The following is a 288,358-nucleotide window of genomic DNA, read 5'->3' on the forward strand; positions in this document are numbered from 1 at the left end:
TGCAGAACTTCCAGATACTTGTTTCCAGCCAAACGTAGGTTTAATAGAGATATCCAAGTTACATGCGCTCACTACCCCAATGAGTGAAGACTGTCTGAAGTTAAGTGTGTGGCTACCTCGACCCAGACCTCAAAACGCTGCAGTAATGGTGTGGATACATGGAGGTGGTTTCACTATTGAATCTTCAACGGTGCATATGTACGATCCCCGTATTCTAGTATCAGAAGAAGAGGTAATTGTGGTGTCAATGAATTACAGATTGGGTTCTTTGGGGTTTTTATATTTTGGAATACCAGAAGCTCCAGGCAATATGGGATTGCTTGATCAGCATTTGGCACTACAGTGGGTCAAAGAGAATATCAAATCTTTTGGTGGAGATCCTCAAAGAATAACTTTATTTGGAGAGAGTGCTGGAGGAGCCAGTGTCAGTTACCATCTTTTATCGCAGCAAAGCTGGAACCTTTTCAATCGGGCCATCATTCAAAGCGGCACTGCAACATCTCCATGGGCTTATGCAGATCAACAAATCACCATTGAAGAGGGATTAAAACTTGCACGTTCGCTAAAGTGTCCTCATAGCTCTCAAAATACCAAGGCTGTTCTGGAATGTCTTCGTCAAGTAGATGCCACACAGTTGGTTGAAATGCAACCCGAAGTCGGAAAAGTTTTTGAATTCCTTTTTACTCCAGTGGTGGATGGCAAATTCATCACTCACACACCAAAAGAATTACTGGCATCCAAAATGTTCAAAAATATGAGTATTCTCATCGGAACCACTCTGAATGAAGGAACTATGTTTCTTCCAATGACTTTTCCAAACTCTTTCACCTTCAGTGATCCTGTCGAGTTTTTTTACGACGACTTCTTGAAGGCCGTCCGTCAAATAACTCCACAGAACAATGAAATCATAGAACAATGTGTTATATTCGAATACACCCCGTGGGAGAATATTAGCGATACAAAGCTGAATGTTGATGCCATTGAAAAGATCGTTGGAGACATCCACTTCACGTGTCCTTCCAACAGTCTCGCACTCGACTATGCCAAAGTTGAGAATCCAGTGTATCAATACTTGTTCGCCCATCGCTCCAGTTCTAGTGAGTGGCCCCATTGGCTTGGAGTCGAACATGGGACAGAGTTGGAATACGTCTTTGGATTGCCTCTCAATCCTGAGTTCAATCTTCTTCCTGAAGAGAAAGAATTGAGTAGCCGAATAATGCAATATTGGGCTAATTTTGCAAGAACAGGGTAAGTGTTAAATAATCTAATGTAATGTTGTATTTCTAATTATTAACCCTCGCTATAATTCATAGCACAATAAAATGTAATCGTAGGTATTATTTATTTATTTATTTATTTATTATTTATTTATTATTATTATTACATAAACGACTGCAATCCGAAACTCTCCAAGGTACATGTCAATAAACTTCTTTCTCAATCCTCGCATCAGTTCCTCTCCCCCCCCCCCCTGCATATAGCACTGATGCGCCTATGAGTTCTTTAGCCCCTCCTGTATAAACTAAACAAAAATAAAAAATAAATAAAAGAGTGATCATAAATTCAAAGTGGACGTCAACGTTTTCATTTTGATTTACGACAGAAGCGTCAGTTGCTTCGGTCGTAATTCAAATCAATCATAATTTTAACCTCACAGGGGAAAATTATTATCACAGCAGTTTTTAGAAGGAGTCAGTCACGGTGAATAACTCCTTTAAAACGCTTTAAAGTGATTTCTAAACAATGTTAATAAAAGGATATTAATGACTTTTATTTCACTGGTTTCAAGGACATCGTCAGAGTAGAAGAAAGAGAGACATTGCGAGGGAGGGAAGAAAAGGAAAGGCGCAATACTGCTATACGTAAACTGTTGTACATGTCATACATCTGTTTAAAAAAAAAAGGAATTTTATAACGTTCATAAATTATGACTTCATTAATGAACATACGGGCCACTGAAATAGAAATCTCTTTGCAGATGTACGTAAACGTCATTTACGCAGCATATGTGTAAAATACTAGGTCACGTGCGTCACCACGTGTTCTACGCAATTTAAGAATTTTACTGGTCAGTAGTCCTTAACTGATCACATTAATGGGAAAAACAAATGATCTTTCAGAGTTAGTTAAACGGCTTATTGTGGGTGAAGCCATGATTTTGAAAACAGCAGAGCTGACTGGCTACTCAAAATGTGAGATATCCCGACTGTTTAATCAGTGGAAAAATAACACACTTTACTTGTATAAGAGGCGAACTGCGATCCTAAGACAGTCTGTCAGGAACGAGATCGCTGTCGTCTGAGAAGGCTTGTACGGACAAACAGAACTTCTTGTGTGTGTGCAGCAAATGACCGAAGCATTTAATAAAGGCTGTTTCCGACCCACATTTCACCGAACTATGCGCAGGGAATTGAAGAGGATCGGTGTTGGCAGTCGCATGCCTATACGGAAACCACTAATTTCTGCGAAGAACCGGAAAGTTCGTCCACAGTGGTGTCGAGAACACCGTGACTGGACACTGGAAGACTGGAAAAAGTCATATGGTTCGACGAGTAGTACGTCTTGTACTGTACCGACAGTAGGCAGAGAGTTCGGCAGGTGACCCATCAAGCAATGAACCCAGCTTGTCCCGTAAACACAACTCAATGTACTGGAGGTGGTGTCCTGGCATGAGGCATGTTCTTTGGGTACTAACGGGTCATCTGATATTGCTAAATGATATTGCCACTGTCGTTAGCGCAAGAATTGTTCAGCGAGCATGAAAGCGACTCCCACCATTTTCCCTGGCCACAAACAAAGTCCAGATCGGAACTGAGTATGTATTGGACATGTTATTATAAGAGATCTTGGAACAGAGTCCTCTTCCATCAAATCTGAGCAGTTAAAGAACTGTCTGGTAAATGCCTGGTATGTTGTAGATGTAGATGCAATTCAACCCATTGTGGAATCTCTGCTAAACTTCATATGTTCTGTAATTGAGGCTAAAGGAGGTCCAACAGGGTATTAAAGAAAAGTTTCTAATTAAGTAAGCAGCATGCGTTCTGCTTGATTGGAAACATCTAAGATCTAATTCTTTCTAGAATGTTACATTCAAGGAGCTCTTACTGAAGATCAACGCAATCAACAAACTATGGAAATTTTTGTAATTTTATGTACTGTCTGTGTTCTCCAGTTTCTTAGATTGTCATCACAGTAACGTAACTGGTTGTTCTATCTTTTTATCTGTTCTATTCTTAATTTTGAACATATTCACTTTAGTCGTGTATTCGTTTTAACCTTTTATTATGGTTTAAAATATTATAAATGTAGACATTTGTACTTAAAGAATACTTGATTATAGTAAAGCATGAAACCATGCTTGATATTAACAATAAATTGATCATTAGTTTGCATGTATTTTGCGGGTTTTTGCTTGTAATCGCAAACTAAACCTTTTACATGATTTCCCAGTTCAATAGTATAGTTTAGATTGTTGTCCTGTTTAGATGTTCTAACAACAAATCTAATCTCAGTTTGACTTCCTTCTCAGGAATCCGAACATTTCTCCAGATGGAACTACCTCGAATGAGTGGCCTCCGCACACAACATCGGAACAAAAATATCTCATTCTCAACACAGAAAATAAAGATGTGGGAGAAAAACTGCGAGTAAAGCAGTGTGCTTTCTGGTCACAACTTATACCACGCTTAGCATTATTATCAGGTAAGTACCTCATTTGAATTAGCCCATTTAAACTAGTGATGATCATTTTTTTTTTTTTTTTTTTTTTTTTGTAGTTAACAGCCAATTGACATTCCGAATATTTTGGTAGAAATTCGTACAGCTTTGGTGCGTCTGAGCATGGCTGGATTTAGGCAAAAGCTGCAGAAGATTAGGGCCTCACATGATTACAAAGTTCCATGAAAAGTTTTGGAAAACTCCAATGATTGCTAAACGGACCTTTTTAGACAATGAATTCCATTCCTCAATCTCACACAAGGCGATGGAATTCATCTATTAACCTAAATTTCAGAAATTTCTGCTTATTGTCAGGGAAACCACGATAAATCTTCACGTAGAAATCTTCTACTTATCTGAACCTCTGTAGAATTTGAATTCTCAGATCAACATTTCCAGATCGTACTGCTGATTTTTTCGTAAACGCGTCGCATCGGGTAGGGTTAGTTCTTTCCGAACATCCTTTGGTGCCTTGGGAGAATCCATTTCTGGATGGTCACGTGAGATTGTTAGCTGAAGTACCATCCTCACGTTTCTATCGGGTTTTAATATTGCCAGTACTTGAATTTGGCTGATGAGTAATTTATTATTTTTTAAATGTTACAATAAGATCAAATATGGCATCCAATGATCACACCACGTTTAAAATCCGTAAATCAATTCCTCTCCGCTATTAAAAGTATGCTTATGTACAGTCGACAGTGCGAGTCTATCTGTTACAATAGATCGGGAAAGACGGGAATAGATTTTGTGATGCTTCGTTTTAAAATAGGGGATGTCCAAAGAATTTAATTGGGCAGCTTGATAATCCCACATTCGAACATGAACATTTTATTAGCACTGTTATTAGGAATTCTGAAATTGAAAAAAAAATTATCAGTTAAGGACATCGGACAAAAAACAAATACTAATGAAAATAATATTTATTTAAAATAACAAAATTGAAAATAAAATTTATTTCATAGTAATAAATTATAAAATGTATATACAGCCTATAATGTATAATATGTAATAAATTATGAAATGTATGTAAAATACTGAAACTTAAAAAACAAGCGGCATGTTTGTCAAGGGGTGTGATTCTCGTTTTGGATGCGAGAGGTTCAAATCCCGTATAGGCCCGTATGATTTCTTTTAATCCTTAAATGCCTGTTTTGTTTTGTTTTCAAAAAAAAAAAAGTAAAATATTCAGTTTACATATGTGATGTTCGTCGATTCAAATCTTGCGATTAATTTTAGAACAGTTCAAAGTTTACGGTTACCTTTTATAACTCAATTTTAAGTTTTTTAAGTTCAGAATTGTAATGTTGCCTTATAGTCGTATATTACTTTGTTAATTATCAGGTGTATTCTATTTCGTTTTTTTTTTTTTTTTTTTTTTCAGAGCAATCAGAAAACTGCGGAAAACATGATCAAAAAGCCAAATGGAAGATATCGTGAGTTAGAAAATGTGCCGTGAACTATCAACTAATGAGCTAAAGATGGAACTTTGTTATTGTATTCATTTCCTTAACATAAAATGATAAATAATTTGAGTCATTTGAGTCGCTTCAGTCAGTTGGATGTTCAGAAAGCGTGAACTTTCTGTGTAACAGCAATAAATATTATTGGGTGCTTCCTTTCAGTTTATTTTAGGAGATTACGAACGTACTTTCCACTTACAAATCAAACAGATTAGGAGTGTAATAGTGGTAATTGGGAGTGTAATAATTGCAGTGGAAGAATTACACACACTCATGATGAACTGAAAATCTGTGGATCTTTGAATCCATTAATAATTTATAAATCCATTACTACTACCAATGTCAAGTTCTTTCCTAATATCCTCGTTTTTAATAAGATATGTTGCGTTGATGCCATCTATTCATGCCCCTAATCTTTCTTAGGAGTATCATATCTGTGATCTCTAGACTTTTTATCAAGTGTTTTACTTCTAAATGGAGTCAATGCCAAGATGGATGCAAGCGGTTTTCTCGGCCAATGGAAGCCAACACACCACTAGGCAAGCAGTTATAATGTTTTGGCTCACCAGTATTTAACCAGAACGCAACCTTTGCTGTTGTTTAGAATTATGGACGAAGCAATGAAGGCTATGCAATGAATACTTAATGACACCGTTATGGGATATAAAAAATATTTTAAATTATAATAACGATTAATTTTCAAAATAACAGCGCAGCGGTCACTCGCAGAATTTCCAATGCATGTGATGTTGCCATGTGATGAAAGCATAAACGCACCCGGTCTACCAGTTTCGAAATACGTACCTGATTTTTACCGAATTTTTTTTTTTTTTGTTTATTTTATGTTGAAGAAAGCAATTCGCATTATTTAAAATACATAAAGAGAGACTTTAGTAATATTTTTTGATAACGCACTATTTCAAATTCGTGTAAAATGACACCGGAAAGTATTATTTCTGTTAAGTATTATTTCTTATTATTTTTATTAAGCAAATCTAAATAAAAAAAATATAAATAAATAAAATAAAAAATGTGAAGCCGCTCTCATAAGAGAGTGGACCTTTTTTTTTCCCCTTTTGGAAATTAAATTTTTTCGAAAGAAGATAAACCAGCTAGGAGAAAATACGTAGTTTGAATATTTAAGAAAATATGCAATAGGATATGTTAGAATATATATATATTCTAACATATATTCTAACTGTTGCATTCATCCCATTAAACTTAATTATGTGTTTTGTTTAAATCAAACACATCAAGGGCCTTCAGAAACATTCATTGGTAATTTATATAGGAACGTATGCACTTCTTACGTGGAATTTAAATAATGAACCGTAAACAATCTCATTGAAAAGGGTTTCATTTGCATCAATCACTTTAGAGATGGAAACAAAGCAGTTTTGTTATACTAAAATATTCTCAAAAGCCATTTATTGCTGCATTACGTTGCAAATAAAACACGATTCCCATCTTAACCTTGAAGTCAAGTATGCATCGCATAAAATCACAAGCAAATAAAATGCAAATTTATTTTCGTATTTATTGTGTAAGTAATATCAATTATAATCCCAAATGCGACACGTTGTGCACAGTCAGTTATCAGCATGATATTCTGGCTCTAAACATTAATTGCTGTCGTCAATTCAAAACAATACAATTTCTATTTATGTAAACGGTTTGTTATTTTTATATTAACAATTACATCCTTATTCCTCTTTTGATATTAATGGAGTCTGTAATAATGTGATCCGCTTGAACACATGCCTTTTGGTTTTCTAGATCTGCACAACTTAATCACCGAGCCTGTTACCCTCCCATAATTTTTCGACGATTTGTCTTCAAGTAAAAATCTGATATAGGCATCCTTTATTTGGGCTAGCTTTGGGATTCTTCTTGAAGTTTCTCAAGCATAATATTATTTTTTTTTTGTTTGGAGAACCCAGAACAGTTAATCTAAGATGGCATATTATACACTGAAACACTACAATACAGGTTTTCTCGAAGAATGAAGAAGATTTCTTTGATTATCACTCTTGTAGTCGTAACGAACTTGTATCAGATGCACTTGCTGATCATATAGTTATTCAAACAATCAAAGGACCTATTAGAGATACAATGTTTTGAACACACACACACACACACACACTGGGAAATCAAACGTTTTTTTTGGGGTATTCCTTATGCGAATCCTCCTGTTGATAAATATCGCTTTGAGGGCATAAGAGCTAGTAGAGTCAGAGATTCATGTAATCGATGTCACAAACACCCAAATAGCTGTACACAAATCAAGTAGAGTTTTTTAAAAGAAGCAAACTATCCGTACTCACCACTCCTATGAGTGAAGACTGTGCAAAGTCAGAACCTTTTCAACAGAACGATCATTGTAAGTGAATCAGCAAATTCATGGTGGGATTTTAGAAATCAACAAGAGATCCATAAAAAGACTTACTCGCGCTCCTTACTCTCCTAATAGCCAAACTGTTGATAATGTTTTCAAGTGTGTCCGTGAAAAGGATGCCATACAACTAGCCAATGCTCAACCTAATAGAAATCAAATGTTTGAATTCGACTTTGCACCAATTGGTGATGATAAGCTCATTAATATAACACCATATCAGGTACTTGAGTCAAAAGGTTTTAAAAATACCACCATTATAATTGGCACAGTAGTGCCAATTATAATGGTGGTATTTTTAAAATATACAACTATCCTCGTTTCTTTGTTTTCCCCCAGCATTTTTCCTTTAACAGACTATTTTAAATTCTCTCCCGATGACTTTCTGAAAATTGTCCCCTGAATCATCCCCTTGAAAAACGAAATCATATAACACTGCACAATATTCGAGTATAGGCCGTGGATAAGCATTCACGATGCAAAGTTATTCTTTGAAGCTCCGAGAAGACATTTACAGTAAGGGCCTTCCACTCTCCTTGCTGTCGTCTAGCCTTGTAATACGCCAAAGTTGATAATCCTGTGTACCAATTCCAAATCTTTTGACCCACAACCTGAATTCTAGTGAGTATCCTCGATGCCCCCCCCCCCCCCCACCCCCCCCCCCCCCCACCCCCCCCCCCCCCCACCCCCCCCCCCCCCCACCCCCCCCCCCCCCCACCCCCCCCCCCCCCCACCCCCCCCCCCCCCCACCCCCCCCCCCCCCCACCCCCCCCCCCCCCCACCCCCCCCCCCCCCCACCCCCCCCCCCCCCCACCCCCCCCCCCCCCCACCCCCCCCCCCCCCCACCCCCCCCCCCCCCCACCCCCCCCCCCCCCCACCCCCCCCCCCCCCCACCCCCCCCCCCCCCCACCCCCCCCCCCCCCCACCCCCCCCCCCCCCCACCCCCCCCCCCCCCCACCCCCCCCCCCCCCCACCCCCCCCCCCCCCCACCCCCCCCCCCCCCCACCCCCCCCCCCCCCCACCCCCCCCCCCCCCCACCCCCCCCCCCCCCCACCCCCCCCCCCCCCCACCCCCCCCCCCCCCCACCCCCCCCCCCCCCCACCCCCCCCCCCCCCCACCCCCCCCCCCCCCCACCCCATATATAATTAATTATTCAGAAAAGCTCGAAAGACTGCCGCCATCACGACTTACTCTAAGAATTCCCACCCTTTAACAGGAAACAATTACCGCAAATGTATTGGAAAATTAGTACAACCATCTATATAAAATAAAATAAGAATAAAAAAAAAAAAAAAACCGTATGTTTGAGTGACACTAGTATATAATTAATTATTCAGAAAAATCTAATCACACCCACCATCACGACATACGCTAAGAATTCCCATAGACGACAATGACGAATGTGTACCACCCTGGGAAAATTCAAAGATATCTTATCTCAAAACATAGCCCACAATTCCATAGCCAAACCAAAATACCGCACAAAGACATAACGTCACGATTCTTATCTCTAAATATCACCCATCACACCACGTGATATTTCTGACAGAAGGGGCCCAGAGAAATTCCAAACTCAATAACAACAAACATTTGCGTCACGATTCCTTATCTTATCTTGATCTTGATCTTGTCAGAAGTGTCCACCAATGACAACACGATTACTTATACACACATATATTTCCCTTTCCATTCAAAACAATAACGTCACTTATTTACAACTAACAAATGACGTCACTTATCTACATCTGAAAACAACACACACCCACGACACGATTCCTTATCTTATCTTGATCTTGATCTTGTCAGAAGTGTCCCACCAATCACGACACGAGTTCTTATCCACTAATATCATCCTTTCCATTCAAAACAACAACGTCACTTATTTACAAATAACAAATGACGACATTTATTTACAAATAAAAAATGACGTCACTTATCTACATCTGAAAACAACACACACCCACCTCACCATTCCTTATCTTATCTTGATCTTCATCTTGTCAGAACTGCACCACCAATCACAACACGAATCCTTATCTCTACCATCACCCATAATCCCATACGCGAACCAAAACACAACAACAGAAGCCAGTGACACACTTGCCCACACGGAAATTCCAAACATTACACACCCATGAAGCCATGCACACAATGACGTCATCAACCAATCACATCACGATTCCTTATCTTATCTTGATCTTGATCTTGTCAGAAGTGACCCCCCTACTACTATCAGTGATAGAATAAAGCCAGATTGCTCCCTCGAAGCTATGATCATCAAGCAAAAATTGTCAAACTTCGGACGTATTTTGCGAGCAAATGACAGTCTGGAGAAGATGATGATGCTTGCTAAAGTTGATAGAAGCAGGAGAAGAGGAAGACCAAGAATTAGATGGGTGGGTGGAGTTAAAGAAGCAACGGAAGTGCGCTTGGAGGTTCTGAAAGACATGGTCAGTGACATATCTGAATGGAGAGTGTATGTTCATGGAGTCACCAGGAGTCAAAAACGACTCGATGGAATATAACACACACAACACACCTCTCTTATATTTGTTTGCACTTATTCACACACATACAGAGAGAGAGAGATCGTATTTATTTTCCCCTGAAATCATAAAATCGAACAATGACAGCAAAATGACACATCCAATAAAGATATTGGATGTGTCATTTTGCTGGCTGGATCCGGCTTACCGTCTTTGAGTAAGTAAGACACCACTAAAAATCATTCACTAATTGATTCATTAAACAATTTATTTTTATGCTAATTCCATCCACGAAAGTTGGTAAGGCTTTTTTTGTTCATCTGATACTGCAGGAAGACTAACATCTAGATACCTATGAAACCTGCTCTAAAAAAAAAATAATAATAATTGGACGTTCGAGACGCCTTGTCCCTCCAGTAAGCAGAATGGTAATCTCACACTGGGGAATTAAAATGATCTACCACTTAAAGATATTCACAAACATGTATGCCATAGCAGAAATTCAAAGCTGTTAGACTCAATCAACTAGACTAGCAGAATATCGTATTAATGTCGAATTAATCGAGTGCAGCTATAGTTATTCTTATAAATTTCTGATTTAAAATAAACTGGTATCTGTGCAGGGGCGGCTCGTGCATAGGCATGCAGAACTGCAGCACCCCCAATTTTTCTCGATATATAAATATATTTATACTTGCTTGTAATATTTAATTTTATCATCAACAATCCTATATAATTCTCTTATTTTGTATAAAAAATAATAAAAATCCATCTTGTAGCACTTAGGAGGGCGAAGGACGCTAGCAGCACTGTGTTTACCTCAGTGTCATATTGCTACACGCGCAAGCATATGCACGTCATAGTGAGATGCTATTAGCGTAATGCGGCACTGTCTGTCGTGCAGTTCCACTGTTGTTTATATGCAGTTTGTGCCAGTAGTAGAGTGTTCGTGAATTGAATGGAGTGAAACAGAATTCTGTGATCATGGCGGCTCGCGTGTTAGTTTCATGTATTATTGACGGTGAATCGCGAATCTGATTGATAATGTTTTTAGTGATTTATGCTTTAGTGATGTGAATAATGTTAGCATGTGTTGATGAAGCATTTTGACAATGCAAATTTTTTGTAAGTTTTAGGTGAGCAAATACTTTACTTTCAAAATCTTTAGCTCCATCGGAAACCATCTTCTATGCCTATTTACAGGGCATACCAAATTGTATATCGTTCTGCTGGTAGACACCACTTTGTGTCTACGGGATTTGCTAGTGGATCCTCTAAGTCCACAGGATCATTGTAATTTGCTCGAGCGTATCCTTACATTGGCAAAACCTTTGAACGAGACCATTTTCGAGGAGGTTTATAATGAATTCCTCAGACTGGGAAAACTACTGAGCGATAACTGGCCGGGAAAAGTTAAGCTTTTTGACACATTTCCACCCTCTGCAGTCCCAGAAGATAACACGGACGATATAAGTGAGGAGTTCATTGCAGTCCTCCCCCCCCCCCGATTTTCAAGAGGTCCGTGTGCGCAAGAAGCGTAAAACCGCAGATGCAGAACTTCCCATAGACTTCGGTATGGAAGAAGATACTCCCAGTTCCAATTCCTTGGCCTCCCCGAAAGAGAGGGTGCCACCGATCGTCATCCGGGACAAGAAAAGATGGACACACTTAAGGTCCTCTGACAAACTCACAGATACAGTATCTCTCGGCTAAGAACTTGGATGATGGTATCAAAATCCATCCAGCTACTGTAACAGACTACAGGAAACTGACAAAAGAATTATACTCGAGCAATATTCAATACCACAGCTTCACTCTTGGCTCGGAGAAGAATCTGAATGTGGTTTTCTCCGCGGCGTCACGGATGATATAACTACAGATGAAATAGAGGCCGACCTCCACCACCAGGATCTGCCACCTGTTAATATCAGCAGAATGACTAGAGCGGACAAAACCTCTATGCCTCTGGTTTTAGTGGAGATCCACAAAGCCTATAAAAACATTTATGACTTAACATCAGTCTGTGGACTTCGGATCACCCCAGAGCCACTCCGGAAAAGGGAATCTTTTGGTCAATGCCATAGGTGCCAAAAATTGGCCATGCTCAAAGACTCTGCAAGGCAGAGTACAAATGCCTGAAATGTGCTACGAACCACCCCACTAACATATACACAAAGCCAAAAACCACCTCAGCTAAATGTGCCAACTGCGGTGGCCATCATCCTGCCAACTACAAGGAATGTATTCAGCACCCAAAGAACAGACGGATGGAGACAGCTAAACCGTCCTCTTCCTCTAGTAAAAGAGGAAGCCCCCTCTCCACAGCCGGAGACTCAGCAGGAACAGTCGGTGACCTTCAAAGACAGTGGAAGCCAAAGGCAAACAACAGGTTATTCTGATGTGGCTGGCACCAACAAACCAACATCAGAACAAAATCAGCAAACAGCACCTACAAACCTGACAGCTGTTATTACGGCCTCTCTAGCAAACATGCTACAAGACTTCAGCCTGTCTAACCCTTCAGCAACTTCCACTAAAAGATTCTTACGCGAAACACAGGCCATCCTCACAACAATCATAAATGAATAAAAACAAACTTATTCCAGCCTCTCTTCAGATCATTGCATGGAATGCGAATGGCCTAAGAAACAAAATTCTGGAGCTCCAATATTTCGCTTACAGATATCAACCAGATATTATACTAATCAGTGAGGCATATCTTAGACCCTCAGACAACCCTAAAATACGGGGTTATCTCTTATACAGAAGTGACAGATTGAACTACACAGGCGGCGGCACTGTAATCTTCATTAAAAATTGTATCAGGCACCATTCTGTGAACACCCACCAACCACTAACCTTGAGATCACAGGCTTGGAAGTATTCACTAGCTCCGCTGGTAGATTAAAAATCTACTCAGCTTAAACCCACCCTTAAAAACCCTACTGCAGTCAGATCGAAATGCCATTTTAGGAGTGAGGGAATCGATCATTATTGGCGGGGATTTAAACTCCAAATACGCTGCCTGGAATTGTAGAACAACCAAGAAGAATTGCTGCATCCTTTCCAACTACATAGGATCAAACTATGCTGTTGTGGCAGGACCTACCGAACCAACTCATCTCAGTACGTCTGGCACTGCTGACATCCTGGATATAGCTATCCTGCAAGATATTATTCAGTACAGCCTAAAATCATTAATCGAGCTGTCATCGGATCACAACCCAATTCTACTACAACTGGGAGAACAAGAATACTTGTCTCCTCCCTCTCACTCATGCATATCGTGGGATAGATTGTCAAAAGTACTTATGAACCACATCGGACCTGTTCCTCACATATCTACAGAAGAAAATGTGGAATCTGCAGTTACAAGCCTCACCAAACAAATTAAGTCCGCTATAACGGTAGCCATCTCCTACAAATCTGTTCTCAAGCCTGATCGTTTACCTGAAGATATTATGGACCTAATCAGAGAAAAAAAAAAACAGAGCTAGGAAGAGCTTTCGTAACACTCGCGCAACTCAGGACAAAACAGCTCTTAATAGATTGAATGGGGCAGTGAGAGATACACTCAACATTCATAGAGACCAAATTTGGAATGAAAAGTTAGCCTCTATCCCACCTATTGATCACTCTATCTGGAATACTGAGAAACATCAGAAATAAAAACAGATCCCCCCATAATCTCTAACCAGGGCCTAGTTCAAACAGATGTAGACAAGGCAGAAGCCATAGTAAAAAAATCTAGAGGAGCAGTGCAAACCTTCATATGACAACTTAGATTTCAATCACTTATATAAAACCCACAGACAGGTTAGACACGTATTAAAACTTCCAGATACCAGTGCTGACCATATTGCACCCACATCACCTGCTGAAATATATGATATTATTAAAAAAATTAAAGAACCAAAAAGCTCCTGGGCCAGACAGTATTTCAAATAGGGTGATCAAACCCCATAGAGCTCTAGTACACCTGACTATAATCATTAATGCCATCTTAAGGTTTCACTATTTTCCTTCCATCTGGAAACAGGCTGACGTAATCCCAATTCATAAACCAGGCAAGGACCCTCACCTGCCTCAAAATTATCGTCCAATCAGTCTAATCTCCAACCTGGGTAAGGTTGTAGAGAAGGTCATCCTCTCGCGACTTCAAGCTTCAGTAAATGAACTGAACATTCTTCCCAAAGAGCAGTTTGGCTTTCGGCAGCACTATAGCACTACCCTACAAAATCCACAGAATTGTGGAATACATTACCACCAGCTATAACTGGTGCCAGTGCACAGGAGCTGTCTTTCTAGATCTATTAAAAGCATTTGACAAAATACGGCACTTCGGACTTCTACTCAAACTTATCTCTGCCAGTATCTCACTAAAAATGGTACATCTTCTCAGATCATATCTACAGAACAGATCCACCCAAGTCAAGATCAATGGTTCTACCTCATCCCTACGCCATATCTTGGCTGGAGTACCGCAGGGATCCCTACTGGCTCCACTGCTATTCTCTATATACATGTCAGATATCCTGCGCAATCCAATGTCATCCATCATGACCCTTATATGCAGATGATACAGCAATATTAACCAGATCTCTCCGTCCACACTTCATTACCAGAAAGCTTCAAGAAAGCCTTCGGAAGTTGGAGGGATGGTTCTCCAAATAGAGATTGGAAATCCCCAATATCTCCTGCAGGAGACGTATTACTATTCAGTAATAAAATTCCCTGGCAGACAGAAACAAAATACCTGGGTGCGATGCTCGATAAAAAACTAACTTTTAACCAACACATCAAGTCTGTGCTCAAAGACTTGATGTGTCATCAAGTCTTTGAGTACAGATCTGAGCGATGGCTTTAGATACAGCAAGCTTAGCAACAGAATCAAATTGCAGTTATACCAGATGATGGTTCGTCCTATAATCACCTACGCCTCTCCAGCCTGGAGCCACACCTCTAATACCAACATTCTCAAACTACAACGAGTACAAAACAAGTGCTTGAGGATGATTCTGAACGCCCCATGCTATGTTAGAAACAGTCAACTTCATAGAGATACAAATATTCCTTGCATCTTCTTTTTCCTACAATCTTTAGCAACTAAGTTCTTCCTAAAGACGTCCATACACTCCAATGATCTAGTTCAGCAAGCTGCAGCATACGAGGCAACGGATATATTTAAATATAGAAGACCAAAAGCTATTTTAACTTCCAGTAGCGATGCATAATCTCCATGCCCATTCAGGGCGAGCAAACTGCTCATAAATTCTACCCTCACTGTAGCCGCAACAGATAGCGGAGAATATGAAAAGCATCTTGCTTCACCCCATTAAAGTCATTTGTCAATTGTAGTGTTCGTAGTGCTTATCGTGTTTAATCCGTCTCTTTAAATATTTGGACATTACGATTAAAGGATTTAATTGTAATGTCCGAAAATTGTAAATCCATTCCTTAAATTACAGTTAAAGGAATGGATTTTATTTTTAAGTAATTTTGAATTATACTAAACTGTATAATTTTATCGATAATAAACAATATTTTTTCATGAAACAAAACAAGAAGAATATTTTTTTAAAAGTAATGTTGAATTATACCAAACTCTGTAATTTGATCGATAATTTTATCGATAAAAAAATAAACATGAAAAAATATTTTTTTCATATTTAAATTTTTTTTTTTACCATAATTTTGATATTTTATTCAAACACGTATACACTGTACTTACAGTGTGTATGTATATTTCGAAAGTTGCAGCACCCCCCACGATTTCAAGCCACGAGCCGCCACTGATCTGTGCATTAATCCATTGTTCTACGTTCATTGATGTACCACAGAATCCTTTAATAATTAGGAAAGTATCGTGAGAAAAAAATAATCAGCAACAGTTTTGATATAGTCTTTACCTTATGTAGATTAGGGGAAAATAATCGCTGTCTCCTATTTTCCCTTGATTATACAGACGCTTTCACTTTATGAGGAACTTAAATGAAGAATATGCCTGCTGAAATAACATTTAAGCGATCTGGCCAAACTGTCGTGCTGCTAGCTAAGGACACTTAAACAAGAATAGAACTACGAAGTACATATAAAGATGAGCATTTCGAAGAGTTCTTATTAAGGTTCGAAAAAAAAAAAAAATTAAATTAAAATTGTGAAGATCAAAACTTTTGTATTGGTATTCACAATATGTGTGTGTGTGTGTGTGTGTGTGTGTGTGTGTGTGTGTGTGTGTGTGTGTGTGTGTGTGTGTGTGTGTGTGTGTGTGTGTGTGTGTGTGTGTGTGTGTGTGTGTGTGTGTGTGTGTGTGTGTGTGTGTGTGTGTGTGAAAAGTTCACATATATAAAAAACAAGTTTATAAAATTACTTGATATCCTTTATATATATATATATATATATATATGTAGAAAGTATATATATATGTAGAAAGTATATATATATATGTAGAAAATTACTTGGTATCTTTAACATATATATATATATATATATATATATATATATATATTTTAAAGAGCCTGTGTAGCTCAGTGGATGTGGTGCACACCACCGCGCTTGGCCGCACGAAGGAAGTCTTGGTTTCGAGTCTAGTCGGCTACTAGAGGAAATTTTTCTAAGCCTTTTTTCGACCGGTTCCCGAGTTAGTCGATCTCTGGCATGGGCAAGCAGGTTTTTCCTCCCGGAAACTCGGGTTTTTCGTCCTGTAAACTCAAGAAAATCGACCATAGAACCCACATTATTTTCAGACATTAAATATATTGTGTTAGGGTTAGGCACCACGAGATGGCGGCACATTTGAGCCGTCTCTCTTCACTGCGTACCGCTTAATTAGTGATAGCCTTGGGCCATCTGTCTCTGATTGGGTACCAGTGGAGATTGAACTGCCCACTCAGTCTCCAAAAGTTAGATAGGGCTAAATGGCCTCGCCTACTCCCGTATATACGGGAATAAAAAGGCGTTAGCTGATTTTTTTTTTTTTTGATATATATTTTAAACCTAGTTTTACTCCATTTCCCAAGTAAACAAACAGACAAACAAGTCAAGTTTGCGCCTGCAAGTGTTGCAAGTCAAGCTGACCCTGCACGTAGTGCAAGACCAAGGCAACTCATGGTAAAAGTAGAATAAGCTCTGATCACTAATCTTAATATTTACCCTTAATGCAAAACACATCTCCTGGAGGAGATGTATCTCCTGGAGGAGATGTATGATGCTTTGTATTAAAAGCAAGGGGACACTCCCCAGACCGATTTCGACCTTTATTGAGGTCTCATCGGTGGGAGCCAGGCTAGACATACCAAGATTTTAGTACGAAACCGGTCTGGGTAGTGGGCCCTTGCCTTTAATACAAAGCATCATACATCTCCTCCAGGAGATGTGCTTTGCATTAAGGGTAAATATTAAGATTAGTGATAGGAGCTTATTCTACTTTTACCATGAGTTGCCTTGGTCTTGCACTACGTGCAGGGTCAGCTAGACTTGCAACACTTGAAGGCGCAAACTTGACTTGTTTGTCTGTTTGCTTACTTGGGAAATGGAGTAAAACCAGGTTTAAAATAGCTTGGTATTTTTAACATATATATATATATATATATATATATATTATATTATTTCATATATACCGTATTTTTCCGTGTGCCGAAAATTTTCGAACCCAAAATTAAGAAATCAATATATTTTAAACATAACACAGAACACATTTGATATTTTAAAATATTCAAAGTATATTTTTAGTAATTAGGTAATATTTTTAAGATGTATACTAAAATGATTTTTAGGGGTGCATTTAAGATGCTTTTTTGTGAGCTAACTTGATTCGTGTTCTCATGGCCAACCTTTTTCTCCTCATGAGTTGAAGCCATATTTTGCCTTTCCTGTGAAATCAACAATGTTCATTTCTCTTACAAACCTTTTTGCCTCATATTGAATAAGCTAGGTTGACACACATATCCCACTCTGGCATTGCTCCATAATCCAAGTCTTAAGCGTCTGCTGAAAGTTTGGCCGTTTTGTTGGTTTCCTCTTCAGACCCTCTTCTTTTATTGGCATCTTGAGTAGTTGTTCTTCCTGTTTTCTCCACTGTCTAATCATACATTCAGTGGGAGGAGGTCCAAACTGTCTCTCTGAAGCTTTATATTTATGTTCTTTTGCGTAATTGATGACTTTTAACTTGAATTTTGAAGAATATGACAATCGTTTTTTATTTTGGAAATTTTTATGGGCTAGTGCTCAAAATATTGTTAATGCATTAACTTACCTCGCCAATGAGTTGCAGACGTGTGAATGCTTTCAGAGTTCTAATTGCTTTATTCATAATCAGCGGTATCAGAAATAATGACGTCAATCGACAGAGTTAACAAAGGCTAGTGACTGGCGGAAGCCTGTTCGCGGAGACAAGGTATCAGCAGTTTCGCCACGGCAACCGCGGGGCTCTGAACCGGTTACGACCCCCAATTTTTGGTCTAAAAATTTTAGAAAAAAGTATCGTCTTATACACGGAAAGCCTCCGTAGCTCAGTTAGTATAGACGTAGCCGTTTGGTCGGAAAGACCTGGGTTCGATTTCAGTCAGTGACGTGAGGAATCTCTTTCTGGTCTCTTTCACTAAAGTTGGGTTAACCGGTCTCATACGGAGGTGGAGGGATTTCTGCCTGTAACGGGTTTTTCATCCCTCAAAACAGGCAAACCGATCCCGTGCACACACGGCTACAGTCACAAAATATACTAAGGCAAGGGAGGCAACAGGAAACTATCTTGCTCATCATCATTTCCCTATATGGTAGCATATAGCTACTCCCATCAGCCGTATGGCTGAGGGAATAGAATAGAATAGAAATATACACGGAAAAATACGGTGTGTGTGTGTGTGTGTGTGTGTGTGTGTAATTGTTATATAACGAGAGTGCAGAAATATACCAATTCTTCCTCCCCCCCTACACACACACACACACCCCTTTCTGGAATGCCTACTGTCGCAACCTGTTCTAAAACTCTGTTCTAGCATACTGGTTCACAGATATGTACAACACTTTCATGATTCAAGAGTCCGCGCGGTTAGCCTAGTGGCTATGCGCTTCGCAACCATGTGCCTGGGGAAGGAGTGTCCTAGGCTCGATTTCCATCGCCGACGTGAGGAGCTTAAGGATCTTCCTCAGCCATAGCCAAGTTAGCCGGTCTTGGGCGCGGACAGCATGGTTTTTCCCCACAATTTATCTGGAGTTTTTCATCCCGTAAGCAGGCAAACCGGCCCCGTGAACACACACGGATCTACAGCCATAAATACTTAACCCTTCATATGGGGGCTCAACTCGCCCCAATAGGGACAGGAGAGAAAAGGAAGGAAACTCCATATGAATAAATAAATAAATGATTCAAGAAAATAATCAGCATCTCTGGTCATTATCGATGTATGTTCCTCCATTATTGAACTTCTGAACTACTCAAAAATCGTTCAACTCATTACATTATCACCAAAATACTCGAATTTAAGAATTTCAGTTTCTACCTTACCGATTTCTACAGGCTAATATGGCATAAAGATAGCAGGTTAATGTATGCGCACCCATTGTTCCTCAGAAATTACGATTTCAGAATCTCAGCTATCATGAACTGTACGTGTAACTCGGCCAAGTTACTGCTTGTAGAGTTGGCCAAATTATTTTTTTTTATATTTTATTTATTGATCAGATCATGTCTATCAGAAAGTCAGTAACTCTCTCTCTTAGTACAAATCCAAACGTTTTTGTTTTATGTCCAGTTCAAGTATCGAAAGTTCTAGACAATTGTCGCTTATTAAAACTTTCAGTACTTCAGACATTGGCTTGGAAACACATTAATGCTCGGTGCGTTATGCTGGTGAAAGTGATAGAGATGCACCATCTCGAATATACTCCCCGTCACTCAAGATTCTTTAGTTCTTGCAAACTTTTTCCTCATCAGCTACCTGATCTCACACGGAAGTGAAAGTTTCCCTTCGGAAAACTGAGGTTTTTCATACCAAACTTTCCGGATTAAAAAAGTCAGAATCAACAGATGCAATCCACAGGCCTCATAGCCTTAGTTGATATGGAATTAAACATAAGCGTAATTCCAAAATCAACAACAATTTCATCAGCCACCGTAATTTATATTTATACTAGAAGGTTCTTTTCTCATGCTTTTCTTTTTCCATCAGAGCTCTTTCTCGTCTACAAAACATCTCCGTTTCTTCTTCAGTCATATTTTTGGCCTACTGATATTTGCATAAAATTTTAGGTTGTTGACTAGGCATTTAGCAGCTTCTTGTGGCTAACTTTGGGTCATTATTGGCCATTGCCAGATCATTGACTAAACAAATTTTTACTGCTGCGGTGTGAAAGATAACATGGACCAACCCAGGAACAATGTAAGGTCTTTTTCAGCCAAAGGTGAGTTAGCCGGTCTCATACGGTGGTGAGAGGTTTTTCTTCCTCCCAAAAAATTTAAGTTTTTTATCATGCAAAAGCAAACAAACCGGACAAAAGAACACATGCAATTAACAGAAAATATACTGGTCTCATTACACTTTTGCTTCGACTATAATTCGAAATAATCCATTATCCCATTGAACTCGGCTTAGTAAATGCGATCATGCATGTGTCACGGTTAATGGAGTAGTAAGCCAAGCTCACAGCCAGCTTCTTCGAACTCAGCAAATATAACGAAAGACCATGTCTCAAAGTAATGTAGTTGCTCTCCAAGTAAATTTAAAAAATAAATAACTTAATAAAATAATAAAAATAAAATAACTTAATAGAAAGGGTGGGTCATCTGAAGACAAGAACCGGGTTACACAGGAGATTCTTCGACCTCCACGCCACCCAAAATCACTTTGGATTAATGAAATCGTCATATGAAGGAGCGACGTGAGGAATTAAAGCCAGTGATAGACAGTCTTGGAAGGATTCATCCAACAGTGGATCGATAATGACTAATGATTTTAAATATATATGTATCTCATCCCATCCCATCTTCCATTTTCGTATTAGACTGAATGGTCTGAAACATCCAAGTAACTTGGCTTCTTTGAAACCTGATTACTGCTTATGATAGGATGGTTAATCCTATTTGCTATGTCTGTAAATTGCGTGTATTCATTTGGCCCGGATGCAAGAGGGGTAAAACCCCTTCACCACCGTACGCGATCGGCTAACTTCACCTATAGTTAAAAACCCCTTATAAAGGGTCTTCACGTCCTAGATGGAATATTCTCGGTATTTCAAATCAAATAGAATCGTCGATACCGCCTAAACTACCAAATAATTTGAATATTTATCTACATTAGTGTTTGATAATGAAAGAGAGGATAGGATAGGATAGAAATAATAAAGATTTAAAAACAATATTTAAATATTTATACTTAATTAACATCCCATTCCTTCTCTGGTGGTGTAACAACATGTTGTAATCATTGCGTTAAATGATATATAACCACTTTAATTTTCCTCCTTTGTGATGTGACGTTCCAAAAATTATATTGTTGTGCTCCACCTTGCGGTATTATTCTTAATTATATTGCCTTTCATTCATCAATAGCACAATATTGGCACTTTTCGGAACATTCTACGACAAAAAAAGAACGGTTTCATCTTCAAAACAATGAAATCACTATTTTTGAACAAAGTCACCCGCTTCACTTGAAGAAAGAAAAAAAAAAGCTTCATGTGTACGGAACAAACAGCCAAGGCTACCTTAATAAGATGTAGGACCCACTTTCGCTAAGATGTATGACTGTAGCAATCCTACGGATATACTTTCCACAAGCGCACGATAGCGATCAATGAGAATTTTGGACCATTCTTCCTATAGGAATTTAATGAGGTCCTGTACTGTTCTGGGGCGGACTTCCCTTGACCTCACCCGAAGCTCCAGTTCATCACACAGGTGTTCAGTAGGATGGATATCAGGATTCTGTGTAGACCAGTCAAGTGTGGTGACGTTCATGCCTAATGACACGGTGCATTGGCTTCCTGAAAGAGACAAACATTTGGCGACCTCGGAGTTCAGTGTTCGTGGCACCATGAACAGGTCAGAGGCCAAACCTGAAAAAATAGGAACACACCATGGCATCACCACCTCCAAATTTCATATTGAAAGATTATTTTTCACTTGGTTAGACTATAATAAATTTAGTTTAATCCTTTATCCCTCTCCTATAGGTAAAGATGACCTCCATTGCTTCTGCCTTGGTATCTCCACTTCTGGTCCTGGCTCCCACTGATGAGACCTCAATAAAGGTCGAAACCAGTATAGGTAGTGACCCTTATCTTAATGTATAGCAGTATACATGTCCGCAAGGAGATGTGCTTTGCATTATGGGAGATATTGAGACAAGGAGTGACGCGAGCTTGATCCACCTTTGCTGCGAGTTGCCCGGTGTTGTACTACTTTACCCCAGTCCTAAAGATATTTTCAGGCGCAAACTTTGTTTGCTCACACTTGGATAAAGGATTAATCCAAATTTCATAGTTTACGCACTGTGGTAAGACATTCACCGGTCATCCGCCACACCCACATCCATCTATCTACCAGGCAGAGGATGTAGCGTGATTCGTCACTCCATAACATAGCTTTCCGATCTTCCACGACCAACTGTACACGCTCTTTGCACCACTGAAAACGACACTGCATGTTGGTTCGTGTAATGTGGAGATTGCATATTGCGTTCCTACCATGGAAAACCATCTTGTGAGCCTCGGTTTTTATTTTTTATTTTTATTTATTTTTTTTTTTTCGTGTTTCGGTCGATGCCCGGAACTCCGCATTCAACGCGTGGGCCGACAAATTGCGGTGTTTACCTATTATCCTTGGTAGCATCCTAATTTATGAACAGTTTGCCTAACAGATAGACCTGCAACATGGTACTCTACCTCAACGCCTCTTTCAAAATCCGGCAGTTCTCTTCTTGCAGCAGTTTCACTCGGACAGTTGCACTGACTTGAGCATCATATTCCTCCAATTGATACTGGCTACAAACACGTGACTCGTTACATGACACGATACACCTGCCCATAGGAGTGTCTGTTTTACAACAGCGTCTAATAATGCTGATATATATAGATATTAAATGCTTATTCACGATACATGAAACTAATTGAAATATGTTATCTGATGGATTACATGGTCTCCAAATCACTATTAGCATATAGTAAATATAATAATTTTGTTTTGTTATTCCCTTCTTGCTAGCATTCTTGGTTATCGCTTATTATTATTATTATTCGTTCCTTTGTTTGGTTGTTTTTTATTAATACCCAACCCTCAAAAAAGGTGAAAGAGGAATAATTGATGTAAACAAAAGATCGAACCCCTCCCCCTCCCACACGTCTCCAAAAGTTAGGAGTGAAAAGGCTTCGCCTACTCTCTATAGCAGGGGTGGCCAAGACGTCGACCGATCGACCGCAAGGCACCTGAATGTAGCAAATTATTCGTTTCTTAACGAATGTAGCAAGCAAATTAAACGAATAAATAGATTGAAAATGAATAGATAAATGATAATCAAAATTATTACTTGATAAGAAAATTGTGAAACATGTCAAACTAATTTATTTCTAATCTGATGTTAAGTTTATAATTTAGCGGTTACAACAACGCAACAACGTTACTGATTTGCTGGGTGAAGCATAAAATGCTTTTTGTTTTCCCCTTTGTCTGTGTCGAGAAGCTTGATGGGGGAGTGGGGGTTTGTGAGCCTTATGCTCGCACTTTAAGAACTATTGGGTTAGCTCTGTTCTGCTGAGAGCAGGATTGCCTTGGGTCTTTTATGTTTGTGAATGTCATGTTCACTGTAACTGGAAGCCTGTCTGACCAGTGGGTTAGGATGAGAGTGTGCTTTGCTGAAGAATTTTTTGGCTTGGTCCTGAAGGAGGGAATGGATGTCTGGGGTTCTGGTTTCTCTATGGATCTGCGTGTTTCTGACGAACCATGGGGCATTCAGGATCATCCGCAGGCACTTGTTTTGTATCCTCTGTAGTTTCAGGATGTTGGATTTGGATGTGTGACTCCATGTAGGGGATGCATATGTGATAACTGGTCGTATTACCATCTGGTACAGTAGCAGCTTGTTGCGTGTATTCAGTTTGCTGTTGCGGTTGATCAGGGGGTAGAGCTGGGCTATAGCTCTGGACGTCTTTGTGCCTATGAGTTTGATGTGGCTGTTGAAATTTAGTTTATGGTCCAGCTGTACTCCTAGGTATCTGGCTTCAGTCTGCCAAGGTATCTTTTTTCCGAGGAGATGAATGTCGTCTTGGATGAGGGCTTTGCGTCTGGTGAAGTATAGCTGTGCTTTTGTGGGGGTTTACTTGTATCCTCCAGTCCGAGAACCATTTCTCTAGTGTTGTGATAGTTTCCTGTAAACGACTGATCGCCAGGTGTGGGCGGAGAGATCTTGTCATTATGGCTGTGTCGTCCGCGTATAGGGCTGTGATGGTGGTCCTTGGGTTCTGCGGGATGTCGGCCACATATATTGTGAAGAGTAGAGGGGCCAGCAGGGAACCCTGTGGAACACCTGCCAGGATTTTGCGCCTAGTTGAGATGGTGCCACTTATTTTTACCTGCATGGATCTGTCAGTGAGGTAGGATTTTATTAGTTTGATGAGGTTTGTTGGTATGTTGGCCTGTATGAGTTTGTAGAGTAGTCCTTGATGCCATACCTTGTCGAAGGCCTTTGCAACATCCAGGAACACCGCAGCTGTGTGCAGGTTCCAGTTGTAACCTTGTGTGATGTGCTCCACCAGTCGGTGTATTTGTTGCACTGTGCTGTGTTCACGGCGGAAGCCAAATTGTTCGTTTGGTATTATTCCTAGTTTGTCTGATTCTTCTTGTAGTCTTGAGAGGATGATTTTTTCAGCAATCTTTCCTAAGTTGGATAGAAGGCTGATGGGACGGTAGCTTTGAGGGAGTTGTGGATTGTTTCCTGGCTTTTTAATTGGTATGATGTCTGCAGCTTTCCATGCAGTAGGGAAGTGTTGTATCCTCAGTATTGCATTGGTTATGTTAACCAGGTGCACAATAGCCTTTCGAGGAAGCAGTTTAATGATTCTGTTTGTGATTCCATCAGGACCTGGAGCTTTTTTGTTATTTAGATGTTTTATGATGTTGGTTATTTCCATTGGGGTAGTGGGGGTGATGCTGCCTGGGTTGTCTGTGGTCAGGCTTAATGTACGCTTGACCTGCTGGTGGATTTTATAAATGTGGGGGATGTTTATGTTGTCATATGATGGCCTGCATTGCTTTTCTAGGTTGTCTGCTATTGCTCCTGCTTTTTCTGTATCAGTCAGTGCAGTTCCATGTGCGGTCTGCATGGGGGGTAATGGGTTGCGTTTGGTGCGCAGGGTCTTCAAAAATTTCCATATTGTGTGGTCTTCTGGGTTAAGTGATGAGAGTTTATTTTCCCACTCTTGATTCCTGTGGTTTTGAAGTGCTTTTCTGACTTGGTTGGTCAAGTTGTTTAGTATTTTCTTGTCCTGTGGGGCTCTTGTGTTGTGGTATCTTTTCCTGGCTTTATTTTTTGTTCTGATGAGTTCCATGATGTTTTCTGGGAGCCATCTGGTTGGGTGGTTGGATGTGGTTTTGGTGACTGCTTCTAATGCTTTTTTGATTTGGTGTGTTAGATTGTTTACTGCTTCATCTATTTCTTCTTTTTTGCGGATGGTGGGTGCAGGGCCGATGTATTCTGGTAGGATTTTTGCAAGCTTGTCCCATGAAATGAAGGTGTGCTGGGGAGCCAGTTGTTCTTGTGTGCCAAGTTTGATCAGGACTGGGTTGTGATCAGATGATAATTCATTGATTGTCTCCAGTTGGTATTGGTAACTGATGTTTTTAAGGATAGCTATGTCGAGTACATCTGATCTTCCATTTGGGCTGTAGTGAGTGTGCTCAGTGGGTCCTGCTACCACAGCTGAGTTAAGTGTTGAGTAGTTGTGTAGGATGCGTCCACTTCTGTTATTTGTGGTGCTGAACCATGCTGTGTGTTTGGCGTTCAAGTCTCCTGCTATGATGGTCGGGTCAGTGGTGCCAAGGATGGCATCCAGGTCTGCTGTCAGTAGAGAGTTGCTTGGAGAGTTGTACGCAGCATATATCTTGATGTTTCCAGCGTTGTTTGTGTGGACTTGAATACCTGTAATCTCCAGGTGGGTAGTCTGTGGGTTGAATATGGCATTGTGATGGAGGTATGGTTTGATGTAGATGGCAGTGCCTCCCCCTCTGGTGCTGAGTCTATCCGTTCGGTACATCGTATATCCTCTCACTTTTGGGTTGCTGGAAGGTCTTAGGTGGGTCTCGTTGATCAGCATTATGTCTGGGTTGTGTCTTTGTGCAAAGTCCTGTAGTTCTAGTGTCTTGTTGGTGAGGCCGTTGGCATTCCAGGCGGCAATCAAGAGTGAGTTGGGTTTTACTTTGTTTTTATTCATTGTTGAGTGCTGTCAGTATGGAGTGGGTTCCTTGCAGGAATCTCTTTGTGGAGGATGTAGATGGGTTTGTTCTGCTGAATTCTTGCAGCATAGTTGCTAGCGAGGCAGTCAGTAGTGCTGTGATGTTGGAGCTTGTAAGGTTGTCCTGTGTTGTGGCCTTTGGGCGGGCTGCTTCTGCATATGTCTTGGGGGGAGGTTGAGCTCTTTCCTGTCTTTTTTGGTTAGGGTTTGGTTGGTTTGATGACTGGTCAGCCAGGATACTTTGAGTGGTCTTCAGTGGGGGAGGTTGGGTGGGTCTTGTAGTCCCTCTATTTCTGGGGTGGTGGCTGCATCCTTTGTAGTTGGCTGGATGGGGTCCTCCACAGTTGGCACATTTGGCTGGTGTTTTTCTCGGTTTTGTGCATGTAATGGTTTGATGTTTTTCTCCACATTTCAGGCATTTGAATTCAGCTTTGCACAGCTTTTGGGCGTGGCCAAACTTTTGGCAACGGTGGCATTGCCCTGCTGATGCCCTTTTCCTGAGTGGTTCGGTTGTTATTTTAAGTCCGCAGACCGCGGTTATGTCGTAGATTTGTTTTTGGGTGTTGTGGACCTCGACTAACACGAGTGGCATTGGCCGTTTGTCAGATCTGAGCATCCGGCTAACTTTGATTGGAGTTAGGCCTTATTGTGTGAGGTCTGTTGTGATCTCCTCGGAGGTTATGCCTTCAGCTACCCCTCGTAGTACCACCTTGAGGTTTCTTTCGCTGCTGAGAGCGAAGGTGTGGTACTGAATGTTGGTGTTGTCCATTATTTTGGTTATTTGCCTGTAATCTGTGACCGTTTGTGGTTGAATCTTAACTCCTTCGTCCGTGTTTTTGGCCCAGGAGTAATCTATTTTGTGTTGTCTGAGGTTACGTGCCACCGTGGTCCATTTGTCTTTATCGCGTAGGATTACTGGGGGGACCTTTTCCCTTTTATCTTGGACTTCTTGTGCAGGTGTGTCTTCTTCCATCTGAGTGTCAGCTGTTCTACGCCTTTTACTGGCGTGTTCTTCCGTGGAGTTCGCCTGAATGGGAACTTTTGGTGGGGGGAGGGAGGGGATGTTCCCCTCGGTTATATCTCCCTCATTTTCGTCGTCAGTGTTATCTGGTTCTTCTATTTTAGAGTCATTGTTAAACGGTGTAGGGGGAAATGATTCGTATAGTTTGACCTTCCCTGGCCAGTTGTCATTAAGGAGTTTTCCTAGCCGTAGGAATTCCCTGTATACGTCATCGAAGTTAAGGGGTTTGTCCATTGTCGTGGATCTAGATTAGACTAATAAGAAATTGGCTGGAACTTACCTTCGATGTTTTCATCCCACTTCCAGGACTCACTATTTAACTACACAGTAGGTAATCCAAATATAATCCAAATCGTCTTCACTACTCACTCACTGAATCGTCTTCACTACCTCAGTCACAGTAGTACTCGACCAATTTAGCGGTTAACAACGAAGCCATCACTTTACAGCAGTCACGTGATTCGCTTCGTCCAGAAACGTTCGCTTGACAGTTCTGAACGCGCCCAATGGTAACACGTTTGATGACGTGTACACCGGCAGTTGACAGTCCATCTGCGTATTGTTCTTGATCAAGACTCTTGCAGCCAAAGTGTCCCGATTATCCAGTATTTTAGTACCGAGTATTCCCATGAAATCGTTTTCCGTTTATCAATCTTTAGTGTGTATTATTTTAAATTAAGCAAGTGAATGCAGTTAGTATTGTTAAAAAAATTAAAAATTAAGGATAACAATGAGTGAGCCAAGAACAAGTGTGAAAAAAGTAAAAACTTATCACTATCATAAAGAATGGGAAGAAGATTTTTTCTTTATTATGATGAAAGACAAATGCTTATGTATAATTTACAACGCGAATGTGGCTTTACCGAAAAAAGCAAACGTTGAAAGACACTATCGAATTGTTCCTAAAGAAAACCAAAAGTACATCAAATGAAGACGCTGCTGACAGCACAACGAAATGTTTTCGTCAAACACAATATAGGCGCAAAGGCTGCTACAATTGTGTCATTCAAAGTTGCTGAAACTTTAATTAAACGTAATAAGCCGTTTCATGATGGAGAATTATGGAAGGAAGCCTTCATCAAAGTTGGTGAAATATTATTTCAAAATTTTAAGAATAAATCAGAAATAATAATTGCTATTAGCAATGTGTCATTATCACGAAACACAATCATGCGTAGGGCAAAAGAAACTAGCGGGAACCTTGAAGAGATTCTGCATGAAAACATAAACAAGTGCAATTTTTTGTCACTACAGTTGGACGAATCTACTGATTACGCTGGTACTGCACAATTATGTATTTTTATTCGAATGGTTTTTGAGGATATGTCGGCCACAGAAGAATTATTAACCATTATTCCAATTCAAGGACGAACAAGAGGTCAAGATATTTATGATTTATTTAAGAATTACATTGTACGTACAAGTTTTCCAATTCATAAGTTAGTGTCAATAACTACGGACGGAGCGCCTGCAATGGTAGGTAGTAAAATCGGTTTCGTCACTCTTTGTAAAAACGATGAAGATATACCAAGTTTTGTGGACTATCATTGCATCATCCATCAGCAAGCCTTGTGTTCAAAAGTACTGAAATTCAATTATGTTATGAATGTTGCTTTCAAAATTGTTAATTCAATAAGATCAAATAGCTTGCTGCGTCGTCAATTTCGGGCTTGGCTAAAAGAATGCGAGAGTGAGCATAGTGAATTATTGTTACATACTGACGTAAGATGGTTAAGCCCCGCCACATTTTAGCAAGATTCAGAGAACTTCTTCCAGAAATAAATTCGTTTTTGAAAAATAGAAATGATTCACATCTAGAATTAAATGATAAAGAATGGCTACTTGACCTCGCCTTTTTCTGTGACATTACAGAAAAACTAAATAACCTAAACTTAGAATTACAAGGAAAAAAATAAAACAATCATTGATATGATAAGCTCCTTAAATTCATTCAAGGAGAAATTAAACAGGCTTGAAATACAATTAAAGCGGTGCGAATTGAAACATTTCAAAAATTTGGCCGACCAGTCAAGGGATATACAAAACGTCACGTTTATATATACACAATAAACACGCTGAAAGCATAAGACTTTTAATGAACGAATTTGAAGTAAGATCTGTAGGAATCAGTAAGCTCGATGATATCGCTACTTTTTTATCTTATCCCTTCAATGAAAATATTAATATTGAGAATATAGCTTCAAAATGGAATGAATTGAATTTCTCGACACAAATAGAGTAGATTTGGAAGAAGAAATTATAAATATGAAATGCGATATCCACCTCAAATCAATTGCTTCAAATAATAGTTTTTGGAAGTTGATCCACAAAAGTAAATATCGAAATATTTGGAGAATCGCCGCTTATTTTAACTCATTTTTTGGATCAACTTATTTGTGCGAATCGGCATTTGCATGTATGAATGCTATTAAGACAAAGCATAGATCGCAGCTAAGTGATCACATCTGGAATCGTGTTTACGAATTTCTTTAAGTTCGTACAATCCAGATTATGATTATACATAGATCCAGATTGCATCTATGCAATGTCAGGTATCGTTCAATTAAATTATCAATTTTGTTTGTTGTATAATTTTATTTATTTATTTGTATTTTTATTGTTATTATTTTTTTAATAAAGCTATGAACAATAAATTTTCTTTTTTTTTTGTTATATTTATTGCCTTATAAACTTTTAAAAATCTCGAAAATATTCCGCAATTTTCGATGGCATCTATAGTCGCCCGCAGAGATATTTTCACTAGGTAAGTGGCCCCCAACGTCTAAAGGTTTGGCCACCCGTGCTCTATAGGGAATAAAAGTGAGTTATCTGATTTATTTATTTATATTTATCCAGAATATTAGGACGCTTATGAATAAAATACGCAAGAAAGAATTTTCCTTAATTGGCTGGAGTCTTCGTAACAAACTCAGTAACGATGATACCCATTGAAAGACTTGGATTTGAATCCCTGTCTAGGAAGCCCTAAACCTTTATAAGGACTTTTCGACTGAAGGTAAATTAACTGGTCTCATAATACCAAGGCGACTAGATTTTTTTTTAACTCATAAAACTCTTTTTTTCTTATAAATTCAAGGAGCTATACAAGCTTGCCCAGAATTGGCTTGAAGAAACACCCATATCAACCGTGGGATTCGAACCCACAACTTGACTAATCAGCCGAGCATTTTCCCATTTAGAAATTTTTTGTTGTTCCTTTCATCCCGCAAAAGAAGCAAGCAACATGTCAGATGAACACGCAATTAGGAGACATATTACACTGGCCTGATATCATTAGTCACTTTCGCCATAATTTAATTTCCATTCATTCAACTCAATCGAACTTAATGGGTTCACACATTAAAAAGGCTCGGGTTTATTTTTTTTTTATTTCATGTGTTGCCAGAATTTTTACTACTAGTTCTGTGCGATGATATTTTTCAGTATGACTGCTGAAAGTTTAGATGGAGTTGCAATTTCCCAAACAACGTATTGTGCAAATCAGACAACGCTGAGGATCCTAAAGTTTATTACGCCAGTGAGATTACTCAATGATAATGAGATTCGATGAAAACGTGTAAAGGTCCCCACAAGAGCTCTCAAAAGAACTTCACGGTGAGCGTAATATAGAGGAAGAGGACAGAAATCCCAACCTTGCTTTAATCAGATACTCTGTGGTAAAACTGTAGAATTTGTATATAATTTGTGAATTCTCTAATAATTTCCACTTTGATTCAAACATTTAATACCATTAATGTTTTTGATTTCCAGTGTTGTGGAATCTTTCTGATTGCCACAGGTTCTTGGGGCGTCAGGGAACACAGTGTTTTGCAATTCATAGTGGTGGAAAATCACGTTCACTTCTCAGCAATTATCCTTCTTCTAACTAGTGGAATTCTAGTTTGTATAATTAGTTGTTTCGGATGTGTGGGAACATTTTTAATACACCATACGATGTATCATGCGGTGAGTAATATTGTAGTTATTCAGTATGTGTACATTAACGCACAGCTTTAAAATCCTCTTGAGAATTTTGTATTTTTTTGCAGATTGCTATTTCTATGACAGTCGTGATAGTGATGCAAATTGTGGCAGGTGCTATTGCAATTTCGTATAAAGCTAAGGTTGGTATATTTTCATATCGAGATAAAAATTATTGATATACATTAGAACTTGTAGCATTACGTCATAGCCAACCCATGGCGATCTGAAGCAAGTCGAGTTATGTGACTTATTCTATCATGGTTTTAATATATGTACACTATGCTACAAAAATTAGTACAACACTTTTGACAGCGATTCCGAATACCTCCTTCTGGGCGACTTTCGCTAAACGTTGATAAACAAACAGGGGTATTTTTGCCTGTTTCTACACCAGAATCGTAGGCATCTTTTTTTAAGTTTTTTTTTTATCCTATCGAAAGAAGTATATCATCTTGAATGTTTGTAATTTATTATTATTATTCACGATTCACGATGTCCGTGTAGTTATGAGACTTGTTGCGAGAGGTCCACTTAAATTATCATCGCAAACTATCGCACGATAACCCCTTAACCTCATTTACTGTAACCACATTATCTATCAGTGCATCATTTCACCCCTTAACCTCATTTACTGTAACCACATTATCTATCAGTGCATCATTTCAGTCATTAACCTAGCACTCTGTGCAAAAATCCTGACATTCTCTTACTCACACCGTTACATAACTTTCACAAATTATCTTTTTTCTTATTTTACAATTTCGCAACGGCTGAAAGAAAAAAATAATAATAAATCTCTCTCTCTCTCTCTCTCTCGTATCCACCAGCAAATACCTCTTAATAGCTTAAATTTCAATTTTACCCCCTCCTATCAGACTTTGCATACAAATATCCTCAGTTTTATTCAGTCAGCTTTCTGCTTTTCTGAAATTATTTTTCAGATCATTTAATAAGATGCTAGCAAAAGCAGCTGGTTAACATAAAAAAAAAATCCATTACGAGTAACACGTATGTTACAAGAATTTTCAAATGTAAGCAGTCCAAATTGGAAATGGGTAAAACAAGAAGGTAACGTATACTCCATAAGTGGAATATATACTGCTTTCAAAGGTTTGTGTATTCCGTTTATAAAGTACACTTTTCTTTACCTTCCTATAAAATAAAGAGATGTTTACTGGATTAGTCATGATCTCAACAATAGTTGTTTTCACTCGCATCGTATTTTTGTTAAATTGAATTCCAAATTCGACACACAAATTATGCAGTTTTAAAGTACACGAAATGTTCGATCCACAGTTTTCGATTAAAGGCTTATTGGATAAGCTAAGCCATGCCATGGCTAGATTACTATTTCTTCCAATAATTCTCTCAATTTTCATCTTCTGCAGATGTTTGAATAAATCCAAATCAGTTGTTAATATAAACAACCACAATTAGTTTAAACCGATTGCTGCTGCTTTCTTATTTTGCTAGAAAATGTATTACTTCACGTATTTGATTTGTGAACAATAATTGAATTTATTATTGTTTGCAATGTAGATGGAAGGTCTCTTGCGGAACAGCAATTACATATCACATTTTGGTGAAAGAAATAATACCAAAGGAAACAAAATCGTGAAGGAAGTGCAAGTACAGGTAGGTGCAAGAAATCTTTAGTATTATTCTAATAATAAAAAAGATAATATTATGTTGTTTCAGAATATATTAGCTAAAGAATATATATATATATATATATATATATATATATATATATATATATATATATATATATATATATATATATATATCAGTAAATGCTTTGAGCTCTGGTTTTATGATTCATATAAGTTCGCCCACCGATTAGAGGTCCCTCGACACTTCTGCGCATGTCAGAAAAAGGAGAATCCATTCCGATAATAGGGTAATCAATCTGTCTTCTGGGATGTGTTTGTTTATTATTACAGGTCGGAAATTTTAGCTTTTCTTTTACAAACATTGTCGTTTTTGAAGTGTAACTATTTTGCTTGTATGACAGTTGGAAAAATGTACGTAGAGTATTAACAAAATTAAAAAAGGTATATCATAAAAAACAAAAATTTAACTAAGTTTATTTTTAAAAAAGTTTTCTATAAAATAAAAATAATTATACAGAAAAACAGAAATTATTTCAAATGAACTTAGATATTCTAAAATTACAGTTGAGAGAACTGAGACACTTTAATGTCCTAAACTGATTAATTATTTATGACTTGTTGTGACTCTTTTAACAAACCCATGCAAAATGGTTGGAAAAAAATACCATTATAAAATCCTTTTAATCTTCATAGTCATCTGAATCGGTGTTCGAATCTCCATCACTTTCACTTAAACTGATCACCAAAGGTTCGCATAATTCTTCGATAATTCCGTCTCTGTCCCAATACATATTTTCCAATGAGGTGACATGAAAGCAATATTTTCCCCAGTTTTGAACTGTAATACTTTCAGTCGCCTGTTCTGAAAGCTTAAAAAGTTTCGACATATCAATATCTCCAGTTACGTTGCGATGGTGAATGAAACTTTTCACTTCTGCCCAAACATACTCGATAGTATTAATATCGCAATGATATGGTGGTAGCCTCAAAGCTAGAAATCGATGCTCTTTGAGCATCGTGTCTAATTTAAATAGTTTAGTTGTGGGCGAGTTTCTTTTGACCAAATTAAGCAATTCAATTTTTCGCATATTTGGGGAATGAGAAATGTTTTTGCAGAGAGCCAATCCATAAGAACTTGCTTCTTATTAGACCAATTTGGAACTTTGTTTGATCGAATAGAGTGATATGAAGCGTTATCAATTATAACAACAGCATTTTTAGGATGGTTTGGAATCAGTTTTTCTTCTGCCCACTTTTCGAAGATCTTAGAATTTATTTGCCTATGGTAATTGGCTTTGTATAGTAAGTTTGAATTCGGTTAAAAAAAACATTTCTCCACCGGCACACAAAATTATTATGCGCCCCGAGGCATTTCCGGTTTGTAGCACTCCACATTCTTCTTTAGACTGCCAACATTTTCCATAAGTTAAATTACTATCAATCCAAGTTTCATCTAGATACACAATCAGTTTTTTCTCCTCCCTGAGGAGAAAAAACTGATTGTGTATCTAGATGAAACTTGGATTTAAATCTCCTAAAAAAAAAAACGCCCTGAGGCGTTTTTTTTTTTTAGGAGATTTAAATTTTGGCTTACCTTCACCTTGTGATTCCTTACGAATTCTTTTAACAGTCGACCCTGATACGCCCGCAATTGCACTTGCACGTTTTATGACTTGAGAAAGGGGAACAAGGAGACGATTCTTTTTCGCAGAATGTCAGCACATTATTCAATATTCTTTTGCAACAGCTACTGAAATGTTTAACAACAGAACTTGTTGACTGTACTGGATCCATCATACAAATTAATAATAACAAAATAATGCAAAAAAGCGACAACAAAAATCAAGCTAGTACAGCGACAGACAAGAAAGCACGTAATTTCGCATGTTGGCGACCAATTCGTACATCCTTCATTTCTTTCTTCCTTTCAGCATGAATCGACTATTCTTGGCAAAATGCCAAGGAGAGATCTACAAACGGTGGGCGAACTACCCATACGCATGAGTTCTTAGTTGCACGTTGGCTGGAAAGATAAATTCGAATCCTTCTAGAAAGGAGGAATATTTTTATGCATTTTCAAATCCAAGTGGAGTCGGTCTCAATGGGAGCGTAGTGTTTTTATTCTTAAAAGTGCCTTTTAACCACCACTCCCAGACCATCTCGTAAAGGAAAACTTAATGAATTGACGCATGCAGTTGACAGAAAATATATAGCCGAAGGTTTATTTTTATTATTTTCTTTATCAAACCCATCCCATGTACGTTGGAAACCTACGACATATTAACTGTGCTCAGAGTTCAATAATCCTGAAACCTTATCAAGAGACCAAATATGATACTCCCCCCCCCCAAAAAAAAAAAAAAAAAACTGCTTCGAGATCCATTGAGCAAGGTGGTAGAAGAAGACGTCTGCCAGCTAAACTCATCCATAAACTTTCATGTCACGGTAGTATTTGAACCACAGTCTGTTGGTTTCAGCCTGTTGGAAACTTCCCCCAGCAAACCAACACAGAAATTTGAAGCAAAGTTAGTTCATGTTATCCAAAAATAGCTACTTGTATTTCTCTGGATGTTTATGGGATAGGTTTTGCCTTCCCTGGTAACGAATGCATTCAGCATCCCTTTAAAATAAATCTCAGTTATCTCTGTTCTTGCATAAAGCTTTTATCGTTAGATATAAAGTTTGAATTTAAACAGCAATGAATGCTTAAATAAAGTTCTAGTATTTCTTTAGGCTTCAAAGCACAAAAGTTTAAATAAAACATTCTTTTCTCAGCAGCTTCTATCTCCATTTCAATACAGCTTCAATAAAGCTCCACAACTTTAATTTTTCTGGTTGAAGTTTGAAAACGTAGTCTGACCATGATCTTCCTATGGCCTGCATTATTGCAACTTGTATGTTTCTGAAGTCACTGGAACTTTTTTCTTCCGCTCAGTCAAGGTGGCAGTATGATGTTATGGTCCTGTTTTGGCCTCTCAAAACTCAGAACTCAAACAGAGTTCTGAGGCCTCTGGTTTGGCCTCAGAACTCTGTTTTTTCTTCCGCTTCGCAAATTGGCTTCTTTATTTCGTTCTTGAGTATATAATAGTACGAAGTACTTCATTGGTATTCGCTTTATCAGATATATTCATCTTCTTTATCTTTTTAAATAATTTTGTAAACTGAGTATATATAACCGTACCTGAATAATATCAGGTACTTTACAATTATACGGTGAATTACGATTTACCGCCGTGATATTATACTTTGGTCATTAAATATCACATAATCATGATATTACACTTTTGGTCATCATATAATCATGAGTGGCGATCGAGAACATACAGGCTATCTTGCCTATAATTACATTATTTTTATATAGATATTTTGTTATTCCTCAGTGCGATATAATTTTCGTGGAGAGGTAGTTTGGGGCTGGGATGAAAATACGTTCTTCTTTGCATTCCTATGTTTTTTTTCCTATGTACTGCTTTTATTTTATTTTATTTATTTTTAATACAAGTAGGTTATTTCGAAATAAATTTGGAATCTACCTTAATTCTAATTTCGGTTGGTTAAATCTGTTGATGAATGCTGTATAAATAGATACGGTGTGTGCTAGACGCATTAAACAGGACTTGGCAATGTCTGTATGAAACACTCAACAATAATGACAATTCGTTTTTCAAAAGTCCATTCACGTTACTTCCAAAAGTTAAGACTTACCTTTCCTTTTTAAGAACGTTAGAACAATTCCTTTGAATGAAAACTGCGTTTTGTTATTTCTGCTTATATTAACTGGAATTTTTGTATACCTTATATGGAATTAATGTCTTCCTCTTGCACTAGTTACATTGCTGTGGGATCGATGCTTACACAGACTGGGTAAGAACTTCCTGGTGGGAAGAGCAACGTCTTTTGAAGAACGATGTGGTTGTGCCTTTTGAATGCTGTAAAACGAGTCGTCTTACACAAAAGACTTGCAACAAAGGAAATCCGCCTTACACTAAAGTCTTTAATGTGACCCAAATATACCAAGAGGTAAGCATTTCTTGCTGTTTATAAGCTTCATTTGTTTATTGTGTAATTTATTAATTTTAAATGCAAGTGGTGAAAATGATTTCAGGAACTAAAGAAAAGGTGAGAGCAGGTTTGGGAAATACTTGTCAATATGACAATATTTTTAAAAATACTATATTAGTAATCATGTAAGACTTTTTTTATTCTCCAAATGGAGCGGAGACATTCTTTACAACTTTTATATTTCTTTTTGAAAACAAACTTTAAAATCTTTTTTCCACCGAACACCGTCCTGCTGTTCAAACATCACATAAAAAGAAATACTTTCTTCCAGTTCCAAGAAAAATATTATGAACTAAAATAGGTCTTGCTTTGGGCTTACATCTGGCTTCGCTTCTAGCGAATTTATTTATAGAATCATTAGAAAAGCCATCTTCAAAAACCAAATTTTGATTACATGATCTCAATAACTCACTTTAGTGAGTACAGGAGTGGCAAACTCGAGGTACCTGATACTGCACCATGCCTTACTTCAAGTAATATACATCTATATTATCTGTAGACTGTTCCCTCCCCTTTTTTTTATTCTTGTTCCTTCCCCTCAATGCTATTAGAGTGTTCGAGGGCTAGGTGTGAATCTTTCCTATTTTGCTATTTCATTTCGTCTTATGCAATGGGAGGCTGCCTCACCTAGTAGGCGGAAGTCCCAACCCACCTGGCCAACGTGGGATGAATTGGGGAACAAAACTTCCCAGATATGTGAAAAGGGCCTCTCCAACCCTACCACTCTTTTCTTGCAGTGACTTCACTCCGATATGGTTTTGTCTTATAATACATCCTATGCTGCATCGCTTGTTGCACAGAATAATCAGAGTCGCATTCAGGGCTTAGGCAGAGTCCTTTTCGAGAAGTATATAACAGTCTCCAATAAAAGTTAGTGATATTGTGAATGAGGAATACAGAAGGTATAGGATTGATCTTAGAGGGAGAATTTTACTTAGGCACATGGAATGTTCGAGATCTACAGATGGATACTACTCTTGATATTTTCTGTAAAAGAGATGGAGAGGTATAAAATTAACATCCTGGGAATTACACAGAGGCAGATGGAATGGAGAAGGTCACTTCAAATGACATGATGGTAAGCTAGTTGTTGATTCAGTAGGTGACTCAAAGCATCATGATTAGCTGTGATACTGTAGACAGTTCAGGCAGGAACCCTTCTTGATTATAATCCCATAATGACAGGATTTGTATTTGACTTAGGTTCATCCTACCAATGTGTGCCAATCGTGGTAGTTTACGCACCCCACACAGATTATGCCTGATGACGAGAATGAGGAATTCTACGAAAACTTAGATTGTTTTGTACTATCTACCAAGGAGTGGTGTATTTTATGTCTTAGGGGACTTCAATGCAAAAGTGGGAAAGAGTATGAGAGTTATGCCTGAGTGTAGAATGTTTTGGTCTGGGTGAATGTAACACCCGTGGTGAAAGACTGTTGAATTTGCCCATGTTAACAGATTAGTTATTACCAATACCTGCTTCCAGAAACACCCACGACGGACCTATACTTGGACATCTAACATTGATAGCTCAGGGCTCTCCAAATGTGGAAAACAGGCATCTTTGATGTGCATACTTGTCCTGGAGTAGACTGTCATCAGCTAGTAAGAGACAAAGTAAGACTAAGACTCGGAAACCTTCCAAGTCAGGCACATCCCACTAGACTGGATGTTAGAGTAATTCCTAGTGGGTTCACAGAAGAAACGTCAACTCGGTTGGATGTTTTTTTTTTTTTTTTAAGTCTCGCGAGGAGAGCTCACCAGAAATACTTTGGTTTGGGAAGGAGTCAAAGTTATAATACAAGATAGCAAGAAGTATCTCGGCCCAATAAGAAGACCAAGAGACCCATGGATATCAGATTCAACGTGGGATCGAAAGAAGGTGGTTGGAAAAACAAAGAGACACGGGGACTGAAGAATATAAGATATTGCACAGAGAAGTCAGAAGAGCCATCAGGCAGGACAGGGAAAATTTTATACTAATAAATGTGAAGAGATGGAGTGCCAGGCGAGGAGGCGCACTTATAAAAGGATGTTTCGTTTTGTTCCTGACTTAAAGCACAAGTTTAAGCCCAAATTGAATGTCATCAATGACAGGAATGAAGCAGTACTAACAGAATTAGAAATCAAAAACAGATGGAAAGAATGCTGGCAGGAACTGAACAACAAAGAGGATAAAGAAAAGTTGGGTGGAGCCCTTTCATCAGGAAAATTTCAATTCGGAACCTCCTCTATTTAGGCATGAGGCTGAAAGAGCAGTAAGGGTACTGATGGAATCCCAGTAGAGTTAAGGTCACAGCGAATAGAGGAATAAGTGTTTCATATATGGATTACAAGGATATGGGAGACAGATCTTGGCCTAGAATCCCCAAAGGGTTCCGCAAAGGCTTTTCTGGTGGTGGTGGGGGGGAGTTCCGCGGTTATTTTTAGCTGCAATTATTTTTATAAGAAATTTCACCATGAAGGTTTTCAACACTTATTCAATATGGTCACACTGCGATGTTCTACTAGTGATTGCAATACTGATTTTTGATAAATGAAGGGAAGTGACTTAAGGTCCATACATATTAAACATTTCATATTATTTTAATTATTTGCTATGGCTCTTCACTCCCTAAAAAAATATACAAATGCAATATTATCATTATAATAAAATTCTGTGTTACAAATAGTAAACTGAAAAAAATATTCACTACGATGCAAACTTCAGTATCAAAATTCAAAAAATAAAAAAAACAGTAGAAAATTTTCCAAAAATCTCTTCCTGATTAAAATTAATTTTTTTAATTTATGTTGTGTCGTGTCTTCTGTTTCTATACTACTTATGAATTAGCGGTCACATAAGGTGAGAATACCCTATAGCTCTCAGGAATCGCGGCTGCTGTGAACGCAAGGCGAACGAAGTAGCTCGGGCAGATCGAGTGCTACTTCGTTTGTCCGAGCCGGGCCAGAGGAGATCACGGGTATATTGGCGATCATTGTAGATGCTCAGTCATAGGTCGTATGCAATGCGTAGTGTGTATTCTCAAATCGTCTACTCAACTCCCCCCCCCCCCAAGATTAAATCTTGAGTGCTTGACCCCAAAGATTAAATCCTGAGGGCACCACTGGCAAGAACCATAGCAATATTAGTTTAATATATCATGCAAGCATGATTTTATTAAAGATCATTATAAATAGGATTTCTAGGCCACAGTTGACAATGATGCCTGCGGAAACAAGCAGGTTTTAGGAAAGGTAAGGGTACCAGAGATCAAATCCTTTGCCTTAGAAGAAAAGTATAAAGAATTTACACTCCCTGTGGTAATGTATTTTTTAGACTGTTCTAAAGCTTTGGACTGTGTTCCGCATGTGAAACTGTCGGAAGTAATGAAAATAATGGGTTTTCCTCAACACAATATCAGGCTGATAGCTAACTTGTACAGGGAGCAAGAAGACCATGCCTTACTATGTAAGAACATGTGTTGGATTAACTGTTTGGCTTCAGGTTGGAAAGGAATTTAAGCAGGGATGTCTATTGTCTCCTCATTTGTTTAGTATCTATGCTGAGAACATCACGCGTTTGCATTGGATGAGTTCAAGACAGGAATGAGGAATAGGTGGTAGATTGATCAGTAATCTAGAGTATGCTGATGATATAATATTCCTCTGTAATGACAAAGAAGAACTAGGACAAATCCTTGACAAAATTAACGAGAGCATTAAGAACAGAGGACCTCAGGTCAATTCTAGCAAGACAGAGATTATTATTCTCAAAGGAAATATAAACAGGGGAGCTATTGAGAAACCGAGTGTACCTTAATGGAGAAAGAATTGAGGAAGTCAGCAAGTTTGAGCATCTGGGACCCATTATTAATGTGAAGAATTGCTGTTCAGAAGACGATTAGGAATGGCTAAAACAACAGTCAGAGACTTGCTTAAAATCTTGAAAGTTGGATCTATCTCCATGGGAACAAAATTGAGGATTTTGGATGCAGCTGTTTTTCCAACAGTGACTTATGAATGTGGGACTTGGAACCTAAAGAAGTCTGATAAGAACCTTTGCAAGAAAAAGTGCAAGATGGTTGATGAGAACAGTGCCGTAACTAGCTTTTCATGGGCCTTGTGCAAGATTTTATTTCCCCTTCTCCTTTTTTTGGGGGGGGGAAGAAAAAACACAAATACGATAGAAATAGATCGGTTAATTTTTAACTTTAAAAAATGTTGTGGAATCGGCCTCGTGTCGGCAAAATTTAAAATTGAAAATATAATACTGGTTATTTTTGATATCCCATTTCAGACCCCCTTTGTCCTGGATCTTGTTCCTGTGCACCCATTGCACCTGCCTAGTTACGGCACTGGTTGAGGATATCATACACTGAAAAGCGGACAAAATGGATGGGTGCTAAAAAGAATCAGTAGATTTTTAACGCTCCATAAGGATATTGACAGAAGAAAGTTGAAAAATACTTTGGACACATTGAAAAGATGGAAGGAGGACTTCTGAGAACACTAATAGAAGCTTAAGTTCCTGAGGTGTGGTATAAAGAAGTCGGTTAAAAAGAGGTGGACCGCCAATGAAACGAATGGATGATGTGTCTGGAGTGACTGGTCTTCAGAGAGTTGAAGCCTCCAGAAAAGCATACAACAGGATCACATAGCGAGGACTGGTGTGTGTGGCACATCACCGAGCATCTGAGTGACTACACGGTATCTATTGAAGCCCATTGAATAAATCGATAGATATGGATGATACTCGTATATTAGTCATCTTCCCAGATTCAACAGTACAAATAAAAGAATTCATAGACTACTTGAATGATCTACATTATTCACGTATGCATTTCCATCCTGAACTGGAAACAACAGGATTTTACGACTTCTGAACGACATATTCTGAAGAGAACAAAACTAAGTTATTTGGTGCACAGAAAGCCCGTCCCCCCCCCCCACACACACACACACGGAAAAATACCGCTGTCCGTCATCACCTTGCCACCCTGCAAAAATTAAGAATACTTAAAACTTAAGAGACAGCATTTAGTCTTCAACAACATAAAAAAGAAATTTTTAAAAAAAATTAAATATCTCAGTCACACCACATTTCAAAATTAATATAGACACAAGATTTTGCATCCATCACCAGGCCTCCCACACAATGGTACGGTAATTTTTCCTTATACCCAACGTATAACTGACAAAATTTCTAAAAGACTTCGACAACATAATATAAAAGTGCAAGATCTCGAGGTTTCGGTATCCTCCTAAACTACCTGATCCACCCACTTAAAATATCAGGGGTTTATAAAATCTACTGTAAAGCAGATCTTCTATACGAGAGACCAGAGAGATCCGCATGTCAGAACAAGTTAAAAACGGGAAAAGAAGAGACAATAGAAATCCTGACTAGCCTATCATATAGACCACGAAAGTCATCCTTTACGTAAAAAAAAAAGTTCACGGACAAAAAATTCAAGGAAGCCCCAAGAATGCTACGCACATCTATTCAGTGTAAAAGAACCCAAGGCATCACTTATTGATAGTCGTGTCATCTTTCATAAAGAATCTTATACACAGACTTGCATATGATGCACATTATGTTTTGAAACGCGATAATACTACCTAAGTACATATGTCATCGTGATATATGTACTTAGTCGACCGTGTTAAACTGGTTTAACACGGTCGACGTTTCTGAGATTAGAAGAAATAAATCACTTCTGAGAAGGAAACCCTACTCCTATACTAGAGAATATTAGCTGGAAGAAAGCCTAGAAAAATTTCTTCTAATCATTGACTAGAAGCGAAACTATAATGGTCATTCTTCTGGCAATTTAACATTATGGTGCTGGTAAGGTTACCAGAGAGATACAAAGGCACGTTTGTTAATAATAATAATTAAAATTCGTCTAACGTATTTTATTTCCCAAAGGAAGCATACGAAGCTAAGGTTAGCCCCAACTAACTGTTTTGAGACGGGTGAGCCAGTCTTCATCCTTCAATCTGTCATTGATGTTCAGTTCAAGATATCAGTGAAGAAAGGAAATAGCCATCCATACTATTCCGGAAAGTTAGATATTTCACATGAAACTTGCGGCCTCGCATTGTCATGCAGATTGGGATCTGATCAGATTCTTCCTCGAAGTCTTATTTCGTGGATAGAAACATCAAAAGCAGATCAGGAGTATGACCTACCAGTGCATTATCCCACAGGACCATGGTATGGTAACCTATTCCTGATTATTATATTCTGGCTGAAAAAATCAGCTTCTCTACTGCTGAAGTCCCAAGTAGTTCTCGCCATTATTCCACAGAGTAATTGCTCCTTAGTTTAGGAGAAAGATGAAGATATTCCTGAGAATATCTTCATAGTAATTCTAGTTTTCTGAGCCCAGGTTTTCTCCAGTTGACCGTGTAGAACTGTGAGATACGTTTCATACTAGTTTTATGTGTTTGTGACATAATTCGTTATAAACCAGAAGAAGATACGAGTTTTAACTTAAAGTGGTTTTATTGCTGGCTTATATTATTTCTCTACCTAATTTCAGCTAGCGTCATGCATCATCCAATTATGACCAATGTAAACATGTAAAAACTATTAAAAAGCACTCAAAATTGGTTCAGCCACATTCGTGCAACATTTGGCCAGAGCTGGAAAATATCATGTTTGACAGATGAAGCTATCTCAGAAAGATTTCATCCCGTTTATGCATCTTGACTCACTGTCCTCTTCGAAATGGATACGTACAATCTATGGCAATAGCCTTAGATTGTAAGTATCCATATCTTCCCTTAGCTGACCCGTTTGTATAGGCAGATTTTTCCATTGTAGGAATATTATGTGGCTCTCACTTACGAAAGGTTTATTTGTGAACCTATAGTACATTCGTACCGTAGATGGACTAAGGATTTTTTTTTTTTTTTTTTTACATAGTCCGAAACCCTGCTCTACAGACCAAAGATGAAAATTTGTCAAGCCACTTCAGGTCTACAATAAACGGGACGGTGGTCTCACACCAAGCGATGAAATCGGTCTCCCACCTAAAGATAATCAAAAACATCCCTGTCCACAGCGGGATTCGAAACCACAGCCTATAGGTTTGAAAGTTCATATGCTAACCACTCGGCCGACTAGGCTTGTTTCCTTAAGACGTGTTTCTCAAACTTCAAATATCCGTGTACCCTTTCTTAAATTTTCATTATTACCAAGTACCTCCTAATTATTAAATTCAAAAATTAATTAATTAAAAGCATTAATTAATTAAAAATAAATAAATTAATTAATTAAAAATTAATAAATGCATTAAATAAAAATTAATTAATTGAAAATAAATCAATGTATTAATTAAAAATAAATTAATTAATTTAAAATATTAATTAAAATTAAATATCTATTTTATTTGAATTTATATGTTGATGTAAACAAAAAATATGATTTATTTTTAAATTTTGCTTCTGTAGAGATGTCAGGCGACACGTTCTTATCCATTTCATTTGATCCAGATGCAATATCAACGTTTTCTTGTTGCTTACAGCTACTTGTATTCGCTATATTGCTCTTTTTGGGAGGTTTTATATTTTCGGAAACTAAAGTTTTCAAAAAAAAAAACTGAAATGGTGCCACTTTCCAAGAAGCTCCTACTTGCTATCACTATTGGCATCGAGAAGAGTTTCTTTCTGTGCATCGTCAAAGTCCTCTACCCAAATAGCGTCATCTTCTTTCCCATTATTTCAAGCAAAAATTACCAGTAATTTACAAGACTTGAGATACGTAGAGCAGCGAAGAACTGCATATGATTGGTGCGGTATTAACAAAAGATCGCGCGAACCAAAGACAAATTAGCATTTCAACAGTTGAGTTAAAATGCGTACGTCCCCTTCCCCTCCTCCTAACGACCTTTCGCGTACCCCCGGGGGTACGGGTACCACACTTTGACAACACTGCCTTAAGACGTCTACTGTTCCTGTTATTCGGGTTTGTCTTTCCGGGTTGTTTATCCCACAAAACCGACAAACTAGCCATAAGACATACGCAATTAATAAATATAATATCTTGACCTGAGTTGCTTCTGTCGTGAATCCAAAACAACGAGAACAACAGATTACCTCTGTGCAGAAACTTTTATACTCAATAATAAGTGATATGCAGATTAGTAGTAATTTCGGCGATTTGCATGTCATACATCATTGTAGACTGTATGGAATAATTGAATAAATTAAAAGAATTATTAAAAACACTGAAAATGTTCAATGTTTTTAAATCAAATCCACAAAGATCGCAAATTTTCCAGTTTTTTTTTTTTTTTGTCTACACAGTATACACCATATTTAGGTGTGTGGGTGTGGCAAAAATGATTACATTGATTGACTCTAAGCAGTGAATTTTTTTTGTTTAAAAAAACATTAATTGAATAAGAATAAAATTATTTATTGTTTAAGTAAATATAATTATTTCTGTGATAGGTACAGCAATTTATGCAAATATGGTATTTGCTAGAGATAGGATACCCCAAATTGTGTAAACGAAAATAATTACCATTATTTTTACTCTGATAACTGTCCTTTTTTTTATCTGTGCTATTTCGTTACCTTAAAAATATAACACAATAACGAAATCTTTTCTTTCAACGCACGAACATAATGGGTGACATTATTATTAATTTCATTTTTCTCTTATTGCTGTTTCAGGGATGCCTGCTTCGTATGAGCGACTTGGAAAATTCCATACTGTCTGCCATTGGTAATACGGCTTTTATAATCTCGGCACTCCAGATCTTAGGAATTCTTTTGTTTACATTTTTTAGGGGAAAAAAATAACGTATTGTTTTATTAGTATTTTATTATGTATGCTACATTAAATATAGAAATACTAATAAAAAAAAAGTAGAGCTAGGTATTGCAGTAATAAAGCTTTTTTTTTTTCTTTTTGGTACCATGCCCAAGAATCGCTGGCCTGACCTTATCCTTTCATTTGATGAGGAAAGAAGCTATTTTAGAGTTATGTTAAGCTCGTTTTCATAGTAACAATTTTGAAGACCTTCATACATTAATGACATAAAAAAGAATCTGTTAACGCCTTTTATTTCTCAAAGGGAGTAGGAGGCTGTTTCAGCACTATCTAACTTTAGGAGACTGAGGAGCAGTCAATCGTTATCCTTAGCCAATCACAGATAGCTGGCCCAAACTATCAATGATATTAAATAGCATCTGGTGAAGACAGTTTGGCAGACATCTGCCACTACCACTATTTCAGATTAATATATTAGTATGAAATAGTGCTGATTCTACTGTCGATTTTCTTGAGTTTATGGAAAGAAAAATTCGGTTTCCAGAAGGAAAAAATCCACTTGCCACGCCAGAGATTGACTAGCTCGGAACCGCTTGAAGAAAGGCTTAGAAAATATTACCCTATCTGCAACTAAAATCGAACTTAGAACGATCTTTTTTCGGGTAGCCTAGCGGGTCGGTGCAAATGCCATTTCCACAGAGCTATACGGCCTTTCAAAAAAAAAAAAAAAAAAAAAAAGTAATGCATTATATCAAGTCTACATCGGTAATGATTATTACAAATAATTTGATACAAATTTCAAAGAAAAACAGCTTTTTAGGTTCAAAATCTAAAATTATAGAGCCATGAGTAAAGTACTGGTCTTTGTCGTCCAATGAATTTAAAAATGAGATGACAAATCATTCTTGGAACCTTGAAACGCTGAATTTATATTGCTTAAAATGCAAGGATGTACATGGGGAAAAGCTGAAATATGTGTTCTGGCTAACTAGCTATTGTCGATAAATTGATATTTCTATTTTTTTTTTTTTTTTAACGATCTGTGCGTGTCACTTCCTTAATTTCTAATTTGTTTCTGAGAATGGAATATAGCGGCTGTGAATATTTTTTCTTTTTATAAATAAATTTTGTAAGTGGGTTATCTAGTTTTTTATTCAATAAAAAGTAATAAAAATAAAAATAATAACACTACAAGTTGAGCGATATAACTATACCATGTATTTTTACTGTTGTGATGTTATAATTCTGAATATTGGTCTGGAAAAAACAAGAAATAGAAATATTTCTAATATTGGCAAAAAATAAATAAATAAATAATCTCTTTGCCGGATTTTAACTGGAGTCAAATTTGATTATGTGCTTGACGTTGAGTGAATATCAAGCACGTAATCAAATTTCCCTCCAGTATTCAGTTATTTTCTCCGTAAGTTTCAATTCTGGTGAAGCCTGTTCTCTTGCAATTAATAAAGTTTATGATCTACCGAAAAAAAAAATCTAGTGAATTTAAAAATGCTGATAATTTAGCATTACCTTATTAACTGCGTGACAGTATGCCGTTCAGGACCTTAGGTATCAAAAAGTAGAAAGTGTGTATAGTAGGAAAGAAAAAGTAATAATAAATAAAATAAAAATCTTCATTTTCTCCATTTATTTCATTGGAGAAAAATGGAGAAAATAAAAATGCTTAGATGGTTCAGAAATCCAGCTCAAGAGACCAAATATGAAACAATTTTTTATATTTTTTATATGAAACAATTATAAGAATGGCGGGTGAATAAACACATTTATGAACTGTATGTTACAGTTGGATCAAACCACGCAAGGGAAGATGGTCTTCCATCACTTTTTCCTTGCGTGTCAGGCTTGTGGCCTGCCAATTCAAAGTAATTTTTCTTTGAAATCTAATTAATGCTCGCTGTTAATCCTATCTGCATAATACATTCTGGATGTCAGTTGTGTGTTCTAGACGGTTTGTCTATTTTTCGTAATGAAAAATCCCAGGTTTCTTGGATGGAAAACTCTTCGCCACCCCGCGTGAGACCAGCTAACTCACCTTTAATTCAAAAAGCCCTGATAAAGGTCCTTCGCGTCCTATGCGAGATTCAAACCCAAGTCTTTCCAACCAAACGGCATCATCAAACCTGAATGAGATACGAAGGATCCTAAACCACATACTATACAGATTGTAAAGCGAAGATTCAAAACATTTACTCAGATAATCAGGCCGTTTGAAATAATGAGCTTTGTATATCTGTTATTCTGTAAGAGAGAGAGTGTTAGGAACAAATTCGTTAAAAATAAGAGAAAGAATACTGCAATAATAATAATAATATAAAAAAAATGGCTTCGGATATGAAAGGGTTATATAGTATTAGAATAATTACAGGCACAAGAAATTGCCTACTTAGTTGGCTGAGTGGATAGTGACTCCGTTTTCCAACCAACAGGTTGTGGATTCAAACGCCCATTGCAGCATTGATGTTTGTGAAACTCTTTAGGTGGTAGATGATCTATGCTTGGACATAACCCTGTATATTGGTATTGGTAGCCTGAAATGTCTCGAAAAAGGCTTGTTATTTTTACTTTTTTTTTAACTTATTGCCAAATGAAATGATGAAGTGTATATATATATATATATATATATATATATATATATACATACACACATTAGGATAACCAAGTTATTTTATAAACTTGATTATTTTAACTTGGTTATCCTAATATACAATATCCCCAAGGTAAAAAATTGATTACATCTATATCTCCTCCAGAGATTTTTATTAAAAATAAAAACACCTTGTTGCAACTCCTATAGGTAAAGTTGATAAGGCTCCGTATTACTATAACTTTGGTATTTAGGGTCTAGCTACTCACTGAAGAGACCTCAAAAAAGGTTGAAACCGGTCTGGGTAGTGACCCCACCCATAATGCATTGCAGTATACATCTTGTAGTGAGATGTGCTTTACATTTTCGGAAAATACTAAGAGTAGTGATCAGAGCTTTACCCACCTTTACAATGAGTTGCCCTGGTGTTATAACATCTTTAGACTTGAACTTTGTTTCAGATGCAAACTTAATTGTTTGCATACTTGGGATTAGGAGTTAAAATAACCAAGTTTATAAAATAACTTGGTTATCCTAATATACAATATCCCCAAGGTAAAAAATTGATTACATATATATATATATAGAGAGAGAGAGAGAGAGAAAGTTTTTTTTTTCTTTTTTTTTTCTTTTTTTTTTTTTTTTTGAGTAGTATGGTAGTATGGTGTATGCCACTCCAGGCAGTTACCTAGGCAACTAGGTAACTGCCTGGAGTGGCACTACGTGCAGGCGCAAACTTGACTTACTTGTCTGTTTGCTCACTTGGGAAATAGGATTAAAAACCAAGTTTATATAAAATTACTTAGTATCTTGAATACATAATAAACCCAAGTTAAAAAAAAAAAAAACTTTCTACACCTATCTCTCATCCTGAGATTTTATTTAATAAGGTCAAAGCACCTTGTGGCAACTTGTTTAGGTAAAATTCATAAGCTCTGCATTACTTCAACCTTAGCATCGTCAGGTCTGGCTCCCACTGACGAGACCTCAATAAAGGTCGAAACCGGTATGGGTAGTGGCCCTTACCTTTAATGCATAGCATCATACATTTCCGCAAAGGGGATGTGCTTTGCATTAGGGGAAAATACTAAAGAAAGTGATCGCAGCTTAATCCACCTTTATCACAAGTTGCCTAGTATGGCACTACCATGAGCTGCCTATAGTGGCACTACGTGCAGGCGCAAACGTAAATTACTTGTCTCTTTGCTCACTTGGGAAATAGGATTAAAACCAAGTTTATATAAAGTTACTTGGTATCTTGAATATAACTACCCACTCCGCAAGGGGATGCGCTTTCCATTAGGGGAAAATACCAAGGAAAGGGATCGAAGTTTACCCCACCTTTACCACGAGTTGCCTCAGATTTCCCAACGTGCAGGCGCAAACTTCACTTACTTGTCTGTTTGCTTACTCGGGAAATAGGATTAAAAATCAAGTTTATATAAAATTACGTGGTATCTTGAATACATAATATATCCAAGTTAAAAAACTTTCTATATATATATATATATGAAAGACTGAATCATTAACTCGGTTAACATATATATTTTTATAAAGAATTGAATGACTAGAACCGAGATTTGAGTAAAAAGGTTTTAATATAAAAACACGACTAGTTTCGGCTTAACAGCCTTCATCAGGTGAGATTATAAAAGAAAGAAAAAAGAAAAAACACTAAAACACTGAAGCTTAAATAAACTATGAACATCATAGAGAGTCTCTATACATAATTGACACTAAATCGTTGCGGTTGTATTTAAAGCTGTTTTTTCAGTAGATTTTTCCCAGCAGACTTTGTGACTTTGGTTTTCATCATTAAGATTAGCCGAGAAAAGGATATGACTAGATAATGCACTGGCTCGCTGTCTCTTGTAAGTAATCTCCCTCATGTGTTCTTCCATACGGAATTCGGCAGATTTGTTTGTCTGCCCAAAATAAGGAATATCACATCACATAATATTTTATATACACCAGGGTATTTGAGTTGATGATGACAAAGCTTTGGGTGGCTTATTAAGAAACGGATCTTTGGAAGTGGAGTGAACAAGGTTCTGGTATTGTATTTTCTTAGAACGTTTGCTAATTTATGTGAAACTGTACTTATGTAAGGAATAGATATATTGCCTTTGAATCTATTTGTTTCTTCTGAGTGATGTCTAGGAGGATTAAGAAGGAATTTTTCAATGATTCTCTTGGAATATCCATTAACTTCGAAAGAAGTTTTCAGATGGTTTATTTCTGTAAGAAGTTAATTTGGGTCATCCAGAGCAGAACGGGCTCTATGTCCCAAGGTGGAAATTATTCCAAGCTTATGAGGAGGGAAGTGATGGGACTGACTATGCAGATATCTGTTGGTATGTGTGGGCTTTCTATATATCGATATTTTGAGTTTACCAGAAGAGCGAGTCATTTTGACATCAAGGAAAGCAAGGAATTATCCGTTTCAAGCTCGGCTGTAAACTTAATACTTTGATGTCGGCTATTGAGATGTTCGAGGAAAACCATAAGGGAATCATGTCCATAGCGCAAAATAATGAAGACATCATCTACATAGCGTTCCCAAACTTTAGGTGTTAAAATAAAGGAAGAGATAGCTTTGGTTTCAAAATCCTCTAAGTAAATATTTGCGAGTACAGGGGATAATGGATTACCCATAGCCAGTCCATGAATTTGTTTGTATATATTATCCTGAAATTTGAAGTAACCGGACCTGATGCAATGTGTATGCAAGGCTAACATTTTTTTGGATAACTTGTTCTTGAGTAATGATGTCATCTTCATTAACTGTAATATCCTTGATGTATGTAACAAATTCTGTAGTGTTCTTGATAAAGGATGGTGACTTGCCTGAAAAACGTTTTAGATATTTAGCAAGATATTTTGAAAGATTGTACGTAGGAGAATTGATACCTTCTACAATTGGGCGTAATGGTATGTTCTCTTTATGGATTTTAGGAACACCATATATGCGAGGAATTAACGGATGGAGAGAGCGTAGAGATAAACGACCTTTTCGGGATAATTCAGTTGTTGTTTTTAATAAGTTGTTTGTACGATTTTGAAGTTCACGAGTTGGATCTCTCTCTCGAGTATTGAGTAGGTATCATTATGTAGTAGTTCAAGCATTTTATTTTGGTAATCTTCAGAGTTAAGGATGACTGTTGCATTGCCTTTATCCGCAGGAAGGATTATTATATCTCTGTTGTTTTTTAAACTTTTAATAGCTTTGCGTTCTGTTGAAGTAATGCTATCTGCAGGTGGTTTTGCATTAGTAGTAGGGGTGACGGTTTGAACAAGATCAAGATCAAGATAAGATAAGGAATCGTGACGTGATTGGTTGATGACGTCATTGTGTGCATGGCTTCATGGGTGTGGAATGTTTGGAATTTCCCTGTGGGCAAGTGTGTCACTGGCTTCAGTTGTTGTGTTTTGGTTCGCGTATGGGATTATGGGTGATTGTAGAGATAAGGATTCGTGTTGTGATTGGTGGTGCAATTCTGACAAGATGAAGATCAAGATAAGATAAGGAATGGTGACGTGGGTGTGTGTTGTTTTCAGATGTAGATAAGTGACGTCATTTGTTATTTGTAAATAAATGTCGTCATTTATTATTTGTAAATAAGTGACGTTGTTGTTTTGAAGGTAAAGGATGATATTAGTGGATAAGAAATCGTGTCGTGATTGGTGCTCACTTCTGACAAGATCAAGATCAAGATAAGATAAGGAATCGTGTCGTGGGTGTGTGTTGTTTTCAGATGTAGATAAGTGACGTCATTTGTTATTTGTAAATAAATAAATGTCGTCATTTGTTATTTGTAAATAAGTGACGTTATTGTTTTGAATGGAAAGGGAAATATTAGTGTATAAGTAATCGTGTTGTCATTGGTAGACACTTCTGACCAGATCAAGATAAGATAAGGAATCGTGACCCGAATGTTTGTTGTTATTGAGTTTGGAATGATAATTTAATTTAACTATATTCTATGTCACACAAACATACAGTTTTTTTTTTTCTTCTATAGATGGTTGTACTAATTTTCCAATACATTTTGGGTATTTCTTTCCTGTTAAAGTGTGGGAATTCTTAGAGAAAGTCGTGATGGCTCTCGTGTTTCGATCTTTTCTGAATAATTAATTATATACTTAAAGTACCTGTCCTTATACACACACACACACACACACACATACACATTAGACATAAAAAATCGCTAATGTGTCCATGTTGATACTCTAATATATAACCTATGATTATTCTTATGGAAAAAAAAAAAACTATTCAGTATTAGAATTACGCTTACCAAACAACATGCGATCAGTTTTGTTTAAGTTAAAAAAGTACTTACAGCTTTCCAGATGACTCTTCGAAATTCGAATATTCCAAAATAGTTCAATTTTATATCCACAACACAACACAATCACAAAAACCACAAAGAATGAAATTTCTGTAAATACTGTAACCTGAACTAGTTACTTCGTCCTTTAGATAACGGAGCGTAGATGGTGAGGTTTCGTCATTGCAAGATCCCCCAGCGAGCGCTTTTCTTCAAAGGGGATGACATGATGACATGATACTGATAACTTTTTTGGGAAAAAAAAAGTTATCAGTATCAATTGGAGGTGACATCACTAAAAGATATCTGCAAATGATGAGCTCGCTCATCTCCACTAGGCTGAGCAGACATCTTCTGGAGGAGAGGGGATGGTGAGAGACTAGGGTGATGTGGTTAGGTGGGGGAGCATTGCAGGGAAGACATCTGTCACCCTCTGTGATATCACAGTATGAGAGACATATGTTCCCCAGAAATATCCAAACACATTACGACATTGTTGTCATGTTTTGTTTGGCTATGGAATTGTGGGTGATGTTTTTGAGATAAGATATCTTGGAATTTTCCCAGGGTGACACACATCCGTCATTGTCATCATGGTTTATCCAACAATATGTAGAAACATGTCCGTGAATCATCTGTGCAAAAGTTTCATTTTGGAAGGAACGGTCATGGTTAAGGTCAGGTAAACAGTACTATAAGGAAAAATAAACGAGTCAAGTGTCTTTGCAGTTACGACAATTCGTTCATCCTGTGAAGTTATCGTATTGTGTTGTGGTGATTGGTATCCAGGAAAGTAAAGTAAAGTAAAATAATGGGTGAGCCACAAAAGTCATTGAAATTTTCTTTCTTCAGGAAAATAGCACGAGACAAAACTCTTCACCTAGCTCTAAAAGGATGGAAACCGATTATTATTTTAGAAGACACATACATTGTGATGTATTTATCCCGGACCACATGGGAAAAATTACGCAGGAAGTGGTCTGATATCCTCGGCTACTTGCAAAGAAGAGTTGACTATGAAATGGACCTCGGTGATTGTTATATTCTGAAATGCCAAGATGGGGAACTAATACTTAATGATACAGGAGCTGATGGAAGTAAGGTTTTTTCTATTAGTTGTGAAGAAGCTGAGAGATTTTCAACAAAAATGTACGACATTGATAATCATTTACTATTTTTGGAAACTGAATTACCATCTGTCCGTTTAATGGGAAAAATTATCGCTCAACATTTAAATTCATCAATGGTAAAATTAGACTTTCAAGATTTTATCCAATTCGATAAAGATTCTTTATTTTGGGACATTTACGAACATTTTACAAAAACTGTTTGTGTACAGGGTGTTCGGGATAAATTTGACATATTTATAATTAATTATATTTTTCCGTAAGTTACATGTATTAACACACACTTCTCTTCATTTAAAAGTTTGGACCCTTCTTCATTCATATACAAGATGTCAGAAAGGATGGATAGCTGGAACCCACCTGAATCATGGAAGAGAATAACTTGTATCATGATGATTCGTGCCCGCCATCAAAATAAGGATATTACGACTGCTGCCCAATGCTCCCTGAATACAGTAAAAACAATCAGGCATGAACTAGAGACTTGCAATGGTGACTACGAGGATGTAGCAAGAAGAAAGATCCCTAGCAGACGATCTGATTGCGTTCGTACAGCAGAATTCCTCGCAAATCTGCAGGAACAGGTGTTGAAGAACCCTGGCATTGGAATTCGGGCTTTGTTCGTGGAGTTGCTAACTGTAGTCAAGCCCTGGATAACAAGGGTAGCCAATGGTAGGCCGTATGTATGGCAGCAGGATTCGGCCCCTTGCCACACCTCTGGGAAAAGTCAAAAATGGTTGTCTGAAAATTTCTATGACTTCACCAGTCCAAATGTTTGGCCTCCAAACTCCCCAGACCTTAACCCCATGGATTATTTTGTATGGGGCGCAGTTGAAAAAGACACCAATCGCACTTCCAGTAATACAAAAGCCCAGTTAATGGATAAAATTAAAGCAGTTTTTGCGGCCCTTCCCAGGGAGACTGTAGCATCAGCTTGTTGGAGGTTCCGAAGCAGAATTGAAGCTGTGATCGATGCTAATGGTGGTTATTTTGAGTAAATCTTGTTGATAGTATTGTAATTAACTCTGCCTGTAATGTTTTTTTGTCAATTCATTAAATTTAATAGATACAAAGAAGATTTTCTTTTTCCTTACGAAACTGTCAAATTTATCCCGAACACCCTGTATATTTGCTGACAAAAGAATACACAGAATGTTTAGCGAGGCATGGTGTCATTTCCAGACTGACACAATATCAAACATATGGAAGTGTGGTTACCATGGTATCTGATTTAAAAATTCTTTTGCGTGACCAGCTATTTTGATGTAATGTAACCAAGAAACAGTGAGTAACAAAAATTTTATTCATTGAACTCTTTGGAAAATGTTAAGAGTCTAAACTAAATATTGTGAAATATTTTTAGGTCATTACATGTTTCGAATTTTTCTCAGTGAATATACTTGTAAATAGTATTTCAGCAAAATAAAATGTGCATTTGTAAACTTAAATGAACAAAGATGTGTGTTTTTGTTGTTGTGTTTTTCCACAGTGAATTTTTACTGTTATTCTGATTAGATCTTGATATTTAAATCCACAACTTTATATCTTAATGCAATTCTGTTTAAAGATTTTAAAAAAATCACAACTGTGAAATTAATGCCAGGACAGGAAAAAAAAAAAAAAGGTGTTGAAAACGAAAATCCATGTATTGATTATTTTAGAAATTGTCTAATGCTACCTATTGACATTATTTGAGTTATCTGAAAACAAATCGTTCACATAATCGAAAATCCGAACTGTTAGAATTTGGTTATTTTTACAGAGAGTGAGAGAGAGAGAGAGAAGCACCTAATTAAACCAACAAAACGTGAGTTTAACACTTCTTTAAAGTTTGGCATAGAGAAAATGTTTGTACTCTACAGATAACACATATACAAATTTTACCTTTCCCTACACAAAGTAAGATAAAAACACACCAACAGTATATCCAACAGCATGTGAAAACATGTCGTTGAGTCATCTGCGCAAAAGGTTCATTTTTGAAGGAACGGTCAGGGTAGGGGATGGTAAGTGTAAACAGTACTATAAGAAAATACCAGAGAGTCGAGTGACTTTGGACTACTGCAGCTGCTGTTTTTGATTTGTGTTTGGTAATGCAAAAATAATGGGTGAGCCACAAATTCTTTGAAAGTTTCTTTGTGAAAAGTTCTAATTGTTTAGAATTTTGTAAACGAATGTTACCATAAAGTATACGATCAGAGCTAATAATCAGTGAAATAATAATAAATAACTATTTATTTGTGGTACCATATGAAGTAATCGAAGAAGAAGAATGAAGGAAAACGATTATGAAAAATCGACAGTGGGTGAAAAATACGAATTTTCAGTTATCATTGGGATAATTGATGTACAATTTTTGTTGAACAGGAGTTCAAATTTATTTCCTAAAGAAATTTGTATTTCTGATGGAATTAGTGTAAGATATGCAGTGACAAAATTGCCTTGAAGTTGGAAAGAATTACCTGAAAGAGTTAAAAAACAGAATTCTTGGTTAATAAAATATAACCATCAGCTGAAGTGGGAAATTGGTTCACTAGCTTTGGACAAACTAAGAGCTTGGATGAGAGAATCAACATGCAAATATGATATATTACTTGCCAAAGGAAGAGAAAAATCAAAAACATTAACGAAGCTAATAGGGAGGCCTGTTCTTGATTTAAATGAAATTGGATGCCCGAAACGTGAAAACATAACGTGTAGTTTTAAATGCTTTTGGAAACATAACGAAAGATTCTGTGCTTTTAATAATTCTCTGAAGTATACGTATTGGATTCGAAAATATAAATATGCAACCCTTAATTTTACTACTACAGTAATAAATTCCCAACAAACAAACACCAAATGAAAATTAACTTTCAGATGAGAATCACATTGTCAAAACCATACGATGGCAATTCCACAACCATGGAAGAACCTTTGATGTATTTTTCAATTTATTTATTTTCTGTATTATTAGATTCAGTAAATACAATTTGTAAATAATATTTCGTTCAATAAAATGTGTAAATTAAATGAACAAATTGGGTGTCGTAGATGTGTTATACAAATTTAAGAAGGAAGATAACATTTTTTTTTTTTTTCTTTTCCCTTGTGAAATTTCATGCCACAAAGTAACCAGAGAATTTTTTTTTTGATTCATTGAATGAAAAGTCTTATTTGTTCGTTATCTACAAACAAGATTAATGAATGAAAACTAACAGTGTGGGAAAATAATTCATAAATAAATTCTACTTACAGAAATAGGTTAAGAGCACAAGGAATCGAAGGTAAAATTAATAGTTATATTGGTAATTTCCCAGCGGAAACCAAAAGTTCGAAACAAAACACACTCTTTCTCACCTACGTACAACAAAAGGCGACCAGATAAGGCTTAATGAGAAATATACAGTGTTGGAAAATAAATTCTCATATACTTTATATATTTATTAATTCTGCTCAGTTATTCTGTTAGAATATGACCTGTAAAAGTAAAATACAGAAAATAACCAATCAATTTGAAAAAAAAAAAAATAAATAAAAATTTCACTTGTCTGAATTCCATACTCTAACAGCAATCGGAATTCGAAAGCAGAAATAACACTTACCCTAAACAAAACGGCGCATAGACTTTCCCACTAAGCTTGGGGAACTTTAAGAAAAAACTTAATGAGAAATATTCAGTGTTGGAAAATAAATTCACATATACTTTATATATTTATTAATTCTACTCAGTAATTCTGTTAGAATATGACTTTTAAAAGTAAAATACAGAAAATAACCAATCAATTTGAAAAAAAAAAAAATAATAATTTCACTTGTCTGAATTCCATACTCTAACAGCAATCGGAATTCGAAACCGGAAATAACACTTACCCTAAACAAAACAGCGCTTAGAGTTTCCTACCGAGGATGGACACCTGTGGGAAAGAATTAATACAGAGAACCAAATGGATACTAAAGTAAATTAAGTAGTCCACTAGATTTTCTGGTTATTTACAGAAATATCTATCAACTCCTATGTTTTGTGTGTTTTGTGGTGTGAATATATGTTAGCCACAGTAAGCTATAATGAAAAAGTGAAATGTTCTTTTCAGATTTGTGTTTGTGTTCTGTGAATACATGTTAATCAACAATTGGAATATTCAGAAAACCTTCTGTAAAAGACTTAATGAGAAATATTCAGTGTTGGAAAATAAATTCACATATACTTTATATATTTATTAATTCTACTCAGTTATTCTGTTAGAATATGACTTTTAAAAGTAAAATACAGAAAATAACCAATCAATTTGAAAAAAAAATAAATAATAATTTCACTTGTCTGAATTCCATACTCTAACAGCAATCTAAATTAACATTAAATGTAAGCATTAATTTACTACACCAATGAATGCCGACGGTAACGAAGAATGAATAATTTTCATTCAAACATGTGGATACTAATCCCTTACTCATATGTAAGTATTTGAGAAATATCCAAACTTGAGGAAATGCTGCATTTTGAACAATACTCCACTTTCTGGATGTGATTCGTGTCATCCCCTTTTAAGAAAAGCGCTCGCTGGGGGATCTTGCAATGACGAAACCTCACCATCTACGCTCCGTAATCTAAAGGACGAAGTAACTAGTTCAGGTTACAGTATTTACAGAAATTTCCTTCTTTGTGGTTTTTGTGTTTGTGTTGTGTTGTGGATATAAAATTGAACTATTTTGGAATATTCGAATTTCGAAGAGTCATCTGGAAAGCTGTAAGTACTTTTTTAACTTAAACAAAACTGATCGCATGTTGTTTGGTAAGCGTAATTCTAATACTGAATAGTTTTTTTTTTCCATAAGAATAATCATAGGTTATATATTAGAGTATCAACATGGACACATTAGCGATTTTTATGTCTAATGTGTATGTGTGTGTGTGTGTGTTTAAGGACAGGTACTTTAAGTATATAATTAATTATTCAGAAAAGATCGAAACACGAGAGCCATCACGACTTTCTCTAAGAATTCCCACACTTTAACAGGAAAGAAATACCCAAAATGTATTGGAAAATTAGTACAACCATCTATAGAAGAAAAAAAAAACTGTGTTTGTGTGACATAGAATATAGTTAAATTAAATTATCATTCCAAACTCAATAACAACAAACATTTGCGTCACGATTCCTTATCTTATCTTGATCTTGATCTGGTCAGAAGTGTCTACCAATGACAACACGATTACTTATACACTAATATTTCCCTTTCCATTCAAAACAATAACGTCACTTATTTACAAATAACAAATGACGACATTTATTTATTTACAAATAACAAATGACGTCACTTATCTACATCTGAAAACAACACACACCCACGACACGATTCCTTATCTTATCTTGATCTTGATCTTGTCAGAAGTGAGCACCAATCACGACACGATTTCTTATCCACTAATATCACCCTTTCCATTCAAAACAACAACGTCACTTATTTACAAATAACAAATGATGACATTTATTTACAAATAACAAATGACGTCACTTATCTACATCTGAAAACAACACACACCCACGTCACCATTCCTTATCTTATCTTGATCTTCATCTTGTCAGAATTGCACCACCAATCACAACACGAATCCTTATCTCTACCATCACCCATAATCCCATACGCGAACCAAAACACAACATCTGAAGCCAGTGACACACTTGCCCACAGGGAAATTCCAAACATTCCACACCCATGAAGCCATGCACACAATGACGTCATCAACCAATCACGTAACGATTCCTTATCTTATCTTGATCTTGATCTTGTTCAAACCGTCACCCCTACTACTTGCATTATTGATAATAAATATTGATTCAATACGTAGAAGTTTTGCATCTTGTGGAGGGAGAAAAGAAGTAGCTTTTCTATTTTTGTAACTAGTGTCTCCTTTGGTATTAATTTTGGGGAAGGAATAAAGTTTAGACCTTTACTAGGGATGCTTTTTTCTACATCTGAAAGTTTATAAGAAGATTTGTTGATAACGACTTTGTCAATATTGATGTGTGGTTTTGAGAAGTTCCTATTATTTTGTATTCTTTTTAATGTTTCAATTTTACTTATAAGATTTACTTTATTATTATATTGTATTGTGGCTGCTTGAGATTCACAGTATGTATTAAAGGTATGCCAACTTTCATTATCTAGAGATTCTTCCAGTTTCTTCACTATAGTTCTTTTTTTATTGAAAAGAAAAGCAAAGTTTGTTTAGTATCTGAGATTCTTTCAGACAGTAGGTATAATTTAGCTTTATAATAGATTCTCCTCGCACGTTCAGTTATGTTTTCTTTAAAGCAGATAAATTTAGGAAAGACAGCGTGGAATTAGCAATGTTTCAAGAAGACCAACCTGTTGATGCTTCGAAAGGATAATTCCTTGCCTTTTCTTGATGTCAAACTGACTCGCTCTTCTGGTAAACTCAAAATATCTATATATCTATATATAGAAAGCCCACACATACCAACAGATATCTGCATAGTCAGTCCCATCACTTCCTTCCTCATAAGCTTGGAATAATTTCCACCTTGGGACATAGAGCCCGTTCTCTTTGGGATGACCTAAATTAACTTCCTACAGAAATAAACCATCTGAAAAGTTCTTTCGAACTTAATGGATATTCCAAGAAAAATCCCTTATTAATCCTCCTAGACATCACTCAGAAGAAACAAATAGATTCAAAGGCAATATATCTATTCCTTGTATAAGTACAGTTTCACATAAATTAGCAAACGTTCTAAGAAAATACAATACCAGAATCTTGTTCACTCCACTTCCAAAGATCCGTTTCTTAATAAGCCACCCAAAGCCTTGTCATCATCAACTCAAATACCTTGGTGTATATAAAATATTGTGTGATTGAGATATTCCTTATTTCGTGCAGACAGACAAATCTGTCGAATTGCGTATGGAAGAACACATGAGGGACATTACTTACAACAGACAGCGAGCGAGTGCATTATCAAGTCATATCCTTTTCTCGGCTAATCCTAATGATCAAAACCAAAGTCACGAAGTCTGCTGGGAAAAATCTACTAACATCTTCCGTTGCAATGATGAACTAGAGAGAAAAATCGTGGAATCTAGAGAAATCATCTTCAATCCTGTTCATCTAAATAATAACTTGAGCTACAACCTCCCAGGTTGTCATACAGCTGTAATCATGTACTGGCGTTTACGAGATGCTACTAGCACGCACTTTCCCAACAATACAACTAACCAAAGGACAGCTTTAAATACAACCGCAACGATTTAGTGTCAATTATGTATAGAGACTCTCTATGATGTTCATAGTTTATTAAAGCTTCAGTGTTTTAGTGTTTTTTTTTTCTTTCTTTTATAATCTCACCTGATGAAGGCTGTTAAGCCAAAACTAGTCGTGTTTTTATATTAAAACCTTTTTACTTAAATCTTGGTTCTAGTCATTCAATTATTTATATATATATATATATATATATATATATATATATATATATATATATATATATATTATATATACAGGGTGTTCGGGATAAATTTGACATATTTATAATTAATTATATTTTTCCGTAAGTTACATGTATTAACACACACTTCTCTTCATTTAAAAGTTTGGACCCTTCTTCATTCATATACAAGATGTCAGAAAGGATGGATAGCTGGAACCCACCTGAATCATGGAAGAGAATAACTTGTATCATGATGATTCGTGCCCGCCATCAAAATAAGGATATTACGACTGCTGCCCAATGCTCCCTGAATACAGTAAAAACAATCAGGCATGAACTAGAGACTTGCAATGGTGACTACGAGGATGTAGCAAGAAGAAAGATCCCTAGCAGACGATCTGATTGCGTTCGTACAGCAGAATTCCTCGCAAATCTGCAGGAACAGGTGTTGAAGAACCCTGGCATTGGAATTCGGGCTTTGTTCGTGGAGTTGCTAACTGTAGTCAAGCCCTGGATAACAAGGGTAGCCAATGGTAGGCCGTATGTATGGCAGCAGGATTCGGCCCCTTGCCACACCTCTGGGAAAAGTCAAAAATGGTTGTCTGAAAATTTCTACGACTTCTCCAGTCCAAATGTTTGGCCTCCAAACTCCCCAGACCTTAACCCCATGGATTATTTTGTATGGGGCGCAGTTGAAAAAGACACCAATCGCACTTCCAGTAATACAAAAGCCCAGTTAATGGATAAAATTAAAGCAGTTTTTGCGGCCCTTCCCAGGGAGACTGTAGCATCAGCTTGTTCGAGGTTCCGAAGCAGAATTGAAGCTGTGATCGATGCTAATGGTGGTTATTTTGAGTAAATCTTGTTGATAGTATTGTAATTAACTCTGCCTGTAATGTTTTTTTGTCGATTCATTAAATTTAATAGATACAAAGAAGATTTTCTTTTTCCTTACGAAACTGTCAAATTTATCCCGAACACCCTGTATATTAGGATAACCAAGCAATTTTATATGCTTGGTTATTTTAGCTCCTAATCCCAAGTATGCAAACAATTAAGTTTGCGCCTGAAACAAAGTTCAAGTCTAAAGATGGTACAACACCTGTGCAACTCATTGTAAAGGTGGGTAAAGCTCTGATCACTATTCTTAGTATTTTCCCATAATGTAAAGCACATCTCACTAGAAGATGTATACTGCAATGCATTATGGGTGGGGTCACTACCCAGACCGGTTTCAACCTTTTTTGAGGTCTCCTCAGTGAGTAGCTAGACCCTAAATACCAAGGTTATAGTAATACGGAGCCTTATCAACTTTACCTATATAAGTTGCAATAAGGTGTATTAAGCTTTAATAAAAATCTCTGGAGGAGATATTGATGGGAATAAATTTTTAACTTGGGTATATTGTATATTAGCTACTCACTGAGGAGACCTCAAAAAAGGTTGAAACCGGTCTGGGTAGTGACCCCACCCATAATGCATTGCAATATACATCTTCTAGTGAGATGTGCTTTACATTATGGGAAAATACTAAGAATAGTGATCAGAGCTTTACCCACCTTTACAATGAGTTGCCCTGGTGTTGTACCATCTTTAGACTTGAACTTTGTTTCAGGCGCAAACTTAATTGTTTGCATACTTGGGATTAGGAGCTAAAATAACCAAGCATATAAAATTGCTTGGTTATCCTAATATACAATATACCCAAGTTAAAAATTTATTCCCATATATATATATTTGGTTATTTATAATGAACTTGGTTATTTTACTCCTACTCCCAAGGAAGTAAACAGTTAAGTTTGCGACTGATGTAAAGTTTTCAACTCATTGTAAAGGTTGGTAAAGCTCTGATCACTATTCTTAGTATTTTCCATAATGTAAAGCACATCTCACTAAGAGATGTATTCTACAATACATTATGGGTGGGGTCACTGTCCAGACCGGTTTCAACCTATTTTGAGGTCTCCTCAATAAGTAGCTAGACCCTAAATACCAAGGTTTTAGTAATTTTACTATGCCTCCCAGTGTGTCTGTAGATGCGTGTGTTCACGGGCTAGTTCGCCTGTTCTGGGGGACGAAAAAAACCGAGTTTCCTGGTGAAAAAACCCCTACCTCCGTATGATGAGACCGGCTAACTCGCCTTTAGTTGAAAGAGAACAGATAAGTCCTCACGTCACTGACGAGAATGGAACCCAGCTCTATCCGACCGAAGGGCTTCATCTCTAACGACTGAACGACGGAGGCTCATGTAGAAATTAGGTAACTTGGGGGATGTCGAGGAATGTATTCCAACAAGCTCTCTGTTCAACTTCCGAAACTTTCATACTTTTGGCAAGTTGACCAGAGAGCTTGTGGGAATTTGGCTTTGAAATAATGCTAGATCTAATATCCATTTTGCTTATGTAATTTTGCATCGCCGAACTGAAGCCTTTTGGCTCTTTATTTTAGTAATTACTTACCAAGGTTTGAACGGAGGTCAAAGAATACAAGGGTTTTCAGACAACTCCGCGCGCGCGTGCGTGCGTGCGTGTGTCTGAGAGAGAGAGAGAGAGAGAGAGATTACATCATAATAATAAAACACTGCAGGGTGAGGATGTTAGTTGTGCATGGGAGATAGTTAAGGGTCATCTAGAGGAAGCAATATTAAATTGGTATACCTAAGATAAGGAGGGTTAATCGGGTAGGAGTTGGATGGATGAGTAATATCATTAAGCACGAGCTGCAGAAGAAGAAAATGCTGTGTAGGATATATAAGAGAAAGATGCAAACTCATCAACAGCTCAAGCAAGAAAGGTGTTCGATAATGGCAGGAAAGTAAAATCAGATGAAAAGAATCTAGCCAAGCAGGCCAAAGGAAATCTCAACAAATAGTTCTTTCATTACATGGCAAGTAAGAGAAAGATTAACTATGGAAGATTAACTTTAATGAGTAATGAAGGTCGCGAGGTCACAGAAGTGGATAAAATAGTTCAGATACTGAGTGACCATTTCACAAGGGTGTATCATCGTAGTGATGTTACTACTTTAACATCCGTGACAGACACTAATGTGGTAACAGAGGGGGATGAATTGTAGGTTCTAAGGGTATTGCAGAATCTCAATGTAAATACAGCTGTGGGATTAAATGGGATATCAGCTCAAGTTTTGCGAGAATATACAAGGGATCTGGAATGCCTCTGACTAGGCTCTTTAATTTTTAAAATCTCAGCTCTAGTAAAGTTCCAAAGGGAGGTTCTAAGACTACAGTGGCAAATTATAGACCAATCAGTATCTCCGACGTGGTGGTACAAAAAAATTGGTAAAAAACAGAATTCAATAATGGATAGATAAAAATATGATACTGTATGAGGGTCAACATGGCTTTTCTAAGGGTCGGTCATGCCTTAGTAATTTACTATCTTTTTATAATAAAGTAACGGCAGAGTTGGATAAAGAAATTGGTTACACGATTGTTCTGCTGGATTTTGCAAAACGCATTTGATAGAATATCACATGCAGGGCCATACTTATGCCCAGCCTCATCAAGATCTAGCCGTGGGCCCGAAAAATTAGATCCAATTTAAGAACCTCAAACAATGACGGGTGGGGGGAGCGGAGCACCATTGCGCCTCGGGAGAAGTGTAAGTACGGCCCTGGTTACATGGAACTCTGATATGTAAATTAGAACAAATGGGATGGATATAACACTGGTTAAGTGGATAAGAAGGCGGCTGCTGGGTAGATATCAAAGAGTGATATATGGAGGAGCAGAATCGAGGCGAAATAAGTGAGTAGTGGTTTGCCACAAGGTTCGGTGCTAGGACCATTGCGGTTTAATTTGTACATAAATGATTTAGGAAATATTCAGTTGTTTGCTGATGATGCGAAACTAGGTAGAGTAATAGTTAATCAAGGCAATGTGCAGAGCATGCTGAACGATTTAAACAGGCTGTCAGTGTGGACAAAAGATAATGGGTATCAGTTTAATGTGGAGAAATGTAAAGTTAGCATTTTGGGATAAATAGATTACAAGTGTTATTAATGTGTATCGCATTGATTGCACTGTAGTCCAGGAAATAGACGAAGCTAGAGATTTAGGGGTAATGGTAGACAGAGAGTTATAGTTTAGAGGTAATATTGCTAAGTTAGCACATAAGATTCTTGGCTGTAGAACATATTAACACATAGAGATAAGGAAATTGTTATTTCTCTTTATAAGGCTTTGATACCCCCCACATCTGAATTACTGTGCTCGGTTCTGGTCTCCTGGGTTTCTTGGGGAAGAGGAAGTGGTGGGTAAGATTCAGAGGCGAGTGACCAAGATGGTGAATGATTTGTGGAATGTTCGCTATGAAGATAGACTGAGGGGGGTATGGGTTGCAGAAGTTGGTTGACAGGTGAAAAAGAGGGCATATGATAGATATGATAAAAAGGGTTTTATCATATGATATGCATATGATAAACCCTTTAAGCAACTTTTAAGTTGCTTAAAGGGTTTTATAGAATTAATGCAGGGGAAATATTTCAACACTTTGCTGGGGTGAGCCAGAATAAGGGGTCATCCCTGGAAGTTGAATAAAGGTGTGGTTAGTAGGGGTGTGAGGACTAGATTTTTTGGCTTGGAAAGTTGTGAATGCGTGGAATGGGTTGCCATAGTCATTTGTCGGGGTTTATCTGTTAATGGGTTTAAAGAGAGGTATGATAGATTGTGTGGATAGTTTAGGTCTCTCGTGATGAGTCTTCGGACTTCTTGGAGGTGCACGCAGAATATTTTTTTTTAAATTCAATGATTATTTCTTATTAAAATTATGATTGCATATTATGCATTTACAAAATGTGTTGTTCTAGGATTTTTTATTTGTTTGTTTTTTAACAGTGAATTTCATACAAATTTTCCTTTTTTGTATAATGTGTTAATAATAGTTACTATAGATGGTAATTTATAGTTTGCAATTGAATAAGATTACATTTTTAACAGCATTTATTGTATAACAATATGTTATATTTTACATTTTATGTAAATAAAAAATATAATAAAATATAACGTATTGTTATATTTTATTATATTTTTGCTTTTAATATATTTTAGCGCTTCTACTACAGCAGTTCGATGTAATACATTTTTTTTTTTCTGTTGCGATGTAATGTCTCAGCTTGCATCTTCGAAGTTTTTTAATAAGTTTATCTGAGGATGACACCGGTTAGATATGTTGTATTGATTTGATGGCTTTGTTGGAAATAGGCTGATGTGTGAGAGGTCAAATGAATGATCTGAAAAAGTCTGATCAAAGTGAAATTGCCGGTATATTCTGGTGTTATTACATCTGTCTTGATGGTTCACATTCTTTTTTTTTTATTGTGGTCTTCTTTTTGAACTAATTAAGAGACTTTTTTTTCATTGTGGCAGTCTTTCTCTCTATGTCTTCTGAGTTTTTGATTTGTATCGTCTTTGAAGTTTGTGACTTTGTCAAGAATATCTTGGCATTGCCTCTTGTATGGAAACATGTGTAAATCTTTTCTTAATATTCTTTGCAATGACCTCCGAGGTATTCCCAGCTCAGCAACACGCCTTCGAGTTGATGTTCTGGGGTCCTCCTCAATACTCTCCTGAACGCGTTGAATATTCACGTCACTTCGGGCAGAATATTCCAGATCTTGGCAGATCTCGCACTGTACCTTGCTGTCGAAAACGTTTTCACCAATCGTCGGATCAATGATTCAGATGTGCATTTCGCGCATTAAAATGATGGCGATAGGTTCGTTGGGTCTGGATTATTGAACGATTATGTTCAAAATAAAGCTCTATCATCTTGGTTCATTGCATAATGGTGTAACCTTCCATACTGAATCTCCCAGATGTACTGTACAAGCTCTGAAAAGAAAAATCAGAACAACACTGAATTTCAAAAAGTTATGATTTTTTCAACCCCTTTGCTACTTTTACGCCACCTCGTATAAAACAGTAGAAGTTTCTTGCACTTGACTGAAACAGGATCTGATTTGTCTTTTTACTGTTATGAAAGAAAATGTGTAGAATGACTTTATTGTAGAAGTAGCCAATTAAGTTTGAGAAAGGACTGCATAGTTGTAGTACCTGGGAGGATACAATAATTGGGGGAAAAAAGTTGTGTAGTTGATTATCTAATTTAGCTGATTTAGCAAATACTGAACATGTTAGTATCATTAGGTATTTTTGTATAAATTATGTAAAATAATAAAATCAGCTAAAGCCTTTTATTCCCTCACAAGGAGTAGGCGAGGCTGTTTCAACACTACCTAATCTTCACAGTTCAACTTCCACAAGTAGCAATCAGAGATAGCTGATCTATCACTATCACTAATTTAAGAGGCCCGCAGTGAAGAGACGGTTTACCAAGTGTCACCATCACGTGGTCCCTAACCTTAACCCTTTTTAATGTCTGAAATAGTGTGGGTTTCACGGTCGAATTTCTTGAGTTTCCGGGAGAAAAATTAATAAAAAAAAACCTTGCCCCTGCCAAAGATCGACTAACTTGGGTCGAAAAACGGCTTAGAAAAAGTTCCTCTAGTCGACGACTAGAATCGAATCGAATGACTTTCTTCGGGCGGTTTAGTGCTGAGGAGTGAAACAATAATAATAATAATAATAATAATAATAATATGGTCGATCTTTGACACAGGCAGTTAGGGGAGATACTAGGATTTTACCCCTGTAACTTATGAATCGACTGTTGAACACACACACTATTTCATATATAATACATATGCTTGTTAGGATTTAGGACCACAAATGATGGTACTTGCGTGTGAGCTCACTATTAGTGACTGAAAGACGGAAACAGGCTGCCTATGATCTTCAAACATTTGTTAGGGCAGGATTTATTTTTTTATTACACTAGCTCTGTGTTAAACACTCATGTTCATTATGAAATACTGTTCAACTTATAATAGCAATTACGCATTTTTATACATGTATATAATAGAGAACATGAGGAGAGTGCATAGAGTACATGAGGCATGTTTATTTTATTTTTATTTTATTTTTTTTACACCTCCAGGGAGTCCAAAGACTCATCGACGGAGGGCACTTACTCTACAACTCTCCGTCTCCACCACTCAATCCACCAATCACAACGAACCGCAATTACTTTCATTATCTACACCAACACCATCTACCGCTGACCAATATACAAAATACAAAATTTTATAGAAAATAAACATGAAGCGTTGAAGCAAAATATCATTCTATTAAATGCACCAACAGATGTTTAAGATGTTTACAAAACTTCTTTTAAAAATTTCTTGCGTTTAGAATTGCGTTTATTATGTCAAAGCCAGTTGGAATTTTAAAGTAATTTCCACTGATGAAATAAATTCTTGCGATTTGTTATGAAAATTTATTGAAAAGAATTATATACAAGCAAAGTTATATGGAGAGATGTTCTTTGATGTGAAATATGTTCAAGAACATGTGTTCTTCATTAAGCATTAGAATGAAACTGCTTCAAAATAACACTTGTTTACTTGATATAAGTACTGGGAACTTTTTATCCCAGTTATTGCTCGGAGTTGTAAATCAGTCGGAAGAATACTATCAAGACATATGACAAATTTTCTAGTCTCTTTTTTATGAAGCTGATATTGTCATTCTTAGATAGTTGCTGCACTTTGTACTTTTTTTTTTATGGGATATAAATATCCTGCGACACCCATATGAGAGCTATTCATTCACCTTTAGTTTCAAAGTCGTCGTAAAGGTTGCTCCAATTCATTCTCCGAGAATAATTGAACTCAGGCACTGAGGTGCATTCGTCGCTACCAACTGAACTACAAAAGGTTCGGCATGCAAAAATCTCCACACCATATTAGTTCTGTATAGTAGTGTAGCTTTGTATTCATCGAGTTCCTGATAATTATGGAAATCCAGTGGCAATAAGTTTTCTCTTAAGGAGGGAGCATACCGCAGAATGTAAATAAAAAGACCTCGAAGGTCCAATTATTCTAAGGAGAATAAACACTTTGGGAGCGAATTCTTAGAAGATTTTTTTTTGTTATTGTTACTTCCACCAACGAAAGGTTGTAAACTTATAGTACATTTGTATCGTTGGTGAACTAAGGATTTATTATTATTTTTTATAATACAAAAAAAAAAAAAGCATTTTATTCGTATTTAACTGGTCCGGTAATCCTACCATGGAGACTAAACATGAAATTTTTTCATGCTACTTCAAAGCTTCCAATAAAGGGAGCAGTGATCTCGTACTGGGGATGAAATTCATCTTCCACCATGTCAATAGCGGGTTTCGAAGTGAAGATACGCGACAATCACTCGACAACCAAGCTGACAAATGATAAGTCAATATGTAATTTTTCAAACCGAAGGTTAGCCTCTGACTTGTTCTTGCAAAATAAGCATTTCTAAGCATGAATCACGGTCCACAAAACAATTGCGTGATTTATCCTTCACTTCAACACTAGTCTGTGTTAGCATCTTTATGAACTTATTACCAACTTATTTCATCCATCTTCCTAGATGGTGAATCTTCAAAATCTCCCTCATTTTTGTTGAAAGTAATGCTCCATAAATCTAAGCATTCTCCATCATCATCATCATCATCAAATTCCTGCCATGTACCCTCAAGGGGTGTACAGGATATGATAGTACTACATGAAAAAAATTACATCATTATTAATTTCCTATCCACAATTTTCCTCCAAATCAGTCTGTTACTTGTCAAGACTCCAACATTATCAGATCTTATATTTCTATCGTCTAAAGTATTTTGTACCGTATCAATCCACCTATATCTTGGTCTTCCTCTGGGTCGTTTTGCTGCCAACCTGGCAGAGAACACTTGTTTTGCTAATCTTTCCTCGCCCATTCTGTTTAAGTGACCATACCACCTAAGTTTTAAGTTTTAAGATTAGCTCTGCTAACGCATTCCTGGATGCTGACAATGTCAAGTTCTTTCCTAATATCCTCGTTTTTAATATGATATTGCCATTGATGCCATCTGTTCATGCCTATAATCTTTCACAGGACTCTCATATCTGCGGTCTCTAGTCTTTGGTCAAATGTTTTACTTCTGACCCAGCTCTCAGATCCATAAGTTAAAACTGGTTTGAACACTGTCTTGTACACAGCTAATTTAGTGTTCCGACTGATTTCTCTCTTATTCCATATGAATTTATTCAATTGACTTCCCACCATACCAGCTTTGTTGATTCTGTTGTCTAAAATCTAAGCATTCTTCTTCTGTAAAAGTGTTAATAATGTATACACGTTGCAATAGTATCCCATTTAAACTTTGCTTTTCATTTAGTCTATTGTGCGACATAAATAGCTGTTACAATAGCTGATATGCAGAACTTCGACGTAAGCAACTGACACAGAGGTAGGATATTTTGAGAAAAACCTCTCCTTTGTACCATATTCAATAAAATTCATCTTTTAGTAGGCTGACCATACGTACCGTTTTGAACGGGACAGTACCGTTTTTTTTTTTTTTCATATTTCCCGACCGTCTCGTCGTTTTAATAAAAATGTCGATTTTGTCCCTTTTTTAATAAAACCTCTAAATATACTTTAATATTGGTCGATCATAAATTATTATTCATAACCTATAATCGTATATCAATATCATGGATACCAGTAATTTGTATAACCATGGAGTCGCATTGTTCGATACTAAATATCGATATCTGCAGTGATTTATTCTGAGAAAATAATAAATACATTTTGGCAACACTTGCGTCTCAGACGCGGCGTATGTTCTGCTGTAGCGTTAGTTTTTGTTTTGTCTGTATGCTAATCGGTGGCTTTGTTATTCAATGCAGGTGGTTTAAATTTCATAATTTTTAAAGTTTTAAGTTTAATTTTTAAAGCTTTAAGTCTCTCCTTGCAATGTCAGAGAGGCAAAATTGCAGTTTTAATGACGATCTTCAGAAAGAATTCAAATTTATTAAACTGCACCAAAATGGCATACCACTTTTGTTCCAAAGTGATGGAACAAAAGTGGTATGCCAACCTTGTAATGTCCATTTTTCCGTTGCTCATGGAGGTAGAAGCGACATCTAGATAGCCAGAAATATAAGAATGTTGAAAATACTCTGGCTTCAGTTAAAAACATCAGCTCGTTTATGGTGAGGCGTGATGGTGATAGCGAAAGTGATAAAATTGCAGCAAGTGAAGTTCTTGTTGCTTATCATACTATGGGTCACGGCCAAAGTTTTCGCGCAAATGACTGAATTATGACATTGATCAATAAAAGTCATGAACCAACATTTTCTTCAGCATACCAAATCAGAAGCAATAATTACCAACGTTTTTTAACCATACATATTGGGCAAAGTAAAACGTTTTTTAATCGACTTACTTTTTCATTAATTCAGAATATTACATAACCCCCGTCCCGTTTTTGCCATCCCAATGTCCCGTTTTTGTCTCAAGGAAATATGGTCAGCCTATCTTTCAGCAAATATTCTTATTAACCGTAAAGGTATATCAACATTTTCGTGAGACATTCAGTGGAAAACAGAAAAAAAAAAGCTGTTTTCTTCACGAATAGGAACCTAAGCGGATAGATTTGGAAATAAATGAATTAAAACTTACGCGAAAAAAATTTTAGATCCACGAAATTTTCATCAATGCTTCATTGGTAACTTCCTGTCATTTCATAAGGAAATGATAACACTGAGAATGTATATTATTCAGTAGGAAACATTAGTAAATTAAGTATTATAATTTCAAAATAATAATAATAATAATAATAATAATAATAACAATAATTAATAATTATTTCGAGAATAGCTAAGAACAATGTTTCCCATATAGGAAATGAACGTAATGCATCAGACCTGTAAAGATTGAGGCAATGTAATAATGCCTCACATTATTAGCACCATGAGCATGAGTGGTATGGTTTTGCAGAACATACTGTTTGGTCTAATCACAACGATCACTGAAAGCACAACAACTGATTTCTTATGATACTTGCTGTAATATTTATGTTCTTTATAGTGACATCTTCCATTCTGGACAAGGTGTGGCCAATCAGAGGAACACAGAATCTGATAAACACGTGAGAAGATAAAAGGGAGAAGCTAATCTCTTGCTTATGAAAGAAATGAGGTGTGTAGGTAGGTTTCCACTTGTCCACCAACTACTTGAATAGCAAGAGACTTAAGTATCTTAGGTTCAGATAAACTTTTGATACAAAAGTTGAAAATACGATCACTTCTTCATGAGAGGAAGGATAAGAAGTAGGATAACTCTCTAACTACCGATGGCTTTGTTAAGATTGTGTTCATTGTTCCCTACCTATCTCAGAGGAGATGTGCAGTGAACACAATGAAACGAGGTTCTAATAGCACTAGATTTTTGATACGGACGATTGTGTGTGTGTGTGTGTGTGTGTGTGTGTGTGTGTGTGTGTGTGTGTGTGTGTGTGTGTGTGTGTGTGTGTGTGTGTGTGTGTGTGTGTGTGTGTGTGTGTGTGTGTGTGTGTGTGTGTGTGTGTGTGTGTGTGTGTGTGTGTGTGTGTGTGTGTGTGTGTGTGTGTGTGGGTGTGACCAGTTGTAGAAGAAATCACAAGAGATATCTAAAATTGCATTCTAAAGTGGACTGTATTGATACCATTAATCTTAGTAATGAACATATATGTAATTCCAGTGTGGAACCTCTCCAAACGGCCAGTATATCATCGAATACCTGTGCCAAACTGTAGGCTTAGGAAAACGCCATGGCGAAGATGCTGCTCAAAATGCCTCCATAAAGTAATTAACAAGATACGTCGAAAAAGAGACCTCATAAGTGTTCTCTATATTTGCTAATAAATGTCCAGAATGCATTCTGACTTTAGTATTAATTGACCGTGGTTGTCCTATTACACTGAATCATTTATATCGCACCGCTGAAGTGCTCTTATGCCGTGTAATATTCCAATCAATTTCCTTCAAAATGTGCCAAAAAAAAAAAAAAAACACGGGCAAAACTTTTTTTTAGTGCATAATTTTTGTCTGATTCCGTCTGCTGATCAGTATATTTTTTATTATTACAGAAATAATTTGAGTTGTCTTTTAGACATCTACAGTATGTTACTTGAATTTCAGATTTCTATCCGCCTTCACCCCCATGATCCTTTTCTTTACGTGTTGCACAGATATAATATGCAGCCTGCCATTTGTGGATTCCAAAGTTCAAAGTCTTACGCAACGTGCTTTAATCCAACATCTCCATTCATATGTCCATATTTTCAGTTTCCTTATATTCCTAAAGAGCCATTACTCTTAATAAATTTGTTCAAATGCTTTTGTAATATCCAAAAAAATTATAGCATATCCCCTCATCAATTGCTGTTGTCACTTTAGTTTTACTGAAACAAGAGCGTTGAAGAAATCTATGCTTACTAGCAGCGATATTATTTACTCTCGCCTGTAAACCTGTAAATCCATGCTGGCCGCCAAACAGTGTTGGGTTCACAACAGAAAAATACTCTTTGGCGGCCAGCATGGATTTACTAAAAGAAGATCGTGCTTTAGCAATCTGCTTACTTTTTATAATAAAGTGACAAATGCGTCGGATAAGGGTGTTGCATACACAGTGGTATATTTAGATTTTGCGTTTGATAAATTGCCACATGACAAGTTGGTAATTAAATTTGAACGGAAGGGAGTGAAGATTGACTGTCTGATAGGTATCGGCGACTTGTCTATGGAGGAGCGATATCCCAGAATAGGAAAGTTACTAGTGGTGTGCCCCAAGGGTCTGTTTTGGGTCCATTGCTGTTTAATTTGTATGTAAATGATATTTGGAGAGGTCTGAATGGTGATATGCAGTTGTTTGCAGATGATACAAAGTTGGGGGAGAGCTATCAGGAGTAGTGCGGATGCAGCAGCTTTGCAAGAGGACTTGAATACTCTGGATGAATGGGTAAATGAATGGGGGATGTCAACTGAATGTTGAAAAGTGTAAGATTTTGAAATTTGGGAAGCAGAGATGGGATGTAGAGTACACAATCGGTGGAAATATCTTGGAAGTGATAGAGGATATGAGAGATTTGAGAGTGATTGTAGACAAGGTCCTAAACTTCCGGGGACATGTTACTAAAATTGTGAAGACAACACAGCAGATAATGGGAATGATGCAGAGGGCACTGACTTGTAGAAGTAAGGATGTTATGGTTCCTTTGTACAAGGCTTTGATCAGGCCACATATGGATTACTGTGCACAGATTTGGTCACCTGGTTTTCAAAAAGATGAAAATGCTTTGTAAAAAGTTCAGAGGAGATTGACTAAGGTGGTTTCTGGTCTCTGGAATGTTGAGTATAGACAGATTGGTGGATAGAAGAAGAGGGGATGTGATCGAGACATATAAGCTGTTAAGGTGGTTATCAGATTAATGTCAGGGTGGTTTTGCACAGAATGGGTGAAGACAGGAAGAGAACAAGATGTCATCCCTGGAAGCTGTAGTAGGAGGGTGTGAGCAAGGGACATGTTATGATATGTCCCGATATGAGATGTTACGGTATGATAAACTGTATGAATAACAGTGGACCTCCCATGATGAGTCTTTGACTCCATGGAGTTTTTTATAATAATAATAATAACAAACGTTTAAACAAATTCTGCATATTAGTGGCGTGTTTTGAATGTAGGTGTTGCGTCATAAAATTGATTCGTCGTTATGATAACGTTGTCTATTTAATTAAAGAAATGTTTGTTTGTTTTGGCGTAAAAGTTGCTGCTTATTATAGATTAATACTGTATTGTACTCCTGATATTTTAATGTTTTGTTTATGATATTAATATCAGAAGAATATGTTTAACGTAAGTGAATTACTTTAGTTTATTAAATTAGGCTTCAGGGTATCCTAATGTATTTATTTGAGAACGTAACGTTTTACTTATTCAGGCGGCTGTAAAGAAATAAAACATTTCTTTATAATAATATTACGAATTATGTGAAATTGTTGATTTTCTTAAAATTTATTCTAGGAAGTTGGCAGCAGTTTTCATTCGCTTTAGGAATTAGTCATAATAGTTATCTGAAGCGAATAGTCTAATTTTGAATGGAGTTCCAATCCAATCTTTATAACTTAAATTGTTCATTATTCTCAAATAGATGTTTCGGATAATATTCTGGAAATACTCCATATTGTATCGAGTCCAGGATATTATGAAATTTGTTCATCATGAACACAGGTTACAATGCAACCTAAAATACGTTAAGGAAAGTCGATTTTATAATTTTACATCCGTTGTTTCTGTCGAATGGCATTTTTATGCACCTCTTCCTTTCAAGATTCTTCTTCAAGATCACTTTTCAAATAATAAGCAATTCGCATCGTACTTTAGGTTGACGAAAAGATTATCGAATTTGTTATAGGACTGCTTTGTGTTTAATAATTACGTTATATTTTATAATAAAGCAAAGCCACTTTATTTGCTAGGGAAAAGGTTATAGTGTGGTATTTCTGGATTTTGCAAAAGCCATCAATTGAATTATACACAAATTAGTGTTTAAATTAAGAGAATGGGAATGGATAATAAATTGGTTGTTTGGATAAGGAATTGTTCAGTGCTTATCGATATCAAAACCTTATGCGAGTGTGTGGGGGGGGCTAAGCTATAGCGGGACTCAGAGACAAGTAGAGTGTCACAAGATTTGAATCTGTGGCGTTCTGAGTAATTACAGTTAAATTTATATATTTATATTATTAAGTTCCTCTGTACAGCAGCTAAAAAACGACGGAACATTGCGCCCTTCGAGTGGAAAGGACGCGAGTTCAATCCTTGTAATGACTAGAGGAATTTTTATATGAACGTTTCGCCAATCGCATGCGGAGGTGGAAGCATCCCCTTCAAGAAAATTTGGGTTTTTCATCTAGCATACAGGAAAATCGATCAGCAGACAAAAATAATATTTGTGACTCACAAATTGTGAGTGTACAGAAGGCGGATGGTGTGGCATTGATTGTGATGGTGATTAATAATAAGACTGATGATAAGAGTGCATGGTCTATATGTCGTAGATATTCATTTTTTTTTTTCTTCAGACATTGCAAATTTGGGAAGAATTATGGAGAAGTAACGGTGTTCTTTCAAGAGGATTTGAATAGCATAAAGTATAATGATGAGCAGTCTAATGACACAGTGCATTGTCTTGTGGAAAGAGACAGTGGTCAGCACTGTGGAAACTCCACTAAGTAGGAAACATTGCATTGTCCAAAATGATCGGATACCTCTCGGAGCTCAATGTTTGTGACACCACAAACAGAGATCTAAGAACCAAAATAAGGCCGTACCATCATACCGTCACCTCTGAATTTCATCTGGGCATCTGCCACATCCACGGTCCATTTGCTTTGCAGAGGGTTTAGCGTGATTTGCCACTCCATAACACAGCTTACCAAGCTTCCACATCCCACTGTATACACTCTTTGCACCACTGAAGACAACACTGCACGTTGGGTAATGTGCAGCTTGCATACTGTGGCCCAAAGACCACAGAAGGAGATATGAAAATATGTAAGTTCTTCATCTTGTGTACCTTCTTGCTTTTACAATACTTCAATGCAGGTACGAATCTATTATATAGGTGCATATTTGTACCTGCATTGATGTGCAGATTTGTTTTCCAGTCGATGCCTGGAACTCCACATTCAATGTGTCAGCCATCGAATGGTAGTTTTTACATATTATCCTTCGTAGCACCCTAATGTTCAGTGAGTGTGGTAGGTCATCCACTGCAGGTAGCGCTTGCAGTTGACTCTCTGCTCTTCCACCTCAGTATGGTATCACTGATTGTTTACCTTGGGTTGCCCAGTTTGGCAAACAGATAGGCCTGCAAAATAGCATCCTATCACGATGCCTCTTTCAAACTCCGTCACCTTCCTTATTGCAGTTATTTCACCTTGCCACAGTTGTGCTGACTTGGAAACATATGTACCAGCTACAATTTATAAACATACAATTGATACTGGCTACAAACATGTAACTCATTATATGGCACGATGCACCTTGTCCATGGGGGATATCCATTGAAAACTTTCCAAGTAATAGTGTATATCGAATATGTGTTGGTATACAATCTGTAAGTGGTTTTGTTTGGCCAGCAGTTTTGTATAAAAAATGACATTATTATATCGTTTGCAATGCATTTAAAAATAATAATAAATTACAAGAAGTAATTCTTGGTTTTATTTTTATTTTTTTTCTGGATAAAATAGGTTTTTTTTTTTTTTTTTTTTTTTCATCTGGCATACTGGAATATCGGCAAGAGAACACATGTAATTAATAAACAAGAATACTATTACATGGTGTAGTGGTAGTTGATAAATTATGAAATTGTGAAATGAAAATATTAAGGAAAAATACTTAATAAAACCATATTTAATAGAATAAAAAAAATGAAAAAAATGATCAAGAATGTCAGTATTATGACCAATAAATGAATGGATAGAAAATGAGAATAGAATTGACATATTAAATTACAAGAAATGGAAAACTAAATACATAAAGGCCAATTGGCGGATCAAAAAAACAATATACAGATTTCTGCATTGAAGTATTGTAAAAGCAAGAAGGTACACAAGATGAAAAACATACATATTTTCATATCTTCTCCGTTTCCTATAGCAGCCAGTTTTTTGCAACCCATGTTCCTACAAATTATCCTCATAGGAAGCATTCCACAGACATCCCACCATCTTGGCCTCTTGTTTCTAAATTCTCTCAGCCATTTCCTCATCCCCAAAAAACCCAGGCCACCAAATCTGTGCAGTAGGCTAGATGTTGCCATAATCAAAGACTTATAAAGGACAGTGACTTCCTTGAATTTTTTCCTCTTATATTTCTTTTCTTGATCAAATTAATCTGGATTTTTTTTTCTGTAATTGGACTTCATTTGTCTAAACAATTCAAGTTTATAATATTGACTTGCTAGCTTGATGGAATTGAATGATCTTTAGTATTTAGAATCACTATTAGAATTTGTCATTTCGTGTGGACTATTAATAATGGCAAATGAATGCAAAACAAAATTATGTCAACAATTCATGCACTGAGTGGCCATATTATTAAGAACAGCATTTAATAACAATTGGTACACCCTTTTGTCTTCAGAATGGAGTGTATTCTCTGTGGAATTGATTCAACAAAGTGTCTAACACGTTCCTCTAGGAAGTTTGTCCACTCAGTCACAATAGCATTTCTCAATTGTTGCAGATTGGATGGTGCTTAATTGCTGTTGTGAACTGCTCATCTCATCCCAGAGATGCTGTACTGGATTGAAGTCTTGGAACTGAGCTAGCCACTGAAATAAAGAAAACTCGTTCTCGTCTTCCTTGAACCACTTCAACACACTATGTGCTTTGTGGCATGGTGCATTGTCTTGCTGGAATTACTCATTTGACAATGGGTAAACTGCAGCATGAATGGGTGAATATCATTAGCAACAATGTTAAAATAGGCTGCGGCATTAAGGCTGTATTCAATGGTATTGGGGGACCTAACATGTGCCAAGAAAACATTTCCCGCACCATTACATTCCACCCCCACCAGCCTGAGCTGTTGCTACTTGGTAGGAAGGATCCATGGCCTCATGTTGTTGCTCCCATATTCTGGTTCTGCAACTCTACAAACTGCAACTCATCAGTGAAATTTTTCCAGTCTTCAGCTGTCCAGTGTTAGTATTCAGGTGCACACTGAAGTCAAATCTCCATGCTCTTACTTAATAGTAGAACCCAGGATGGTCATCTGCTCCTATACCCCATCCTTCACAGTGTGCAATGAACTGTGTTCTCCAAAATGATGTTCATTTTGTCATGCCTTTTACCCATTCTGATGCATCAAATATAAAAAAAAAACATAACTGCTTTATCCTTGTCTGCCTGATTTGTACAGCAAACTATAGCCATGGGACTCAGTGTCTTTAGGAACTATCTATTTTAAGACCCCATCTTGATTATTGTGCCCAGATCTGGGCACCAGGGTTTCTTCTTGTTGGGGAAGAGAGGATCCAGAGGCAAGTGACCAAGATGATAGCTGGTCTATGGAATGAACCTTATGAGAACAGATTGAAGATCTGTGGGTTATAAAAATTGGTTGATAGGCAGAAAAGGGGTGATATGATTCAGACATTCAAATTACTGAGGGATTTTTACAAGATTAACTCAGAGGAAATTTTTCAGAACAGGTCTGGTGGTCGGAGAACTAGGGGCCATCCATGGAAACTGAGCAAGAGTGTAGTTAGCAAAGGTGTTAGAACTAGGTTTTTTTTACTTGGAGAGTGGTGGATGAGTGGAATAAGCTGCCAGAGTCTGTTGTGGGTGCCATGACTGTGAATGAGTTCAAAGCAAAGCATGATAGATACTGCACAAATGCTGAATAGTTCTTGACATGATGTTTAGGGTCTCCCTCGATGAGTCTAAGGACTCCTTGAAGTTGCTCATAATAATAATAATAATTTTCTGAAATGGGGGAGGTGTTCCTAATAAAGTGCCAACTCAGTGTATATGCATATATGCTAAGAAGTAAGAAATAATCATGTACTGTTGTAAATCTGTGTTTTGAAATTGCTTTCTCTGTATACAATAATTGACTCAGTGTTGTTATTTAGCATACCTTTTGCAGGCATAACTTTAGCTAATTTTTGCCATTAAAATAGTTTAATCATAGCAGATAAAAAATTAGAATTAATTAAATAAAAAATAATTATAATTTCAAATAATTTTGCTAGGAAAAAAATGAAAAAAAAAACACATGGAGTTTTGAACCATGGAGGAATTTAGTGTATCCACTCTCCAGTCAGGGGTGCTTAAGGGTCAAAGCTGTATAACTGAGAGGAGACCTCCACATAGCCTTTAAAGGAATGCGGAGAACCGACCAGGGCTTCTGACCTAATGTCCAATCCTCACCTTCTCGTGGTGCACCCTGTTGGGTATCTACTTTGATACTGAACGAACGAGGATGGGCTGGCAATTTGGGATTTAGCCGACCAAATTGTATTCTTATTGGTTAAACCAAAATAAAAAATGATGGTACAACATGACAAAATTTCATGCCGGCTGGGGCGTCGCCCGGTTAAACAAGGCCCCCGTTGTTTTCGCCAGGGAACCAGGGCGAACAGCGAAAAGTCAGCTACTGGAACAAATCTGAAAACAAACCCCAACTCAACATCACCAGAGTTAAAGATCGGTACTATCAACGTAAGAAGCCTGAATGGCAAAGAAATGGAGCTAGCTGAGGAATTAGATAAGTACCAGATCGACATAATAGGGGTGACTGAAACAAAAAAGACCAAAACTGGTGAGATCTTTCTGAGCAATAAATACAAAATGTTATATTCAGGCAATAACAATCAAGGAAAAGAAGGAGTAGCCATAGTATTCAACACAAAATACGAGGCTAATCTTCTTGAATGGCAGTCAGTCTCAAGTAGAGTAATGTGGGCAAATATGAGAATGGGGAACTGGACAATGAGACTTATTTGTGCCTATGGTCCCACAGAAGGTTCTACTAAGGTAGAAGTGGAGGAGTTTTTTGAGGCTTTAGAAAAAGCAACTGACACAATGAAAAAGGAAAAGTTGGTCCTTGTTGGGGATCTAAATAGTAGAGTAGGAAATGATTGTGAGACATACAAAAATATTTTGGGAAAATTTGGAGAAAAGAGCAAAGCTAATAATAATGGCAAATATCTGTTGGATTTCTGCTCAGGACATGGACTGGTTATTACTAACACCATGTTCCAACATAAAAATGTGCACAAATTCACATGGAGAGAAGAGGCTAGGAATAAGAAAAGTCTCATTGACTATGTTATTGTTGATAGTGATGTTTTCTCCCTGGTGCAGGACACCAGAGTGTACAGAGGATTTGAAATTGGAAGTGATCACTATTTAGTCTTGAGCAGGATAAAATTGAATTTCACATTGAAAAGAATAACATGTAAGAAAGTTTTAAAGCGAATAAAAGTTGAGCAGCTCTCAGATGTAAACTGTAGACTAAAATACAGAAATATTATTGAAAAGAAAATGAAAGAGTTTGAGAACAGGAATCAAACCTTGGAGATTCAGTGGCAAACTCTGAAGGAAACATTGATTGATTCTGCCAGAGAGGCATGTGGTGAGGTTGTGTGCAAAGATAAAAAAATCAGAACTCCCTGGTGGACACAGGAAGTTAAAGAGGCAGTGAAGGAAAAGAAGAAAGCATATCAAAAGTTCCTGGCAAATAAGTCAGCTTTTACTCTTACAGAATACAGAGACAAATGTAAGAAAGCTAAACAGTGTGTAAAACTAGCTAAACAAAAGTCATGGGAGGACTTTGGCAAGAATATAGAAAATAAATATCAAGAAGGTGGCAAAATATTCTGGAGGTTGTTGAAGAAGCTTAGGAATGGAGGAAAGAGTGCTGTAAAAGGAATTAGAGATGATAAAGGTGAAATGAAAACAGGAGAAAAAGATATCCTTGAAGTATGGAGTAATTACTTTGAAAAACTGCTAAATGAAACAAGCAGTGATGACAGCACAGTGATAAAAAACACTGACCAGGCATGCAGTCAGGAATACATATCCATACTTGAAGTAGAAAAAGCCATCAAAGGCTTGAAATGTGGAAAGGCAGCAGGAGTAGATGATATTCGACCAGAAATGCTGAAGTATGGTGGTATAAGAGTCTTACAGTGGCTGCACTGCATAGTTCAGAAAGCCTGGACAGAGGGACGAATTCCCGATGATTGGAGTAGAGCTCTCATAGTACCCATATATAAAAAGGGAAATAAAACTGAATGTGAGAATTACAGAGGTATTTCCCTACTGAGTGTTCCTGGCAAGATCTATGCAAGTATACTTGAGAAACGGTTGAGAAGAATTGTGGAAGAAAAGCTTGGTGAAGAACAAGCTGGATTCAGGCCAAATAGAGGCTGTCAGGATCAGATCTTCACTTTACGACAAATAGTCGAGAAAGCATGGGAATATAACAAAGATCTGTATTTAAGTTTTGTCGATTTGGAAAAGGCATATGACAAGGTGCCAAGAGAGAAGCTATTCAATACGCTGCAGTTATATGGTGTCAATGGGGCATTATATCAAGCAATACTTAGTCTTTATTTGAGTTGTGAGTCAGCAGTTAGAATTGAAGGAAGTACAGGAAGATGGTTTAATGTTAAATCTGGTGTGAGACAAGGATGTACATTATCCCCTCTGTTATTCATTATCTATATGGATCACATTATGAAGGAATGTGGTATTAAACCTGATATCAAAATTGGAGATGTTAATGTCAGCTCTTTGCTTTATGCGGATGATGTTATACTTCTAAATAAATCCGCTACAAGTCTGCAAGATTCTCTGACTAAATTGAATAACTGTTGTAATAGATATGGTATGAAGGTCAGCAATAAAAAGACAAAGACAATGAAAATAGGCAGAATCATTGAAAATGTCAACTGTGTTGTGAATGGAGAACCTGTGGAACAAGAAAAACATTTCAGCTACTTAGGCACAATTTTTACTGAAGATGGTAAACTAAATATAGAAATAGGCAACAGAATCAGCAAAGCTGGTATCGTGGGAAGTCAATTGAATAAATTCATATGGAATAAGAAAGAAATTAGTCGGAACACTAAATTAGCTGTATACAAGACTGTGTTCAAACCAATTTTAACTTATGGATTTGAGAGCTGGGTCAGAAGTAAAACACTTGACCAAAGACTAGAGACCGCAGATATGAGAGTCCTGAGAAAGATTAGAGGCGTGAACAGATGGCATCAATGGCAATATCATATTAAAAATGAGGATATTAGGAAAGAACTTGACATTTTCAGCATCCAGGAATGCGTTAGCAGAGCTAATCTCAGATGGTATGGTCACTTAAATAGAATGGGAGAGGAAAGATTAGCAAAACAAGTGTTCTCTGCCAGGTTGGCAGGAAAACGACCCAGAGGAAGACCAAGATATAGGTGGATTGATACGGTACAAAGTGCCTTAGACGATAGAAATATAAGATCTGATAATGTTGGAGTCTTGACAAGTAACAGACTGATTTGGAGGAAAATTGTAGATAGGAAGTTAGTAATGATGTAATTTTTTCATATAGTACTGTCATATCCTGTACACCCCTTGAGGGTACATGGCAGGAATTTGATGATGATGATGATGATGACTCTCCAGTCAACAGGCTGTGGGTTCGGAACCCACCAAGGGTATGGATGTTTGTAATTCATTCATTCATACACCTATATAAACATTCTCCAAGATGAAGTGGCACACCACGGGAGAAGTAGATGCAACCCTCCCACAATGTGAGAGGCTTTTACCCAGTATTGGGGAAGATATAGGCTGAAAAAAAATAAATAAATAAACAAATAGAGCATAACACTGTTGTAAAAATCTGATGCCATATGCCGTGTTTATAACATGTCAACATTCTTTTGCTATATTCCTCTAGACATGTAATTTTGCTTTGCCATAACAAATAGTCCAATTGAACTAAAAGTTAAGCAGCTAAACAATTTTAATAGGAATTCTAAATATCAAATTTCATTCAAGTCCATCCATCAAGGCAGAATTATTGATATCAGTTTGAATCATACAACTCATAGAATTACCTGGTTATTGAAGAACATCCTGATAAGCAAAGATAAGCAGGTTATTGTACTTCTGTATAAGGTTTTGATATCTGAACAATATCTGAACCAGTGCATACAGATTTAGTCACATGGTTTCCTGAAGATGTGGAAGAGGTGGAAAGTGATCTCGAGGTGAGTGACCAAGATGGTGGCAAGTTGGAATGCTTTATGTGAAGAGAGACTGAAGATGTGTGGGTTTACAGAGGTTAGTTGATAGACAGATAAAGGAGATGTGATAGAGACATATAAGTTGCTCGAGGGGGGGGGGTTAGAGGATTGAAATAGAGGAAATTTTTCAGTACATGACAGGTGTGAAGAAAACTAGGGCTCATTCTTAGAAATTAAGTAAGAGTGTAGTTAGAAGGGCATCAGGACTTAATTTCTTGTTTGGAGACTGGTGAATGAGTGGAATGGTTTGCAAGAATCTGTTGTGGTTACTATGTGAATGAATTCAAAGCAAAGTATGGCAGATATTGTTCAGGTATTGATAGCTAGCAATGTCAGTGGACCACTCACAATTAGTCTGAAGTCCATGGAGATGACTAAATAATAATAATTTATAATAATCAGAGACTGCCAGGGAGTCAAGGACTCATTGCAAGAGGCTATAATTCACCCAAAACAGCTGTCATACCTTCCCTTAAACTCATTCACACTAGGTGCATCCACTACCCCTAAAAGCAAACTGTTCCACTCACTGCACTCTGAGAGGAAAACCTAGCTCTTATCCCTTTCTTGACTGCAAAGAAACTTAACTTCCATGGAAGCCCCTGTGTTCTCTCCCCAAATTCCATATAACGAAAAATTCATCAGACATTATCCTTTAACACCTAATCAGAAGTTTATAGATCTCTATCATATCGCCCCTCTTTCTTCTGTTAACCAGTCTGTAATCCACAGATACTCTCAATCTGTCCTCGTAATCTAAATCCATAAACCAGATGTTATCTTTGTAACTTTTCTTTGCAATATTTCCACAGCTTCTTTACCCCCCATGGAACCTGGGAGACCAAATCTGCACACAACAATAAAAGTGCAGTTTTATCATAACTTTATAAAAAGGTAGAATGTCAAGGTTTGTTTCAACATCACAATTATTCTCCGAGTTGTATTTACAACTTTTGCTATGTGATCTTTGAACTTCAAATTCCTATCCACCATTATGATAAGATTCCTAGTCTCATCAGTTTCTTCTAGCATAACTCCACTAATAATAATATTATTATTATTATTAAGAGAGAAATTCACGGAGTCAGGGTCTCATTGTGAGAGGCTACAGACTACACACACCAGCTATCATACTTGTTCTTGAATTTGTTCACACTGCTTGTACACACCACATCCAGAGGCAAACCATTCAAACTACGCACCACTCTATGAGAGAAAAATCTAGCCCTCATCCCCTTCTTTTTATTATTATTATTACCCCAAGACCTCATGGAGTCAAAGACTCATCTGGGAGGTCCTTTTATCACACACACACATACACACACACACACAGCTTATCATACCGTGCCTTGAACACATTCAAACTCCTTGCAGACACCGCTCTCAGACAAGGCATTACAATCATTTACAACTCTGCACGAGAAAAACCTGCCTCTCACTCCCCTACTCACACCCTCTTTATACAGTTTCCAGGGATGACCTCTGGTTCTCCCCCGATCTCCCATTTTCTGTAGAACTTCTCCACCATTGATCCTATAACAACCCCTTACCAACTTGTAGGTCTCTATCATATCTCCCCTCTTCCTCCTGTCCACCAGACGCTGCATATTGCATCTTCTCAATCTTTCCTCATACTCAACATTCCAGAGGTCAGAAACTACCTTAGTCAGTTGCCTTTGAACCCTTTCCAACATCTCTTCATCCTTCTGAAAACCAGGTGACCAAATCTGGGCACAATAATCCATCTGTGGCCTAATCAAAGCCACTGGCTTTGATTAGGCCACATTCTTAATGGCATTCATTCTCATCTTTCAAGGATGCCCTCTTGTCTTTTCCCCACTCTCCATAAAATGAAAAATTCCATCTACTGAAATCCTGTATGATCCTTTCAGAAGTTTGTTTCAATCATATCACCCCTCTTTTTCCTGTTTGCTAGCGTCTGCAGTCTGCAAATTCTCAATCTGTTTTCACAATCAGCATTTTAATACTCTCCTTTGCACTGTCTCCACCATATCAGAATCACAAAGGAAACCAGAAGACCAGATCAGACCTGCACACAATAGTCCAACTGAGGTCTTATCAAGGCTTTGTAAAGAGGCAAAATGGCATCCTTATCTTTACGTGACAAAGTTCATTGTCCCCTATGTATGGTAGGGGAAACAGGACGAACTATCCCAATCAGACAAGACGAACACAAACGACACATTAAATACCTCCAGTTGGGTAAAACCGGCCTTTCTGACCATGCACTCCAAACATACCACAGAATTGACTGGAAAAATACCAAGTCCCTACACCGCACCAAAACCTGGTTTGAGAGAACCAGGTTTTGGTGCGGTGTAGGGACTTGGTATTTTTAAATTTAAAGAGTCATGTGAAATGCTCAAACATAACCCAAATCTCAACAAAAATGATGGCCTAACCATTTCAAGAATGTGGAGGACCCATCTGCAACCTGTATAACAATCTAAACTAGCCTTAGAAAAATCCCACTACAAGAAGACAACCTGGTGAAGTGTTTGTAACATTCAACATTAACTGAAAGAAATCATTTTATAACAATCAGAACTATCCAAAAGAATATTAATACATGAGGACTTTAGCAGTTTATTGTAGTTGTATTTATTTATTTATATGTATATATTTTTTTTTTAATTAATTTATTTTTTTTTTAATTAATTAATTTTATTTTATTATTTTTTTAAATTTTTATTTATTTATTATTATTTTTTTTTATCACTAGAGGTCAGGCTGGGAAAAAGGATTTATTAACTACGTAGATTTAGTTTACCGGTATACAGGGCATGAGCATGTAGCTTGGTTCCTTATACAGTTGTATTCTTCCGATGATGACCTCGATATAGGGGTCGAAATGTCAAGTTTTATTTTATTAATAAAATAATTAATAAAATAATCTGTTCAACACGTGTGTTTTTGTGTCCCTAAATTTACAAATATGAGTTCAGATTTTTTTCTCCAATAAAAATAATCTGATTGAAACCAGAATTGAACCACAATGGAGAAAATCATTAGAGATAGGGGTGATAGGAAGTTGACACTGGCATCACCCCACCACCCTGCACAGAGTGAAATGTACCCAAACTTAATATAAATGGTAAATAGGCAGACATTGCGGCTTCCCAGTGGTGTATTGCAATTGAAAAACATGGGTAAATGTGTTGATTTTAATGACTTTTATCATAGACAGGATCATAGACTATTAGCACAAGACAGATAGGGCATTCTATTGCTCAAGTGGTAAGAACCCTAGGGTTCTCGAGAGCAACTGTAACAAGGGTCTGTTGCGAGTATACCATCAATGGATACCAGCACGTTGTGGCTAGTCACACACACCATTGATAACCAAGGTTGACATAGACTGTCCAGGCTTGTACAGACCAACTGCAGGGCAATAGCAATACAAATCACATCCAGTTTCACAAAGCAGTATCAGAAAGCAAATGGTACATCATACCCTGCATACCATGGGCTACAATAGCTAACATTCTAATTGCTTGCTGCTGTTGACAGCATGCTATTGGATATTGTACCTCACCTGGTGTTAGGACCATCTAAACTGGACTTCTGCATAGCGGGCCACAGTCGTGTGATCTGATGAATTCAGTTAGCAGTTGTATGAAGCTGACGGGAGGATGCAGGTGTGGCATTGGCAGCACATGAGGCTATGGCCCATCATTTCAAGTCAGCTCTGTTCAAGAAGGTGGGGGGAGGCTGTGTGATGGTTTCGGGTACCTTCTCATGTGACATGTTAGGAGACCCTTAGTTTTGTCTGGAGAGGTTCTTAGAGAGTATCAAGTGAGTCAGCAGGGATTTTAGAAGGAAGACGAGCAATATTTGCCTCAAACAGTTCTTTAGTAGTATTTGATTTGAATTAAGTAAGGTTAAACTTTTGTCTTCTTATTTTTTCTTGCTGTTCCAGATTTCAACATAACTGCTGCTATGACAAATTATGGTCATTTCCATTGTCAGCACCTAGAAAGGATTTAGTACTTACCAAGTTTATATAAGTTTTATATTTAGTTTTTATAAGTACATAATTAATTTGGATTTGCGTTCTTCCATCTCAGGAGATCCAGGTCCATTTTTTTGACTTTTTATGTGAAAAAACTGGCTTAAATTAATCTTGCCAAGAAAGTAATTCTTATTTAATCCTTTATCCTAGTTTAATCAAACTGCAAACTTTGCTTACAGAAAATGTAAAGTTGACCTAACTCTTGAGGTTTACCTAACTTCATGACTAAACTACTTGCATAGAGGCTAATAATGACTTCATGTCAATTACCTTAGTATCCTATAATGCAAGGCACATATCCTTACGGACATGTATAATGCTATGCATTATGGGAAGGACCACTAATAAAGGTTGAAACTTTCAACTCAATAAAGGTTGAAACCAGACTGGTTTCAACCTTTATTGAGGTCTCATCAGTAGGAGCCAGACCCAGAAGAGATACCAAGGTTGGAGTAATGCAGTAGTCATATATTTCCCATATACAAATAGTCAAAAGGTGTCACACCTTATTACTAAAATCCTCTGGATTAGAGATAGATGTCATAACTTCTGATGATGTTTGAGACATCAGAAAGGATTATCCAAAGGTAAGTGTTCATTATAACCACAATCCCACATTCTGAACAAAGACTACACAAAATCTATCACCATTCCATTCAAAAAGCCCAGGACACATCTAAAAAATTAATAAAAGCTAATTTTTTGGATGTGTCCTGTCTAGGCTAAAGTTTAGGGAACACATTGCAAAAGTTATAAACGTTTTTCAGATAACTGCTGCCATTATAAAAAGGATAAGGATACTAACGAGTAAGTAATAAAGAGGTAACTAACAGTTCTACTGTATAAGGCACTAATCCTGCCACCTCTGTATTTCTGTCAGTGGTGGCTGGTGAAAATTTTAAGTAGGGGTGCTGCATATAAAAAAAAAAAATAATAAATAAATAAAAAACTTTTTTTCCTAATCAGTAACGAATTTATTAATAAATAAATTTACATATTAAAAAATTCCTTTATTAAAAATATTTCATCCTCACCACGAACAAACACCAATAATAAAAGTTTCGTATCAATAGCAATGACAAATCCAAACATATCGGCGTTAGATCACAGTGCATTTGTTTCGTAATCTAAAGCGTTATTCGAACAGTTATTATTATTATTATTATTATTATTCCTGATACCTCCAATTATTAACTATTCAATCGATGTCAAAACATAAGCTGTAACCTTTAACATGTTGTATTGCATTTATATAATGTTGTAAGCATTGTTATTATTTATAAACAGAAACAAAATTTATTTATTTTTCATTTTTTCCATGGGGATGCTGCAGCGTCGCAGTACTTATGTACGGCCTGCCACTGATTTCTGTGCACAGATCTGTGTATTTGAATATCTGTGTGATGAAAAAACCGAGAAAGTGTTCAGGTGAGTGATTATTAAGATTCTCTCTCTCTCTCTGGACTCTGGAATGTTAAATATGAAGACAAATTAAGATGTACTCTGCAGAGCTTGGCAGATAGAAATCATATTATTGAAACATACAAATTGGTGACAGAAGCCTGTTAAGTATATATAGGGGAAATATTGCATTGGATAATAGGTAGTAGAAGAATGATATCCCTGAAACGAAAATTTTTGCGTGACAAGTCATGAATTACTGGAATGTGTTGCTAGAGTGGGTGGTGAATGCTGAAACACTGAATGTTTTCAAGACAAGACAAGATATTTCATTCATTGCTTACAGATGAAACTAGTTGTGGAGAGTTATAAAGATATGCATATATTATGAATGCTTTCAGAAATATTTGAATAGATCTGCATTGCCTGAATTTCAGTAAGAGGGGATTAGAGAGGAGGAACCAAGGTGTCTTTGTAATATTCGATATTTAACTCCACTCACTTTTCCACCAATCCATCTGGTCTATTCCTTTGTAAGTGAATAGGAAGTAGTAATTACAGTTTTTTAAACAGAAGGAAATGAAATAATATGTTCCGCCTATCACCAGTTAATATAAGATTAATTGGTGATAGGCACTTACTAGATAGACCAGTATGTTGCAAGCAAAGGACTAAGAGAATGCCATTTTCATGGAAAGAATAAGTAGAATTCAATATTACCAGTGAGGGTAGTGAATGCATCAAGATTAAATCAATTCAAGATGAGAAATCACATGTATACCAATAGTTTGATGAATGACTTCTTTTAAGTCCGCTATGACCTAAAAGTGCTGAAAATAATACTAATACAACTAGGGTAATTTCAAAAGCTCTGTCCCATAGTTCCATTGTTAAAATAAACAATTTTACAGGCCTTCACTGTAATCTCCAGTTTGCCTATTATTGCTTCTGCCCAATGTGTGTGAGTATTATATTCTTTTCAACAGATCTTCTTTTGATTGATGTGTTTGATAAGTCTGGTTATTTCAGCATAGATCTCATCAGTGGTGGTAATAATGGTGAAGTGTTTCCCACAGAGTAGTTCTTTCAACTGAGAGTAGTGAATGCATCAAGATTAAATCAATTCAAGATGAGAAATCACAGGCATACCAATAGTTTGATGAATGACTTCTCTGAAGTCATTTTAAGGGAAGGAATTGAAGTCTGAAAGACTTGTGTCAGAACTGTATGCCTGGTGGGGGAGATGGGTGAGGAACCATTTGCTATTCACACTTTTCCATAATATCAAATTCTTCACATGAAAGATATGTCATCACACTGTTATGCAAAATTAGGATTCCAGCTGGAAACATGTTAGTTTTTTTTCTGCCAGTTTGTGGGCACAAAATGTATTGCATAAACTTCCTATAGTATGCTGCTGCTGCTGGTTGTCACAGTCAAACCTGAAGGTACACTCTGTCTCTCGTTTCGTTCTTGTTGTAAGCTGTTAACTTCACCTTTGATTGTTGATTCTGATATATCATCATCAGCCATTGTCGGTCCACTACTGGATGAAGGCCTTTCCAAGATTACTCCAAAACTGTCTGTCCATGGCTCCTTTCCCATATCACTCCTGCAAATCTGATGATATCATTAATCCACCATGATTTAGGGCAGCGTTGTGGTCGTTTTTTCCTCTCATGGAATCCAATCTAGTACTTCTTTTGTCCATCGTTGAATTTGTCTTTGAGCAATATGGCCAGTCCACTCCCACTTCAGATGTTTCGCTCTTCCTTTGATGTCACACTTTGGTTTGATTTCTTATCGACATATTCCTTTTGTGATCCACTCTTGTGATACCAAGCATACTTCTTTCCATATTAAATTGTGTTGTTCTTAATTATTGAATTTCCTTTACATTTTAGTGTCCATTTCACAGCCATATATCAATACAGGAAGAATACATTGGTTAAAAACTTTTCTTTTCGGGCATAATGGTAGTTGGCTTTTGAATATCGAATGTAATTTTCCAAATGCTTTCCACCCAAGCATCGTGCATCTTTTAATTTTGCCCATGATATTTTGTTCCATTGATATCTGTTGTCCTAAGTATATGTAATGATCTACTTGTTTAATTTCATCATTATTGATTTTTATTATTTCTGGTTGGACATAGCTATTGAACATAACTTGGGTCTTCTTTAGGTTTATCTTTAGTTCATCTGTTTTGCTAACAATTTGGAGTTCTTGGATACGAGTCTGTAATTAATGAGCAGTTGAAGTAAAGATGACTATGTCATCTGCAAAGCATAAATGACTTAAATATCTTCCATTTATCTTCAGACCTTTCCTTTCCCAATCAAGAAGTTTGATTATTTCTTCTAGGCACCCTGTGCATAATTTTGGCGATATTGTGTCACCCTGTCTTACACCTCTCTGTATTTCCACAGTAGAGATTTTTCCATTGAAATGAATTGCTGCTGTGGCATTGGTATATGCTCATTTGATGGTCCTGACATATGGCTCATCCACTTGTTGATTTTGCAATGCTTTTAGGTATTGTACAAGTTTTTACTGAATCAAAGGCTTTCTCATAATCAATAAAACCAAAACATAGTGGTAACTGATATTCATTACACAATTCAATAATCTGTTGTACAACTTGAATATGGTACATTGTACTAAAGCCACTTTGAAAAGCCTGCCTGTTCTTCTGGTTAGGTCCGGACTTGTACAAAGTCTATGAGCTAAGATTTTTGTAAACAACTTTGTAAACCACTGATAGTAGACTGATGGGTTGGTAGTTCATTAAGTCTTCTGCCTCACCTTTTTATGTAGTAAAATTAGCGTTACCTTCTTCCATTTTCTTGGTATATCAGTTTTCTTCAGGCATAAAGTAAATAGTTTTGCTAAGAGTTGCTTTGAGAAGTAACTCCATCCTTACCTGCAGCATTTCCATTTTGCAAGCTTTGGATGCTCCACATAACTTCTTCTGGTAGAATCTGTGGTTATTTGTAGTTGTCTTCTTCATTGAATTCATCATCCTGATATTGTATGGAGAAAATTCTTCATTTCATTTGCAATAGCATATCTATCTCTGGTTATGGTCCCATCTTGTAGTTTGACTGCAACCATCTGTTTATTGCTATTTTTTTGAGACTACGGTTGTTTTCAATTGTTTGTTGTATAAATTTACAATTGAATTTTCTTAATTCTTCTGTAATATGTTTTTGGATCATTTTGCACAATTCAGTGTATTCGATTTTATTCTGTAGGTTATTTGATTGTTTCATTTCTCATTGTTTTTTCATCAGCTGTTTTGTGTTCCTTCAGAAGTTTTGTTTCTGTTCTGTGGTACTATTTCAAGTGAGCATTGTAAAAGGTTTTGAGTAATAATGTCATTACTTTCTGATGGATCAGCATTGTCATCTATAATAAGATTTTTAAATCTATTGTTTAGTTCATTTTGGAATATATCTTTTTTAATGTTGAGTTTGTGTACATCTATGTTTTGCTTTGATCTTCGAAACATTTTCTTCTTTCTTTTTGAAAGTTTATTTGAAACTTACTGCATACCATACGATGGTCATTTCCAATGTTGAAGATGTTTATAACAGAGCAGTCTTGAAAGATGTTTTTCTTATTGCTGAGGATAAAGTCAATTTCACTAGTTTTGCCATTTGGACTTTTCCATGTCCACTTCCTATGTGTTTTTTCTTGAAAAAAGAACTCACAATGTACAGGTTTTCTTTTTTTGCAAATTCTGTTAACCTTGCTCCTCTATCGATTGTTGTATATGCTCCACTTCCTATGTGTTTTTTCTTGAAAAAAGAACTCACGATGTACAGGTTTTCTTTTTCTGCAAATTCTGTTAACCTTGCTCCTCTATCGTCTCTTATGCCATATCCAAAATTTCCCATTGAGCTTTCATCTGATTGTTGTATACCAATTCTATCATTAAAGTCTCCCATTACAATTCTGAAATGATATTTTCCTTTATTGTAAAGTTGAGATACATCATGATAGACGGCTTCAATTTCTTCCTCAGCATGATTTATTATTGGTGCATAGACTTGGATGATCTCTTAAGAGTGTATCTTTTTGAGATTTGAACAACAATACTTGCTATTCGATCAGATATACTGTAAAATTCTATTATGCTGTTCTTCAAAAAAAAAAAAACATTATGTCTCACTTCACACAGTCCAAGAATGTCCCGTTTTAGTCACTTTAGCACTTCAGTTAGCTGTGCTTCACTGCTCAGAGTCCTACAGTTCCAAGGTCTAGTTTCCAATGGTAGCATGATTTGGTTACCTTGGGATTCTTAGCACTGTCTGCTGCTGCTGCAGGCAGTAACAATGTAGACTCCAGGGAATGAGAGCCATTTTATTTCTGTTTGATTCATCTTGAAAGATTAGACCATAAATTCACCACACTGACCCAGTGCAGGTTGGTGAATGGCAATATTTTCACATGGGATCCCCAGTCCCAAAACCACTGGTCCACAGCTCTTTATACAATATATTCAGAGCTGCCCTGATATCCATTGGATGCTAGTCAGGGTTTCGCCCCATCCGTTATCTAGGAGATGCGCTCGGTAGCCAGTTGGAGCCCTGATATATATATATGACGATCCATAATATTAATTAACTCGGAATTGGGATATGTTCAAATTTATATGTACTGACTTAGATCCGAGAACTAGAAAAAACAATTAAATTTATTCAAAACGCAACATGTTTCATTGGATTGTCCGACTTCTTCAGGCATGGGAACATAGAAAGCAAATAAAAACCAGTATAAGAAACATTGTATCACTATAAAAACGACTATTATAAAATTCAGTTAGCTTTGAACTGTAGCTACAGTCCATGTCGAAGTTCTGTTGTTGGGCATCTGCGTGCGTCTGACTTCACGAGTGTGCCAATATCGGATAACAGAGTTGAAAGAGTCCGGTAGATTATAACTAAGGTTATTATTTATTAATAGTTTTCGACGAGTAGCCATTACTTGTGAAGGTTCTTTGTAGATGTTGTAGTTCATTTTTCATAGTCGAATCTAAGGAAATTGTTATGGACCCTCATCATATAAATAATAACCTTAGTTATAATCTACCGGGCTCTTTCAACTCTGCTATCCGATATTGGCACACTCGTGAAGTCAGACGCACACAGATGCCCAACAATAGAACTTCAACGCGGTCTGTAGCTACAGTTCAAAGCTAACTGAATTTTATAATAGTCGTTTTTATAGTGATACAATGTTTCTTATACTGGTTTTTATTTGCTTTCTATGTTCCCACGCCTGAAGAAGTCGGATAATCCGATGAAACATGTTGCGTTTTGAATAAATTTAATTGTTTTTTCTAGTTCTCGGATCTAAGTCAATATATATAATGTGTGTGTGTGTGTGTGTGTGTGTGTGTGTGTGTGTGTGTGTGTGTGTGTGTGTGTGTGTGTGTGTGTGTGTGTGTGTATATATATACACACACACACACACACACACAGGATGTCTCATAAATTTGTAAGTATTTCAATAATCAGAAAATCATAAAAATTGGTATATTAGAATGCAGTTTGCATGCAAGTGAATTGCAAGGAGAGTGATTTTTTTTGATGGGAGAAAAAAATTTAGTTCAAATTTTCGCAAATAGAGGGCAACAGCAGTGATGACAGAATGGCATTGAAAACTTATTTATTCATATGCAGGACTGCTCAGGAACACTCCGAACTTTAAATAGCCACACAACCAAAAATCTACTGGTATTAAGTCCGGGGGGACCATGCAGAGTTGCAATTACAGCTGATGAGTCATTCTTGACCAAATGTGCTAATGAGAAACTGCTTCACGAGAGACGTCATATGAGGTGGCACCCTGTCCTGCATGAACATGACTGTGTTAAGAACAATTTTTCCCGCAATCATGATACCATGTTTTTGTGTAGCAGCTACAAGTAGTGCTGTGCATTTACTGAATACGTCTTCCAGCCCCTTGTTGTACATGGATCTTCAAAGAAAAAGAGACCAACATTATAATGGATGCATTAAAGCCACACCAAACAGTTGCAGTGAATGCAATGCGGATTGTCCAGCATCCTAATTTGACAGTTACATATTAACTGTCCCATGCAACAAAAAATATGCTTTATCTGTCCAGAAGATGTTGTACAGCTATTGTGGATCTCCTGCTACTTTTGTCAAAAGCTCACTTTGCAAATTCCTCCTGCTTAGTGGTATCACTTGGTAACAGCTGTTGAAAAGATTGCAGGTTGTATGGATACAAATTTAACACACCATGAAGGATGCAGAAATGCCAATGATCCTTGCAGCTTCCCATGCACTATTTACACTGCTTGTTGACTGTGCTGATAGGGCATTCATTTGTGATACCACAGCACTGGTAAAAGCTTCAGGTAACACTGGTTTCCCAGTGCAAGGGGATCTGGCAAACTTCCATTTTACTCAAAACATCGTATTAGAGACTGTAGACTGCATAAGAGTGATGGACTGCATTTGAATCATTTTGGTCTGAGTCATTGAAGAGACTGCTGCTTGAAGGAAGAGAAATGAGTGCATAGAATGAATCTGATCAAGTAAGAAGCTCTTTCAATGTGAAAGAGCAGGAGATTAAGGAAGGAGAGATTAAAGTAGTATTATGAATGAAGAAGTGAGTAGCATGAGTTTAGAGAATGGATGAACAAGTGTGCAAGACAAACAGGGAAATAGTGAGGCTCATGGTGGACAGGGGAAAAGTGTCAGAAAAGGTTGATGGTCCAAGAGGATGTAAATATTTGTGTCTGTGTATACAAAAAGGGAAGCAGATGTCCTAGGACCAAGGGAAAACAGTTGGATTTGAAGAAGGTTCTAAGATGAATAAGGAGAAAAAGAAATCGCTAGAATTAAGTATGGAGAAGTCACATCTAATAAATGGTATCAGTGCAACTTGCAATAGATAAAGGAACGAGTTTTTATGCTTGTATAACAACTTGTATACAAGTAGTTATGCTTTTATACTAATGCTAGAAGTATAAGAAACAGGACAAATGAAATGGGTGCATTAATTGAGTCTGTTCACTCAAAAATTGTTGGAATAAGTGAGACATGGTTGGATGAGGATGACATCCTGACAAGAATAGAGATGGAAGGGTATGATGTGTTTTGTGAAGATAGAAAGAGTAAATAAAGGGGGGATGCTATTGATGATAGATGCAAGAGTGAAATAGTGCCAATGGTTTTGAGGCAGTATGGTGTGAGATAGAGTTGAATAGAATGAAATACTAAGTTAGATATTGTTATAGACCTGGTAATATGGATGTTAGTGACAGTCAAATGTATAATCAAATTAGCCAAACAAATAAGAAAAGGGTGATCATTATGGGTGATTTTAATTACGGCAATATAGACTGGGATGATGAGATAGCAACTGGAAGTAAAGAAAATGAGTTTCTTGAGTTTTTCAGGGACAACTATCCAGTGGTGAACCCAGGGAGGAGCCAAGGGGGCCCTTCCCCCCCAAAAGAAAAAGAAAAAAAACACTAGAAAAATTTCCAAAAATCTTTTCCTAATTAAAATTAATTTTTTTTATTTATGTTGTGTAGTGTCTTCTATTTCTATACTACTTATGAATTAGCGGTCACATAAGGTGGGAATACCCAATAGCTCTCGGAATCACGGCCGCTGTGGACGCAAGGCGAACAAAAAATTGCTTGGTCGGACCGAGTGCTACTTCGTTTGCTCGAGCTGAACCAAAGGAAATCACAGGTATCCTGTATTGGCGATCACTGCAGATGCTTAGTCATCCCAGTTTGTATGCAATGCATAATGTGTATTCTTAACTGAACTCCCCCTCCCCAAGATTAAATCTTGAGTGCTCGCCTGTCCCCCCCCCCCCGCCCCAAGATTAAATCCTGAGTGCGCCACTGCAACTATCTCAGACAGTATGTAACAGAAGGCACACAAGGATTGAGGGAGAGTCTTGGATTTAATCATCTCATCAGAGGATGATATTATAAATAAGGTGTCAAATCACCCTCCATTTGGTGAGAATGACTTTGAAGTGATTACCTAGATGGTTGCTAGCAGTATGAGGACCTCTGTGAGGAAAGGGTATATGTGGAATCACAAGGCAGATGATTATCAGAAGCTCATGAGATGACTTGCACGTGTAGCATGGAATGAGGAGTTAGCTAGGCAGCCGATCAGTGCAACTCTTGGGTGATATTCAAAAACTGTCTAGTAGATGCAGTGAGTAAAGGTATTCCAAGGATCAGAATGTTAAATTAAGTAAGTGTGAAATGAATGAATGAAGAGATTAAGCATGTGATACAGTGAAAAAATGGCATTATGGAGGCAACATAAGAGGAGTGGTAATAATCGATTCCATGAGGATTGGTATGGGTAGCAAAAGTTCAGTACAAGCAGCAGTTAGCTAATGATGCCAAAAAAGAATGCCAGGAAGTTCTTTCCATATGTAGCCGGCAAAAAAAAAAAAAAAAAAGAGAGAGAATGATTATGGAAAGATGACATTGATTGGAGAAAATAGCATAAGAACAACGGCTGCAGAGGATATATTTAATGAGTAGTTCATGAAGATCTTTCATTCTTGTGAATGTGATATCATGGTGAGTTTAAGAGCAGTTGATGATGCAAGAGGTGTATGAGAATTGAGCAAACTTGATGTCAATAAGGCTGTGGGTTCTTGATAATATTTTATCACATATTTTGAAGGATTGTGCCAGGAAGTTGGCATCTACCTTGACATATATGTTTAGTCTGAGTCTTGCACTATGTCAAGTTCAGTGGCGGCCAGTGAAATTTTAAATGGGAGTGCTGCCTATACAAAATAAAAAAAAAATTTTTTTTTTCTAATTAGTAACCATTAATTAATAAATTAATAGTAAATTAATTAGTATTAATAAATAAATAAATTGGTTACTAATTAGGAAAAAAATTATTTTTATTTTGTATAGACAGCACTCCCATTTAAAATTTCACCTGCCGCCACTCGTCAAGTTCCAAAGGAGTTAAAGGAAGACAAGATTGTGCCACTTCATAAGGGAACTGGTCACCCTTATGAAGTGGCAAGATTGTGCCTCTTCATAAGAGTGACCAGTGGTGGCCTGTGAAGTTTTAAATGGGTATGCTGCCTATACAAAATAATTTTTAAAAAATTATTTTTTTCCTAATCAGTAACCAATTTATTTTAAAAAAATTCTTTTTTTCCTAATCATTAACCAATTTATTAATAAATAAATCTACAGATTTATTTATTAATAAATTGGTTACTAATTAGGAAAAAAAAATTTTTTTAATTGTTTTGTATAGGCAGCACCCCCCACTTAAAACTTCACGGGCTGCCACTGGAGGTGACATAACTCAAGCATCAAATTATAGACCTATCTGGGTGTCAGTTGTTGTGGTTAAAGTGTTGGAGAGGCTGGTGAGACCTAGGATCTATGTTGGAGGTTTAATGAAATATTATCAGCACTGAGAAAGGATTAAAACTAATTTTAATACTTCCAATATTTCGTCTCTGTCACAAAGACATCTTCAGGGATTACAAAAATTTTTTTGTAACAGCACACACACACACACACACACACACACACACAAAAACAATACAGTAGTGAGTGAAACTAAAGTCCTATCTAGGTGGTGCGCCCTCTATGGGCATTTGCAGGTGGCCTAGGATATAAAGAGGGTTCTCTAATAATTAGTTTCCCAAATTTTGGAAATTTTAATGCAACCGTATTTGTTTAAATTAAGTCGATTCCTGGGTGCAGATGCAGATTCAAAAAACAGTCTTTCTTTTTTGAATTTTTACTATAGTGGAGCATGGTGGTTTTTTTCAGGAGATCCTATGGGTTGTGTTCAAAACATGGTCTGCAAGGCCAGATTGACCACATAATCCTGATTACAGATGTATGACTTGTGTTCTTCTAACCGGATTATCTTAGATGGACAGCAGATTTGCTAAAGGGAGGTCATGTTTTATTAATTTACTGACTTATTAAGATTGGCTATTTGATAGGTATCAGCAGTACTTTCGACAGGGTGTAGCATTGAGGCAGCCTGCCTCACAGCTCAGCTTAATAAGGATGCTCATTCAGCCATATTTCAGTAGGCACCACTGCTATGCTAACAATTCCTGTTAGTGTAGCAAGTGCAGAAAGACGTTTTTCCAAGCTTAAACTGATTAAAAGTTATTTGCGAACAGCTGTGACGCAAGAAAGATTGGTTGGTCTAGCAGCTAGATCGATAGAGGCGGACATAGCTTATAATTTAAATTTAGAAAAGCTTATAAACAGTTTTATTGTGCAATATCCCCATAGATAGAGCAAACATTTAATTAATATTATGTAATCATTTTGCATTAATGTTTCTCTTGTAATAAAAACAAAATCACAATTAGCGATTTTCTTATATTTTAGTCGTATAGTCCATCAGGAGCGATATTTAATTGTTTGCCTCAGGGTGCAATATAATATGGCGACGGCCCTGGGTATCAGCAAGTTGTGTATGGGGGAGCAATATCCCAGAAGAGGAAAGTCACTAGTGGTGTGCCTAATTTGATACACCCTGATACTGTATCAATGTTTTAGGGCCATTGCTGTTTCACCTGTATGTTAATCATATTGGGGAAGATTGAGATGAGGATATTCAGTTGTTTGCAGATGATGAAAAGTTGGAATGAACTATGAGAAGTAGAGCAGGTGTTGTGGCATTACAAGAAGACTTGAATAAATTCAGTGAATGGGCATGCGAGTGGAACTACCACTTCAATATTGCAAAATGTAAGGTTTTAAAATTTGGGAAACAAAAATGGGATATAGAATTTATGTTGGTGGGGATATATTGTTGGAGGTGGAAGAAATAAGAGATCTTGGAGTAATGGTGGATAAGGATCTGAAATTTAGAGAACACGTTGCCAAAATTGTGAAGGCAACAGAATGAATTCTAGGAATGTTGCAGAGGACACTGACTTGTATAAATAAGGAGATTCTGGTTCCATTGTAATAAGGCTCTGATTTGGTCATACATGGACTAATGTGTACAAATTTGGTCACCTGGTTTCCAAAAAGGACAAAGAAATGTTGGAAATGGTCCAGTGGTACTTGACTAAAGTAGTCTCTGCTGTCTGGAATGTTGAATAAGGAAAGGTTGAGAAGATGCAATTTACAGTCTAGTGGACAGGAGGAAAAGAGGTGATAGAATAAAAATTGTAGGATTACTACCTACTTGTGATTGGTTGTAATCACAAGTAGGTAGTAATTTTATTTTAGTAATTGGGCAAACAAAATTGCTGTCAGTTTAATGTTATCCACTTTGGTGTGATTAGAGTTACAGCAGCATATTATATTAGCGGGGTTATGCTACAAGAAACTGAAGAGGAAAGGGATCTTGGTGGATAAGAATTTAAAGTTCACATAGCAAAGGTTGCAAATACAACTCAGAGGATAATTGCTATATTGATGCGAACCTTGACATGTAAGGATAAGGAGGTAATTTTGCCTCTTTATAAGACTTTGATAAGACCACACTTGGATTACTGTGCGCAGATTTGATATCCCGGGTTCCAAGGGGATAAAGAAGCTGTGGAAAGGGTGCAAAGAAGAGTTATTATTATTATTATTATTATTCCTGATACCTCCAAGGAGTCCGAAGACGCATCGCGGGAGGACACCTACAATTGTCTCAACCACTACACCGAATCATCTCCATCAACGCCATCTACTGCCCACCTCCACCACCACCACAAATAGTATTTTTGTCTGTAAATTGCATGTGTTTTGAAGGGTCAGTTTGTCTGTATGCGGGATGAAAAACCCGAGTTTCCGGGAGAAAAAACCCTGCTACCTCCGTATGACATCGGCTAACTCACCTTCGATTGAAAAAGTCCATATAAAGATTCCTTCCGTAAAAGTTACAAAGATTATATCTGGATTATGGGATTTAGATTATGAGGACAGATTGCGAGTATGTGGATTACAGACTCTGGTTAACAGGAGAAAGAGGGGTGATATGATAGAGGCCTATAAACTTTTGAATGCATGTTATAGCATTTCAAATGATGAAATTTTTTGTTATATGGAAAGCAGGGAGAGAACATGGGAGCATCCATGGAAATTAAGGTTGTTCTCAGTTAAGAAAGGGTTAAGAGCTAGGTTTTTCTCCCAGAGAGCAGTGAGTGAGCGGAATAATTTGTCCTTATGGGTAGTGAGTGCATTTAGTGTAAATGAATTTAAGGGAAGATATGATAGCTGGGTTAAGTAATTTACAGCCTCCCTCGATGAGTCCTTGACTCCCTGGAGATCTCAGATAATAATAATAATAATAATAATATGATAGAGACAAACATTGGTAATGGGTTGTTATAGGATCATAGTTGAAGAGGTTTTTCATAAAATGGTGGGAGATCAGGAGAGAACAAGAGGTCATCCCTGGAAGCTGTATAAGGAAGGTATGAACAAGGAAGTGAGAAGCCTAATCTTTAAAGTTATCTGTAGCATTTGACTATAAGCAATAACTGAACTCATTGATGATGTACTGTTATTTTCAGTACAAAATATCTGTACTTTCATTTCATTAAAATTAATTACTGTGGTTATTGTGTAATTTATTGCTTGAGTGAGAAGCAGGTTTTTTGCATGGAGATGTGAATGATTGGAATGCATTGCCTGAGGTTGTGGTGTCTGCAGAAATTTTGAATATGTTTAAGGAGCAGTGTGATGAGCTATGTATATGCCAAAGGGACTTCTAGTTGATTCTTTGACTAAATTTGGTATTAGGATAATAATATCATTATTCTTCATTAATCTGTTCACTTCAAACTTTCTATTAGGACAGTTCAAAGTCATTCATCTGTTCAAACACTCTTGCCTTCTTCCCTATTAGGAAGAAGACATGAATGTTTGAACAGAATGCCATATTCTGAGGAGAGGAGCATGGGGAGGAGGACACTGACGTGTAGAAGTAGGGAGATTCTTGTTCCATTTTATAAGGCTTTGATTAGGCCACACATGGACTATTGTGCCCAGATTTGGTCACCTGGTTTTCAGAAGGATGAAGAGATGTTGGAAAGGGTCCAAAGATGCCAAAACTGAGGTATCAAATCATCCACCAATTGGTGAAAGTGACCATGAGGTGATTACTTGGGTGGTTGCCAGCAGTGCAAGGACCCCAGTGTAAAAAGGGTATATGTGGAACTACAAGGGGGGGGATTATGAAGAGCTCAAGAGACAACTTGCAGGTGTAGCATGGAATGAGGAGTTAGCTGGAAAAGAGATCAATGCAGCTTGGGGGATTTTCAAAAAATATTTAGTGGATGCAATGTCTAAATTTATACCACGGGTGAGAAAGTTAAATAAGTTAGGTGTGAGATGGATGAATAAAGAGATTAAGCATGCAATACAGAGAAAAAGGGCATTGTGGAGGCAGCATAAGAGAAGTGGAAGTAACCAATTTCATGAGTTCTACAAAGACCAGGCAAGGAGAGTGACTTGGTTGGTGAGAGTAGCTAAAGAGAGGTATGAACAGCAGTTAGCTAATGAAGCTAAAAAGAATCCTAGGGAGTTCTTTCGATATGTAGCCAGCAAAAGAAAGAATGATTATGGAAGGATGACATTGATTGGAGGAAATGGCATAAAGACAGCTGTTGCAGAATGTGTGGTGGAGATACTTAATGAGCAGTTCATAAAGATCTTTCAATCTTGTGAATGTGACTTCATGGAGAGATTAAGAGCAGTTGATGATGGGGAGGAGAGACTGACTGTAAGTGAGGAAGAGGTGTTTGGGGAGTTGAGTAAACTAGATGTAAATAAGGCTGTGGGACTTGATAATATATCACCGCGTATTCTGAAGGAATGTGCCAGAGAGTTGACACCTACCTTGACATATTTTTTTAATACGAGTCTTGCACTTGGTCAAGTCCCTAAAGAGTGGAAGGAGGGCAAGATTGTGCCACTTCATAAAGGAGGTGATCGAACTCAAGCATCAAACTATAGGCCTATCTGTGTATCAGGTGTTGTGGTTAAGTTGTTGGAGAAGCTTGTGAGAACTAGGATCCAGAGTTGGGTTGACAACAATGGTATAATCTTTGATGGACAGCATGGATTTGCTAAAGGGAGGTCGTGTTTTAGTAATCTACTTACTTATTACAATAAAGTGACTGCTTCCTTGGACAGAGGAGAAGGATACACAGTAATATATTTGGATTTTGCAAAAGCTTTTGATAGATTACCTCATGATAAGTTGACAGTCAAACTAGAGCAGATGGGGTTGGATATTAGATTATTGCATTGGATTGGAGACTGGCTATCTGATAGGTATCAACAAGTTGTGTATGGGGGTGCAATATCCAGGAAAAGGAAAGTCACTAGTGGAGTGCCTCAGGGATCTGTTTTAGGGCCATTACTATTTAACTTGTATATTAATGATATTGGTAAAGATTTGGATGGAGATATTCAGTTGTTTGCAGATGATGCAAAGTTGGGACGAACCATAAAGAGTAGTGAAGATGTTGTGGCCTTGCAAGAAGACTTGAATAAATTGAGTGATTGGGCAAGCAAATGGGGATGCTTATTGCATTGGATTGGAGACTGGCTATCTGATAGGTATCAACAAGTTGTGTATGGGGGTGCAATATCCAGGAAAAGGAAAGTCACTAGTGGAGTGCCTCAGGGATCTGTTTAGGGCCATTACTATTTAACTTGTATATTAATGATATTGGTAAAGATTTGGATGGAGATATTCAGTTGTTTGCAGATGATGCAAAGTTGGGACGAACCATAAAGAGTAGTGAAGATGTTGTGGCCTTGCAAGAAGACTTGAATAAATTGAGTGATTGGGCAAGCAAATGGGGATGTGAGTTCAATGTTGCAAAATGTAAGGTTTTAAAATTTGGAAAACAAAGATGGGATGCAGAATTTATGCTTGGTGAGAATATATTGTTGGAAGTAGAGGAAATAAGAGATCTGGGAGTGATAGTGGATAAGGATCTAAAATTTAGGGGACACATCGCCAAAATTGTGAAGACAACACAAAGACTTCTGGGAATGATGAGGAGGACACTGACATGTAGAAGTAGGGAGATTCTTGTTCCATTGTATAAGGCTTTGATTAGGCCACACATGGACTATTGTGCCCAGATTTGGTCACCTGGTTTTCAGAAGGATGAAGAGATGTTGGAAAGGGTCCAAAGACGACTGACTAAGGTAGTTTCTGACCTCTGGAATGTCGAGTATGAGGAAAGATTGAAAAGATGTAATTTGCAGAGTCTAGTGGAGAGAAGGAAGAGGGGAGATATGATAGAGACCTACAAGTTGGTAAGGGGTTGTTATAGGATCAATGGTGGAGAAGTTCTACAGAGAATAGTGGGAGATCAGGGGAGAACCAGAGGTCATGCCTGGAAACTGTATAAAGAGGGTGTGAGTAGGAGAGTGAGAGGTAGGTTTTTTTCGTGCAGAGTTGTGAATGATTGGAATGCCTTGCCTGAGAGTGTGGTGTCTGCAAGGAGTTTGAATGTGTTTAAGACCCGGTATGATGAGATGTGTGTGAGATAAAAGGACCTCCTAGATGAGTCTTTGACTCCATGAGGTCTTGTTTAATAATAATAATAATAATAATAATAATAATAATATATGGATGGAAGATATTGACTCAGAAGTCAAAAATCAATCCTAACATTGAAAATAGTCTCTCTTCACATCCCCAAAAATAATACATATATTAAGATATATGATAGATATATATCAAGCAAGTGGTGTTACAAAAGAAGTTCTTATGGGGTAAACAAGACAGTTTGAAGTGAACAAATGCATAAAAGTGTTTCTACAATCCTCATCTGAGTTTCCAACTGGATCCCAAGCTATGGGATCTACTTGGAAGCAACATATCTCTTTTCTCGAATTTCAGTTTAGCCAGAATTTTGAAAATAGAGGTGATAATTACAGTGTGTCATCTGTACCTGTTAATGACCTACCACTTCTTGGAGCATCTTTAATTTTTTTTTCAGTTTTCACATAAATGTGATGCCCACAATGACACTATACTGTGATTCACTGCATCATCTCAGCAAAATTCCTGGAAGGCATTGGGAAGAATCTCAGTTGGGTTTTTTCCCTTGTAAGGTTTCAATTTTGATGAACGAATTCAGGTCATCGCATGATATCTAACCTAGGGTAGATTCTTCATCAATTTGGAAGTCTTATTTTGTGGGACAGGAACATCAAAAACAGAAAATAGGCATGCATGCACATGCAGACAATATTTTCACTCAGAGTCTGACTTACAATTGGCATGAAGGTGCTAACAGTTACATCATCCCACTGGCCACGGAGTGCAAAGACCTTTTGAAATGACCCTCATGTTATTTTAAACAAGACAAATTTTACATATATGAATGTCATGTGAGCATGTAAGTATGAATACAAGGGTGGTCTGAAAAGTTCTTGGCCTCGACCATAGATGGCAACACCATCGGCAAGATTTTTTTTTTCAAAGTTGGTACATCTGTCATAAGCATCCATGTGAAATTGCAAGTCATTCTATCAAGTAGTTTGTTTTATACAACTGTCTGAAGCAAAAGTGTTATCCCTTGAAATGGATAAAATTGAGTATCATGCGGTTATAAAATTCTTTGAAAAAGAAGGTATAATGCCAAAAGAAATTCATTCGAAGTTCATAAAATTTTATGGGCACTTCTCTTTCATTTCCGACAATTAAGAAATGGGCTGCCAAGTGCAAAGGTGGCCGTACCAGCCTTAAAGATGATCTGCATGAAAGACGTCCAAAAAGTGTAACAACACCAGAAATCATTGATCAAGTGCACAATATGGTATTGGATGATCTGCAAGTCAAAGAGCATGAAATTACTGAGACTATAGACGTTTCAAAAGAATGTGTAGGATATATTTTGCATGAAGAATTGCAAATGAAAAAGCTTTGCGCAAGTTGGGTGCCGCGCTTGCTCTCAGCAGATCAAAAACGCACTCGCATGAAAATCTCTGAACAGTGCTTGGAGCATTTTAACAAGAATAAAACTGATTTTGTGCATCAATTTATTACTATGGATGAGACTTGGATTCACCATTACACACATAAATTCCAAACAGTAGTCAAAACAGTGGACAGAAGCCAGTTATTCAGCACATAGAAGACAAAGTTGGTTCCATCAGCAGTAAAAAAAAAGGTCATGGCATCGGTGTTTTGGGATGCTACAGGCATTTTGTTTATTACTTATCTTGAAAAGGGTCAAACAATAACTGGTGAATATTATTCCAATCTTTTAACTAGACTAGATGAAAAAATTTGTGAGAAAAGACCTGGTTTGCAACAAAATCATCTTTCATTAGGACAGTGCACCTGCCTACAAAGGTGTTTTGGCAATGGGAAAATTAAGGGATCTGCACTGCGAATTGTTGGAACTTCCACCCTCTTTCCCAGATTTGGCTCCTTCTGACTTCTATCTCTTCCCAAAACTAAAACTCTTCCTCGCTGGTCAGCGTTTTTCTTTGAATCAAGAGGTGGTTGCAGCTGTAGACAGATATTTTGCAGATCTGACTGAGAACCACTACAGGGATGGGATAATGGCACTGCACCATCACTGGAATAAATATATTAGTCTTAAGGGAGATTATGTGGAAAAATAAATATAATTTTGAAATTATAAATTCATTTTTTCATTGTTCGGCTGAGAACTTTTCAGACCACCTTTTGTATTTATATTTTCATATTTGATCAGTTGTGATGTCTATATTTAAAAACTCTCCTTCTTACACACCAAATAATTCCAAAAAAAATTCATTTAAATAATCCATATCTCTTGTCCATTTTACTTACAGTTTGGTGAAGCTAGTGAGAAAATTGCAGCAGAGCGCAATCTCGATTGCTCTGAATTCAAGTTTTATGTTAAATGGCTCTTTTTTATTAATGTTTCATTGATGGTGAGTAGTATATATTAAAAATATTGTTACTTTTCCCTTTCTGTTACTTTCTTGTTTTTGATGTGTTTTTTTCAGATTAAATGATCTCTATCATTCTCTATTTCTTTTTGCTTGCTTTCTTCTTCTTATTATTATTATTATTATTACCCCAAGACCTCATGGAGTCAAAGACTCATCTGGGAGGTCCTTTTATCACGCACACATATCAACTATCTTAAACACACTCAAACTCCTTGCAGACACTACACTCTCAGGCAAGGCATTCCAATCATTCACAACTCTGCATGAAAAAAACCTGCCTCTCACTCCCCTACTCACACCCTCTTTATACAGTTTCCAGGGATGACTTCTGGTTCTCCCCTGATCTCCCACTATTCTCTGTAGAACTTCTCCACCATTGATCCTATAACAACCCCTTACCAACTTGTAGGTCTCTATCATATCTCCCCTCTTCCTCCTGTCCACCAGACTCTGCAAATTACATCTTTTCAATCTTTCCTCAAACTCGACATTCCAGAGGTCAGAAACTACCTTAGTCAGTCGCCTTTGGATCTCTTAACAACATCTCTTCATCCTTCTGAAAACCAGGTGACCAAATCTGGGCACAATAGTCCATGTGTGGCCTAATCAAAGCCTTATACAATGGAACAAAAATCTCCCTACTTCTACACGTCAGTGTCCTCCACATCATTCCCAGAAGCCTCTGTGTTGTCTTCACAATTTTGGCAATGTGTCCCCTAAATTTTAGATCCTTATCCACTATTACCCCAGATCTCTTATTTCCTCTAGCTCTAACAATATATTCTCACCAAGCATAAATTCTGCATCCCATCTTTGTTTTCCAAATTTTAAAACCAAACCTTACATTTTGCAACATTGAACTCACATCCCCATTTCTGTGCCCAATCACTCAATTTATTCAAGTCTTTTTGTAAAGCCACAACATCTTCACTACTCTTTATGGTTCCTCCCAACTTTGCATCATCTGCAAACAACTGAATATCTCCATCCAAATCTTTGCCAATATCATTAATATACAAGTTAAACAGTAATGGCCCTAAAACAGATCCCTGAGGCACTCCACTAGTGACGTTCCTTTTCCTTGATATCGCCATACACATCTTGTCGATACCTATCAGATAGTCAGTCTCCAATCCAATGCACTAATCTAATACCCAACCCCATCTGCTCTAGTTTGACTGTCAACATGAGGTACTCTATCAAAAGCCTTTGTGAAATCCAAGTATATATTACTGTGTATCCTTCTCCTCTGTCCAAGGAAGCAGTCACTTTATTGTAATAACTAAGTAGATTACTAGAACATGACCTCCCTTTAGCAAATCCATGCTGTTTATCAAAGATAATACCGTTGTTGTCAACCCAACTCTGGATCCTAGTTCTTACAAGCTTCTCCAACAACTTAACCACAACACCTGATTGACACACAGATAAGCCTATAGTTTGATGCTTGAGTTCGATCACCTCCTTCCACTCCTTAGGAACTTGACCAAGTACAAGACTCATATTAAAAAATATGTCAAGGCAGGTGTCAACTCCCAGGCACATTCCTTCAGAATACCCGGCGATATATTATCAAGTCCCACAGCCTTATTTACATCTAGTTTACTCAACTCCCCAAACACCTCTTGCTGACTTACAGTCAATCTCTCCTCCCCATCATCAACTGCTCTCAATTTCTCCATGAAGTCACATTCACAAGATTGAAAGATCTTTATGAACTGCTCATTAAGTATCTCCACCACACATTCTGCAACAGCTGTCTTTATACCATTTTTTCTAATCGATGTCATCCTTCCATAATCATTCTTTCTTTTGCTGGCTACATATCGAAAGAACTCCCTAGGATTCTTTTTGGCTTCATTAGCTAACTGCTGTTCATACCTCTCTTTAGCTACTCTCACCAACCAAGTCACCCTCCTTGCCTGGTCTTCGTAGACCTCATGAAATTGGTTATTTTGACTTCTCTTATGCTGCCTCCACAATGCCCTTTTTCTCTGTATCGCGTGCTTAATCTTTTTATTCATCTATTGCACACTTATCTTATTTAACCTTCTCACCCTTGGAATACATTTAGACATTGCATCTACTAGATAGTTTTTGAAAATCCCCCAAGCTGCATTGATCTCTTTTCCAGCTAACTCTTTATTCCACGCTACACCTGCAAGCTGTCTCCTGAGCTCTTCATAATCCCCCCCCTTGTAGTTCCACATATACCCTTTTCTCACAGGGGTCCTCGCACTGCTGGCAACCACCCAGGTAATCACCTCATGGTCACTCTCACCAACTGGTGGATGATTTGATACCTCATTTATGATTACATCCTCTGATGAGATAACCAAATCCAAGACCCTTAATCCTCGTGTGCCCTCTGTTACATACTGTCTGAGGTAGTTATCCCTCAAAAACTCAAGAAACTCATTTTCTTTACTTCCAGTTGCTATCTCATCATTCCAGTCTATATTGCCATAATTAAAATCACTCATAATGATCACCCTTTTCTTATTTGCTTGGCTAATTTGACTGTTACATTTCGCTATCACCTCCATCCACATTACCTGGTCTATAACAACATCCCACCAAGTATTTGATTCCATTCACCTCTATCTCACACTATACTGCCTCAAAACCACTGGCACTGTTTCCATCTTGCATCTCTACTTTGTATGGACATAACTCTTTCTCTATCATCAATAGCACTCCCCCCTCCCTTTTTACCCCTTTTATCCTCACGAAACACATCATACCCGTCCATCTCTATTCCTGTCAGGATGTCATCATCTTCCAACCATGTTTCACTTATTCTGACAATCTTTGGGTGAACAGACGCAATTAGTGTAACCATTTCATCTGCCTTGTTTCTTATACTTCTAGCATTGGTATACAAACACAACAGCTCATTTCTGGATCTACAACTAGTTCCACTGATACCACTCACGCGATGTGATCTCTCCATGCTCGACTGGGGCCATTTCCCTTTCTGCTTCTTCATTCCAGAACCCTCTTCAATTCGAACTGTTTCCTCTTGATCCCTGGTCATCCCATTCCTTTCCTGCCTACACATGCTCTCACCTCCTCTTGGAGCATCCACCTTTCTCACGCTGTGTACCCCTGTCCACCCTGAGCCTCCCCGTTTCCCTGCTCCTCTTGCACACCCATTTTCTCATTTTCTATACTCATACCACTCACTTCCCCATTCATATCCACTTCTTCAATCTCTCCTGTCTTACTCTCCTGCTCTTCCACATCACTCCCCCTCTCAATCTGATGCATTCTCTCTCTATTCACTTCTCTGTCTTCCAGCACCAGCAGTCTTTCCAAGCGACTCACACCATAACCACTCAAATGCAGTCCATCACTCCCACTTTGTCCCTGTCCACACATTAACAAACTGTACTCCCATCTCCTGACACAGTTCAGCCAGCATATCATTCGTAATCCTTGTTCTCCGCCTCATTTCATCACAGTCATACCTAGGCAACACACTGACTACCCTTCCTGTCACACTATTCTCTTTTATCCTTCCAAGCAGCCTCCTGATATCCATTGTTAGTTATTTTTTGCTTAAAGGAATTATTACTGTTTATCTGTTCCTAGCTTTAAAATATATTTATGTGATTCTAGCTATGATACTACAGTTCTAACTATTGTATACCTTATAGCTGCTTACTGTTGCACACGAGTTTCATCTATTATCAAAATTTCCTACGTTGATTTAGTAGTGTGTTGTTGCATTAACATGAACTTGCTGCCTACATTATTTTGTTTATTTTTGTTGAAAGTTCTTCACACACAAATATTATTTGTGTGTGAAAAACTTCACAATTGTGTTACTTGTATATAGAGGCTAATGACTTCACATCAATAGTATCTCATAACACAAAACACACACACCTTTTCAGATGTATATAATGCAGTGCATTATGGGAAACTGTCCAGACTTGAAAGCAATGCTTGCTTATCCTTGGATCAAGAATTAAACCAAGAATATAATTTTTTGTCATCTTTCATTTATAGTATAAGCAACTGAAAAAACTTTCAGCATCTATCTCTAATCCATAATATTTTAATAATAAAGTTTGACACCTTTTGAATATTTGTATATGGGTAATATATATGACTTCTGCATTACTTTAACCACCTTACCGGCCATTATGGATCAAATATGCATCCACATATGCTTCGTATCCATCATATATTTCAATGTAATATCAATGGTTCTTAACCGTTAATATCGGTACGAGTCCCATCGGGGTTCACGATATTTAACTGGAAATTTACAGATCTTCCCAAACCCTGAACCGGGGAAATATTAAACACTTGGTAGTGGTGGGAATAGCTTAGGCCCCCCCCCCCATAACCAGCTATGGCCTTGCCGTGTACGTGGATGCCGACCTGCATCGCCAATGTTTAGCCAAAGCCCTCATCGAAACAGTCGGTGCCAACCAGATTTTCGGATTTACTCCTTTCGGTGGTGGCCGCTTCCAAGTAGTCGTCAAAAGTATACAAACTCGAGATAAACTACTCGGAGGTTTTGAGTGTAATGGGGAAAAAATAGTCCCATTTTTTGTGGGAAGTATCACCAAGTTACTTAGAATCCCCAGATTCCCTTTGGAATATGTTGAAACTGATCTTAAGATTATCCACGACATATTCGGGAAATGGGGCGTATTACACAATGTGGAAGTGTTAAATGATGCAGAAAATCCCACATGGAAGTCAGGCGAAGTAACCATCTCCCTAGACATGTAAACACCAGTTCCCAACTTTAGTGTCATTGGATCTGCCAGAGTAATGATTAATTACCGTGTAAAGAAACAATGCTTCCGATATGGAGCCTTCACCCACCTTGGGGCCGACTGCCTGAAAACGAAGTGTAAAAACTGCCTCAAGGCAGGCCACAACCTGGATAAGTGTGAGGCAGCCTGCCTAAAATGTGGTGCCACAGACCACAAAGTGGACACTGCCCATCAAGAACCCTGCAGAAAGCATGGGAGGTGCCATCACAACAATACTGCCAGGCAATACTAGCAATATAGAAAAGAAAGATTCTCCAAACTTGAAGGCTGCATCAGAAGATAGACATACCATCACACCACCTAAGGAGAGAAATAAGGAAAAAAATGCTGCCATAGAATCCAAACCCGAGAAAGATAAGAAGCGAGAAATCCATGAAGAACCAGCCAAAAAGCAAGCTTTCACATATGCTGAAATCACAGGAGAAGAAGAAAATATGGAGGCAAACAGCACCCCCTTCAAATGACCACTTAGCCCAGAGGAAAAGGAGATGAAAAAAATAAAACCAGCAGAAACAGAAGAATTAGAGACTCCTCATGCAAAAGCAGGGGAGACTCTAAAGCATCTAGTTAAAGGTATCCTTTGGGTGGCAGAAAAATTTAAAAATGCAATAGTGAGAATAGGGGAACCTGAGCTCCTCCTCACTGGGAAATATGGTCCCAATGTAGTTAGTGCAAAATGGGGTGAACTATTTGTTGAAGACATCAGCAAAATCACCCCTGAGCAAGTACAGGTAGCCCTGGACATAGACGAGGAGGCGGCATTGGCGTTCTTCATTGCTCTCTCCAAATTAGACATGGCCAAGGGAAGCGAGATGGCTAAAAGAATAATGACTGCCCATAACAAATGACAGTCACAATAACCATCCCTTGGTTTTCCTGTCCAGAGCTATATAATGTTCTCTAGTTCCCACAGGTGGGGGAGGGCCTGAGAACCTGAGCAACAAAGACTTACAATGAGGCGGTGCAGCTCCTTGAGAGCTGCATCACTCAGGCCAGATCCTTCCCCCCACCTTTCTTTTTCAGTTTCTAGTCCTATCTATAGTTTTTGTTTTCTCTGTACTTCGTGTTTTTGTTACATGTTTCCTTTTTAGGATTTTTCCTTTTCTTCTAAAGTGAAAAATCAACGACCGTTTTAGAATCGCCCCTGGGGGGCAAACAGCTAAAACAGGTCAACTGAGGCCTCTTTTACCTACTCTACCGCTATGCACTCTATCTTTATTTCCTCTCCTACTATCTGCTGACTCTCAGCCTATCTTACTCTACAGGCCAATGATGAATTGTTGAACTCACAAAATATAACGGTATTACAATTTTAATATGTGCTTCGCATCCATGGTAACTTAGACATATATATATATATATGTCCTGGCCGGTAGCATGGTTAACCTTGGTATTGCTTCTGGGTTTGGCTCCTACTGATGCTTGTTTGTTTGGTTTGCTTACTTCCTGGTGAATAGAGAGGCTGTACTTGATGGCAGGCTTTTGCTTGTCACTGGGTTAGCCAAGCAAATAAGAATGACAGTTGAGTTTCCTATCCAGGAATGATTTAGGTCAGGAGTGATGAGTTTGGTAGCAATCCTTTAAGGTCATTCAGTGAGATTTAGAGTGATCTTGTAGATCACTCAAAGTTTTTGGAGAGGTATCCCCCACAATTAAACATACCTCAATAAAAGTCGAAACTGGTCTGAGCAGTGGTCCATCCCATAATGCATTGTATTAATACATTATATACATCTGTGCTTTGCATTATGGGATGCCAAGCCATTTGATGTGAAGTCATTAGCCTCTGTATACAAGTTCCAAAAGGCTGTTCCCAAGAACAGAAAGAGATGGGATGAAAGAGGAGGCAGTGAAGTTGGTTTGGTTGATGAGTTTCAATATGGACTGTAAAATGGTGTTGGTTAGTAGCGGCTCTTGTTGTAATAATTTTGATGGAAGATGGAAGAATAATAGTAGCCAGTTCAGCAGTAGGTCAGTCCAAGAAGGGAAATTTGATCTTGTTTGGATATCTGGGTATTATTGAAGGTAAGGGGGAGGGATATGAGCTCTTTCTTACAAGAGATCAGACAGGACTGAGTTTTGGTGCCATTGAAGTTTACAAAGTTGTCCTCACCCCATTGTGATATAGCCAGCTAGGAGATTGGAGTTGTGGTGGATCATGAGGATTCTAATACTTGAGCACTACAAGGTTTGTCAAATGAAAAGGAGGGATGGAGTGCACTGTTATCAGCAATGTTATGGTTAGGATGGAAGTCATTTGACAAACCTTGTAGTGCTCAAGTATTAGAATCCTCATGATCCACCACAACCAATGGCCTGAACTCCAATCTCCTAGCTGGCTATATCACAATGGGGTGAGGACAACCTTGTAAACTTCAATGGCACCAAAACTCAGTCCTGTCCTCCATCTATGCATGTCCATCTATGCATGTATAGATGGAGGACATATGCATGTCCTCCATCTATACATTATTCTGGCATTAACCATCCACCATTTATACTACCCACCAACAGTAATTAGCATGTAAATTCCTTGTGCTCTTTTCTCTTGGCTAATTTGCTGGTATGCTGGATGAGAACCTCAAGTTTCCAGGAAGAAAATTCCTGCTATCACAAGTAATAGTATCTTCCATAGTACAAATAGAAGACCAACAGGACATTGTACCCTTTGATTGGAAAAGATCCAAATTCAATTTTCCTTGTGATAGCAGGAATTTTCTTCCTGGAAACTTGAGGTTCTCATCCAGCATACCAGCAAATTAGCCAAGAGAAAAGAGCACAAGGAATTTACATGCTAATTACTGTTGGTGGGTAGTATAAATGGTGGATGGTTAATGCCAGAATAATGTATAGATGGAGGACATGCATAGAATACCCTCTTACAATGAGTCCTTGGACTCCTTTGGAGGTGTCACTTTTTTTTTTTTTTTTTTTTGAAATAATAATTTTTTATTGATTTCAAAAATATTTGCACATATACAATAATCATCTTGAGTGACATTCCAACATAATTTTTACAAAATTCAACAGTAAGTGTTGCATATATGGTTGATTTTCTACATTGGATTTCAATTAAAATTTTTAATAATACTTTCCCTCTATATTTACGACACATGTTCTAATATTAACCATGAAGGTTATACAGAATTTTTAGCATAATGAATAAATAACATCATATTTTTAATAATAATAATTTTTAACACTTTAGTATGTCTTGCATACATATGATAACTACATTATAAAATTATAGAATTACAAAATTTAAAAATTATAAAAATTACATACATATAATAATAATAATAGTATTGTTTTAATTCAATAATTTTTATTATTAAAATCATGATTATATGTTATGCATTTACGAAATGTGTCGTTCTGGTTTTTTTTTTTTTAATTTAATTTATTTAAACAATGAATTTCATACAAATTTTCCTTTTTTTGTATAATGTATTAATAATAGTTACTGTGGATGGAAATTTATAGTTGCAGTTGTATAAGATTACATTTTTAACAGTATTTATAGTATAACAATAAGTTATATATACAGGAAGCCCTTGGTTTACAACAGTTCAATTTATGCCGATTCACAATAACACCGGATGCCTGCGCGTGCTCTCTTACTGTAGTGTGGTCTGAATGGGAAAAAACTGCTAGCAGGCACTCTAGTGTTTGAGTGTTTACCGAGCTACTATGATGTATATGTATCAAACCTAGTTTTACTGTTGATTATACCTAATTGTTCTATTTAATTTTTTTTTTTTACATACATATATATTTAAATTAATAAAGTACGTAATTACATAATATGTCTGATAAAAGAAGTGCAGAAAAGTTAGCAGAACTTGGTGTTAAGAAGGTGTGAAAATCAATCACACTTGAAAAGAAGATGGAGGTGATTCAAAGAATGGAAGATGGGCAGACACCTGCTAATGTCTGTAGAAGTATGAACTTCTACAGACATTATTATCGACTGTTACTACAATTATGAAAAATACAGATAGAATAAAGCAATCTGCGCAACAATCTATGACAGTACTAAATGCAAAACATGTAAATTATAGCAGGGTAAACTTCATTAAAAAATGGAAAAATTATTATCGTTATGGGTGGATGACTTGAATCAGAAAAACATTTCTCTGATGCAGGCTGTTATAACTGAGAAAGCAAAAAAACAATTTTTGAGGATCTTAAAAAGAGAGATGGAGGTGAAGAAACATTTTTGGGAAGCAAAGGTTGGTTCATGAGATTTAAGTCTCTAAGTAGGTGCCATAGTGTCAAATTATGTGGTGAGGTAGCAAGTGCAGACGTTGCTTTTCCTAAAGAATTTCAAGACTGTGTAGAACAAGGAAGTTATCCTCCTGATCTCATTTTTAATGTTGATGAAACTGGGCTCTACTGGAAAAAATTGCCATCACTCACCTTCGTTTCCTGTGAAGAACGTTCCGCCCCAGGTTTTAAAGCTGCAAAAGATAGACTTACACTTTTGTTGGGTGCAAATGTCTCCGGAACTTTGAAGCTCAAACCAATGTTGGTGTACCGTTCACAGACACCTCGTGCCTTCAAGGGTCTAAAAGCCATGCTGCCAGTCTATTGGAAATGAAACAAGAAAGCTTGGGTTACACAAGACGTTTTAATAGCTCAGTACACAAATTATTTTTGTCCTACTGTGCTTTCCTTCTGTAAAGAAAATGATTTGCTAGTCAAGGCATTACTTCTCTTGGACATCCTCAAAGCCTTGCTGAAGTAAGAACACCATTGGATGTCAAGATTGTTTACATGCCCCCAAATACATCATCACTTTTGCAACCGATGAATGAGAGAATTATATCATTCTTCAAAGCTTATTACTTCTGTATAACATTTATGGAAATTGTAGTCTTGGACACTTCAGGAAAAACTATTGAAGACTATTGGCAGTCATTCGATATTTTGAAGGGCATTAACAACATCAAGGCAGCTTGGAACGAAGTGTCAGCAAAGTGTTTAAAAAGGAGCATGGCAAAAACTTCTTCCAGCATTTATGCATGACTTCGAGGAATTAGAGCAAGAGGAGAATGTTATTGAAGATTTTACCAAGCTTGCACGAGAGGTGGGATTGGATGATATTACAACTGAAGATGTGACAGAGGTCTTAGAGAGCCATGATAAACCGCTTTCCAATGAAGACTTAAAAGGATTAGCAGAACAGTTAAGATATATGCGTTTGTCTTTTACTGATTTACAGCATATCCTTGCAAGCATAGAGACATTGACTGATGAACTCTGCGAAATGGACTATGATTGGGAACAGAGTGCGAACCTAAAAAGGAGTGTAATCGCATCTATTTGACCTTACACTGAACTCCTTAAAAAAAGAAAAAGAACATCTAGGCAGTTAACACTGGATACTTTTTTCAAAAAAAATGCAAGTGATCTGAAACCAGGAACTTCAACAGAGAAATATGTAATATCTTTTCGAAGTTTCATATTTTTTGTATATAATTTTGTTTTGTTTTCTCTATTAATAATTTTATAGAGAAAACAAAATATATTTATACAAATATATATGTATGTATTATCAAAGCTTTAAATATAATAATGTTACACATACTTCATCTGCATATTTTCCGACTGTGTGGAACATAACTTTGTACCTCCCATTAAAATTGGGTACATTTTACGCTGATTTGGTTTACACCCGTTTTTCAGGAATGGAAGTGAGTCGTAAACCGAGGGCTGCCTGTATTTTACAATTTTTTGAATTTAATATATTTAAGCGCTCTAACTACAGCACTTCAATGTAATAAATAGATTTTTTTTTCTGTTGATCTCAGTTGAGATGTAATGTCTCAGCTTTCATCCTCAAAAGCTTTTTAGTAAGCTTATCTGAGTATGACACTGGTTGGTTCTCTTTTTTTTTTTATTTGATTACTGTGTTGGAAGTAGGATGATGTTTGAGAAGTCAAATGAATGATCTGAAGGTCTGATCACAGTGAAATTGTCGATATATTCTGGTGTTATTACATCTGTTTGGTTCACATTCATTTTTGTTGTGGTCTTCTATTTGAACTAATTAGGAGTCTTTTTTTTCACTGTGGCAGCCTTTCTATGCCCTCTGCTTTTGATTTGTATTGGCTTTGAAGTTTGCGACTTCCTCAAGAATATCTTGGCATCTCTGATCCACAAAAATTGGTGATTTTTTTTTCTGTTGTTGCTTTTCCTGCTTGGTACAACAGATTCTGGTTGAATAGTGTTAAATATTCAGATAGGAAGATTGGTGTATTGTCTTGCGATGCGTTCAAGTCCTTGGCAACTGGTTTTTTCTGTCTGCTGGCTTTTATGAGAGTCTCTCTTGTGATCTTGCTTGTAAGACGAACTATGACTGGTGCAGGTCATGGCAAAACTTGTTTTTTTGCTCTTCCTGAGATTCCAATTTACAGTCTGAATGTCTTTATTCTGCAGGAGAACATCAACTGCATAGCCTAATTTTAAAACTACATCTCTGAGGTTTTCTGTAGGTGCAGTTTCAGGAAGACTGTTTATGACCAGATCTTCTTTCTATTGTTGCTGGTTTAAACATTTGTATTGTAGTTTTAGGGAATGAAGTTCTTTATAGAGTTTGGATGTGTCTTTCATCAAATTATGTTGCCTGTCAGCTAGACATCAAAATCAACACTAATTTTGATGTCTTTTACCATGTGCAACACTTCTTCTGCTGCTAAATTATTATGTTTGACCAAATCCTAATATTCGCTAGTTTTTTTGTTATTTGTTCATTTCTGTTTATCAGAGTTCTTGCACAAGATATACTAAGCTGGTTTTCATAGTCTCTAGACCGTTTTCTATTAGTATATTTAAGGAGTTCAAATTATAGGATTCACCTGCATTTTTTTGTCTGTTCAGTTCATTGTCTGATTTTTCCTCCAGTATAATCGGCTGTGCGATAGGTGGCTGCGTTTCTTTGTTCTCCCTGAGCACTTTCATTCCTCGCATGTTGCATTGGATTTACGTTGCCAGGCTGTTTCTGAAAGGCCGGCACATGTAAAGTGTAGATTCCTACAGGTTATATGATTTCTGTCAGACAATAAATTCTTCAAGCATTTGATGCACTTCATGACTCACCTTACTTCCTTTGAACAACTGTAGTATGATTGTAAAGATGGTGATGTCCTTTATTCTTTGCTTGTTGTTGACCACGGTCTTCTCTGTTCAATTTTCAGCACTCAAAATTTGGATTCTTCTTAGCTGATTTCAGTGAATTTTATATCACTGTCTTTGGCATAACAAGTAGAATTACTTGGGAAACTTTCAAATTAAAACAGGAGTTAGACCCGCTTTAAAACTATAGAAAACAGGAGGCGATATCACTGTGTGTCCGTTCGTATGCCTACAAAGCCCCCTCTGTTATTAACACGTTCGCTGCCACGCTCCTCGGGCATAGTTTGTTACTGCATGCCAAGCACTTTGAATTCTTCAAGGTCAGTACAAGTAATCTCGTAGCCGGTGTTAATCGGACATAAGAGTATATTCGTAGTTGGCTTCTGAGGCTTATATACCAACTATGAGTATACTCAGGTTCGCTGCTACATTCCACACGCCAAGCACTTTCACTTCTTCAAGGTCAGTACAAGTAATCTCATAGCCAGCAGTAATCGACATACGAGCAGATTCATAGTTGGCTTGTGAGGCTCATATACCAACTACGAGTATACTCATAGTTGGCAGCAAACGTGTTAATAATAATAATTGCAAGGAATTATTATTATGTGACATAATAATGCCAGGAAATCTCTGAAGGAGAGAAGAATGTGCAACACCCAGTACTGGCAGATACACACAGAATTCCTCTATTGCCTTTACACATCGAACTCTGTCTGGTAAAAAACTTCGTAAAAGCCATGGACCAGACTGGATCAGCTTTCAAGTACTTGGCTGACAAATTCCCTTGACTCAATGAAGTGAAAATTAAAGAGAGAGTTTTTGTGAGTCCTCATATTCAAGAGCTCTTCATTGACAAGATGTTTGACAATCTGCCTCAGGGTGATGAGAAAAAAGCTTGGGACATGTTTTGTCTGGTATCAGCTAACTTCTTGGGAAATATTAGGACAGAAAACTACAAGGAACTGGTTGAGGACTTGTTGTCTCTATATCACAGACTTGGCTGCAATATGTCCTTAAAAATAAACTTGCTTCATCCCCACTTGAATTTCTTCCCCTACAACTGCGGCATGGTTAGTGATGAGCACGGGAAATGTTTCCATTAGGAAATTGCAACAGTGGAGAAGCAATAATAGGGAAAGTGGTTCCACTTCCATGTTGGATGACTACTGTTAGTCACTCACTAGAGATCATCGTAAGCAACTATACATGAGACAGGCAAAGTGACACCAGACATAGAAGGAAACATTTACTGTGTGTGTGTGTGTGTGTGTGTGTGTGTGTGTGTGTGTGTGTGTGTGTGTGTGTGTGTGTGTGTGTGTGTGTGTGATAAGTATGTATCATTGCTTTTCAAGGATTTAGGCCTAGAATAGCCTGTTCCAGCCTTAGAAGTCATCGTTCAATCTCTTTAGAGGTCATCCTGGTTTTCTTTTTCCTAATGGTTTATAGTTTAATACTCGTTTTGGTAATCTTTCATGTTCCATCCATTTATGTTTATATTTTTTAATTTTTTCTATTACTGATTCCTGGTTTAATTCTTTCATAATTTCTTCATTTTTTTTTTGTGAATAGAATATACTTTGCAATTTTTCTCATAAACTTCATTTCAGCTGCTATTAATGTTTGTTTGTCTTTTTGTTTTATTATCCAGACTTCACTTCCATACAATAGGACTGGTAGGGCTAATGTATTGTTTACTTTTAATCTAGTTTGTTTTTGAACTACGTTAGGATTAAATATAGAGTTGATTACACCTGTTAATTTTAAATATTTCACGATTATTAGGTTTATATCTTTTTCATTTTCATATGTAATCATACATCCTAGATAGTTAAATGAATTCTCCTGTTCTAAAATCTTGCGATCTATTACCATTTTAGTTCTGATTAGATCTTATACTTTTAATACCATCATTTTTGATTTTTCAGTTGATATTATTGTTCCATAATCTTTGGCTATTTCATTTAAATTTAAAATATCTTTCTGTAAGTATCTTTGGAATTTTAATTATTATTTGATCATCAGCAAAAAAGGAGTCTTTAAGTTCACAGAAAAAGAAAGTTTAATACCCTGATGGAAATTTTTATTCCATGTTATTATTATTTCATTTATATAAATATTAAAAAAAGAGTAACTGACAGGAGACATCCCAGTCAGACTCCTTGATTTATCTCTCTCATCATGCTTTTCATATGATATGATAGTTCACAATTTAATCTTATTTGTATTTGATTATTTTCATATATACTTATGATAGCTTTTAGAATATTGAATATTTTCTGGTCTTTGTCATCCCTTTAATATGTTAATAATACGTTAAAAAAAATACTTCTTTTAAATTTATCAATTGCTTAAGTACATATTGTAGAAGAATGACATTGTGGGATAAAAATGGGAATAGTGTAACTGATCCAGAGGACATGGTGGAATTGTTCAATGAACACTTTATTGGAGTATTTCATCCTAGAGGAGTCAATTTTAATACTAGAGGGATAGGGCAGGTTCAAGGTTTAGTGGTGCAGAAGGAGAGTGTGTGTTCCAAATACTAAGTACTCTGGATGTCAGTAAAGCTGTGGGACTGGATGGTATTTCACCACAAGTTTTGAGAGAATGTGCTAAAGAACTGACAGCTCCTTTGATCTGTCTTTTCAATGATATTCTGGCGCTACAGAAAGGTGCCCAGGGAATGGAAGGAAGGAAGATAGTGCCATTGCATAAGGGCAGTAGCGGACTGGAAGTGTCTAATTATAGGACACTTTGTGTGTCATCAGTAGTGGTTAAGATCTTGGAGAAATTAGTGAGGGACCGTATACAGCATTGGGCAGATGAGGGTAATGTTATCTGTGAGAGTCAACATGGATTTGTGAAAGGGTGCTCTTGTTTTAGTAATATGCTAGCTTTTATAATAAAGTTACAAGAGCATTAGATGAGGGAAAAGCATATACTGCCATTTTCTTGGACTTAGCATAGGCATGACAGGGTGCCACATGATGAACTGATACTTAAGTTGCAGCACATGGGTTTGGATATCAGGTTGGTTAACTAGATTCAGGATTGGCTGTCTGATAGGTATCAGAGAGTTGTGTATAGTGTGGCAGTTTCAAGGAGGCAAAGGGTTATAAGTGGGGTCCACAGGGCTTAGTACTGGGACCTATATTGTTAGCCTTTATATCAATGACATTGTCAGTGGATTGCAGGGGGATATTCATTTGTTTGCGGATGATGTGAAGCTGGGAATGGTTATTAGTAATAGTGCAGATGTGGTAGTCCTGCAAGAGGATTTGAATAAGCTACACAGATGGGCAAATGACGGGGGGGTGTCGGTTTAATGCAGCAAAATGTAAGGTCTTGAGATTTGGGACACATCGATTCGATGGGGTGCTGCATACTCTATTGGAGGAGCTATACTGGAGGAAGTAGGGGGAGATAAGAGATCTGTTGTTGATGATTGATAGAAATCTGAAATTCAGGGGGGACATATTGCAAAGGTGGTAAAGGTAACATAGAGGATTGCTGCAATAATGAGAATGACGCTGACCTGCAGAGATAAAATGAGTTATCATTCCTTTGTATAAGACCCTGATCAGATCACACTTAGACTATTGTTCTCAGATTTGGTCCCCAGGAGTTGAAGGAGATAACTTAACTGTGGAAAGGGTACAAAGGCGAATAACAAAGATGGTTTCAGGACTGTACAATGTTAATTATGAGGATCAGCTGATAGAATGTGACTGCAGAGTTTGGTGGATAGTAGAAGAAGAAGGAGAGGTGATATGATTGAGACTTTTAAAACTGTTGAGAGGTGGTTACAGAGTTGACACTTGGAAGTTCTTTCGCTTGGTTGAACAATGGGAAGGAGTGATGACAAGGGCCATCCCTGGAAGTTATGGAAGGAAACTGTGAGCAAGAGGGTGAAGAGTGGTTTCTTTGCATGGAGGGTGGTTGAACTATGGAATGCATTGCCTGATAGAGTCGTGAGAGCAAGAATGGTCAATGAGTTTAAGGAGTGGTATGATAGACTTTGTTTCCTGGAAGGAACCTCCCGCAATGAGTCTTTTGACTCCATGGAGGCCTGAATAATAATAATAATAATATTACTCTGTTATTTAAGAAACTATTGCAGATCGCTCACAAACTGTAGCCGATTTTGCATTTTCATATTCGTGCTCAGCACCTCAAAATCTATAAGAAATTACTAAATTAATCTGGGGGACATGACTTTTGTAAAATTTTGTTGTCCAGTATTATTGAACATTGTTTCCATTTTCAGTCAGGACATCAAAATGGAATTTGGTTTGGATAAATGTACAGTCTGTCAACATCCATTTTATGAGGGTTACTAATTTTATCCATTCAATGAGGAAAAATTAGTAACCCTAGCAATTTTAATTTTATCAGGAGAAATATATAAAAGCAATTTCAGTTAATGAGCACTATAAATATCTAGGAATATTAGAAGCCAGTGAAATCCTCCACTCGAAGATTAAACAACAGGCAGCAGCAGATTACACCAATAGTCAGAAATATTTTGAAAACAAAACTTAATGGATTAAACACAATTAGAGCAATGAATTCTTGGGCTATACCAGTGACCCAATACACAGCTGGCATAATAGATTATACAAAAGATGACCTGGGCAAATTGGAATGCAAAACTAAAAAATTAATGACTATGCATCGTGCATTACATTCACAAAGTGATGTTGACAGACTGTACCTACCAAGAAGAATAGGTGGATGGGGTCTGCTGCAAGTGAGACAGACTGTGGATGAAGAAGAAATTAGTTTAAAAAATTACATCAGCAATAGAACTGAGCAATTGCTTTAAGCTATTTCACTAGAAGGTCTTCTTTAGAAGACCTTCTAGTGAAATAGGAAACAAATCTGATCACAAAAAGGAACAGCAAAATAACTGATATGCACACTGAAAAAAATAAAGCCTTGCATGGCCAATTTTTTGAGATACTGAGGAAAAAATTGACATGCACAAAATGTGGCAATGGCTACAACATGGATACGCTACTGTGCCCAGTTATGGGCACCAGGGTTTCTTCTTGATGGGGAGGAAGTGGAGAGGATCTAGAGACGAGTGACCAAGATGATAGCAGGTCTGTGGAATGAACCTTATGAGAATAGGTTGAAGATTTGTGGGTTGCAGACATTGGTCGATAGGCAAAGGAGGGATGATATGATTGAGACATTCAAATTACTGAAGGGTTTCTATAAGATTGATCCAGAAGATATTTTTGAAAATATGACTGGTGGTGGGAGGACTAGGGGCCATGAATGGAAGCTGGGCAAGAGCGTGGTTGACAAGGGTGTTAGAGCTAGGTTTTTTACTTGGAGAGTAGTGAATGAGTGGAATAAGCTTCCAGAGTCTGTTGTGAATTCAAGGCAAGGTATGATAGATACTGTGTGAATGCCAAATAGTTGTTCTTGACATGATGTTAGGGCCTCCCTCGATGAGAGTGTCGACTCCTTGGAGTTTCCCGGAACAATAATAATAATAATAATAAAATTAAAAAAGAAACAGAAGGATGTATTCTAGCTGCTCAAGAACAGGCATTACAAACTAATGTAATCAGAGCAAAAATTTTGAACATCAATAATAACAGCAAATACAGATTATGCGATCAGAAAGATGAGACTGTAGAACATCTAATCAGCAAGATAGCCCAAACTAATTTTAAATACAGCCATGACCAAGTAGCAAATAATTCATTGGCATGTATGCAAAAAATATGGTTTTCCTACTTCTGATAACTGGTGGCAACATAAAATAGAGACAGTATTGGAAAACGAAACAGCAAAAATTCTCTGGGACTTTAGAATACAAACTGATTGGCATTTGGAACATAATAGACCCGACATTACAGTTATTGAACATGGTTATGTTTCAATTATTGACATCACAATACCCACCGATAACAACCTCAACGACAAAGAATTGGAAAAAATCATTATTTATTGAGATCAGGCAATTGAAGTTGCCAGCTGTGGCTTAAACACACCAAAGTTATCGGTGCACTTGATGCAATTTCAAAAAAAAAAAAAAAGCTATCCAACACTTTCCAAGAATTGAACATCAGCGAAGTGACCACATAAGATATACAAAAAAATAGCATTTCTTAGAACAGTCCATATTTTATGACACTACTTGAGAGACTATTCTTAGATTCTTGGGTAGAAACTGAATTCTTCTGTATCACCAGTCAAATTATTGTTTGAATGATATCTTGTTTTGACTGTGTATCAATTGTGTGAATAAAATAATAATGATAATAATAATAATAATTATAGTACTTTCCTCTGAATAATTATAAAAAACTAGTGTTACAATATTTTTTATAATTATAAAAATGATAAAAATTATTGTAACGTTAGTTTTTTCACAATACTATTAGAATTGAATTGAACATCATAACTGAATAACTTTTTATTACAAGCATTCTCAATGTTTTTCTTGTTGTTACAGGTGATTGCTGCTGTAGTTTTTTCGGTTGGAATTTGGGGTCTTACTTCTACTGCAGGGGAAGATTTGAAACTTGGCACAGTGGTGCAATTTGCTAACTCATCTATTATGATTGCAACTGGAGCATCTATTCTCCTCTTAGGAATTCTTGGTTGTTGGGGTTGGCAGCATGTGCAGCGTGGACTATTATGTTTGGTCAGTCATATAATAATATTATGCTAAATTTTGCTGTAATTCAATGTTGAAAAAGATTTACTAATGTTATAACATATTAAATCTCTTTCAGATGCTTGTTATTAAAGTTACTTACTATTTGCCAAAATGAGTGCTATTGAAGTCTATTCTCTTTTAACTTATTATTACAAGTGTAAATAATAATCTCCACCATCTCTCAAAAATGACAGATAAAAATTGAATCAAAATTATTTATATTTCTGGCATGTAATATCATACACTTCTCACATTTGCTAAAATATTTAGCAGACATGCCTGTTTTTGTTTCTCTTCAGTTTGTCTATACTATTTCTTGCCATTGATTCATTCCTGCTGGTCTGGCCAACTAAGTGGCTAATGTGCTTACTTTCTAACCACTAAGCTTCAGGTTTGAATCTCATCATGGATGCAGATTCTTGTGAATATCCATAGATGGGAGAAGAATTTCATTGCTTGGTCTGAGATTACTAACTGCTTATTGGAAGACTGAAGTGACTTGAAAAGGTTCTATGTTTAGTCTCCGGAGCAGAACTAGCTATGTAAAGATATTTTAAAAAAGCTTAGCCCACCAATGATATTAATTATGTACTAATAGGTTTTAAACCTACCATAGATGAAAGTCACATAAAAAATTTTAAAAAAATTAGCTTTCAAAGCACTTAGTTTTCTGCATTCATATAGTTAACATCTGATTTCAGCTTCATATCATTTTGAAATGTTTGCAACTCATTCTGTAAACCAAAATCTTGAATTTATTCTTTATTATTCAACACATGCAGCATTCTTTTATTAAATTAAACCCTTGAATATTGTTAAACACTTCTTGTTGATACATTTCATATTCAAATTTATTATCCAAATCTTCGCCAATTAATGATATTGGCAAAGATTTGAATGGAGATATTCAGTTGTTTGCAGATGATGCAAAGTTGGGAGGAACCATAAAGAGTAGTGAAGATGTTGTGGCTTTACAAGAAGACTTGAATAAATTGAGTGATTGGGCACAGAAATGGGGATGTGAGTTCAATGTTGCAAAATGTAAGGTTTTAAAATTTGGAAAACAAAGATGGGATGCAGAATTTATGCTTGGTGAGAATATATTGTTAGAGCTAGAGGAAATAAGAGATCTGGGGTAATAGTGGATAAGGATCTAAAATTTAGGGGACACATTGCCAAAATTGTGAAGACAACACAATTTTGGCAATGTGTCCAAATTTGGCAACACAAATTTGAAGAGGGCGCTAGTGGGTCAAGCGCTACGAACGTGCTTTGAAGAGCTCCTGATTCAGATAAGTTTTACTAGGAATAATTAAGTATATATGCGTAATTGTTTAAGTAAGAGCGGCTGTAAACGTTGTACGCTACCGATATTATTAGTGTGGGGTTTTTTTCTTGCTTAAACTAAATACGAAAACGTTAATATTAGACCTAGTAACCTGCAGAGAAAAAAAATGGCGGCTGCATTGTCATTCCATGATTTTAATTTGGATTTCAGTAGGTTCGTTAAGTGTGAGGTCTGTTATATGTATTCCTTCGATTACATAAATGATTTGTGGATGTTTAGTGCAGATGGAAGAAGGGTGTGTGCGAAATGTGACCTGAACGAGGAATTGATGAATGCGAATATGAAGTTGATGACAGAAAGTGCTAGTACCGATTGTGTCGTGAGTGCACGTTTGAAAGAGAATGGCGAGAAAGACAGGCGAAAAAATGTTAAAAAATCAGGAAAAAAGAAAAAGAGCGATTTGACAACCGTAACGGATGTTAAAAGGGACGAAAGTGAGGCAGAAAGAAACGAAATTGAGAGAACGAATGAAAGTAGAAATGGCGTGGTGCAGAAACCGCAAGTAAAAAAAATCGAAAGAATGAATAATAGCGAAAAAAGAATGACTGATGGCGAAAGTTGGACGCATGTTGGAACGAAAGTACTGAACCAAAGAAAGATGAATGACAGTAAAAGTGAGAAGAATGATAGCGAAAGTTGGACGCATGTTAGTCCGAAAGTATGGAAACAAAGAAAGATATGTGAGAGTGAAAGTGAGAAGAATGACAGTGAAAGTTGGACGTATGTTGGACCGAAAGTACGGAAACAAAGAAGGATGAATGAGAGGGAAAGTGAGAAGAGAGGGTCGAGAGTTAGAAAGTTAGAAAGATTTAATGATAGAGTGAATGTGTCGCGAGGTTCAGAAGGTGAATTGGATTGGATGAAGCAAGAAATGAAATGGATGCGGAATGAAATTAAGAGAATGCAGGTCAAAACTATTAAAATAAATCATGATGGCATGAAAGAGTTAACAAAAGATGAGCGAGTGGCGTTGTATGGCGACTCCATTATTAAAGGTGTGCTAGAGGATAAAATGCACAAGGTATGTTTTCCAGGCGGTAAAATGAGTAGAGTGATTGAGGCATTGAACATGAGGTGGGAACGAGCAAAAGAGTTAATTGTATTAATTGGAACAAATGATTTGAGAGAGAACAAAGAGCATGTCAAAATGAATGTCAGGAGACTGCTTGGAAAGATAAAGGAGAATAGTGTGACAGGAAGGGTGGTCGGTGTGTTGCCTAGGTATGATTGTGGTGAAATGAGGTGGAGAGCAAGGATTATGAATGATATTCTGGCTGAAATGTGTGAGGAGATGGGAGTACAGTTTGTTAATGTGTGGAATGAGTTTGAGGGACGAAGTGAGCTGTATGGGAGCGATGGACTGCATTTGAGTGGTTATGGTGTGAGTCGCTTGGAGAGACTGCTGCTGGAAGGTAGAGAAGTGAATAGAGAGAATGAATCAGATCAAGAGGGGAGTGATGTGGAAGAGCAGGAGAGCAAGACAGGAGAGATTGAAGGAGTGGAAATGAATGTGGAAGTGAGTGGTATGAGTATAGATAATGAGAGAATGGGTGTGCAAGAGGAGCAGGGAAACGGGGAGGCTCAGGGTGGACAGGGATACACAGCGTGAGAAAGGTGGATGCTCCAAGAGGAGGTGAGAGAATGTGTAGGCAGGAAAGTAATGGGATGATCAGGGATCAAAAGGAAACAGATGGAATTGCAAAGGGTTCTAAAATGAAGAAGCAGAAAGGGAAATGACCCCAGTCCAGCATGGAGAGATCACATCGAGTGAGTGGTATCAGTGGAACTAGCTGTAGATCCAGAAATGAGTTGTTGTGTTTGTATACCAATGCTAGAAGTATAAGATACAAGGCGGATGAAATGGTTGCACTAATTGCATCTGTGCACCCAGAGATTGTCGGAATAAGTGAGACATGGTTAGATGAGGATGACATCCTGACAGGAATTGCGATGGAAAGGTATGATGTGTTTCGTGAGGATAGAAGGGGTAAAAAGGGAGGGGGAGTGCTATTGATGATAGAGAAAGAGTTATGTCCATACAAGGTAGAGATGCAAGGGGGAAATGGGGCCAGTGGTTTTGAGGCAGTATGGTGTGAGATAGAGGTGAATAGAATCAAATACTTGGTGGGATGTTGTTATAGACCTGGTAATGTGGATGGTGGTGATAGTGAAATGTATAGTCAAATAAGCCAAGCAAATAAGAAAAGGGTGATCATTATGGGTGATTTTAATTATGGCAATATAGACTGGAATGAAGAGATAGCAACTGGAAGTAAAGAAAAGTTTCTTGAGTTTTTGAGGGATAACTACCTCAGACAGTATGTAACAGAGGGCACAAGAGGATTAAGGGTCTTGGATTTGGTCATCTCATCGGAGGATGTAATTATCAATGAGGTATCAAATCATCCACCAATTGGTGAAAGTGACCATGAGGTGATTACTTGGGTGGTTGCCAGCAGTGCAAGGACCCCTGTGAAAAAAGGGTATATGTGGAACTACAAGGGGGGTGATTATGAAGAGCTCAGGAGACAGCTTGCAGGTGTAGCATGGAATGAGGAGTTAGCTGGAAAAGAGATCAATGCAGCTTGGGGGATTTTCAAAAAATATTTAGTGGATGCAATGTCTAAATGTATACCACGGGTGAGAAGGTTAAATAAGTTAGGTGTGAGATGGATGAATAAAGAGATTAAGCATGCAATACAGAGAAAAAGGGCATTGTGGAGGCGGCATAAGAGAAGTGGAAGTAACCAATTTCATGAGTTCTACAAAGACCAGGCAAGGAGAGTGACTTGGTTGGTGAGAGTAGCTAAAGAGAGGTATGAACAGCAGTTAGCTAATGAAGCTAAAAAGAATCCTAGGGAGTTCTTTCGATATGTAGCCAGCAAAAGAAAGAATGATTATGGAAGGATGACATTGATTGGAGGAAATGGTATAAAGACAGCTGTTGCAGAATGTGTGGTGGAGATACTTAATGAGCAGTTCATAAAGATCTTTCAATCTTGTGAATGTGACTTCATGGAGAGATTAAGAGCAGTTGATGATGGGGAGGAGAGACTGACTGTAAGTGAGCAAGAGGTGTTTGGGGAGTTGAGTAAACTAGATGTAAATAAGGCTGTGGGACTTGATAATATATCACCGCGTATTCTGAAGGAATGTGCCAGAGAGTTGACACCTGCCTTGACATATTTTTTTTAATACGAGTCTTGCACTTGGTCAAGTCCCTAAAGAGTGGAAGGAGGGCAAGATTGTGCCACTTCATAAAGGAGGTGATCGAACTCAAGCATCAAACTATAGGCCTATCTGTGTGTCGGGTGTTGTGGTTAAGTTGTTGGAGAAGCTTGTGAGAACTAGAATCCAGAGTTGGGTTGACAACAATGGTATAATCTTTGATGGACAGCATGGATTTGCTAAAGGGAGGTCGTGTTTTAGTAATCTACTTACTTATTACAATAAAGTGACTGCTTCCTTGGACAGAGGAGAAGGATACACAGTAATATACTTGGATTTCGCAAAAGCTTTTGATAGAGTGCCTCATGATAAGTTGACAGTCAAACTAGAGCAGATGGGGTTGGATATTAGATTATTGCATTGGATTGGAGACTGGCTATCTGATAGGTATCAACAAGTTGTGTATGGGGGTGCAATATCCAGGAAAAGGAAAGTCACTAGTGGAGTGCCTCAGGGATCTGTTTTAGGGCCATTACTATTTAACTTGTATATTAATGATATTGGCGAAGATTTGGATGGAGATATTCAGTTGTTTGCAGATGATGCAAAGTTGGGACGAACCATAAAGAGTAGTGAAGATGTTGTGGCCTTGCAAGAAGACTTGAATAAATTGAGTGATTGGGCAAGCAAATGGAGGTGTGAGTTCAATGTTGCAAAATGTAAGGTTTTAAAATTTGGAAAACAAAGATGGGATGCAGAATTTATGCTTGGTAAGAATATATTGTTGGAAGTAGAGGAAATAAGAGATCTGGGAGTGATAGTGGATAAGGATCTAAAATTTAGGGGTCACATCGCCAAAATTGTGAAGACAACACAAAGACTTCTGGGAATGATGAGGAGGACACTGACGTGTAGAAGTAGGGAGATTCTTGTTCCATTGTATAAGGCTTTGATTAGGCCACACATGGACTATTGTGCCCAGATTTGGTCACCTGGTTTTCAGAAGGATGAAGAGATGTTGGAAAGGGTCCAAAGGCGACTGACTAAGGTAGTTTCTGACCTCTGGAATGTCGAGTATGAGGAAAGATTGAAAAGATGTAATTTGCAGAGACTAGTGGAGAGAAGGAAGAGGGGAGATATGATAGAGACCTACAAGTTGGTAAGGGGTTGCTATAGGATCAATGGTGGAGAAGTTCTACAGCGAATAGTGGGAGATCAGGGGAGAACCAGAGGTCATCCCTGGAAACTGTATAAAGAGGGTGTGAGTAAGGGAGTGAGAGGCAGGTTTTTTTCGTGCAGAGTTGTGAATGATTGGAATGCCTTGCCTGAGAGTGTGGTGTCTGCAAGGAGTTTGAATGTGTTTAAGACCCGGTATGATGAGATGTGTGTGAGATAAAAGGACCTCCTAGATGAGTCTTTGACTCCATGAGGTCTTGTTTAATAATAATAATAATAATAATAACACAGAGGCTTCTGGGAATGATGCGGAGGACACTGACGTGTAGAAGTAGGGAGATTTTTGTTCCATTGTATAAGGCTTTGATTAGGCCACACATGGACTATTGTGCCCAGATTTGGTCACCTGGTTTTCAGAAGGATGAAGAGATGTTGGTAAGGGGTCCAAAGGCGACTGACTAAGGTAGTTTCTGACCTCTGGAATGTCGAGTTTGAGGAAAGATTGAAAAGATGTAATTTGCAGAGTCTGGTGGACAGGAGGAAGAGGGGAGATATGATAGAGACCTACAAGTTGTTATAGGATCAATGGTGGAGAAGTTCTACAGAGAATAGTGGGAGATCAGGGGAGAACCAGAGGTCATCCCTGGAAACTGTATAAAGAGGGTGTGAGTAGGGGAGTGAGAGGCAGGTTTTTTTTGTGCAGAGTTGTGAATGATTGGAATGCCTTGCCTGAGAGTGTGGTGTCTGCAAGGAGTTTGAATTTGTTTAAGACACGGTATGATATGTGTGTGTGTGATAAAAGGACCTCCAGATGAGTCTTTGACTCCATGAGGTCTTGGGGTAATAATAATAATAATAATAATAATAATAATGTTATGATAATATCAAAATTATGCATCAAAAATAATGTTTGAATCTGAAATTTATCGACAAGAAGCTTTGCATAATATTTAAGGGTTTAATTTAATAAAAGAATGATGAATATGTTGAATAATAAAGAATGAATTCAAACTTTTGCTGTCATTACTGGTTGGGTGTGTCATTAAATGTAAAGAGTCGGGTTAAATGTAATGGAGAACAAAATTGAACATTTAAAGAAGAGAATAACTGATGTAAATGACATGGGGGTTAATAAGAAGCAAGCATCTAAAGTTATATGGTGATTCAATCATTAAAGGTGTGGTAAAAATTAAGATGCATATGACATGTTTTACAGGTGGTATGCAAAGCATCTGATATTTGTTTTAATCAGATGCTTTGCATAAAAGGAAGGAACAGGCATCAGAATTAGTGGTAGTGGTGGGCACAAATGACTTGGATAGTGGCATCATTGGGAAAGTGATAGTTTGTTGCCCAGATATGACATAGTGAGCTGAGTAGGAGAGCAATGATACTGAATGACAAGATGGCTGAATTGTGTCAGGCAGAGTGTTTAATTTGTGAATGTATGGAATTAACTCAAAGGGAAGTTAGAATGGTTCAAGCTGAATGCATTTGAATGGGTTTGGTGTATTTGGAGCAATTATTGTTTACTAAGAGTACACAGGGTTCATACAAAATTAGTACTGCTAAGAGTCAGAAAGAGAGAGAGAGTTGAGAAGCAGGTTGTGGAAGGACAGGAAGAGGATGAGTACAAAAGTTAGGAAGTAATTACATCAGGACAGAGTGGTGCATTGCAAAATGGTGGAGAATGATAAGAATATGAAGAAAAATCAGAGTCAGAATCAGGAAAACAGGGATGATCAGAACGAAGAGAGAAGTGTACTATAGCAGAGAAAGTACAGAGTGATTGCATTTATCGGATGGCCTCAAAGAGTGGAAAATTGTTATGCATTTGTACAAGGTTTGTCTGGGAAATTCCTGAACTTTAGAATTATCGCACCAACAAGCACTACTAGCTGTGTTCTTCATATGCTGAAATCCAGCAGCAACATTGAAAAATAGCCTAGTGAAAACTACAATGTGATATTTTGCTTAGTTATTATATTACATCTGTTTGTGTCAACATGTGTTTGGTGTGTTACAATTTTTTGTTGTGTTTAAAATGAGCAATTTTTATGATCAACAAATTTGTGTGAAGTTTTGCATCAAATTGGGAAAATCTTTCACGGAGACATTTGAATGTTAAAAACAGCATTTGGGAATGAGGCTTTAGGCCAGACTCAAACATACAAGTGGTGGAAACATTTTACAGATGGCCGAACTTCAGCCGACGATGGTCCACATTCAGGAGAACCTTCAACATTGAAAATTGATGAAAATGTTGCAAAAGTTCATGAAGTCATTCATTCTAATCGTCATTTAACTGTTCATGAAGTGGCTGAAGAAGTAAACATTTCAAAAACTGCTTGTAGTGAGGTTCTTATGCACAATTTAAGCATTCATATGCATTGCAGCCAAATTTGTGTCTTGCCTTTTGACTGACGATTAAAAACAAACGTGAGCCAGGAGCTTTTCAGTCGAGCTCACAAGTATGAAACTTTTTAAAAAAGATTTCTGGGGATGAAACTTGGGTTTACGGTGATGATGTCAAAACAAAAGATCAATCATCACAGTGGATGTCAAAAGGGTTACCATGACCCAAAAAAGTGAGACAAGTGTGATCAAATGTCAAAGTTAATGATAACAGTTTTTTTGAGATTCTGAGGGCATCTTCACCATGAATTTCTTCTAAAAGGCAAGACGTCGAATAAGGACTATTATCATGAGGTGACACAGCATCTTTGTGAGGCTGTTAGAAAAGAAAAAGGCCCCATGCTTAGAGGAAAAATAAATAGATGCTTCATCATGATAATGCACCTACACACACACACACACACACACACTACTAATCTATCAATTTTTGGTGAAACATGAAACAATGGTTGTTCCACAGCCTACTTACTCTCCTGACCTTGCACCAGCACACTTTTTTTTTTTAATTCCTCAAAGTGAAATTGATGTTGAAAGACCGACGTTTCAAGTCGATTGACTCAAAAAAGAAAAATCACTAGTGGAACTGCATAGTATCTATCCCAAAAAAAGTGTTCCAGAAATGTTTAAAAGGATGGAAGAAATCCTGGAAGCAGTATATACAAAGGAGAGAAGAGCTTTGACGGTGACAAGGCCAAATAGCTTCTAAGTTAGCAAAATTTTTATTTAAAAAGTTCAAGAATGTCATGGACAAACCTTGTATACTAATGTACGGAGTAGCAGAAATAAAGGTGATGACCGTGTAGCATTGATTGAATCAGCATGCCCAACGATAATTGTCATGAATGAAACTTGGTTGATTATGACTTGAAATGATAGGATATAGAATTTTCTGAAAGGATAGGAAGATTAATAAAGGGAGGGTAGCATTGTTAATGTTAAGATATGTAATAAATGTTAATGTTAAGTTAAGTAATGTTAAGATAGCAGAGGAACTGTGTCCTTCAAGAGGGAAGTGAAAAACAGTAGTGTGTTATGATTTTTGAAGCCGTTTAGTGTGAAGTTGTGATCAGTAGAAGAGTATATCTAATAGCTCTTAATGTAAAATGATCCTAATGTGAGATTTTAATTATAGGAACGTGGACTGGAAAAAAGATTAGTGTATAATAACAAGAAGAGTGAATTTGTTCAGTTTCTGTGGGATAACTATCTAAAGCAACATATAATTGAAGCAACATGAGATTTATCGGTGTTAGATTTGGTGATATCCTCACAGAATGTGGCTGTGAATGAAGCATTAACACTGCCACCTGTTGGTGAAAGTGATCATGACATATTGGTTTGGAAAAAGTTATCAAGAAGATCTACATGTGGAAGCATAAAGTGGGTGATGTGGTAAGCTCCATAGTCAACTAGCATCAGTATGTTGGGTTGAAGAATTGTGCAAAAAAATATGTTGACAGTGTTTTTGTATTTCTTTGTACTTCTTCCATAACAAAAGAAATTGTTATGAAAGAAGTACAAAGATAGCTGGCAGTGAACAGATGCATGAAGAATATAAATTGCAGGCCAGAAAAGTGACAAGCATGGTCAAAAAAAGAAAAAGTAGAATAAGAGAGGAGATTGGCCAGTCAGTTAAAGCTAATCCAAGGGAATTTTTCTGCCATGTGGCAAGCAAGAGGAAAAATAATTATGGCAGTTTTTGACACTAGTACATAGTTCTGAAAGCAAGGTAGCTATAGCAAATGATATAGAGGAATTATTTAATGAACACTTCATCAGTGTATATCATAGTTAAGTGAAAGGTGCTGTGCAACATGTAGAAGGATTAGGAGAATTAATTGGAGGTGTATTAAGTGTACTTGAACTAGATGTTAATAAGGCTGTGGGAATGGATGATATATCACCATGTGTTTTTCAAGAATGTGCAAAAGAGTTAGCCATACCCTTTTTTTATTATTATTATTATTATTCAGGCCTCCATGGTGTGAAAAGACTCATCGTGGGAGGTCCTTCCTAAGAAACACAAAGTCTATCAAGACTCATCGAGGGTAGGTCTCCCCCGTAAGAAACACAAAGTCTATCATACTACTCCTTGAACCCTTAACCTGGTTATTTAGTGAAATTGTTGCAGTGGAAAAAGTTCCTAATGAGCGGAAAGAAGGCAAATTAAAACCTCTCCACAAAACATAGTTTGAGAACAGAAATTCCAATTATAAGCCAGTCTATATAATCTGCAATTGTGATCAACATGTTGGAAAAATTGATTAGAAATAGAATACAGGATTGTGTTCATTGACATAAGATTCTCTATTATTCTCTGTTTTGATCATAGCATCAGAACAGTTGATAATAGAAAAGAGAGAGAGAGTGACCATGTGGTTTTTCACTTGGAAGATGAATAGACATGCAGAGTATCAAACAGATGGGAACATATATGGAATTATAAGGCAGTTGATTATAATAGTCTTAGACATCAACTTGGGGAAGTTTCATGGAGGGAGGAATTGGAAGGCCAGGATATAATTAGTGCGTGGGAAATTATGAAGGAATATTTGTTAGCAGCAATAGTAAACTGTATTCCACACGTGAAGAAGAGGACATAATTTGGAGTAAAGTGGTTGACAAACAATACTAAACAGGAACTGCATGTAAAGAAGAAGCTATGGAAGAGATGTGGTGAGGAAGGCAAACTAGAATATGAGAAAAGATTGGCCCTAATATCCAAAGAAAATCCTAGGTAATTTTTTAGCTATGTGGCCAGTAGCAGGAGAAATGATTGTGGAAGAATGACATTGTGGGATAAAAATCGGAATAATGTGACTGATTCAGAGGACATAGTGGAATTGTTCAATGAACTCTTTATTGGAGTATTTCATCCTGGAGGATTAAATTTGAATTCTAGAAGGATAGGGCAGGTTTAGAGGTGCAGCAAGAGAGTGTGTTCCAAATACTAAGTACTCTGGATGTCAGTAAAGCTGTGGGACTGGATGGTATTTCACCACAAGTTTTGAGAGAATGTGCTAAAGAACTGACAGCTCCTTTGATCTGGCTTTTCAATGATATTCTGGCTACAGAAAGGTGCCCAGGGAATGGAAGGAAGGAAGATAGTGCCATTGCATAAGGGCAGTAGCAGACTGGAAGTGTCTAATTATAAGCCACTTTGTGTGTCATCAGTAGTTGTTAAGATCTTGGAGAAATTAGTGAGGGATCATATACAGCATTTGGCAGATGAGGGTAATGTTATCTGTGAGAGTCAACATGGATTTGTTAAGGGGTGCTCTTGTTTTAGTAATATGCTAACTTTTATAATAAAGTTACAAGAGCAATGGATGAGGGAAAAGCATATACTGCCATTTTCTTGGACTTAGCATAGGCATGACAGGGTGCCAACATGATGAACTGATACTTAAGTTGCAGCACATGGGTTTGGATGTCAGGTTGGTCAACTAGATTCAGATTTGGCTGTCCGATAGGTATCAGAGAGTTGTGTATAGTGGAGCAGTTTCGAGGAGGCAGAGGGTTACAAGTGGGGTCCCACAGGGCTTAGTACTGGGACCTATATTGTTAGCCTTTATATCAATGACATCGTCAGTGGATTGCAGGGGGGGATATTCATTTGTTTGCAGATGATATGAAGCTGGGAAGGGTTATTAGTAATAGTGCAGATGTGGTATCCCTGCAAGAGGATTTGAATAAGCTACACAGATGGGCAAAAAGACTGGGAGTGCCAGTTTAATGCAGAAAAATGTAAAGTTTTGAGGTTTTGGGACACATCGATGGGATGCTGCATACTCTATTGGAGGAGCTATACTGGAGGAAGTAGGGGAGATAAGAGATCTGGGGGTTGATGATTGATAGAAACCTGAAATTCAAGGGACATATTGCAAATGTGGTAAAGGTAACACAGAGAATTGCTGCAGTAATGAGAAGGATGTTGACCTGCAGAGATAAAAAAAGAGTTAAGCATTGTATAAGACCCTGTTCAGACCACACTTAGACTATTGTTCTCAGATTTGGTCCCCAGGATTAAGATTTGAAGGCGATAAATTATCTGTGGAAAGGATACAAAGGTGGATAACAAAGATGGTTTCAGGACTGTACATTGTTAATTATGAGGATCGGCTAATAGAATGTGGACTGCAGAGTTTGGTGGATAGAAGAAGTAGTGGTGATATGATAGATACTTTTAAATTGTTGAGAGTTGGTTACAGGGTTGACACTGTGGAGTTCTTTCGCTTGGTTGAACAGCGGGAAGGAGCGATGACAAGGGGGGCCATCCCTGGAAGTTATGCAAGAAAACTGTGAGCGAAGGGTGAAGAGTGGTTTCTTTGTAAGGAGGGTGGTTGAATCATGGAATGCATTGCCTGATAGAGTGGTGAGAGCGAGAACGGTCAATGAGTTTAAGTAGTGGTATGATAGATAGAAGGGACCTCCCCAGATGAATCTTTATAGACTTTGTGTTTCCTAGGGGGGGATCTCCTGCAAAGAGTCTTTTGACTCCATGAAGGCCTGAATAATAATAATAATTATGGTCATCATAGGTTTATGAAGAGTGGGTCTTGCTTTTGCAACTGCGTATGTTTCATGATAAGGTGAAGAATGTGTTGGATAAGGGAAAATCATACACAGTGATATTCTTGGACTTTGCAAAAGCATTTTATAGATTGCCACATGATAAGTTGGTGTACAAGCTGCAGAGGATAGGAATAGATAATATATTGGTTTGATGGATTGGAGATTGGCTCTCTGAATGCTACCAGCAAGTTGTGTATGAAGGAGCTGTGTCTCAGAAAAGTGACCAGTGTAATGTCTCAGGGTTCTATTCTTGTGCTCCTACTGTTTAACTTCTTTGTTAATGACATTTCATGCAGATTGACTGGGGATCTTCAAATGTTTGCCGATGATGCAAAGTTATATAAAATTATCAGAAGTAGTGCTGTTGTTAATTCTCTGCACGAAGATTTGAAAAGACTTTTAGCTTGGAAATTGGTAGGGTTGCAGTTTTAATAATTAATAAATGCAAGATGTTACACTTTGGGATACAGCGATATAATGCTATATACTGTATCAATGGATCTGTACTTCAGGAAGTGGAATGAGATTTGGGATCTTGGAATGATGGTAGACAGTGGACTAATGTTCCAAGTGCACATCCCAGTATTGTAAAGCTTGCTATACAATACTGGGATATACGATACAATGTATTGCTATACAATACATTGTATCGCTGCCATGATAAAAAAATACATTGATATGTAGGGATAAGGAAACACTAGAGATGGCCCAAAGACAAATGACCAAAATGATGAGTGTTTGAGGGAATGTGGATTACAGAGGTTAGTGGATAGGAGGAAAAGAGGAAATATGATAGATACTTCAAGTTAAGGGATTTTATCAGATTAACAGTGAAGGAATTATAAAAAGAATAGATGTTAAGATGGGAAGAACAAGATGCCATTCTTGGAAGTTGTATAAAAATGTGGTGATGAAGGATGTGAGGAGTAGATTTTTTACGTGGAGAGTTGTTAGTGGGCGGAATGCATTGTGAATGCAGGTAGTGTAAATAACTTCTACGTTCATTATGATAGACATGTTTTTGTTGAGCGGGCCTCCCACATTGAGTCTGTTGACTCCATGGAGATTACCATAGTAATAATAATAAATATACTGATTCTTGTTATAATCCCATGATTTATCAATGATTTGGTGGTTAATGTTAAATCTCATAGTTAAAGTTGGTTAAAGCTGAAATTAAGGAAAGGGTGGATAGAAATATGATGCCCTACAATGGGGACAGTATGGTTACCAACACGAGCTTTCTTGTAAGCAGGAAAGCTCTTGTGTTGGTAACTTACTCATGTTCTTCAATTAAATGAAAACTTTGTTAGATAACGAAAATGGTTACACCATGATATTGCTAGACTTTGCAATAACATTTGACAGGATACCACATGGAGTCCCCATTATGTAAGTTAAAGCCAAAAGGAAGAAGCTAGAGACAAGGGTTAGAGGGTTGCTGATGGTACAGAGTAGTACGGTGGAGTTGAATCAAAGAAAAGGCAGGTGACTAGTGATGTATTCCAATACATCACTGGATGTTCATACATCAATAATATTGGGATGATTTAATCATGAATATCCAGTTGTTTGCCAATACTGCTAAACTGGGTAGAGCAATAACCAATAAAGGTGATATAGAGATCATGCAGGATGATATAAATAGGCTGGTAGTTGGGGCAAAGAATAATGGCTGACAATTTAATGTGTTATAGTTTAAATTATGCTATTTGTGATGAAAAAAATAATACAGGCTGTATGTTGCAAGAAATTGATGTGGCTAGCAGTTCTGCCTTTCTTACCAAATTAGTTACATTTACCCTTCTTGCCCTATTATATTGTTTATGAGTTTGCTGATCACCCTTTTCTTTATATTCCCTCTACAATCAGGTATGGGTAGAAAGGCTCATCCATTTAACTCGCACATGATTTATCTTCTGATCCAGGTAATCAGTCTGATACTGCTGACTTTAAGCACACTCTCTCCCACATATCCATTCCTATGCACTACTGATCCTTTCCTTGCAGATTCTTATGCAGTGGCACATTGCTTTAAGTTGCTTCCTAAGTTTTGTGAAAATATCTACAGTGTAGTTTCATATATTATTATTATCTCCAAGAAAAAATCTAGTCCTCACACCACAATTTAACTCAATTTCCAGGGATGACTTCTTGTTCTGTTCCCTTCCCCAGCCAAATAATGAAATATTTCTTCTGCTTCAGTCATATAAAACTTAACTGTTTCTATCCTGTCAACCAACTTGTACAACCCACTAACCCTTAATCTATCCTCATAGGAAGCATTCGACAGACCACTCACCATCTTGGTCACTTGTCTCTGGATCCTCTCCACTACTTCCCCATCCCAAGAAAACCAGATGACCATACCTGAGTACTGTAATCTAGATGTAGACATACCAAGGCCATATAAAAAGGAATGATAACTTCCTTATCTCTGCTTGTTAGTATATTCTTCCATAACCAAGGGAGCTTATGAGCTACCTTTACAACCTTAGCAATATTCCCTCTAAATTTCAACTCTATGTTTACTAACACCCCCAAATCCCTAATTTCATCAGTTTTTTTCAATCTGGTACACAGCTTGTAATCTTTTTATTCCAAAATGCATAGCTTGACACATTTCCACATTAAACTGATATCCTTTACTTTTTGCTCATACTTTCATCCTATATAAATCATCCTGCAAATTCTACATAGCCTTGATTAACTATTATCCTACCCAAGTTTGCATCATCATCATCACCAAACAATTGAATATTTCCCTTTAAATTTCATGTATCATTTATGTACAAATTAATTCTTTTGGATAAACTTATACGTTGGTTACACATGACTTTACATTTTTCAGGAAATGACAATGTATACTAAAATATTAATTAAACCAAATTCCACCAACAACCAGCCACTTCCCCTAGACCAACCTTGAGTATACCAGATCCCTTGTAGCTGTAAACTGTCCTACTACGGCCAAACAGGCAGGACAACTAATATCAGGATATCCGAACACAAAGACTACATCCAGTTTCACTAATACAGCCGCTCAGGACTTGTGGACCATGCACTAGATACTCACCACAGAATACTCTGGAAGAAAGCCACTTTACTACACTGTAGCAAATATAAATATGAAAGATTGTTCCTGGAATCAGCCCTAAAAAACTTCCCAAATCTCAACAAATTTGGGTACATGAGACTGCCCCAAATTTGGGAAGCTTGCATTCCTTTAGAACATCAACCCAACAGCCAAGACAATCCAATTTAGCCCACTAGAGGGGGGGGGGCACATTTAGGACCAACACCAATTGCCTTCTTCATTGCTTGTTGTTAGTGCCTGCATGCGCATATCATAGTTTTATGTCCCCAGAAGATGGCAATGTAACATTGTCGAAATATTGAAAGGTATTGATTAAAGTTTTTTAATTAATATTTTAGTATGCATTGTCATTTCCTGAAAAATTTAAAATCATATGTACAAATTAATGTGGTCCAAGCACAGAGCCTTGCAGCACACTACTAGTTAACTGCTTTCTCCTGGATTCTGCCCCTACTTTTTTGGTATCTCTCCATCAGCCACCTTTGTATCCATGTTGTCAGCTTTTCCAATACTTTAACCACCACTCCTGAGATTCTGAATGGTCTATAAATTGCTACTGCAGTCTTAGTTTTCTTTCTGAAAAGAAATTAAATCATTCTCATAAAACATGAGTTGATATCCCATCTAATCCCACGTCCATGTTTGCATTGAGCTTCTGAAATATCCTAAGTAGTTCAACCTCTGTTCTCACATCAGTTCCTGTCACAGCAGTATCCTCATATTCTGTCACCTTGCTACCATCAGCACTATTTAAAGTTATCCTTCCATAGTCACTCTTCTTTTTACTTTCCACATAGCAAAAAAACTCTGGAATATCCTTTGGCCTGCCCAGGTAATTTCTTCTGAATCTGATTTTATCTTCCTTGCCATGTTGGTTAGCTTTCCTTCCTGAATCTTGTACTGTTCATGAGTTTCTGGATCAGATTTCTCCTTATGTGTCTCTCCACAATATTTTTCTTATTCACAACTCCTACTTAATGATACCACTCATCTATCTAACTCCTACCTGATTAATCATTTTGACCTTGGGTATACAGCCTGATTTTGCTTTATTCAGATAACTTTTGGCTATCTCCCATGCACTGCTAATGTCATCCTTTTCTTATGCCATTGCAATGCTTCAAGCTGCCTTCTAGGCTTCTCATACTCACCTGCCTTGTTGTAGTTCTACATATGCCCCCTTCTTGACTGAAAATTCCACATTCTGCAATCTTCCAAGCCTTGCATGATTGCTCTCCCCCTAGTTATCTTGGTTATGGACAGATCTGCTGATCCTATGACCAGATATAGCACTCTCATGTCCAGAGTCCCATCCATCACATGTTGATTCAAGTAATCTCTCAGTAGGTGTATCAATTTCATTTCTTAACCCCATGTGATCTTTTCTCTTTCTAATCTCTATCTTTATAGCTGAAATCCTCCATAATAATTGCTCGACCTGCACTCATTCTGCTAATTTGCTGTTGCATGACATCATCCTTTACAACCCCTGGCCTATAGCAGCAATCAACTGTATATTTTTGTCCTGTTGGGCTCGATCTAACACCAGATTGCTTGCCTCAAATAAACTGGTATCTTCCTGTCTCCTACTCTTTTTTTGGCTGCAATATGTCTGCTGTCATCAGCAATACCCCTCCCTGAAAATACTAAATCCTTCACATTCTATTCCTGTAACTACATCATCTGCTGTCAACCAAGTCTCACTCATGCCTATAACTTTTGGTGAGGTTGCACTTACCAATGCTAAAAACCCCTACCTCTTGTTCTTGATATTTCTAGTACTACTATGTATAAACTCTAGTATCCTCTTAGACTCTCCCCCCCCCCACAACAATTTTTATATCCTGTATTGACTAACCAATTTATATTGCTTCTTGAGAGATTAGATTCTGCATTTAGTTCTCTCTCTCTCTCTCTCTCACACATACACACATACACACACACTGCACTTCCACTCTCTTAGTGAATAAAGCTTTCTAGACACCTAACTCAAAATTATTTTTAGAGCAGTCCATTAGCGTTATATAAGGCCTTCTGTCCATCAAATTCAGCTCATAGATCTACAACCTCTATACCATTCCTTCTACACAACCTGCACATTTATGATCATTGCCCTCCTTCTCAATTCATCTCTGTCATGCAGTAGACTGATTCATACTCTTGCTATTCATTTAAGAAGTATATTATAAGCAATATCCTAAGGGACTTTGTGGCATGCAGTACTTGCGGCATGTATGCATCTCGGGAATTGAATATGTGGCTTGTGAAAGAGAGCGGAGAGCGTATGTGCACAAAATGCAGGCAATGGGAGGAAATAAGTGCATTAGAAATATCAATATCCAACCTTGTTGCTCCAGGAATGGGGAATGAATGTAGGAAGACAAGTAGTGTGCTAGGAGAGAATGAAAAAAATATATATGTGAATGAGAAAATAATAGTTGATAGTGTGGAAGGCATGAGTGACTGTGAAAGTTTAGGAGATGGTTTTGTTTGGGAGAGTGAATTTAGATTGAGAGTGAATTTAGATTAAGAGTGACTGACCTGCAGAGGGAGATAGACGAGCTGAAAGAGGAGGTGGAATGTCTTGTAAATGAGAGCAGAAGTATGAAAGATAAGATTAGGAGAATGGAAGAGATAAATGCAAGACGAATCAGAGTAGGGGAGAGAGAGAGAGAGAGAATTTTGGGAGTGTTAGAAGAGGAGAGAAAGGAAACAGTAGAAGAGAGGGAATGAGTGAGAGGTATGGGGGTGCTAGAAGAGGAGAGAATGGAAACAGTAGAAGAGAGGGAATGAGAGAGAGGTATGGGAATGCTAGAAGACGAGAGGATGGAAACAGTAGGAAAAACGGAATGAGAGAGGGATATGGAAGTGCTAGAAGAGGAGAGAATGGAAACGGTAGGAGAGATGGAATGCTAGAAGACGAGAGGATGGAAACAGTAGGAGAAACGGAATGAGAGAGGGATATGGAAGTGCTAGAAGTGGAGAAAATGGAAACAGTAGGAGAGTGGGAATGAGAGAGATGTATGGGAATGAAAGAAGAGGAGAGAATGGAAACAATAGGAGAGAGGGAATGGTAAGAGGTATAATGTATAGCGACTCAATGATCCATGGTGTTCAAGATAGTATGCATGGGGAGTGGTTGCCAGGAGGAACAATAGAAAGGGTGGCTAATGGCAATTAAGAGAGGTGAAAGGGTGGATGTGATGGTAGGAACAAATAACTTGAGTAGTAATGTAAGTTGGGCAGCGAGAGATATGAGATTTTTGCTTGAGGCTGTACGGAAGAAGACAGAGAGAGGAAAAATAGTGCACATGTTGCCTAGGTATGATAATGACGAGCTGAGCAGAAGAGCAGCAATATTGAATGACATAATAGCTAGAATGTGTGACAAGAGAGGACTGGTATATGTGAATGCTTGGAGTGCGTTTGAGGAAAGAGAGGAATTGTATATGAGAGATCACTTACATTTGAATGAGGAAGGATGTAGGCATTTGAAGATATTGCTGTTCTGAATGAGTCAGTGCGTCCCAGTGAGGATGATAACAGGGGTGGCCTCTTGTGGGAATGGATACTTGGGAGAAGGAAGACAACATCAGGTAACACTGAGCCCAGTGGAGTCTAGAGGGGATAATGCTGGGTATAGAAACAATGGCATTTATATGCTTTTGTTTCTATATTCCTGGCATTAGTATCCAGAATAAGGGAGAGGAATTGGTGGTGCAGATAGCATCGGCCTGGCCAAAAATTATTGGGATCACTGAGACGTAGTTGACAGAAGAGGTTATAATAACAGGAATAGAAGTCGCTGGGTACAGCATTTTTCGGTAGGATAGCAGGGGAAAGCGTGGTGGTGGGGTACTGCTTATGATAAGTGACGACTTATGTCCTTTAAGAGTGGAGGCTTTGGAAGGCAGTGAAACAAATGATTTTGAGAGCATATAGTGTAAGGTAGAGATGGGCAAGACAGGATATTTAGTGGGGTGTTGCTACAGACCTAGGAGCACAGAGGATGGGGACCAGGAGATGTTTAGACAGTTGAGTTTGGCAAGTGCAAGAAGAATGATTGTTATGGGAGATTTTAACTACAACGGTATAAATTGGAAAGAGGAAGATGCATGCAGCAATAGGGGAATGTAATTTCTAGAATTCTTGAGAGACAAATGTCTTAGGCAACATGTAACAGAGGGAACAAGAGGTTCAAGAATTTTGGATTTGGTTATAGCATCAGAAGAGTTGATAATAACTGAGATGGCATCTCTCCCACCAGTTGGAGAGAGTGACCATATGGTTTTGACTTGGAAAATGAATAGACATGCAGGAGTATCAAAGAGATGTGAACTTATGTGGAATTATAAAGCAGGTGATTATAATAGTCTTAGACGTCAACTTCAGGAAGTTTCATGGAGGGAGGAATTGGAAAGCCGGGATATCATTAGTGCGTGGGAAATTGTAAAAAAATATTTGTTAGCAGCAATGGTAAGTTGTATACCACGAGTGAGGAAGAGGACACAATTTGGAGTAAAGTGGATGACAAACAATATTAAACAGGAATTGCATGCGAAAAAGAGGCTATGGAAGAGATATAAAGAGACAGGTGAAGAGAAGATGCATGAAGAATATAAGACACAGGCCAGGAGAATAACTAGTATGGTAAGGAAGGCAAAACTGGAATATGAGAAGCGATTGGCCCTAAGATCCAAAGACAATCCTATGGAATTTTTTAGCTATGTGGCCAGTAAGAGGAGAAATGACTGTGGAAGAATAATATTGTGGGATAAAAATGAGAATAGAGTGACTGATGCAGAGGACATAGTGGAATTGTTCAATGAACACTTTATTGGAGTATTTGATCCTAGAGGAGTCAGTTTTAATGCTAGAGGGATAGGGCAGGTTCAAGGTTTAGAGGTACAGGAGGAGAGTGTTTCAGATACTGATTACTCTGAATGTCAGTAAAGCTTGGGGACTGGATGGTATTTCACCACGAGTTTTGAGAAAATGTGCTAGGGAACTGACAGTGCCTTTAACCTGGCTTTTCAATGAAAGTCTGGCTGCGGGAAAGGTGCCTAGGGAATGGAAGGAAGGTAAGATAGTGTCATTGCATAAGGGTGGTAACTGGAAGTGTCTAATTATAGGCCAGTTTGTGTATCATCAGTAGTTGTTAAGATCTTGGAGAAAGTAGTGAAGGACTGTATACAGCATTGGACAGATGAGGGTAATGTTATCTGAGAGATTCAACATGGATTTGTGAAGGGGCGCTCTTGTTTTAGCAATATGCTAGCCTTTTATAATAAAGTTACAAGAACATTAGATGAGGGAAAGTCATATGCTGCAATTTTCTTAGACTTAGCGAAGGCATTTGACAGGGTGCAACATCACAAGCTGATATTTAAGTTGCAGCACATGGGTATGGATGTCAGATTGCTCTGTTGGATTCAGGATTGGCTGACTGATAGGTATCAGAGAGTTGTGTATGGTGGAGCAGTTTCAAGGAGTGAAGGGTTACAAGTGGGGTCCCACAGGGCTCAATACTGGGACCTATATTGTTTAACCTTTATATCAATGACATTGCCAGTGGATTGCAAGGGGATATTCAGTTGTCTGTGGATAATGCGAAGCTGGGAAGGATTATTAGTAATAGTGCAGATGTGGTAGCCCTGCAAGAGGATTTGAATAAGCTAGATAGATGAGTAAATGAATGGGAGTTTCAGTTTAATGCAGCAAAATGTAAGGTCTTGAGGTTTGGGAAACATCGATTGGATGCTGCATTCTCTATGGGAGGAGTTATACTGGAGGAAGTAGGGGAGACAAGAGATCTGGGGTTGATGATTGATAGAAACCTGAAATTTATATGACATATTGCAAAGGTGGTGAAGGTAACACAGAGGATTGCTGCAATTATGAGAAGGACACTGACCTGCAGAGATAAAAGGGTTATCATTCCGTTGTATAATTCTCTGATCAGACCACACTTAGACTATTGTTCTCAGATTTGGTCCCGAGAATTTTAAGGGGATAAATTAACTGTAGAAAGGGTACAGAGACAGATGACAAAGATGGTTTCAGGACTGTACAATTTTGGTTATCAGGATCGGCTGAGGGAATGTGGACTGCAGAGTTTGGTGGATAGAAGAATGATTGAGACTTTTAAACTGTTGAGAGGTAGTTACAGGGTTGACAGTGGGGAGTTTTTTCGCTTGGTTGAACAGTGGGAGGAAGTGATGACAAGAGACCATCCCTGGAAGTTACGAAAGGAAACTGTGAGCAAGAGGGTGAGGAGTGGTTTCTTTGCATGGAGGTTCGTTGAACCGTGGAATGCATTGCCTGATGAAGTGGTGAGAGCGAGAACGGTCAATTAGTTTAAAGAGTGGTATGATAGACTTTGTGTTTCTTAGGGGGGGGGGCCTCCCCTCGATGAGTCTTGACAGACTTTATGTTCTTAGGAAGGACCTCCCACAATGAGTCTTTTGACTCCATGGAGGCCTGGATAATAATAATAATAATAATAATAATATTCTTTTTTGCTTCTTCCAGTAACTCCTTGGTATCTTCTCTCATGCAATATTTTTCACTTTTCATGTCATTAATGCCAGCGAAACAGTCAGTTCTTTCACTTACCTTTTTGCATCCTGACAGCTTCACTATTTTCACATGGAAAATAAAATTTTGTCATGTGCTCATCAATTACTTCTCTTATCACAGAATCGCTGCTAAAATTTTTCTCCTTATTCTCTTTTTCTTATTTATTCATACAGTCTTGCTTTTCACCAAGGACCTTTTGCTTTTTTCTTCTAAACTCTTAATCCTTTGACTTTTCTGCAGTCTTTCAGTTTTGTGCTTTGTTCTGTACAGGATTACACATAAGTATCTTTTTTCTGACTTTCCATGACTGCTCTTTCAACATTATCATTGACAATAACATTTTCAAGACCTGTCAATATTGTCAACTGCATGTCCATTGTTCTCTCCATGCAGCTGGCACATACTCTTAAAACATTTATTGCTTTCCTTTCACAAATCTTTCAATTTTTGTGATGAATATATTGCACACATACTTGAGTGAACAAAATCTTACATGTTCAACTCACCCAACATGTGAGATTTTAGCCACTATTACTCAGTGCATTGGTACCACACTGGCAATATCTACTTTAAAAGAAATATACCCGTTTTTTTCCTTAAATCTGATCAATCTGTCACACACCCATATTAAAATAGAAAGCATCAATAAATTAACTGAATATTATTAACTAAAATTTGAAGGAAAAAAAATTGCTTATCTTTCAGCATCATTCCAAACATGTGACTTTTGTCAGTTAGTCTCAATATATAGCCCTTCTTTACTGAAAATTCTACATGTGTGAACCTCCCAATTGAAGACTGCATGATCACTCTTCCTAGTCAGAGGCACTGTGACCACATATAGTTATTGACAAATCACCAGATCCAGAATTCTTAAACATGAATCCCTCAATCATATGTGTTTAAGAATTCTGGATCTGGGGAGAAAAACCTTCCTTCAGAGGTAGCAGGTTTTCCTCCCAGAAACTCAGGTTTTTCATCCCTCACAATAGACAGACCGGTTCTGTAAACATACTGTTTACAGAGGAATGCCAGCTGCATTAAATTGCCTGAATCCTTAATCAGGAGACTCAACCTATATTGGATGGATGAGAAATAGATATGGAATTATGTTATACACAATCATATATATCCAAATCTTCAAGAATTGTTTTGTCTAAATTAAGTTTTCCTTATTGTTTATTAATAATGCTAGTCAGAAATAATTTCAGGGCTGCTAGTTTCCACACTTGTATAGTTTTCCTTGTATGAAACAAAAAAAAAAAAAAAAAGAACAAAAATGAAAACACATCACAAACTCTATATAAGACAATGCTTGCTAAAGAGGTATAATTCTAAAATAGTTATCTGTAGTATTTTGAGTTGGTGGCTTTCTGTCCAGTCCTCTTTCCCAGAGTCATGCTTATTACAGCTTCAACAAACAAACAGTACCTGATAACACTCCTTACTGAATAATATAAGCACACTAATAAAAAAATAAAATCTGTAATTCTTATAATCATTTTCAATTTTCAGCTGGTGAAAACAGCAGTTTAAATTAAAGCAAGACTGGTAGAACATTTTTGATAATTACATATTATAAAGGTAATTCTCTTAAAGAAATAAATTGCTTTTGTCTTCGAGGTAATTGTTCATTCCTCTTAAAGAAAAGTAACTTTATTTCTAATATTAATACCATGAAGTAACAATGGGTTCGATATTTTTGACAGTCAAAACAATATTTAGCACATTTCCAAAGTGATTTACATTTTGATATATCTTGTACACAATCTGAAAATAAAATATAATTCAAAGGAGGTGGAGGTGAGAGATCTGAAAGTGATGGTGAATAGAGACTTGAAATTTATCAGCCACATTGCTATAATTGTAAGAACATCAAATGAATGAATTATGGCAATAATTAGGACAATGACATGTAGAAGCAAAGAGCTTATGGTTCCTTTGATCAGGCAATGTATGAGCTACTGTGCATAACAGATTTGATCAGCTGGTTTTCAGAAGTATGAGAATGTATTGGAGAGGGTTCAGAGAAGGTTTACTGAGTTAGTGTGAGGTTTAGTCTGATATGAGGAGAGAGTGAGCGAATCAACTTGAAGAGCCATGTGAATAGAAGAGGGGGATATGATTGAGACATGTTAGTTGGTGAGAGGTTGTTACCAGATTAAGGTGGAGGAGATATTTCATAGAATAGAGGGAAGCAAGGATAGAACTATAGGCAATCTCTGGAAGCTGTATAAGAAAGGTGTAAGCAGGGAAGTGAGAAGCAGATTCTTTGCAAAGAGAGTGATTGGTGAGCGGAATGCATTGCCTGAAAGTGTTAAGAGTGTAGAAAATGTGAATGGGCTTAAGCCATGGTTCAATGATCTTTTTGCATTAGAGAGTATAGACCTCCCCAATGAATCCTATGACTCTGTAGAAGTCAGATATTAATAATAATAAAAGTTGCTGAATCTGTTTTTTTTTTTATTCTAAATTAAGTTTATTCTCCTAGTTTTTGTTCACAGTGAATATATGTAGGCAGGTAAGAATGGCAGGCATATCTTTCAAATCACTCATGTCAGGCATGGATGATTTGAAAAGCTAGAAATATGCAATGATAGATTATCTGGAAAATCTAAAAAAGTGAGAAAGTAAAATCACTAAAAAAAATTTTACGAATATTTACGAATTAAATAGTCATTACTGTGGTTAGTGTGTGTGTTTTTTAGTGATGAATTCACCACAGGTTTCGTTATATAAAAATGAGAATGTAAAAATTTTGAATGTCATGGTACAATGGGACTGAATTGAAGGAGCATGTTTGTGAATCAGTCTATGAGAAGATAGTGCATAAGAAGTAATCTGTAATATAGATGTATGGAGTGAATTTTGTGGATGAAAAGACAACATACTGTTATCTTTTCATCCACATCTGAATGGTTTTGGAATTAGATGTTTGGAGAAAGTGTTGTTCAGTGAGAGATTGAAGTTGCAAAGTCAAGGAAATTTGAAATATTGGGAGGAGGGGAGGGGAATGCAGGCAGACATGTATCTAGCCATCCTGAGGACAAATGAATGTGAGTACAAAAATAACAAGGACTCAAGTACAGTTTCCTAGGTTTAGAATCTGAATGGGTTGAAAATTACATTACACAAGGGTAATTCTGATGGTGTTATCTCTCCAGGGATGGAGAGATAACACCATCAACAGGAGCTAAGGATAGTTGATATCTCATCACTATCCTTAACTCCTTCATTATCTTGCATTGGTCTGAATCCCTCTTGTCCCCTGGTTCTTCCACTCTCTCTCTCTCTTTTCTATTCTTCCTTTTATCACTCCCAGAACTCTCTCTCACTCTCCTCTTTGCTTCACATTAGTTAGCCAGTAACTTAATTTCTTTCTTCACACTTCTGAAATCTTATTATTAATATTATTCCAAAACCTCATGGAGTCAAAGACTCATCTAGGAGGTTCTTATGTCATACACACACAGATCATCATACTGTGACTCAAATTCTCTGCAGACACCACCTCAAGGCATTCACAAACTGCTTGCAAAAAACCTGCTTCTCACTCCCCTGCTCACACCCTCCTTATACAGCTTCTAGGGATGACCTCGGGTTCTCCCCTGATCTCCCAAAATTTTCTGTAAACCCTCTCCAGCATTGATCCTATAACAACCCCTTATAACTTGTAGACATCTATCATATCACCACTCATCCTCCTATCCGTGAGACTGTAAATTGCATCTTCTCAACCTTTCCTCATAGTCAACATTCCAGAGATTAGAAACTACCTTAGTCAGTCACCTCTGGACCCTTTCCAAAATCTCTTCATCTTTTTGAAAAATCAGGTGATCAAATCTGTGTACAAGATAGTCCATGTTTGGCCTAATCTGAGCCTTATAGAATTGAACAAGAATCTCCTTACTTCTACAAGACAGTGTCCTCTGCACCATTCCCAGAATTCTCTGTGTTGTCCTCAGAATTTTGGCAATGTGTTCCCTAAATTTCATATCCTTATCCAAATCACCCCAAGATCTCTTATTTCCTCCACCTCCAACAATATATCTCCATGAAGCGTAAATTCCACATCCCATCTTTGTTTCCCAAATTCTAAAAACTTACATTTTGCAACATTGAACTTGCATCTCCATGCAAGTTCAATGTTCAAGTTCAACTCCATTCACTCAATTTATTCTTGTAAGGCCACAACATCAACTACACTCTTCATAGTTCATCCCAACTTTGCATCATTTGCAAACAACTGAATATACTCATTCAAATCTTTGCCAATATTATTAACATACAGGTTAAACTTGAGAGAGGACATGAAAGGATTGTTGGAAGAGGCAAGAGTAAAGAGTGAGAAAGTGAAAATCGTTAGTATTTTACCTCGGCATGATAAAAATAAATTTAGAAGGGATATGATAGCAAATGATTCGATGCATAAGCTGTGTAGAAGAAATTGATGCGAGTTTTTGGATGTGTGGAGTGAGTTTGAGGGAAGATTGGATTTGTATAAGAGGGGGCAGCCTATACCTGAATGTGTAGGCCGTCCCTCTTATACAAAACAAAATGTGTTTTGGTATCAGGAATCTAGAAAAACTAATAAGTAGTATGAGACCTAACACAGAGAGTCAGGGAAACTAAATTATAAAGGGAGGAATGGCGTGAATGTGAATGCAAGACGACAATGTTATATAAATGTAAATGTAAGAGCGACAATGTTATATTATTATTATTATTATTATTAAAACAAGACCTCATGGAGTCAAAGACTCATCTAGGAGGTCCTTTTATCTCACACACATCTCATCATACTGGATCTTAAACACATTCAAACTCCTTGCAGACACCACACTCTCAGGCAAGGCATTCCAATCATTCACAACTCTGCACGAAAAAAACCTGCCTCTCACTCCCCTACTCACACCCTCTTTATACAGTTTCCAGGTATGACCTCTGGTTCTCCCCTGATCTCCCACTATTCTATGTAGAACTTCTCCACCATTGATCCTATAACAACCCCTCACCAACTTGTAGGTCTCTATCATATCTCCCCTCTTCCTTCTCTCCACTAGACTCTGCAAATTACATCTTTTCAATCTTTCCTCATACTCGACATTCCAGAGGTCAGAAACTACCTTAGTCAGTCGCCTTTGCACCCTTTCCAACATCTCTTCATCCTTCTGAAAACCAGGTGACCAAATCTGGGCACAATAGTCCATGTGTGGCCTAATCAAAGCCTTATACAATGGAACAAGAATCTCCCTACTTCTGCACGTCAGTGTCTTCCTCATCATTCCCAGAAGTCTTTGTGTTGTCTTCACAATTTTGGCGATGTGTCCCCTAAATTTTAGATCCTTATCCACTATCACTCCCAGATCTCTTATTTCCTCAACTTCCAACAATATATTCTCACCAAGCATAAATTCTGCATCCCATCTTTGTTTTCCAAATTTTAAAACCTTACATTTTGCAACATTGAACTCGCATCTCCATTTGCTTGCCCAATCACTCAATTTATTCAAGTCTTCTTGCAAGGCCACAACATCTTCACTATTTATGGTTCGTCCCAACTTTGCATCATCTGCAAACAACTGAATATCTCCATCCAAATCTTTGCCAATATCATTAATATACAAGTTAAATAGTAATATAAATGTGTTAATGATAGGAAGGGACTTTGTCATGGAAATATTGACGAGAAGAGAACAATTTTGGCTTTGTGTTCATCCAATTTGGACCCATCAAACATTTGCAAACATGTCTACACGTATAAGGCATTAGAGAAGAATAGAGATCTGCAGGTTGCCCAACTGTGTCAGGCAGACTGCAGACAAGACCATACAAAGGAACAAACAGGTAGATTATTATGTCTGTACACGAATACTAGGAGTACAGACATAATAATCTACCACAAAAAAGGTGTACAGTTTGTTATTGACTAAGCTATGTTGCGACCTGAGATTGTAGGCATTAGTGAGACCTGGCTATCAGAATTGGACCGACTAACTGGCATCGAGTGTCAAGGGTACAGTATTTTTAGGAAGAATAGAGAGGATAGAAGAGGAGGGATGTGGTGCTAATGATATCAGATGACTTGAATCCAGTTAGAGTTGAGACCTATGATTGTAGTACTACTACTATCAATATTTCATGAGGCAGTGAGTTTGAAGCCATCTGGTGTGAGGTGGAATCTAACAAGATCAATTCCATAGTGGGATGTTGTTAAAGACCTGGTGGATCGGTTGCTAGTTATAAAGAAATACATCACCAAATAGAAAAGATGAGCCCAAAAAGAGTAATCATAATGGGAGACTTGAATTATCCAAATATTGATTGGGTAGCAGTAGAATCTCATGAGAAGAATGTAAATGCATTTATTGAGCTGTTGTGGGACAACTTCCTCAAGCAGCATGTGAGAGAAGGAACTCTAGGTGATAGTGTTAGATTTGATTATAGTGTCAGAGGGCATTTCAGTTAAAGATGTAACTATTCTGCCTCTAGTTGGTGACAGTGATCATGTGGTACTCACTTGAGAAGTGACTAAATTTATTAATGTTCCACTCAAAAAAGGTTACATGCTGAACTATAAAGCAGGAAATTATGACAAGCTGAGGAGTATCCTGGTTGATGGATGGAAAGAATATCGACAGTGCATGGGAAGTATTTAACCCTCCTACTGGTCAAGTGGATGAAATAGCAAGACTACCCCAGACTTTTTCATGGATCAAAACTTCATCGGCGTTCTATCTTTTATCAAGTATTTCCCCTCCACTGCTGTTAATCCCTTAATGGCGATTTGAGAGCCATTAGCGGATTAACTGTGGTTGTGGTCGAGCGACTTTTGTGTCACTTGTCTTTACATGTACTCTGTTACTTCGAATTTTCTTCACTGTACTAGGATATTTGATCGTTTTTGTTTTTTTTTTGTTTTTTTTTGCTGAACAATTTATTTCTTGTGTGTCTTTCCAAAAATAGAAGTTTCACACTGCCAAAATAAATAATCAATCCTGAAATGACCATAGACCAGCCTTTGCAACGAATATACTTTAGTAATAGTTAATTTCCTCCACTTTACTAACAGTATAGATTCTTTTTCGTGAATTTTCAAATGTTTGTTTACGTTTAAAATATTTTGTCAAATATTTATATTTTTAAATAACATTTAGTGAAATAAATATGACATTTTGCTTTCTTTCTTTGCAAAATACCTTTATATAGATTATCACATTTCAATTTCAGGAACGATTATTTTTTTTTGTTGTTTTTTTATGAACACCAAATGATTATAAACTGCATTACTCAGTTTCCGATATTGTATCTTTTTTAGTATCAAAAATTTATACCTAATGGTATTTTATCAGAGACTCTTCGCCTTCTTCTTCTTTTGCTGAAAATTGCAACAGAGGGTTTTTTTTTTTTTTTTTTTTTAGGATGCACATTACTATAATATCCAGTGCTTAACCACTGTAGATATGTTGAAAATATAATAGGAAGGATATCCTGTATGGAATGATTAAAAATTTATGCTCATTTTTAGGATTTTTTACTGCAATCCTCCCCCCTCTCCTGTCCTAGACTGAGTTGCATAACTACTTTAAATTTCTATAGCTTTGAAAGCTTTCAGACGGTATTCAAAATCTCTTATTTCAGTTTACCATTTTTACAAAAGAAATAAAGAAATAATATTGTTGTATATCGAAGCTTCTAATTCTATACTCTTTCTTTGAATCTGAAATCAGCGGTCTGCTGAAATTATTCTAAGATTTAGAAATACTATGCTGTATTTTCAACATGTAAAACCCACACAAAGAAATTTCAATTGTTATTTCTGTTTCTTTTTTTTTTTTAAAAAATCTAAATATTACTACTTCTATTTCTGCTGATTGCTATTTCTGAAATACGTCTTAGAAATGCTGGACAATAATCCTCTTACCTAGAGGAAAAGCTAAAAGTCTTGGATTACTCTTTTGAGAAACACAAGACGGAAAGTTTCCTAGAAGTCACACTAAATTGCCTCAATCAAGAATGTCTTATTTCGTTTTCTGTTGTTCAGATATCCTAACACAGTAAAACTCGCATTTCTTTTACAGGCTTGGTGAAGTATTTATGATAAAAATGATTTCTTTATTTATAGTGATCGGTTTCACTTTTATTATCGAAAAATTCTAAATTATTTGATAATTATCTTGAAAAAATTACTGCTATTGCTGTTGCTGCTCTTGCTGCCATCTCACAAATGGATTGTATATTGGGTATACTTTAATATTCCTTTCTGCCCAGTAACAAGCTGTAGACTAACGGAAATTACCAACTCCCCCCCCACACACACACACACCACTGGGAACCAGATCAAAAGAACATGCCCAGAAGGCAGCACACTAAAGTACCTTGTGCAATAACTGAATATTTTACAGACAGAAATTCCTTGTTCTGTTTTTCCATCTTTCTGATTGATTAGCAGATATTCGAAGCACATTCTGATATTGCATTTGTAGGATGACAGTGTTTTTAAATATTAATTTCCCCTATTAACCAATGTCACATAACTTCCTGATTTATAATAATAGGGAAATAATATGTATATTTTCTTATTTATAATTTGCAAATTTATAATAATCAAAACTTAGTTTCTGTGTTGAAAAAATTAAACGTTATGTGGAACAATTATTATGGAAAAATCATGAATGAAATAAAAACTGTACCTATGTTTCATAACAGCTTTCGGGTGCCTGGTAATGTTGCAACAGGAGGTGGGGGGTGATGCTATCAAAGTTGAAATAAAGTTCGTTTGTATTGTGAAAGGAAATGAAATTTCACATTTGATGCGTTTGATATACATATTTTGAATGATAAAAATAAGCAAATGTATCGCTTACTTTAAAAATTGGAGAATAAAATATCTGAATTATGCAGTAAATATCTATAACTGTTAATTTCATTTTGTAATGACCAATTATACAGGGAAACCAAGAAAGTGAAAATACAAAGAACAGTAGATTACAATATAATATAAAGAAAAAATTTAGTGATATGATTAAAGAATTTCACGTTATTCTCTATAAAGCAAAGTTGCTCAAGCATGTTCTAAAGGAAATCTGTGAAGTATTATCCAATTTCGATGGTTTTGTACAAAAATAAAAATAATATAATCTGGAATGTCAGCAGTCAGTTTTATTTTCTTTTTTTAAAAGAATATTTCAAATAATTATCGTGAATTAATTTCTTCGAGAACAAAGAATAATGTTGTGTCTAGAAAGCGATTAGAAAAAAATTAGCGCAAAAAAATTAAAAATGAAATTGGTTCTCCAAGGTAAGACAATATTTAAGTGAAGAAATTATGCAAGACCTTTATTTTGTCCAGAAATTAAAATTGTATTGTACAATTTTAAATCAATAAAAAGAGAAAACAAAAATATAAATAATTTCTCTATTTTTAGTCTATCCTATATAACTAAAATCCAGTTGACCAGCATAGAACAAGGATGTGCGTTTCTTGTTATAGGCAACTGACAGGTAGCTAGGAACGTGAGATAATCCGATTAACCATTCTCTTCAGCATGAGGGTTTATCACACCTTCTAATGGGCAGGATGGTCAAATTGTACTTCTTATCCTGGTTCTTTAAACAGGTGGGCTGAATCATATCCAGATTTAGTTGGACGTCTATAGATGTCCTGGCCGTTTGGAAGGTTAAACAATACTTAAATGATGCAATATCAGGTGTCCTGAGAGTTATTATTACATAACACCTCTAAGGAGTCCAAAGACTCATCGAGGGAGGGCACTTACACTACAATATTCCATCTCCACCACTCCACCTACCTTCATCATCTACACCAATGGCATCTACTGCCAACCACCACTAGTATTTTCAGAGACCATCACAAACATCCATGCCTCAGCAGGATTCAAACTTACAGCCTTTGGGCTGGAGAGCGGATACATTAACTACTCGGCAACCAGACCGGCAAAGTTCGAAGAATAAATAGGGTAGGAGTCAAATGGATGTATAATCTTATTAAGCAAGAGATTCATAAGAAAAGGATGATGGGAAGGAATACCATGTGCATAAGGATGACGTCCGTTATGAATGTTATAAGCAGCAGGCTAGAATAGTCACAACTGTTGTACAGAAAGCAAAATCTGAGTATGAAAAGAAACTGGCTCTCTGTGCTAAAGACAACCCACAAAAATTTTATCGATATGCTACAAGTAAAAGAAAGAATAAATATGAAATAGTAACTCTTCTAAATTCAAATGGTGTGAGGGTTACAGATACAGAAGAGGTTGTTCAACTAAAGAGTGTCCAGTTTGTTAAAAGCTATGTATGCGAAAGCCTGGTGTATGTGACATTGAGCTCACTGCTACCTCTTCACTGGATAAAGAAATGCAGGTGTATGAGGCTGAGGTATTAGAGCTGTTGATTAAGAATTCAGCAGTAGGAACTGATGGGATATCAGCACATGTGCTAAAAGAGTGTTCAGCTGAACTGGCTGTTTAATATGAGTCTCAGAACAGAGAAGATTCCTCAGGAATGGATGGAATATATGGTAATTCCATTGCACAAGGGTGGTGCAAAGACCAATATATCCAACCATCGACCAATTAGTATCTCAGGAGTGGTGGTGAAGATTTTGGAAAATTTGGTTAGGGGTCACATTCAGAAATGAGTTGACAGTGAATCTCTACTTTGCAATGAACAACATGGTTTACTAAGGGAAGGTCATGTTTTAGCAACTTGCTCACATTCTATAACAATGTTACCATTGAACTAGACAAGAGGAATGGATACACCATGATACTTTTGGATTTTGCTAAGGCTTTTGACAGAATACAGCATGGTAGACTGTGCATAAATTGGAGAAAATGGGTTTGCGTGATAGAATATTAGCATGGATAAGAGGATGGCTGACTGACAGATATCAAAAAGTTATATACGGGGGATGTGAGTCTGTAAGATTTAAGGTAAACAGTGATGTACCACTGTATGATAATGATATTGGGAAGGATTTGACAAGCGATATACAGTTATTTGCTGATGATGCTAAACTAGGTAGGGTAATCAGGAATGCTGCTAATATGCAGTACTTGCAAAATGATTTGAATAGGCTGAAATTATGAGCAGGGGAAAATGCATGCCAGTTCAATGTCAGTAAATTTAAAGTCATTCACTTCGACATGATTAGATATCCAATCATATCATATTGGGGGATTATACTAGAAGAAACTGATGAGGCTAGGGATCTTGGAGGGTTAGCAGATAAGAAGTTAAAGTTCAGAGGCCCATGTGACAAAGATTTCAAATATAACTCAAAAGATAATTGCAATGTTGAAACGATCGTTCGCATGTAAAGATAAGATGTCAATTTGCCTCTTTACAAGGCCTTGATAAGACCTCACTTGGACTATTGTGCACAGGCCTGGTCTCCTGGTGTCCATTGTGATTCTGATATATTGGAGAGAGTACAAAGAAGAGTGTTAAAAATGATATCAGGATTGTGGAATACTGATTATGAAGACAGATTGAGAATTTACAGACATTAGCAAACAGGATAAAGAGGGTTGATATGACTGAGACTTCTGAAAGGGCCATACAGGATTTTAATTGATGGAATTTTTCAATTGATGGAGATTGTGAAAAGGACACGAGGGCATCCTTGGAAGCTGAGAATGAAGGCCGCTAAGAAGGGGATTAGGGCTAGATTTTTCTCTCAGAAGGTGGTGTGTGATTGGAATGGATTGCCATTGGATGTTGTGAATACAAGCAGTGTGAATGAATTCAAGAATAAGTATGATAGCTGGTGTGTGTGTGTGTGTGTGTGTGTGTGTCCTTCCTCGATGAGTCTCTGACTCCCTGGAGGTCTCTCTTAATAATAATAAACAACAATGGCTCTAAAACAGACTCTTGCCTTCTTCCAGGATATTGCACCCCCATACACAACTTGCTGATAGCTATCAGATAGCCAGTCTCTGATCCAATGCACTCATCTAATATCCAGCTGTTCTAGTTTGACTGTCAGCTTATCATGCGATAATCTATTAAAAGACTGCAAAATCTAAGTATACTACTTTGTATCCCTCTCTTCTGGCCAAGGAAGCCATCACCTTATTAAACCAATTTGTTTCAAATGTATCACTTCTTCTCTCAGTATCTCTCTCTCTCCAAGCAACCTACTCTTGCTCGACATTCACCCACCCAATCATTACTATCTTCTACTACACTGCATGATGCAATATCCATTTCGAAATGATACTCATTTTCCTCTCCCTTGGTCACACACTACGCATCTCTCTGCTGGTATTCACTCGTTTCTGACATACCACTAGCACAGCTACTTAAATTAATGCTAATATCAATGTCTCCTCCCATTCCCTATATTTTATTATTATTATTAATATCTGATCTCCATGGAGTCAAAGGACTTATCACAGGAGATCTATACTCTCTTATGCCAAAATATGCTTTGAACCCATTCACAGTTTCTGCACTCACTACATTTTCATGCAATGCATGCCACTCATCAATCACTCTCCATGCAAAGAACCTGCTAATCACTCTCCTGCATAGAGTTAACAGGGATGGCCTCTGGTTCTATCCTTGCCTCCCTCTATTCTATGAAATATCTTCTCCATATTAATCTTGTAACAACCCCTCACCAACTTATACGTTGGTGAGGGGTTGTTACCCTCTTCTTCTATTCACAGATCTCTGTAAGTTTCATTCCCTCAATCTCTCATTGTATTTGATATTCCATAGACCTGACACTAACAGTGTAAACATACTGTAGACCAAAACCTTCTCCAGCATATCCTCATCCCCTGCCCCCCCACCCAAAAAAACCCAAGTAACTAAATTTGTGCACAGTAGTCCATATGTGGCCTGATCTAAGCCTTATACAGGGGAACCATAACCTCTTGCTTCTACATGTCCTCCTATTTTATGTAGTATCCTGTTGTCCCTTACCTGCCATCTAACTTTTGGGATGCAACATGCTGTAAGCATTACACACTGCAAAATCTTGTAGTATGCAGTACTACAAGATTTGGGGTGTGAAATGTAGTCCTTGAATGGTGGCAGGCTGGGTGATAATGTATCAGCAAACAGACTTTATTTAAACACAATACAACAACATTGACAAGATATCCTAAAAAATATATTCTCTAAACATATCCTCAAAACAAAACCTATCCACAGCTAATTATATATTATATATATAAATTATATATATATTATTAAAAAGTTTTAATGACTGATACCGAGAGATAAAGAGATGACATGGTATATTTGAAAAGATACTACTAATTTACTAGTTTCGTTGAATTGATCAACATCTTCATGTATCACAATCAAAGAAATATGTAAAAAATTACAGACTTAAAATTGCATTAACAGAACAAGTACAAAACACAGTAGCATGTTTGAAAACAAAGTGCGAGCTTGTGTTCCAAATAAATGTAGACTACATGCTGTCACGAGTGCGCCAATACTGAACAGAGGCAATGTGTGCATCAGAGAGATTGAAACTTAGGCTGTTGTTGATATGAGAAGAATCTAGAGAAATTTCTCTAGATTAGACAATCTTTCTCTTGAGCTCGTCATAGCACACATGGATGTTAGAAGTTTGAGCTCGAGAGAAAGATTGTGGAATCTAGAGAAATTTCTCTAGATTCTTCCCATATCAACAACAGCCTAAGTTTCAATCTCTCTGATGCACACGTTGCCTCTGTTCAGTATTGGTGCACTTGTGACAGCGCGTAGTCTACGTTTATTTGGAACTCAAGCTCGCATTTTGTTTTCAAACAAGCTACTGTCTTTTGTACTTGTTCTGTTAATGCAATTTTAAGTCTCTGTAATTTTTTATATATTTCTTTGATTGTGATACCTGAAGATGTTGATCAATTCAACGAAACTAGTAAACTAGTAGCATCTTTTCAAATATACCATATCATCTCTTTATCTCTTGGTATCAGTCATTAAAAATTTTTAATATTTCCCACCGAGTAAAAATGAATTATGATAATATATATATATATATTTAAAAGGATATTTAATGACTAACGAACCAAGAATGAGTTAGAAAAATTCTTTCAGTTTTAGCGGTTTTTATGGATTCTGTAAAATTAATGAAGTGTGGAATAATGGAATTACACTTACATCTTTTGAGAAATACAAGTCTGTTAATGGATAATTCACTGGTCCTGAAATTCTTCTGATATTCTTTGATAAGTGAATTTAAATCCTCATCATCAGGAAAATTCATTAGGTCAATTTTCACTTAGGTCTCTTCATCCTTTAATCCCACGATTATATGGTCTCCCCAAGATACACAAGGCAAACTGCCTGCTCAGACCAATAGTTGAGGGAATACACTCACCTACCTACAACCTTTCTAAATACCTCGCAACTTTTTAAAGAAATCTTTCTGGAATTTCCTCTTCTCATTTTAAAAACTCTGCTGATTTGTATCAAAAATCAAGGACATCAAAGTTAAAAAAACAGATTTAATGGCTAGTTTCGATATTGTCTCTCTCTTCACAAATGTGACTGCTCAAGAAGTCCTCAATCTTCTTAAGAACAAATTATCCAAAAAACTCTTTGCTTTACTCTCCCATTGCATAAAGGCAGGATACTTCAAATATGACAATATGATCTACTTACAAAACTCAGGTCTGGCCATGGTTAGCCCACTCTCTCCGATTCTTGCAGATATATTTCTTAACGATTTTGAAGAAAAAGCTATTAACTCCTTCCCCTTAAACTAAAATTTTGGTATCATTATATAGACAGTATATTCCTCATCTGGGAAGATGGTGTCATCAACCTCAATTTATTTTTGGACCACCTAAACAAGTTTCATGAAAAAATCTCTTTTACCTTCGAACTGAAATCTGATGACTGCCTCCCCTTTCTAGATCTGAAGCTTACCAGATGTTCTGAAAGTATTAAAATCTCAATTTTTAGAAAACCTACTCATACTGACAAATACCTTCATGCTTCTTCCCATCACTATCCTCAGCAAAAATTTGGTATTATTTCCGCCTTAGCACATAAAGCCAAATCTTTACTTACAGAAGAAACAGAAATTGAAAATGAACTCTTTTTTCTTAAAAAGACTTTTATTAATAATGTTTCTCTCCTAATAAGATTGATAAATTTCTTTCTCTCCATCACTCAACTGCTTCTGAAGATCCCGCTCCCCCCCCCCGTAGCCTTTATTTCTTTGCCTTACATCAGTTCTCTTTCACTAAAACTAGCTAAAATTCTCAAGAAATATAACTTCAGAACTTGCTTCTCTACACTTCCAAAACTTCGCTCCATACTTAGTAAACCGAAAGAGAAACATCTTCCCACTCAGTTTCCAGGAGTCTACAAGATTTTATGCGATTGTAGAACGCCATACTATGGCCAAACTGCTAAATCCATCCTTTTACATATGGAAGAACACCGTAGAGATATTTCCTACAACCGGACTAGAGCCAGCGCTCTCTCTTGCCACGTTCTTTTTTCTGTTAACTCAGATGAAGGCCGCCAACACATTGTGGACTGGACACAAACTTCTAATATCCATGTGTGTGTGCTATGATGAGCTTGAAAGAAAGATTGTTGAATCTAGAGAAATTACATTAGATTCTTCTCATATCAATAACAGCCTAAGTTTCAATCTCTCTGATGCACATATTGCCTCTGTTCAATACTGGTGCACTCGTGATAGCATGTAGTCAGCTTTTATTTGGAACTCAAGCTCGCATTACTGTTTTCAAAATGTACTACTGTCTTTTGTACTAGTAATGCAATTTTTAAGTTTCTGTTATTTTTTGTATATATCTTTGATTGTGATACCTGAAGAAGTTGATCCATTCAACGAAACTAGTAAACTAGTAGTATCTTTTTAAACAAATCATGTCACCTCTTTATCTCTCAGTATCAGTCATTTAAACTAATTAATAATATTTTCTACAGAGTAAAAATGAACGATCACAATATATATATATATATATATATATATATATATATATATATGGCAGAATGATCATTGACTCGGTTAACATACATAGTTTTATGAAAATAATTTGAATGACTAGAACCGAGATTTAATTAAAAAGGTTTTAATATAAACACACTACTAGTTTCGGCCTGTAACAGCCTTCTTCAGGTGACATTATAAAACAAAAAACACCACTAAACATTGAGGGTTAAAAGACTATGAACAACATAGACAGTCTTTATACATAATTAGCATGAAAACGTTGTAGTTGTATTTGAAGCTGTTCTTTCAAAAAGAACAGCTTCAAAGCTGTTCTTCAAAGAACAGCTACAACATACTTTCAAAAAGAACAGCTTCAAATACAACTACAACATTTTCATGCTAATTATGTATAAAGACTGTCTATGTTGTTCATAGTCTTTTAACCCTCAATGTTTAGTGGTGTTTTTTGTTTTATAATGTCACCTGAAGAAGGCTGTTACAGGCCGAAACTAGTAGTCTGTTTATATTAAAACCTTTTTAATTAAATCTCGGTTCTAGTCATTCAAATTTTTTTCATAAAACAATATATATATATATATATATATATTGTTAAAGATGCCAAGATATTTTAAACCTGGTTTTACTACATATAATATATATATATATATATATATATTATATGCAAAATTATAATTAATAAGAAAAGAAACAGCTGTATTCTCAGGTAACAACTTTTTTTAACACCAGTTCATTAGGAAGGCTATTCCACAGAACAGAAGTAGATGAAATGAAAGAAAAATGTAAAAAGCAAGTGTGGTGCATGTTGAACTGTAAATGGATGCTGGACTGAAGCTGCATATCATTTGTAGGCTTTGCAGAAATGGGCAGGTGACATTTCCATTGAAAAAGCATCCATGGAACTAACTTTAGAAAAGACAAAAAGTAAAAGAAGTCCATCTGCAAGATGGTGGCTTATAGACAAAAAAAAATTTAATTATCAGCCAAATCTATCCTAGCTCTCCCCATCAATACATAATGCCCTTGAATTGGTTAAACAAATTCAAGCACATCGTTAAATTCCATAGCACATATTTTAAACCATGCAGTAATATATGAAAACATATAATTGAACTTTTAGGAAATATCCTAGCAGAGTGATCATTAAATATATAATTTTATATGCTCATAAAGACTTATTTACAATAGATAAAGCTATTTTTATATCTTTGAGGCAGATTATTGCATAAAGAGTATAAAGCCTGACTTAAATTACATTGTTTTGATTTGTAACAGTAATATATGAAAAATTTTGAAGAAATAATCCACAAACAAATAACCTTATATATTTTTGTGAATATCTAACTACTGTTACATCTGTATGGTTATCAATTTGTTCAGTTATGTTCCTTTTCATTTTTGAAATAAAGTTAATTTCATACAATTAAAGTATGTTTTTTTTCATAGTATACATATTTCCTGGCTGTTGTATTTTTATTTCAAATTGTTTGTGGTACCATATCAGCTATATGGATTCATGATGTAAGTAACTATTTTCTTTTATATATTATTATCAACCATTTTTTATATTATTATGAACCTTTCAAAATGTGCCAGAACTCACCATAAGATATTTCACTGTGGTTCTACTCTTATCATGCTTTTCATAAGTTTATTAGTATCAGTGCATGCACCAACCCTTTTTAAAATGTATTCTACTTACTGAAAAAACGTTATCAGAAAAATATACTTATCTCCCTCTCTTGCCATAAACACTTTTACTCAACTTAGAATGTCCTTTTGTCCACCTTGTATATTCTTCCCTAGCTAGATATCCTTCCCTTAACCTCACATTCATCAAGCCCTGTAATCCACATTTCTTCATCTATCTTTATCTCCCTTAAATCCAGCCGAGTGGGGATCCTTACATAGTATTCCAAAGGAAGGCTGGTCAATATCTTATACAAAACATCAACTTCTTTATACTCACTTGCCATCTCATTATTGCAGAAATAAGTTGCTGTCATTAGCACTTTTTCAGTGTGTTCCTTGAACTTCCACTCACTGCCTACTATTTCTTTTAGTCTTCTTACCTCCTCAACTTCCAGCACTGCAATCTCCCCATTATATCACATAGTATACATGCTGTGTCTACCCTGAGTCTCCCCGTTTCCCTGTTTGTCTTGCATACTTGTTTTCTCATTCTCTTCACTCATGCTACCCACTTCTCCATCAATAAGCACCACTTTAACCTCTCTTTCCTTACTCTCTCATGCTCTTTCACATCACTTCTTACTTGTCCAGATTCATTCTCTTGCACTCATTACTCTCCCCCTTCCAGCTGCAGCAGTCTCTCCAAATGACTCACACCAAAATCATTCGAATGCAGTTTATCGCTCTTATACAGTTCAGTTCTTCCTTCAAAATCATTCCAAACATTAACAAGATGCACTCCTTTCTCTTCATACCTTTCTAACATATCATTCATACTTCTTGCTCTCTGCCTCATCTCATCACTGGCACACCTGGACAACACACTGACTACCTTTCCTATCACATTATTATCTTTTATGATTCTCAACAACCTCCTTATGTCCAATCTTACATTCTCCTTGTTCCCAGTCAGTCATTTGTCTCTACTACCATTACCAACTCCATTGCTCACTTACTCCTTGTATATCCAATGCCTCAATCACTCTATTCATTTTACCTCCTGGAAAGCAAACCTCTAATAATTGAATTGCCATACAATACACTCGCAGGTCTTTTACTACCTTTTTTCATACCAACATCATTTGTTTTTGTCTTCTTAACTCTTCTATACACTATACATATCTTTAATTCTCTTCATTTCACTCTGCATCTCCTCATCTCTTTCCACATCTTCACTAATTAAGCTTTCAAATCTTGCATCAATTTTTTGCTATCATCAACTCTCACTGTTTTATTGTCAGTCACACATGCTTGTTCGCCATTAACCCCGCTCACTACACACTCTCTGAACATTCTCACAATCTTCAACTGCTGTGTCACTTACAATGCCATGTTCCCTACTTGTATTTAAACTATTTAAATTTATATTTAAGCAAGCTTCATGGTCCATCAGAATATTGCATTTCCTATATACCCAAACTCATTTTTTTTCTTATTCAGTTCCTCTACATAAATATCTGTGATATCTTTCCATACAGACATATATATACTACTACATTCATAGCACCATATCATTTTTGAGAAATCCGTGTCATTTACTTTATTTGTCTTTTGTGCAGACCTACACAATGATTTGCCTTTCACCGCCATGTTGTATCAGTGTGCTAATAAAAACAAGGAATTTGTAATAATAAGGGAAAATTTTTGGATTATTTGAGAAACAACTCTTTTAGGCAGCATGTGGTGGAGGAAACAACACTCAAGAGTTTTGGAATTGGTCATAGCATCAGAGGATCTGATTGTGACTAAGATATAGTCACAATGTCATATTTGTCTCCCCATTGCTGAGAGTGACCCTGTAGTCCCTGACTTAGAGGATGAATAGGCATGTTGAAGTATCAAAACAGAAAAGAATTATGTGGAATTTGTTTATTTCACCTGCCTTATTTAGTTATAAGGCAGGCAGCTATCATAGACTTATAAACCAGCTTTTCAGATGTAAAATAGATTATGGAAGACATTATAAAGAGAGACAGGTAGAGAACAGTTGCATGAGGAATATAAGGCTCAGCTCAGGCTGGAGGAGTGACTAGTATTATGAGAGAAAAATTAGAATTTAAGAGGAGACTGGAACTGCAATCCAAAGAGCCCAGTGAGTTTCTTCATTATGTGGCAAGTAAGAGGAAAAAATTATACTCGATGGATTGCCTTGTTGGATGGAGATGGGAATTGGGTAACCATTGCCTATCATATAGTTAAGCTAATTATTATTTAGAATGTTTTATTTATTAGTGTTCCATCCTGGTACAGAAGACTTTATTCCTAGAAGAATAATGAGTGGTGAAGTGTTAGAAGTGAATGAAGAAGATGAGTATGTTAAATGTCAGTAAGGTGTGTGGGGGGGGGGGGGGGGGGGAGGCTACATAGAATTTCACTACATGTTTTAAGGGAATCAATGTATCAATGTGCTATGGAACTGACTATGTTATTAACTTGGTTGTTTAATGAAGTTCCTGGAGAGTAGGAGGATAAGATAGTGCCATTGCTTAAGAGTGGCGGTGGAATGGAGGTATCAAACTATAGACTGTTTCCTTTCCTATAGCGTTACACAGTGATCAGCATTCATTTCAGACATATTATGCCGACTAAAACTGTGTTAGAAATAATTACTTCAATTTCCCAATATCTCAACCTTCATGTTAAGATCATCATCTGGAGTACACACACACACATATATATTTTCAAAATTCATTTTTACTCGGTTGGAATATTATAAAAAAAAAGGTTTAATGACTATTACCGATAATAGTCATTAAACCTTTCGGTAATAGTCATTAAACCTTTTTTTATTATATATATATATATATATATATATATATATATATATATATATATATATATATATATATATATATATATATATATACACAGAGACAGCTATATTACATTTCAAACAGTATGCCAAAGACACTGATTTGATCAACAGTTATTCTATTGGCCTGACCTGTAGTGAAAAAATAACTAAATAAAAATAAAAAAGTAAGTACATCAAAGCTATATTCTGTTTATAACAAATACACAAATACTACTCATTAAAACAGAATATAGTTTTGATGTAGTTGTATTTATTTTTTTTAAATTTATTTTATTTATTTATTTCACTAGAGGTCAGGCCAATAGAATAACTGTTGATCAAATCATTGTCTCATTGGCATACTGTTTGAAATGCAATATAGCTTGTCTCTGTTTATATATGTGTATATTCCAGATGATGACCTTAATATTAAGGTAGAAACGTTGCAAAATTAAAGTAATTATTTCTAACATAGTTGTGTTAGAAATAACGTTAGAAACTCCATTGTGCCACTTCATAAGGGAGGTGATAGAACTCAGGCATCAAATTATAAGCCTATCTGTGTGTCATGTGCTGTGATGAAGTTGTTGGAGAAGCTGGTGAGAACTGGGATCCAGAAGTGGATTGACAACAATGGAATTATCTTTGATGGACAGCATGGACTTGCTAAAGTTGGTCATGTTTTAGTAACATACTTGTTTATTACAATAAGGTGACGGCTTCCTTGGACGGAAGAGAGGGATACACAGTAGTATACTTAGATTTCGCAAAGGCTTTTGATAGTTTACCGCAAGATAAATTGATAGTCGTCTGCATGGTTAGCCTAGTGGCTATGCGCTTCGCAACAATATGCCTGGGGAAGGAGTGTCCTAGGTTTGATTCCTGTTGGAGACGTGAGGAGCTTAAGGATCTTTCTCAGCCATAGCCAAGTTAGCTGGTCTTGGTCACAGACAAGGTTTTCTCCCTCCAGTTTATCTGGGGTTTTTCATCCTGCAATCAGGCAAACCAGCCCTGTGAACACAGAGGATACAGCCATAGGATATAGTACGGCATGAAAGGCAATGGGAAACCACCTTGCTCATAGTCATTTCCCTACATGGTGGCGAATATAGCTGCATCTAAACAGCCAAAAGGCTGTTTAGATGCAGCTATATTCGCCACCACAGCAACAAGTTAATAGTCAAACTAAAGTGAATGGGGTTGGATATTAGATTAGTGCGTTGGATTGAAGACTGGCTAGCTGATAGGTATCAGCAAATTGTGTATGAGGGAACAATATCCAAGGAAGAGGAGAGTCACTGGTGGTATTCCTCAGGGGTCTGTTTTAGGGCCGTTGCTGTTTAACCTGTATATTAATGATATTGGCAAAGATTTGGATGGGGATATTTAGTTGTTTGCAGATGATGCAAAGTTGGGATGAACTATGAAGAGTAGAGAAGATGTTGTGGCCTTACAAGAAGACTTGAATAATTGAATGAGTGGGCATGGAAATGGGGATGCGAGTTGAATGTTACAAAATGTAAGATTTTAAAATTTGGGAAGCAAAGATGGGATGTAGAATTTATTCTTGGTGGGGATATATTGGTGGAGGTGAAGGAAATAAGAGATCTTGGGGTGATAGTGGATAAGGATCTGAAATTTATGGGACACATTGGAAAAATTGTGAGGACAACGCAAAGAATTCTGGGAATGATGCAGAAGACACTGACTTGTAGAATTAAGAAGATTCTTGTTCCATTGTATAAGGCTTTGATTAGGCCACACATGGACTTCTGTTCACACCTAGTTTTTCCAATGTGTCCCATAAATTTCGACATTCCAGAGACGACTTACTGAGGTTGTTTCTGATTTCTGGAATGTCGAATATGAGGAAAGTTGAGAAGATGCAATTTACAGTCTAGTGAATAGGAGAAAGAGGGGTGATATGATAGAGATCCACAAGTTAGTAAGAGGGTTGTTATAATGATCAATGCTGGAGAGGTTTTACAGCAAACAGTAGGGATCAAGAAAGAACCAGAGGACATCCCTGGAAGCTGTATAAGGAGGGTGTGAGCAGGGGAGTTAAAAGCAGGTTTTTTGCATGCAGAGTCATGAATGATTGGAATGCCTTGCCTGAGAGTGTGGTGTCTGCAGAGAATTTGAGTGCATTTAAGATGCAGTATGATGAGCTGTGTATATGACAAAAGGACCTCCTAGATGAGTCTTTGACTCCATGGGATCTTGGGATAATAATAATAATAAAAAATTTATCTGAAATGAATATAGGTCTGTTTGTATTTCTTCTGTAGTTATTAAGATTTTGAAGAAATTGGTAAGAACTTGTATACAGAATTGGGCAGATGAAGGTAATATACCCAGTGGTGAGCTATGGAAATTTTAACAAAGGGCTTGCATCGTCGAGAAAAAAAAAAAAAAAGCAGCATTTCACACAAAAACTTATTAATGCAGCTTGTGTACAAATGACAATCAAAAAGTATGAGGGGACAATCAACCTGTAAAGGCTATCATTTTTTAAACAAATCTTTCATGATCTAAACATGAAATATTTGCACACAACCATCTGTGTTAATTTATATTTTATAAGAAAAACATTTTTTAACTATCAAAATATAATAAGAATCAAATCTTTTATAATTGCACATATGCAATAGTCCGCATTTTTTGTAAACAAAATAAATTTGTTTTGTTTGTGATAGAAGTTTTTATGGCAAACAATCTATAAATAAATATTATCTAAACACAATAATATTGAAATACGTTATATTTCTCTTTTGTTTTTATACTTCAAGTGATAATCAATGGTACCAATCAAGGTACATTATTTTATAGTCCTATTTATTTATATCTGATTTCCAAAAGTGAATTCTTATTTGTAAAATGGTAGTAACAGTAACTATAATATTTTATTTAATAAAATCACTATGTTAGGTTACCGTATGAGTTTGTTGCTTAATATATTTCAAAAAATTATGGGGTTTTTTGAAAAATAAAAAAGTAATCAGTAAGAACAAGGGACTCGCAAATTTGAGAAAAATTTAACAAAGGGCTCGGGCGAGCCCCTTATAGCTCACCACTCAATATACCTATATTCATTTCAGATAAATTTTTTATTATTATTATCCCAAGATCCCATGGAGTCAGACTCATCTAGGAGGTCCTTTTGTCATACACACAGCTCATCATACTGTCATTCACAACTCTGCATGCAAAAAACCTGCTTTTAACTACCCTGCTCACACCCTCCTTATACAGCTTTCAGGGATATCCTCTGGTTCTTGCTTGATCCCCACCGTTTGCTGTAAAACCTCTCCAACATTGATCCTATAACAACCCCCCCCTTACTAACTTGTGGATCTCTATCATATCATCCCCTTCCTCCTATTCACTAGACTGCATGGATTCTTTAAAGGGTGCTCTTGTTTTCATAACTTTGTAACTTTTTACAATAGAGTAACAAGAGCAGTGGATGAGAGGAAAGCATATATCATTTTTTTTTTTGATTTTTCAAAGGCATTTGAAAATATGACAACAACTTGCCACATGACAAGTTGATTTTTAAGTTGCAACATATGAGTTTGAATATCAGATTAATGGATTGAATTGGTTATTGACTCCCCACATACAACTCTGATGTGTATAAGAGTTACATATGGGGGGGGGGGAGCAGAAAGGTTACAAGTGGAGTTCCACAGGGTTCAGTTCCATTACCATTCATTCTTTATGTTAATGATAATTGTCACAGGACTACACAGAGAGAGAGAGAGATGTTAAGTTGTTTGCAGATGCTGTGAAGCTTCAGAGGGTTATTAGTGATAGTGCAGATGTTTTAGCTCTTCAAGAGGATTTGAGTAAGCCAGAATGGTGGGGTGGGTAAATGAATAGGGATATCAGTTTAATGCAAGTAAATGTGTAAGGTTTTAAAATTTGGGATCCACAGATGGGATGCTTCATACTCACTTGGTGGAGTTATACCAGAAGAAGTAAGAATGATTATGGATAGGATTTGAACTTCCAAAGACATATTGCAAAAGTTGTGAAGACATCTCAGAGAACTGCTGTAATGTTGAGGTAGACATTGACCGCAAGAGATAAAAATGTGGTGATTCCATTGTATAAAGCTTTGATCAGACCACATATGGATTTCTGTGCTCATATCTAGTCACCAGGATTTGAAGAGGATAAAGTAACATTGAGAGGATACAGAGAGGTATAACAAAAACGATGTCAGAACTGTGCAGTGTTGATTATCAGGACAGACTGAACTCATACAGAGTTTGTTGGATAGAAGACAAAGGGGGGTATGACAGATATTTAAGCTATTGAAAGATTATTATCATATTTAACTCGAGATTTTTCATATAGTAGAATGAGGGGAAGGAGCAAGGACAAGGAGTTATCCCTGAGAGTTAAAAAAGCAAGTGGTAAATAAAAGGATAAAAAACAAGTTTTATGCATGGCAAGTGATGGGAACATGAAATGCATTGCCTGAATGGGTGGTGAAATAATAAACAGTGAATGAGTTTAAGGAGTGGTATGATGGACTTTGTATCAACTAATGTTGACCTTCCGTACAGAGTCTATCATACCACTCCTTAAACTCATCCACTGTTTATTATTTCACACCCATTCAGGCAACGCATTTCATGTTCCCATCACTTGCCATGCATGAAACTTGCTTCTTATCCTTGTCCTTGTTCCTTTCCCTCATTCTACCATACTGTTAACATCTGACCTCAATTTAGTCAGTCTCATCGTAGGAGGTACACACTACCACACACAGACAAAGCTCATCCAACCATGCCTTAAACTGATTCAATGTGTCTACACTCATCAACCACTCTCCATGTAAAGAACCTGCTCCTCACTTCCCTGCTCATAGCCTCCTTATGCAGTTTCCAGGGATGGCCTTTTATTCTACCTCCCTCTCACATTCTATGAAAAATCTCTTCCATGTTAACCTGATAACAATCCCTGACTAACTTATATGTCTCAATCATATTCCCCCCCCCTCCTCCTCCTATTCACTAAGCTTTGCAGTTTACATTCTCTCAATCTCTCCTCAAACTCCACATTCCAAAAACCACTGATCATCTTTGTGAATCTGCTCTGGACCCTTTCTAACATATCCTCGTCACCATGAAAATGCCATGACCAAATCTGTGCCTTATACATTTTAGGGTCCTTCACATCATTACCATTATCCAATGTGATGTTTCACAACTTGTACATGTGTATCCTTGAATTTCAGATCCTTGTCCACTACCACTCCCAGATCTATCATCTCCTCTACCTCCTGTGTATACTTTGTATCCCATCATTGCTTACCAGATTTCTGAACCTTAAACTTTGCAACATTGAACTAAAGTTCCACTTACTTGTCCATCAGTGGCACCGGTGAAAATTTTAAGTGGAGGTGTTGCATATACAAAATAAAATTTTAAAAAAATTATTTTTTTCCTAATCAGTAACCAATTTATTAATAAATAAATTTACATGTTAAAAAATTGCTTTATTAAAAATATTTCCCCCTCACTACTTACAAACACCAATAATAAAAGTTTCATATCTCACAGAAATAACACGCATCAATACACGAACGCAAGCATCGATACACTGCAGTGTCAAGTGTCAGTGTCAACATGCAGTGTCAAGCGTAAACGAATATCGGTGAGTCTAGCTGCAATTGGCGCAATAATTCTCACACTGCGTTAGGTCGCAGTGCATTTGTTTCGTGTAATGATAATTGAAAAAATATAATTCTTTTCGTATTTTCAACAGTGACACTCATCATAATTCAGCCCTGTATCTATAATAAATACATAATTATATGTTATTTTAACAGAATAAAATAAGATTTGCAAAAAATTGTTCACGCTCACCATGAACATGCACCAATAAAGAATAATGTGCGCTAGCATGCACTGCCCAAAAGAGCAGTGTCAGATTCACTAGTTACATGCAATGAGAAGCGCAAACGAATATCGGCGAGTCTCGCTGTGATTGGTTGAACGTGATATAACGTAATAATTCTGGCACTGCATTAGATCGCAGTGTATTCGTTTCATAATCTAAAGCGTTAATCGAACAATTCCAATTATTAACTATTCAATCACTGTCGAAACATAAGCTGTAACCTTTAACATGTTGTATTGCATTTATATAATGTTGTAAGCATTATTATTATTTATAAACACAAAGAAAATTTAATTTTTTCATTTTTTCCTTCGGGGGTGTTGCAGTGCTTATGTATGGGCCGCCACTGCTGTCCATTCATGTAATCTATTCAAGTCCTACTGTAAGGCTATAACATCTGCTTGACTGCATTGCTTTCCCCAATTTTGAATCATCTGGAAACAGCTGCATATCATCAGTTAAACTCATCCCAATATCATTAGCTAAAAATTATCTATTTTTAGCTAATCATTATGTCTCAATAAAAATTGAGACATAATGATTAGTCTGGTGTCACTGCTTTATTTACTAATGTACAACTAATGGACACTCTTATAAAGTCTAAATTTCCCCCTGAAAGCTTTGAATTATTCAATTTACAATGTATACATGTTACTTTACATGGGGAGGAAAAATCTACAAACAGATTAATGTACTGCTATGGGTCCCCCCCCCCCTTCTCGCATTTAGCTACATGGAACACTTTGAAAACAAAATTCTTACCACAGTTACATACAAGTCCCTAGTGCAGTTACGCTTTGTTGATGATGTCTTTGCTATTTGGTCCCATGGACGAGACAGTTTAGATGCTTTCATCACCTTCCTAAACAGCCAACACCCCAAAATTCTGAGTAGAAAAATAATCTAATAACTAATAAATTAAAGACTTAATTCTGTATGTTAGTCAAATAAATAATAGTTTAATATCCGATGTTTCACTGACTGATATCTGTCAGCATTTTCAAAGGATACACTGGTAAGCAATAGAAAGTAACAAAATTAATTTATTAATACTAGTGGTCAAGAAAAAGGTCATAATATGAATCTAATAATTGTTGACCTTTTCTTGACACATTTGTCACCTGCTTTTCAGATGAATCACTATCTTTTTCTATTTAATAATATAAAGCTGCTACTTATAGGACGATATTTAAATAAACAATCACATCATCATCGTGCCAGCCTGGTTGGCTGAGTGGTCAGCGTATCTGCTCTCCAGCTAAAAGCCTACGGGTTCGAATCTCGCCATGGGCATGGATGTTTGTGATTGTCTATGAAAATACTAGTGGTGGTAGTGGGCAGTAGATGGCATTGGTGATTTTGAGGTTCGCTGTAGTTGTGGATGAGTGACGGAGATGGAGAGTTGTAGCATTGGTACCCTTCCTCAATGAGTCTTTGGACTCCCTGGAGGTGTCACATAATAATAATAATAATCATCCAGCCCAACAGTATGGTATTCTAAAAACACTTACACACAGTTCCTGTTTGTCCTAATGATGCAGCTCTTTCCACTGAACTTAAATATATATGCCATACTTTCCTAGCCAATACCTATAGTTCCTACAATATAGATAAAATACTAGATAGCATTATTACTTCTCCCTCTAATACACAAGAACTAAACATTACTATTTCTATTCCCTATGTCAGAGGTACATCAGAAAAGATAGCCAAAATACTAAAAAAAACATTGCTTTTGCACCACATTCAAACTATATGTTAAATTAGCAACTCTGATCTGCTCTCCTAAGGATCAACTCCAATCTTTAGCATATCTTGGAGTGTATGAAGTTCCTTGTAACTGTGACTAGACCTACTATGGACAGATAGAAATATCTATTAAATCCTCCTTGGAGAACATAAAAAATACATTTGCTACTATTATTATAGCAAGTCAGGACTGGCAGACCACACTTTGGACACCCCTTCACACATCTAATCCTGTGTGAAGAGATCAGCCAGAAGAAAACCAGTGTGCTATTTACAGGTCAGAAAGATTCTTTTTAGAGTTAACCATGGTTATGAAGGGTTCATGGCTATAAAGACTTGTTCGGGTTAGCCATGGCTAACCTAAACAAGTATGGTTGCATTAATTTGCCAAAAAATTTGGGAGACTGTTATCCTAAGATCAGTTCCTACATAGCTGCAATACTTTTTTTTTTTACAACATTAGAGAGTACCAAATTAGGACTTTAGACCCTTTTGTCTATTACAATTTGAATTGTTTCACTTACTCATTGTCAAACTGTAACATGCTGGTTTGAAATTCAGTGAAATATAAGCCACTTAATAAACAACTTTTTTATAAAATATTTCATGTGTTGTTGTTAATACCATTAAAATAAGTTATGAATAATGTTCTACACCTAAGCTTGTCTATTAGATTGAAAAGGTTTCATGTTTGGTCTCTAGAACAAGGCTTCTGGACTATGCAAAAAATATATAAAATCGATAAAATAGAAAAACAGATCCTTAGCTCACCCACAGCATAAAATGAACTGAAGGTTTGCAAATAACCTTTCGTAGAAAGGAGCTACATTAAAAAAAATTTGCAAGGTTTCATTAAATGGAGTGAAGGATACTAGGCAGAAGTGTATGTGAGAAATTATGGCTGCTGGTATGGAAGAGAGCAGAACTGATACTACAAAAGAGAACATAGCCAATTAAACAAAAGTGAGCATAATTATTTAACGGAATTTATTAATTGAATAATTAACGATTATGCTACTCGGCAGTAAGGAATGATGGCAGATTCAGCTGCAGTCGCAAGTGGTGTATCGCCAAGTCCTCCGCCATTTAAGAGCTCTATTATAAGCAGTATCATAAGGGACTTTGTGGCATGTGTGTGTCTCAGGAATTGGATATGTGGCTTGTGAAGGAAAGTGGAGAGCGTATGTGCGCAAAATGCAGGCAGTGGGAGGAAATAAGCGCATTAGAAATATCAATATCCGACCTTGTTGTTCCAGGAACAGGCAATGAATGTAGGTAGACAAGTAGTGTGATAGGAGAGAATGAAAAATATATATATATGAATGAGAAAATAATAGTTGATAGTGTGGAATGCATGAGTGACTGTGAAAGTTTAGGAGATGGTTTTGTTTGGAAGAGTTAATTTAGATTAAGAGTGACTGACCTACAGAGGGAGATGGATGAGCTGAAAGAGGAGGTGGAATGTCTTGTGAATGAGAGCAGAAGTATGAAAGATAAGATTAGGAGAATGGAAGAGATAAATGCAAGGCGAATCAGAGTAGGGGAGAGAGAGAATTTTGAGAGTGTTAGAAGAGGAGAGAAAGGAAACAGCAGAAAAGAGGGAAAATGAGAGAGTTATGTGAATGCTAGCAGATGAGAGGATGGAAACAGTAGGAGAGACAGAATAAGAGAAAGAGATACGGAAGTGCTAGAAGAGGAGAGAATGGAAACAGTAGGAGAGATGGAATGAGAGAGAGGTATGGGAATGCTAGAAGACAAGAAGATGGAAACAGTAGGAGAGAGGGATATGGAAGTGCTAGAAGTGGAGAAAATGGAAACAGTAGGAGAGAGGGAATGAGAGAGATGTATGGGAGAGCTAGAAGAGGAGAGAATGTAAACAGTAGGAGAGAGAGGTATGGGAATGCTAGAAGAGAGAATAGCAGTAGAGGAGAGGGAATGCGAGAGACCTATGGGAATGAAAGAAGAGGAGAGAATAGAAACAATAGGGGAAAGGGAATGGTAAGAGGTATAATGTATGGCGACTCAATGATCCATGGTGTTCAAGATAGGATGTATGAGGAGTATTTGCCAGGAGGAACAACACAAAGGGTGGCAATGGCAATTAAGAGAGGTGAAAGGATGGATGAGATGATTGTGATGGTAAGAACAAATGACTTGAGTGGTAATGTAAGTCAGGCAGTGAGACATATGACATTTTTGCTTGAGGCTGTATGGAAGAAGACAGAGATAGCAAAAATAGAGTGCACGTTGCCTAGGTATGATAATGAGAAGCTGAGCAGAAGAGCAGTAATATTGAATGACATAATAGAGAGAATGTGTGACAAGAGAGGACTGGTATATGTGGATGCTTGGAGCGCATTTGAGGAAAGAGAGGAATTGTATGCGAGACACCACTTACATTTGAATGAGGAAGGAATTACATTTGAATGAGGTAGGCATTTGGAGAGATTGCTGTTCTGAATGAGTCAGTGTGTCCCAGGGAAGATGATAGCAGGGAGTGGCCTTTTGTTGGAATGGATACTTGGGAGAAGGGAGATGACATCAGGTAAGGGTGGTTGACGGAGAGATATCAGAGAGTGGTTTACTCAGGAGTAGAGTCCACAAGACGGCCTGTGACTAGTGGTGTGCCACAAGGATCTGTTCTTGGACCACTGCTGTTTAATTTGTTCATAAATGATATAAGAAAGGATCTGAGAGGAACAGTTCATTTGTTTGCGGATGATGCGAAGTTGGGTAGGGCAATAGTGAATGCAGATGACGTCAAAATTTTGCAGGATGATTTGGATAGATTGGAGGTCTGGGCTAAGGAGAATGGATGTCAATTTAATGTGGCAAAATGTAAGGTTATGCATTTTGGGGTGAAAAGATTGGTGGCAGTTTACTGCATTGGTGGAACCGTGCTCCAGGAAATTGATGAGGCACGAGATTTAGGAGTGTTGGTGGATAAGGAATTGAAATTTAGGGGGCACATTGCAAAAGTGGCCAGATCAGCTCATCAAATCACTTGGTTGCTGAAGAATACGTTGACAAGCAGACACAAGCAGGTTATTGTTCCTCTGTATCGAGCCTTGATAAGACCCCATCTCGACTACTGTGCTCAGATTTGGTCACCTAGGTTTCTTCTTGATGGGGAGGAGGTGGAGAGGATCCAGAGGCGAGTGACCAAGATGATAGCAGGTCTGGGGAATGAACCGTATGAGAACAGGTTGAGGATTTGTGGGTTGCAAAAATTGGTTGATAGGCAAAGGAGGGGAGATATGATTGAGACATTCAAATTACTGAAGGGTTTCTATAAAATTAATTCAGAAGATATTTTTGAGAACAGGGCTGGTTGTGGGAGGACTAGGGGACATCCATGGAAACTGGGCAAAAGTGTGGTTAGTAAAGGTGTTAGAGCTGGGTTCTTTACTTTTAGAGTAGTGAATGAGTGGAATGCGCTCCCTGAGTCTGTGGTGGATGCTGTGACGGTGAATGATTTTAAGGCGAGGTATGATAGATACTGTATGAATGTTGAATAGTTGTGATGAATATGATTTGGGGCCTACCTCGATGAGTCTAATGACTCCCTGGAGTTGCCCGTAATAATAATAACACTGAGCCCAATGGAGGGGATAATGCTGGGTATAGAAACAATGGCATTTATATGCTTTTATACTAATGCCAGGAGTATCCAGAATAAGGGAGAGGAATTGGTGGCACAGATAGGCATGAGCCTAGCCAAAAATTATTGGGATCACTGAGACATGGTTGACAGAAGAGAATATAATAACAGGAATAGAAGTCACTGGGTACAGCATTTATCAGCAGGATAGGAGGGAAAAGCGTGGTGGTGGTGGGGTACTGCTTTTGATAAATGATGACCTATGTCTTCTAAGAGTGGAGACTTTGGAAAAAAGTGAGACAAATGATTTTGAGAGTATGTGGTGTGAGGTAGAGGTAGGCAAGACAGGAATATTTATTGGGGTGTTGCTACAGACCCAAGAGTACAGAGGGTGGGGACCAGGAAATGTTTAGACAGTTGAGTTTGGCAAGTGCAAGAAGAATGATTGTTATGGGAGATTTTAACTACAGCAATATAAATTGGAGAGAGGAAGATACATGTAGCAATAAGGGAATGGAATTTCTAGAATTTGTGAGGGACAAATGTCTTAGGCAACATGTAGCAGAGAGAACAAGAGGTTCAAGAGTTTTGGATTTGGTTATAGCATCAGAAGAGTTGATAATAACTGAGATGACATCTCTCCCCACCAGTTGGAGAGAGTGACCATATGGTTTTGACTTGAAAAATGAATAGACATGCAGGAGTATCAAAGAGACGTGAACTTATGCAGAATTATAAAGCAGGTGATTATAATAGTCTTAGACATCAACTTCAGGAAGTTTCATGGAGGGAGGAATTGGAAGGCCGGGATATAATTAGTGCATGGGAAATTGTGAAAAAATATTTGTTAGCAGCAATGGTAAGTTGTACACCACGAGTGAGGAAGAGGACACAATTTGGAGTAAAGTGGATGACAAACAATATTAAACAGGAATTGCATGCGAAAAAGAGACTATGGATGAGATATAAGCAGACAGTTGAAGAGAAGATGAATGAAGAATATAAGACAGGCCAGAAAAGTGATTAGTATGGTAAGGAATGCGAAACTGGAATATGAGAGTAGATTGGCTCTAGGATCCAAAGAAAATCATAGGGAATTTTTTAGCTATGTGGCCAGTAGGAGGAGAAATGACTGCGGAAGAATGACATTGTGGAATAAAAATGGGAATAGAGTGACTGGTGCAGAGGACATAGTGAAATTGTTCAATGAACACTTTATTGGAGTATTTCATCCTGGAGGAGTCAGTTTTAATGCTAGAGGGATAGGGCAGGTTCGAGGTTTAGAGGTAGAGGAGGAGAGTGTGTTTCAAATGCTGAGTACTCTGGATGTCAGTAAAGCTTTGGGACTGGATGGTATTTCACCACGAGTTTTGAGAGAATATGCTAGGGAACTGACAGTGCCTTTAACCCAGCTTTTCCATGAAAGTCTGGCTGCGGGAAAGGTGCCCAGGGAATGGAAGGAAGGTAAGATAGTGCCATTGCATAAGGGTGGTAACAGACTGGAAGTGTCTGATTATAGGCCAGTTTTTGTGTCATCAGTAGTTGTTAAGATTTTGGAGAAAGTTGTGAGGGACTGTATACAACATTGGGCAGATGAAGGTAATGTTATTTTTCAGGGTCAACATGGATTTGTGAAAGGGCGCTCTTGTTTTAGCAATATGCAAGCCTTTCATAATAAAGTTACAAGAGCATTAGATGAGGGAAAGGCATATACTTCTATTTTCTTATACAGCGAAGACATTTGGCAGGGTGCCACATGATAAGCTGATATTTAAGTTGCAGCACATGGGTCTGGATGTCAGATTGGTCAACTGGATTCAGAATTGGCTGTCTGATAGGTATCAGAGAGTTGTGTATGGTGGTGCAGTTTCAAGGAGACAGAGGGTTACAAGTGGGGTCCCACAGGGCTCAGTACTAGGACCTATATTGTTTAACCTTTATATCAATGACATTGCAAGGGGATATTCAGTTGTTTGCGGATGATGCAAAGCTGGGAAGGATTATTAGTAATAGTGTAGATGTGGTAGCCCTGCATGAGGATTTGAATAAGCTAGATAGATGGGCAAATGAATGGGGATTTCGGTTTAATGCAGCAAAATGTAAGGTCTTGAGGTTTGGGAAACATCGATGGGATGCTGCATACTCTATGAGAGGAGTTATACTGGAGGAAGTAGGGGGGAGACAAGAGATCCGGGGTTGATGGTTGATAGAAACCTGAAATTTTTATGACATATTGCGAAGGTGATGAAGGTAACACAGAAGATTGCTGCAATAATGAGAAGGACACAGAGATAAAACAGTTATCATTCCATTGTATAAGATCCTGATCAGACCACACTTGGACTATTGTTCTCAGATTTGGTCCACAGGATTTGAAGGGGTAAATTAACTGTGGAAAGAATATAAATGCGGATAACAAAGATGGTTTCAGGACTGTACAATGATAGTTATGAGGATCGGCTGAGGGAATGTGGACTGCAGAGCTTGGTGGATAGAAGGAGAGGTGATATGATTGAGACTTTTAAACTGTTGAGAGGTGGTCACAGGGTTGACATTGGGAAGTTCTTTCGCTTTGTTGAACAGTGGGAAGGAGTGATGACAAGTGGCCATCCCTGGAAGTTATGAAAGGAAACTGTGAGCAAGAGGGTGAGGAGTGGTTTCTTTGCATGGAGGGTGGTTGAACCGTGGAATGCATTGCCTGATGGAGTGGTGAGAGCGAGAAGGGTCAATGAGTTTAAGGAGTGGTATGATAGACTTTGTGTTTCTTAAGGGGGGACCTCCCCTCGATGAGTCTTGACAGACTTTATGTTCTTAGGAAGGACCTCCCACGATGAGTCGTTTGACTCCATGGGGGCCTGAATAATAATAATAATAATAATTATTATTATTATTATTATTAGGACAAAAGTGAACTTGACTGATGGAATGCCAGAGTCTGTTTGGCATGAATAATGCCACGTTGGTAGTGAATGATCAAAGAGTGACACTGTACAGAGATTTCATTTTTAAAGGTATAGTGAATGAGTGAGTGTATAAGGTTTGTTAAACAGGGTTTGGTTATATAACAGTGGTCCCAGAAAGAACCCTTTGACACTCCACTTGTCACCTTCCTTTTTGGGACACTGCACCTCCATACACAATTTGCTTACTCCTTAATGTCAACCAGCCTTGTAATAACCAAATAACTTGTAATAACCCTAATAACCAAATGACTCTCCATTCCCATCCTGCCTAATTTCAACAGTAGTGTATCAATGCAGTACTCAATCAAATGCTGTAGCGAAATCCAAATAAATCACTATATGAGTGGTCAAATCTAAATGTGTTTTCAAATTTAAAACAATTGCACATATTGAGGAATAATTCGCCATAGCATTATATGCTATAATGCAAGAGTCGACGAAGGAAGACTTGGTGTTTCGAATCTAGTTAGCTACTAGAAGAAATTTTTCTAAGCCTTTTTTCGACCTGTTCCCAAGTTAATCAATCTCTGGCACAGGCAAGCGAGTTTTTTCTCCCAGAAACTCTGATTTTTCATCCCATAAACTCAAGAAAATCAACCATAGAACCCACACTATTTTAGACGTTAAAATATATTGTGTTAGGGTTAGGAACCATGAGATGGCAGCACTTGTTGAGCCACCTCTTCACTGCATGCCGCTTAATTAGCGATAGCCTTGGTTCAGCTATCTCTGATTGGGTACCATGGAGACTGAACTGTCCACTCAGTCTCCAAAAGTTTGATAGGGCTAAAAACGGCCTCACCTACTCCCTATGGGGAATATTTAATGCTTTTTATTCCCTATGTGGAAATAAAAAGGTGTTAGCTGAATTTTGTTTTTTTTGGGGGGGGGGGATGCATTCTGTGGTATCTCAAGCGATAGGTATTCATTATATTCAATATCATATTTACTATATTGCAGAATATAGTAAATATATTTTAATGCTAACAAAAGGATTCCAGATCATTAACAAGTATAATTTACAATGGGAGAAATTATATTACTTTTTAAATTATTTTGTTAGTTCTTTTGCAATCAGATGTCGAGGTAGTCAGTATGAATTAGTTAAATGTTACTGTGGTTTAGCATAGCATTGTGTTTGGTATATGTATGAAATGCACTTGATGATAAACTTGATATACAGTAGTCCCCCCCCCTTATCTGTAGATTTGCTTTCCACAATTTAACCGCAGTCAATCCCAGTTGACTACGGTTAACTGAAACGGTCAATCTGGGAAAAATTCCAGATTGACTGTCATAGTATTACAGTGCTTGTGTTCAAGTAACATCCTTTTTTACTTAATAGTGACCCAGAAGTGCAAGAGTAGTGATGCTGGCAATTCAGATATGCCAAAGAGAAGCTGTAAAGTGCTTCCTAAATTTAAGTGAAATGGAGAATATAATAAATTTAGCTTAATCCTTTATCCAAGTGTAAGCAAACAAATTTTGCGCCTGACGTATCTTCAGGACTGAGGCAACCCATGGTAAAGGTGGACCAAGCTCTCATCGCTCCTTGTCTTAGTATCTCCAATAATGCAAAGCACATCTCCTTGCGGACATGTATAATGCTATGCATTAAGGGAAGGGACACTACCCAGACCAGTTTCCCATAATGCAAAGCACATCTCTGCAAGGAGATGTGCTTTGCATTATGGGAGATACTAAGACAAGGAATGATGAGAGCTTGGTCCACCTTTACCATGAGTTGCCTCAGTCCTGAAGCGCAACTGGATAAAGGATTAAACTAAATTTATTATAGTCTAACCAAGTGAAAAAAAACTTCCAACATCTTTCTCTAAATCCAAAGTGAAAAGGAGAAAGTTCTCAACTTCATGAGGAAAGAAAAAATTCATATGCTGAGGTTGCTAAAATTTCATTTACATTTACATAACTTTTATTAAAGCATATTGTTATAATTGTTCTGTTTTATTATTAGCTATTGTTGTTAATCTCTTACTGTGCCTAATTTATAAATTAAACTTTATCATAGGTATGTACTTGTAGGAAAAAACATAGCATATATAGGGTTCGGTACTATCCGTGGTTTCAGATATTCACAGGGAATCTTGGAACATATCCTCTGCAGATGTGGGGAGACTACTCTAATGGTTGAAACTTAGTAATTTCACAATAATTATAATAATTTTATTCAAAATAGTAGTTGATTTCATAAATATATTATTATGGAAAGGAAACAAAGCTGAACAGACAGCAACATCCATCTTAAGAAATCATTAGTATCCAAAATTTTCGTCAAGTTTATAGAAATCTCAATCATACTTATAGTTTCACTACTCATTTGTACAGTCTTTCAAACCCAATATAAACAAAAATAAATGCAAAAAAATCTTAGCTATTCTTGCAAAATAATCATCCATCACTGGTAACAACTAGTAGCAAATCTGAGTATGTATTTTCAATGCATACTCAGATGAAGTAATGTCTAATTTTAGCCTTGATAAAACTTTCCTTTTCACAAATTCCACCTAGGAAGTATTGTTCCTGATAAAAGGGTAGCGGAGTAATATTAGAAGTGAATGGGTTACCCACAAAACCTGTTTTCACATGAGGAGTCACATTCATTTCATACAACATAGTAGAAGCTTCACATAACATAGTAAAGTACTCATAATTAAACATGTTGTACAATTTTGCTGTGAAATATTTCTTTATTTCTTGCTTAACATAAATTATTATTTTTCAGCTTAGGACAATAATAACAAGCAAATTTCAGTATGCAGTGAAAACAATGTATGGGTTTCCAAATGCCACTGACTATCAGATAAGTGTTGACATTGTACAAACCAAGGTATAATTTTTAAAATCGTAGTGAAATTGAAAACTGATTGAAATTAAAAATTGTCAAAGTAAAATTTTTTTAATAGAATGAAACAATATATACAAATGAGTCCACTTGTATATAATCAATAATTAAATATTACAGTTCTGAAATATATTATTATTATTAACATCTGACACCATGGAGTCATAGGACATCATGAGAAATCCATACCCTCTCATGTAAAAAGATTGTTGAACCATACCTTAAATCCATTCACAGTTTCTGCACTTACCACACTTTAAGGCTTTGCATTTCACTCACCAATCCCTCTCCATGCAAGAACCTGCTTCTCACTCCCTTTCTCATGCCCTCCTTATATAGTTCCCTGGGCCTCTTATTCTATCCTTGTCTCCCTCTACTCCATCAGCAGTCTCCTCCACATTAATCTGATAGCAACTCCTCACCAGTTTGCACATCTCAATCATATCCCCCCCCCTTTCTTATATTCACAAGGCAGGCCTGTGAAAAATCCAGATATAACACTGTATGTATCTCTATCTCCTTTATCCAATGAATGTCATCTTGTAATGTATAAGCAGGTTACTAAAGCCTGCTTGTACATTACAAGATGACATATTCATTATCCAATGAATATGTCATCCTCCCCCAAACAAACCCATGCTGACCATCATTGAGAATAATGCTATTTTCAACCTAATTCTGAATCCTAGTCCTCTCCAACTTCTCTTACACCTTAACAACAGCTCCAGATACACAGATTGGTGTATAATTTGTAACCTCAATCTTATCCCCCTTTATGAAGTGGAACATTTTTTTTTCCATTCCATTCCATTCATTTGAGACTTGTGTAAACACCTGTTGTAAGACTCCTTTTACAATGCCAGTGATGCCTTAATTCTCTACAGCAGTGCTTCCCAAACTTTCCGTATAATCCCTCACAGGCAGAGGCAGTTGAGAAGTAATAAGGTCTCATTCAAATAAGAATAATTATAAAGGTATTTATTTTTTTCATATTTGCATTATAATAAATTATAAACATTAGAACCATTTTAAAATGATTATATACATTTTTAGCTATATGAATCCATTATATACATATTGTAGAAACAAAAATGAAATTCAGATGAAATTGTTTCTGTTGGATAGAAGTTGTAGATTGGACTATATGTCAAGAACAGTAGTGGCCAGTCAGTGCCACGCCGTGGGTAGGAGGCACCCTTGTGCCAAACTTTTTTCAGCGCCTCCATAAAATAAGTTTCCACAAAAAAATTTTTGCAAAAAATTTTACTTTGTTAAAAGTGCAAAACAATTTATATGCATACATAAAAATAAATTTTATTTAACAGTAGTAGAACATTGTAATCACTGAAATTCATTAATAAGGAATTTTTAATAATAAAAATTTTCAAAAATGTTTATTCCTTAATATATAAATACAACAGAATATATATATATATATATATATATATATATATATATATATAAACAAAAATTACTTTTATGTTAAAGATACCAAGCAATTTTATAAGCTAGGTTTTTTAATCCTTTTTCCCAAGTAAGCAAACAGACAAGTCAGGTTTGCGGCTGCACGTAGTAACTTGACTTACTTTTCTGTTTGCTTACTTGGGAAAAAGGATTAAAAAACCTAGCTTATAAAATTGCTTGGTATGTTTAACATAATATATACCCATAATGTAATATAATATAAAATAAAATATTACATAACAAAGATAATTTGGAAATATGCTTTTGACTATATAACAATTAGTATAAATATAGATTTATTTTACATATTTATCTGTCTTGCTTTAGCCGTGACAAAATTTTTAATAATATCGTTAATGTCGAATGAATCCATAATATTATTTTCAATTGATATAATTGATAGATCCATTAGACGCTCTCCAGACATTGTTGACCGCAAATAATTTTTTATTAGTTTCAGTTTTGAAAAACTTCTTTCCCCTGATGCTACATATATTGGTAATGTTAAATAAATTACACATCACAATCGCAGTATTCGGCTAATTTATTTTCGTATATATAATTTAAAACATCCTGAGGAGCCGACACTTTTTTACTAAAACATTGCAAAGTTTTTAATTCCTCAAATAAATATAAAATCAATATTGCATTTGTCGGAATATTGATTGTCGCTGAGTTTTAAGTGCAAATCATTACAGTGTTTCATTAAATCTTCATCACTCCAATCTTTTAATTTGCTGATGTCTCTTATAACTAAAGTCCTCGCTATGTTGTTTTAAGAGCATGAATCTTTCCGTGACTGAAGTTATTGTCGTGTCTAAAATCACGAAGAAAAAAATTTATTTAAAAATTTTGTTTAGGATCGTGCGGTGTCTCATCTGATGCTTCGTAACCAAACATTTTTGTTTTTGTTCTTTTGCAAATGTCTGGAAAAATAGGATCAATATTAAGATCGTATGCTACTTCTTTTACAGTTCTAATAATATTTTCAAAATATTGGTCTGTTCGGCGCGTATGTAATTCTAAGACAATTTTTCCTATATCAAATGTCGGATTCTGCATTATTTTGCTTGCAACATTTATGAGACTTAAGATTTTGTACCAAACATGAACAGCAAATAAATTTAAATGAATAAATCTTTGAAATTAAGTTGTCTGCCTGAACTCTAGAATGGATATCTTTAGTTTCATCTTCCATAATATCAAAAAGAGCCTTGTCAATTTTATTGATATTATTTTTAAGTGGCTTTATTGCTTCTACTCTACTTTCCCACTTAGTAGCAGAAAGTGGTTTGAAATTTAAAACACGAATATGCTTTTTTTAATATTGCCCAATGCTTCACAGATATTGAAAAATAATTATATAATTCCTGTATTACCCCCAAAAAATGTACAGTTTCACAGGATATCTTAGCTGTTTCATTAACTACCAAATTTAATGAATAAGCAGCACATGGAATAAAAAAAGCCCTTGAATTTATTTCAAGGATTTTATTCTGAAGTATGTTTGGCTCGCATATTTGAACCGTTATCGTAAGCTTGGCCGTGTAAATCCGAAATGTTAATATTCAATAATTTTAAATAATTTTTTATAAATTGAAATATTCCTTGCCCAGTGGTATCTTCTACAGATTGAAAACCCAAAGAATGTTCATGAATTTTTGCTATATTTGTATATCGGAGGAATCTTTATCTGGACGATTTCAATCGAAGGTGAGTTAGCCGATCTCATATGGAGGTAGCAGGGTTTTTTTCTCCTGAAAACTCAGGTTTTTCATCTCACATACAGACAAATATGTCCTTCAGAACACGCACAATTTACAGACAAAAGATACTGGTGGAGGTGGGCAGCAGATGGCGTTTGATCGAGATGATTCGTAGCAGAGGTTCGGTGTAGTGGTTGAGACAGTTGTAGGTGTACTCCCTCGATGAGTCTTCGGACTGCTTGGAGGTATCAGGAATAATAATAATAATAATAATAATAAAATCTAATAACAATAGATAATTGTTCTGTGTGGCTTATATCTGGAGTAGTGTCAAGAATTAATGAATAATATTTCGCCTCTTTAACCATTTCTAAATTTTTTTGTTTTATAGCTTCGGAAATTATACGGATGATTTCATTTTGTATTTTATCACCTAAATAATGAGCAATGTTCCTTTTTTTGTGATGTGTGGATGCAATGCAAGTGTTCTGCTATTAAATTTAGCAACAGTTTCTACTAACTCTAAAAAATTGCCGTTATCATTTTGAAAACGTTTTTGTGAAGAACCTCTAAAAGCTATACACTGTCTCATTGGCACACCAAGGGAGGGGGGGAAGGGACCCCTGCCCCTCCAAAAGAAAAAGGAAAATAAACACTAGAAAAATTAACAAAAATCTTTTCCTAATTAATTTTTTTTTTTTTTTTAATTTATGTTGTGTCGTGCCTTCTGTTTCTATGTTACTTATGAATTAGTGGTCACATAAGGTGGGAATACTCTATAGCTCTCGGGAATCCTGACCACTGTGAACGCAAGGCGAACGAGGTAGTGCTCGGGCACTCGTTTGCTCAAGCCGAATCAGAGGAGATCACAGGTATCATGTATTGGCGATCACTGCAAATATTCAGTCATAGCTCGTATGCAATGCATAGTGTGTATTCTCAAATCATCTACTCAACTTTCCCCCCCCCCCAAGATTAAATTCTGAGTGTGCCACTGTACTGCCTTGATAAATATTGTATTATGTAGGTTAACCGTTCTATAACAGATTGTCAATATTTTTTCTCAGTTTCGTATAATCTTGTTGTGTGCAATCAATAATGCATTTCTTAATCAACGACATTTTAAGTTTGCTGTATTTCGAACAGTTTTTAATGTGCGCAGAACTTGTCTGGTGTATTTTTAGTATATGACTCAAATGTTGCCTGATTTTAAAACTTACAAAAATATAATAGACGTAGAAGGTACTTGCAAGAGTCGCCGCAGTCCTGCACTATGTGCAGGCGCAAACTTGACATACTTGTTTGTTTGCTTACTTGGGAAAAAGGATTAAAACCTATTAATTATATATTAAATTTATTATAAATATATAATAGATGTACTTACTTTACGTGAATAATAATCCACATTCACAAAAAATTTACTAAACAACAATAAATATATCTTATAAAACAAAAGGCAATTATACTGTTGCCTTTTTTTGTGAATTTGTGCGTTACACTGTTATTGCAATGCACAAAATGAAATAATGCAAAAATACACCAAAAAAATATCGAGAAAGGGCCAATTGCAGTATGTATAAACAACCTTAGATCATCTAAAGAGTTTTATAGCTCATAAATAACCTATGTTTATTAATTTAATTCGAGCCATGTCAGCCTGACGCGCTGATAGTCTACCCCGCATGTATACGGGATTTTTAGCTATGGTCCCTCAGCTGATTAATATGTTTATAATTTATAAACTATTATCTTTAAAATATTATTTGTCTATCAAAAATAAAATAAGTACACAATTAAAAACAAAGTCAAAAATTGTCCAAAGTCACTTAAACACAGAATACACAATACACTCAATATGTTTCACATTCAAAATTGAAATGACGCTGAAAAAAATGTAAGAAGTGCATATTTGGATAGACACTATTTCGTCTATCCAAATTCGAAGTGGAATTTAAGAAAACGAACATCATAATATACACCTATGTTTCAGACTAAATATTTTTGGATAGATCAGTGTTTCTGAAACTTCAGATATCCATGTACCCCTTCTTTAATTTTCATTATTACCAAGTACCTTTTCAAAATACCCTTATCAAAATAATAATAAATAAATAAAATTATATTTCATTGTAAATGTCTGTTTTATTTGAATTTAGATGTACATTTAAACAAAAAAAATGAATTTATATTTAATAGAACAAAATTTATAAAGATACTATACATTTTTACTTAATATAAATAATTTATCATCAATGAGAGGAGTGAAATTGCTTATTTCTATATCTGCTATATTGCTCTCTTTGGTGCATTTTATAAATCCAGTCTTTAACCAATGATCCATACTTAACAATTTGAAAGCTAAACAAATTACCGTATTTACTCGACAATAACTCGCACTTTTTCCCAAAATTAATGCTAAAAAATCGTGCTACGAGATATATGCGGGATTTTCAGAAACTAAAGTTAAATGGGTATGCCTTACCAAGAAGCTTCTATTCTCCATCACTTCTTCTGTCCTGGAGAGTGGTTTCCTTGTGTGCAATCAAAGTTATCTACACAAATAGAGACATCTTCTTTCCCATTATATCAAGCAAAAATTACCAGTAATTTAAGACTTGAGATATGTAATGAACAATTCTTGACAAATTACTAATGAGAAGTGAAAGATGTGCACGATTATAGGCCAGTAGAGAAAAAGCAACTATTAAGAAGTGCATATGATTGGTGCGGTATTAAGAAAAGATTGCGCAACCCAAATAAAACAAACTGACATGAATTGAAATGCTAATTCTCTTAAACCGATTTCCATAATATCTGAAATGCATTCGTTGTATATTTCTTAGTTTTAACAAGTTCATGACGGGGGCAGTGTCAAGCAAAACCATATGTTGCACCTGCAACATGTGGTTTGCTTGAGTGTATATAGCAATTTCTGTTGGAGGAAAGATGTGATTCATTAGTTAGTGTTTATATTCCCAGTTGTAATTGCACTATTTGTTGAGAAATATATTACACAGTCTGCAAATGTCTGTGAACCTTATCCAGTGACATGATAAAACTAATTGGTTTTCGTGTTTCTGCAGTATAATGGCTGTTGGGGACGCCGTATTGTTTACTGCAGGGAGTGAGTTATCGCTACAATGTGAAATTTGGAGCGATAGACCATCGCAATTTGAATAGGAGAATTCATGCATAATATAATTTAATATATATACTGTATATATATATATAAACTATAAAAGTTTATGAAATTCACATCGTATGATACTTTATGGGTTGTTTCCTTAAGTATCTAATAAGTGGGTTCTAAAATGTTTAGTTTTAGTATGTATGACTATAATTTTTTTATTAATAAAATATAATAAGCACATATTTAACTATCAATGGGAAATGACGCCTTTTTTATTTGGTAAACTAAATGCTGTATTTTTGTAAAATATCTTGTTGCTGTAATACGGCTGAACGAGCACCCTTATTAAACAGGATGTAGCATAGAGGCAGGCTGCCTCTATGCTACATCCTGTCGATGGTACTGGGCAAAGCACACGTAAGAATGACTTCACAGTCTGTCTTAAACTAACAATTTCCACTAAAAATATAATAAACAATTGAGAATATTTATAAAATTTTTGCTGAGTCGATGCTTACTCTGTGAAATAAAATCTGTGGTAATATTGATAGCGTTTCACTTCAAACAAATTATAATAAAACTGGCGATGTATCAAGTTAAAAATATTGTTAGATTATTAAGAATTCATAATAATTTGACTGATTTAAAATTTCATTTTTATTGCATCAACTATAATTTGTAACTGTGTAATTTATATAGTATGATATAATTCAAGAATAAGAAAATTTATATTTTTTTTTATTATTTCCCGTGGTGAAATGATGCCCCTATCTTCAAGCGCCCTTGTGCGGTGCACAACTGCATGGCATGGCCCTGTGGCCAGTGAAAATTTTAAGTAGGAGAGCTGCATATAGAAAATAAGAAAAATAATTCATTTTTTCCTAATCAGTAACCAATTTATTAATAAGTAAATTTATATATTAAAAAAATTGCTTTATTAAAAGTATTTCACCCTCACCATGAATACACACCAATAATAAAAGTTTCGTACACAGAAATAACATGCACAAGCATACAATTTATCTGTAGCGACACTGCTCATTGAGCAGTGTCGGCTTCGATATTCCAACACTGTGTTAAATCGCAGTGCATTTGTTTCATGTAATGATAATTTTTTATGTACAGTAATTGAGAAAATATTATTCTTTTAATATTTCAACAGTGACACTCATCATAATTCAGCCTTGTATCTAGAATAAATAAGTATGTTATTTTAACAGAATGAAATAAGATTTACCAAAAACACTTCATCCTTGCCACGAACACACACCAGTAATAAAAGTTCATGTCTCACAGAAATAACGTGCGCAAGCATACAATTTATCTGTAGTGACACTGCTCAATGAACAGTGTCAGATTTGCTTGTTACATGCACAAGCATACAATTAACACACGCAAGCATACAATTTTTCTGTAGCGACAATGCTCGTTGAGCAGTGTCAGATTTTCACTTCTTACATGCAGTGACAAGCAAACAAATATCGGCAAATCTAGCACCGCAATTGGCCGAATGTGATAAATCCAACACTGCGTTAGATTGCAGTGCATTTGTTTCATAATCTAAAGCATTAATTGAAAAATTCCAATTATTAACTATTCGATCAATGTCGAAACATAAGCTGTAAACCTTAACATGCTGTATTGTATTTATATAATGTTATCAGCATTGTTATTATTTATAAACACAAACAAAATTTAATTTTTTTGTTTTTTCCTTGGGGGTGCTGCAGTGTCTCAGTGCTTATGTACAAGCTGCCACTGGTCAAGAAGATAACTTATGACACAAACATGATGAAACATGTATGGATGCATGCACAAGTGCTGAAACAGTCATTGAAGACCATTGCAATTTAAGATACGAATAATTCTAAAATTTAGCGAACAGTTTCCATCTGTTAAGACTTAAGTGCTGGGATGCATGTTACAGACTTAATTGAGTGAAACAGCATTGAGAAAGGATTTAAAATAATATTTAATTCTTCCAGTATTTCATCTCAGTTATAGAGAGAGCACAGTACTTGTAATACACACACACACACACAGTGGCAACAGAAAATGAAGTGTTCATCTATTTTTTTAGCAAATCAAGCTAAGATTTTTCTTAGCTTAATTGACTAATTTCTGTTCACAGCGAACTTTTGCTGCCTTTACCAACTGAGTCACTTTTCTGGCATGCTCTTTGTACTCTTGCCTCCACAGTTGCTTCCTTCTTCTTCTTCCAAATTTTAAACTTAATCTCTTCTTTCATTCATTTTACTCTTACCTTATTTAGCCTTTTCACCTTTGGAATGTACTCAGATATTGCTGCTGTTAAATAGCTCTTGATCAATTCCAAAGCAGCATTTATTTCTTTTCACTCAACTCCTCTTTCCATGCTATAGCTCCCAGTTATTTCCTAAGCTTTTCATAATCACCAGCCTTGTAGTTTCACATGTATCCCTTTTTCACAGAAGTTCTCATATGACTGGCTACAAACCCAGTCGGTCACATCATAGTTACTCTCACCAGCTGGTGAGAGATTAGATACTCCATTCACAATCACATCTTACATAATGCCTAAAACTGTTGTTCTTTAAGAACTCAAGAAATTCATTTTTCTTATTCCCAGATTCTATATCTTCATATTACTATAATTAAAATCATCCATAATGATCATCCTTTGCTTACTCACTAAGCCAAATTGCCTATACATTTCTTTGTCTCCATCCCCATATTTCCAAGCCTGTAGCAACACTCAGCCAAATATCTCATTCTGTCACCCTTCACTTCACACCATCCTGCATCAAAGCCTCTGCTCCCTTTTTCCTCCTTGTATCTCACTCAACCTTATGTGGACATAATTCTCCTGTTATAATCATCACCACTCAATCTCCCTTCTTGTCCTACTTATCCTCATGAAAAATATTATATCCTTCTATTTCTGTTCCTGTCTGAATATCATTCAACCATGTTTAACTTATTCCAGCCATTTATGGACGAATAAACTCAATCATTGCAACACTTTCATCTCTCTTATTTCTAATACTCCTTACATTCGTAAATAGAATAGCAATTTATTTTGTGGTCTGTAACCAGTCATACATATGCCATCCCTTACCTATTACTTCTACGCACTTGCTCCTGTCTGCTTTCCTACTCCAGACTCAACTACTCCTCATATTCCAGGCCATTTCATTCCTTTGCTGACCATCCCCATACATTCATTTATTACTGCTTTCAGAATCCACTATCCTCACACTGTGTCTCTCTGGCCCATCCCATTTCCCTCTCTAACTTGCATTCCAGCTCTCACATTCTCATCTCCATTCACAGTCACTTCAGTCTCACCTGGTCCACTCTCCTGCTAATTTACATCATTTCTGGCTTCCATTGATGTCTTGTTTGGTCAGTTGTTACACCTCCTTTCAACAGCAGCTTTTCCAGATGATTCACTCTAAAACCATTCAAATGCAGTTCATAACTCTTATACAGTTCCATTTGTCCCTCAAACTCATCCCACACATTCACAAACTGCACTCCTTTCTCTTGACACTTTTCTGCTAACATACCATTCATGATATCTGCTCTCCACCTCAACTGATCATTGTTGTACCTGAGCAACACACAAAACTACTCTTCCCATCCCACTGTTGTTTTTCAGTCTCCTCAGCAATCTCCTAATATCCATCCTCACATTCTCCCTATGCCCATCCAAATCATTCATTCCAACCACAACTGCTAGTTTACTTCTCATATCCAGAGCCTCAGTTATTCTGTTTATCCTCCCTCCTTGTAAACAGAACTTATGCATCCTCTCATCCACCACACCGTTTATAATAGAATCTCTGTATAGTGCTACTCTCGAATGTATTGCTTAAATGTATAGTGCTTCTCTTGAATATATGGTTTCAGAATTGTCATCCTTGTACTTTTTTAATAGACAAAAAGGGGACTTTTTAAATTCAAAACTAAATTGTTGCATAGATCATAAGGAGAATGGAAATTAAAGGGGAAAGAGTGGGAGTAAGAAGAACAGAGTGAGGAAACAAAATAACAGGTGGAAGTGCAAGGTATATGCGATAATGGGAGAGAACAAAGGAACAGGTAAAAATGTGAGAAAGTCATAAGTGTTTGTAAGAAGGGAAAATGAAGAATATCGTGTATTGAGATTTTATGATTTGGGGTATGCAGGACAGAATGTTAGATAGACTAGGGGAAACAGCAGAAATTGTAACATGCAATGAAGAGAAGTCAGAAATGTGGATGAGATATAGTTGGTATGAATGACTTGAGTAGTATGAATTACATAGTGAAGGATTTGTGAGCACTGTTGGATATTATGCAGTAGTGAGTATGAAGGGGGATTAGTGTATTGCCTCAACACAATACAGAGATGAGATGGACTGTTATAAAGAACATGTTGACAAGAATGTAGGAAGAGAGAGAAAAGTTGAAATATTCATTTAAACAGAAAGGGAGATAGGTTGGAGAGGGTGCTATTCTCTGAGTAAGTGAATATGTTGAATCAGATAAACTGCTCACTAAGGTGAAGGCAGCAGAGATGGACTCATGTGAAGACTGTTGCTTCAGTAACAGTAAGTTTTGTAGCTTGTCATATGACAGAGTGGAAACTGAGAAGAATAACAATAAGTATGAGTACTAGTACACTGTTTTGTCTTGATACCAAAGGCTAGGAGCACAAATGGTTGACAGGAGATTAACTCCTGATAGGCATACAGGTTTAAGGCTATAGCATATTTTGAGAGGACAGAAAGGGAATGCAGGATAGGGGTATTAGATAGCAGATGAGCTATGTACATCCAATGTGGAGAACCAGAAGAGAAATGGTGTAAGTGTAGTGCAGTTTTGGCTGGCACTAATGATCTGAAAAGTGAGAAGTGTATGAGAGAAGATGTGAAGGATTTATTGGAAGAAGCAAAAAAGAAAAGTGAGGGGTTGAAGATACCTGCTTTTATACAATAGAGGGGGAACTCAGGAGGAGGAGGGGTACTCATAGCAATTGAATGAATATGCAGGTTGTGCAGAAAAATGATGCAGAGTTTGTGAACCTATGACCTGAAATTGATGAAAGGATAGATTTATATAATGCTGATAGACTACACTTAATGGATTTGGATTTAGATGTCTAGAGAGAATGTGGACGTATAAAGTCATGAAAACCAAAACAATTAGAATGGACAGTGCCATAACTAGCTTTTCATGGACCTTGTGCAAGATTTTTTTTTTTGAAAAATAAAAAAAAATACGATAGAAATAGAAATTTTGTTTATAAATATTATAATATATGTTTATGAATTGGCCCCCATAGCAGCAAAATTTTTAAAATTTTGCTGCTATGGGGGACAATGAAAACCAAAACAATTAGAATGGACAGTGTCATAACTAGCTTTTCATGGGCCTTGTGCAAGATTTTCTTTTCGACTCCCCCCCTTTTTTTTGAAAAATAAAAAAAATACTATAGAAATAGAAATTTTGTTTATAAATATTATAATATATGTTTATGAACTGGTCCCAATAGCAGCAAAAGTTTTAAAATTTGAAATGAAAAGATATTATTTTTTTGATACCCCCATTTCAGGGTCCCCCTTGTATGCATGGGGGAGGACATCCATGAGATAAATGAGTGTGAGAATGACAAAAAATGTGGAATCTAGTCTCTCAAGCAATACTATTGAATGGAATACTCAGTTCAAATGTAAATGTGGTTGGAGGTCTAAGAGGATACTACAAATTCTATATACTAATGCCAGAAGTATCAGGAAGAAGAGAAAGGAGTTTTTTCTTTCCAAAACTTGCCTAAAATTATAGACATTAGTAAGACTTGGTGATAGCAGATGACATGATTACAGGGATAGAATGTGAAAGGTTTAGCATTTTCTTGGAGAATAGGGAGGACAGGATGGGGAAATGGATACTGCTGAGAGCAGCCGTACCCCTCCCAGGCAGTCTGGTGTGAGATTTATGCCAATAAGACAAAATATATAGTTGGCTGCTGCTGGAGGCCATAGTTCCAGCAGCAGCCAACTATATATTTTGTCTTATTGGCATAAATCTCACACCTTCTGAGAGGTCCATTCTAGGTTCCACAAAGTTAATCATACCAAAATGAATAACTTTACATTTCTTTTCACATTAATCTGAGATCTCCACATCACCTTGATTAACTATTACCCTACCCAATTTTGCATTATTGGTAAACAACTGAATATTTCCCTTCAAATAAGTTCTTATACCATTTATGTACAAATTAAACAGTAATGGTGAAAGCACAGAGCTTTGTGGCACATCACTACTTACCTGATTTCTCCTGGATTCTGTTCAGTGTCATATCCATTCCTGTTTGTTCTAATCTGCATAACAGAATTCCATGTAGCCTGTCAAATGCAAAATCCAGCAGTATCATGACGTAGCTATTCTCTTTATCCAACTCAGTTGTTACTCTATTTTAAAAGTTGTAAATTACTAAGGCATATGATGACTCTTCACAAAGCCATGTTGCCCCCTCATACAATATCATGTTCTTATCCACCCATTCCTGAATTCTCTCTTATTTAATTACTTAATTCTTTCTCTCGGACCAACTTTTCTAGTACTTTTTTCATCACTCTTGAGATTACCAATTGCTCTATAATATGCTACTGCAGTCTTAGAGCCTTCTTTGCCCTTCTTAAGAGGACAAAGGAATTATTTTGTCCTCTTTCCACTTCTTTGAGACTTTGACAGAACTGAGACTTAAATTAAACAGTCTACTCAGAAACACTGCCAGTTCCCTTGCACATTCTCATAAAATGTGAGCTGATATCCTTTTAATCCCATGGCTGTATTTACATTGAGATTCTGTAATATCATAAGTACCTCCAATTCATCAACCTCTATTTCACATCAGTCCCTATCACAGTGTTAACCTCATTTTGATGATATACCCTGGAAAAATGGTTATTCAGTAACTCAACAATTTTGTCTGCTTCTGTTGGCTCACTATCCTCAGCACTCATTAATGTTATCCTTTCATAGTTATTCTTCCTCTTACTTACCACATAATGAAAGAACTCTTTGGGATTTCTTTTGGCCTTATTTGGCTGGTTTCGTCTCATAATCTGATTTTGTCCTTCTTACCATCATTGTACTGTCCATTTCTCATCATTGTACTGTTCATGAGCTTGTTGGTCACCATCCTCCTTATATATACCCTCCAGAATATTTTCTTTTTTTGTAACTCCTGCTTAATGACACTACTAATCTATCCAACTCCTATCTGATTAATCATCCTGAGCTTGGGTATACAGTCTGATAGTGCTTCTTCCAGATACTCCCAATTATCTCCCATGCATTGCTAACATCTAAGCTTGTCATAATTACCTACTTTGTGTTACCTACTTTTACAATCTCCTCAACCAGAGCCAATGTGCCATCTTCAGTTAAGGACAGCTCTTCTGATACTATGACCAGATCTAAACACTCTCCAACATATGTCCCCTCCATCACATGCTGCTTCAAGTAATTATCTGTGTATAAACTCCATTTCCTTCCTACTATGTGATCTTTCTTCCTTCCAATCTATGCCTCAATATTTGAAGGGAAATATTCAGTTGTTTACCAATAATGCAAAATTGGGTAGGGTAATAGTTAATCAAGGTGATGTGGAGATCTCAGATTAATGTGAAAAGAAATGTAAAGTTATTCATTTTGGTATGATTAACTTTGTGGAACCTAGAATGGACCTCTCAGAATGAGGTTTTTTTTTTGCCTCCATGGGAGATCCATTAATAATAATAATAGAAATAATCTTGCCTCAGTACTGCTGTGTATAACAGTGAGTAATGAGTGTAGGTGTTTTTATATTGAAATTTGCATAATTTATTGTCATTATCCAAGATTTCTGTAACATGGTATATATAAATGAACATATGCATGTAAGTAAACATCTTCACTTACATGGTATATATAAGTCTGAGCTCAGACAAAGTAGTTGTATTGGTAGCCTGCAGGAGTTAAATAGGATAGACAGTTTCAATTTTTCTGATATGGTATGTTGTCAGGAATGCAGTATGTATCCATACTAGAAGATTGTTGAAGATTACTATTATTCAAGCATCTCCATGGAGCAGAAAGATTCACTGTGACACAAGCTATTATTTATGCATTGCCTGTCATACACTTCCTTGAATGAATTCACTGGCAGGGTACTCACCGTCACCTCTGGTAATCCATTCCATCACTGGTTTACCATTCTCCAAAGTCTAAATCTTAACATTCTCACTAACCACAGTTTTTATTCAACAATTCAGCTGCTCTAGGAGTGACTCTTCATTCTCTCCCCCTCTTGTCAGCTATTGAAAATTATTTTCTGCATCTATTCTATGAAATTCCCTTAGTAACTTATATGTTGCTATCATACCCCCCCCCCTCTTTTCTGCATATCAACCAAATTTTGTAATCTGCAAATCTTCAATCTCATCTTATAGAGAGCATTTCACATTATTTTGTTCACCTATCTCTGAATCTTCTCCACCATTTCATCCTCTGAAGAAGCTCAGGTAACTGCATCTGTGTCGAGATTTTCTTGTATCATTGTCTTAAAAGGAGGAATAACAACTTCTCCTTCCTACTTGTCACTATGTTTTTTAATCATCCAAATCATTATCTGTACTATTTTTCTCACTTTTACAATATTCCTCCAAACTTCAACTCCCTGTCCACCATCACCCTCCAATTACCTATTCTTATCAGCTTCTTGCAGGACAGTCTCATCAATGTAATACCTAACGGGGTTCTTTTTTTACCATAACTTGCACACTTTACCACAATCCATTATTACATTTATTCATTAAGCCAATCAGTAAAAAATGATTGCTTACTGAGCTGAGTGAGAAAATGGGACTGTAGTTTTTGAATGTGTGAGGCAAATTTAAATGGTGGATGGAACCATATGAAAGTAATGAGTTGCACTCGAATGGATTTGTTTATAAAACATCAGAAGATGTTGTTAGGAGAATGAGGAATAGGAGAACTGAAGGTGAATAAGAGATCTGAAAAAAGTAAGAGTGGTTCTGAAACGCATAGTATGAGGTATAGTGAGGTCTGATGATGATAATAAAAATAGCCTTCTTCGAGGTCTTCCTCGAAACCCCACCATACACAACTCTCTGATACCTCTCGAACATCCAATCTTGAATCCAGTTGACCAATCTGACATCCAGATCCATGTGTTGCAACTTAAATATCAGCTTATCATGTGGCATGCTGTCAAATGCCTTCGTTAAGTCTAAGAAAATGGCAGTATATGCCTTTCCTTCATCTAATGCTCTTATAACTTTATCATAAAAGGCTAGCATATTGCTAAAACAAGAGCGTCCCTTCACAAATCCATGTCGACTCTCACAGATAACATTACCCTCATCTGCCCAATACTGTATACGGTCCTTCACTACTTTCTCCAAGATCTTATTAACTACTGATGACACACAAACTGGCCTATAATTAGACACTTCCAGTCTGCTACCGCCCTTATACAATGGCACTATCTTACCTTCCTTCCATTCCATGGGCACCTTTCCTGCAGCCAGACTTTCATTGAAAAGCTAGGCCAAAGGCACTGTCAGTTCCCTAGCACATTCTCTCAAAACTCGTGGTGAAATACCATCCAGTCCCACAGCTTTACTGACATCCAGAGTACTCAGCATTTGAAACACAGTCTCCTCCTCTACCTCTAAACCTCGAACCTGCCCTATCCCTCTAGCATTAAAACTGACTCCTCCAGGATGAAATACTCCAATAAAGTGTTCATTGAACAATTCTATGTACTCTGCATCAGTCACTCTATTCCCATTTTTATCCCACAATGTCATTCTTCCACAGTCATTTCTTCTCCTACTGGCCACATATCTAAAAAATTCCTTATGATTTTCTTTGGATCTTAGGGCTAATCTCCTCTCATATTCCAGTTTCGTCTTCCTTACCATACTAGTCACTCTTCTGGCCTGTGTCTTATACTCTTCATGCATCTTCTCTTCACCTGTCTCCTTATATCTCTTCCACAGCCTCTTTTTCGCATGTAATTCCTGTTTAATATTGTTTGTCATCCACTTTACTCCAAATTGTGTCCTCTTGTTCGCTCATGGTATACAACTTACCATTGCTGCTAACAAATATTCTTTCATAATTTCCCACGAACTAATGATATCCCGGCCTTCCAATTCCTCCCTCCATGAAACTTCTCCAAGTTGACATCTTAGACTATTATAATCACCTGCCTTATAATTCCGCATATGTTCCCGTCTCTTTGATACTCCTGCATGTCTATTCATTTTCCAAGTCAAAACCATATGGTCACTCTCTCCAACTGGTGAGAGAGAGATGTCATCTCAGTTATTATCAACTCTTCTGATGCTATAACCAAATCCAAAACTCTTGAACCTCTTGTTCCCTCTATTACATGTTGCCTAAGACATTTGTCCCTCAAGAATTCTAGAAATTCCATTCCCTTATTGCTACATGCATCTTCCTCTCTCCAATTTATACTACTGTAGTTAAAATCTCCCATAACAATCATTCTTCTTGCACTTGCCAAACTCAACTGTCTAAACATTTCCTGGTCCCCACCCTCTGTACTCTTGGGTCTGTAGCAACACCCCACTAAATATCCGGTGTGACTTCCAGATATCATGAAAGATCAGTTCTTGGTTTCTATTTAGCGTGCCTTTTGAGCAAATGATCTCAGAAGAATCCTTGAACAATCTGTTGAAGTAATTCCCTTCTAAGTAAGGCATACCAATTTACCATGTGATATTCTGTGAGGATGTATGCTGCAAGTCCACTTTTTTCTTCCCTTTTGTTTTCATTACATCCCTTTTGTCACTTAAATGTTCTTTTTATGGATTTCAAAACTTCTCCCAGTCTCACCTACGTACATCTTTCCACAAGAACACAAAATCTTGTATACAACATGATATTTATAAAATAAAACTTTGTCTTTATAGAATATAGGAAACTGGTTTGAAGGCTGTTCTGATGGTGACTGATTTTACTACTTTGGCTATTTTTCATGATGTGTTGCCAATGTATGGTAAGAATCTATGCCTTTTTAATTAATTTCCAGGTTATTGTGGAATAGCTCATAATGAAAATAAACGTTTCTCTATTATCTTTTTTTTGAGTAGTCATTTTGGAGGAACTGATTAAATAGGATTTGAAGTTCTTCCTTTCTTTGAATTTCATCATTTTCAAGTATATTTAAAGCTCTGTTTTTTAAGGTTTTGATGATACCTAATTTTTGCTGAGAGTGATGGAACACTAGTTGTTCAGGAAGTCTCCTAATGCATTACTATTAAGCTTAGTTTCATCTATTAGCTAGCATCCAGCCTACAGAACCACTTTACTTCTGTATCCTCAGATGATTAATGGAAGGAGGGGAGTTCAACATTCCTTTGAGGGAAAGGGAATGTCCCCGATTCAACAAGAAAAGTAAAGAGAGAGAGAGAGAGTGAGTGGGTGTGTTTACAAGGACGGAACTGGTGGACTTGCTCTGGAGTCCAAACATGGCAGTCACTTTAGGCCTCCATTAAGCAAGCTGTTTTACTGGAATGAAAGCTGCCTGCCACCTAGGGAGGAAGTTGGGGTGACTTGGCTAGGAGACACTACATATTGTGCATTACATCTCATTATTGGCATGTAGTAATATAATCAAGATATTTCAAAGGCCTTTGACAGATTAACACATGATAAGCTAATATTTAAACTGTGGCAAATAGAATTGGGTAATAGATTAGTAAGTTGTATAGTGCATTGGCTGTCCAATAGATATTAATATGCTGTGCAACTTGCTAATATCTATCTGGTAGCCAATGGGTGAACAGTATCTCAGAAGAGGAAAGTTACTAGTGGAACTGTTCAAGAGTTCATTTTAAGCTCATTATTTTTGCATCTTATATGCTAATTATATTGGAAGGACATTAATGTGCTAAATTTTGATTATTTGCAGATTATTCAAAATTTAAAAAGAACTATGAGGAGCAAAAGCAATGTTATGGCTCTCTAGGAGAAAATCATTGTTGCAAAAGCATAAGGTTTTGAAATTTGAAAGCCAAAAATGGGATGCTGGTGGGCTATACTGAAACAGATGGAGGAAATAACTGGATATGGAGATAGAAAGGGACTTTAAATTTAGGAGCCGCATTGCAAAAAAATCATGAGGAAGAAGAAATTAGCAAGTAGAAATAAAGAGGTTTTAACGCTTTGATCAAGCCACATATGAACTACTTGTATGCTAATTTGATCACTTAGTTTATGACAAGATTATGAGTAAAGGGTTGACAGAGAAGTGACTGTGGTAGTATCGAGTCTCTAGAATGTTGCATATGAGAACAGATGATGGAATATTATCTTCAGAGCTTACTGTATAAGACAAGGGTGATATTCATATCACTCTTGATATGTTGAGAAATTTGTACAAGATTAATCAGAAAAGTTTTTTTTTTTTTTTGTCAAATGGTAGTGGGAGAAAATAAGAAGCTGTTCCTGGAATTTGATGAAAAGCAAGTTATTTGCTTGAAGAATGAAAAGAATGAAAAGTTAAGAATGAAAAACAAGTTATTTGCTTGAAGAGTGGTGGATGGGCAAAATGTATTGCCTAAGAGTGTTGTAAATGCTAAATGAGGAAATAGGAAGATGCAGTTTGATGAATATTGTATTCGATAGTGAAGACCTCCCACGATAAACCTTGATTCCATGGAAGTTTAGTTATAATAACAATAATTTAATTTGAATTCTGGCTAGTTTCATTTACATAGATACAATTATAGGTGTGTTTAAGGGTACCTATCTCAGTTTTTTTAATCTATTTTTTATGAGAATCCCATCCACAAAAGTTTTCAAACCTGTCATAATACTTTAAAACTGTAGGTGGACCACGATTAGATATCCAATTCTCCTGCTTTAGAAAGCAAAATGTGGTCTTTTTTATCAAGCCACTTCAGGACTCCAATAAACATGATAGTGGTGCTCTCACACTGGGTGGTGAAATTAATCTTCAACCTAATATCATCCATAAGCATTCATACTCATGAGAGGATTTGAACTCAGCCTGTTAATGGAAGAGTGAATTTGTTATCCACTAAATCAGTCAAGCAGGCAGACAAATTTAATTTGTGTGTATTACTCATTAATTATTTAAAAAAAAAAGTGATGAGACAAAATTACAATAAGAATAGTTTTAAATAGCCCGAGATGCTGGAAAGCATAATACAGATCTGAATCTCAGCAATTAAGAATTTAATTGTGTCCACACATTACATTGTCATCATCATCATCATCATCATCAAATTCCTGCCATGTACTCTCAAGGGATGTACAGGGTATGATAGTACTACATGAAAAATTTACATCATTACTAACTTCCTATCTATAATTTTCCTCCAAATCTGTTGTTGTAATAGATTTCACGGTATGATATGAACACAGATCTGTGTTCATGTCATACCGTGAAATCTATTACAACATGTCTAACGAACACATAAGCCTATCCACGCGTATATATATTCCTCCAAATCAGTGTGTTACTTGTCAAAACTCCAATATTATCAGATCTTATATTTCTATCGTCTAAGACACTTTGTACCATATCGATCCACCTATATCTTGGTCTTCCTCTGGGTTGTTTTCCTGCCAGCCTGGCAGAGAACACTTGTTTTGCTAATTCTTTCATCGCCCATTCTGTTTAAGTGACCATACCACCTGAGATTAGCTCTGCTAATGCATTCCTGGATGCTGACAATGTCATGTTCTTTCCTAATATCCTCATTTTTAATATGATATTGCCATTGATGCCATCTGTTCACGCCTCTAATCTTTCTCAGGACCTCATATCTGCAGTCTCTAGTCTTTGGTTAAGTGCTTTACTTCTGACCCAGCTCTCAGATCCATAAGTTAAAACTGGTTTGAACACTGTCTTGTATACAGCTAATGTAGTGTTCTGACTAAGTTCTCTCTTATTCCATATGAATTTTTTCAAATAATTTCCTACCATATACCAGATTTTTTTATTCTATTGTCTATTTCCATATTTAATTTACCATCTTCACATTACATTGTTGCTTGTATTATTTACATGCCTAATTCATTTATATTAAAATATGTTCTGTAGATATTGCTTTTGTTTTTCTTTACATGTATTTTTTTCTCTTTTCAGTTTTCATGCTGTGGCATTAATAATTATGATGACTGGATTAATAAAACTAATTTTTGGAATATACAGCGTGAATTGGAAACTTATGTAGTTGTTCCAATAACTTGCTGTAAAAATCAAGCAGTCGAAGGTTGTAATGAAGGACCACCTCCTTTTACATCAGTAGACACCACACTGATTTTCACTAAGGTATTGAAACCTCTTTTACTACTGTGTTAGACAGCATTATTATTATTTTAACTAATACTAACCATTATTCACACAATATCTGTCATGCCTCACCTTAAATTCATTCACTGACAAAACACTCATAACGGTCTCTAACAAACCATTCCACTCATTTGTGCAAAAAAATTGAGCAAATGTAGTACTAAATGTTTTTTGAAATATGAGTGTCCTTCAGTAGTTGTTTTTTGAAGTTAGTTGTTGTCGCGATATTGTGTATTTTGGTTACCGAGAAGACGGGGTCAGAATCGAATGCATAAGTGAAAGACAAGATGAAGGATAAGTTTGCATTATTTAGTTATTTCATTTTGTTTATTTATATCTAGTGTATTTAAATGTTCTGGTTGTAATTGTTTGTACTTTTTCTTATAGTTATACTCCCTAATACTTATTTAGCGAGTTTTTTTGACAATAATTAGCGACACCATTTTTGAATAATGGCAGCAGCAGCAGTTAAAATTGCAAATGGCATATCGCCAAGACCCCCCCCCCCATTTAAGGACTGTTTTGCACAATATCATACAGGATTTTGTAGCATGCGGGACTTGCGGAATGTATGCGTCCCAGCGGTTATATATGTGTGGCAGGAGAGAGAAGGGGGGAAACGTATATGCACAAAATGCAGGTAACGGGAGGAATTTGGTGATTTAGAAATGACCATAACTGACCTCGTTGAGTCAGAGACTGGAGATTCTCCATGTAGAGAGATGACTGGTATGATAGAGGGCGAGAGAAGTATGAATAAAATAATAAGAGTGGGAAGTATGGAAAGGTTGAATGATTCTAAAGTTTTAGGAGATGGTCTCAATTGGGAGGATGAATGGCAAACAAGAGTGGCTGACTTACAGAGAGAGAGATTGATGAGCTGAAAGAACAGGTGGAATGTCTGGGGAATGAAATGAGAAGTGTGAAAGATGAGATTAGGCGAATGGAAGAGACGAATGCAAGGCGAATCAGAGGAGGGGTGAGAGAGAGAGAGAGAGAGAGTTATGTGAATGAGAGAAGAGGAGAGAATAGGAACAATACTAGAGGAGAGGGAATGAGAGAAAGTTATGGGGATTTTAAGGAAATTAAGGATGCTTTTTTCTACATCTGAAAGTATATAAGAAGATTTGTTGATAACGACTTTGTCAGTATTGATGTGTGGTTTTGAGAAGTTCCTATTATTTTGTATTCTTTTTAATGTTTCAAATTTACTTATAAGATTTACTTTGTTATTATATTGTATTGTGGCTGCTTGAGATTCACAGTATGTATTAAAGGTATGCCAACTTTCATTATCTAGAGATTCTTCCAGTTTCTCCGCTATAGTTCTTTTTTTATTGAAAAGAAAAGCGAGAGTTCGTTTAGTATCTGAGATTCTTTTAGACAGTAGGTCTAATTAAGCTTTATGATAGATTTTCCTCCCACATTCAGTTGTTATTATTTTTCTTTAAAGCAGATAAATTTAGGAAAGACAGCGTGAAATTTGCAACGTTTCAAGAAGACCAACCTGTTGATGCTTAGTCCAATCCTCTTCAGTGTCTTGTTGAAGTTACTTTTATTATTAATAATAAAGCCTCGTCATGAAGGTTATAGATGAAAGAATGATCACTAACTCGGTTAACATACATATTTTTATGATGAATTGAATGACTAGAACCGAGATTTAAGTAAAAACGTTTTAATATAAAAACACAACTAGCTTCGGCCTGTAACAGCCTTCATCAGGTGACATTATAAAAGAAAGAAAAAAGAAAACACACTAAACACTGAAGGTTAAAAGACTATGAACAACATAGAGAGTCTCTATACATAATTAGCATGAAAACGTTGTAGTTGTATTTAAAGCTGTTATTTCGTTTGTTGCATTGTTGGGAGGAGAGTGCATGCTTGCAGCATCACGTGAACGCCAGTACATGATTACAGCTGAATGACTATCTGGGAGGTTGTAGCTCAAGTTAATATTTAGATGAGCAGAATCGAAGATGATTTCTCTAGATTCCACGATTTTTCTCTCTAGTTCATCATTGCAATGGAAGATGTTAGTAGATTTTTCCGAGCAGACTTTGTGACTTTGGTTTTCATCATTAGGATTAGCTGAGAAAAGGATATGACTTGATAATGCACTGGCTCGCTGTCTCTTGTCATTAATTCCCTCATGTGTTCTTCCATACGCAATTCGACAGATTTGTCTGTCTGCCCAAAATAAGGAATATCACATCGCACAATATTTTATATACACCAGGGTATTTGAGTTGATGATGACAAGGTTTTGGGTGGCTTATTAAGAAACGGATCTTTGGAAGTGGAGTGAACAATGTTCTGATATTGTATTTTCTTAGAACTTTTGCTAATTTATGTGAAACTGTACTTATGTAAGGAATAAATATATTGCCTTTGAATCTATTTGTTTCTTCTGAATGATGTCTAGGAGGATTAAGAAGGTATTTTTCAACGATTCTCTTGGAATATCCATTAACTTCGAAAGAAATTTTCAGATGGTTTATTTCTGTAAGAAGTTCATTTGAGTCATCCAGAAGAGAACGGCTCTATGTTCCAAGGTGGAAATTATTCCAAGCTTATGAGGAGGGAAGTGATGGGACTGACTATGCAATATATAAAGGCAATATATCTGTTCCTTACATAAGTACAGTTTCACATAAATTAGCAAAAGTTCTAAGAAAATACAATATCTGAACCTTGTTCACTCCACTTCCAAAGATCCATTTCTTAATAAGCCACCCAAAACCTTGTCATCATCAACTCAAATTACTTGGTGTATATAAAATATTGTGTGATTGTGATATTCCTTATTTTGAGCAGACAGACAAATCTGTCAAATTGTGTATGGAAGAACACATGAGGGACATTACTTACAAGAGACAGCGAGCCAGTGCATTATCAAGTCATATCTTTTTCTCGGCTAATCCTAATGATGAAAACCAAAGTCACAAAGTCTGCTGGGAAAAATTTATTAACATCTTCCATTGCAATGATGAACTAGAGAGAAAAATCATGGAATCTAGAGAAATCATCTTCGATCCTGTTCATCTAAATAACAACTTGAGCTACAACCTCCCAGATAGTCATTCAGCTGTAATCATGTACTGCCGTTCACTTGATGCTGCACGCAAGCACTCTCTCAACAATGCAACAAACGAAAGAACAGCTTTAAATACAACTACAACGTTTTCATGCTAATTATGTATAGAGACTCTCTAAGTTGTTCATAGTCTTTTAACCTTCAGTGTTTAGTGTGTTTTCTTTTTTCTTTCTTTTATAATGACACCTGATGAAGGCTGTTACAGACCGAAACTAGTCGTGTTTTTATATTAAAACGTTTTTACCTAAATCTCGGTTCTAGTCATTCAATTCTTCATAAAAATATGTATGTTAACTGAATTAATGATCACTTTCATATATATATATATATATATATATATATATATGGAAAAAATTTCAAGAGAGTGAAGGAAAAATCATAGGAAATAAATAATTAACCAGCCTTTTGTATGCTGACAATCAAGTTATTTTTGCTGAAAATGAAGACCAATTACAGAAAAATCTATACATATTGAAGAAAACAACAGAACAGTATGACATGAAAATCTCAATAAATAAAATGAAATAAATAGCATTTCAAGGTAAAGAAATTAAAAGATGCAAACTAGTCATCCAAAACAAAGTAATAGAACAAGTGAACAAATTAAAATATCTAAGAAATTACATAAACCCGAATCGAGAAATCGACATTGCATATAAAAAGCAAAAATTCTTAGCAGTTATTGGAACTTTGAACAGACACTTCAATAAATAGATGTGTAGAACAACCAAATAAAACTATTGTTTTGCTAGTTTGGGTCTCCCGCGATGAGTCTACTGACTCCATGGAGATACCCGTAATAATAATAAAAAAAATAATAGCCAGACCAATTCTGAAATATGGCAGTGAAACATGGACATGGAGAGAACGAGATAAAAGACAAGTGGATGCTACAGAAATGAAGTTCTTAAGCCTGCTCGTAGGCTATAAAAGAATAGACAAGATAAGAAATGAAGAAATAATAAAACAGTTATCCATAATTAACATAACAGAAGGCAACAAACTCTAGAAAGAACTGTAAATACCACAAAAGAATGAATGCGGACAGATGGCCGAATATTGACTGAAAATATAAACCAAAGGGACACCGACCAAGAGAAAGACTTTTTAATTCCTTGAAAATGTTACAGGCAAATAATTGCCTAACATGGGAAGCCAAGAAGAAGAAGTAATGCTATAAGGATGCAGAGAGGGAAAGCAAAAAAGATTGTTATTTTGATTGTTACAAATTATAAGTGACAAGTGTTGTATGCAAAAAGAAATGAAAGAGTTGCGGATACAAGTGAATAAGATTAAGGGATAAAGATTTTGAGCCCTGCCATGGAATGATAGAGCTGAGTTGAGAAGGGTAGAATCAAAAATGCAGAGGAATAATGTGGCATTTGTAGATGTGTGAATTGATTTAACTGATCAGAAAGACATATATATATATGATTGATGGTTTGAATTTGAATGGATTCAAAAGGTATCTTAAAAAAGTATTGTCCAATGAGAGCTCAGAAAGTGTGCATTTAGATTGGGTTTTTTTTGGGGGGGGGAAGGCAAGTGTGGAGATATAGATATCCAAGAATGAGTGAGTGAGTAGGTGGGAAATGGATCACATAATGCTGAGTGTAGCTTCTAAGGTTCTGAACTTGAATGGGATAATCAACATAAGGTGTAAGGGAGATTGTGGGATGAAGGGTCCTCTGCAGTTTGTGCAAGAAGTATTTGGAATAAATGCAGAGGAGTTTTTGGCATTGGTCAATTCTTCATTATTTATATTATATTTATATTTATCTTCTTTATACCTCTTTACCTTGCGGTGTCGAGGGTCCATTGATCATTGGACCTCAATCCGTTTACAGGATAAGGTGGTCAGCCCTATGGCCTGTAGTGTTAAGTTCTCGAGGCCAGTTTGCCTGCTTTGCGGGATGAAAAACCCCAGAATAAACTGGGGAAAAAAACCCTGCTGTCCACGCCCAAGACTGGCTAACTTGGCTATGGCTGAGGAAGATCCTTCAGCTCCTCACGTCACCGACGGGAATCGAACCTAGGACACTTCTTCCCCAGGCATATGGTTGCGAAGCGCATAGCCACTAGGCTAACCGTGCTGACTATTTGACTATTGCTCAATTCTACTTGTTAAAAAGTTATAAGCATTAGTTGGACTTGGTTGATGGAAGATGATATGGTCAGAAGAATAGAATGAAAAGGGATATATATGTTCAGAAAGGACAGGAGGTGGCTATGGCTATTAAAACCAAAAAGAGTAGGAGTACTACATCACAAGCACATGGATACAGAGAGTAGTTCATTTGAAGCTATCTGATATGAGCTAGAGATTAACTGGATGAAATTTATAGTTAGTTGCTGCCATAGGGTTCAGGGGAAGTGGGTGCAAGGGAGAATGTAGAAAGTTTTTTCACTTGGTTATACCAAAAATTGAAGATGCCAAGAAATTATATTCTTGAGTATATTCTTCAAGACTTTACTTGCATTATGGGATACTAAGACAATTGATGTGAAGTTATTAGCCTTTATATACAGCCGTGAAGTGACCTCACATGCAAACTTTGTTTGCTTGCACTTGGATAAAGGATGAAACCAAGGATATAATATTTTGGCACCTTCAATTTAAGGGACATGTAGGAAGACTTATGTGTTTGTTGTACATGTTGATTAATTTTAATGGTATAGATAAGAACACATACGGATAAGAAACTAACTATTTATTAACTTATTGCTGTTATTTCACTGGTATTCTATCCAGCATCTTCAGAACACAAAAACAGTTTGTCACAGTACATGAGACCACAACAATCCGGTATAACAGTGGGGCTAGTTTGAGCAATTGTAATGTACAACACAAAGACTAAAGTCCTAATTAGGTGCCATATATGTTGGGGGGGGGGGGGAGAGAAAGCAGGTATTAATTTGGATGACTCTCCCAAATCTCTGGCAAATTTATGCAGCCATACTTGTTGAGGTTTGGAGTATGTTTCAAGGCTTCTGTTGATTCCAGGAACAACCTCTCTGACTTAAAAAAGCTTCTGTGTAGCACTTTTATTTTTTTTCTTTCCAATCGATCCTGTGTGCAGGGGGTATCTAAAGCATGGTCTGCTAGACCTGACTTGCCATAGCGATGGTGGCAAGGATTTCGCAGGATGTATTTTTTATGTTTACTGAGGCGGATGTCCACAGTTCTTCCTGTCTGTCCATAGTAAGCTCAATCACACGAACAGGGTCCACAGTTCTTCCTGTCTGTCCATAGCAATCATACAAACAGGACACTTCATAGACTCCTGGATAAAGTAGATTCTGTCCTTGGGTGAATAGATGAGAGTTGGCAATTTCACATATGGTTTAAATACAGTGCATCGTTAATGTTTGTTAAGCACTGTAGATATCTTTTCAGATGTGCCTTTAATGTATGGGATAATGACAATTTTGTTGTATTCTGTGGTAGACAGCGGGGGGGGGGGGGATTTCTGGGGAGCATTTAGTATTTTGTCTACCTTATAGGGATTATAGCCATTGGCCAAGAAGGTGTGATGTAAGTGATTGAGTTCAGCAATGAGAGCAATGTCATCGGAACAAATCACTCTAGCTTTGTGGGTTAGTGTTTTTAGGAAACCATATTTAGGATACCCTTGGATCGAAAGGAGTTTAGTTTGTACGTTGATAATACTGGGATGATAGGAGGAGAAAGTTTCCAAATGTTTGCTACTAATGCTAAACCAGGAGAGCAGTATGAATAAAGATGTTGTAGAGATCCTGCAAGATGATTTGAATAAACTGAATTATGGGCAGTTAATTAATTATTATGTGATGATATAATGAACATGAGATCCATACAAGCAGTTATGACACTGTCATATTAAACCAGTATATTACTATTGGTTGTAATATATTTTTGTCATCCTGTTTTGCAGTTGGGGAGGAACCCTACCACCTCTGTTATCAACTAACTTACCTCTTGAAAAGCTCTTATAATTCTCATCCAAGAATTTTTATAATCCCAAATATTGTAACCAAATGCATCATTGTTAATGACTAAGCTACTGAGATTCAGCATAGGATAATGGCTGTAATTTCAACATGGGGGGGGGGGGGGAGCTTAATGGTAGAGAACTCGACTGCAGATCAAGAGGTCCTTGGTTCAATCTCAAATGTTCCCCTGTTGTTTTTGCCAGCCTGGTTGGCCAAGTGGTTAGCATATCCCATCTCCAGCCCAAAGGCTGCAGGTTTGAATCCTGCTGTGGGCATGAATGTTTGTGATCATCTGTGAAAATACTAGTGGTGGTGGTGTTCAGTAGATGGCATTGGTGTAGCTGATGATTGTCATTGTAGTTGGTGGATTGAGTGGTGGAGAGAGTGCCCTCCCTCACTGAATCTTTGGATTCCTTGGAGGTGTCATGTAATAATAATATAATATAGCATGATAAAGTGTAAGGTTGTGCACTTTTGACTGAAAAAATGACAAGCTATGTATTACACTGATGGCACTGCACTGACTGCAAGAAATTGACAATGATAAAGATTTGAGGATGATGAATAGGCAGTTGCATCTAGTTCCAGTAACTTATAGCAGAAGTTAGTATAATAGCATAATAGATCACTTGAATCTGACAGGTTTAAGGAAGTTATTATTCCTCTTTATAAGGCTTTTGATATGGTATGCTTAGACTGCTATACTCAGATTTAGTGCATGAATTTGCAAGTTTTGGGGAGGATTCTGAGGCATGTAGTGATCGATTGATTTACGAAATGCTTCTCTGTGGGATTGATTAAAGATTAGGGGTTATAAAAATTTTTTGGAATTGCAAAACAGGAAATATGATAGAAATATATAAGTTGCTAGAGTAAGTGGGGATTCTTTTATATGATATATGGATGAGTTTTTCAATACATCCCAGGAGGATAGAAAACAAAGAATAATCTGCCAGTTAACTCCCTGCTGACCATCCAAGATTCCTCCTCCTTATTCTCCTCCAGTAGAGTCCCACCAATAGCATATACAGCCTTTCATTTCTGAATCAAAGTTGAAACCTTACACAGCATTAAACTGTTATTCCCTTATTTGCCCGTCCCCAGTCAATTCAAATCCTGCTGAAGAGCCATTATATCAGTCCGATTTCTAATAAAATATCTGGCTTTGCATTATCTGCAAGAATATCTTTCTGCATTTCATTCACAATATCATTAACATAAAGATTGAATAGGTTTCTCTGATATTGTGCACTGCAGAATCCCATTTACACTGCTTTACTATATACAACTCTGAATATCTGTGAAATCACAGTTGCCAATCCACTGCACTAGCCAGTTAGCTAAATCTAATATCCATTGTGATTACATGTAAATCTATTTTTTTCCTTTCTTTGAGATTTCCACATGCCTACTTCTCTCCACTCGATACTAGGGCAGAGAAAAAACCTATTCACAATGACATCATCGGATAAATTCAAAGCACTTTATTCTTGTGTTACCCTCTGTCATGTGCTGCTTGAGATAACTGTTCCTCAAAAATTCCAGAAATTCAGTTTTCATATTACCAGATGCCAATTGCCATAGTTGAAATTTACCATAATGATGACTGTTTTGTATTAGCTAATTTGCCTAAATCTCAACCTCATCACCTTATGCAGTTTCTAGCATATAATAATATGCCACTAAATATTTTGAGCTGCCTACTTCCACTTTATAACAAACTCTCTCAAAGCTGCTAGCAGCACTTCTTCTAGGGTATTCATAATTGATAACCATGTAGTAGGAAAGGATGTCACTGTGTGCCACGGTACAATATTGATGAGTTGAGAGGGAGAGCAAGAATCACTAATATACTATATACGAATATACTATTAAAAATGCCAAGAAATTATATCCTTTATCTAAGTGGAAGCAAACAAAGTTTACTTCCACTTAGGGTGCTGCTATAGACCAGGTGATGGAATAAATGGTGGAGATAGTATGCATAGACAAATTGATGAAATGAGTGGAAAGAGGGTAATAATTATGGGGGTTTCAACTATGGTAACATTGATTGGAAGGAAGAGAGGACACATGTGAGGAAGGAACTGGATTTTATTCAGGGATAACTATCTGAGACAGCACGTAATGGAAAATACTAGGGGTTCGAGAGTGCTTGACCTAGTAATAGCATCTGAGAATTTGACTGTAATGAATATGACCATGTTGCCACCTATTGGTGAGAGTGATTATAAGGTCTTGACCTGGGAGGTAGCTAAATGTGTGAAATTTTCGATTAAGACAGGGTACATGTGGAATTACTATGCTGGCAAGAATGACAAGCTTAGGAGATTGCTTGGTTCAGTGCCATGGCATGTAAAACTGCAAGGGCTGGATGTTGATAGGGCATGGGAAGAGGTCAAGGAGCATTTGCGGAGGTTATGGCTGACTGTATACCTAGAGTCCGAATAGTAAATCAAGTAGGAGTTAAATGGATGAATAACACCATTAAACTTGCGTTGCAAAAAAAAAAAAAAGAAACAACTGTGGAAGGAATTTAAGGAGAAAGGTGACCTGCAGACACATGACCACGAGTGTGGTAAGAAAAGCAAAAGCGGATTATGAAATGAAATTAGCCATGTAAGCTAAAGAGAATCCCAAACAATAATGAATTTAGTTTAATCCTTTATCCAAGTGTGAGCAAACAAAGTTTGCGTCTGAAAATATCTTCAGGACTGAGGAAAGGTAGTGCAACAGTCTAACCAAGTGCAAAATAAACTTTCACCATCTTTCTCTAAATCCAGAGTAATTTAATAATAAGGTGGCATACCTTTTGGCAACTCCTATAGGTAAAGATGACCTCTCCATTGCTTCTGCCTTGGTATCTCCACCTCTGGGCCTGGCTCTCACTTATGAGACCTCAATAAAGGTCGAAACCGGTCTATGTAGTGGCCCTTCCCCTAATGCATAATATTATACATATCCAAACTTTGCTTGGATATAATGTTATATCACAAACTTTGTTTGCTCACACTTGGATAAAGGATTAAACTAAATGTATTATAGTCTAACCAAGTGCAAAATAAACTTTCAACATCTTTCTCTAAATCTAGAGTAATTTAATAATAAGGTGGCGCACCTTATTATACAAAAAACTTTTGGCAATTCCTGTAGGTAAAGATGACCTCTACATTGCTTCTGCCTTGGTATTCCACCTCTGGGCCTGGCTCCCGCTGACAAGACCTCAATAAAGGTCAAAACCAGTCTGGGTAGTGGCCCTTCCCCTAATGCATAACATTATACATATCTACAAGATATTTTTTTTACATTATGGGAGATACTGAGATAGGAGTGATGATACCTTGGTCCACCTTTGCTCCAAGTTGCCTGGTGTTGCACTACTTTTTCTCAGTCCTGAAGATATTTTCGGGTGCAAACTTTGTTTGCTCACACTTAGATAAAGGATTAAACTAAATTTATCTAGTCTAACCAAGTGCAAAATAAACTTTCAAGAATCCCAAACAGTTCTTTCAATATGCTGCAAGTAAAAGAAAAACTGTACACAGCAGAATGATTTTAAGGAATGCCAAAGGTAGGGAGGTCACTGAATCAGTTGATATAGTGGAATTGTGGTGAATGAAGTGGAGGTGAATACTCTATTACAGAACTTCAATGTGAATACAGCTGTGGGATTGGATAAATTCACGTAAGACCCATGCTGGTATACCAGCATGGGTATTACATGAAGAGGCTAAAGATTTGTCAGTGCCCTTGACCATATTGTTTAATCTGAGTCTCGGTCTGGTTTAGTCCCGAAGGGGTAGAAAGAGGGGAAAATAGTTCCACTGCATAAAGGAGGATCCATGACTACTGTTGCAAATTACCGACCCATCAGCATATCAGGAGTCGTTGTCAAGGTCTTGGAGAAAGTAGTTAAGAGAAAAATACAGGAATGGAATTTATGAAAATGGGTTACTGTATGGGGGACAGCATGGTTTTGTGAAGGGTAGATCATGCTTCAGTAACTTGCTTAGGTTTTATAGCATAGTAACGACTGAACTGGATAGGGGTAAAGGGTTTACAGTATCACTGTAAAGGGTTTACAGTGATACTGCTGGATCTGGCTAAGGCCTTTGACAGGATACCACATGGAATTCTAATCCATGTTCTTGGACCACTGCTGTTTAATTTGTTCATTAACAATATAGGGAAGGAACTGAGAGGAACGGTTCATTTGTTCGCTGATGATGAAAAGTTGGGTAGGGCAATAGTGAATGCAGAAGATGTCAAAATTTTTCAGGATCATTTGGAGAGATTGGAGGTCTGGGCTAAGGAGAATGGATGTCAATTTAATGTGACAAAATGTAAGGTTATGCACTTTGGGGTGAAAAGATTAGCAGCAGTATATCACATTGGTGGAACTGTGCTCCAGGAGATTGATGAGGCCAGGGACTTGGGAGTGTTGGTGGATAGGGAGTTGAAGTTTAGGGGGCACATTGAAAAAGTGGCTAAATCAGCTCATCAAATCACTTGGATGCTGAAGAATTTGACGAGCTGAGATAATCAAGTTATTGTTCCTCTGTACCGAGCCTTGATAAGACCCCATCTTGACTACTGTGCCCAGATCTGGTCACCTAGGTTTCTTCTTAATGGGGAGGAGGTTGAGAGGATCCAGAGGTGAGTGACCAAGATTATAGCAGGTTTATGGAATGAACCATATGAAAACAGGTTGAAGATTTGTGGGTTGCAGAAATTGGTTGATAGGCAGAAAAGGGGAGTATGATTGAGACATTCAAATTGCTGAAGGGTTTCTATAGGATTAATTCAGAGGATATTTTTGAAAACAGGACTGGTGGTGGGAGGACTAGGGGACATCCATGGAAGCTAAGCAAGAGTGTGGTTAGTAAGGGTGTTAGAGCTGGGTTTTTTACTTTCAGAAATAATGAATGGAATAAGCTGCCAGAGTCTGTTGTGAGTGCTATGACAGTGAATGAGTTCAAGGCGAAGTATGATAGATACTGTGTGAATGTCGAATAGTTTGGACCTCCCTCGATGAGTCTAAGGACTCTTTGGAGTCGCCCATAATAATAATAATAATAAAGTTTCTTCACAATTAGGCTACTTGTATATCGAAGCTGACTTGACATCAATTGCCTTATTACCCTCATGATGCAAAGCACACATCCTTTCAGGTGTGTATAATGCTATGCATTAAAGGTCAAAATCACCCCAGACTGACTTTTGACCTTTATTAAAGTACTGTTCAAGCAGAGATACCTCTCCAAAAACTCTGAGGGATCTCAGAGTTTTTGGAGATCCCTCAACTTTAACTTACAAGATCACTTTAACTTTCACTGAATGGCCCTAAAGGATCACTGCTAAACTCATCACTCCTAATCTGAATCACTCCAGGACAGGAAATTCAGCAGTGCCTTCACTCAGTGACAGCAAAAACTACTCTACTCTTCAGGATGCAAGGAAGCCGAAAGATGAACATTATTAAATGTCATCGATGAGAGCCAGACCCAGAAGAGATACCAAGGTTGAAGTAATGCAGAAATCATATATATTTCATATACAAGTATACACAGCTGAAAGGATGTGTGCTTTGCATTATTGGATACTATGGCAATTAATGTGGTCATTAGCTTCTATTTACAAGTGGTCTAGTAATGAAGTAGCTTCACTCACAAACTTTGTTTGCTTACACTTTGATAAAGGATAAAACAGGTATATAATTTCTTGGCATTTTCAATTTAATTTATAACCAAGTTATAAACTTTCTGCAACATCTATGATATGTTGGCAGAGCTGTATAAGGAGAAGGAAGTGCAGTTTGTTAATATGTGGTATGCATTTGAGGAAAGGATAAATGTGTACAAAAGTGATGGACACCATTTAAATTTAAATTTAGATTTGTGTCAGTCAGCTGGAGAGACTATTACTAGAAGGAAGTTCTGCAAGTAATTTGAGCAAGAGATCTGAAGAAGTAAGAGGTGAAGTGAAAGATCAGGAGACTGAAGTGCTTGTTGATGGAAATAATAATGTGAGAAACCCCCTCCCCCATTCTCTGAAAAATAAGTGCAAGATGGACAGGGAAATAGGGGGGGGGGGGGTTGAGTAGAGAGGAAGACACAGCATATTATCATCATCATCATTATTATTAACAGCTGACCTCCATGGAGTCGGAGACTTAACATGGGAAGTACACACTATTGCACACAATGCTCATCCAACTGTGCTTTAAACTGATTCAATATGTCTACATTCACAACACACTCAGGTAATGCAATGCATTCCACTCATCAATCACTCTCCATGCAAAGAACCTTCTCCTCACTCCTCTGCTCACACCCTCCTTATACAGTTTCCAGCAATGACCTCTTGTCAACCCCCCCCCCTCCATTCTCTGAAAAATCTCTTCCATATCAACCTGATAACTCCTGATTGAAACATATTTCATATGTCTCAATCATATCTCCCCTTCCTCCTCTTCACTAGTCTCTGCAACTTACATTCTCTCAATTCTGTCTTCGTACTCCACATTCCACCACTGACCACCTTTTGTGAATCTTCTCTGGACCCTTTCCAACATCCTCGTCACCGTGAAAACCCAGTAACCAAATCTGTGCACAATAATCTCTATGAGGTCTGATCAAAGCCTTATACAGTGGCAATCATAACCTCTCTATTTCTGCATGTCAGGGTACTCTGCATTATTGCCATCATCCAATGTGACATCTTCACAACTAGTGCAATGTGGCCCCTGAATTTCAGGTCCTTGTCCACCATCACTCCTAGATCTCTCATCTCCTCTACTTCTGTTTAAGTTTTCCCACCAAGCGTATACTTTGCATCCCATCATTGCTTACCAAATCTCAAAACTTTACACTTTGCAACACTGAACGAATAGTTACACTTACCTGTCCATTCATGCAATCTATTCAAGTCCTCTTGCAAGGCCATAATATCTGCTTGACTCTGCATTGCTCTCCCTAGTTTTGCATCATCTACAAACAGCTGTATATCACTAGTTAAGTCCATCCCAAGATCAGTAACATACAAATTGAACAACAATGGTCCCAAAACTGATCCCTGTGGCACACCACTAGTGACCTTTCTCTTTCAGGATGCTTCCCCCCCCCCTTCCATATACAACTCTCTGATACCTATCCAACAGCCAATCACTGATCCAAATCAGAAGTCTGTTATCCAATCCCATCTGTTTCAATTTATTTAAGAACTTGTCACGTGGCAGTCTATCTATTTAGCTTTTGCAAAATCTAAGTACACCACTGTAAATGCATCTCCCCCTGTCCAAGGTATTTGTCACCTTGTTGTAGTATATAAGTTAGTGAAACATGATCTCCCCCTTAACAAACCCATGCTTGATAACCACAGAGAATACTGCTTTTATCAGCCCATTTCTGTATTATACCTCTTGCCAATCTCTCCAGTATCTTCACCACAATTCCTGATATACAGACCATCCTACAATTTGAAGCTACAGCCTTATCACCATCTTTATGCAGTGAAACAGTGTTACCCTCCTTCCACTCCCTCATAACCTGTGCTGTTGCAAGACTTTTATTAAACAAACATGCCAATGCCAATATGGAGAGCAAATGTTGGAAGCAGTAGTGAATGTGTGTATGTGTGTGGTGGGGGGGGGGGGGTTCAGCATAGGAATGGGATGGCTTGGGATGCAGAGGGAAAGGGGCGGTTGAGCCTGAAGAAATATATGAGGTAAGTTGTGATAAAGGCAATTGGGGATGGATAGGTGTGGGGAAATCATAACCATAATTTCCCTACACCTGGTTATAGACTTAAAAATGGACTGCTGTGTTTATTTATGAATCCCAGGAATATTGGAAATATGGGAAATGAAATCATTTCACTGACTGAGTTTATTTGGAATAAGTGAAATGCTGCTGGATGAGGATGCTTCTAATTACAGGCCAATTTTATATCTATTTTAATAAAGTGTTGGACAGGATGTGAGAGTTAGATACAGAAATCAATTGATAACAGCAGTTTTCTGTGTGATTGTCAGTATGGATTATTTAAAGAGAGATCACATTTTACCAATTTACTTATGTATTATAACAAGCAATGAATGAATTGGACAAGGAACATGCATATACAGTAGTACACTTTGATTTTACAAAGTGTTTTGATAATTGCCACATAAGTTAATTAAATTGAAATTAATGGAAATAGATATTAGTTTAGTGAGCTGGATAGGTGACTGGCTGTCAGATAGAAATAGATATCAGCAAGTTGTGTAAGGGGGAGGCACAGTCTCGAAAGAGGAAGTGATATGCTGCAGGGGTACTATTATTATTATTATTTTGGTACTATTATTGTTTAACTTGTATAGTAATTATATTGGGATAGGTTCAACTGGAGATACATAACTGTTTACAGATGATGCAAAATTAGAAAGAACAATCTGGAGTCAAGCAGACGTAGCCTTACAGGAGGACTTGAATAGATTGTAGGAATAGGTGAGTGAGTGGAGCTCTTAGTGTAAGGTTCTGAAATTTGGTATGCAATGATGGGGTGTGAAGTATATGATTGTGATCTCTGAATTTCAAGAACTTGAAATTCAGAGATCACATGGCTCGAATTGTGAACTTATCACATCTTTGCTTTCCTGTCGGCTTCATCAGGAAAGAAAAGAAAACGAAAATTACAAGCTAAACGTTAACTGGCAATTCTATTTCAATAACAAAATAGTGCGCGTGAAACAATACACGTGTTGCGGATATATGATTTACTTCACATGGTGTATTCCGATAATTGGATTGTGTTTTTTATATAATAAGCTATATAAAACACAATGAATTGATAAAAGACCCAACAAGTTTCGCAAGTCGTTTGACTTACATCTTACGGGGAAAGAGGTAACTTAAAGTTAAAACAAAAAGAAAAGAGAAATTATTACCAATAGTTCATACTAAACAGTTGTGGCTGTCTGACTATTCATAAAGTTAAAAATCAGAGTACAGATTCAAAGTAATGATGAGTTAATTGTTGAGATGCATTTTGTAGTTTGCACTGAAGTTCATTTCTTGTGTGTTTATTGTTCTAATTAAAGTCTTCCATATGTCTGGTAGGATTAAACCTTGGTTCCTATTGAGGTTATTTGTGGAACTGTAGCAGCTTCTTTGAAGATTCTATTCCATTTTTATTCCATTCAATAATGTGGTTGGTTGTAGAGAAGTGGGAAGAAAGGCCAGAAATATCTTGTCTGTTGTTTCTAACATAGCTGATGTGTTCCTTTTTGTCTCACTTCGAAGCTTCTAGACGTCTGATCAATGTAACTTAGACCACAGGAACAAGGGATGTTATAAACTCCTGCATGTTTGTAGAAAGGATCGGAGTCTTTTGGTGATCTTAGAAATTTCTGGATAGTTTCAACTGACTAGAAGGTCACTCTAATATTGTGTGGTTTTAGGAGGCGAGCTATTTTTTTGCAGATGGTACTAACGTATGGAATAGTTATAGTAGATATATATATTGGGTGTCATCACTTTGTCTTTGTGGTATATCAGAGAAGAGAATCTTGTTAACAAGTCTTCTAGGGTAGCCATTTAGGAGTAGATCATTTGATATATTATTTAATTCTTCTTGTAGATCATTATGGTCTGTGGTGAATTGTATAGCTCTTTTCTTTAGCATGTGAATAATGCTGAGTTTTTGGGAGATGTGGTGTGATGAGCTAAAGTTTAGATAGCGTCCAGTATTTGTTGGTTTTCTATAAACTGATAAGTTGACACCATTATTTTCTTTTTTCTTGATTATGATGTCTAGGAATGGCAGTTGTTTGTCCTTTTCAAGATCTAGTGTGAATTTGATAGTATGGTGGAACATATTGATTTTATTTAGGTAATCTAATAGCTCTTCCTTTTTGTGGTTCCAAATGATAAAGATGGCATCAACAAATCTGAACCATGCCTTAGGTTTTGGATTAATTTGAGATAAGATTTTAATTTCAAGATCTTCCATAAATAAGTCAGTACGAACACAATTGAGAAATTTAATCATTTGTATAATAATCTTATTGAGTCAAAACCTTCTATACCGGACAACAAAGTGATAGTTAACCAATCTAAGCACGTACTAACTAAACCCGAGACCTGTTCTCCAAAAAGGCTTCAGTTTTGCCTTAACACCCACTGTAATACCTAAAATAGATTTCACTGCAATGTAGAGAAGGCAATATTGCTACTACCACAACTTACAGCTAATGACCTTAGATTGCAAAGCAGCATAATCCTCTCGTCTCCTTCAAGATCTCTTCACACCAATGTCACTCCTATGGAAAAAAGAATGCTACTCAACTTAAAGAAGAACAAAGACATCATCATACTTAAGGTGGACAAAGGGAACAGCACTGTCATCTTAAACACAAAAGATTATGAAGACACTCAACAATCTTTTATCGGATACATCTGTCTATAATGTACTGAACACAGATCCTACGTTAAAAAACCATAACAATACCAATGAATTATTACATCAGATGACAAACTGGCCTGCAGATCTAATTAAAATGTTAAAATCTATGCATCCTCTAACTCCTAGATGTAACGGTGCTCCAGAAGTACATAAAGATGGCTCCCCCACTACGCCCAATAGTGGATGGAATCAACTCTCCAACGTATTTACTGTCAAAATATCTAGCTGAAATTCTACAACAATACATCCATAATTCAGATACTTATATCAAAAACTCTACACATTTTATAGAAAAATTAAAAAACATCTCTATCTCTAAAAACGATATACTTGCCAGCCTTGATGTCGCTTCCCTGTTGACCAACATTCCAGTGGTTGAAGTTATCAACATCTTAGACAATTTATTCCCACAAGACGTCTCTTCATTGTTTAGCGCTGACTATCTTCTAACTATTTTGTATGGAAGAAAACAATTTACAAACAATTAACCGGATTAGCAATGGACAGCCCTCTCTCACCCTCTTGTGCTGACTTATTTATGGAAGATCTTGAAAGTAAAATCTTATCTCAAATTAATCCTAAACCTAAGCCATGGTTCAGATTTGTTGATGACATCTTTATCATTTGGAAAACCACAAAAAGGAAGAGTTATTAGATTACTTAAACAAAATCAATACGTTCCACCATACTATCAAATTCACACTAGATCTTGAAAAGGACAAATAACTACCATTCCTAGACATCATAATCAAGAAGAAAGAAAATAACAGTGTCAACTTGTCAGTTTATAGAAAACCAACCCAACAAATACTGGACATTATCTAAACTTTAGCTCATCACACCACATCTCCCAAAAACTCAGCATTATTCACATGCTAAAGAAAAGAGCTGTACAATTCACCACAGACCATAATGGTCTACAAGAATTAAATAAAATATCAAACGATCTATTCCTAAATGGCTACCTTAGAAGACTTGTTAACAAGATTCTCTTCTCTGATATACCACAAAGACAACATGATGACACCCAATATATATATCTTTTATAACTATCCCATACGTTAGTACCATCTGCAAAAAAAAAAAGCTCGCCTCCTAAAACCACACAATATTAGAGTGACCTTCAAGCCAGTTGAAACTATCCAGAAATTTCTAAGATCACCAAAAGATTCCAATCCTTTCTACAAACATGCAAGAGTTTATAACATTCCTTGTTCCTGTGGTCTAAGTTACATTGGTCAGACGTCTAGAAGCTTCGAAGTGAGACAAAAAGGAACACATCAGCTATGTTAGAAACAACAGACAAGATATTTCTGGCCTTTCTTCCCACTTCTCTACAACCAACCACATTATTGAATGGAATAAAAGTCTTATGCCATATATAGAAGAAAACTACCATTCCAGAATCTTCAAAGAAGCTGCTACAGTTGCCCATTCCACAAATAACCTCAACAAGAACCAAGGTTTAATCCTACCAGACATATGGAAGACTTTAATTAGAACAATAAACACACAAGAAATGAACTTCAGTACAAACTACAAAATGCATCTCAACAATTAACTCATCATTACTTTGAATCTGCACTCTGATTTTTAACTTTATGAATAGTCAGACAGCCACAACTATTTAGTATGAACTATTGCTAATAATTTCTCTTTTCTTTTTGTTTTAACTTTAAGTTACCTCTTTCCCCGTAAGATGTAAGTCAAACGACTTGCGAAACTTGTTAGGTCTTTTATCAATTCATTGTGTTTTATATAGCTTATTATATAAAAAATACAATCCAATTACTGGAATACACCATGTGAAGTAAATCGTATATCCGCAACACGCGTATTGTTTCACGCGCACTATTTTATTACTGAAAATTATTGCGATCACTGAGACGTGGTTGACAGAAGGGGATATAAAAACAGGAATAGAAGTCGCTGGGTATAGCATTTTTCGTCAGGATAGGAGGGGAAAGCGTGGTGGTGGTGCTGCTTATGATAAGTGATGACCCCTCTAAGAGTGGAGAATTTGGAAGGAAGTGAGACAAATGATTTTGAGAGCGTATGGTGTGAGCTAGAGGTAGGCAAGACAGGATATTTAGTGGGGTGTTGCTACAGACCCAGGAGCACAGAGGATGGGGACCAGGAGATGTTTAGACAGCTAAGTTTGGCAAGTGCAAGAAGAATGATTGTTATGGGAGATTTTAACTTCAGTAGTATAAATTGGAGAGAGGAACATGCATGTAACAATAGGGGAATGGAATTTCTAGAATTCTTGAGGGACAAATGTCTTAGGCAACATGTAACAGAGGGAACAAGAGGTTCAAAAATTTTGGATTTGGTTATAGCATCAGAAGAGTTGATAATAACTGAGTTGACTTCTCTCCCACCAGTTGGAGAGAGTGACCATATGGTGTTGACATGGAAAATGAATAGACATGCAGGAGTATCAAAGAGATGGGAACTTATGTGGAATTATAAGGCAGGTGATTATAATAGTCTTAGACGTCAACTTCGGGAAGTTTCATGGAGGGAGGAATTGGACAGCTGGGATATCACCAGTGCGTGGGAAATTGTGAAAGAATATTTGTTATCAGCAATGGTAAGTTGTATACCACGAGTGAAGAAGAGGGCGCAATTTGGAGTAAAGTGGATGACAAACAACATTAAACAGGAACTGCATGCGAAAAAGAGGCTATGGAAGAGATATAAGGAGACAGGTGAAGAGAGGATGGGTGAAGAATATAAGACACAGGCCAGAAGAGTGACTCGTGTGGTAAGGAAAGCGAAACTGGAATATGAGAGGAGATTGGCCCTAAGATCCAAAGAAAATCCTAGGGAATTTTTTAGCTATGTGGCCAGTAGGAGGAGAAATGACTGTGGAAGAATGATATTGTGGGATAAAAATGGGAATAGAGTGACTGATGCAGAGGACATAGTGGAATTGTTCAATGAACACTTTATTGGAGTATTTCATCCTAGAGGAGTCAGTTTTAATGCTAGAGGGATAGGACTGGTACGAGGTCTGGAGGTACAGGAGGCGAGTGTGTTTCAGATACTGAGTACTCTGGATGTCAGTAAAGCTGTGGGACTGGATGGTATTTCACCACGAGTTTTGAGAGAATGTGCTAGCGAATTGACAATACCTTTAACGTGGCTTTACAATGAAAGTCTGGCTTTGGCAAAGGTGCCCAGGGAATGGAAGGAAGGTAAGATAGTGCCATTGCATAAGGGTGGTAACAGACTGGAAGTGTCTAATTATAGGCCAGTCTGTGTGTCATCAGTAGTTGTTAAGATCTTGGAGAAAGTAGTGAGGGACCGTGTACAGCATTGGGCAGATGAGGGTAATGTTATCTGTGAGAATCAACATGGATTTGTGAAAGGACGCTCTTGTTTTAGCAATATGCTAGCCTTTTATAATAAAGTTACAAGAGCATTAGATGAGGGAAAGGCATATACTGCAATTTTCTTAGACTTGGCGAAGGCATTTGACAGGGTGCCACATGATAAGCTGATATTTAAGTTGCAGCACATGGGTCTGGATGTCAGATTGGTCAACTGGATTCAGGATTGGCTGTCTGATAGGTATCAGAGAGTTGTGTATGGTGGAGCAGTTTCCAGGAGGCAGAGGGTTACAAGTGGGGTCCCACAGGGCTCAGTACTAGGACCTATATTGTTTAACCTTTATATCAATGACATAGCCAGTGGATTGCAGGGGGATATTCAGTTGTTTGCGGATGATGCGAAGCTGGGAAGGATTATTAGTAATAGCGCAGATGTGGTAGCCCTGCAAGAGGATTTAAATAAGCTAGATAGATGGGCAAATGAATGGGGGTTTCAGTTTAATGCAGCAAAATGTAAGGTCTTGAGGTTTGGGAAACATCGATGGGATGCTGCATACTCTATGGGAGGAGTTATACTGGAGGAAGTAGGGGAGACAAGAGATCTGGGGTTGATGATTGATAGAAACCTGAAGTTTAGGGGACATATTGCAAAGGTAGTGAAGGTAACACAGAGGATTGCTGCTATTATGAGAAGGACACTGACCTGCAGAGATAAGAGGGTTATCATTCCGTTGTATAAGTCTCTGATCAGACCACACTTGGACTATTGTTCTCAGATTTGGTCCCCAGGATTTGAAGGGGATAAATTAACTGTGGAAAGGATACAAAGACGGATGACAAAGATGGTTTCAGGACTGTACAAGGATAGTTATGAGGATCGGCTGAGAGAATGTGGACTGCAGAGTTTGGCGGATAGAAGAAGGAGAGGTGATATGATTGAGACTTTTAAACTGTTGAGAGGTGGTTACAGGGTTGACACTGGGGAGTTCTTTCGCTTGGTTGATCAGCGGGAAGGAGTGATGACAAGAGGCCATCCCTGGAAGTTACGAAAGGAAACTGTGAGCAAGAGGGTAAGGAGTGGTTTCTTTGTGTGGAGGGTGGTTGAGCCGTGGAATGCATTGCCTGATGGAGTGGTGGGAGCGAGAACGGTCAGTGACTTTAAAGAGTGGTATGATAAACTTTGTGTTTCTCAGGGGGGGATCTCCCCTCGATGAGTCTTGACAGACTTTATGTCTTAGGAAGGACCTCCCTCGATGAGTCTTTTGACTCCTTGGAGGCCTGAATAATAATAATAATAATAATAATAATAAATAGAACTGCCAGTAATGTTTAGCTTGTAATTTTCGTTTTCTTTGCTTTCCTGATTGTACCCTGATGAAGCCGACAGCATAAGCCAGCGAAACTATTTGATAATTAAAATAGTTATTCACCTACACTTGACCAATATCTAAATAATAGTTTATTCTCATCTTCTAGTGTTTGTTAGGTACAAAAAAAAAAAATCAAAAACTTCATGACGATCTTTTATATTGCCAACCCTTGCAGGAACATACAACAGGAGAAGAAATATTCAACAATATAAATACATTTATGCATCAAAAGAAGCTTGATTGGAAAAGTTGTGTTGGAATAAGCATGGACGGAGCAAAATCCGTGGTTGGATCTAAAAAGGGCTTGTTTCAAGAATTCATGCTATTGCACCAGATGCAAAGTCGACACATTGCTGCATACATAGGGAGGCTTTAGCTACACATATGATGACAATAGACCTAAGAAAAGTTCTGGATGAAGCTGTAAAATTCATGAATTATATTGAAGGCTGTTCTTTAAATGCCAGACTTTTCTCTCAACTTTGCAAAGAAATGGGAAGTAATCATACACAACTTCTTTTCCATACCAATGTTCATTGGCCTTCTCGTGGAAAAGTCCTTACTTGTTTATTTGAACTTCAGAATGAACTACAAGTTTTTCTTGATGAAAACTTTGAATTACTTACTTTACTTTCCGAGTCCAGAACACCAATCATATCCTCTCCATCCAAAAAAACAGCAGCTTGTATCGCCTTGTAATTGACCATCACAATATCATCCGTGGAGCACACATCGATTATATCTGGGCAACATAAAAGATGTTTGTCAGTTTGGGCATTTCTGCAGTCACAGCTGTCATCATCTGCATAACCCCATTTCATCAGATTACTTCTGCATCTGGACACTCCCACTCTAAGACGGTTCAGAGTCCTCCAGGTGCTATAGGGTAGGTGATATTCTTTGGTTAACTCTTCCTTAATTATGGGGGCTTATTGAAGTTGAACTGATTCCCTCCGTAGAACAAGGCATCACTCCTCAGGTTTAGGGATCAGTGGTTTAGTTCTTTGCATAAAACTATGCCTCGATTTGAGTCGAGAAGTCGTGATGATATGGCCGTACATTGGATGCACCAGACGCTGGTGCAATCATGCGAACTTTGAATTAAAAAAACATTTACATAATTGGAAATGGCTCAGTCAATTAGCATACCTGGCAAATATATTTAATATATTAAATAATCTTAATTTGTCTTTACAAGGCAAGGAAATTTCTATATTTCCTTGCCTTGTAAATATCCAAGATAAAATGAATGCCACATTGGCAAAGATGAAGTTATGGCAAAAGTGGGTTGCTAATGGAGAATTTGATTTGTTTCCATCTCTTCATGAATTGCTTGCAAGTTCAAATGAAAAAAATTGATGATGATGTGAGAATTACTATCATACAGCATTTACAAAGCTTACAAATGAATCGAGAAAAATATTTTCATGAATTGGACATTAATATTGAGTGGATAAGATACCCTTTCAATATCAACAAATCTATGCCAAAGGGTCTGTCACCAATAGAAGAACAACTTTTAAACTAGCTCCTGATGGTTTCCTGAAAAATAAATACAACCAGAATATGTTATCATCATCATTTTGGCTACAAATACGGAATGAATCTCCTGAATTAACAGATAAAGCTCTAAGGTTCATTTTTCCATTTCCAAGTTCATATCTGTGCGAAGTTGGATTTTTGGCCCTTGTAGATATTAAGACGAAGAAGAGGAACCGCATTATAGATGTTGAACCATATCTGGAATTTGCTGAAATTTTATCCCACCGTAAGCAATTTTACTCCTCTCATTGATGATAAATTATTTAGATTAAGTAAATATGTATAGTATCTTTAAAAATTTTGTTCTATTAAAAAGAAATCTTTTTTTTTTGTTTACATGTACATCTAAATTCAAATAAAATAGACATTTACAATGAAATATACTTATTTATTATTATTTATTATTGTTATTATTTTGATAAGGGGATACTTGATAATAATGAAAATTTAAGGAGTACACAGATATCTGAATTTTGAGAAATGCTGCCCTAGACCAACAAGCCACACGCTTCTCAACATCTGATCATCTGAATGCATGAATACTTTTCATCTGAGAATGTAGTTCAGCGTCATAGAGAGCACCAGTTAGGACTGCAGGATCCTGCCTTTCATACCCAATCTGTGTTTGTCTTCCTGCTAGTATTTGCATGCATGTGCTCAGTTGTATTTCTTTTGGCTGTGAAGATGCCTTGGTGATCCAGGCAAAATATTGGCATATCATTATTTGTTATTAAGAGAGACTTCCAGGGAGTCAGGGACTCATTGAGGGAGGCCACATACTACACACACCAGCTGTCACTTTTGTTCTTGAATTCATTCACACTGCTTGCACACACACACACACATACAACATCCAATGGCAATCCATTCCAATCACACACCATTCTATAGGAGAAAAGTCTAGATCACACCATCTTTCCTCCTGTACTTTCCTAACTCTTCATAAAATGAAAAATTCCCTCAACTGAAATCCTGTATGGCCCTTTCAGAAATTTGTAAGTCTCATCAATTATATCATCCCTGTTTCTCCAGTTGCTAGTATCTGCAGCCTACAAATTCTCAATCTGTCTGCATAATCTGTATTCCACAATCCTGATATCATTTTTAACAATCTCCTTTGCACTCTTTCCACTGTATTGGAATCACAGTGTAACACATCACAAACACATTCTGTATATTATTATTATTATTATTACACCCTCCATGGAGTCGACAGACTCGTCATGGGAGGTTCATTCAACTGACAACATATTTATCATATAGAATCTTATAATCCTTAGCACTACTTGCATTAACAACACATTCTGGTAATGCATTCCATTCACTGACAATTCTCCATTTAAAAAATCTACTCTTCACCAAACTTTTATATAACTTCCAGGAATGACCTCTGGTTCTTCTCCTTTCATCTTCTACTTTTTTATTATTATTATTTATTATTACACGACACCTCCAGGGAGTCTAAAGTCTCATCAAAGGAGGGCACCTACTCTACAAATCTGTCTACCCTACAGCTCATTCTAACCACAACTACACCAACGCCATCTACCTCCCACCACCACCAGCCTTTCTGCAGACAATCACAAACATCCATACCCATAGCGGGATTCGAATCCACAACCTTTTGGTTGAAGAGCGGGTACGCTAACCACTTGCCCAACCAGGCCAGCAATAACCCTCTTTGGATTAATCTGATAAAATCCTCTCACTAACTGAAATGTCTCTATCATATCACCTCTCTTCCTCCTATCCACCAAACTCTGCAATCCATATTGTCTTAGTCACTCATCTCTGGACCCTCTCCAATGTCTCCACATCACATCGAAAACCAGGTGACCAGATTTGAGCACAATAGTCCAAATGTAGTCTGACCAGTGCCTTATACAGTGACAAAACCACTTCCTTATCCTTATGTTAGAGTACTTCTTATCATAGCAGCACTACAATGGGCAACACTAGCAATATGCCCTCTAAACTTCAGTGTACTGTCAACCATCACTCCCAAATTTCTAATCTCATCCACTTCCTGCAGTATGGCACCATCATAGTACACAGACTTATATTTCTACACTCTAAACTGCAACACCTTGCACTTATTGATATTAAAACTTCAAAGTAAAAAGTCTATTCAAATCTTCCTGAAGGGATTCAACATCAGCAGTGCTACTTATAATTCTTCCCAACTTTGCATCATCAGCAAATAACTGAAGATCTCCATTCAGTCCACATGATATATCATTTACAAATAAGTTAAACAGCAGGAGCCCAAGAACAGAACCCTGTGGGATGCAACTGGTTACCCTTCTTTTTAGAGACACTGCTCCATCATAAATAACCTGCTGGTATCATTCAGAGAGCCAATCTCTGATCCATCCAACTAATATACTATCTATTCCCATCCTCTGCAGCTTGTACAAAAACTTAGCTGTGGTAATCTATCCACTGCTTTTGCAAAGTCTAAGAATATCACTGTATATGATTCTCCCTTATCTAACACTTGCCACTTATCATAAAATGCAAGTAAATTACTAAAACAGGATCTACCCTTTACAAATCCATGCTGACCATCATAAATAATGCTATGTCCATCAACCCAGTTCTGTATTCTATTCCTCACCAATCTCTGCAACACCTTGACCACAACCACAGTTATACAGACTGGCCTATAGTTGGAGACTTCTGTCTTAGAACCATGTTTGTGAAGTGGTACTATTTTGCCTTCTTTCCGCTCCTTAGGAACCCTACCCACTGCAAGACTCTAATTAAATAACCAGGTCAAGGGCATAACCAGCTAACCCAACCAACATCTGATACACCTTTGTTTCTTTCACTTCCAATTCTCCTAATACTTACCTCTCTTCTATATATTGCACTGGATCATTTATACCAGTATGATAAATGCTGATAAAGTGCTTGTTCAATAATTCCACTATATCCTTTGAAGCTGTTAATCTGTTGCCATGACTATCCACCAATGTCAATCTGCCATGATTATTCTTCCTCTTGCTTGCCATGTAGCAGAAAAATTCCTTTTTCCAATCAATCAACCATCCAGTCTCCTCTCATGCTGCAACGTTTCTTTCTTTACTACGCTTGTCACCTTTCTAGCCTGCACTTTATGCTCTTCATGGATCTGATCACTACCAACTGTCTTGTACCTCCTCCATAACATTTTCTTTTCCAGCACAGCTTGCTTGATTTCACTGTTCATCCATTTCACTCCTACTCTATTTACTTGCTTTAACCCTTGGTATCCAGTCATACATTGCTTTTGTCAGATACCACCTTGTGAGTTTCCATGTCTTATAAGGTCACTGCCAAAAATGGATATATGTGGAAGTATAAAGCAGTGACCTTTTCTTATTTCATCACTTCTCAAACAAGTACCTCATGATTACTCTCACCAACCAGTAGCAGTGTTCACTGGTTGGTGAGAGTTCCGCACACAGATTAAAAATCTGTGCATGCACTACCAACTTACACACTTTGTGGACACAGTTCCTCTGCAATTATTAACAGCACTCCCCCTTCTCTTTTCACATGTCTTTCCTTCTGGAAAATTATATATCCTTCTAATTCAACTTTTCATTAATAACTACATCTTGTGAATATCATCAAATCCAAAACATTAAAGCCTCTAGTTGCTTCAATCATGTGCTGCTTAAGATACTTATCTCTCAGAAATTCCACAAGCGCACTCTCCTCATTCCCATACTGAAAGAAAATTGGCCATGCAGGCTAAAGAGAATCCCAAACAGTTTTTTCAATATGTTGCAAGTAAAAGGAAAAATATTTCATGACAGAATGATTTTAAAAAATGCTGAGGGTAGGGAGGTGACCGAAACAGTCGATATAGTGGAATTACTGAGCGAGCACTTTGCAAGAGTATATCATCCAGGTGGCGACATTACAGGAATGGAAGAACCAACAGCTTATACTGGAATTGTGATGAATGAAGTAGAGGTAAATAGTCTATTACAGAACCTCAATGTCAATACATCTGTGGGATTGGATGGTATACCAGCTCGTGTTGTATGTAAAGTGGCTAAAGAATTGTCAGTGCCCTTGACCATTTTGTTTAATTTGAGCCTCGGGTCTGGGTCAGTCCCAAGGGGGTGGAAAGAGGGAAAAATAGTTCCACTGCATAAAGGTGGTTCCAAGGCTGCTGTTGAAAATTACCAGCCAATCAGCATAACAGGAATCGTTATCAAGGTCTTGGAGAAAATGATTGGATACATGAAAATGGGATACTGTATCGGGGACAGCATGGTTTTGTAAAGGGTAGGTCATGCCTCAGTAACTTGCTCACATATGATAACACAGTGACGGCTGAACTGGATAAAGGTAATGGGTTTACAGTGATTCTACTGGACCTTGCTAAGGCCTTTGACAGGACACCACATGGAATTCTAATCAGTAAACTGCAACATATGGGGATGGATATAGGGTTGGTGAGATGAATAGGAGGGTGGTTGATGGAGAGATATCAGAGTGGTTTATTCAGGAGTGGAGTCCAAAAGATGGCTTGTGACTAGTGGTGGGTCGCAGGGTTCTGTTCTTGGACCACTACTTTTCAATTTGTTCATTAACGATATAGGAAAGTATCTGAGAGGAAGTGTTCACTTGTTTGCTGATGATGCAAAGTTGGGTAGAGCAATAGTGATTGCTCAGGATGTCAAAATTTTGCAGGATGATTTGGATAGATTGGAGGTCTGGGCTAAGGAGAATGGATGTCAATTTAATGTGGCAAAATGTAAGGTTATACATTTTGGGGTGAAAAGATTAGCAGCAGTTTACTACATTGGTGGAACTGTACTCCAGGAAATTGATGAGGCAAAAGATTTAGGAGTGTTGGTGGATAAGGAGTTGAAGTTTAGGGGGCACATTGCAAAAGTGGCCAGATCAGCTCATCAAATCACTTGGTTGCTGAAGAATATGTTGACGAGCAGAGACAAGCATGTTATTGTTCCTCTGTATCAAGCCTTGATAAGATCCCCATCTCGACTACTGTGCCCAGATTTGGTCACCTAGGTTTCTTCTTGATGGGGAGGAGGTTGAGAGGATCTAGAGGCAAGTGACCAAGACGATGAATGAACCTTATGAGAATAGGTTGAGGATTTGTGGGTTGCAGAAATTGGTTGATAGGCGGAGAAGGGGGAGATATGATTGAGACATTCAAATTACTGAAGGGTTTCTATAAAATTAATTCAGAAGATATTTTTGAGAACAGGGCTGGTTGTGGGAGGACTAGGGGACATCCATGGAAGCTGGGCAAGAGTGTGGTTAATAAGGGTGTTAGAGCTGGGTTTTTTACTTTTAGAGTGGTGAATGAGTGGAATGGGTTGCCAGAGTCTGTGGTCGGTGCTGTGACAGTGAATGAGTTTAGGGCAAGGTATGATAGATACTGTGTGAATGTCGAATAGTTGTGATGAACATGATTTGGGGCCTCCCTCGATGAGTCTAAGGACTCCCTGGAGTTGCCCGTAATAATAATAATACACTGTCTACTCCTTCCAGTCTATATTCCTGTAATTAAAGTCTTGCATCAGGATCACCTTCTTTTTACAAGCCCAGCTAATTTGCCTAGACATTTCACAATCAGTATTCTCTGCATTCCCTGGCCTATAACAGCATCCTATCAGATATACTAACCTGTTTATTTCAACTTTGCACCACACAGATTCAAAATTTGTGCATGCACTATCTTCCACACTTTATGGACACAGTTCCTCTGCAATTATTAACAGCACTCCACCTTCTCTTTTCACATGTCTATCCTTCCGGAAAATTATATATATCCTTCTAATTCTAATAACCACGTTTCACTTATTCCAATTACTTTTGGGAATACCATATCAATCAATGCAACATATAAAAATATATGAAATAGACCTTGCTTACTGATTTGCTTTAAATAATTTTGTTTTTCTGTTTGTCTAAACTAGGGTTGTCTTGATGATTATGTGCAGAAGGAACAGAGAACCTCAGCAATAATTGCAGCAATAAGTATTTCTGCTTCAATAGTTCAGTTCCAAGGATTTGTAGCTATTAACTATTTCATGTTTAAAATAACTTGAAAGCAAATGATGTTTTTTGACTCTTTACTAAATAAGAAATTGCCCAACAAATAATATTACACATTATTAGATATTAACAAATAAATAAAACTGGCAAGAGTGGTTAAATTTCTTATCTGAAAACATTTGTGGAGCTTCCATATCTGTACAAAACATGCATGTCACAGTTAAATAATTATTTCATATTTATTAATCACAAATAATTTGGTTTATGTGTCATAAAACATCATGATCAACATGTTGCACTTCTGACATTTGTTATGGGCCCAACAGGAAGGTCAAGAGAGATCCACATCTGAACACACAAAAGATCTCGAAAAAAGAAGGGAGCATAAATCAGGCCTGACATTCCACACAACCACTACTGGCTATCAAGTACTTTAGCAACAAATAAAAATGTCATACGTTGATCATAACTGTTTTACAAGAAAATTTAAAGAAGCCAAGAGCTTAGGATCTCTACACAATGCAATAAAAATCAAGGCTAAATTTTACTTCAAGTATGGTTTGCTTATATAATTTTAAGCAAACCATATATAACATATATATGGTCCATTTTATGGACCTCCTAGATGATCTTTGACTCCATGGTGTCTTAAGATAATAAGAAAAGTAATTACATTGAATTACCTGCTCTTCAACCAACAAGTTGCTGGTTTGAATTCTACAAATGGTTATGGATGTTTGTGATTGTCTTTAAGTGGAAAATAAATTTCATCGCCCTGTGTGAGACCACCTTCCCACTTATTAGAGGCCTGAAGTGGCTGAAAAAGATCCATGTTTGGTCCCTAGAGCAGGGTTTCCAGAAAATGTAAAAATAAATAAACTACAAAATATATAATGAGTAAAATTGACAAAAATAGAAAAAACAAAACCCTTGCCCACCCATGGTACAAATATACTATAGGTTTAGTATATACCTTTTGGTAGGTGGTAACCACATAAAAAAATAAAAAAAAAAGAGTATTTAGAATCTAAGAAATCTGCCATTGAACGGGGTCATTGAGTTCACTTGAACCAAATGAAAATACCACAAACTTGAGTCAGATTTAATTATCCTTTCATGAATACCTATAAAACATGCTTCATCTTGAAATATGAATTGTTCAGATTTTATCCTGAAACCAAAATTCAGGAAGTGACTACCATAAAGTCACTAATTTTTATTATTATTATTCTTTGACACCTCCAGGGAGTCCAGGGGCTCATCGAGGGAGGGCACCTGCTCTACAACTCCATCTTCATCATTCAATCACCAACAGACCGCAACTACACATTGTATTTCCACACACAATCACAAACATCCATGCCTGCAGCCTTTTGGCTGGAGAGCGGATATGCTAACCACTCGGCCAACCAAGCTGGCAATGTAAAAATAAAATTATTATTATATAAATTTCGCCTATGTTTATTATAATATACATAATCATATTGTAGTAGATGTTTAGGATTCTTCACTGGTTCTTTTGAAATCTAAACTCAAAACTTGAGTAGAAAGGATAATCCATTATGTGTCACCATTTCGTAGCTCTCTCTGTGGAGATGCTCTTGTAACTAGTAGCAAAGTAAAAGAGCTAATAAATTTGGATTTTTTTTTTTACATATATTAACTATTGTTCATATTTTTTAGTGCAAGAAGGAATTCTCATGCAAGATGCAATGCACAGTCTCTCTAAGAAAGAATGCTTTTCTGAATGACCTTGTCAGAGTGTCACAAAAATAATGTTATTTTTAATGTACAGGGTAGCCATAAAATAACTTTCCCTCTTTGCAGGCATCTGTAGCTAAAACCAATAAACGGAATGAGACCAAATTTTATGTTGAGACTTCTGTAGGCATGGGGAGATGATTTCTGCAAAAAAAAGATTTAGTACCAAAAGTCACCGACAGGAGAAATTTTGGTGCTGGCAGAGCCGAAAGTAGTCAAATATTTGCAGTAAGTGCAGATAAAAAGATTATGCAAATTTTACTGTGTGTACATGACAGCAGCTATAACTGAGAGGAGACCTCCACATAGCCTTTAAAGGAATGCGGAGAACCGACCAGGGCTTCTGACCTAATGTCCAATCCTCACCTTCTCGTGGTGCACCCTGTTGGGTATCTACTTTGATACTGAATGAACGAGAATGGGCTGGCAATTTGGGATTTAACCAACCAAATTATATTCTTATTGGTTAAACCAAAATAAAAAAAATGATGGTACAACATGACAAAATTTCATGCCGGCTGGGGCGTCGCCCAGTTAAACAAGGCCCCTGTTGTTTTCGCCAGGAAACCAGGGCGAACAGCAAAAAGTCAGCTACTGGAACAAATCTGAAAACAAACCCCAACTCAACATCACCAGAGTTAAAGATCAGTACTATCAACGTAAGAAGCCTGAATGGCAAAGAAATGGAGCTAGCTGAGGAATTAGATAAGTACCAGATCGACATAATAGGGGTGACTGAAACAAATAAGACCAAAACTGGTGAGATCTTTTTGAGCAATAAATACAAAATGTTATATTCAGGCAATGACAATCAAGGAAAAGAAGGAGTAGCCATAGTATTCAACACAAAATACGAGGCTAATCTTGTTGAATGGCAGTCAGTCTCAAGTAGAGTAATGTGGGCAAATATGAGAATGGGGAACTGGACAATGAGACTTATTTGTGCCTATGGTCCCACATAAGGTTCTACTAAGGTAGAAGTGGAGGAATTTTTTGACGCTTTAGAAAAAGCAACTGACACAATGAAAAAGGAAAAGTTCGTCCTTGTTGGGGATCTAAATAGCAGAGTAGGAAATGATTGTGAGACATACAAAAATATTTTGGGAAAATTTGGAGAAAAGAGCAAAGCTAATAATAATGGCAGATATCTGTTGGATTTTTGCTCAGGGCATAGACTGGTTATTACTAACATCATGTTCCAACATAAAAATGTGCAAAAATTCACATGGCGAGAAGAGGCTAGGAATAAGAAAAGTCTCATTGACTATGTTATTGTTGATAGTGATGTTTTCTCCCTGGTGCAGGACACCAGAGTGTACAGAGGATTTGAAATTGGAAGTGATCACTATTTAGTCTTGAGCAGGATAAAATTGAATTTCATATTGAAACGAATAACATGTAAGAAAGTTTTAAAGCGAATAAAAGTTGAGCAGCTCTCAGATGTGAACTATAGACTAAAATACAGAAAGATTATTGAAAGGAAAATGAAAGAGTTTGAGAACAGGAATCAAACCTTGGACATTCAGTGGCAAACTCTGAAGAAAACATTGATTCTGCCAGAGAGGCATGTGGTGAGGTTGTGTGCAAGGATAAAAAAATCAGAACTCCCTGGTGGACACAGGAAGTTAAAGAGGCAGTGAAGGAAAAGAAGAAAGCATATCAAAAGTTCCTGGCAAATAAGTCAGCTTTTACTCTTACAGAATACAGAGACAAATGTAAGAAAGCTAAACAGTGTGTAAAACTAGCTAAACAAAAGTCATGGGAGGACTTTGGCAAGAATATAGAAAATAAATATCAAGAAGGTGGCAAAATATTCTGGAGGTTGTTGAAAAAACTTAGGAATGGAGGAAAGAGTGCTGTAAAAGGAGTTAGAGATGATAAAGGTGACATGAAAACAGGAGAAAAAGATATCCTTTAAGTATGGAGTAATTACTTTGAAAAACTGCTAAATGAAACAAGCAGTGATGACAGCACTGTGCTAAAAAACACTGACCAGGCATGCACTCTGGAATACATATCCATACTTGAAGTAGAAAAAGCCATCAAAGGCTTGAAATGTGGAAAGGCAGCAGGAATAGATGATATTCGACCAGAAATGCTGAAGTATGGTGGTATAAAAGTCTTACAGTGGCTGCACTGCATAGTTCAGAAAGCCTGGACAGAGGGACGAATTCCCGATGATTGGAGTAGAGCTCTCATAGTACCCACATATAAAAAGGGAAATAAAACTGAATGTGAGAATTATAGAGGTATTTCTTCCCTACTGAGTGTTCCTGGCAAGATCTATGCAAGTATACTTGAGAAATGGTTGAGAAGAATTGTGGAAGAAAAGCTTGGTGAAGAACAAGCTGGATTCAGGCCAAATAGAGGCTGTCAGGATCAGATCTTCATTTTACGACAAATAGTCGAGAAAGCATGGGAATATAACAAAGATCTGTATTTAAGTTTTGTCGATTTGGAAAAGGCATATGACAATGTGCCAAGAGAGAAGCTATTCAATATGCTGCAGTTATATGGTGTCAATGGGGCATTATATCAAGCAATACTTAAGTCTTTATTTGAGTTGTAAGTCAGCAGTTAGAATTGAAGGAAGTACAGGAAGATGGTTTAATGTTAAATCTGGTGTGAGACAAGGATGTACATTATCCCCTCTGTTATTCATTATCTATATGGATCACATTATGAAGGAAAGTGGTATTAAACCTGATATCAAAATTGGAGATATTAATGTCAGCTCTTTGCTTTATGCAGATGATGTTATACTTCTAAATAAATCCGCTACAAGTCTGCAAGATTCTCTGACTAAATTGAATAGCTGTTGTAATAGATATCGTATGAAGGTCAGCAATAAAAAGACAAAGACAATGAAAATAGGCAGAATCATTGAAAATGTCAACTGTGTTGTGAATGGAGAACCTGTGGAACAAGTAAAACATTTCAGCTACTTATGCATGATTTTTACTGAAGATGGTAAATTAAATATAGAAATAGACAACAGAATCAGCAAAGCTGGTATGGTGGGAAGTCAATTGAATAAATTGATATGGAATAAGAGAGAAATTAGTCGGAACACTAAATTAGCTGTATACAAGACAGTGTTCAAACCAGTTTTAACTTATGGATCTGAGAGCTGGGTCAGAAGTAAAAGACTTGACCAAAGGCTAGATATGAGAATCCTGAGAAAGATTAGAGGCGTGAACAGATGGCATCAATGGCAATATCATATTGAAAATGAGGATATTAGGAAAGAACTTGACATTGTCAGCATCCAGGAATGCGTTAGCAGAGCTAATCTCAGGTGGTATGGTCACTTAAATAGAATGGGAGAGGAAAGATTAGCAAAACAAGTGTTCTCTGCCAGGTTGGCAGAAAACGACCCAGAGGAAGACCAAGATATAGGTGGATTGATATGGTACAAAGTGCCTTAGACGATAGAAATATAAGATCTGATAATGTTGGAGTCTTGACAAGTAACAGACTGATTTGGAGGAAAATTGTAGATAGGAAGTTAGTAATGATGTAATTTTTTCATGTAGTACTGTCATATCCTGTACACCCCTTGAGGGTACATGGCAGGAATTTGATGATGATGACATGACAGCAGCACCACCACCAATTCCACTTAAAAAGTGATTGGGAACGTTCAGGCAGTTATTCGAATGATTGTGCCCACTATGCGTCCTACCTTGCCTCAGCGTGCTTTACTTGTTAAGTTGTTTTATGGTTAAGATTAAGAAGTTTGAAGAAACTGGATCACTAGGAGATGAATAAAACATTATTAATCACTACATTAATTTCTGTCTCTCTCGCAAGTTGTTGTTTTAGTTTAATTATTATTATTATTATCATTTTTTAATTTTTCTATTACTGGTTCTTGATTTAATTCTTTCATAATTTCTTCATTTCTTTTGTGATCAAATAGGGTATACTTTGCAGTTTTTCTCTTAAACTTCATTTCTGCAGTTGTTAATCTTTGTTTGTCTTTTTGTTTTATTGTCCAGATTTCGCTTCCATACATTAAGAAGAAGAATTCCAGGTCGTCCTCTTAAACTGACTTCTAAGGCCGGAACAGGCCATGCTAGGCCTAAATCCTTGATATGCATGATGATGATTATTATCATTTTAACGCGCCACATATCCAGCCGGAACGAGTGACTCGGCTGTCACTTACACCGCCGAAATGTTATTATTCCATTTTATCTGCCTTTAATGTAATTATCCACTTGTTTTTGGCTCTGCAAATCCCCAAAATTTCCCCTATCGGCGACTTTTGTTAAATATTATTTTCTTTTGTAGATTTCATCTCCCCATGCCTTCAAAAGTCTCAATATAAATTTTAGCTGCAGCTGCCTCCAAAGAGGGAAAGTTATTTTATGGCCTCCCTGTATAAGTTGAAAGCTGTTTATAAAAGTTACAAAAAATTAATCTGATTGCAAATATAAATGGTATATAAATTGATCATCAGCCAGTAGGTCCCCTATCGGTGACTTTTGGTAAATATTTTTTTTTGCAGATTTCATCTCCCCATGACTTCAAAAGTCTCAATATAAAATTTGGTCTCATTCTGTTTATTGGTTTTAGCTGCTGCTGCCTCCAAAGAGGGAAAGTTATTTTTTGGCCACCCTGTATAAGTTGAAAGCTGTTTTTAAAAGTTACAAAAAATTAATTGGTTGGTGTGATTGCACAAATATATATAACTGATTACAAACATAAATGGTATATAAATTGATCATCAGCCAGTAGGTGGCATTTAGTAGCAGCTCCTGTGTTTAATGTGCTTCCAAAAACTAAGTTGTCTATTTTAAAAAAAAACTAGTGATATTAGTTAGAAATTGTATGGAAGTAGATTATATTGTTGTGTTAATTAGACTTAAGTTAATTGTCCTTAAATATGTAAGTATTTTATACAGTAAGTTAGATAACACATGTCACCAATGCAGAGTGGAACAATGCTGTTCAAAGCATCATTGAATTGTTTCATCATTATATGAGGAGAGTCTTGTATTGTTCAAGAATTCAACCTCAGATGCAGTGCAATGTCTGCAAAATGTACTCGTTACTGAAGATGAATGGAGATGAGGCAGTCAAAAGAATAGGAGTATGCAAAATAGGAAGAATGAAAAGTTGGCTGTGATGTGGGAGATGACACTTATGCAGAGTGCTACACAGGAAGAGGCATGAGCTAGAGCAAATACAGACACATCTAGTGAGTGGCTCAGTTGAAAACAGAACGAAAGAGGTGCAAGCAAAAAGAATCATATATGGTAATTCTTTTATAAGAGATGTTCTTAATGAGAGAGTGACAAAATCATGTTTCCCTGGTACAGAGATTAACAATGTTAGCGATGAGGCTATGAGAATGCAGAAGGACAAAGTGAAAGACTTGCTTGTTTTGGCTGGAACAAATGATTTGAAAGGAGATAAGTATGACATGAGGGAGGACATGAAAAAGTTATTGAAAGTATCAAAAGAGAAGAGGTTTGAGAGTTAAGATGATGATGCCATTCTGTCTGTTGACAGTTAACCACACTACCAGCCAAGACGTCAAGGTTATCATGGATGTGAAGTGCATATTAAAATTGTAATACCGTTGATATTACATTGAAATATATGATGGATACAAAGTGTATGAGGATGCGTATTTGATCCATAATGGCCAGTAAGGTGGTTAAGACAGAGGGCCATGATAGCAAATGAATCAATGCATAAATTAAGCAAGAGGAATGATGTGGAGAAATAATGACACACAATTCAAATATAATTGCTTGTACATAAATGTGGAAATATTGTTATAAGTATCATGTGTTCATATTTTTCTGGATATAAATAAAAAGTTATCTAGAAAATCAGTAAATGAAAAAAAAATCATCTGTCTCCCTCGATCACATTGAGAGTTCGACTTGGCCGACCAATATTAGTGTGCACTAGTCGCAGGATATGGTAAAACAACGCAATACACCACAATAGTTCGTTCAACATAGAAAGACTGATAAAAGTTAAGAAATGTTACGTGATCAGCCAATCTCAGCTGGAACAATGGCTTTGTAAAACTGCTAACGCCTTTGATTCCCTTACAGAAGTAGGCGAAGCCGTATCTAACTTTAGGAGACTGAGGGGGTAGTTCAATCTCCACCGGAGGCAAATTAAAGATGGTGGGCCCAACAATATCACTAACATATCCGGTGTTATATTCTCGTTTTCTTGTGTTTTATCTTTATATCTTTAATTTTACTTTTTTGCAGTAAACATTAAAGTTTTTGCATCTCTTGCTATCAGCCTTTCAATTGCCGACAAATTTGTATAGATTAAAGACTGCGCCAGCCAGCAACTAAATTCTGATACACTATCTAAAATACTTAAAGAAAATTGTAGGGATCAAGATGTATGCAGTCATGGTCCCTATTCTCATATCACTATTGGTTTCCCCTTTAAATGCATGGTACGAAATTTTCCAAACGGTAATTCAAATCCGCAGAAGATATGACAAACTCAATTGATAATGTAAAAAGAAACACATTTATTATCTCACAAAGACAAGTATACATGTTATTTAATTTCTTAACCTTAAAAGAGTCTGGGTTCCCCTTTCAAAAAGAAACACATTTAAACTTCTGCACTGTGATCTCTTACTGGGCATAAATTCCTCACTTCTGTACATATATCTATCCTCAGACTCTCACAATTAAGTTACCTGATAATATCATACATGAAACATTACATATAAACACTAGACAATTCAATAAATCTGACATGTAATTCTCTAGGACAATAGTACTTATTTCTACTTAATTCTCTCCCCCAAAATATCTGTTAACACTTAACTACTTTCTGATCATACATTACTTTTCTTAAATCACTTAAACAGTCCGGAGCTCGGCCTCCTGTTTGGCTGGAGCCTAATATGTTTTCTTCTTAGCAGTAGACAAAAGTGTCCAAATTGCAGACAGTTCCTATGGCACAACACGTAAATGGCATGTGTTCTTAATTTCTGTTTCTTTACTCCATGGATACTTTAATCCTACGTTAATATAAGAAAATCTTCGCTTACCGTTCTTGCTTTGACTAGGTATTCTGATCTGTTCACTGTACTTCCTCTGATGGCGGGCTTTGTTCTACACGAACCGAAAACACTCATGCACAGATCTGTACGCTGAGGTGGATTTCATCAGTGGCTCTTTCTCCTTATGTGTTTGAACACATTGTAGTTGCAGCTTTGACCTATGTAACATGCATAGCAAGGGGAGATCCTTGCTACACATGGCGGCAAGCTCTGCATAGCTCTCCAACGGGAACTTGGTGCCGACGAACCTCGGAGACGAGACACAAGCTATAAGAGATAAGAGAACGATTCGAACTCCTGCCGAAACTCCGAAACAGCTCCCTCACTCGGCGGTGTCGTCACGCATACGGTGGCAGCCGATTGGACACCGTGGCTACGAACTGTCTTTACATGTCTTAAAACTTGTACTTAGCTTATACATATTTACTTGTTTATATTACATAACTTTCTACTTTAATTCATTCACAATTACTATCTCAATAAACATATGGAATTTACACATCTAGTTATTTACATTTTCTTGGGACATTATTCAGTGCATTTCCCATCAGGAGGCATAAGCATGTCCTTATCCCCTCCTTTTGAGGTAACTTTAATGTTGGGTGGGAAAAAGGATGACTCATCACTTTTTCCGACACAACACCGGCATCCGGTGAAGAGAGGCGGCTGGCAAGTGCCGCCATCTAGTGGTCCCTATATTGTCTGAGATAGTGTGGCTTCTACGGTCGATTTTCTTGAGTTGATGGGGCGAAAAACCCGAGTTTCCGGAGGGGAAAACCCGATCGACTAACTCGGGAACCCGAGTTAGTTGATCGGGCATCAAGAGCCATGGAGTGCAAACGCACTTCAACTGAGCAACACAGGCTTTGTAATCTTCGAGAAATAATCACCTCAAAGTATGATGATGATGGAAAACATAGTATAGCAATACCACCTAATAAAAAATGATATTACAGATCTGAAGGATCTGTAATATCATTCAGATCTGTAATAATGCTCATACTTCAGGATGATTCAAATAACTTGCGGTAGGCGAACGATAACGGTTACCAGTTTAATGCGGCAAACTGCGACTTGGGTACGAAACATTTACTTCTGACTACGTTGGCAGAACTGGACTACAGCAATCTGATGAAGTTAGCGATTTAGGAATTATGATGATGGACAGGGATGTTGAAGTTTAGGATACATACCGCAATAATAGACAGAATAGTTTATCAGATTACCTGTGTGTTGGAGACAGTACAGTAACGAGGGTATGAAGCATCTGTGGCAAGTATCTAACTTGCATCTCCCTAACCCAAAAATTTTGAAAAATTTAAATTTTACTAAATGCAATATGTTAAATACACTTACTATTAACCCCATCAAAATGAGTTGCAGTGTGTTGCAGAATTTGTGTGTCTAAAGCGGCGTATTGCCGAAATTTAAAAATGCAATATAAAATAGCGGACTTCTATATCTATTTTTATTTTTTACGTTTTGCACCCCAAACCTAGTTGCAGCCGTGGCGGGTGCCTCTTCCACGCCCTCGTTACGGCACTGGTTGGAGAATTCAATGACAAGCAGAGACAAGTGACCAAGATAGGGATGTATCTGTTAAATGCTTCCTATGATGATTGACTGAAATTGTGGTTATAAGTCTAGTTAATAGCAAAGAGGGGAGAATATGATAGAAGCATATAAGGAATTAAAGAAATTTAATAGCATGGATGCAGAAGGAAGGTGGGGGAAGAAGATGAATGGAGGATTACTTCTAGAAATTACATAACAGTATACCTAGCAAGGGCTTGAGAACCAATTTTTAACTTGGTGAGAGCGAATGGAGTGCTAGAGTCAGTAGTAAGGTTTTGTTGGTGATTGATTTCAAGGAGAGGCATGCAGATATTTGGAGAATAATAGTAAGTTGTGCTTTCCAGAATAATTCTTTGCATCCATGGAGATGACAGAGAAAATGACCTCTAGAGGAAGCCAGTCCTACTACTTGGGCACTGATCTTTATTCGGAGATCTGAAAAAGTACTTGCCCCCCCCCCTGCCATGACAATACCGCCTTTAGGATGGCCCTAACTTTCTATACTACTACTACTACTCTGTTCCAAACAGAAAATAATTTCACAGGAAATCATGAAATCTGAGAGTTAGAGTTTGCTGACCACCTAGTGTCCAGCTAGTCATAGGATGTACTGAAACTTCACAATGGTTCTTTCATTCATTGATTAGCCTAATCTCAACTAGAGGTTGATAAACTAGGAAACAGGTTGAGAAAAAGACCTAAGAAACGAACTTATAATAGTTCAGTATTCTGCTAATGAGGGGGGGGAGGGGTATTGTAGAAGTTAGAGGAAGGCTTCTCAAATTGCAGCCTGCGGACAAATTCTGGCCTGCTGAGTTGTTTAAAGAGTAGAAAAATCGAATAGAAGTTTAATAAATATGAATTCTTTTCATAGAAGTTATTTTCAATTTGTCACCAAGCTTAGCACAGCTGAGTTGTGGTAATTACTAATAGAACGCAGCATCTCACTCTGTGTCATGATAAAATTCGTTTCCTGAAAACCAATATTCACCTAGTTATAATATATAAGCATTCTATAATTCAACGTAAAAAATATATGAAATCCAATTAGTCTTGAACACTACAGATAAAATAAATGTTTATACACACAACACATTATCTACCAATAATTGTCAGAACGTTGTATCAACTGCAAATTGCTAAATTTGCAGTTGATACAAGCAGGCGAACCCCAATAGTGGGCATGTCCACCTTTGGCTTTGATTGCCTCCTGCACTCTTTGAGGGAGGCCTTCCACCGATGTGCAGCAGAATGGTGGAATTTATCTCCATACCTCCATCAAAGCAGCCTTGAGTTCAGCGACAGATCGAGTACGTGCTGCTCTGAACCTCAATTGCCGCTCCAATTCGTCCCACAGGTGTTCGATGGGGTGAGGTCAGGACTGCGCAGGCCAGGGCAGTCGTTTAACACCCATCTCTTCATATCATTCCATAACAGCTGTAGTTTTGTGGCTTGGTAAGATACTCATACAGGCAACTGAATTAGAAACTTGTATTTTACGTATAAGCATGCGAATGAAATATTTTCGTAAAAGTATTTTCAAAAAAAAAAAAAAAAGAGTGCCAATATCGATTCTCTTCAATTCCCTGCACATAGTTCAGAGTAAGATAGGGGTCGTGAACAGTCGTCATTAAATGATTCGGTCAGTTGCCACACCGGAGTTCTGTTTGTCCGTACAAGCCTTCTCAAACGACGGTGATCTCGTTCCTGACAGATGGTCTTAAGACCGCAGGTGGGTTATTTTTCCACTGATTAGACACCCGGGATATCTCACCTTTTGAGAAATCAATCAGCTCTGCTTCTTTCAAAATCATGGTTCCCTGGAATCTGAGAATCGGTATACACACAGTTACAATAAACATAGTTACAGGCAGGTGCCCGTCTGGCTGGAACCAGACGGGCGCTCACAATAAGCCCTTTATCAAACTCCGAAAGATTCTTTGTTTTTCCCATTGTGATCAACACCTATTGACGATAACTGACCAGCAGCATTCTTAACTAGTTGCCTAGTACACGTGGTGATACACGTAATCAAGTCTTTTGCATATGTGCTGCAAAGTGATGTTTACGTATATCTGCATAAAAGTTTCTAATTCAGTGGCCGGTATGTATAGCGCATTTTATGACAATAAAATATTCTTTAACACTTTCATTGCCAAGCTGAAAATTGGAATTTCGTGTGGTGGCCAAATTTTTTTTATTTTTTTTATTTAGTTATCGACGTCCACGCAATAACGCGTGATCGACCGTTTGGTGAGAACTCGCATCGCGTGATTGGCAATGAACGTGTTAAAATATTTATTAAAAATAAACAAAAAAGGTCTTGCATCTCCCTTGGTGGGACATGCCCCGCAGTTTGAAAACATTGGCTTAATTTCATTGAGAAGACCTGCGTTATTTATAGGTTATACAGATTCCACATTTTTCTTCTGAAACAAAGATAATTATATTTTGTTGTTTATGTCGTTGCAAGTCTTTAATAATGACCAATTGAATTGATGTGAGATCCCAATGACATGAAACCGCGATCATCATTAAAATCCTATTAATATTTAAGTAAATATTTCCAGGGAAATTGATCAAATACCAATTAACATTGATACGGTTAGCGAAATGAAGAGAGGAGATCAGCAGACCTTTGACATCACAATTGACGAAAATCAAAGGTGGATTATTTTGTTTTATGAGGGGGTGAAACAAACCTCAAGCCATTGCATATAGCCTTATATCTTAAGGAATAGGAGAGAGAAAGGAGGGAGGATAAAATAGCTCCTTAACATAAGAGAGGATCCTTGACAGACGAAGCAAATAATAATAGACCAGTTACAATCCAGGAGTGGTGATTAGAGTTTTGGAAAAGGTTTGAAAAACAAATAATATTATTTTCTTGTTGTTGCTATTGCTGCTCTTTAAATAATACACAGTCGAACTGATGAAGGATATCAACGACGATTAAAAAGTGATCGTTCATTGTGATTATATTCAAATTAGAGGAGAAATTTCATTATAAACTATTCACTGTGTATGGTATCAGCAAAGGTCGGAATAGAAAGAATTTATAGGAATGTGAATGAAGATGATGGATAACATAGTTTATGAAGGGAAACCTTGCCTTAGTAAATGTATCTCTTTCAATAATGAAGTGATAGTCGAGATGGATTAAAAAAAAAAAACTTACACTATGATATTGTTGGACTTTGCAAGCACTTGACAGGATGCAGAATTAAGCCTATTTACATGAATTTGAGCAAATGAGGGAGGATAGCTATGCAGCTTGTATTCAACAGTGCTAATTTTAATGTTAAAAATGCAAAACTTATTAGCTACCCTAAAGTTTAAGATGTTCAGTGTTCATTCTATCAGCGTCTTAGTAGTACATAAAAACAATTTTAAATAAAGTCACATAATCAACTTGCACTTCTTGACACTGTTCCTCATTCGGAAATCTTTGATATCTATCAAAAAAAAAAAAAAAACACTTTATCCTCCATTAAACTGATGTTTAATTATTAGAACTTAAATACCAACTTATGTGACAACCAGCCAAATGCTTTTTCTTATTATCATCATGGCTTTTTTTTTTTAACACACGATAAGTGTCACTGAGCCAGTTTGTTTCGTTTTTGCTTTACGCTTTTATAGATTTATTTACACTTTTATTACCAAAAGGGATTTTGCTAGTCTAGATATGAATATTATATTTTCTTATGTTGACAAAGCAGACTCTCAAGCACCATATTTTTTGAAAAATGTTCTTTCTCTCGGGTACAATCTGAAAATTGGTTGGTGTAGCAATGCAACTTTGTTAGGGGAATAGTAATAATAGAACAAGGTAGTTTCCTGCCTTTTTTGCCCCAATAAGTCCGTATAGTTGTAGATATATATTCACGATGGCAGTCTGAGGATTGAAAATCTTGAATTCCGGGAGAAAAACCCTCCACCTCGTATGAGATTGGCTAACTAACTTTTGATTGAAAAGCCCTCATTAAGCTTCTTTGTGCTATAGATAGGATTCGAACATAGATATTGTGTGGATATTTATTATTATACGGATATCTCCATGGAGTCAGAAGACTCATCGCGGAGATCCAAACTATCCGCAACAATATCTATATACCTCTTCTTGAACTCATTTACAGACGAAGCACCCACAACTGAGTCAGGCAACGCATTCCATTCATTCACCACTCTCCAAGCAAAAAATGTAGTCCTCACACCCTTGTTAACCACACTCTTAATTTCTAGTAATAACATCTTGTTCTTTAACCACTGTCCCACTGCTGAAATATTTCCCCTGCATCATTCTTATAAAAAACCTTTTAGTAACTTAAATGTTTCTATCACATCCTCTTTTCTATGCCTATCAACCAACCTCTGCAATCCACAAACTCTCAAATTAATGTATGGAGCATTCCTTACCACTCACCTCTGAATCTTTTCTAGCACTTCCTCACCACCTCCAAGGAATCCAGGGGACCAGACCTGAGCACAATAATCCAGATGTGGACGTATCAACGCCTTATAAAAAGGAACAATAACTTCTTTATCTCTGCATGTTAATGTGTTCTTCAAGAACCAAGTAATCATATGAGTAATCTTGAACACCTTAGCAATATACCCTCTGAAGTTCAACTCTCTAGCTACTAAGTCACACCTCCAAGTCCCTAGCCTCATCAATCTCTTGTAACACAGATCCATCAATGTGGTACACAGCTTGTAATATTTTAATCGCAAAATGCATAACTTTACACTTTTACACATTGAACTGATATGCATTAGCTTTTGCCCATGTTGCCAGCTTGTTTAAATCATCTTGCAAGTTCTCTACATCAGCTTGGTTAATTATTGTGCCACCCAACTTTGCATCATCGGCAAACAACTGAATATCTTCCTTCAGGTCATTTCCTATATCATTTATGTACAAATTAAGCAATCATGATCCAAGCACAAAGCCTTGAGGCACACCATTGGTCACCTGCTCCATCCTGAACTCTGTTCCTCCATACACTACGTTTTGGTATCTGTCCATCACCCATTCTCTTATCCACATCAGTTTAATATCCATCCCCATTTGTTCTAATTTGTGTCACAGTATTCTATGGGTTATCCTGTCAAAAGCTTTAGCAAAATCCACAGTATCACTGTGTAGTCATTCCCCCTTGTCCAACTCAGCTGTCATTCTATATTATAAAAAATAATAAATTACTAAGACAAGACCGACCTTTAACAAAACCATGTTGGCCCCCATAGAGTATTATATTATATTCTTATCCACCATTCCTGAATTGTGTCATTGACCAACTTTTCCAATACTTTTACCACTACTCCCGAGATGGCGATTGGTCTGTAATTTGCTACCACGGTCTTAGAGCCTCCTTTATGCAAAGGAACTATTTTACCTTCCCTCCACTCCCTAGGGACCATACCAGAGCTCAAACTTAAGTTAAACAGCCAAGTAAGAGGTGTTGATATATATATATATAATCCGTTTTTTTTTTTTTAATATCCCATGGTATTATTACACCAGATCATAGAGGTCATTTATTTTCTAGCACCTTTTCTGGATTGTTATAAAGTTCACATATATATAATTCTAAATTATGTTTATTCTTAATACTCATGTATTCAATTATTTGTTTATTCTTAATACACAGATAACTGCTTATTCTAAATATTAAAATTAGATTTATCCTTAATATACTGTACATATCAATGATTCAATAAATTAAAACTTTATAACATTAAAACAAGTTCTTTCTCCAGGTGGCATTTCATTAATTTTGGAACATAGCTATGAGATCTATCTTAATCGTCTAAAACATTGGATCATTAATTAAAGAAAGCGTATTTGTAGTATCTCGTTCAATTACTGATTATTTGTGCAAGAATATTGTATTTCTGAATGTTGTAATGTTTTATTTATGATATCAGCAAATGAATAACAAGGGTGATGTGAGTAAATTAATTTTAATTAAATTAGGCTTAATATTTTTCTTTCAGTGTTTACATTGGGTCTCAGACATTTTTATCTAAGGATTTGAAATAAATATTTTTTGCATTTATGCGAATGTTTATTGTTTATGTATTATATAAATATAGTTGACTTAAAAATAAAAAGGCAATTTTCATTTCACTCCACCTGGAGATACTAGAGTTACGGGTAGAGATACTATTTACAAAAAAAAAAAAAGTTTTTCGATATATGTTTTACCCAAATATATACGTATTGATGCATTGAGAAATTACGTCTTAATTAAAAAGAAAATATAAGTAGATACCGTTATAATTTCTACGTATACTTTTTTGTTTGATACACTTTTCAATAACATGATATGTAACTTTCGCATTCCCAATACCAGACTTCAGAATAAAGACTGTTGTTTCTGCTGCTAGTACTACTACACCTTCTTGAGCAGGGAAGACTCATCGTGGTAGGCCTACATTAACCATTATTTACACAACCTGTCATAACTCTACTTGAAGTCGTTCACCGACAAAGCACTCGTTACTGTCTCTGATAACCTACGTATTTCACTCATCTGTCACGTTCCAAACAACAACAACAAAAAAAAAAATCTAGTCATTATATTCTTGCTAACCACATTCTTATAGATCCTCCCGTGGATGTGTACTTGTTCTCTTTCGTCCGGTCATGTATTGGAAAATTTCCCCAGCATCTAAGAATTTCTCCATATTGCACTTGGAAGAATGAAAAATAGCTGAACGATTCGGGTTATGACGAAATGGATCATTTTTATAAACTTTCTCAATCAAAAGTGAGTTACTAGATCTCAGACAGAGGTAGCAAGAGTTGTCCCTAGGAAAACGGGTTTCCCATCCCGCATACAAGCATATTGGCCTCAGAATACACGCAGTTAGTATACAAAAGTACTATGGTGATGTAAATATCGTTGTCTATGTAGTTGGGGGATTAAGAGTGGTTTGGTGGTGTAGCTTCTCTCCCCCCCCCCCCCAGGCGACTTCTTGAGCTTGAGTGTCAAATAACAATTTCGGATCATTCAAGATATTTGGCCCGTTTTGATCTGCTGTCCTCTAATTTTAACCCAACTTTATCTATCATCACTCCACAATTTCTAATCTCGTCAATTTTTTGCAGTGAGTTTTATGTTTGCAATAAAACCTATAGTTTTTCAGCTCAGAGTGCATAATTATCTCAGAGCATACTTTTTCACTACATGCTTTTCTTAATGTCAATCAATGACATTTTCTTCAGAGTTTTCCATTGTCTCTAAGATTTGACCTTCTATTCAAACTCTTTAATTGAAACAAAAATATTTGCATATTTGAGTCTTCGGTTCACTTCAGAGCTGTTGGATTTTGATTATGATAAAATATTTATCTTGCAATGAAATATTCATTTTTATCACGCTCAACACTAGATGGTGGTTGCTTCCTTTTTGAGAGCCCTTGTTTCTTGGACCAATCTGAAGACATGACTATCAACCATAACGTTTTTTTTTTTTAATTCATATAAATTTATGCATATTTTTATATTGGAACATGGTAACATTAATGTAATGAGTAGAAATTTATGAAGTTCTTATCATTGCGATGAAACTTCCTTCTTCACCTTATCTGCAAATTTTTCCAAGACATTTCTGAATATCTGTAGTTCATTTCCTATTCTAGATGTTCAATAGCCACTTCCTTCCTCACTGTAATCTTGCAGAGAACCGTGAAAACGAATATTTCTGTCCAGTTTTCCACTTTGAAAGGTTCCCTCTTCAAATTTCATGAAATTAGCTCTCATTCGAGAAGATTATCTTCATATATAGTGTCTTATATGTAGTATACTGTACCTTTTCCCTCCTTTCCCTTGGACGAAAGGATGGAAATCCGTAACCATTGGTGCAAAAAATAAGAAAGAAAAACAGCGATACCTAGATATTCTTTCTCTGAACAAAACATATGAAGGTGTCCAAAGAATTTTGTGTGTGTGTGTGTGTGAAATTTGAAAGCATGTAGCTATTTTCATGATTTAAAGATTTTAATGGGGTTTAGGCGAAACCCTTCGACGGAAAGACCGAAGTTCGAATCCCGTCATGGACGCGAAGAACTTGAACTTTTATTAAGACTTTTTAACTGAAGGTGAGTTAACCAGGATCATACGGCAATGGCAGGAATTTTCCTCTCGGAAACTTCGGTTTTTTATCCTGCAAACAAACAAACTGTTCAGAGGAAACACTCAATTTACACAGAAAAAATAAAATTTGTGTGTGTGTCGGGGGGGGAGTTTTTTACCTTGGGTATAATATATGTTAAAAGATACCAAGCTATTTTAAATATAAACCTGGTTATTTACTCCATTTCCCAAGTAAGCAATGGAGTAAATAACCAGGTTTATATTTAAAATAGCTTGGTTTCTTTAACATATATTATAACCAAGGTAAAAAACTTTCTACATCTATCTCTCATCCTGAGATTTTTATTTAAATAAGGTCAAAGCACCTTATGGTAACTTGTTTTGGTAAAATATTTATAAGCTCTGTATTACTTAAAACTTAGTATTTCTTAGCCTGGCTCCCACTGACGAGACCTCAATAAAGGTCGAAACCGGTCTGGGTAGTGGCCCCTTGCCTTTAATGCATGGCATCATACATCTCCTCCAGGAGATGTGCTTTGCATTAAGGGTAAATATTAAGAACAGTGATCAGAGCTTATTCTACCTTTACCACGAGTTGCCTTGGACTTGCGCTACGTGCAGTGTCAGCTAGACTTGCAACACTTGCAGGCGCAAACTTGACTGACTTGTCTGTTTGCTTAATTGGGAAATGGAGTAAATAACCAGTTTATATTTAAAATAGCTTGGTATCTTTAACATATATATATATATATATATATATATATTATAATTAAATTATTATTAATTGTTATATTAGTATTATTTAATTATTAAATTATTGTTAATTATTATGTACAGTATTTAAATTATAATTAATTATAATACCAATGATAAATCTAATGCCCTTCTGCTCTCTAATTGTAGATAGGTGCTACTTTATTAAACCTAATTTTCTAATTTTTTTTTTTTTTTTTTTTTTTCTCCAAATCAGTTTTTGTCATTATCAGAGATAAGCGTACCTTTTTCCGGCATCAAAGTGACCCGAGAATAAAGTGACCAACCTGCTATCTCTTATTCTTAAATTTAAATAGTCTTTGTCTATACTTTTGTGTATTTTATGATCGATTTTGCTGACTGGATGATTAAAAACCGAGTTTCTTCTGGGGAGCCTTACTTAAATCTGATTCCGATTTTTTTTTTTTTTTTTTTTTTTTTTTTTTTTTCCACTTGACGTATCTTGTTGTCCACTACCCAGTTTCGCTCGGTGCAGCTTGGACCATATATGGGTTTGCTATCTTATGACGTACGGTTCAGGATGCGTCCTCTTCAAGATACTTCCATCTATTTTTTCCAGACGGTAGAGAGTGCAGATTAGATGATTACCTTCGGGAATGACAATGCAACGCATACATAGCATTATGTATTATATTTATATTTATATAATATATTGTATTTGAATAAAAATATAAAATACCAAAACTCTTTTACATACAAGTAGCACAGCGCTATGCAGCAGATGAAAATATGCTTTCAAATTTCAAGCGCCTCCGTAGCGCAATTGGAGGAACGACGGTCGATTGGAACAGGCCTAAGTTCGATTCTCGTCGCAACGGGAGGAATATTTATGTGGACGATTTTCAATCGAAGGTGAGTTAGGCGATCTTATACGGAGATTAGCAGGGTTTTTTCTCACGGAAACTCGGGTTTTTCATCCCGCATACAGACAAATCGGCCCTTCAGAACACACGCAATTTACAGACAAAAAATACTAGTTGTGGTGGTGGGGTGGGCGGTAGATAGCATTGATGGAGATGATTCGTAGTAGATGTTCAGTGTAGTGGTTGAGACAGTTGTATAACAGTGGGTGTCCTCCCGCGATGAGTCTTCGGACTCCTTGGAGGTGTCAGGAATAATAATAATAATAAAAAATCAGTGTTTTGTCTGAGGGTTACACGAGAGTTTCAGCGAGTGCATGCGCATTCGCACTTAATGTGATTGGTCGAATAGCCAGCTGCAGTTAGACCAAATAGCTCGTTGCCGGGTTAGCCTTGAAAAAGCGGCTTACAACGTTGTAATTACGCTGGTGTCCAAAACCTAAGGACAAACAATATTTCAGAGAATTATAACCGCGAATTCAGACGACTTAGCTTGTGGCAATTTGTATAACTGACGATTTCGAGTAGAAAGCTGGTACACATTCATATTTGCGAATCACTCGCAAAGGGGTACTGTAGTAGCACTCAACAGGATAAAAGGCAAAGTCTGCGCTAAGAGAACTGCTTGGAGGAAGCTCTTTTCGTGAAGGAATAAATACCAAATATAAAATATAAAATACCAAAACTCTTTTACATACAAGTAGCACAGCGCTATGCAGCAGATGAAAATATGCTTTCAAATTTCAAGCGCCTCCATAGCGCAATCGGAAGAACGACGGTCGATTGGAATAGGCCTAAGTTACTAAGTTACCGACACTGCGTTAGATCGCAGTGCATTTGTTTCGTAATCTAAAGCGTTAATCGAGCTCCAATTATTAACTATTCAATCAATGTTGAAACATCACATGTAACCTTTAACATTGTACTGCGTTTATATAATGTCAGCATTATTATTTATAAACACAAACAAAATTTAATTTTTTCGTTTTTTCCTTCGGGGTGCTGCAGTGTCGCAGTGCTTATGTACTGCGACACTGATCCAGGCTCTAGGCAGCGTTTCAAACCAATGGAATGTGTTCCAGACGTTTGCTAAGAGGTCGCCATCGCTCTACCACGGAGCATGAAGACAGATTTTTAGCATAACTAGGATTACCATATTTCAGGAAAGGTAATCCAGGACATCTCATGAAAAATTAATTTCAATGTTAAGAAAGCCAAGGACGTAAGTTATACACTCCTGCACGACAAACAAAAGTTGGTATGAAGAAATAAAATAAAAGGAAATTACACAGCAAGAACTCAATCAACAAAATACTCAAAATATTGAAAAGTAGATTGCATACCTTCTGCAGCAGGTCTACTGTGAAGATGATGTGGATGGCTGGGCTTCTTGTTTCTGTTCCACTCCAGTATATTTTTCATTAGACACTATTTTCCTTAAAAACTGTTTGTTTCTTTTATATGGTCATAAAAATCACTACAAGAATATATGAAATTCACTTTCACGTTTAAAAGTTCCTTTACTGTTGACACCTGCAATTCACCTCTTTCTGGTGACCAAATGTTGCTCATAACTAAGAAAATCCTTTCTATTGCTATAAACACATAGCAAATCCTACTAACTCGAATATATTTTTGAAGGTGATGCCAGCATTCTTGAGGATCTCAAATAAAGACAACTGTTTATCTTGAATGCTTAAAGTTTTTGAGTCCCATGCTTGTTTTTGTTGTTATAGAACTTTGTTTCATCAAATAATTCATCTGTGTTTACTGAATTATGTGCTATCGTGTTGACAAAATTTGCACTTTGTTCTAACTCAGCCCAGTTCTATATCCAATTAAATTTTTCTGCCTGTTCAATACTCTTCTTCCAGGACTGTAAATAGTTTATACTGACTTCATAAAACTTGCTGATGTTCTCATAGAAATCTTTCTGATTAATTTCACCATTTGATACTAGCATATTTAACTGTTGTTTTGCCAAAAAATGGCACAAACTTACAAATGATTGAAATCTTTAAGTTTATTTCCCAATATTTCATTAACACCTCTATTGCAGTTATAGAATTGGACTCGACTTGCTTGATTACAGTTTGAAATAATTGTTCGCTTGAAAAAAAATATGACTTTAGATCCTCAAATATATCTAAAATTCTTTGTGTCGCAGGCAGTAAGCTCAAAAATCTTGAACTAATGTGAGACTAAATTGTTTTGTATTCGATATCTACAAATTCGCAGAATTCTTTAAGCTGGGTGGTTCTGATTCTGTATATATTAAAATGTTTGTATACTTTAATTACTATCACTTCAATATCCACAGGTAGTGTATCTGCAGCAGTCAGAATGCAATTATTAATTATATGTGCCGTGCAGCCAATGCCTAGAACAGGATGAGACAAACTTCTTTAAATTTTTCTGAATGCATTTTTCTCCCCCTTCCTGTTTGTTGATCCAAAATTTGTATTGGTATTATCGGCACAGTAACACATCACATTTTTATCAAGAGAGTATTTCTTGACATTTTTCGAAAGATAATCACACAAGAGGTCTGAAGTTTCTACATTTTCAAAATGTATTCGTTTTATCTGAATCCCGTGGTCTAAAGTAAAGTAAAGTACCGAACCACTATAGGGACTAGTTTTAGTCTATGATTTGAACTATCAATTGTTACAGTTACGTAACTAAGTTTTTAAAGCATCCAACATTTCATTGAATATTAATTGCGATATTACATTTATAATTATCGCTTTAGGTTTTGTGCAAGCGGCTGAAAATTTTGGTTTGAATAACATTTTAATTAACTTAGCGTACACTGTGATGTCTTAAAACTCACTTCATGCATTGCAGAATAATAAGCAAATGCGGCTTCCTAGCAGCACATTTAAGGTCATCATCAGTAGCGTCTGTCGATTGAAAATAAGCAGGTGATAATCTATTTATTTGCATCTTCTCGATGAGTCTTTGGGCCCTTTGGAGGTGTCACGTAATAATATCTCGACAAACTGTGGTAAGATGTCTGGACAAGCAGGCCTATAAACACGAAGGTCTGTGTTCCTTTATCCACAGCTCATTGTAGAGCACATTTTCAGTGATGTTGTATCAATAAAAATGGGACAAGACACCACTGAAAACGTGGTGTCTTGTCCAAGGGGCTCATGTACTCTTTACAGATGAGAGTCGTTTTAGTCTTTCCTCCTATTCTAGACGAAACTTGATCTGGCGTGTAAGTAATACTGCTTACCATTGCGAGAATGTTCTTGAAAGGGATAGATACGGCTGTGCTGGGGGTTATGGTGTGGGAAGGCATTATGCTTAATGGACGCACCGAGCTACAAGTGCTGGAAAAAGGGATTGCGACTGGTGGACGATATCGCAATCAAGTTCATCAACGTCATTTTCGAATGTTCCGTAGTGCTATAGGCGAAGAATTCATTTTCATGGATGACAATGCTACACCACGTCGGACACGAGCAGTGGAGATACTTCTGGGTGGACACATTCCAGACTAAAATGTACATTAATTTCTTTAAAAAAAATTAACTTTTGCCTGTAACTTAAAAATGTATTGCTGTTTAATTTGTAGGAAATTTATGTATATTTTTTGTGTAATATAATTTATTAGTATGCTGGCAATAGATCTTTGTAAACATTTGGCCTTAGTCACCATATTTTTTCATATACAAGTAAAAATGTAGTTCGTCCGTAGCTCAATAGGACACCCGTGTACGAGGGTAGTCTGAAAAGTTCTAAGCCTCGACCATAGATGGCGACACTATCGGGAAGATTTTTTTTCTAGATAGTGTCGCCATCTATGGTACATCTGTCATAAGCATCCATGTGAAATTGCAAGTCATTCTATCAAGTAGTTTATTTTATACACCTGTCTGAAGCAAAAGTGTTGTCTGTATCCCTTGAAATGGATAAATTGAGTATCGTGCGGTTATAAAATTCTTTGTAAAAGACGGTTTAACGCGAAAAGAAATTCATTCGAAGTTCATAAAAGTTTATGGGCACTCTTCTCCTTCGTTTTCGACAATTAAGAAATGGGCTGCCGAGTTTAAATTTGGCCATAATCAGCCTTTAAGATGAACCACGTGAAGGACGTCCAAAAAGTGTAACAACACCAGAAATCATTGATCAAGTGCACGTTATGGTATTGGATGACCGGCGAGAGTCAAAGTGTGTGAAATTGCTGAGACGAACTCGGGATTTAATCTTGGATTTTTCTAATAAAAAATTTTTTATTAGAAAAATTTTTGGAAAATTTTTAGTGTTTTTTCCTTTTTCTTTGGGTGTGCCTCTGGCTGAGACTATAGGCATTTCGAAAGAACGGTGTAGGTTATATTTTGCATGAAGAATCGCAAATGAAAACGCTTTGCGCAAGATGGATGCGTGTTTGTTCGCAGCAGCAGATCAAAAACGCAGTCGCATGAAAATCTCTGAACAGTGCTTGGAGCGTTTTAACAAGAATAAAACTGATTTTGTGCGTCGATTTATTACTATGGATGAGACTTGGATTCGCCGTTACACACCAGAATCAAACAGCAGTCAAAAGTCAGTGGACAGAAGCCGGGTTATTCAGCGCCAAAGAAGACAAAGTTGGTTCCATCAGTAGGGAAGGTCATGTAATCGGTGTTTTGGGATGCTAAAGGCATTTTGTTTATTAATTATCTTGAAAAGGGTAAAACAAAAACCGTGGAATATTATTCCGATCTTTTAACCAGACTAGATGAAAAAATTCGTGAGAAAAGACCCGGTTTGCAGAAGAAAAAAAAATCATCTTTCATCAGGACTATGCACCTGTCCACAAATCTGTTTTTGCAATGGGAAATTTAAAGGATCTGCACTATGAATTGTTGGAACATCCACCCCTATTCCCAGATTTGGCTCCCTCTTCCCAAAACTAAAACTCTTCCTCGCTGGTCCCCATTTTTCTTAGAATCAAGAGGTCATTGCAGTTGTAGAGAGATATTTTGCAGATCTTACAGAGAACAGCGCATTCAGGATTTAATCTTGGTTGGTGGGGGGGGGGGGGTCCGAGTAAATTATACGATTTCAGAATGCACACTACGCATCGCAAATGACCTATGACTAAGCATCTACAACGATCGCTAATTCATAGGTAGTATAGAAATAGAAGACACGGCACAGCATAAATTTTAATTAGGAAAAGATTTTTGAAAAATTTATAGTGTTTTTTTTTGGGGGGGGGGAGGCTTCCCTCCCTCTCATCTGGGTGCGCCACTGACTACAGGGATGGGATAATTGCTCTGGAGCATCGCTAGAATAAATGTATTAGTCTTAAGGGAGATTATGTTGAAAAATTAATTTCGAAATTATAAATTCGTTTTTCATTGTTCGGCCGAGAACCTTTCAGACCACCCTCGTATAGTAAGTATTCATAGGCGTGAGCGTGCGCGGTTATTGTAACAGAAAGTGAGACTACAATGCATGAAGAGTGTAGGTGCGTAATTTATTAATAATTTTGTTTTCTAGCTGAAGTTTTTCTGAGAAGAAAGAAATCATAGACAGAGATAGACCCACGACTAATTTAACTGATATGATAACAAAGAAGCAGTAAAGTAAGTCATTTTAATGATGTCTGGTACACAAATAATACATGACTCTGTGCTGTAAAAAGTCATGTTCCTTGTAATATTTGTCCTGCATTTTATTATCAACAGAGAAAAATACCTGGACAGCAAAGGGGGGTTTGCGTTGTTACTAGTTTTCATGTGCTAAAGAAACGACATGAACTGTCTTTAGCCCACGTTAACTGTAAAATAGCATCCGATGTTCAGTAACACTAGAATAGTAGAATCCCTAAGCCTTTCTTTCAAAATTAATAGCGATAAGCACAATGAAAAAGTTGAAGCAAACAGGTATATAGTTACGTAATAGATATTGTGTGTTTTTTCAAAGCAAGAGCTGCTTTTGAGAATCATGCAGAAAACGGCGTCAAACAATAGAGGAAGTTTAATTTCAATTAATGAATTTCAGTTTGGTGACAAATTAGTCGCTCATACTTACGACAGGTGTTTCATGACTGGAGTACACAGTGATTTGCAACAAATTATTCTAGCTAAAACCCAACAGCATTGTTTGTGTAGTGCTATGCACATAAGTTATTTTAATACCAGTGGTGGCGCCTGGCTTGAAATCATGGGGAGTGCTGCAACTTTCGAAATATACATACACACTGTAAGTACAGTGTTTATGTGTTTGGATAAAATATCAAAATTATGGTAAAAATTTTTAAAAAATTAAACATGAAAAAATATTGTTTATTATCGATAAAATTATACAGTTTAGTATAATTCAAAATTACTTATAAATAAAATCCATTCTTCTTGTTTTATTTCGAGCGAAGAGGACAATAACTTTTTCCTTGATGTTTGTGTGACTGTTGAAGAATAATTTAGAACACAATCTAAATTATTTTCTGTTATAAATTTTAACAAGTCAATTAATTTACAATAATCATGCATGTCGAGTCTGCTGTAGAATACTCTAAGTTCAGTTTCAAGTTTTTCTTTGTTCATCATGGTGCTTCAGTGGTCAATTTTATTTCTTCTGTAGGCAATTTATTCTTAAAATTAGCTAATTTATCCTTGTTAAATAATTTAGCAGCTACGAACACCCTACTACTGGCGCAAACTGTTTATAAACAACAGTGGAACTGCGCGACGGACAGTGCTGCTTACGCTAATAGCTCGCATCTCACTATGACGTCCATATGCTTACGCGCGTAGCAATATAACACTGTGGAAAACACAGTGCCACTAGCGTCCTTTGCTCTCCAAGTGCTACCAGATGGATTTTTATTATTATTTGTACAAAATAAGAGAATTGTATCGGATTGTCGATGATAAAATTAAATATTACAAGCAAATATAAATAAATTAATAAATATATTTATATATCGAGAAAAATTGGGGATGCTGCAGTTCCGCAGTGGCTATGCATGAGCCGCCCCTGCTTAATACTAAAACAATCGGTTGATTGCATTAAAAACAGTAAAGTGTTATTCAGGGCCGGTTTTATCATTAGGCGAACCTCGGCAATCGCCTAGGGGCGATACGACTTTCGGGACGCCAGATTTTGCTACATAGTTCGGGGGAAAATTACAACCCTCGAAAAAAATTAGCAAAACCTTGATTAATAATAAAAAACTGAAAGAAGTCAAGCCGTCTTGGTGCTCGCTGATGATCCTACATTATTTTCGCCTTTCTCTATTTCTTCCACACCCCTGCTCTTTGTATACTCCTTCTGGCATCTCTCAAGATGAGCGGGGAAATTCCGGGGTATTCCTCAAACTAACAATCAGTGGTCACGACTGTTTTCACTAACTGGCTGTTTTCACTTCTTATCTTCATTCCGTATAGACTTAATTCTGTTGATTTTTAGATTAAGAACTGTTTTTGCAGGCTCTCTGGGGTCTGAGAAGTTGGGGATTACGTCATTCATTTTTACAACATTGGCAGTATTGGTAGGAAGTTCAGAAAGGAGTTTCTCGAAATTAAAATTTACAAAAAACCTACAGTCGCTCTGTGATGGCTCAGGAACGATTCACTGGTCTAGCAATAATATCTATAGAGCATGAAATTGCATCTACAATCGATATGGATGAATTAATTCAAAACTCTGCCAAAGCAAAAGCCCGAAAGATTAATTTTTCATAATTTTTGTATTTATGATGTAATAATTTTCTTGCTATTAGGAGTAATCATATATGTATACAAATGTATTGGTTTTGATTAATAAATTTTTGAATGTTCATAATGATATTATTTTTATAAATATCCACATGTGTAGGTGTACGTGTGCTTGTGTGCATATGACAAAATATATATAGAGAGACAATGTATAGGGGCACCTAAATTTTCTTTGCTAGGGGCATCAGATACTCTCGGACCGGCCCTGGCGTTATTTGATACTCTATCTTTATTGACAGCCTTTTTCTCAAGCTCTTCAAAGAGAAAATCCACATTGTATGCTCTTATTTTTAAGCACTTGTTGTATACCCAGCATATTAAGCTCTTATTATATATACCCAGTGGATATATGCAGTTGCTGGTTGAAGTAATTTCAACCAACAGCTCTAAAAGAGGGCCTCAAGCAATTCTTCACGTCAATCATAAATAACACTGCTGCTCCGAGCTAAAATCTTGCCTAACATTTTACAAGCCAGAATTAATGATATAAGAGGAAGGTGAGTTAGCCGATCTCATACAGAAGTAGCAGGGTTTTTTCTCTCACAAACTCGGGTTTTTCATCCCCATAGGGACAAATCGGCCCTTCAGAACACACGCATTTACAGACAAAAAAATACTAACTGTGGTGGTGGTGCTGATGGGCAGTAGATGGCGCTGATGTGGATGATTGATAGTAGAGGTTCAGTATAGTGGTGGAGATGGAGAGCTGTACAGTATGTATCCTACCACGATTTGTGGAGCCTCCAAGACACTCTTTGGAGGTGTCACGAATAATAATTATAATAATAAGACAGGGCTATCCAACCTTAGGTAATCCGAGGGCCGCATCACAATACGTATCTAGTAATTTGGTGAGTAGCAGTGACACAACCATGAAAGCTGAACAAACGAACAACACTAATTGTGCACTAATCATGTGCTCACATTCCCCGTGAGCGCACGGAGCATGCGTTGGAACAAGACAGTGTAAGAACTCTTCTTTGATGCATCTAGTATTTGAAAAATACGTGGGTATATAGTGATGTAAAAACACCAAATAAAATTATCAACATTGAGATTATCGATTAGTGATAGAATTAAAATATCTAAGACACATTCGATTCAAATTGTTATTTTATTTTTTCGCTTGTGAAAATCAAAACCCACAGGCGGGCCGCACAAAATCACACCGTGGGATGCATGCCACCGTGGCCAGTGCTTTAGACATCCCGGTATAAGACATCCTCTCAAGGTTGACGAATTTAAGAGGTTGCTGATTCATAAGCATGATAAATTCGGTATGTTTTGGAAGCAGTGCCGAGATGAACATCCTTCAGTTGGGTCAACTGAAGATGAAGTTCTAGCAAAAAGACAATCTGTTACTAATATTGGAAATCATAAGAAAACATCATACTTCAGACTCTATGCTGAAGTACTCGATACAGTGATAGGCCATATAACTGCTTCTCCAAAATGAATAAGCTGGAATTTCTTTTTCTTTTAGATACTCAGGCTGCTTCCCCACATGTGCATTTGAGTCTCTGTTAAAATCATATGGGCATTGTTTCAATGCTATGGTACTTAAAACTGAGTTGTTGGCCAACTATGTGTCATCAGAATTTAAGAAGATCTGCATATCAAAACTTTATAAGTATTTAGCATATTCAGGATTAAATGAGGCCTTGCCTGAACTTAGACATGAAAAAAAAAAAAAAAATCAAAATCCACTTAAGCTCACAAACTCAAGAGAGAGAGAGATTAACCAAATTATTATTAATTTCCATCAAGAAGAGCCTTTTGAAAAGCACAAAAAAAAGTCTATTGTTCCGTGACGTGCATTTTTTCTAACCAACATATAGCACTCACTTTCAAGATGTAGGAACCAGAGGCATGTAGAGATGATTACCTTAAGTTTTAAAAATTCACGTTTATATTTTTAATTAGCTACCAATGCATTTAATAGTGTTCTGTACATGTTCCAGCCAACAGAACTGAAGCTAACACTTTGGACCATGCTCTGCCACTGTTTTTATCCTTCTGTAATAATGATTTAATCTAGTACTTAGCTCACAGCACTGAGATAGCCGTCACTATCAGCCTTCATGTGGAATAGCATATTTAAAAATGTAAAAAAAATCATTTATTTTTAGAAACCTATGTCCTTTTATTGTGCTCTGTTTATTTAGCAATTTTTTTTAATTTTATGTTTTTTATTCTTAGAGTACTTGTTTGCCAGTCTCTTTACTGGATGCCGCTTAAAATTAGTGGTAGTCTTGTGCCAGCCATCTCTGATTGGCTACTGGTGAAGGTTGACTTGCAAACTCAGTCTCCAAAAGTTAGATAGGGCTAAAACGACCTCCCTATAACGGAATAAGAGGCATTAGTTGATTTTTTATCTTCTTCAAAAGTAATAAATAAATAAATTCATAAATAAATGAAGTGTAAATTTGTAAGGGATGTCACTATCCAGACCAATTTTGGGCTTTATTGATGAATTCCTCAATATCCTCAGGATTCCAAAAACTCATGAGTGACCTAAAAAGGTTACTCTCTTGTGTAGCTCAAAAACTCAAAAATCTCAATACTTTTCTCCTCCTCAATACTCCTCCTAAAACACTGAGCCAAACCTCAACCCTGCAGAGCCACAAGCAAATCTGCTGCTGCCACAGCTGTACACTAGCAGGCAAAAAACCACAACCCGCTAAGCATCAGTTCTACACAACAGACAAGCCTGTAAAGGTCTTGTACTCCACCAGCAAGCACAGGAACATAAGTGGGAGCCATATCCAGGATGATACCAAGGATGAATTATGTAGAAATCATCTCATCTCATTTTCCTTTCCCGTCTTTTTACCCTGAGGTGTTGAGGGTTTATTAATCATCAGACCTAAACCGTTCACAGGATAAGGTGGTCAGCCCTATGCCCCGGTGTATCATATGTCCACAGTGGTGTTGAGTTCTCAAAGTTGGTTTGCATGCTTTGTGGGATGAAAAATCCCAAATAAACTGGGGAGAAAAACCCTACTGTCCATGCCCAAGACCAGCTAACTTAGCTATGGCTGAGAAAGATCCTTCAGCTCCTCACGTCTCTGATGGGAATCGAACTTAGGATACTCCTTCCGCAGGCATACAGTTGCAAAGTGCACAGCCACTAGGCTACCGCATGGACTGTAGAAATCATATATTTGTATATAACAAATCATATACCTGTATATAAGAAATATAGTAGAAATCATATATTTCTTATATACAAGTTGTAGAAAGGTGTTTGGTTGCCAAGCATAATTTAATTGGTAACCACATGAAAAAACTTTCCACATCTATCTCAAGTCAAACTAATTTAATAATAAGGTGATAGATGTGGAAAGCTTTTTTATCATCATCATCATCATCATCAAATTCCTGCCATGTACCCTCAAGGGGTGTACAGGATATGATAGTACTACATGAAAAAAATTACATCATTACTAAGTTCCTATCTACAATTTTCCTCCAAATAAGTCTGTTAGTTGTCAAGACTCCAACATTATCAGATCTTATATTTCTATCGTCTAAGGCACTTTGTACCGTATCAACCCACCTATATCTTGGTCTTCCTCTGGGTTGTTTTGCTGCCAACCTGGCAGAGAACACTTGTTTTGCTAATCTTTCTTTGCCCATTCTGTTTAAGTGACCATACCACCTGAGATTAGCTCTGCTAACGCATTCCTCGATGTTGACGATGTCAAGTTCTTTCCTAATATAGTTGTTTTTAATATGATATTGCCATTGATGCCATCTGTTCACACCTATAATTTTTCTCAGAACTCTCATATCTGCAGTCTCTAGTCTTTGGTCAAGTGTTTTACTTCTTACCCAGCTCTCAGATCCATAAGTTAAAACACTGTCTTGTATACAGCTAATTTAGTGTTCTGACTAATTTCTCTCTTATTCCATATGAATTTATTCAATTGATTCCCCACCATACCAGCTTTGCTGATTCCGTTGTCTATTTCTATATTTAATTTACCATCTTCACTAAAAATCGTGCCTAAGTAGCTGAAATGTTTCACTTGTTCCACAGGTTCTCCATTCACAACACAGTTGACATTTTCAATGATTCTGCCTATTTTCATTGTCTTTGTCTTTTTATTGCTGACCTTCATACCATATCTTTACAACAGCTATTCAATTTAGTCAGAGAATCTTGCAGACTTGTAGTGGATTTATTTAGAAGTATAACATCATCCGCATACAGCAAAGAGCTGACATTAACATCTCCATGTTTAATACCACTTTCCTTCATAATGTGATCCATATAGATAATGAATAACAGAAGGGATAATGTACATCCTTGTCTCACACCAGATTTAACATTAAACCATCTTCCTGTACTTCCTTCAATTCTAACTGCTGACTTACAACTCAAATAAAGACTAAGTATTGTTGATATAATGCCCCATTGACACCATATAACTGCAGCATATTGAATAGCTTCTCTCTTGGCACCTTGCCATATGCCTTTTCCAAATCGACAAAACTTAAATACAGATCTTTGTTATATTCCCAAGCTTTCTCGACTATTTGTCGTAAAGTGAAGATCTGATCCTGACAGCGTCTATTTGGCCTGAATCCAGCTTGTTCTTCACCAAGCTTTTCTTCCACAATTCTTCTCAACCGTTTCTCAAGTATACTTGCATAGATCTTGCCAGGAACACTCAGTAGGGAAATACCTCTGTAATTCTCACATTCAGTTTTATTTCCCTCTTTATTTATGGGTACAATGAGAGCTCTACTCCAATCATCAGGAATTCGTCCCTCTGTCCAGGCTTTCTGAACTATGCAGTGCAGCCACTGTAAGACTCTTATACCACCATACTTCAGCATTTCTGGTCGAATATCATCTACTCCTTTGGTCGAATATCATCTACTCTGGTCGAATATCATCTACTTTCCACATTTCAAGCCTTTGATGGCTTTTTCTACTTCAAGTATGGATATGTATTCCTGACTGCATGCCTGGTCAGTGTTTTTTACCACTGTGCTGTCATCACTGCTTGTTTCATTTAGCAGTTTTTCAAAGTAATTACTCCATACTTCAAGGATATTTTTTTCTCCCGTTTTCATGCCACCTTTATCATCTCTAACTCCTTTTACAGCACTTTTTCCTCCATTTTTGAGCTTCTTCAACAACCTCCAGAATATCTTGCCACCTTCTTGATATTTATTTTCTATGTTTTTTACCAAAGTCTTCCCATGACTTTTGTTTAGCTAGTTTTACACAGTGTTTAGCTTTCTTACATTTGTCTCTGTATTCTCTAAGAGCACAAGCTTACTCATTTGCCTGGAACTTTTCATATGCTTTCTTCTTTTCCTTCACTGCATCTTTAACTTCTTGTGTCCACAAGGGAGTTCTGATTTTTCTATCCTTGCAGACAACCTCACCACATGCCTCTCTGGCTGAATCAATCAGGGTTTTCTTCAAGGTTTGACACTGAATCTCCAAGGTTTGGTTCCTGTTCTCAATCTCCTTCATTTTTTCTTCAATAATCTTTGTGTATTTTAGTCTACATTTAACATCTGAGAGCTGCTCAACTTTTATTCACTTTAAAATTTTCTTACATGTTATTCTTTTCTATATGAAATTCAATTTTATTCTGCTCAAGACTAAATAGTGATCACTTCCAATTTCAAATCCTCTGTACACTCTGGTGTCCTGCACCAGGGAGAAAACATCGCTATCAACAATAACATAGTCAATGAGACTTTTCTTATTCCTTGCCTCTTCTCTACATGTGAATTTGTGCACATTTTTATATTGGAACATGGTGTTAGTAATAACCAGTCTATGTCCTGAGAAGAAATCCAACAGATATTTGCCATTATTATTAGCTTTGCTCTTTTCTCCAAATTTTCTCAAAATATTTTTGTATGTCTCACAATCATTTCCTACTCTGCTATTTAGATCCCCAACAAGGACCAACTTTTCATTTTTCATTGTGTCATTTGCTTTTTCTAAAGCCTCAAAATATTCCTCCACTTCTACCTTAGTAGAACCTTCTATGGGACCATAGGCACAAATAAGTCTCATTGTCCAGTTCCCCATTCTCATATTTGCCCACATTACTCTACTTGAGACTGACTGCCATTCAAGAAGATTAGCCTCGTATTTTGTGTTGAATACTATGGCTACTCCTTCTTTTCCTTGATTGTCATTGCCTGAATATAACATTTTGTATTTATTGCTCAGAAAAATCTCACCCCTATTATGTCGATCTGGTACTTATCTAATTCCTCAGATAGCTCCATTTCTTTGCCATTCAGGCTTCTTATGTTGATAGTACCGCTCTTTAACTCTGGTGATGTTGAGTTGGGGTTTGTTTTCAGATTTGTTCCAGTAGCTGACTTTTCGCTGTTTGCCCTGGTTCCCTGTCGAAAACAACGGGGGTCTTGTTTAACCAGGCAACGCCCAAGCCAGCATGAAATTTTGTCATGTCGTACCATCATTTTTTATTTTGGTTTAATCAATAAGAATACAATTTGGTCGGCTAAATCCCAAATTGCCAGCCCATCCTCGTTCATTCAGTATCCAAGTAGATACCCAACAGGGTGCACCATGAGAAGGTGAGGGACATTAGGTCAGAAGCCCTGGTTGGTTCTCCGCATTCCTTTAAAACTACATAACTACAACAAAACTACATAAAACAACTTGAAAGTTTTTTTATGTAGTTACCAATTAAATTATACTTGGCAACCAAACATAAAAGGTGACATGATATCCCCCAATCTATTTACAGCATCTTTAGAAGAAATATTCAGACTTCTTGATTGGAACTGATAGCTTCTGAAAATATATGCAATATTTAAGCCATTTACACTCCACCTATAACACAGTTGTCTCTACCTCAAGTCTCATAGGTTATTATTATTATTATTAGCATTACATGACACCTCCAAGGAGTCCAAAAAACATCGTAGGAGGCCACTCTACTCCGTTACAAATACATCTCATGTTACTCCTACTACTTAATTCTCCAACTACACACAATGACACTGCTATGATCAATGCCATCTACTCTCCATCACCACAAACAAGTATTTTTTGTCTGTAAATTGCGATTGTTCTCATGATCAATATGCCTGTATGTGGGATGAAAAACCTGAGTTTCTAGGAGATAAAACTTTGCCACCTCCGTATGAGATTAGCTAACTCACCTTTAATTAAAAAGGGCCATCTAAAGAATTTTCTTGTCACGGCAAGAATAATTGAGTTTATATCTATGAACCCAAATTGCTAGCAAAACTGCTAGCTTAAAGATAAATCTAAGGAATTCTGAAGTTATGGCCAACAACTGTGGTGTGCACCAGAAATAATAAAATCAATGATGATGAAACTGAATAAATAAATCACTATGCATGCTTAGGACAATAGATATCACTCTATTAAAATACTGGGGAAGAAGTCAAAAGATGAATAAGCATCGAAAAATTCAGTCAGTATTTGAAAGCTAATTGCCACTTATGCCTAAAAAGGAAAGTTTTTAACGTGTGCATTCTGCCTATATTGACAGATGGGATGTGAAACGTGGACATTAAACATAAAGGAAATTCAAAAACTAGAACAACACAATTTAGCTTTAAAAGATGTATATGGCGTGCATTGCTAGTTAAGCCTGGAACAGTTGTGACATTACTCCACTCTTGAGGAAACCTCAAAAATTAGAAAGCATTCTTTTACTCCCTTCCAAAGAACTATTTGCAACAAGGTCATTACACCCTTAATCTGGTATCGATGGTATCACAAGGAATGGCTCACAAAAAAGTTAGCATTAGTATTATTTCCAAGCTTCCATGGAGTTCAAAGACTCATTGCTAGAGGTAGAAAATATCTCAGACCACAATAATTCTCATTCATCCACCACCAGCTATGCAAAAAAAAAAAAAAAAAAAATCCCTTTCCACATCACCTTTGTACAGTTTCCAGGGACAACCTCTTATTCTCCCATAACCCATTACCCTGTGCAGTAATTTCCCTGTATCTATCTGATAAGTTCTTCTCACCATCTTTTATGTCTCAATCATATCACTTTGCTCTCTCTTATCTTCAAAGCTCTGCAGCATTTCATCTATCATACTCATACTTATACTCAACATTCCATAGTTCTCAGACAATCTTAGTTCTTTTAGTTGTTTGCCTCTGCACTCTCTCTCTCTCTCTTTCTCTCTCCAGTGTTTCCTTATTGCCAACAGAAAGTCAGATCTGTGCACAGAAATTCAAATGTGGGCTGATTATAAAGTGGAATTATTCCCTGCTTATATGTACTTGTTATGGTTCTTTGTATTATAGGAACAATTTTCTGGATAACCTTTACAACTTTTGCTATGTGCTCCCTAAACGTTTGGTTTCCTGTCCACCAAGATCCCAAGATTCCTTGCTCCTCCTCCACCTTCTGAAGCGAAGTTCCTCCAGTATGACACTTGGCAACATCGAAGTGAAGTGAATACTTATATAAAAAATCAAACCCAAGCATCTGATACAGAAAGAGTGAAACATCTGATGTGCCCATTATGTGCACATCATGCACATAATGGGCATGATGTGATCAACAGTATACAAAAGAACTACTGGATAAGATTCCACAAGGTAAAATGAGCACAATGCTGACCAGAATCACAATGGTTTGATGAACAAATCTGATTTTCATAAGAAATGTGGAAAAAAAGCTTTTGATAGACATTATTGGAGTCATCTTGGTAAGGTCTCATTCAGCAACTGGATGTCATCCATCAACCATATCTCATCCTGATAATGATGATGATGACATCTCAAATATATTTCGAATACAAATTCAGATATGAGTAATAATATGATTGGGAGTGAATGAGATCAGTATGATTTTTTATACCTGTATTATAAACATGAATGTTCGTATTTGATCATTTGCAGCTTAGCATATATTGGACTTTAAATCTAACTCAGTGGGGAGTAATTAAGTAAACACTGTAAAATAATTTTTATTTTATTTATAGTTTGTTGTCAGAAGGAGATTGGCAAAAAACAGCAATATTGACAGTTCTGAATTCCAGTTTTATGTTAAATGGCTCTCCTGTATTAATATTTCTTTAATGGTAAGTACTCTGTATGTTAAAAAGTATTGTATTATAGCACTATTTATAAACGATCACCTTAACTTCCAGAAGAGTTCTGGCATTTGAGATGATCCTTTAAATAATTTAACAACCTATAACTAATTGTAACTTTAATTATACCTAGGGCTGTTCAATATTCACATGCAACACATTCTTACAGTATAAAAAGGAAGAATATAAGTTTATTAAGAATTAATTGAAACAAAATCAAATAGTTCAGAATGATTAGTTCATTCCATCCATTGTTCATTTCATTGTTAATTTGATGTAACAATCAACTCATACAGTGACTGGCTAACAGTCCAGAGCAATTGCCATATGCAAAAGTTGATGTACTTCTACGCAATTTACAGACAAAAAAATACCAGTTGTGGTGGGTGGTGTTGGTGTAGATGATGGTGGTAGTAGTGGTTTCGTGTAGCAGTTGGTAGATTAAGTGGTGAAGACTGAAAGTTGTAGAGTAGGTAGCCTACCTCGATGAGTCTTTGAACTCCTTGGAGGTGTTTGAAATAATAATAACAATAATATATACACTGCTTGGAAAGAAGTAAACGGACACCATAATGTGAGGAATAAACAGCCATATCACTCACCTTAATAAGATGTCCGACCTCTTTTTGCTATGATGACTGACTGCAGCAGTCCAACTGGGGAATACTTTCCACAAGCGATCAATGGGAATTTGGGATCATTCTTTCTGTCATTCATTCATTCAATCCCCACAGTGTTGGGGATTGATTTCCCTTGACCTTACCTGATGCTTCAGTTCATCTCACAGATGTTCAATGGGATCAAGATCAGTGTTCTTTGGAGGCCAGTCAAGTGTGGTGACATTCATGCCCACAAACCACTCAGTTACTGCAGCAGCCTTATGACACAGTTCATTGTCTTGCTGAAAGAGATAACAGTCAGTTCCATAGAAATGCCACAAAGCAGGAAGCGTTGCATTATCGAGAATGTTCAGATACATCCTGGAGTTCAACGTTCATGGCACCACAAACAATATCCAAGGACAAACAGGACGATACCATCACTCCCGTCACTTCCAAATTTCATAGTTGGGATTACGCACTCTGTTAAGAGATGTTCAGCGAGTATTCGCCACACCCATCCATCTGCTCATTAGAGGGGTGTAGCATGATTCGTTTCTCCATAACACAGCATTCCTAGATTCTCACTGTACACTGTTCTTTGCACCACTGAAGACGATGCTGCTTGTTGGTTTGGGTTGTTAGCCTTGGTTCTTAATGTTTTATTGTGCAGATTCATGTTCCAGTTGATGCCCAGAACTCTGCATTCAACATGCTGGCTGACAATGGCAGGTTTTACATATTATTCTTCATAGCACCCTCCAGTCATGTTAGTTAAGTGTAATGGGTTGTCCACTGTGTGTAGAACTTGCAGTTGACTCCCTGTCCTTCCATCTTGGTATGGTATCATTGATTGTTGACCTGGAATGGCCCAGTTTGTCAACCATTTGCTGAACTGATAAGCCTGCAACAAGGCATTCTATCATAGCTCCTCTTTCAAACTTCATGAGTTCCCTTCTCACAGCCATTTCACGAAGACACAGTAGTACTGATTTGAGAGTATTGTATTCCTCTAATTTATACTGGCTATAAACAGGTGACTCATTACATGGCACAATGCACCTTGCCCATGGAGATGTCCATTGACTTCTTTTCAAGTAGTGTATATATATATATATATATATATATATATATATATATATGAATTTTAGTAGAGTTTTTAGCAGTTTAGTGGAGCAGTGGTCATGGAAGTACCTATAGAACAAATGCAGAACTGAAACATTGCATCTGTTAGATAGAAGTTGAAGTGAGTATGTTATGGGGAAATCATATTTAAGCTGAATAGCTCTTTTCTGGAGAGCATTGAGAATTACCAGCTTTGCTGCGAGTTGCCCGAGTTTGTACTATGTACTTGGACTACTTGCATTAGCTCATGCTAGTAGTCGCCAATACTTTTATAGTTTATTATACTCTATTCAGCATGCAACTCTCTGATTCCAATCTTTGAGTTTCAGTTTTAAAACAATGTGGGATTTAATATCCCTTAATTTAAATAATGTTTATATCGCTGAAATGAAGCCTATTGGTTCTTTATATTCAAGTAACTTAATGGGTGCACCTTTTTGACAACTCGTATAGCAGAGTATATAAGTTCTTTTTGCTATACCCTTTGGTATTAATTTGGTCTAGCTACTCACTGATTAAGCCTCAATAAAGGCTGAAACCAGTCTGGGTAGTGACTTCCCACTATAATGTAATAACAGCATACATTTCCTAGGAAATGTGTTTTACATTATGGAAAATACCAAGAATAGTGATCAGAACTTTACCACCTTTGCAGCGAGTTGCCCAAACTTGCATTAGCAAGTAACCCATACTTGGGCTACTTGCATTAGCTCACACTAGTAGTTGCCGATATTTTTATAGTTGATTTTACTATATTCGGCATGAAACTCTCTGATTCCAATCTTTGAGTTTCTTATTCGGTTTTAAAACAATGTGGGATTTAATATCCCCTTAATTTAAATAATGTTTATATATCACCGAAATGACGCCTATTGGCTCTTTATATTTAAGTTTCTATTCACTGTTTGGTTATCTGGCCAGCATATTCATATTCTTCTCCCTACACCACTCTTCTGCTACATAAGCTCTAACACTACTCTCAAAATGTTTGCCACTCGTTTCACTCTTCATCATCAGTTCTTCGTTTTGTCCTTTTTGATTCTATTCCATTTCTCGATTTCTAAGCATGTTCAATAGAATCCAGAATAGTTTCACCTTGCAAATATGTATCTTATATATTCTTTCCCATATCCCGGTTATATTTTTGGATGTCAATTTAATGTGACAAAACGTAAGGTTATGCATTTTGGGGTGAAAAGATTAGCAGCAGTATACCACATTGGTGAAACTGTACTCCAGGAGATTGATGAGGCCAGGGACTTGGGAGTGTTGGTGGATAGGGAGATGAAGTTTAGGGGGCACATTGCAAAAGTGGCTAAATCAGCTCATCAACCCACTTGATTGTTGAAAAATACTTTGACGAGCAGAGACAAGCAAGTTATTGTTCCTCTGTACCAAGCCTTGATAAGACCCCATCTCGACTACTGTGCCCAGATCTGGTCACCTAGGTTTCTTCTTGATGGGGAGGAGGTAGAGAGGATCCAGAGTCCAGTAACCATGATGATAGCAGGTCTGTGAAATGAACCTTATGAGAACAGGTTGAAGATTTGTTGGTTGCAGAAATTGGTTGATAGATGGAAAAGGGAAGATATGATTGAGACATTCAAATTGCTAATAAGTTTCTATAGGATTAATTCAGAGGATATTTTTGAGATCAGGACTGATGGTGGGAGAACTAGGGGACATATATGGAACCTGGGCAAGAGTGTGGTTAGCAAGGGTGTTAGAGCTGGGTTCTTTACTTTTAGAGTGGTAAATGAGTGGAATAAGCTGCCAGAGTCTGTTGTGGGTGCTATGACAGTGAGTGAGTTCAAGGCAAGGTATGATAGATACTGTGAGAATGTTGTATAGTTGTGTGGACATGATGTTTAGGGCCTCCCTTGATGAGTCTAAGGACTCCCTGGAGTCGTCCATAATAATAATGATAATAATGATGATAATTTTTGTTTAGCCACTTTTATACATCACTTAGCTGCGTTACATTTTTTCTCTACATTCTTCTGATGGCACTTGCTGATTTATAGCCAGAGACTTTTGATGCCTTTTCCTTTCTTCTTAGACGTTTTTTTTTTTAACTTGTTGGGTCCACTAGAGTCTTATTTTTTTCTCTTTGGACAACTTCACCATGCGTTTTTCACTGCACTACCAACATTTTCTTCAGTTTTTGCCGTTGATGCTCTAATAAGTTTGTTCTTGTTTTAAAATTCTCCTTTTGTCGGTAACATTTGCATATCTTAGCTTCTGCACCTTGAAATTCTTCAGCTTTGTTTTTTCTAAAACTTTCCTATACATTTGCTTTTTCATTGTAATATTCATTTTTTTAAAATTCTAAATGAGCAGAATTCTGTTTAGAGAGGTTAAACTGTGATAATTGTCACAAGTTTATTTTCTCTTTATCAAGTTATTTCATTCTGTTGAAACAGGTTTTATTCCTTGATGGAGCAGATTAATTGAGTGATTGCAATTGAACGTGATGTATTTGAACATTAAATACAGTACATGTCAAAAAAGGATAGTTGGAATGAATGAATATGATTTTACCATATGTCTTATGGGAACATGATAAGAAACAGACACTGCTACTTTTGGATGTTTAATACAGTAGAAGTATAGCAATGGAAGAGTCCATAAAGACTCTTCCATTGTAAAGGGAAAAAAGTAGTAACAGCTCATACACAGAATTGGATGAGTGAATGTAAATTTGTTTCTATAAACAAATAGATGTTTGTTTATATCTATTTATAAATAGATGCCAGTATGGATTTGTTATAGAACAGTCTTGTATTTAGTAATAGTGATTGATGAAGCAAATAACATATATTGAAATATTTCTGGATTTTGCAAAAGCATTTCCCAGGTTGCTGCACAAAAAGTTAGCATTTAAGTTGCATTGCAGGAATTAGATAATTGACTAATGGATTGGATTGGCACTCAGCTTTATATATGTATATACTGTATATCAATGAATTATTATTATTATTATTATTATTATTATTATTATTATTATTATTATTATTAATATTTGACCTCCATGGAAGCAGAGACTCATCGTGGGAGGTACTCACTATTGCATACAATGCTTATCTAACCGCGTCTAAAACTTATCCAGTGTATCCATATCCACAACACACTCAGGCAATGCATTCCACTCACCAACCACCCTCCATGCAAAGAACCTGCTTCTCACTCGTTTGCTGACACCCTCTTTATACAGTTTCCAGCAATGGCCTCTTGTTCTACCCCCCCCCCCCATCTCATTCTATGAAAAATCTTTTCCATGTCTACCTGATAACAACCCCTGACTAGTTTATATGTCTGAATCATATTCCCCCCCTCCCCGTCTTCCTCCTATTCACAAGGCTCTGCAACTTACATTCTCTTAATCTGTCCTCGTACTCCACATTCCAAAGAATTCTCGTCGCTATGAAAACCCAGCGACCAAATCTGTGCATAATAATTCATATGAGGCCTGATCAAGGCGTTATACAATGGAATCATAACCTCTCTATTTCTGCATGTTAGGGTTCTTCCCATCATTGCCATCATTCGATGTGATGTCTTCACAACCTGTGCAATGTGGCCCCTGAATTTCAGATCCTTGTCCACCATCACTCCTAGATCTCTCATCTCCTCTGCTTCTGTTTAAGTTTTCCCACCAAGTGTATACTTGGCATCCCATCGTTGCTTAACAAATCTCAAAACCTTACACTTGGCAACATTGTACTGATAGTTCCACTTACCTGCCCATTCATGCAATCTATTCAAGTCCTCTTGTAATGCATTAATATCAGCCTGACTCTGCATTGCTCTCCCTAGTTTTGCATCATCTGCAAACAGCTGTATATCACTAGTTAAGTCCATCCCAAGATCAGTAACATACAAATTGAACAACAATGGTCCCAAAACTGACCCCTGTGGCACACCACTGGTGACCTTTCTCTTACAAGATACTGCACCCCATATAATACATAAACTTTCTGATATCTATCCGACAGCCAGTCACTTATCCAACACAAAAGTCTGTTATACAATCCCTTCTGTTTCAATTTATTTAAGAGCTTGTCATGTGGCAGTCTATCAAAAGCCTTTGCAGAATCCAAGTACACCACTGTATATGCATTTTCCTTGTCCAAGGTATTTGTCACCTTGTTATAGTACATAAGTAAGTTAGTGAAACATGATCTCCTCTTAAAAAATCCATGCTGATAACCACAGAGAATACTGCTGTCATCAACCCATTTCTGTATCCTACTTCTCACCAATCTCTCCAGGACCTTCACTACAACTCCAGATATACAGACCGGCCTATAATTTGAAGCTACAGCCTTATCACTGCCTTTATGCAGTGGAACAATTTTACCTTCCTTCCACTCCCTTGGAACCTGTGCTGTTGCAAAACTCTTATTAAACAGGCATGCCATTGCTACTGCCAGTTCCCTGGAACATGAAGGTTATTTATTTCCTCAAATATCTCCTGCTTACTCACAATTAAGCTATCCTCTCTGAAACACCCTTATAAATTGAGCATTGAATACCTCAACAATGTCTTTTGCAGCAGTTACCATTCTACCAAAGAGTTTTTTAGATGTGCAGCAAGTAGAAGGAAGAACGATCAAGTAAAGTTGAAGTTAAGGGATGAAAGTGGTAGAATGGTAACTGCTGCAAAAGACATTGTTGAGGTATTCAATGATCAATTTATAAGGGTGTTTCATTCTGATCAGGGTGGAATCATGATTAACTTAAGTGTAGACATAGGAGAGGATAGCTTAATTGTGAGTAAGCAGGAGATATTTGAGGAAATAAATAACCTTCATGTTCCAGGGAACTGGCAGTAGCAATGGCATGCCTGTTTAATAAGAGTTTTGCAACAGCACAGGTTCCAAGGGAGTGGAAGGAAGGTAAAATTGTTCCACTGCATAAAGGCAGTGATAAGGCTGTAGCTTCACCTGCATTGTGGCAACATATGAGTTGCCACAATGCAGGTGATTACTTCATGATCACTTTCACCAACTGGAGGAAAATGTGACACTCCTCTAACAATTACATCCTCTGATGAAATGATGACATCTAGAACTCTTGATCCTTGCATGCCTTATATAGATTATTGAGGATTTCAGCTATGGGAACATCGACTAGAAGAAGGATAGGACACATGAGAGGAAGGAAATGGAATTTATGAAGTTAATAAGGAATAATTACCTTTGAAAGCATGTAATGGAATATACTAGGGTTTTGAGAGTGCTCAATCTAGTAATTGCATCTGAGAATTTGTCTATTACGAATATCACCACATTGCCACCAATCGGTGAGAGTGATCATATGGTCCTGACCTGGGTGGCTAAATGTGCAGAATTTTCAGTTAAGATGGGTTGTGTGGGGAATTACAGGGGTGGTAAGTATGACAAGCTTAGGAGATTGATTGGATCGGTACCAAGGCATGGAAAACTGCAAGGGCTGGATGTTGATAGTGCATGAGAATTGGTAAAGGAGTGTTTGAGGGAAGTAATTACAGACTGCATACCTAGAGGCAGGAGAGTAAAATCAAGTGGGAGTTAAATAGATGAATATCATCATTAAGCTAGAGCTGCAAAAAAAGAAACATTTGTGGAGGAAATTTAAGGAGAAAGGTGACCAGTAGGCACATGAACAGTACAAGGCACAGGCCAGAATGGTAACTGTGTCGTGAGAAAGGCAAAAGCAGGGTATGAAAGGAAATTAGCAATGCAGGCTAAGATAATCCCAAACAGTTCTTTCAATTAGCTGCGAATAAAAGAAAGAATGTTTATGGCAGAATGATTTTAATGAATGCCAATGGTAGGGAGGTAACTGAATCAGTCAAAATACTAGAATGACTAAGTGAACACTTTGCAATAGTGTATCATCCAGGTGATGATATTGCAGGAACAAGAGATGCAGAGGCTTATATGGGAACTGAGATAAATGAAATGGAGGTCATAGCAAATTACAAAACCTTAATATGAATACAGCTATGGGATTGGATGGTATACCAGCTTGAGTTTTACTTGTAGCTGCTAGGGAATTGTCAGTGCCCTTGACCATATTGTTTAATCTAAGTTTTAGCTCTGGGTTAGTCCTGAGGAGGTGGAAAGAAGGGGGGGGGGGGGAATTGTTCCATTGCATAAAGGAGGCTCGAAGACTGATGTAGCAAATTACCGACTGATCAGCATATTAGGAGTTGTCAAAGTTGGTCAAGAGCAAAATACAGGAATGGATACCTGGAAATGGGATACTGTATGCAGGGCAACATGGTTTTGTAAGGGGCAGGTCATGCCTCAGTAACTTGCTCACACTTTATAATACAGTGAGAGCTGAGTTGGATAAAGGTAATGGGTTTGTGATACTGCTGGACTTTGCAAAAGCCTTGACAGGATACCACACTGAATTCTAATCAGTAAACTGCAGCACGTGGGGATGGATATAGGGTTGGTGAGGTGGATAGAATGGTGATTGATGGAGAGATATCAGAGAGAGTAGTAGAGTCCAAAAGAAGGCCTATGACTAGCAGCATGCCACAGCTTTCTGTTCTTGGACAGCTACTGTTTAATTTGTACATTAACAATATAGGAAAAGATCTGAGAGGAACTGTTCAGTTGTTTGCCGATTATGCAAAGTTTAGTAGAGCAGTAGTTAATACAGATGGTGTCAAAATTTTGCAGGATGATTTGGATAGATTGGCAGACTGGGCAAAGGAGAATAGATATCAATTTATTGTGGCAAAGTGTAAGGTTATGCATTTTGGGGTGAAAACATTACCAGCTGTATACCATATTGGTGGAACTGTACTCTAGGAAATTGATGAAGCCAGAGTGTTAGTGGACAGGGAGTTAAAGTTTAGGGGAAGCACATAGCGAAAGTGGCTAAAGCAGCTCATCAGATTACTGGTTACTGAAGAATACTTTGACGAGTAGAGACAAGCATGTTATTGTTCCTTTTTTATCGAACTTTGATAAGACTGCATTGACTGCTGCATGCAGATCTAGGCACCAGGCTTTCTTCGCGATGAGGAGGCGGTGAAAGGATCAAGAGACAAGTGACCAAGATGGTATCAGGTCTATGGAATGAACCTTACAAGAACAGGTTTAAGATTTGTGGGTTACAGAAACTGGTTGATAGGCAGAAAAGGGGTGATATGATTGAGACATACAAATTATTGAGGGGTTATAAAAGATTAATTCAGAGGAAATTTTTCAGAACAGGTTTGGTGGTGGGAAAACTAGGGGGGCCATCCATAAAAACTGAGTAAGCGCGCAGTTAGCAAGGGTGTTAGCACTAGGTTTTTTGCTTGGAAAGTAGTGAATGAATGGAATAGGTTGCCGGTCTGTTGTGTGTGCCACGATTATGAATGAGTTCAAAGCAAAGTATGATAGATGCTATGCAAATGTTGGATACTTCTTAACATGATGTTTAGAAGTATCCAACCGTAGGCTCATCGAGGGAGTCTGAGGACTCCTTGGAGTAGCCCATAATAATAATAATAGATAAGGATAATCAAGAAAGAGCAAGCTTTCAAGTGGAGTTGTGCAGGACTTAGTACTAGGGTCATTACGATTAAATCTTTATATCAATGATATTGTGAATCAGCTGTAGGAAGATATTCATTTGTTTACAGATGGTACAAAGTATAGTGTTATTAGGTACTGAATTCTGTTGTGGCTCTTCAAGAAGATTTGAATAATCTGGAAATGTGACAAATGAGTGTGGGACATAATTTAAGGTAGCTAGGTATATAAGTATTCAATTTTTGGGATTCACAGATAGAAGGCTGTATATTCTATTGGTAAAACTGTTATTATTATTATCAAGCCTCCATGGAGGCAAGAGACACATCACAGTAAGTTCTATTCTCACCAACAATTTACGATACCTTGACTTAAATGCATTCACTGTCTCTACACACACACACACACACACACACACAGACACACTTTCAAAGTTTTATTACAATCACCTACCACATATGGAGAAAAACAAACAAACTTACTCTTCATGCCCTTGCTCACACCCTCTTTATACTGTTTCCAAGGATGAAATCAGTATAATGAGGGTATGAGTAAGGGAATAAGCCATTCTATAAAAATCTCATCCACATTAATCTGGTAATTACTTCTTACCAACTTATATGTCTCAATCATGTTCCCCCTCCTCATTCAATTCATTAGGCTCTGCAATTTGCATTTTCTTAATTTGTCCATATACTGCACATTCCAGAGACCTGAAACCAACTTAGTCAATCATCTCTGAGCCCTCTCGAACAACTCATCACCCTTTTGAAAACTAGGTAACTAAATCCATGCACAGATCATATACCCAGATCTTTCATTTCCATATGCAGATCATATACCCAGATCTTTCATTTCCTTCATCTCCTCTAAGATATCATCACCACCAATTTATACTCTGTGTCCCGTCTTTGCTTCCAAAATTATAAACCTTACACTTTGTTATATTAAACTGGATTCTCACCAATTCACCCAGTCCATTCAAGTCCTCTTGTAAGTAACAACATCCGTTCTCTACTCCTCATATCTATCTCCAACTTTGCATCTTCTGCAAAAAGCTGTATACCACCATTCAAGCTCTTCCCAGGGTTATTTACATACAAATTAAAGAACAATGGTTACAAAACAGATCCAGATGCACACCACTAGTAATTTTCCTCTTCTGGGATATTACTCTCACACAGGGAAAATGCTGGTCTTGAAATTCAAGACCAGCAAATGATATTCTAATTCAAATGATATTCTATCTTTTTCAATTTAGCTACTTGAATACAAATTCTACCCGACGGTTCTTCTTTATGAACTGGTCAATAACATCGTCATAAAAAGTTGGTTGTAACTTAATTTTCCCAAGCAACACGCACAATTGTAAAGGCTGGCTGAAACTCACTGGCTAGAGCTACTTTGACTGCATATGGCCTGTGTTTAAGATGATGTGAAGGGAGCGGAAATGGCTATGCGTGCGAATGAAATCGCAGTGCTGCAGCAAGAACCTGGAACCTCCCACAACTGAACAAGCCAAGGTTGCTTTGACTAGACGAACAAGCATCGTCCTTCGATACACAATGCAAAGTTCAATTATTGCTGCACAAGCTTAAGACATCTTCTGTCTACAAAAATAAAAGCCTAAATGGAATGCTTATAAATGCATGCATTTATTAACAAATAAATATTTCTTCTTTCTCAAGTAATGAGCTATCGCTCCCCATACACAGCATGCTGTGTATGGGGAGTGATACCTGATGATATCTATCAGATAGCCAATCACCAATCTAAGGCACTAATCTACCACTCAACTTCATCTGTTCCAATTTAATTACCAGTTTGTCATGTGGAAACCTATTCAATTCATCCATTAGCATTCTGCTGCTGTCATCTCAGTTCTGAATCCTGATTCTGACTAGCCTCTCTAACAGCTTGACCACAACTCCAGACAAGCAGACTGACCTATAATTCAAAACCTTAATCTTATCATGTTATCACCTTAATCTTCATGAAGTGGAACAATTTTGCCCTTTTTCCACTCCTTTGGAACTTGGGCAAATCTAAGACTCATATTAAGAAGGTAAGTTAAAGTTGTTGTTAACTTCATGGAACATTCCTTCAAAACACATGGTGATATACCATCAAGTCTTTATTATGGCCTTATTGACATCAGGTTTACTCAATTTCTCATATATCTCCTGCTCACTCACCATTAGTGACTTTTCTTTCCACTTCACTCTCAAGTTCTGCATGATGATAATTTCCCAAGGGTGAAATACCTTTAAGATTGCTCATTTAACATTTCTACTATATCCTCCTCAGTGGTTATCCATTATTACTGATGAACATCATCCTCCCATAATCATTATTCCTTGTACTAGCCATATATTAAAAAAATAAAATAAAAAATATATATATTATTATTATTCCTGACACCTCCAAGGAGTCTGAAGACTCATCACGGGAGGACACCTACAACTGTCTCAACCACTACACCAAACCTCTACTACGAATCATCTCCATCAACGCCATCTATCGCCCACCTCCACCATCATCACAACTAGTATGCTATGTCTGTAAATTGCATGTGTTCTGAAGGGGGCCAATTGTCTGTATTCGGGATGAAAAACCCGAGTTTCCGGGAGAAAAAACACTGCTACTTCCATATGAGATCGGCTAACTCACCTTCGATTGAAAATCGTCCAGATAAAGATTCCTCCCTTCATGACGAGAATCGAACTTAGGCCTATTCCAATCGAAGGGCGCAATGTACCGTTGTTCTTCCAATTGCGCTATGGAGGCCTTAGGATTTCTTTTGGCATCATTTGCTAAATGCTGCTCATACTGCAATTTTACTCTCCTTACCAAATGACTCACCTTCCTTGCTTGTTCTTCATACTCCTCATGTAACTGATTATTGCCACTTATCTTGTGCTGCATTGTGCAGCACAAGATGGCAATAATTAGTTTTCATGCTTCAGAGGTGAAGCATGCATTCTTTCAGATTGCTTATGATAACATGGATCAATCATTTGATGCTGTTGGCACACTCCCTCGATGAGTCTTTGGACTCTCTGGAGGTGTCACATAATAATAATACTAATAATAATAATAGTTATTCAGTAGGAACCAAGCAGCATTGCTTTCCTTCCCATCCAATTTCTCATTGCATGATATCGCTGCAATCCACCTTCTGAGTTTGTCATAATCACCCTCCTTATAGTTCCACATATAACCCCTTTCTCACAAAAGTCCTGATATGGCTGGCCACCACCCAAGTGACTACTTCATGGTCACTTTCACCAACTGGAGGAAGATTTGACACTTCATTATTTAGAATAATATTCTGTGATGAGATAATCAAATCCTTATGTATTTCTGTTACATGCTGCCTAAAGTAGCTGTCCCTCAATAACTCAAGAAATTCATTCTTTTTAGTTTTAGATGATGTCTCTTTATTCCTGTCTGTATTACCATAATTGAAACCTATCAATGCTACAGTTTCATACTCCTTATTTTGAATATTCTAGCATTTGTAAACATATACTCTGGCTCATTTCCAGTTCTATAACGTCCAACTGATCCAACTTTTCAAATACGACTCCTCCACACTTTCCTCTGACCATTCCTGTTTATCATCACTAATATTACATAATATTACTCCTAAATATTACTCCTACATCCTTGACTTTAATCCTTTCTTGTATACTTACTGGAGGAAGCACACCTGATAATAGATCTTGACTACATTATGAATATTGAGTTATGGTTCAACTGACATATTGCCAAAGCGATAAAGACCACCCAGAGGATGTTTTTATTCCATTGTATAAGGTCCCGATACAACAACATTTGTATCATTATGCATGAATCTAGTTTTCACAGTATATTATCATTATTATTATTAACATCTCACCCCCACGAAGTCAAAGGACTCACTGCAGGAAGTCCATACTCTCTCATGCAAAAATATCATTGAACCATGCCTTAAACTCGTTCACAGTTTCTACACTTATCACACTTTCAGACCCCACTCTCCATGCAAAGAACCTGCTTCTCACTCTGCTCACAGAGATGCCCCTGCTTCCAGAGATAGCCTCTACTTCTATCCTTGCCTCCCTCTACTCTGTGAAAAATCTCTTCTACATTAATCTGATAACACCCTCATTAATTTACGTCTCAATCATATCCCTCTTTTTCTTCTATTCAAAAGGCTCTATAGCTGCATTCACTTAATCTCTCCTCATATGTGACACATTCCACAGACTTTTTTCACTAACTTAGTAAACCTTCTCTTCTCACTTCAATGCATTCTCATCCCCTTAAACACCAGGCAACTAAATCTGTGCACAGTAAACTCCATATGTCGCTGATCAAAGCTTTATACAAGGGAACCATAACCTCTTTGCTTTTGCATGCCAGTGTCCTCCTCATTATTGCCATAATCCATTGTGATGTTTTCACTCTTTTAGCAATGTGATACTTAATCTTCAAGTTTCTGTTCACCATCACTCTCAGATCTATCATCTCTTCTACCTCCTTCAAAATTTCTCCATTAATTGCATATTATGCATCATAGCATTGCCTAACAATTTTCAAGACCTTGCACTTTGCAATATGACACCTGAAAGCTCCACTCATTTACTCCACCCAAATAGTCTATTTAAATCCTCCTATAAGGCCACAACGTCTGTTCTACTTCTCATAGTTCCCAACTTTGCATCATCAGCAAACAGTTGCACATCTCCAGTTAAACAAGTCCCAATGTCATTAACATACAAGTAAACAGTAATGGTCCCAAAACACATCCCTGTGGCACTCCACTAGTGACTTTCCTCTTTGAAATACCAATCCTCCATACACAACCCTGTTGATACAACATCTGTTCTACTTCTCATAGTTCCCAACTTTACATCATCAGCAAACAGTTGTACATCTCCAGTTAAACAAGTCCCAATGTCAATAACATATAAGTAAACAGTAATGATCCCAAAACAGATCCCTGTGGCACTCCACTAGTGACTTTCCTCTTTGAAATACCAATCCTCCATACACAACAACCCTGCTGATACCTATCTGATTGCTAATCAGCTATCCAAGTCACTAGTCTGTTATTTAATTCCATCTATTTCAATTTAGCTACTAACTTGTCATGTGGCAGTCTATCAAAGGCCTTTGAAAAATCAAAGTACACCACTGTACAGTCATCCCTCAACTTACATCCATTCGAAGATACGTCCGTGATCCCATAATGGAATAAAATAACAATTTTGACTATACTTTCGAACAAGGTGCAAGTGAGTGTAAAGTAAAAAGGTTTTTATTTAGCAACAATGCAGTGGCAACAGCTGCAACCTCCCTCGGCAGTCAGCACGTGGCTTCAACTGTTCCTCTGTTGATTTTGTGCTTGAAAAATAGGTTATTTGTGTACTTATCATTAAATATTTCTTGATATTTTATGCAACATGGCCCCTACATGCCCAATTAAGAAACCTAGTGAAGAATCACAGAAAAAGAGGTGAGCAATTGATCTTGAAACGAAGTTGCAAGTTCAATGATAGTGACGAAGCAACGATCAGGTCCTATCGGTGATCTGGAAAAGTTACTTG

The 288,358-nt window shown here is 36.9% G+C and overlaps 2 protein-coding genes across 2 annotated transcripts in view; both read left to right on the forward strand.

Moving 5' to 3' along the window:
* LOC150105906 (acetylcholinesterase-like) overlaps positions 1 to 5,335 on the forward strand; it is a 6,091-nt gene extending 756 nt beyond the window's left edge. Inside the window, exons 2-4 of the mRNA XM_090393668.1 lie at positions 1 to 1,248; positions 3,530 to 3,702; positions 5,102 to 5,335. The exon at positions 1 to 1,248 is cut by the window's left edge and continues 304 nt beyond it. Of these exons, the coding sequence (XP_090249794.1) occupies positions 1 to 1,248; positions 3,530 to 3,702; positions 5,102 to 5,157 (1,477 nt within the window). The 3' untranslated portion in view covers positions 5,158 to 5,335. The remainder of the gene's footprint in view (positions 1,249 to 3,529; positions 3,703 to 5,101) is intronic.
* A 23,114-nt stretch (positions 5,336 to 28,449) lies between these two features.
* Positions 28,450 to 29,274, forward strand: LOC150105907 (general transcription factor II-I repeat domain-containing protein 2A-like). The gene has a single exon (XM_090394590.1). The coding sequence runs from the start codon at positions 28,450 to 28,452 to the stop codon at positions 29,272 to 29,274; it is 825 nt and encodes a 274-aa protein (XP_090250716.1).
* The last annotated feature ends 259,084 nt before the right edge of the window (positions 29,275 to 288,358 follow it).

Source organism: Typopeltis vanoorti, chromosome 6 (assembly GCF_054136105.1).
Source record: "Typopeltis vanoorti isolate ZY-2024b chromosome 6, IOZ_Tvanoo_1.0, whole genome shotgun sequence".
NCBI classification, from domain to species: Eukaryota; Metazoa; Arthropoda; class Arachnida; order Uropygi; family Thelyphonidae; genus Typopeltis; species Typopeltis vanoorti.

What these genes read in the sequence shown, in the direction of transcription:
- LOC150105907 (XM_090394590.1), top strand. Translation starts at nt 28,450, where the DNA reads ATGAAGACGCTGCTGACAGCACAACGAAATGTTTTCGTCAAACACAAT.